A 288358-nucleotide genomic window follows, 5' to 3' on the forward strand; every position below is an offset into this window, starting at 1 on the left:
GTCGCTGCATGTGCTGATGAAGAGCTGAAACTCTTATTCTATTCTAGTCGGACTGTCCACAACTCCTTTGTAGAATTTGCAAAATGTTAAAGAATTGACTGTTGTCAAAAAATTTCCCACACCGGAGGTGCCTGCCCATACAATTCACTACCGCTGGTTCTAGACTTTTCAGGTGCTGTTAAGCCTCTACCATCAACATTTGCAGTTTATAGTGTTAAAACATGTGAAAGGTCCCCTTTAAATTGTCCCCCTTTAAAAAAAAATTACTGAACCTCAAAAAATGTTTGCTAAATTGTAGTATAAAAACAGCTGTGCAAAAAAATTACTTTTTTATTTTTAATAGATATTTTGGGGTTTAGAAGTCTTCCCCTTTTAACAAAAATTCTGTAACTTAAAAAAAAATAACGATATTGCTATGTAGGTATGTGCATGGAAAGTAGTTTGCAGCAAGGTCCACCAGAATTGTTATGGCTATTATCAGTAAACAGTTGCAAATCCTTAACCTTGTTTTTGTGTCTTTTTCTTTTTACTTTAATCATCCCCTCCTGGAGCAAAAATATTACGTGATTCTAAAATGCTAGCCAAAAGTAAGATCACGCCTGAAAACAAACATACGTGAATAGCATGTAGCATGGTTTTAGGTGTGCAGTTGCAATTGGATCATTGAAACAGATATTCAAAAATTAAAATTAACTTTACCGTAAAGGATAGGAAAAGAAAAACTAGGTAGGATTACATCCCAAAAGAAAGCAACAGAAAGCAACATTTGGGAGGCGTGTATGTAACACCCCAGGGTCCTGGTTGTTACAGTGGTAATGCTTTCCTCACGGGGAGAGTGGTGTAACGCTTGGAAGCGAAGAAAGATCTTCTTTTATCAGGTAAACACAAACATACAACATGTTCACACTCCAGGCCAGAAGGGGGAGCTCTGATCCAGCTTGTGGATGGCTCCCCTATATATATTCTGGTCTGGAGGGAAAGTAGTCAGTGAGTGAGTGAGAGGAAGGAGTGAGTGCCAGACAGCAGACTGGAGCAGTCTGAGGCAGAGAGGAAAGCAGAGGGGCCATGCAGCAAAGAGGGTGCTGCAGCTCCTGGACAGAGATAACACAGAAGGAAGTACAGCTTGTAGTGAGCGTGCAGGAGAGCGAAGCACAGGAGAGTGAAAACCTGGGGAGAATAACTGCGACTGAGCAACTCCCTTTGAAGAGCGCAGATACTGGTAGCCGGAAGACCGGGGTTGTGTCAGACGCCAAGAGGCACAGCAGAAACTGGCAGGACAGCTGGACTACATTTCACCTGTCCACCCTAATACCTGAAGACTCAGTGGCGCATAGAGCCCAGGTCGTGATAGAGACCCTGTAAAAAGGCTCGAGCCACCTGTCATACGGGTTAGTGTCCTACCCTTTAAGGAGGACAGAGAGAACAGTGAGAACCTTGCCAGAAGCCACAGGCAGCAAGGGACTACACCACCATGGTTGGTAAAGGGGACCCTGAACTCGCTTCCAAGCTAGCCGGACCCTGCCTGTACCTGTGATCTGGTGCCCTGGACCGTGGTTGCCTGAAGTCTTCAGTAAACCAGGTAAACCTGTGTCCTCCGTTTCTTTCTGCACTACCCATCTCCATCTACATACCAGGAGCCCTGGAGACCCAGCTTCACCTGTGGGAAGTTATACCATTTTAGCTGCCATAACATCACCACAGTGCACCCCTTTAAGCAGCGTCGGTCACCTCTGACCGAAAACCACAGGTGGCGCCACGAACACAAACTTTATTCAAACCCCTTTAAGGACATTCCCCTTGTACATGGGCATCCAGGGCCACGGACTGGGTCGCCGCCACCGTGACACATCAACTTTAAGTTCTGGACCCAGTACCGAGTACCCCACAGTCCTGGCAGGTTTTCCATGTACACAGGGGCAGATTAAGTGAAGTCAGGGCCCTGAGCAGTTTAGAGGGCGAGGGCCATCCCCGCACTCAATCTGTTATGTGACTTGTCACATGATTCGCACATGTGCAGTTAGAAAATGAGAGATAACGGTAGTCAATTTATTTTCCCTTATGTACAACTCTATACATAACATAGCACTACATATAATAGAGGACATTATGTAATAACAGAGGATGCTATATATAACAAAATGTTGGAATAATGCTTAGTATTGTATATACTGCAACAACTACTACCTACTGGTGTTTAACCCCTTCCCAACATGCGCCGTACCGCAGTACTTGTAAGGCGGCACGATCGCACGGTCTCACGGTGAGCACTGTGGCTATCACATGTGGGTGTCAGCTGTATGTGACAGCTGACACCCCGCAGCAATGCCCACGATCGGCGCTAGCTCCAATTGTGGGCATTTAACCCCTCTGATGCCGCTGTCAGCAGTGACAGCGACATAGAGGGGCATCGCGCAGGGACGGGGGCTCCCTGCGCTCTCCCACCGGAACAACGCAATGAGATCGCATTGTTCCTGTGATCTCCATGGAGTCCCTGGATCCAAAATGGCCCCGCTCCTTCCAGATCCTGAAGTGAGGTGGCTTCCCGGCGCCTGCTGAGAACAGGTGCCGGAAAGCCTCCTGCACTGCCTGTCAGATTGCTGATCTGACACAGTGCTATTCAAAGTGTCAGATCAACGATCTGATGCAATATAGTGATGTCCCACCCTGGGACAATGTTATAAAGTAAAAAAAAAAAATGGAATGTATAAAAAAAAACCCAAACAAAAGAAAAAAATAAATAAAAAAATATTTTCTTATAAATCCATTTATGTAAATAAAAAAAACAATAAAAGTACACATATTTGGTATCGCCGCTTCCGTAACGACCCGCTCTATAAAACTATCCCACTAGTTAACCCCTTCAGTGAACACCGCAAAAAAAAGGCAAAAAACAATGCTTTATCATCATACTGCCGAACAAAAAGTGCAATAAAATGTGATCAAAAAGACGGATATAAATAAACATGGTACCGCTGAAAATGTCAACTTGTCCCACAAAAAAAAGCCACCATACAGCGTCATCAGCAGAAAAATAAAATGTTATAGCTCTCAGAATAAAGCGATGCAAAAACATTTTTTATATAAAATAGTTTTTATTGTGTAAAAGCGCCAAAACATAAAAAAATTATATAAATGAGGTATCGCTGTAATTGTACTGGCCTGAAGAATAAAGCTGCTTTATCAATTTTACCACACGCGGAACGGTATAAACGCCCCCCTAAAAGAAATTCAGGAATTTCTGGTTTTTGTTCATTCTGCCTCCCAAAAATCAGAATAAAAAGCGATCAAAAAATGTTATGTGCCCGAAAACGGTACCAATAAAAACGTCAACTCGTCCCACAAAAAACAAGACTGCATATGACTGTGTGGGCCAAAATATGGATAAATCATAGCTCTGAAAATGTGGTGATGCAAAAACTATTTTTTGCAATAAAAAACGTCTCTTAGCATGTGACAGCTGCCAAACATAAATACCCGCTATAAATAGTAAATCAAACCCCCCTTTATCACCCCCTTAGTTAGGGAAAAACAATAAAATTTAAAAAAATATTTATTTCCATTTTCCCATTAGGGTTAGGGTTGGGGCTAACGTTAGGGTTAGGGTTGGGGCTAAACTTAGTTAGGGTTGGGGCTAAAGTTAGAGTTAGCGTTGGGGCTAAAGTTAGGGTTGGGGCTAAAGTTAGAGTTAGGGTTGGGGCTAAATTTAGGGTTAGGGCTGGGGCTAAAGTTAGGGTTAGGACTTTGGCTAAAGTTAGGGTTAGGGTTGAGGCTAACGTTAGGGTTAGGGTTAAAGTTAGGGTTTGGATTATGTTTACGATTGGGGTTAGGGTTGGGATTAGGGTTAGGAGTGTGTCAGGGTTTGGGGTGTGGTTAGGGTTATGGTTAGGGTTGAGATTAGTGCTGGTATTAGGGTTAGGGGTGTGTTGGGGTTAGGAGTGTGGCAAAGGTTATGGTTAGTGTTGGGATTAGGGTTAGGGGTGTGTTCGGGTTAGGGGTGTGGTTAGAGTTATGGTTGAGATTAGGCTTAGGGGTGTGTTGGGGTTAGGGTTGGGGTTGGAGTTAGAATTGGGAGGTTTACACTGTTTAGACACATCAGGGGCTCTCCAAACGCGACATGGCGTCTGATCTCAATTCCAGCCAATTCTGCGTTGAAAAAGTAAAATTGTGCTCCTTCCCTTCCGAGCTCTGCCGTGCGCTGAAACAGTGGTTCCCCCCACATATTGGGTATCAGCGTACTCACGACAAATTGGACAACAACTTTTGCAGTCCAATTTCTCCTGTTACCCTTGTGAAAATAAAAATTTGGGGGCTAAAATATCATTTTTGTGGAAAAAAAAATATTTTTTATTTTCACAGCTCTACGTTATAAACTTTAGAGAAACACTTGGGGATTCAAAGTTCTCACAACACATCTAGATAAGTTATTTGAGGGGTCTAGTTTCCAATATGGGGTCACTTGTGGGGATTTCTACTGTTTAGGTACATCAGGGGCTCTGCAAACGCAACGTGACGCCCGCAGACCATTCCATCAAAGTCTGCATTCCAAAACAGCACTCCTTCCCTTCCGAGCTCTGCCATGCACCCAAACAGTGGTTTACCCCCACATATGGGGTATCAGCGTACTCAGGACAAATTGCACAACAACTTTTCGGGTCCAATTTGTCCTGTTACCTTTGGGAAAATAAAAAATTTGGGGCGAAAAGATCATTTTTGTTACAAAATATGATTTTTACGGCTCTAGATCATAAACTTCTGTGAAGCACTTGGGGGTTCAAAGTGCTCACCACACATCTAGATTAGTTCCTTAGTGGGTCTACTTTACAAAATGGTGTCACTTTTGGGGGGTTTCCACTGTTTAGGCACATCAGGGACTCTCCAAACGCGAGATGGTGTCACTTTTGGGCATTTTCTGTCATATGGGCCCCTCAAAGGCACTTCAAGTGTGAGGTGGTCCCTTAAAAAAAATGGTTTTGCAAATTTTGTTGTAAAAATGAGAAATCGCTGGTCAACTTTTAACCCTTATAGCTTCCTAACAAAAAATGATGCTTCCAAAATTGTGCTAATCAGACTAGTGCTAAGCAGACATATGGATAATGCTATTTATTAACTATTTTGTCCCCCTAATTTAAGGGCATAAAAACTAAAAGTTAAAAAATTGTTCGATTTTCAAAATGTTCCCCAAATTTCCATTTTTTTCACAAATAAACACAAGTCGTATCGAAGAAATTTTACCACTATCATAAAGTACAATATGTCGCGAGAAAACAATCTCAGAATCACCAGGATCCGTTGAAGTGTTTCAGAGTTATGACCTCATAAAGTGACAGTGGTCAGAATTGAAAAAAATGGCCTCGTTAGGAAGTTGAAAACAGGCTTCGGGGTGAAGGGGTTAATTGTGCATTGGTTTCTGCCTACAGCAATAGTGTTATATTGCCAGTAAAGCACTTCTAAAAAATAAAGAACTAAGAAAACAATGTAAGATGTGTTGTCTTTGTTCCTTAATAAATATATATTCACTGTTGAATGACTGGACAGTATAGAGATTAATGCACTGCTAATAGGTTATGGCCTCAGACACCCAGAAGTCCATACACCCAGAAAACTAAAGACCCAGAGAACAGCCCAGAGGAGAGAGAACAATAGTGTACTAAGATGGCCACCAGCAGCAACTCTTTGAAGTTCACAGTGCCAAATCTGACTTACCAGAACTACCAATCCTGGAAATTCAAAGTAAAGATGCTGCTGAAAAGTGAAAGTACAGTATGTGGAATTACACACAAGATTCTAGACCTGACACACTACCATAAGTCTGGGTAGTGAAGGCTCAAAATTCACAAAGCACTATCTCTCTCAATATAGATTATGATCAAATTGTGCATGTATATAAATGTGCAACTACAAAAGAAATGTTGGAATAACTTCAGAAAGTGCATGAAAGGATACATCTAAGCAATAAGCTCTATTTAATGAGAAAGATGTATCAGTCTAAGCTAAATAATGGCCAAGATATGCAGAATTACATAAGAAATACTCTGGAAATTGAGTAGGGCCTGAGGGGCATTAGGTAAGATCTAAAGGATTTCCATGTTGCTACGCTACTACTAAGCGGTCTACCAGAACGCTATGGCACACTTGTAACTGCACTAGATGCATGCCAAGATTATGAGCTTACATTAGAGTATGTCACAGGAAAGCTTGTAGATGAGTATAAGCAAAAGACAGAAAGTGTAAGCAGCAGTTGCGTATCCAAAGCAGAATCCTCTTTCAAAACCCAATACCTACCAAAAAATAAAGGTTGTTTGAAGGAATCATCTGAGTGTTTTGTCTCCAAGAAATCAAGGCATCTAAAGGATGACTGCAGAGTCTAGAAAGCTAGAATGAATCAGTTGAAAAGCAAAATAATCATCAATGGGTTAGAAGTGCCGTTACTGAAGAATATGACACTTCAAGTACTGAAGCTGCATTTACTGTTAATGCAAGTACATCAAAAAATGCATGGTGTATAGACTCTGGGGCAACTAGTCATATGACTATTGACAAAAACTTCTTGACTTTTTGACCAAAGTAAGTCAGAGAAAGGGATCTTGGCTAATGGTCAGTATATGAATTCAGAGGAAATAGGAGATGGTTACATTAATTGTCAAGTCTCCAAAACACAAAGCAGAAAGATCCCAGTAAGGAAGTGCTATATGTCCCTAGTCTTGAAAGCAATCTGTTATCTGTGAAAAAACTCACAAGACAAGGAAATTACGTTAGATTTAAAGATGACAACTGTATCATCTTAAAACAAGGTCACAAATTAGCTGAAAGAAAAATCAAAGATGAGTTGTACAAGCTTAAATGCAGGGAAAGTTTATACACTGCTAAATATGAACAGGACAAGAATTGTATCCATGTATAGCACAGGCATCTTGCACAAAAAGACGTAGAAGCATTAAGAAAGTTAGTTTAAAAACACCTGAGTAATCAGACTTAAAGGGAAAATGTCAAGAAAATCCTTTATTAAGAATAGTACTACAAAATCACAGCAGCTTCTGGACTTAATACACAGAAATGTTTGTGGTCCAATGAGTACTCAAACTCCTGGAAAGAGGAGATATTTTTCACATTTATTGATGATTATTCAAGATATACAGTTGCCTATCTGCTTCACAGAAAACATAACGTTCCAGAGAAACTTGAAATATATCTAGTTTAAGTATATAGCAAATTTGGGAGAATGCCTAAAATTCTGCGTGCAGATAAGGGAACTGAATATACAAGCAATGAGACACAAAGCATTTTAAGGAAAAACGGAATCATGTTTCACACCATTGTACCATGCAACCCTGAGCAAAACAATGTAACGTAAAAAAGGAACTGGACACTTTGTGAAAGTTGAAGAAGTATGCTATTTAACACAGATTTGCCAACAACATATTGGGGTGAAGCAATCATGACAGCTTGCTATCTTCAAAACAGACTACCTGGTAAAAGTACTGAGAAAACTTAATTTGAGCAATGGAACAGCAAAAAGACTGAACTACAATACATAAGAATATTCAGATGTAAAGTATTTGTACATATTCCCAATGAAAAATGTACCAAGTGGGAATTTTATGCAAAAGAGGGTATCCTGGTGGGCTAATTGTCACACTGGGTGAGGGAGAAGCAAGGTGCCCAACAATATAACAACGAGGAGAGGGAGGGGATGCCCAAATACTAGGGAAGGGGGGAGTGGTGATCCCTAGGTAGATCTAACAACACCCTGTCTGCCCTAAACATCTCTAAATAGGTTCCGCACCTTTTGCCGAGCAGGAACCTAATCTGTTATGATGTGGTGACCTTGGAGCCGCATGAAAATTTCTCTGGAGACGGTGGAACCTGTACTGACCACAAATCCTGAACTAACACCACAACTAGAAGTAGCCGTGGGGTGTGCCTAACAAACCCTAGACACCTCGACACAGCCGGAGGACTAAATACCCCTATAGGTGGAAATAGGAATGCTACCTTGCCTCAGAGCAGACCCCCAAAGGATAGGCAGCCCCCCACGAATATTGACTGTGAGTAGGAGAAGAATAGACACACACAGGTAGAAAACAGGATTTAGCAAAAGAGGCCACTCTAGCTAAATAGGAGAGGATAGGACAGATTACTAGGCGGCCAGTATTAAAACCCTTCCAAAAATATCCACAGCAGATAATACAAAAAGTTCCACAATCTAACTAAAGACATGGAATGTATATCTGCCACTCCAGAGAATCCAATAAGACTGAGAAAATACTGACACAATCTAAGCTGGACAAGAAAACACAAGGAATAGCACTGAATTGTGAAGCACACCGCATGTGTACCACAGGAAAAAAAAACCAGACACTTATCTTTGCTGATTTGGCAGAAAGGCAGGAGGAACCAGGCAGAGGTCCAACACCTCCCAACAACAATTGACAACTGGCAAGGACTAATGAATCCTGCACACCTAAATACCCCAGTCAGAACTGCAATCAGCAGACACACCTGACCAGGACTGCAACCCAGGGACAACTGCATTACCACCTACTACCACCGGAGGGAGCCCAAAAGCAGAATTCACTACCCCCCCCTTGAGGAGGGGTCACCGAACCCTCACCAGAGCCCCCAGGCCGATCAGGACGAGCCAGATGAAAGGCACGGACCAAATCAGCAGCATGGACATCAGAAGCAAAAACCCAAGAATTATCCTCCTGGCCATAACCCTTCCATTTGACAAGGTACTGAAGCCTCCGCCTCAAAAAACGAGAATCCAAAATATTCTCAACCACATACTCCAACTCCCCATCAACCAAAACAGGGGCCGGAGGATCAACAGAGGGAACAACGGGCACCACATATTTCCGCAATAAAGATCTATGGAAGACATTATGGATAGCAAAAGAGGCCGGAAGCGCCAATCAAAAAGACAACGGATTAATAATCTCAGAAATCCTATAAGGACCAATAAACCAAGGCTTAAACTTAGGGGAAGAGACCTTCAAAGGAACATGACGGGAAGACAACCAAACCAAATCCCCAACCCGAAGCCAGGAATCAACACACCGACGATGGTTAGCAAAACCTTGAGCCTCCTCCTGAGACAACACCAAATTGTCCACCACATGAGCCCAAATCTGCTGCAACCTGTCAACCACAGAATCCACACCAGGACAGTCAGAAGGCTCAACCTGCCCAGAAGAAAAATGAGGATGAAAACCAAAATTACAAAAAAAAGGCGAAACCAAAGTAGCCGAACTAGCCCGATTATTAAGGGCAAACTCGGCCAATGGCAAAAAGGCCACCCAATCATCCTGATCGGCAGACACAAAGCATCTCAAATAAGTCTCCAAAGTCTGATTAGTTCGCTCAGTCTGGCCATTTGTCTGAGGATGAAATGCAGAAGAAAAAGACAAATCAATGCCCAGCCTAGCACAAAAGGCCTGCCAAAACCTAGAAACAAACTGGGAACCTCTGTCGGACACAATATTCTCCGGAATACCATGCAAACGAACCACATGCTGAAAAAACAACGGAACCAACTCTGAAGAGGAAGGCAATTTAGGCAAAGGCACCAAATGAAGCATCTTAGAAAACCGGTCACAAACAACCCAGATAACCGACATCCTCTGGGAAACCGGAAGATCAGAAATAAAATCCATAGAAATATTCGTCCAGGGCCTCTCAGGGACCGGCAATGGCAAAAGTAACCCACTAGCACGGGAACAACAAGGCTTGGCCCGCGCACAAGTCCCACAGGACTGCACAAAAGAACTCACATCACGTGACAACGAAGGCCACCAAAAGGACCTACCAACCAAATCTCTGGTACCAAAAATACCAGGAAGACCAGCCAACACAGAACAATGAACCTCAGAAATCACTCTACTAGTCCATCTGTCAGGAACAGGTTCCCCACCGGACAGCGGTCAGGTCTGTCAGCCTGAAATTCCTGAAGAACACGTCGTAAATCAGGGGCAGAGAGGACCACCCCTTCTTTCAGAATGCCGACCGGTTCAAGGACCTCAAGAGAATCAGGCAAAAAACTCCTAGAGAGGGCATCAGCCTTAATATTCTTAGAACCCGGAAGATACGAGACCACGAAATCAAAACGGGAAAAAAACAAGGACCATCGAGCCTGTCTAGGATTCAACTGTCTGGCAGACTCGAGGTAAATCAGATTCTTATGATTGGTCAAGACCACAATACGGTGCTTAGCTCCCTCAAGCCAATGTCGCCACTCCTCAAGCGCCCACTTCATAGCCAACAATTCCCGATTGCCGACATCATAATTGCATTCGGCAGGCAAAAACTTACGGGAAAAGAAGGCACATGGTTTCATCAAGGAACCAACAGGATCCCTCTGGGACAAATCGGCCACTGCGCCATTCTCAGAAGCGTCAACCTCAACCTGAAACGGAAGAGAAACATCCGGTTGACGCAACACCGGGGCAGAAGTAAATCGACGTTTAAGCTCCTCAAAAGCAGAGACAGCTGCAGAGGACCAATTCTCCACATCAGCGCCTTTCTTCGTCAAATCGGTCAAGGGTTTAACCACGCTGGAGAAGTTAGCAATGAACCGGCGATAAAAATTAGCAAAGCCCAAAAATTTCTGAAGGCTCTTCACGGATGTGGGTTGAATCCAATCATGAGTGGCCTGAACCTTAACCGGATCCATCTCGATGAATGAGGGAGAAAAAATGAAGCCCAAAAAAGAAACCTTCTGCACTCCAAAGAGACACTTAGACCCCTTCACAAACAAAGCATTATCACGAAGGATCTGAAATACCATCCTGACCTGCTTCACATGAGACTCCCAATCATCGGAAAAGATCAAAATTAGGGTTGAGCGAAACGGGTCGGCAATTTTCAGAAGTCGCCGACTTTTGGCAAAGTCGGGTTTCATGAAACCCGACCCGACCCCTGTGTGGGGTCGGCCATGAAGTCGGCGATCTTCTGAATCTGGAATCGGAATTCCGATACCGATTCCCGATATGTTTAAGATATCGGGAATTGGTATCGGAATTCAGGTTTAAGTGTAAAATAAAGAATTAAAATAAAAAATATCGCTATACTTACACTCTGATGCGCCCTGGTACTAAGCGGGAACCTTCCTTCCTTAGAATCAGCCTTCCAGGACCTTGCGGTGACGTCGCGGGGACGTCGCGGCTTGTGATTGGTCGCGCGAGCGGTCACATGGGCGGCCGCGCGACCAATCACAAGCCGCAACGTCACCGTGACATCACTGAAGGTCCTGGAAGGGCTGATTCTTAGGAAGGAAGGCTGCCGGAAAGAAGCAGGGCATGTCCGTGGGTGAGTATATACCTAATAGGAATATACTCACCCTCGGCTTCTTTCCGGCAGCCTTCCTTCCTAAGAATCAGCCCTTCCAGGACCTTCGGTGACGTCACGGTGACGTCGCGGCTTGTGATTAGTCGCGCGAGCGGTCACATGGGCGGCCGCGCGACCAATCACAAGCCCCCGCGACGTCACCGCAAGGTCCTGGAAGGCTAATTCTAAGGAAGGAATGTTCCCGCTTAGTACCAGGGTGCATCAGAGTGTAAGTATAGCGATATTTTTTATTTTATTTCTTTATTTTACACTTAAATATGGATCCCAGGGCCTGAAGGAGAGTTTCCGCTCCTTCAGACCCTGGGAACCATTGGAAACCCAATGCACTGCATTGGGTTTCGAGTTTCGGCCGACCCCGACCCTGACTTTTTTATAGGATCGGCCGATTTCACTCGACCCGACTTTTGAAAAAGTCGGGTTTCGTGAAACCCAACCCGATCCTATAAAAGTAAAGGTCGCTCAACCCTAATCAAAATGTCATCCAAATATATAATCAAGAATTTATCAAGATAAGTCTGGAAGATATCATGCATGAAGGACTAAAAAACAGATGGAGCATTAGAGAGCCTGAATGGCATCACAAGGTATTCAAAATGGCCTTCGGGTGTATTAAACGCAGTTTTCCATTCATCACCCTGCTTAATACGAACAAGATTATATGCCCCCCGAAGGTCAATTTTAGTAAACCAACTAGCCCCCTTAATCCTAGCAAACAAATCGGAAAGCAGAGGTAAAGGGTATTGAAACTTGACCGTGATCTTATTCAAGAGGCGATAATCAATACAGGGTCTCAAGGAGCCATCCTTCTTAGCAACAAAAAAAATCCCGCTCCCAACGGTGAAGAAGATGGCCAAATATGCCCTTTCTCCAAAGACTCCTTAACCTAACTCTGCATAGCGGTATGTTCAGGCACAGACAGGTTGAAAAGTCGGCCCTTAGGAAACTTACAGCCTGGAATCAAGTCAATAGCACAATCACAGTCCCTATGCGGTGGAAGGGAACTGGACTTGGGCTCATCGAATACATCCTGAAAATCAGACAAAAACTCTGGAACTTCAGAAGAGGAAGAAGAGGAGATTGACATCAAAGGAACGTCATTGTGAACCCCCTGACAACCCCAACTAGTCACAGACATAGACTTCCAATCCAACACAGGATTATGTACCTGCAACCACGGAAAACCCAGCACGATAACATCATGCAAATTATGCAACACCAGGAATCGACAATCTTCCTGATGGGCTGGCGCCATGTGCATGGTCACCTGTGTCCAAAACTGAGGCTTATTTTTAGGCAAAGGTGTAGCATCAATCCCCCTTAAAGGAATAGGATTCTGCAAAGGCTGCAAGGGAAAACCACAACACCTGGCAAACTCAAAGTCCATTAAGTTCAAGGCGGTGCCTGAATCCACAAACGCCATGACAGAAAATGAAGACAATGAGCAGATCAAGGACACAGGTAACAGAAATTTAGGATGTATAGTACTGATGGTAAATGAACTAGGGATCCTCTTTGTACGCTTAGGGCAGACTGAAATGACATGAGAGGCATCGCCACAATAAAAACACAACCTATTCTGACATCTGAATCCCCGTTGTTCCGTTCTAGACAGAATCCTATCACATTGCATTGGCTCAGGCATCTGCTCTGAGGACATCGCCACAGCACGCACAGTTCTGCGCTCTTGCAAGCGCCGATCAATCTGAATGGCCAGAGACATAGAATCACTCAGACCAGAAGGCGTGGGAAACCCCACCATAACATCTTTAACGGATTCAGAAAGACCCTTTCTGAAAATTGCCGCCAAAGCATCATCACTCCATTTAGTCAACACAGACCATTTTCTAAATTTCTGACAATACAATTCTTCCGCTTCTTGACCCTGAGACAGGGCCAACAAGGTCTTCTCTGCTTGATCCACAGAATTTGGTTCATCATATAATAATCCTAAAGCTTGAAAGAAGGCATCTACATTAAGCAAGGCAGGATTCCCAGATTCCAGGGAAAATGCCCAATCCTGAGGATCGCCACGCAGCAGGGAGATGACAATTTTAACCTGCTGAATGGAATCACCAGAGGATCGAGGTCTCAGAGTAAAAAACAGTTTACAGTTATTTTTAAAACTCAGAAATTTGGACCTGTCACCAAAAAACAAGTCAGGAATAGGAATCTTAGGCTCTAAAACCGGAGTCTGAACAAAATAATCAGAAATACCCAGTACCCTAGCAGCAAGCTGGTCTACACGAGAAGCTAATCCCTGAATATCCATGCTAGCACCAGACTCCTCAGCCACCCAGAGAAAAAGAGGGAAGAAAAGACAAAGCAGGCTACAGAAAAAAAAATGGCTCAACACCTTTCTTCCTGTCTTCTGAGATGCATTTAACTCATTGTTGGCCAGTTGTACTGTTATGATCCGGTGACCTTGGAGCCGCATGAGACTTTCTCAGGAGTAGGTGGAACCTATACTGACCGCAATCTCTAAACTGACACCTTAACTAGAAGTAGCCGTGGGATGTACCTAACAATCCTAGACACCTCGACACAGCCGGAGGACTAAATACCCCTATAGATGGAAATGGGAATCCTATCTTGCCTCAGAGCAGAACCCCAAAGGATAGACAGCCCCCCACAAATATTGACTGTGAGTATTAGAGGAAAGACACACGCAGGCAGAAAACAGGGTTTAGCAAAAGAGGCCACTCTAGCTAAACAGGAAAGGATAGGACAGAATGCTAAGTGGTCAGTAATAAAACCCTGAAAATATCCACAGCAGATAATACAAAAATTCCACCATCTAACTAAAGACATGGAACGTATATCTGCATCTCCTGAGAATCCAACTTGACTGGAAAAATCCTGGCAAAGTCTAAGCTGGACATGAAAAAACAATGAATAGCACTGATCTGTAAGGCACACAGAATGTGTGCTGCAGAAACAAAACCAGACACTTATCTTTGCTGAATTGGCAGCAGGGCAGGAGGAACCAGACTGAGATCCAAACCTTCCAAGAACAATGGACAACTGGCAAGGACTAATGAATCCTGCAACCTTAAATACCCCAGTCAGCACTGCAATCAGCAGGGACACCTGCCCAGGATTGCAACCCAGGGACAACTGTATTACCACCAACAACCACCGGAGGGAACCCAAGAGCAGAATTCACAACAGGAGCCCAAAAGCAGAATTCACAACACTAATCTCTGCCTGATCCAAGCTATAGTCCCTGGATAGGGAAGGGACGAGATAAGCAGAAGTCAGCCCCCACTACAACTAAAAACAGAGAGGGATACACTTAGCTTGAGAAGACCACCGAGATATCACGCCAGCAATCCTCCAAGAGTACTGACTGCACGTACTTCCAACCAAACAGTGGGAAATTGAGCTAACACCAGCACCATGCTTAAGAGTCTGAAAATATTAAAACTTTCAGCAAGGGTGTGTTAATTAGCTGCAGAAGATGGAGGTAACTGTTGGGTCCTAGAGGGAGAAGGATATCACTTCAGAACAGGGATGCAAAAATCAAGCTTGCATAGCAAATTGCAATGACCTTCTACAGCCAGATCCAGGATGACTGTCTGTCACACCTGACACACCCATGACAGCTACAGTGAAACTCAGAAACGATATAGAATCCTGCACCCAGAAATGAACAAGGTCACAATAAGCAGAGGTGTAATGATTGATGAGAACTTCATGTTGCTCAAGTTTCATGCGTGCAACATTTCATGCATTTCATGCATATCATGCATGCATACCACCTTATACTCCAGCTCATTTTTTTCAGTAATGCTCCACGAATTAGTAACAAGAAATCGGTAGGTGAGAATGAATTTTTTATTTGTTATTCTTAGATCATGATGGGCCCAATTAGAAGATAGACAACCATTTTAAATCTTGGAAGCAGTAGAGTACCAAGAACAATATGAAGCTGCAGAAATGTCTTGAAGATGCAATGTGTTATCCAGGTTGCAATGTTTCGGTTTCTGTGGGACCAGGCTTTGTAAAATTTGCCTGGAAGATCAGCAGATGAATCCTCTCATCTTGACTATAAAAATAAATAATTTAAGGAGTTATAGAATCAAAATATTGCAGGTGGGACCCAATATTGTGATTGCTTACAGGTCTGGAGCTGCATGTTATGTTCTCAGATGATTTCCATAGTCTCCTGCCTTTCATATGCATAAAGTGGCTCAGTTGTCTATACCCTTTGGAACATTTTCAGATTCCCAATCAGGTGGAAGAAAAACAGTTCCTTTAAGCACTTTCTTTGGTTGATTTGTGTTTCCAAGCTTGTAGGAACATTCTGAAATGTTGTTCTATGTACTGTTCCTTTCTTGCTGATTTTCCCCTTATTTTCTCTGCCAAAGCAACCTCACAGTTTTGCTTAAATTTGAAGAGTTTTAGTTTGTTTATGTATTCTAGATATTAGACATCTCTGATACGGCTCATTCGTTTTTCAGTTTCCTTAAACACTAATGTAAAGTTGAAAGTGAGGTGAATATAAAGTATTACCAAAATAAATGTTGCTAATTTACATGATAGTTATAGCAATTGCTCTGACATTCAATATGTTTTGTTACTAATTCCCATTAAAAAATGTAACAATGGAAATAAATTTTACCCTCATCCTCTCAAACCTCATTCTCATCTATCTAGTCATCTGGCTTTTTTTCAGTTTGAAGTGGGGGTGAAACACTGTAAGAAAACTGATGCAAGAACAAAGAGCAGAGTTTGCTATGAGATTGTCCACATTATTCTGTAACATTAAAGGTACCTTCACACTAAGTGACTTTGCAGCGAGAACGACGACGATCCATAACGTTGCAGCGTCCTGAATAATAGTGTTGAGCGATACCGTCCGATACTTGAAAGTATCGGTATCAGATAGTATCGGCCGATACCCGAAAAGTATCGGATATCGCCGATACCGATACCCGATACCAATACAAGTCAATGGGACACCAAGTATCGGAAGGTATCCTGATGGTTCCCAGGGTCTGAAGGAGAGGAAACTCTCCTTCAGGCCCTGGGATCCATATTACTGTGTAAAATAAAGAATTAAAATAAAAAATATTGATATACTCACCTCTCCGGAGGCCCCTGGACATCACCGCTGGTAACCGGCAGCCTACTTTGCTTAAAATGAGCGCGTTTAGGGCCTTCCATGACGTCACGGCTTCTGATTGGTCGCGTGCCGCTCATGTGACCGCCACGCGCCAATCACAAGCCGCGACGTCATTCTCAGGTCCTAAATTCCTAGAATGAGGAGTTTAGGGCCTGAGAATGACGTCACGGCTTGTGATTGGTCGCGTGGCGGTCGCATGAGCGGCACGCGACCAATCAGAAGCCATGACATCATGGAAGGCCCTTAACGCGCTGATTTTAAGCAAAGAAGGCTGCCGGTTACCAGCGGTGATGTCCAGGGGCCTCCGGAGAGGTGAGTATATCAATATTTTTAATTTTAATTCTTTATTTTACACAGTAATATGGATCCGATACCGATTCCCGATACCACAAAAGTATCAGATCTCAGTATCGGAATTCCGATACCGCAAGTATCGGCCGATACCCGATACTTGCGGTATCGGAATGCTCAACACTACTGGATAGCGATCTCGTTGTGTTTGACACGCAGCAGCGATCAGGATCCCGCTGTGATATCGCTGGTCGGAGCTAGAAGTCCAGAACTTTATTTCGTTGCTGATCACCCGCTGTCATCGCTGGAGCGGCGTGTGTGACGCCGATCCAGCGATGTGTTCACTTGTAACCAGGGTAAATATCGGGTTACTAAGCGCAGGGCCGCGCTTAGGCTAGTTTCACATTTGCGTTTAAAAACGCAGCGTTTAAAATGCAAACGCAGGTGGTGAAAAAACGCATGTAAACGCGTGCAAACGCTGCGTTTTTTAGACACATGCGTTTTCTCATGCGGTAAAAAAAACGCGGCGTTTTGACGCGTTTACATGCGTTTTTTCCTGCGTTTGCGTTTTTGAAATGCATGCTGAGAAGTGTGTGACAGCTGCCAATCATCAAAATTAGGGTTGAGCAAAACAGATCGGCCAATTTCAAAAGTCGCCAACTTTTGGCAAAGTCGGGTTTTGTTTATATATATATATATATATATATATATATATATACACACTCACTGGCCACTTTATTAGGTACACCTGTCCAACTTCTTGTTAACACTTAATTTCTAATCAGCCAATCACATGACGGCAACTCAGTGCATTTAGGCATGTAGACATGGTCAAGACAATCTCCTGCAGTTCAAACCGAGCATCAGTATGGGGAAGAAAGGTGATTTGAGTGCCTTTGAACGTGGCATGGTTGTTGGTGCCAGAAGGGCTGGTCTGAGTATTTCAGAAACTGCTGATCTACTGGGATTTTCACGCACAACCATCTCTAGGGTTTACAGAGAATGGTCCGAAAAAGAAAAAAAATCCAGTGAGCGGCAGTTCTGTGGGCGGAAATGCCTTGTTGATGCCAGAGGTTAGAGGAGAATGGGCAGACTGGTTCGAGCTGATAGAAAGGCAACAGTGACTCAAATCGCCACCCGTTACAACCAAGGTAGGCCTAAGAGCATCTCTGAACGCACAGTGCGTCGAACTTTGAGGCAGATGGGCTACAGCAGCACAAGACCACACCGGGTACCACTCCTTTCAGCTAAGAACAGGAAACTGAGGCTACAATTTGTACAAGCTCATCGAAATTGGACAGTAGAAGATTGGAAAAACGTTGCTTGGTCTGATGAGTCTCGATTTCTGCTGCGACATTCGGATGGTAGGGTCAGAATTTGGCGTAAACAACATGAAAGCATGGATCCATCCTGCCTTGTATGGAGCATCTTTGGGATGTGCAGCCGACAAATCTGCGGCAACTGTGTGATGCCATCATGTCAATATGGACCAAAATCTCTGAGGAATGCTTCCAGCACCTTGTTGAATCTATGCCACGAAGAATTGAGGCAGTTCTGAAGGCAAAAGGGGGTCCAACCCGTTACTAGCATGGTGTACCTAATAAAGTGGCCGGTGAGTGTATATATATATCTCATTGAGACATATATGTATATATATATATATATATATATATATATATATTTATATTTACTTCAGCGCGATATAGCAGAAAAGCCGATTGCCGGCTTTTCTTTTCTCCTGCCTAAACCCGACATGATATGAGACATGGTTTACATACAGTAAACCTTGTCATATCCCCCTTTTTTTGCATATTCCACACTACTAATGTTAGTAGTGTGTATGTGCAAAATTTCGGCGCTGTAGCTATTAAATTTCAGGGTTAAATCGCGGAAAAAATTGGCGTGGGCTCCCGCACAATCTTCTCCGCCAGAGTGGTAAAGCCAGCGACTGAGGGAAGATATTAATAGCCTGGAGAGGGTCCACGGTTATTGGCCCCCCCTGGCTAAAAACATCTGCCCCCAGCCACCCCAGAAAAGGCACATCTGTAAGATGCGCCTATTCTGGCACTTGGCCACTCTCTTCCCACTCCCGTGTAGCGGTGGGATATGGGGTAATGAAGGGTTAATATCACCTTGCTATTGTAAGGTGACATTAAGCCAGATTAATAATGGAGAGGCGTCAATTATGACACCTATCCATTATTAATCCAATTGTATGAAATGGTTAAAAAAACCACACAATATTGCAAAGTATTTTAATGAAATAAACACACAGGTAGTTGTAATATTTTATTGCTTTCTCAATCCACCTGAAGACCCTCGTTCTGTAACAAATTAAAAATAATAAACCAACAATATAAATACCTTCCGTAGATCTGTAACGTCCCACGATGTAAATCCATCTGAAGGGGTTAAAATATTTTACCGGCAGGAGCTCTGCTATAATGCAGCTGTGCTCCTGCCTGTAAACCCCGGGGAATGAAGGTAATGTAGGTCAATGACCTATAGTTACCTTCAGTCGCGGTGATGCACCCTCTGCTGGATGTCCTCATATGACGTCGAGCATGGGAAAAAGTTCCCAGGCTCGAGGTCATATGAGGAAATCCAGCACAGGGCGCATCACCGCGACTGAAGGTAGCTACAGGTCATTGACCTACATTACCTTCATTCCCCGGGGTTTACAGGCACGAGCACATCTGCATTATAGCAGAGCTCCTGCCTGTAAAATATTTTAACCCCTTCAGATGGATTTACATCGTGGGATGTTACAGATCTGCGGAAGGTATGTATATTGTTGGTTTATTATTTTTAATTTGTTACAGAACGAGGGTCTTCAGGTGGATTGAGAGAGCAATAAAATATTACAACAACCTGTGTGTTTATTTCATTAAAATACTTTGCAATATTGTGTGTGTGTTTTTTTAACCATTTCATACAATTGGATTAATAATGGATAGGTGTCATAATTGACGCCTCTCCATTATTAATCTGGCTTAATGTCACCTTACAATAGCAAGGTGACATTAACCCTTCATTACCCCATATCCCACCGCTACACGGGAGTGGGAAGAGAGTGGCCAAGTGCCAGAATAGGTGCATCTTACAGATGTGCCTTTTCTGGGGTGGCTGGGGGCAGATGTTTTTAGCCAGGGGGGGCCAATAACCGTGGACCCTCTCCAGGCTATTAATATCTGCCCTCAGTCACTGGCTTTACCACTCTGGCGGAAAAAAATGCGCGGGAGCCCACGCCAATTTTTTCCGCGATTTAACCCTTTAATTTAATAGCTACAGCGCCGAAATTTTGCACATACACACTACTAACATTAGTAGTGTGGAATATGCAAAAAAAAGGGGGATATGACATGGTTTACTGTATGTAAACCATGTCTCATATCATGTTGGGTTTAGGCAGGAGAAATGAAAAGCCGGCAATTGAATTACCGGCTTTAAGGTTAGGGGCAGGGTTAGGGGTAGGGTTAGGGTTTGGATCCCTTTATCACCTTGATGGTGGGGGGTGGCTTATCAGTGTGTATTCTTGTTTTTTTATATTGAAACGCAAGCGTTTAAAACGCAACCAAACGCATGTGCTTAAAACCGCATGCGTTTACATAGACAGCAATACGTTTTTTTGCCTCAAAAAAAGCCTCTAGAAATTACTACATGTTGCATTTCTGCAACAAAACGCAAGTATAGAAAAGACGCATGCATCGTCAAACGCGGCAAAACACGTTTTTAAAGTTAAATATAGGAAAAAAAACGCATGCTTTTTTGCGCTAAAACGCAGCGTCAAAAAACGCAAATGTGAAACCAGCCTTAGTAACCCGATATTTACCCTGGTTACCATTGTAAAAGTTAAAAAAAAAAACACTACATACTCACCTTCTGATGTCTGTCACGTCCCCCGGCGTCCACAGGGTTACACGCTGCTCCGAGAGCTCCTGCACTGACTGTGTCAGCGCCGGCCGTAAAGCAGAACACAGCGGTGACGTCACCGCTGCTGCCGGCGCTGACACATTCAGTCAGTGCAGGAAGCTCTCGGCAGCAGCGCGTAACCCTGTGGACGCCGTGGGACATGACAGACATCAGAATGTGAGTATGTAGTGTTTTTTTTTAAAACTTTTACAATGGTAACCAGGGTAAATATCGGGTTACTAAGCGCGGCCCTGCGCTTAGTAACCTGATGTTTACCCTGGTTACCCGGGTGCTGCAGGGGGACTTCGGCATTGTTGAAGACAGTTTCAACGATGCCGAAGTCGTTCCCCTGATCGTTGGTCGCTGGAGAGAGCTGTCTGTGTGACAGCTCCCCAGCGACCACACGACTTACCAGCGATCACAGCCAGGTCATATCGCTGGTCGTGATCGTTGGTAAGTCGTTTAGCGTAACGGTACCTTAATTGTTGCACCAGACCACTCAAGGAGCCGAAAACTCTACATATTGCATTTTTCAATGTGGCTCACCAGTTTTGCAGTAGAAACTGGGGAAAAAGTTGGATGACAACATCAGTTGTTATTAGGGTTGAGCGACTTTTACTTTTTCAGGATCGAGTCGGGTTTTGCGAAATCCGACCTTGTCAAAAGTCGGGTCGGGTGAAATCGGCCGATTATTTCGAAAAGTCGGGGATCCGACCGAAACACGAAACCCAATGCAAGTCAATGGAGAATCAAAGTCGGCAGTGAGTGGAGGACAGGAAAACACCAGCAGAGCCCATTTTAATGCCAAAAACATCAATTCTTGTTACTTTAGCTTGTCAATCTTAATTTACCTTATAATAATAGTTAGCCATTGAAAATTTGGGGGTCATTTGGCAACAGTTGTGGGGGGAGTAGGGCTGGCTCAAGTTTTTCGTGGGCCCAGGAAATGCGGACTACTTCACGGCGGTGGAGCAGGGAGAGGTAAGTATTTCAACTTTGCAAGTGCTGTGATCCTGAGCAAGCAGGGGGGGCACACTCGTTCGCATTGCCACTGGCACAGGGCCCCTCAAAGTACGGCGTTGTGATTGACGGTGGGGGCGCCTCCCACCGGCAGAGACACTTTTGCGTACTATTAGTGGCCCTGTGCCAGTGACGTCGCCAATGAGTATGCCCCCCCACCTGTTGAAGGAACCTGCACTTTCATCTGCACCTTCCTCTTTGTCCCCATGTAAGGTGGTATAGTATGCGGGAAGGGGAACCTGAGTTTCAGCAGGGTCAGATTCAGGCTGTGTAGAGTGCAAGGGGAATGTAGTGGTCTGTGTCAATGTACCAGCAGACTCATCTAGCAGTAGCTGGGCAATGGGCAGGAATGAGGAGGAAACACAAATATAGGCCCAAAATAAAAAAAAGTAGGCTAAAAGCTGTTAAAAATTGGTAACAGGAGTAAACAGGCGGCATTGGTTTGTTCAGTGGAGGAGAACAACAATCAGCGGCAGACACCGTTAGTAGGCCCAACCAAACAAGTAGGCCAAATGCAGTTTCATATTCTAAATATAGGCCGAAAGCCTGAAGATTGAACCTCAGCTTTGTGTAGTAGAGGAAAACAAGAGGCAGCAGCAGACAACGTTACTAGGCCCAAACCAAGAACTAGGCCAAATGTAGTTTCATATTGTTGTTACAGGCCGAAAGCCTGAAGCTTCAAGCTCAGCTTTGTTTAGTAGAGGAAAACAAGAGGCGGCAGCAGACAATGTTACTAGGCCCAACCCAACAAGTAGGCCAAATGCAGTTTAATATAAAAAATATTTAAACGAAAGCCTGAAGATTGAAGCGCAAGAAAAATGAACCAGGAGAACACCAAGGAGTGGCAGACACCGTTAGTAGGCCCCAACCCAACAAGTAGGCCAAATGCAGTTTAATATGTGAAACGGGACAACAGTTGAAGTTCAGCTTTGTTCAGTGAAGGAAAAAAAAGAAGCAGCGGCAGACACCGTTATTACACCCAAATAATAAAGACAGTGGTAGTAGGCGCAAAGTATTAAATGGAGGCCAGGGCCCCTGCATATTTTAACTATCATCTATCATTTCAAATAATTCGTATTGGCAGTGCCATTTAAGGTTTTAACCGCAGAGACTACACAGGGGTGGAGCTGGGAGAGGTAGTATTGCAAGTGGTAGAGCACTGTTCAAGCTGGGGGGGAACACTCTCTCGTGGGCAGCGGTACTGGCACAGGGCCCCTCATATTACGACGGTGTAATATGAGTTGTGGTTCAGTGTCTCCCCCCCAAAAATGAGGAAGTCTGGTGGAAGAGGCCATGGGCGGGGGTTGCCAGCTGGTACTGATGGTGCTGGTGGTGCTGCATCTCGTGGTAGTGGCAAAAGCACAGTAGCACCTAAGGCTGGAGGTGTTCAGCCTGCGTCATCGTCTGGCTACACAAGGCCTCGAAGGCTCCCTTACCTGGGAGTAGGAAAACAGCTTTTAAAGCCGGAGAAGCAGGAAAAAGTGTTGTCTTTCCTTGCTGACTCACCCTCTAGCTCTTTCGCCTCCTCTTCCCAAAGTTCTAAATGTAAGAGCAGCCAATCGTCAGTGGATGCTCCCGGTCAGGAAAAAGACGTTTCCTTGTGTCCTTCTCCCAAACCAAAAGTGAAGGATGCATCAGGCGACACTACAGGTTACTCCATGGAGCTCTTTACACATACCGTGCCTGGGTTCGAAAGGGAAATTGTACACTGCCAATTACAAGAAGAATCGGACATGGAGTGCACTGATGCACAGCCACAGCTAGATTGTGATGCTGTTCCATTGACTCTGATCACTACATTGCCCTCGCAGTTTACTGAGCCAGAACGTGACCCTGATGAGACTATGGTGCCCTGTCCCAAACGCTATAGCACCTTACACGGTGACACTGAGGAAGGTGCACATGACATTGAGGAGGAGGTGATAGATGACCCAATTGTTGACCCAGATTGGCAGCCATTGGGGGAAGAGGGTGCCGCTGCCACTAGCTCAGAAGCGGAGGAGGATCATCCGCAGCAGCCATCTACATTGCAACAGCTGTCATCTGGCAGGCCCGTATCAGGCCAAAAATGTTTGTGAAAAACAAAAACAGTTTTAGGAGAGCGTGGCCATTCGGTGAAAGTAGCACAGCGCACAATGCCTGAAAAGGTTTTCGATAGTAGGAAGAGTGTAGTGTAGCAATTTTTTAACCGAGATCAGAATGATCAGTCAAAAGTTATCTGTAAGAAATGCTCAAAGACCTTTAGCAGAGAGAAGAATCTTCAAAATTTAAATACAACGTGCATGCTTAGACATTTAACCAGCATGCACTTGCAAGCCTGGACTAACTATCAAACGTCCCGTACCGTTGGTGCACCTGCTCGGAATGAAGGTAGTCAGCAATGCTACATTGCTTCCCTCACTGTAAGCCCACCGGTTAGGACACCACCAGCAGCAAATGTGGAGGTATCGTCGTAAGGCCAAAGCAGTCAGGGAATCACAAGGTTATTGGTAGGAAAGACTGTATGTAGGCCAACAACAAGAATACCATAACAAACTCTCTTTCAATCTGCCATGCCCACCACCACCACCGCTAGTTCCACCATATGCAGCTCTCCAGTCCAGCTCACCCTACAAGAGACTCTCGTTAGGAAAAGAAAGTACTCATCCTCTCATCCGCGTACACAGGATTTTAACGCCCACATTGCTATACTAATCTCATTACAGATGATGCCCTACCGTTTGGTTGAAAGCGAAGCTTTCAAAGACCTGATGGCCCACGCAGTACCACGCTATGACCTACCCAGTCGCCACTTCTTTGCGAGAAAAGCCATCCCAGCCCTCCACCAACATGTCAAAGACCACATTGTCCATGCCTTGAGGCAATCAGTCAGTGGAAAGGTGCACCTCACAACAGATGCATGGACCAGTAGGCATGGCCGGGGACGTTACGTGTCCATCACGGCACACTGGGTTAATGTGTAGGATGCAGGGTCCACAGGTGGCAGCCATAGTGGGACAGTTCAGCCTATCCCACAGTCTAAGGAAACAGTTGGCATAAGGCGTTCGCCACTCCTCCTCCTCCTCCAGAAGCAAAAGCTCGTGCACAGAGCGCAGTCACCCTACCTCTCCATCCGCAGCTGCCAGTGTTGCACACGGGGTGTCCCATTATCGAACAGCTAGTGGTACGCATCAGCAGGCTGTGTTTCAAATGAAGTGTTTGGGCGACAACAGACACACCGCGGAAGTACTGGTGGAGTACTTGCAGCAACAAACTCAGTCATGGCTGGGCAGTGTACATCTTGAGGCAGGCAAGGTATTCAGTGATAACGGAAGGAATTTTATGGCTGCCATAGCCCTTTCAGAACTGAAACACATACCTTGCCTGGATCACACCTTTAACCTGGTGGTGCAGGGCTTCCTCAAAAATTATCCAAAGTTACCAGCCCTGCTCCTGAAGGTGCGAAGACTTTGCTCGCACATCCGCCGGATGCCCATACACTCCAGCCTTATGCTGAACCATCAGCGATCGCTGAATCTTCCACAGCACCACCTAATAATTGACGTTTCAACAAGGTGGAACTCCACACTGCACATGATTCAGAGGCTGTGCGAACAGAGGCGTGCTGTAATTTATTTGTGGGAGGATACACGGGCAGGCACTTGGATGGCAGACATGGAGTTGTCTGGTGTGCAGTGGTCGACGCCATCATAAGCATTAACATCCCACTTATGCGTCTGCTGATGCAAAGTTTGATGCATATTAAGGAGCAGGTGTCTGCAGCCGAGGAGGAGGGAAGCCTTGATGACAGTCAGCCATTGTCTGGCCAGGGAACTGTCCAGGACGAATTGGCGGACGAAGAGGATGAGGAGGAGGATGATGGGGATGAATATGTATGGGAGGAGGATGATTCTCAGATGGCAATAGAAACTGGTGGCATTGCAAGGTCTGGTACAGGTTTATTGCGGGACACTTGTGATGTTGATTTGCAAGAAAGTGGTCCTCAACCCAGCAGAAACAGCTAATTGACACCTGGAGCATTGGCCCACATGGCTGAGTATGCCTTGCGTATCCTAAAAAGGGACCCACGCATTGTTAAAATGATGACCGATGACGACAACTGGTTGGCCTGCCTCCTGGATACAAGATATAAAGGAAAACTGCAAAATATCATGCCACATGAGAACCTAGGTCAAATATTGGCTACCAAACAAGCAACTCTTGTAGACCATTTGGTTCAGGCATTCCCAGCACACAGCGGCGGTGATGGTTCTCACACGAGCTGCAGGGGGCAACATGGCAGAGGTGCTAGAGGTGCAGAAATCCAATGTGGCGTTGGACAGAGGGGTTTTATGACAAGGTTGTGGAATGATTTTGCAATGACCGCTGACACGACAGGGACAGCTGCATCGATTCAAAGTGATAGGAGACAGCATTTGTCCAGTATGGTTACAAACTACTTTTCCGCCCTTATCGATGTTCTCCCTCACAGGTCATTCCCCTTTGATTACTGGGCGGGCATCTAAACTAGACACCTGGCCTGAATTGCCAGAATATTGATTACAGGACCTCGATTGCCGTGCTGTCAGTGTGCTTTCAGAAAGAGTGTTCAGTGCTGCTGGTTCAATACTGACCAAAAAAAGGACACGTCTAGCTACCAAAAATGTTGATTAGCTAACCTTCATTTAAATTAACCAATCATGGATTTCACATTCTTTTGCCCCACCTTCCCCTGCTGACACATAGCTTGCCTGAAAGATGACTTGCTTTTGGGGGGAGACACAGAACCCCAACTCTGGCCCTGTGGTATAACAAAACACTATGAACGTGGCAGAAAGTGGCTGCCTGATATACGACGCACTAGCAGTACAGCTGAATATACACTGTGTGAGAATTTGAATCTCCATATTTTGGGGGGAGACACTGAACCCTAACTCTGGCCCTGAGGTATAAAACAACACTATGAACGTGGCAGAAAGTGGCTGCCTGATATACGACGCACTAGCAGTACAGCTGAACATAGACTGTGTGAGAATTTGAATCTCCATTTTTTGGGGGGAGACACTGAACCCTAACTCTGGCCCTGTGGTTTAACACAACACTATGAACGTGGCAGAAAGTGGCTGGAATTATTATAAAGAAAAAAAAAAGGTTGCAATAACACGCTCCCTAGTCCCTGCAATGATCTCAGGACAAGTATGGCAGCAATAAAAAGGACTTCAGAACAAAAAATTGTGGACAAATAAACAAGACAGGTAACTGTGCAGAAAGGAGCAACAGGATTTTTGCTTTCAAAAAAGCAGTTGGTTTGCACAGCACCGTGCACACAGCTATGCAGCTGATGCACTAAAATACGACCTCCACTGTCCCTGGACAAAAAGGTGGTGTTGGACAGTGGAAATCGCTACAGCACAAGCGGTTTGGGGGTTAATCTTCCCTCCCTAACTATATCCCTTCTCCTGATGAAGCTGCAGCAACCTCTTCCTATGCTAAGATCGGCAGAAGTAAGATGGCGGTCAGCGTGCACGCCACTTTATAGCCCCTGTGACGCCGCAGAAAGCAAGCCAATCACTGTCATGCCCTTCTCTAAGATGGTGGGGACCGAGACCTATGTCATCACGCTGCCCACACTCTGCGTCCTCCTTCATTGGATGAAAAACGGCAGTAACAGCGTCATACAAAACGCGACTTTGGCGCTCTGATCGCTGACTGCGTGGCCGATCCCACACTAGGATCGGTTCGGGTTTCATGAAACCCGACTTTGCCTAAAAGTCGGCGATTTATGAAAATGACCGATCCGTTTCGCTCAACGCTAGTTGTTATCAGTTGAGACACAAAAAACTGACATGGATGGCCCAAAAAAATGGAAACTTGGCTTAACCCAACATTGCTCTTGATGCCTAAAATTTTGACCAATGGCCTTCGATATGTATTACAATTTTCAGGCTAATTGAACATGAAGAGGAAATTCGGGCTGCAGATGATCTCAGACTTCCTCTTCATGTTCGATTCGTAGGAAGGTGGGGACAGTAAAGCCAGCACTGATTGGGGCACCACGTGTCATCCAACCGCATGAGAACTCCAGGACCGTGAGTGCTGACACTGCTGGAACAGCGCCGGCAAGGGAGGCAAATATATTCTTTATTTTATTGGGGGCAAACATATAGATGAAGAAGGGGTTGTCCTAGTAGTGGGCACCTCCTTTAAGGAAATTAGCCTCATTTGTAGACCAATTAACAATTTCTATTGGGCAAAAAGAAAATTAAATATCTTGCTATTGCCATCAGTTGAAAATAGTTAGCCTACAAATTGATATCCAAGTCTTGTAACATGACTCAAGATTTTAATTAAGTTAGACACCCAAAAAAGACATCTATTGTGAAATAATTTCTCTTTATCAGTGCAAAACTGGGTTTGGCTAGTAAAATCAGATGTCTTTGAGTTTGGGGGTGCTGATTTTCTTAAAGAAGAACTTTTATAAACATTGTTTCCCAATACTACGCTCTTCCCCTGGTTGTCTAATTGTCCAACAATCAGTGGAAGAGCGATTCATCCATGCTTCATTTATGTATAATGTAAAGTAAAAACTGGCCAGCTATAGAGAGTACCTTATGCCTATTGGAAGGACACTGTGCTTATCCTGCTCTTTGGATTCTTTTAAATAAACTAATAAAATTTAAGTGTGCAGTCATGGAAGTCGAACTGTTATCTTTTAACTTAGAACTGTGTGACAGGAGCCGTATAATGATCATCAATAACTGTGATAGGCATGTCTGTCTTAACTGCTTAATTGTGGTGAATTTATGAGTACAGTTCACGCAGTTTCATCATACAGGATCTTTTATTGACTGATATGGTGAACCCCATAAACTCAAAGCAAAACATTTAATTCCCAGGGGATTACTATGAGATCACATGACCCACCCGAAGAGAAGAAATTCATGAATTTTCCGATATAATTTACAACTAAATAAGTTAAGAATTAGCTGGGTTATATATAGTGGGTGACTAGTTACAGAACTAGATAAAAAGAAAAAGATTACTATAGTGCTACTTTTAGGAATCCTGATGTGTGTTATTCACAATTCTCCATGGAAAATATAATACACATTAGCGCCAATTATTAGATGTAGCACTAGATCAAGTACAAATCAATGTCCAACCCTTTTAACAAGTCTGGCAACATGACTGGGGATATTAGCCAAAAACTCATCAGACAGCTATTAGTAACTTAATAAAAGAAGCAAGCTCCTCATCTTTTTAGTCTAGAGGACTTCGACAACCTTGTCACATTTGCTTATTACAACAATGAAGGCGATGAAGCACCAGAGTTCAGAAGTGTTGGGATCCCAATACTTATTGTACTCCAGGATGCTATCAATAAGAAATTAAGCTTAGCTAACAGGGCAAAGATTTATTCCTTAGCTCTAGTGCAAAATCTGTAATAGATTTCTACAGCATGGGCTGTTGATAAAAATGGTGTCTTTATCTGTGGCATAGGATAATTTAAGTCCCTTAGGAAAAATGGCACAGGTGTGAGTCGTACCTTTTCTCCCCCTAAAGTGATGTCTCAGCCCACAGAACAAAGTATCATTCACATATTCATGTAATGGGTTTGTAGAACGTACATGTAGAATAATATGGCATCCGTAGACTCTACGGGTTCCTGCACATGTACTGTATCTCTATATATCTCTGTTAGGAGATATTTTTTTCAGTTGGATCCTGTAAGAATCATATTAAAACCCAATATGTTTATTAATAAATAGCTAAAATGCCACCAACCTGTGGCTGCACCAAAGAAAAAACCAAAACACACAGTGAAAAAAACTAGTGTTGGGGGCCGGTATTTTACCCTATAAAGATTGCTGTACTGGTGGCTACATGGCAGTGGGGGTTGGCGCCCTAGGGGGAAACGTTGTGGCGCCCCCACTCCTCGTCGTCTTGCCCTAGGATCCTATAAGACCCTACCAGTGTCTCTGGGTTCCCCTACCCACACAATGAATATGTCTAAAGGTGCCCCTATTCGGCTAGACAGAGATGAGCCTACAGATAGGGAATACTAAGCCCCCACACCGTGAAATAAAACAATGGAGTACATGTAGTGGACTTATGATGGCTAATTGTGAGATAATTTCCCAGAAAGGCCAATGTTCGCCTGGGAAACTATAAACAGCACCTATTAATATGGTACAGCCTGCAAAATGTAAACAGGACCATTTAGATCAGTCCTAAACAGAGCTAGCACATTCTTGTATGAAGGTACCCCAATTTTTATTTATTGACTTTGAAATTTCAGTTGGATCCTGTACAAATCTGATAGAGAAACATTATGGCTGTGGATGAGCGGACCTGTGGAAGTTTGGATTCTGGTACCTTACCAAACTTTAGTCCAAGGTTCGCTTCGGGTACCAGAACTGTGCCTGCACTTGAACCTAATCCCCATTTAAATCAATGGGGACCCAAACTTTGAAGCTCAAAAATCTCTCTCTCCATCCTGGACTTCCAGGAGAATTCCATGTTCGGGGCTCGGCACTGGACACTAGGTGTCCCGTACGAACGCCAAACTTTACAGTTCGGGTTCACTTATCTCTAATTGTGGCATGCTCCACAAGATGTAGTATTACAGAATTTTTTTGTGACGTTACTATGTGTGTCAGATATCTAGATATACAGTATAATTGTCTAAGGGGTACTTCAGTCTGTTTGTCTGTCTGTCTGCAACTTCCGTAATGGAAATCCCGCGTCAGCGACAGGCTTAGTCCGGCCGCGAATTGGCCCCTCCTTACTCTCCTCCAGTCAGTGCCCTCTCCCTACTCCCCTCCAGTCAGCGCCAGTGTGTCGCCCCATCCCGGACCAACTTTTTACTATTGATACTGGCTATGCAGCATCAATAGTAAAAGATATAATGTTAAAAATAATAAAAAAACAAAACATGCTATTCTCACCTTCCATCGCCTCCGCAGCTTTCCCGCTCCTCGTGATGCGGCCAGCAGATTCTGTTCCCAGAGATGCATTGCAAAATTACCCAGATGACTTAGCAGTCTTGCGCCCATCGGCACAGCTTCGCTGGACGCCGGAGGGTGAGTATATAACTATTTTTTATTTTAATTTTTTTTTTAACAGGGATATGGTGCCCTTACTACTATATACTATGTGGGCTGTGTTATATACTACGTGGGCTGTGTTATATACTGCGTGGCCTGTGTTATATACTACGTGGGCGGTGCTACATATTACATGGGTTGTGTTATATACTACGTGGGCTGTGCTATATATTATGTGGGCTGTGCTATATATTACGTGGGCTGTGTTATATACTGCATGGGCTGTGTTATATACTACGTGGGCTGTGTTATATACTATGTGGGCTATGCTATATACTATGTGGCCTGTGTTATGTACTGCGTGGGCTGTGCTATATATTACGTAGGTTTTGCTGTATATTATGTGGGCTGTTATATACTACTTGGCTGCTATATACTACATGGGCTGTGTTATATACTGAGTGGCCTGTGGTATATACTGCTTGGGCTGTGCTATATATTATGTGGGCTGTGTTATATATTACGTGGGCTGTGTTATATACTACATGGCTGCTATATACTATGTGGCTGTGCTATATACTACGTGGCTGTCTGTGTTACGTGGGCTGTGCTATATACTATGTGGCTGCTATATACTACTACTTTTTGCAGACTTGTACTTTGTATTGTTTGAATACGTTATTCGTCTATGTGCCAATCGTACTTTGTATTGTTTTTAAATATGTTTTATGTGTTTTCAAGTTGTTGTGTGTCAATAAAAATCCTTTGATATATATATATTCTTGTGGTGTGCATCCATTGGAGCAGCTTCTTTTCTTTGCTGTAATTCTCATGTTTGGCTGCTTGGTTGCACCCCGTTGTGACAGTTTATTATAACCAATATTAGTAGTGCGCTCTATCTCTTGTTTCTCCTGCTATATACTACGTGGCTGTGCTATATACTACGTGGCTGTGCTATATACTACATGGCTGTGTTATATAGTAAGTGACTGTGCTATAGACTACGTGGCTGTGCTAAGCACGACGTACATACATACATACATACATATTCTAGAATACCCGATGCGTTAGAATCGGGCCACCATCTAGTTAATAATAACTGTTGCTGTTGTTACCAATGGCACGTCAACCTTTCAGCACACAAGGAAAGTATTTCACTCGTTCACTTAGCTACCCTCAAGCAACACATGCTTGCATATTTCTGGAGAGGTTCCCCTCATTTCGGGTCATTATTTCCACCACAGGTAGTCCCTCCACCTGCACACCATTAGCTCTGTATCAATACATAAGGTGCCACATTCACTTCCTAATGAATAACAGTCACTTTAGGAAACCAACATTAGACAGATATAAGGAGGCCGACTTTATAGACACAACATCAATGTGAAGAACTTATTTAAAACATGAGTCTGCTGGGTTCAAGAATGACTTTGATCACCTTGTGAGGCAGCATCATAAAGTGTTATCAACCAGTCTAACTCTTGCCGGGATCGGTCTGCACCAAATCTGCGAAAATCACTCTCAGAAATCATAAAGAATATGTTCTACCTCATTTCTTTTTTTTAATAAATCTTTACACATATATATTTTTAAATCGTAATCTGTTTTTATTTTCTATACTCCTCTTTACAAACGTCATTATGAAGATATTAATTTTGCCTGAATTGCCTCTCCTAAATTGGACATACTGTGAAAAACCTCGATAAAAAATTGGAGTGTGTAGTGAGCATGCTTTTACCTGCGTGTGAAAACGGTGAAGATAAGCTGCTACCATAACCCATTGTCAATCAAAAGGAGGGTTAAGAAAATTCCTTGTAGATAGGTAGTGGAACCAATCAGTGAGAACATCACTTCCACACGGGAGTCAGGTGTAAGTATAAGGGGTCCTACAAACTTTATTGAGTTACAAAAGCTTATATAATAAAAAAAAGTCACATAGAACAGGTACAAATAAATCAACTTTATTTGGTGAATCTATTAGTTAAGTTATCCAGACAATTTCACACAAACATGCCCCATGAGTTGAATTAATTTTTGCATTTGCATGAATATTAGCAGTTTGTCAGAAGAAAGGTATCTGGGAATCAAGCCAAGAAAAGCTCGACACTAATTAAAGACAACATAATTAACTGAAAACATACAAAATGGAGTAAAGGACTGACAAAATGCCTTTGTTGCCTTGGTTGAAAGTTTTGGGTCATTGCCTTGCTGGAAAACCCAGGCACGACTCATTTTTTATGTCCTGGGAGAGGGACGGAGGTGGTCACTCAGGATTTTACGGTACATGGCTCCATTCATTCTCCCATTGATGCAGTGAAGTAGTCCTATGCTCATAGCAGAGAAACACCACCAAAACATAATGTTTCCACCTCCATGCTTGACAGTGGGGACGGTGTTATTTGGGTCTTAGGCAGCATTTCTCTTCCTCCAAACACAGTGAGTTAAGTTATTGCCAAAGACCTCAATTTCTGTCTCACGTGACCACAGCACCTTCTCCGAATCACTCAGGCTACTTTCACACTAGCGTCGGGAAAGACCCGTCGCTGTGCGTCGGGCCGATGTTCCCGACGCTAGCGTGGTCTCCGCCGCACAACGGGGGCAGCGGATGTATTTTTCCAACGCATCCGCTGCCCCATTGTGAGGTGCGGGGAAGTGCGGGGAGGTGGGGGCGGAGTTCCGGCCGCGCATGCGCGGTCAGAAAAAGCGGACCGTCGGGAGCAAAAAACGTTACATGTAAGGTTTTTTTCTCCCGACGGTCCGCTAACACACGCCCAAGTGTCGCAAAACGGACGCGACGTTTGGCAATGTGTCGCAAATGCGTCGCTAATGCGTCGCTAATGTTAGTCTATGACGAAAAAACGTATCCAGCAAGAACTTTTGCTGGATGCGTATTTTCGGCAAAACGACGCATTTGCGACGTATTGCAGTTAACGCTAGTGTGAAAGTAGCCTCACAGAATCATCCAGGTGTTCATTGTCAAAATTCAGATGGACCTGCACATGTGCCTTCCTGAGCAGGGAGACCTTGTGAGCACTGCAGGATTTTAAATCTTTACGACATAATGTGTTACCAATGGTTTGAAGCATGGCAAAAGTAAAAAAAATGTTTAAAAAATATGAAATAAATAAAAAAAATATAAAAGTTGAAATCACCCCGCTTTCGCCTCATTCAAAATAAAGCAATAAAAATAAAATCAAATATACACATATTTGGTATCGCCACATTCAGAATCGCCTGATCTATCATTAAAAAAAGGATTAACCTGATGGCTAAATGGCGTAGCGAGATAAAAATTAAAAACGCCCAAATTATATTTTTTGGGCCGCCGCGACATTGCAGAAAAATGCAATAACGGGCGATCAAAAGAACGTATCTGTACCAAAATGGTATCACTAAAAACATCAGCTTGGCGTGCAAAAAATAAGCTCTCACCCAACCCCAGATCACGAAAAATGGAGACGCTACGGGTATCGGAAAATGGCGCAATTTTTTTTTTCGCAAAGTTTGCAATTTTTTTCACCACTTAGAATAAAAAAAACCTAGACATGTTTGGTGTCTATGAACTCAAAATGACCTGGACAATCATATTTGCAGGTCAGTTTTAGCATTTAGTGAACCTAGCAAACAAGCCAAACAAAAAACACGCATGAGATTGCACTTTTTTTGCAATTTCACCGCATTTTGAATTTTTTTCCCCATTTTCTAGTCACGTGACCGCTCACGCGACCAATCACAAGCCGCAACGTCATCTAAGGTCTTTCAAGCGCTCATTCTTAGGAACGGAAGCTGCCGGTTACATCGGTAAGGTCCAGGCTGCGTCGGAGAGGTGAGTATATCAATATTTTTTATTTTTATTCTTTATTTTACACATTAATATCGATCCCGATACTGATTCCCGATATCACAAAAGTATCGGATCTCGGTATCGGCATTCCGATACCGCAAATATCGGCCGATACCCGATACTTGCGGTATCGGAATGCTCAACACTACCCATTATATTAATAAACTATTCCAAAAAATTAAGGGATCTCTTAAATCATATGCTTTATGTGATACTCTGTACTTGTAAGGAGGTGAAGCACAAAAAGAGTCCAGGGGCGGTTACCTTCTCGGCTCCTTGCTTGGAACCATTGATCTGTGCTACAGGTTCCCCAGGGGGCAGACTTAGAGATTGGGACAGGAAGGAAGCCGGGCAGAGAGCGGGAAAGGCGCGCGCACTCAAGGGTCAGAGCAGCGGTCAGAGCAGCATGAGCAGCGGTCAGAGCAGGATGCAGCTGCACTCCAGGAAAGAGAGAGGGCTCCCGGTCAGAGGACAAATACAAGGAGATCGCCCAAAAAGACTGCATCTTGTGAGTACATGAAAGCAGACTCTGCTGTGACTGGAGAGGGGCGCCTTGACACCCGTGCAGAGACAGTGGCCCGTGCAGAAACTTTGATCCCTGGTACCCATGGTACCAGTGCAGAGCCCTTGAATCCTGTCGAGAAACTTAATAATAGACTGACCATCATTTTCCCGGGATAGGCTGTGCGGTAAAAGTTAAAGACTCAGAGCCGGTGTATATCACATTAACTCCCGAAACCCCAGGCAGTGGGTTCCTACAGACTACTCAGCCCACGGACAACAGAGGGACGACAAGTGCCGCTGTATCTCGGCACCTACGTTGGAGAAGACGACCCTTCAAACAAGTCCTCATCAGACTGATAAGTGTTTTTTCCCAAGAAATTTCATTTTCTACTGTTACACTGTTTGACTCCCATATGTTTGCACTGTTATATTGTTAGTTATATTCCACAGCTTCCTCCCTGCGAGGAGAACCTGATTCATGTTAATAAACCCCTCAACTGTTGGTCTGTCTGTTCCGTGGTGACACACTCAGTACCTGCATCCTGCATACTATGACATACTGGGTGTCCCGGGTCCGTGCTGTCCTCTCTTCACCTCGGTCCGCTGCACTCTGTTGTGCTCCACATCAGTCTTTGCAGGATGCAAGACATGTGACATCATCTCCCTAGGCCTTCTAAAACCGACTAAGACACACAACTGTTTCCGAGAATTGAGGCTGTAGACTTCTATGTTTGGTTGCTCCACCTTCTGTTCATATTATGCTTCATTTTGCTTCCATTACTGCTATGTTCCACTTCTTCCTTCCTCCTGCTTCTGAGTTTCCTAAATGTGCCAAGTCCTCACATCCCATGTGATTGCTAAAAAAAATGTGTGCCCACCTGATGTTTAGAGGATCCACCTCACCAGGTTAGCCTATCACCTAGGATCACTTGATTCATGATAACTGTGCAGTGTAAACAGGTTGCTGATCACCCGACAAATTAACTAAACGGTTGAAATGGTCTCGGCACGGCAGGTGTAAACAGGACTCTCACTACCAAGAATAATGGTAGCCTAAAACACACTGAATAATCTATTGCAGATCATCCAGTGCATATCTGAAGCCAGATTGGATCCTGTAAATAGGCTATTAAAAGACGATCAACTGGCAAATATTTTGTTGGTCGCCGGTCAGGTAAAGCAGTACATCACGTAATGTAAATGTTCTTTGCATTTAGACAGGATGAGCTCGACCAGTTAACTATGTGCAAGTTGATTGGCACTTTTTTACTGGCCTCTTTTCACAAGCTCAAAATGACAGATGTAAGCATAATGATCACCCTGTCCCCATATACTGTACCATGTTATTGGCAGCACATCACCTGTTTATAAAGGGCTTGTGCTGCCAATAATAATGATGTTTATGCCAGCATAAATCATATGATCAGATCACCTGACCAACGTGTTGCTTGTTCATCAGGCGATGGCCGACACTTTTGTATAGGCCAATAATCAGGAGTAGTGATGAGCGAGTACACTCATTACTCAAGATTTCCCGTGCATGCTCGGGTGATCGAGTATTTGGATGTGCTCGGAGATTTAGTTTCTGTCTCCGTAGCTGCATGATTTGCGGCTGCTAGATAGCCTAAATACATGTGGGGATTCTCTAATAAACAGGCAATCCCTGCATGTACTACTCATTCACTGGGTTATTGTCAGCCTGTTTACACTGGCAAACTATCGAAAGAAGAGCTTATCTAGAAATGCACATTGCCGATTATTGGCCAGTGTAAATGCACAACCATAATAGATAGCTATCCAACAAACAGTGGTTCAACAAATAATTTGGCCAACATCTGTCTTTCATGACTCTTCCGTATACAGGACCGCTCACTCTCCCTGGGAGAGTCGGGAGGACCCCATACACATTAGATATTGCCACGTTCAGCAGACATTAGTCTAATTTAGGTGGACATACTGATAGGGAATTTAGATAGTGAGCCCCATTGGGGACAGCGATGATAATGTCTGTAAAGCGCTGCGTAATATGTTAGCGCTATATAAAAATAAAGATTATTATTATTATGTGGAACCCCTGCTGGTCCGATAAAATAAAGCAGCGAAACCTGCAGATATACACACAGTTAAATGGGATGTGTCATCAGAAAATGACCTACTGTTTAATTCAGGTTAGTATCTTAAATGTATTTTGAAAATATTTTTTTTCTTTTATTTACCATCTTTATTTTATTTTTATATTTATTATTACCATATTTTAATTTTTACCATCTTTATTTACCATCTTTTCTCTTTTTTAGCATCTCATTATGGTAAAAAAAAGTAAATTAAAAAATCTAACAATTTTCACACTGGCCAGTAGACCTAATTAAATACTTGTCACGGGGTTACTGCTACATTGTGGAGCCACAAGACTAAAGTGTCTGATTGCTCCTACTCTGGCGCTGAGAAGAAGCACTTTACCCTCATTTTAAATGTGTTTATTTCTTCTGGCAAAACAGGGGTTAATCGGCCATGTTGGAAAACCCTGTGTTCACAGCTGAGCTTAGTTAGCCACTCCTTTCCCCTTTATAATCTGGGCTCTGTTACAAATCCTTGTCAGAGCTAGCATTTGCTGCATGGCTAATGGAGGGAGAGTAGTACATATGAGAAGGAGAGTTGGAGGAGTATTATGTGACTGTTGCTTGGTTTGTATGCGTGGTAATTCCTTATCCTTCTCTATTTTGGATTATTTCCCTACCTTCACACCCAAGTGCATTCCTCTGTTACATGTGAGTGAATATTTTGTATGCCTGGAGTTTTCTGTTAACCCTTGTTTGTGTTGTATTGTTTGTCGGGTTGGTGTACTACAGTGCACAGTAGCGCCCCTCTTTCCTGGGTGGGGGAAAAGAACAGGCAGAGGGCTGACTCAGGAGATAAGGCAAGGGTGGAGGCCCCAGCATCTTCGCCATCTGAAGTATCCCGGGAAGCAGGGCGAGCTAGGGCACACCCTAGTATTAGGGACAGGGAAAGAACCCCTGGTCCCGGGTCACCCGACAGCTGTGTCATGACAATACTTTTATGATTTGTTCTCCACATGAACATTAGCAGCAAAAGACTTATTCAGACCCTATTTCTTTGTAGAAGCATTTTCTGAGCATGCGCTAATCTGAGCAAAGGTTATTATGAAGGGAAGGGGGAGGAGGTGAGCTGTGACATCATCTGTTGTGAAAAGTCCTGTGATAAATTCTGTATATACAGGTGGTAGCTGTCATTGCTATTCTGTCTGTTACGATAATAAGATTACTGAAAAGTATTCTGCATAGAACATGAAGTATGAGTGTTGTATAATAATAAGATTTCCGATCTGTTTTTAATATAAATAGTGATATGGAAAATTTGAATAAAACATTATAGAAAAAAATACCTTTAAAAATAGGTATTTTTTCCCTGTAAAGCTCACACGCGCTCTCACTGTCCACCTTTCAAGTCCATAATCTTAGACATTGAGAGAATATACGCTCATTTGGTAGTTACTTTATTTGTAATACTTTAATTAGCAATTATTTAACCCAGAGAAAGCAGCATTGGCATCAAATGGAAACAGAAAGACCCAGAATGGTGCAGATCCAAACTGCACTCTCTTATTGTGACTTTTTTCGAAAATGGATGAGAATCATTTTTTTCTTCGACCTTCCAGCCAGATGTTAATGTCCTAACTGCTTCCATCTGCTGAGTGTAATGACTGTTCTCTACAGAGCGAGCAGCTGGATGTTACCTTAGATGCAGATCTCATACAAAATCAGTCTTACATCCTCTCATATAAAGACGCGAAGAAGCGGCCATCATTCTTCGAAAGCAGAGAGAGCGAGTGTGTAGCTGGCAGGGATGTGACCCATCATGTTCAGATATATGGAAATCGGGTCACAGCAGATAATTGCGTTCTATTTTTCTTTTTTTTTAGCAAACATTGAAATTTAATATCAAACATCTGATGGATTACTACAGGGAGAACAATCATTTGCTTGGAAACTATGTGCAACTTTAAAATTAAAGGTTCATGTGGACAGTGCTACCTCCATATGGTGTCTCAGCATAGCACTATGAAGATGTTCTACCCTAGAAGAAACCTCAAGGGTTTAAGCAGCTGGACTAATCACTTTGTTTAGTGACCTCGGCCCTGATTCATGAAAGTCTTTACATCAGGAATGTGGTGTAAAGCACTTTGAAAAGTCACATTTTTTGCTCAACGTAAGTTTGTCAAAAAATGTTGTGACTTTTTCCATTTTTGCAACAGTTTTGGATAGCTGTGCCAAAATGGGTGTAACTGGGGTGGAACAGGTCATCAGTGACATCTGTTTCGGGGACTTGTCTAGTCTCTGCTCTTCCTGGTTGGCGTGTTTTCTCCTTTTCAATGCGCACTAACATTGTGCTCTCTTGCTAGCTCAGCACTTCTCTTTAGATCCGGTGAGGGAGCACAATGTCAGTGCACATTGAATGGAATATAGTGCAGTGAGTGGAGAACACATACTTAGCATGTGCTGGAATTGACAACTGATGCTTGCTCAGAGGAGCAGAGACTAGTCAGGCCTCTGAAACAGATGTCACTAATTTTGTCCTGTTTCAAGATGGTAATAGCATCTGGGGCATTGACCGCCCCGCCAGCCCCTGAAGGTGTCAGGAACTTGTAGGGATGTCTCCAACACTCGCAAACAGGTTTTGAATTGCAAACACAGTGATCAAATCTTCAGCAATGTTTAGTAAAATTTCCACTGCACCAGTTACAATCCCATGGTAGAGCTAAAGTATCAGGGATAGATTTGGTCACCTCTATTCTCTTAGAATATTTAGATTGTTTTCTTCCAAAATATGCTCAGAGTTCATCATCTTCTTTGATAGACACTCAGTATACCATTTCTTTCCTAAAAAATTTCCATCATTACTGGGCACATGTGATGTCACCTCACAAATAAACTATTACACCCATTGACATAGGAATCAAAACAGTATGTATAACCCTCAGAAGAGATAATACTTGCAAAAATATTCTTCCAAGATGGTTTACTGTTCTGCTTGACCCATAATAATTTTTGATATGATAACAATTTTTGTTTGCAGACTGCTAGGGGGCAAAATTCGCCCCAAGTTTTACTAATATTTACATGGCTCATTGAGAGTTCATCTCTCCTCTTATATCTTTAGAATCTCCATGGAAATTGATTTAGTGGTAGAGATATATAGATGATTTCTTGTTTATTTGGAATGGGGACTTAGAGGAGGCCAAACTCTTTGTCAAAACACACAATACTACTCAATTTAATAATGTTATTACTGGCAGTATTATTCCAGCACATATCAATGTTTTGGATCTTTCCATTATTTTGAAATAGGGTGTTATTCACAAATTATTTTTTTTAAACTGATACAGAAAAATTCTAACATAGATCTTCAAAATTGCCACTACCTGATTTTGCTGAAAAATCTGCCTAAAAGTCAGATCCTATGGGTAAAATGCAATTGTACTAAGGACTACAATATTGTCATTAAAGTCATTTTTTTAAACAACGTTTCATAGAAAAAATTACAACATGACCCAGATGGAACAAACTATCCTTGAGAAAAGGCATTTAGATACTCCCAGTTGTTTGACAGTCAAAAAAACAACACAATAACCTCACTAACAATCACAAAGATTTCAAATTACTCAATATACTAAAGATTAGTGTTGAGCGATACCTTCCGATACTCAAAGGTATCGGTATCGGATGGTATCGGCCGATATCCGAAAAATATCGGATATCGCCGATACCGATACCCGATACCAATGCAAGTCAATGGGACACAAGTATCGGAAGGTATCCTGGATGGTTCCCAGGGTCTGAAGGAGAGGAAACTCTCCTTCAGGCCCTGGGATCCATATTCATGTAAAAAATAGTTATTATTAAGGTTGAAGGAAGACTTTAAGTCCATCTAGTTCAACCCATAGCCTAACATGCCCTAACATGTTGATCCAGGGGAAGGCAAAAAAAACCCATGTGGCAAACAGTAAGCTCCACCATGGGGAAAAAAATTCCTTCCCGACCCCACATACGGCAATCAGACTAGTTCCCTGGATCAACGCCTTATCAAGGAATCTAATATATATACCCTGTAACATTATACTTTTGCAGAAACATATCCAGTCCCCTCTTAAATTTAAGTAATGAATCACTCATTACAACATCATACGGCAGAGAGTTCCATAGTCTCACTGCTCTTACAGTAAAGAATCCGCGTCTGTTATTATGCTTAAACCTTTTTTCCTCCAGACGTAGAGGATGCCCCCTTGTCCCTGTCACCGGTCTATGATTAAAAAGATCATCAGAAAGGTCTTTGTACTGTCCCCTCATATATTTATACATTAACATAAGATCACCCCTTAGCCTTCGTTTTTCCAAACTAAATAGCCCCAAGTGTAATAACCTATCTTGGTACTGCAGACCCCCCAGTCCTCTAATAACCTTGGTCGCTCTTCTCTGCACCCGCTCCAGTTCAGCTATGTCTTTCTTATACACCGGAGACCAGAACTGTGCACAGTATTCTAAGTGTGGTCGAACTAGTGACTTGTATAGAGGTAAAATTATGTTCTCCTCATGAGCATCTATGCCTCTTTTAATGCATCCCATTATTTTATTTGCCTTAGTAGCAGCTGCCTGACACTGGCCACTGAATATGAGTTTGTCATCCACCCATACACCCAGGTCTTTTTCATTGACGGTTTTGCCCAGAATTTTAGAATTAAGCACATAGTTATACATCTTATTACTTCTACCCAAGTGCATGACCTTACATTTATCCCCATTAAAGCTCATTTGCCATTTATCAGCCCAAGCTTCTAGTTTACACAAATCATCCTGTAATATAAAATTGTCCTCCTCTGTATTGATTACCCTGCAGAGTTTAGTGTCATCTGCAAATATTGAAATTCTACTCTGAATGCCCCCTACAAGGTCATTAATAAATATGTTAAAAAGAAGAGGGCCCAATACTGATCCCTGTGGTACCCCACTACTAACCGCGACCCAGTCCGAGTGTACGCCATTAATAACCACCCTTTGTTTCCTATCCCTGAGCCAGCTCTCAACCCACTTGCACATATTTTCCCCTATCCCCATTATTCTCATTTTATGTATCAACCTTTTGTGTGGCACCATATCAAAAGCTTTTGAAAAGTCCATATACACTACATCTACTGGGTTCCCTTGGTCCAGTCCGGAACTTACCTCTTCATAGAAGCTGATCAAATTAGTCTGACATGAACGGTCCCTAGTAAACCCGTGCTGATACTGGGTCATGAGGTTATTCCTCTTCAGATACTCCAGTATAGCATCCCTTAGAATGCCCTCCAGGATTTTACCCACAGTAGAGGTTAAGCTTACTGGCCTATAATTTCCGAGTTCAGTTTTTGTCCCCTTTTTGAATATTGGTACCACATTTGCTATACGCCAGTCCTGTGGTACAGACCCTGTTATTATGGACTCTTTAAAGATTAAAAATAATGGTCTATCAATGACTGTACTTAATTCCTGCAGTACTCGGGGGTGTATCCCATCCGGGCCCGGAGATTTGTCAATTTTTGTGATTTTTAGACGCCGCCGTACTTCCTGCTGGGTTAAGCAGGTAACATTTAATTGGGAATTTTTATCACTAGTCCTATTGGCTGCCATGGGATTTTCTTTTGTAAGTACTGTTGAAAAAAAGTCATTTAGCATATTGGCTTTTTCCTCATCCTCATCCACCGTTTCACCCAGACTATTTTTAAGGGGGCCAACACTATCATTTTTTAGTTTCTTACTATTTATGTAGTTAAAGAATATTTTGGGGTTATTTTTGCTCTCTCTAGCAATGAGTCTCTCTGTCTCAATCTTTGCTGCCTTGATTTGCTTTTTACAGAATTTATTTAATTTTTTGTATTTATTTAATGCCTCCTCACTACCTACTTCATTTAATTCTCTAAATGCTTTCTTTTTGTCCCTTATTGCGCCCCTTACAGCTCTATTTAGCCATATTGGTTTCCTCCTATTTCTAGTTTGTTTATTCCCATACGGTATATACTGTGCACAGGTCATATCCAGGATGCTAATAAACGTCTCCCATTTTCTTTGTGTACTTTTATGTCTCAGGATATCGTCCCAGTTAATTGCACCAAGATCCTCTCTCATCCGTTGGAAATTTGCCCTCCTGAAGTTTAGTGTCCTTGTCACCCCTCTACTACACATCTTATTAAAGGAGACATGAAAACTTATTATTTTGTGATCACTATTCCCCAAGTGACCCCCAACCCTTATATTTGATATGCGGTCTGGCCTGCTGGTTAATATTAGGTCTAGCAGTGCCCCCCTTCTTGTTGGGTCCTGAACCAGTTGTGAAAGGTAATTGTCTCTCATAGTTGTCAAAAACCGATTACCTTTACTGGAACTGCAGGTTTCTGTTCCCCAATCTATTTCAGGGTAGTTGAAGTCCCCCATAATAATGACTTCTCCTTGAGTCGCAGCTTCATCTATTTGCTTTACGAGGATATTCTCCATTGCTTCCATTATTGTGGGAGATTTATAACAAACCCCTATCAGTAATTTAGTATTTTTTCCCCCTCCCCTTATCTCCACCCACAGGGACTCTACATTTTCATTAAATTCACCTATATTATCACGCAGGATGGGTTTTAAGGTCGATTTTACATACAGACACACCCCACCCCCTCGCTTATCTGTACGGTCATTTCTGAAAAGGCTATAGCCCTGCAAGTTAACAGCCCAGTCATGGCTCTCATCCAGCCACGTCTCAGATATCCCCACCATGTCATAATTATGTTCCAACAACATTAGTTCTAATTCATCCATTTTGTAGGTGAGGCTTCTGGCATTAGTATACATGCACTTGATGTTCCTCTCTGTACCTCTATTCTTTCTTAAATTACTAACTGTTCTAACCCCACCCCCCATGCCACCACCACCCCCAACTTCCTTATTTGTGCCCAGGTCTCTATCTGCACTATCTTCCCCTCCTATAAAATGAATACCCTCCCCCCCAATCCCTAGTTTAAACACTCCTCCAACCTTCTAGCAATTTTCACCCCCAGCACAGCTGCACCTTCCCCATTGAGGTGCAGCCCGTCCCTAGCGTAGAGCCTGTAGCCAACTGAGAAGTCGGCCCAGTTCTGCAGAAACCCAAACCCCTCCTTCCTACACCAATTCTTGAGCCACTTATTAACCTCCCTAATCTCCCGTTGCCTCTCTGGCGTGGCACGTGGTACAGGCAGTATTTCGGAAAATACCACGTTGGAGGTCCTTGCTTTCAGCTTGCAACCTAATTCCCTGAAATCATCTTTAAGGACCTTCCACCTACCTCTAACTTTGTCATTTGTGCCAATGTGCACAATGACCGCTGGGTCCTCACCAGCCCCTCCCAGTAATCTGTCCACCTGATCAGCGATGTGTCGGACTCGAGCGCCAGGTAGGCAGCACACCGTTCGACGATCCCTGTCTTTGTGACAGATTGCCCTATCTGTTCCCCTAATAATTGAGTCCCCCACTACCAGCACCTGTCTGGCCTGCCCTGCTCTCCTATTTCCCCCCTTACTGGAGCAGTCACTCCTCCGGCTATCAGAGGACATGCCTGGCTGCAGCAGTGCTACCCCTGTACTGGCACCCCCCTCATCTGCCAACTTAGCAAACTTATTGGGGTGAGCCAGATCAGGACTAGCCTCCCTGGCATTCTTCCCTCTACCCCGCATTCTGAATGTCACCCAGCTATCTACTTCACTGTCCTGCAGCTCCATCCTACCATCCCCCTCCTAATCTATCCCATTGAGCGTCTGCTCTGTGAGCAGAAGACTCCTCTCCATATTGTCTATGGATCTCAGTGTTGCCAGCTGCACATTTAGATCCAGAATTTGGGATTCCAAATGCACAACGTGCTCACATCTCGCACAGCAGTATGCACCTTCAACCGGCTGATCAAGGACTGCATACATGTGGCAAGATGTGCACTGGATGGCATTAACAATAGTGGAGCACATTTCCTAATGGGGATTGCACCACACAGAAACGTTAAATAAAAAATAAATAAAGAATTAAAATAAAAAATATGGATATACTCACCTCTCCGGCGGCCCCTGGACCTTACCAATGTAACCGGCAGCCTCTGTTCCTAAGAATGAGGAGTTTAGGACCTGCGATGACGTCGCGGCTTGTGATTGGTCGCGTGACCGCTCATGTGACCGCTCACACGACCAATCACAAACCGCAACGTCATCACAGGTCCTAAACTCCTCATGCTTAGGAACGGAGGCTGCCGGTTACATCGGTAAGATCCAGGGGCCGCCGGAGAGGTGAGTATATCCATATTTTTTATTTTAATTCTTTATTTTTTACATGAATATGGATCCCAGGGCCTGAAGGAGAGTCTCCTCTCCTCCAGACCCTGGGAACAATACACTGGGAACTTCCGATTCCGATTTCCGATATCACAAAAATATCGGAACTCGGTATCGGAATTCCGATACAGCAAATATCGGCCGATACCCAATACGTGCGGTATCGGAATGCTCAACACTACTAAAGATGCATGTGAATTATATAGACTAGTGAATAAAAATTGTGATAATTTTAAATGCAACCCAGTGCTGGGTCTTTCGATTCCTGACAAGCCCATGTCACCTTTAATCCCTTCATGACCAGAGGTATTTTCTTTTTTGTGTTTTCAGTTTTTGCTCCCCTTCTTCCCAGAGACATAATTTTGTTATTTTTCTGTCAATATGGCCATAGGGGAGCCTGTTTTTTGAGGGACAGGTTATACTTTTGAAAAACACCATTGGTTTTAACATATCATGTACTGGAAAACGGGAAAAAAATTGCAAGTGTGATGAAATTTCATAAAAAGCGCAATTTCACAGCTGTTTTTTTTACCATGTTCACTAAATGCTAAAACTGACCTGCCATTATGATTCTCCAGGTCATTACAAGTTCATAGATACCAAACATGTCTAGGTTCTTTTTTATTTAAGAGGTGAAAAAAATCCAAAATTTGGTAAAAAAATGACGAAATTTTCTGAAAACTGTTGCTTCTCCATTTTTTGTGATCTTGGGCTGATTGAGGGCTTTATTTTTTTGCATATTGAGCTGACGTTTTTATTGATACTATTTTGGTCTAGATACAATCTTTTAACCATTTGTTATTGTATTATAGTGCAATGTAGCAGTGACCAAAAAAATGTAATTTTAACGTTTGCATTTTTTTCTCGTTACGCCGTTTAGCGATCGGGTTAATTCTTTTTCATAGATCGGGCAGTTCTGAACGTGGTGATACTAAATATTTGTATAATTGATTTTTTAAATTGTTTTGTTTTGAACTAGATGGAGGCCCGATGCTATCGCATTGGGAGGGTGGTAATGTCACGATGGGGGCAGGCATGCGCCGCTGTTGTTGCTTAAAGGGCTTATCTACAGCATCCTGTAATGCCTCCCATGTATCCTGAAAGATGAGAAAAAGAGGTTATATTATACAAACCCAGGGGCGGTTCTGCTGCAGTCCGGGGCCTATTATCTTCTTACAATGATGTCCTCTTCTTGTCTTCATGCCGCGGCTCCAGCGCAGGCATACTTTGTCTGCCCTGTTGAGGGCAGAGTAAAGTGCTGCAGTGCGCAGGCGCCGGGCCTCTCTGACATTTCCCGGCACCTACGCACTGCAGTACTTTGCTCTGCCCTCAACAGTGCAGACAAAGTACGCCTGCGCCGGAGTCGCAGCCTGAAAACAAGAAGAGGACATCATCGTAAGAAGATGGGAGGCCCTAGACCGGACCGCGATGCCCATTGGACCAGAACAGACCGGGACTGCCCCTGGGTGAGTATAATCTATCCTCTTTTTCTCATCTTTAAGGATACATCGGGGGCTTATCTACAGCATTACAGAATGCTGTAGATAAGCCTCTGATGCCGGTGGGCTTAGCTCACCTTCGATTTTGGGGATGACTGGTTCCCTTTAATGGCATCCTGTGATAATCTAATGACTTTTGCATCAGGGGACTCATGTGCTTGACGCCTATGCTTATATGCATTGTTTTTGTCCCAGCGATGCTGTTGCTCTTCAAGAGCCTACCACAGCTCCTGGGCAGGAGAAGAAGCAAAAGACATTACTGACATTACAGCAGGAGATCGCAGAGGATACATTTTGTGAGGTAAAATATTTTTTAAAAACAGTCAGTGAAATATTTTACCTCACAAAATGAATTCGCTGTGATCCCCTGCTGTAATGTCAGTATTAGCTTTTGCTTCCTCCCTACCCAGGAGATGTGGTATGCTCCGTACATGGTCAGACACAGTCAAACCCCTTTATTGCTTCCTCTGCCTGTAGACACGTCGCACATCTGCCGCCAGGATCAGGCGAATTATTCACTGCACCTGCGCGTAATTCGGCCAGGAGCAGTAAATCAGACCGCCGCCATCTTTGTGCAGACAGATAGCGGCGGTCATATTAAAACTGCGCATGTGCTCCTCCTGTACAAAGATGGCAGCAGTCAGTGAATCATTCGGCTGATCCCGGCGGCAGCGTTTTCGTGACGGTGTTCCGCTGATGGTACCGTGCAAGAGTCTGCGTGAGTGTATGAGTGTGAGTGTGTGAATGTGAGTGTGAATTTGAGTGTGAGTGTGAGTTTTGAGTGTGAGTGTGAATGTTAGTGTGAATGTGATTGTGAGTGTGTGAGAGTGTGTGAGAGTGTGAGTGTGTGAGATTGTGAGTGTGTGTGTCTGTGTGGTGGGTACGGAGTACAGTCTGTGTGTGTGTGTGTGTGTGTTTGGTGAGACGGTGTTCCGCTGGTGGTACCGCACAATAGGTTGGTACCAGCAGTAGTTTCCATATTGAGACAGCCATCACTTGGGTGTCCCAATATGGCGATCAGTGAACTTCCTCCTCTTGGAATTCTGGGATACTGTGACATCTGGACAGAACAGGATGTGAAGACATTACAAGGCAATTATATAAATAGATGGGGTGCAATGAGGATGATTTGAACTTTCATATATTTTTTATTTTTTCTATACTTTTAAAAACTTTTATTTACTTTTGCATGCTTCAATAGTCTCCATGGGAGAATAGAAGCTGCAGTACTTTGATCGCCTCTGCTACACACAGTCGATAATCAGATTGCCTGTGTGTAACAGAAATGCTCACTTGCTATGAGCACCGACCACAGAGCGGTGGTAATAGCAATCCGGCAATAACATCCAAAGAGGTCTGCTGGAGACTTCTGGTTGTCATGCCGACCCATCAGTGACCCGCGATCGTGTGATGGAGTCATCGATGGGCAAGATTAGTGATGTGCTTCCTGCAAGCACAAGTTTTATGCCGCTGTCAGAAATTGACAGAGGCATTTAACTGCTTAACAGCTGCGAGTGGATAGCGATTACACACATGGCTGTTGTGGGCACATGTCAGCTGTATAGATTATGTGTCCAGAAAGGTGCGGGATCAGCGCTGGAGCAAGTACCAAACAGGGGGAGTCCCGATGTCAGAAAGGGGTTAAAAGATCTCCAAACCTTAAAGATAAAATGGTTAAGAGTGGGTTTTAAAAAATGTGGTACATATATTGGGTGTAAGAACACACCACTACATGAACACTATAAAAGAGTTAGCAGAGACGAAGGGAAGTTCATCGGCCAACCAGGATATATGCAAAACTTGACTTTATTAGAAAAATTGATTAAAACATAATAAAATGAAACCTCAAGAAACCTGATGCATTTCTGGTGTATTAAACACCCTGATTCATAGGAAAACTGAATAAAAGAGTTTCATCTTCCAAGTCTAGTCATTCCAATGCATCCTTCAATATTAAAAGAGGCATCACGAGAGATTCCACCAATGTTATTTACTAGAATGTCCATTCGGTCAGGTCTGGAAACACGTTTCCTTACACTTTACTGTTCATAGTAGAAATCTCCATGGATCGAAATTCATTGGTATGGAAAAGTTTCACAAATATTGTAATGGAGGTGATCACATTAGAGAAATTAATTTATTAAAGAGTTTTGGATTTTTACGCTAGATATGCACTTTTCCGTAGGTTTAAATATGAGCTGAAATCATACTAAGGCTAAAATCTATTACTTTTATTAGCTGTGTTATTCTTCTTTCTGACTGTTCACTTCTCTTTGTAAAATTGTATATCATTTTATTTTGACTCGTACGTTTTAAACACTAAGGGTATGTGCACACGTTGCGGATTTCTTGCAGAAATTTCCTGAAGAAAACCGGAAATTTTCTGCAAGAAATCCGCATTTTTTTTTTTGCGTTTTTTTTCCGTTTTTTTCGCGTTTTTTTAGCATTCTGCAAGCGTAATTAGCTTGCAGAATGCTAAAGTTTTCCAAGCGATCTGTAGCATCGCTTGGAAAACTGACTGACAGGTTGGTCACACTTGTCAAACATACTGTTTGACAAGTGTGACCATCTTTTTACTATAGATGCAGCTTATGCAGCATCTATAGTAAAAGATAGAATGTTTAAAAATAATAAAAAAAATGCTTATACTCACCCGCAGACAGCTGATATCCTCACCGGCGTCCGTTCCGTATAGATGGTGTGCGCGCGCAGGACCTTCCATGACGTCGCGGTCACATGACCGGTCTCGACCAATCACAGGACGGTCACAAGACCGTGACGTCATCGCAGGTCCTCCACCGCACATCAGCTACAGGAACCGAAGCGGCAGCATGCAGCTGAGAGGCGGGAAGACATCGAAGGTGGGTATAGGACTATTTTTTATTTTAATTCTTTATTTTTGACCACTTATATGGTGCCCAGTGCGTGGAGGAGAGTCTCCTCTCCTCCACCCTGGGTACCAACCGCACATAATCTGCTTACTTCCCGCATGGTGTGCACAGCCCCGTGCGGGAAGTAAGCAGATCAATGGACCGCTAGGTGTGCGGAATCCCCACAATTCCGCATTTTTAATGAACATGTTGCTTTTTTTTCCGCGATGCGATTTTTTCGCGGAAAAAATCGCAACATTTGCACAAAAAATGCGGAATACACTGTAAATAATAGGAGGCATATGTTAGCGTTTTTTTCGCGTTTTTATCACGTTTTTATAGCGAAAAAACGCGAAAAAAACGCTAAAAATCCTGAACGTGTGCACATGGCCTAACTGTTTAGTGGTTATCTCATTTTTTGGTGCATTTGCTTGGGCATAATATATGAATATCTGTATGTTGTGTGCATTTGATTGCATTTCTGTGGGTTTTCTGTGCGTACTGAGAGTTTTCTATGTGTTTTCATGTTCCTCTGTCTTTTCCATGCATTTCTGTATGCTTCTCTACGTTATGTGCGTTTCTGTGTGATTTGTGTGTTTATGATTTTTTCCTTGGGTTTCTGTATATTGTGATTGTTTTCTATGCATTCTCTATACATTACCTATGAGCATCTGTGCATTTTCCATGCATTTGTGAATATTTATTTGGATTGGTGTTTGGATTAATGCTGGGCACTGCTTTTTACCGTCTTCATTAATTGGAATTTCGGGAGTATAATCAAAGCTTTGGGGCATCTTTTATATATATATATATATATATATATATATATATATATATATATATATATATATATATATAATTTTTTTTTCTTGATTTTGGGGAGGAATATTAACCCCAGTTACAGTGAAAATTCAGCTTCATATTTGCATTGTGTTTGTTGTACATTTTTCATTCAATTACATTAATGAGCATCTAGTCTAACAGCTTTATATTTTGTCATTCATCTGTAGAATGTCAACATTTGTGATAACATCTCCTTTGTCAGAAGGGTACATCCATACATTTTCTGAAAAATGTTACTGTCGCAAAAAATCCATATTACCACAATGACAGAACCAAGTTCTAACAAAAGATGCTCCAGTATTGGTAATTCATGGGAGCTGAAGAAAGAATGCAGAAAAACAATTATTCTTACTCTTCTAAGATATATTAAGTATATATCGTAAATTAAGTACACCTAATAAATGTAAGTTTACAGAGTCTTACAGTTATAGGGCACTTTTTTCTTTCTTTTTCTTTCTCTCCTTCTTTCTTTCTTTTTTCGCTTTTTTATTTTTTAAAATGTTTATTTTTAGTATATTTCTTTCCTCCTTTATTCACATTTTTTCCAGTCGTTGTTTCTTACTTTTTCTTTCCTTTCATTTTCTCCCTCTTTCTTTCCTTCTCTTTTTTTTTACATTTTTTAGTGCATTTTTCCCCATTTTTTTTAACATTTTTTCCAGTCTCTTTCTTTCTTTCTTTCTTTCTTTCTTTCTTTCTTTCTTTCTTTCTTTCTTTCTTTCTTTCTTTCTTTCTTTCTTTCTCTTTTTTATTTTCTTAAATGTTTATTTTGAGTGCATTTTCCCCTCTTTATTCACATTTTTTCCAGGCTTTTAAACCTCTTTATGTAAATATATTATTTTGACCTGATAAAAGGCACCATCTGAAAAGTATTGTTCTTTTGTGCTAAAAGAAATGTGTTTTTGTGTTCAATGCATTTTTTTAACGTTTTCGTAATTTTTTATCTTTTTTTTACAAATCACAATCTGTATGAAAAATACTAACTAAAACTCTTGCAATTTTTCTACCGACCACTTTGTTTTTTCAGACTGTAAGTTCCTTTAGTTTCAGGAAACAACACATGTATATCACCCCAAAATCATCAGAACCCGGACCCTATCATTTGCATTGAAGTGTCTAATCATCATGTGCAAAAGTAATTGTGAAGGGAGGAAGAGCAGGGTCAGCTGTGACATCACCTATTGTGATTGCTGGATCCTGTGTTATCAGCTGTGCATAGAGATGTCATCCTGCCAATGATGATAAAAAAAAGTTGTAAATGTTTTATTAAAGAACAAAAAGTTGAAGTTTAAAAAAGCCCCATGTCACGCTGCAGCACTGCACTGCAGGTAAATGCAAACTCCACTAGATGGCAGCAGAATTGAAAGAGGGATGAAAAACCTGCTCAGAGCAGACCAGCAGAACTGCAGTGAGACTGCCACCAGGTGGCAGCAGAAAAGTCAGACAAGCCGGTAGATACCAGAGAGTAGCACAGTGCCAAGGGAAATCCCAAACACAGAGCCAGAGGAGCACCAAATGGTCAGTAACGGTCCGTAGCAGAAGTACTGGAGGGAAGAGAGAATCAAGTCAGAGCCAAAGCAGAGTCAAGTAACGGGGAATCCAAACATACAGGGGCACACAGAGTCAGGGTGGGAAGATAGAAATGAACAGACACGGGCAAAGAAGCTAAACGCAGCAGGACAAATCAGGGTCTCACCAGAGCCAGCTACACACACGCCGTAGGCAGGAAATAGAACTGGCACTGCCTGCAGGATGCAGAGCAGAGAAATAGCAGACCCAGCACCAGAACGAGGCAGAGAGAGTTAACCCCTGACATGACCAGACCGGGAAAGGAGAGACAAGACCCAAAACCCGGTCGGGATCATGACACCCCAGTGGCCAGTGTGAAAATAGAAAGATAACTAATTTTGTCTTGTTTTTTAAAAAAATGATGATATGAAAAAAATGACATTGCCAAGCTTAACTAAAAGTTTGCTCTTGTAATTTTCCAAAAATCGATTTCTCCTTAACTTGATATTTCCAGTAATGGAATAAAACATTGAATCTTAACCATGATAGGTAAAATATGTAGCAAAGACAGTGCGGTGGCTCAGTTGCTTTGAAGCCCTGAGGTCCTGGTTTCAAATCTCACCTAGGTCAACATCTACATGGAGTTTGCATGTTCTCCCTGTGTTTGCGTGGGTTTTTCATTGATTTCTTCCCTGACTCCAAAGACATACTGATAGGGGATTTAGATTGTTAGCTCCAATGGGGACAGTGATGGTAATGTCTGTAAAGCATGGCGGAATATAATGGAGCGATGTAAGCAAGTAAAATAAAAATAACATATGGAAAGCTCTTATAAAATGGTGTTATGCTTACGCAAGAGGATGATGGAATAGTTCTCAGCAGCCAATCACATCTCTGCATTTGGATCATAATCATTTTAAATCCATTATAAAGGTAAAAGTTGATATATTCTTGACTTCATGACCAACACGTCATCTGGTCTTGCGGTTTGACTCTTGTCCGCAACGTATGTAGGACATCGTGCTTTCCAAGGGTCGTTGCTCTTTAGGTCTTTTATAAGCGGCCAACCGACGAGAAAATAAGTGTCTATACTCCTACTAAGGACATGACCTCATTTGCTTTCTTACTTTGCCATTTCCAGTTTCCATAGTCTATAAAAACATTAGTTGTGCACCCATGAGCTAAACCAGAAACTTTCCAACACTCTGTTGAACTTCGGCCTAGACATGTAAGTGTTTTGCACATATCCCACAGAAGAAGCAGACACTGGATAGTACACACATCCTGCTACCAGCAATACTCAAATATCTTGGCTATATTATATGATAAGAATCATATGGCCTTACTACAACCAACCAGACTTGTGTCATTAATTGTCTGCTGTACTCCATTGACCTAAGAGACAAGTGGAAACAAGAGAGATAAGTAGTCATAGCTTTATACTGTTGCAAGAATTTGGAGTAAATAAGAGATTCTCTAGAATTAGAAAATGAAAAATCTCATGTTTCCCATACTGCACCACAGCTCTCCGCAGGTTATGTTTGGTTTTGCAGCTCAGTTCCATTCACTTCAATAAAGATGAGCTGTAAAAATAAACACATCCCATGAACTGTTGTGTCATGATTTGTGGAAGAAACCATGTTTTCTACCTTTTGGAAAATTACCTAAATTAATGCATCTATCTAAAAAAAATAGCAAAACAGGGACTAATATTTACAGGTGCTTCTCACAAAATTTAAATATCATCAAAAAGTGAATTTATTTCAGTTCTTCAATACAAAAAGTGAAACTCATATATTATATAGAGTCATTACAAACAGAGTGATCTATTTCAAGTGTTTATTTCTGTTAATCTTGATGATTATGAAAACCAAAAAGTCATTATCTCAGTAAATTAGAATATTTTATAACACCAGCTTGAAAAATGATTTTAAAATCTGAAATGTTGGCCTACTGAAATGTATGTTCAGTAAATGCACTTGGTCGGGGCTCCATTTCCATCAGTTACCGCATAAATGCGGCGTGGCATGGAGGCGATCAGCCTGTGGCACTGCTGAGGTGTTATGGAAGCCCAGGTTGCTTTGATAGCAGCCTTCAGCTCATCTGCATTGTTGGGTCTGGTCTCATCTTCCTCTTGACAAAACCCCATAGATTCTATATGGGGGTTAAGGTCAGGCGAGTTTTCTGGCCAATTAAGCATAGTGATACTGTTGTTTTTAAACCAGCTATTTGTACTTTTGGCAGTGTGGACAGGTACCAAGTCCTGCTGGAGAATGACATTTCTATCTCCAAAGAGCTTGTCGGCAGAGGGAAGCATGCAGTGCTCTAAAATTTCCTGGTAGACGGCTGCGCTGACTTTGGTCTTGATAACAGTGAACCTACACCAGCAGATTACATGGCTACCCAAACAATCACTGATTGTGGAAACTTCACACTAGACCTCAAGCAGCTTGGATTGTGGCCTCTCCACTCTTCCTCCAGACTCTGGGACCTTGATTTCCAAATTACATGCAAAATTTACTTTCATCTGAAAACAACACCTTGGACCTTCTTTTTCTCCTTGGCCCAGGGAAGACGCTTCTGGCATTGTCTATTGGTCATGAGTGGCTTGAGACAAGGAATGTGACACTTGTAGCCCATGTCCTGAATACATCTGTGTGTGGTGGCTCTTCAAGCAATGACTCCAGAAGCAGTCCAAATTTTTGAGTGGCCTCTTCTTAACAATCCTTTCAAGGCTGCAGTTATCCTGGTTGCTTTTGCACCTTTTTCTACCACACTTTTCCTTCCACTCAACTTTCCATTAATATGCTTGGATACAGCACTCTGTGAACAACTACCTTCTTTAGCAATGACCTTTTGTGGCTTACCCTCTTGGTGGAGTGTGTCAATGACTGCATTATTGACATCTGTCAACTCAGCAGTCTTCCCCATGATTGTGGAGCCTACTGAAACAGACGAAGGGAACTTTTAAAGCACTTAGGAAGCATTTACAGGTGTTTTTTGTTAATTACTCCAATTTACAGAGATAATGACTTTTGCATTTTCATTGGCTGTAAGCCATAATCATCAACATTAACAGAAATAAACACTTGAAATAGATCACTCTGTTTGTAATGACTCTATATAATATATGAGTTTCACTTTTTGTATTTAAGAATTGAAATAAATTAACTTTTTGATGATTGATATTCTAATTTTGTGAGAAGCACCTGTATCAGAAAATGCTGAAAAATATCCCTAGAATTCTTGTTAAAACATAACTTAAAAGACCTTTAGCGCTTTGACAATATCTTTTCCAAAAATAAACTCAGCAGCAACTGTTCGGTTTCTCTGCAGTGCCACATCTTGATAAATTAAGTATTGCACAGTGCTCGTTGAAATGAATCAGCTGTCTGTATAATTCATGAACGTGCCAGATCTTCACGAGCAAGAGCGTTCTTTGTAGCCTCTCTTTGTACTAGTTTAAAAATGGTGGTTCAGGATTAAGAATTCTCTATTTAGGGTTCATTCTGATGTTGGTTTTTCATGGATAGCATTTGTATCTACAATAGTTCACATTTCCATGGCTGTTCAGATGTCCATGATTTTTCATACACTGAGCTGTCCACATAATATCGTGGAGACATGTCGGATATTGAGCCGAGTAGCTTAGCAAAAACTTCAATACAAGTTAAAAAATCTGACAGCTTTTGCCATCTGAGTGTGATCTGATTTTCATGGACTATTAGATAGGAGAAGGTGAATAACCTTTTTTTTCATGTACGAGAAAAACCTGATGAAACTTGGACCAAACTCCGACCAAACTCTGATAAAAGTCTGACCGAAATCACTCATAAAACTCAGTCACTTTTTTATGAGAAAAAAAACTGACGTCTGAATGAGATGAGCCCATACATCAAATTCATTAATTTTAGAATTTGAGTTTAAAACTGAAGATGTCTTATTCCTTATATCCTTCTACTCTTCCTCACAGTATGTCACATCTTGATTGGTCAAAGCAGTTGGTCATATTGGGATATGTATTTTTTTCAAGCATCCCAATATGATTTATTACAGTATTTTTGCGCCTTTTGCTAGTTTTAGATTTTACACCAATCCCACCAATTTTTTAATACTTGGAGGAGCCAACCATGGTACAACACGTAAATATATGCCAGCTCATAGAAATTGTAGATTTCAGTTGGTGGTGCATAGTCAGAACAAAATGCCCCAAATTTACAACGAGGCATGCACCACTTAATAAATTTGGTGCATCTAACTCAAGTGGAATTCTGTTTAAAGCTAACATGTAATATTCCAGTATTAGTGCTTTCAATCCATTGTCCTTTTTAGTCTTCATACAACTTTATTATGTTCAATATTAGAATATAGGTCAAAGCAAAGTCTAAAACTACTCCATTAGAGACTTTACATTGAGAAGTTTATTTGGGCAGTGAATTCACTGAAACATTTCTGGATTCTACATATGTTTGTCATTTGATCCCATGTTCTCCACAAACAGTTGTAGTCTGATGGGGTTTGATGGAGTTTTGTTGATGGACCACACAGGAAACAAGAGCCTCAGTTGTATACCTAGAACACGAGGAGCCATCCAAACATCCGCTTAATTGCGGAATAACAAGTGCAGAAGACGAGGCTGTGCAGACGAGGAGAAGAAGGTGACTTACGTCTGACAGGTGTCTATTGGCTTGTTTTAAAGGAATATTGGAAACAGATGTTCAGTGTAAACTGTGGTGGCTACAAAAACAGATTACAATGACATTAAGGTTTGTTTGTTCTAGCAGAATGAGAAGGGTCTAGAAGCATTGTAAACCATGCGTGCCTGCTCCAAGCCATATCTCATTGCTCTATCGTTGCATATGAAGAGAACATGAAGTTAGAAAGGAAAGAAAAGCTCAAAATTTAAATTCGTAGATTAAAGTTATCATCTGTGACCTGGAACCACACCATTCTCAAGAAAATGGGGCTTTTCTCTGGTCTTTCAAACACAATATTCCTTAATTTCAGTGACTATTTCAAGTCCCAGTTTTAATTCAATCCTCTAAAATGCTTGATAGAATTGGAAGGTCACCTTAACACAAGAAAAAGGGTTGTCACATACATCATGTTTATAGCATGGTCTGGATAGGCCATGCTTGGAATCCAACTTTCTATCATCCTAAGACAAAGAGGTTGCTGTTTCTGTACACCAAAGGGTCCATATGTCTTGTCACTTCTCACTATAGTGTATGAGCCATGCAAGAACAGCTGTGATGCAATTGAATATTGGTGGAAAGTTTTTTCCTGGGAGTGGATAAACCAACAAAGACCTTACAATCTCTTTGCAGGATCGGTCAAGAGTGCTCCCTTATAACAAGGGTCCTCTTTGCAAGAACATTATATAGACTCTTTGATTTCCATTTCCATTGAAAATTTGATGGCACATTTGATATGTTTAAATGGGGTTTAACTGTTTGACACTGGTTGTGATGTCACAGTATGTTATGTGACATTAATAAACTTGTAATTATCACATGGAGATGCATTTTAACGGAAACTTTTCTGACTTAAGCCAAGCTATGATGTCACATTACTATACTTGACTAAAATTGGTTGTGATGTCACACAGCTGCCATTGCAACTTACAGCCATTTACTTGTGATATCATCGTAGCTTAGCTGGTTGAAACATTGCGAGGTCACAATTACTATCTCAACTGAAGCAGTTGTAATGTCACAGTAGTTATCTGATTGAAACACATTTATGATACCATAGCTGCGAAATGTTCACAATGTATTGGTATACTGGAGCATTAAGGGTATGTGCACACGTTGCGGATTTCTTGCAGAAATTTCCTGAAGAAAACCGGAAATTTTCTGCAAGAAATCCGCATTTTTTTTTTTGCGTTTTTTTTCCGTTTTTTTCGCGTTTTTTTAGCATTCTGCAAGCGTAATTAGCTTGCAGAATGCTAAAGTTTTCCAAGCGATCTGTAGCATCGCTTGGAAAACTGACTGACAAGTTGGTCACACTTGTCAAACATACTGTTTGACAAGTGTGACCAACTTTTTACTATAGATGCAGCTTATGCAGCATCTATAGTAAAAGATAGAATGTTTAAAAATAATAAAAAAAATAAAAAAATGCTTATACTCACCCAGACATCTCATCAGCGGCGTCCGTTCGTCTTCCTATAGCTGGTGTGTGCGCGCAGGACCTTCCGTGACGTCACGGTCACGTGAGCGGTCACATGACCGCTCACGACCAATCACAGGACAGTGACGTCATCGGCGAGGTCCTTCGCCGCACATCAGCTACAGGAACCGAACGGCAGCATGCAGTGGAGGCGGGAAGACATCGAGGGTGAGTATATCGCTATTTTTTATTTTAATTCTTATTTTTTGACCACTTATATGGTGCCCAGTGCGTGGAGGAGAGTCTCCTCTCCTCCACCCTGGGTACCAACCGCACATAATCTGCTTACTTCCCGCATCGTGGGCACAGCCCCGTGCGGGAAGTAAGCAGATCAATGGACCCCTAGGTGTGCGGAATCCCCTGCAATTCCGCATTTTAATGAACATGTTGCTTTTTTTTCCGCGATGCGATTTTTTCGCGGAAAAAAAGGCTACATTTGCACAAAAAATGCGGAATACACTTAAAATAATAGGAGGCATATGTAAGCGTTTTTTTCGCGTTTTTATCACGTTTTTATAGCGAAAAAACGCGAAAAAAACGCGAAAAATACTGAACGTGTGCACATGGCCTAAGATTTCTCTTCACTGGCATTAAGGGTCTGAGGTCGAACCTTGAAAAGCAACTCCATTACATCATCATTCCTCCACCAAACTGTACAGAAGGCACAATGCAGTCAGGCATGTAACTTTCTCCTGGCATTGACCCAACTCAGACTCATCCGTCAGACGTCAGACATGTAATCAATCACTGCAGAGAACATGTTTCCTCCAAAGTTCAGTGGTAGCAGCTTTCACCAGTTATGGGGTCTCCACTTCTGGGCTGAGTTGCTGTGGTTCCTTCCACTTCTCAATAATATCACTCACGGGTGATGGGAGAAGATGTAGGAGGGAAAAAATGTCATGACCAGACTTGTTACACCGTTGGCTCCTATTACAGGACTGCGCTGCTATCAGGAAGCTCTTTTCCACCAGCCATTCTTTCACACATTAGTAAGGGCCGACAGCATGCCAAGGGGCCAAATATAACTCACCAGGGGCAAGGGGACAGATGCTATACACCATTGGTGAGGGACCAGGATGTTATGTACTGGAAGCGAGGGGATGGATGTTCTACACCGGGGATGAGGGGTCAGATATTAGATACCGTGGGGCAACAGGACTGAATTAAAAACCTAAAGTCAAATGATTAGGATGTGTCCAGTACTTTTCAACATATAGTGTATGTTATGTCTGGTTTGATCTGTAATATGTTGCCTGCCATATCTATATTTGCTTAACAAATCCTGAAATACTCCAATAACCTCCTATTCATCTTTGCATCACAGTTACATCCCTATGAATAATGTAGAGTGTTTAAATATTACAAAGCCTGCCGAGGGTGAGCTGGGTAATGGGGCACAGGGACATATGTTCCCTGGGCTAGTCCATAAACAGCTGTTTAGGGCCACCTGGCTGCTGCTTTAGGGGGCACAGACCAGCACTGTATATTTAAGGGTGTGTAACTGCTAACCTGGCTACATCGTCGTATTGCAGAAGTGTCCATACAGAATTATGCATGTGTGGCAACATCTGGTGAAGTCCACCTGGAGAGGAGATTCAATCTCGAAATATCATACAATTTTAGACTGAGGTAGAAACTGACCTTGATCCATGTACTGCAATAGCTTGGTATCAACTGGAGATAGTGGTGGGGGCAGGAGAAAGTGGCAGAGGCAGGATGTTTGTGCTGTTTGTATACTTAGAGGAGGTGGAAGGACGCTGCTCACCGCCTGAAAAGTCCAGAGCTGAATTCCTTGTGTACACAGTCCCTGTGCTATGACTCTTAAAGGAGTTGCACCTTTTCATAAAATCTTCAGTTTGGCGTGAAATAACAAATCGCTCTTTATTCACCGTCCCTGGGTCCTAGATCTGAGTCTCTGCCATTGCTCCTAGTGTCTGGTATTGGCTGCGGCTCTGTCGTCACATTAACAGTGTGGCAACCAATCAGTGAGCTTAATGCCTTGGCCCATACAGATGGAATGCCCACTTCTGAGCCGCAGAGCTCACTGATTGGCTGCTGCACTTACGACACGTCATTAGCTAATACCGGACATCTAGTACTGCGCCAGTGACTCAGCGCTGGACCCAGGGACAAAGAGCAAAGACCGGTATATTGTTTTATAGCAAACTGCAGCTGGGGATGAAGATTTTCTGAAAGGGGACAACCTTTTTAATGTGAGTTATTGCTACCGGTTGAACCTTCACATAGATCACAGCCACGCTGTCAGTGTGAGTTAATCGGCTCACATGGATTATTATATATATATATTTTTTATTCTATGTTATTTTAAGCCATTTTCCTATCCACATTTGTTTGCTGGGCTATTGTCTTGCTCTTACTCCCATTTGCTTCCTTTTCCAACCCCATAGCCCTTACTATTAGTGATGAGTGAACCCGAACTATAAAGTTAGGGGTTCGTTCTGGATACCTAGTGTTCGGTGCTGAACTCCGAACTCGGACAAAAGAGAAAGAGGGAAAGAGAGAGAGATTGCGCTCTTACTAATAGCTCAACATATCTGAAATTACACATGCATTTGTGATCCCAACATCCCACCAGCTTTCATTAGCCTTATTACTAGTGTTGAGCGATACCTTCCGATATGCAAAGGTATCGGTATCGGATTGGATCGGCCGATATCCAAAAAATATCGGATATCGCCGATACCGATACCCGATACCAATGCATATCAATGGGACACAAAATATCGGAATGGTTCCCAGGGTCTGAAGGAGAGGAAACTCTCCTTCAGGCCCTGGGATCCATATTCATGTATAAAATAAAGAATAAAAATAAAAAATATTGATATACTCACCCCTCCGACGGCCCCGGCTCTCACCGGTCCCAGCGTCTGCCTCCGTTCCTAAGAATGCAGGGAGTGAAGGACCTTCAATGACGTCGCGGCTTGTGTTTGGTCGCGTGACCGCTCATGTGACCGCTCACGCGACCAATCACAAGCCGCGACGTCATCGAAGGTCCTTCACTCCCTGCATTCTTAGGAACTGAGGCACCGCTAAGAGCCAGGGGCCGTCGGAGGGGTGAGTATATCAATATTTTTTATTTTTATTATTTATTTTTTACATGAATATGGATCCCAGGGCCTGAAGGAGAGTCTCCTCTTCTCCAGACCCCGGGAACCATACGCACCGCACACTTCCGATTCCGATTTCCGATATCGCAAAAATATCGGAACCCGGTATTGGAATTCCGATACAGCAAATATCGGCCGATACCCGATATTTGCAGTATCGGAATGCTCAACACTACTTATTACCTTGATTTCCTTTGTGAACTAACCACATGTAAAGACAATACCAAATGGGCCATTATTCATGGACCGTACCTCCCAGGCTAAGATTTGCCAACCAGTCCCCGGAGCTTGCAGCTAACAGAGAAATCGGTGAGTTTTCTAGAAACTCAAAGTATTCCTTTCTACCGCCCATTATTTGGTCATTGCCTTGGCAATATTATTGATATCTACATTATTTTATTTTTTTCTAACTTCTAGCTATTTGTCCTACTATTTATAATGTATGTTTAATATATATATTTTTTTTACCTCTAAGGTCCCTTCTATTTCCATGTCAGTTGAGAAGGTGAGGATTTTCAAAGATTTTTCTCTGTAACATCCACACTAGGCCTAAGTTCGGTCTTATGTTTCATGCTGTTCATATAACTGCACACAAGACAATGCTGTTTATAAAGAAAGCAATTCTGCTTCAAAAACATTTTAGGGAACTGCTTTTTATGTTTTTTCTAATACGGCAGTATGGGTTCATGAAAGGTAAATCTTCACTTTAAGGCTTCATTGCCAAGTTCCGGAGAATTGAAGGGTTGCCTATTATAACATTTTATGTGGCCATATGGTCAGAAAATGTTGAGTTTAAATTCTTGGTTAGAAGAATAGATATTTCCTTGATAAGAGGAAGTAATACGATCCTTGAAGAATGAAACAAAGAAAATCCTTGTGTTTTAATCCTCCTTGATCATAAATGAACCTTTCCTAAAACTCTATAACCAGTTATCTGCATAGATAGATTTTACATGACCGCATGTAGTCCACAGCTCTTAATATTTTACGAGTCTTCAAAAAGACCAGATCTTTCCCAGATAAAAGATACCTATCTCAGCTCGAAAGCTAATAAAAAAGAAATCTGTTTACACCATATCCATACAATGACGGAATAATAATATCTTGAATATCTTCCAAGAGATGGTTGGCAAGATGAATTTTGACTCCAGATGAATCAACATAAGTTTTCAATACTGGATAATGACCCATTGGGAAGACCACTAGCCACAAAAAAAAAGATTGGCTTGTAAGCAACGTGTTTTTGTTTAAATTGTCATTGACATAATTAGATCCTTGTTTATATATTGATGGGTCACGAATGAAATGGCCACAAATTGATGCAGTTTTTATATTTTCCTCTATTTACATAAATAAAATTAGGAACAAAATGGTGAAATTGTAGATAGATCAAAGGTTCAAGTTGCCTTGTATTATCAAATTTAGGAATAAAATTGCAAGTTATTTCTGATCACTTCATTCCAACTATGTAGCAGATCATGTTATATTGTCTTCTCAATGACTCTCTAAATACACCAGTCCACCTATCAGAAGTTTCAATAAAACCCTGCAGGACTCGGAGAAGTTTCAAATCCTCTCTAGATCTGTTAAAAGTTTTTTTTTTTCTTAAGGAACTTGGGAGTTTGTCAATCAGCTCCAATGTAGAAATTTTATTTTCTAACCCTAGACAGGTTCTAATAAAGCTCCCGAAGCTAAGAGCATCTCTCGAATTCCTACTATCCTCTTTACAGGACTATTTAAATTATCCAAGCAAAAAATAATTCATATATCTTGATGATCAAAGCCCTTATGGAGTCATAATATCCACAAACGTATTAATAAAATAAAAAATGATTTTATTTTTTATCAGTTATAAACCAAGGTGTGCAGAAAAATTTATAAAATAGAGTTTAAGAAATGGGGTCCACATTGAAGACTAAAATTAGGAGAAACACAAAACAGTAGATGGGTACCAATTCATAATATGTGGTGAGGTATTCTAACACCTATGACGGCGCCTCTGCTTGGTTTCCCTTCTCCCTCCATGTAGGGATGCAAACTTACTCACCACCCTGGCCACACGGCATATTCCCCGACACACAGCCTGCTCTTAAAGGGCCAGCATGCGCACCTGCAAACATGCAGGAGAGATCCTTATTTTGGAATAATTTGGAAGGCAGAGTAGAGCAGCTTGAATGTTTAAGAACTGGATTAACTTTTTTAAATAGTCCAGTATTAGAGGTGAGCTATTTTTTTTTAATTCTAACTTCAATTTGCTTTGCTGTGAATCTCGAAGTATGGCAAATCTTAAAACTGACATGAAAACACTTTAGTAACTACTAACACTTTAGCTTCCTAAGACTGAATTAAAGGGACTCCGCAGCCCTCCTGAACGCAAATGTGAAACCAGCCTTACTAGTCTGTATTTTGCTGTTTCAATAAAATCAGTGCTCTATCAGCAGGAGATTATCACTAGAGGACTAGGTGATTTGTGCAACCTAGTCCAACCACTGATAAGCAGCTTTCTGTCAATATACAGTGTATACAGCAGGCTGCCAATCAGTGATGTGGGCGGGGTTGTGCACAGCTCAGCATTCCGAGCTCTGCTAGATCTGCAGCAGATAAAACTGTGATTGTATTACTACTGCTGCACCATGTATCATGCTGCTGTCAAATTACATAGAAAAAAAACCTACCACCAAAAACTACAACAGGAGGAAAAAAAAGGAAAAATCCTCCACTATTCTGGAAAAAACACCACAGAAAAACAGGCAAAGGTGCTTACCTGTCTAGGCCTCAAATCAAATGCACTATCATGGTGCAGCAGGCCCAAGTAAAGATGGCGACTACACAGGTGCGGTAATACCAATGAGGCAGCCAGCCTACAATCAGGGATTGGCCGTTTGGCACACCAGTGCAAATAAATAATCTGCAGCAGAGTATGTACAGCCTATTAGTAATGCCCTGTGGCGGGCTGCCCAGTGCTAACTGTAATGCATCCCTTGTGAACAGAGGCCACCACTTACAAAGCCATCAGGGCCCAACTGCACCTCAAAAAGAAAAAGTAAAAAAGTGCACAAGAACATATCAAAATATGTAAAGTATTAGTTAATATTATGGCGACAATACATAAGCTGGCAACCCACATTACGGGTCCTCACACTTGCCAGTCCTACTTTAATAGCAAAAACCACAACAGGAGGAAAAAAGGAGGAAAAAACCTCCACAATTCTGGAAAAAACACCACAGAAAAACAGGCAAAGGTGCTTACCTGTCTAGGCCTCAAATCAAATGCACTATTAAGTTTTTCTGTGGTATTTTTTATAGAAAAAACTCTGCTGACAGATCCCTTTTAACCATTTTTTAAGCTTTTTAATGCAAACACAGACTGAGTTCTGTTCAAGTGAAATGTCTATGGATAAATGGATAGTAGCTGTCTATCACTGCTGTCTTGTCACACACAGCCTGTAGTGATTATTTAGTGTTTTTAAGATTTCTCTCCTTATTTTTATGGCTAAGCTACGCACTGTGACATTCTCTCATTATTCAGATTCACTACGAAGCTGCGTTCCCTGCCTCTGATTTTCTACAGCCTATAATAGACTCTCCTGACCTGAAGTCATGTGAAACCAAAGAAATGAGCCGAAGCATAAGTTGGTATACGCACAATATGTAAGAGCATGTTCACACTGTGGCCATTTAACAAACAAAAACTAAGATAGAAACAAAATGAATTAAAAAACAACATTTATTAAGTCCCCTATGTGTGTACTATTACAACGTACTCACTTACAGCTCGTTATATGCTCAGTTTCTTTCTATCTTAGGTTTTATGTGAAGTCACATGAGCCTTCTCTGTCTTGTGAAATCTTCTGCATTGTGAATATTGGCATTGAGCATTTTATGGTGATTTGCAGGAATCTAATCAAAATTGTTCAAATTGATCAGGTCGACCGACTTACCCAAAAGTTTGACATAAATTTGATTTGCATTGAATTAGTTCACTCACCTTTATAACAAATCAAATGTTTTTACTTGACGCATAATAGACCAGGGTGAAGCTTCCTGTGAGTGTTCGCTCACACTGGCATAGAAAAAAATCGGTCCCATTCTCATCCAGAAAAGCGGTATGATTTTTTTTCTCAATTGTCATCCATATGCATTCCGTTTTTTCACTCAGCAGCTATTAATCATTTATAGGACCATTTACAGTTTCCTATCTTATGGTATTGCTATGTATTTGTAAAAATTAAATGCCATACCGGTGGTCTGTGTGGAATTCGATTTTATTCTTTCACCCATAAGATTTTGGAGTGAAATCGCAGCATGCTGTGATTTTTTTTCTCAAGTCGAATACAGCTGAGAAAAAATACGTAGATCTGCACTACCTCATTGAATAACATTGGTCTGAGTGCAATCCATCCGTAGGGATGAAGAACCCGAACTGTAAAGTTCAGGGCCCGTACCACAAGGTCCCGAACACGGGTTTCCATGGGAAACCCATGTTACAGTTCAGGTCCAGGGAAGGCCTGTAAATAAAGCATACAATTAATGATGTCACCGCACGAACACTGCCGGAAAAAGCCGAAGATTGCCAAGTACAGTGTATACCAGTGGAAGGTAATGAGCGGCCCCGGAAGCAGATGAGGCCGAAAGTCAGTGGGACGGGAGGACGTGTTGCTGGACAGGTAAGTATAATTATAATGTTTATTATTAATCGTATGCTTTCTTTTACAACCCCCCTGACCCATCCCATATCTGTAAAGTCGAAGTTCAGGGTTTGGACGCAAGTTTGCGGCATCTCCGGCCCCAAACTCAAACTTTACCGAAAAACTCAGTCAAACCCGCCGATTCCAATCATTGGGGGGTTTTCCCATCACTATTAGTCCGATTTGTGCACCAGTGTGAGCGAACCCTAACAATTACATACTCTCTGTAGACCCCAAGAGAGAAGAAATAATATTCAGACGCCGTTTGTATGTCAAAAACTGCAATTTGTTAGAGCATCAATTCTAATCTCTACAAATTTCTAATATACTCTTCATAGATTTTTATATTCTTTATTCTTTCTGAGACGCTAAATTGCCAACCAATTAAAGTCTATTCTTCCATGGCCAGACTAAAGCTTTATCTTACTTTAGATGTAACATAAGGAGACCCAGGTCATTGTAAAAGTCACTTATGGTAGAAAAAGTTGACAAAATATGAGTTAATGAATAGCAAGCACATGGATGTGGGCAATCACACAAATTTTGGACATGAGTGTTTAACCTGAAGACCCAACTACAAGTCTGTTGTCATATAGTCTTCTTTTTCTCAGCCATCTACAACAAAAGTGATAAATGTCTGATTGCTGGGGACCCTACTATTAATAGAAAGGGAATCCATAATGAGGAAGCGTTAAAATAAAGAAGTCAATCATGTACGTTAACAGTCCGTTGAATGGGTCTAATAGAAACAGCTGAGTGTTGTCCTCAGTTGTTTCTGCTGGAGCCACCACCACCACCAAAAGATTCCTTCACCAATAACCATCAATCTCTCACCTTCTTCCAATGTATTAATATTAAGGAGTTGAGAGGGGAAAGAGACTGAAGACATTGATTGTAGTGCAAAATAGACTTTTGGAAAGTTAGATTTTTGCATCCTGACCCTAAATAATCGGTTTCAAAATCCAGAAGAACTCTTTTAAGTTAGCTACCCATAATATGTCCCTGATATTTGGGAAAAGCCCTTCACCAAATATTATGCCAAGAGGCCTCTACTTACTTTGATCAGGGCCTAAGTAAATATACAGTGTCAGAAATATGATGAACCAGATTTGTGTTTCGTTACCGTAAGCTATTCGAAGAGCCCAGAAACCCAGCTCTACAACATAACTGCCCTGGGCTATTTCCTCTGAGATTTTTGTACAAATCCAATGGCATATTTGATTGCTTTCCTAGAAGTGGTGATCTCCTTTAAATAATAGCACATTTTACATGTACATTTTAATACTTTATTTTCTGCCATCAGTTCCAGATCTATTCTACTGACCATGGAAGCTGCGCCACAGGTGGTTATGCAAGCAATATGCCGAAGAGAAAGAAAATATTCACAAAGCAAGTGGAAACTTTTTTTTTTCATCTAAATACCAAAAAAATGGGTGTTGAAAGAGCTGCAATGTGTCACCCAGTCCAGAAAGGTGAGAAGGTATTACAGGATTAGACTAACCATTACAGTACAGCCGCACTGCTTCAGTAGAATAAAACAGGAAAGTGGTGAATATAAATGTGCAAACTTCTATTTAGTGCCAGAAAAATGGGTTCCTGTCTCCTGAGGAATTCAGGGCAGGCTCAATGTGCATTGCCTTACATGAGTCAACCCAATTTGATTAAAAAAAGAAACAAAAATGTTAAGAAAATTTACCATTCAAAACAGTTAAATAAAATATAGGTAACTAAAATAAGTAGAAAGAGTAAAAGTAAAAAAGGTAAAAAATACTAAAAGAAAAATGGAGTATTTTTTGTCTGTTTTTATTGTGCATTGTTAGGCACTACATGGACATACTTTGTAAACATTGTATGGGACTTTTATAAAAGCCTCATACTTTTGGTCCTATTATTTAAGGCATACCTGTTTTTTTAGATTATCAACCTATAGAAAATGTGTCCTTATTTCCACACTAATTAAAATGGCTTGTGGAGTTCACAGTAGTCATAAAATTCCAGGAATTATCACAATTCTTACCAGCAATGAGCAGACCACTGGAAGTTCGGGTTCTGGTACCCAATCAAACTTTAGTCCAAAGTTGAACCTTCAACCTGCAGTAATCCTCGTTCCACCATACCACTGCACAACCATCTCTCCCGTCACCTACTGTATCCTCACAAATTCCTTGTAGACAGTGAGCCCTCGCGCAGTCTCTTCTTGTACCAGTCGGTGACTACTTTTCTTAGAGATTATTGTACTTGGTTTTTATTATGTATACCCCTTTTCACATGTAAAGTGCCATGGAATAAATGGCGCTATAATTATGAATAAACCAAAATCTCTCTCTCATTCTTCCTCTCTCTCTCTCCGTACTCCCAAACTGTAAAAGGAACTTCCAGCTGAAGTCCACATCCAGAGTTCAGAACCGGACGTTAGGTGTCCGGTATGAATCCAAAACTTTATAGCTAGGGTTCTCTTATCTCTAATTTTGTCTATCTCTGTTTTTGAGTGGGCAATTCCTGACTTGTCTGAAAATACCTCTTCTTTATGCCTGTATGTTGCTTAACAGGCAGGAGAGCATGAGCAGAGAGCTGGGTTTCCATCTGGCTTTTTTATTTTTTCTGGACAGCTTATCATAATAAATCATTAAGATTATATGAGATTAGTGTTGAGCGATACCTTCCGATACTTGAAAGTATCGGTATCGGATAGTATCGGCTGATATCCAAAAAATATCGGATATCGCCGATACCGATACCCGATACCAATACAAGTCAATGGGACACAAGTATCGGAAGCTATCCTGGATGGTTCCCAGGGTCTGAAGGAGAGGAAACTCTCCTTCAGGCCCTGGGATCCATATTCATGTAAAAAATAAAGAATAAAAATAAAAAATATGGATATACACACCCCTCCGGCGGACCCTGGACCTAGCGGTGTTAACCGGCAGCCTCCGTTCCTAAGAATGAGCGAGTGAAGGACCTTCGATGACGTGGCGGCTTGTGATTGGTCGCGTGACCGCTCATGTGACCGCTCACGCGACCAATCACAAGACCGCAAAGTCATCGCAGGTCCTTCACTCGCTCATTCTTAGGAACGGAGGCTGCCAGTTGCAGCTGTTACAACCAGGGCGCGTCAGAGGGTGAGTATATCCCTATTTTTTATTTTTATTCTTTATTTTACACATGAATATGCATTCCGATCCCGATTCCCGATATCGCAAAATAATCGGAACTCGGTATCGGAATTCCGATACCGCAAATATCGGCCGATACCCGATACTTGCGGTATCGGAATGCTCAACACTATATGAGATACATGTCTGCAGCCCATAATTTTGATATGAAAACAATATTTGCATTCACTGTGAATTGCAAAATGATGATCATTACAGTCATAATTATCTGGACAAGCTTCTCTGGGTTCCCAAAAATTACAGACGTGTCAAAAAATTTTATTGACAAAGGAAAGAAAAGTGACTTATTTTTACGGAGTGTCCAGGAATTTTTGAATGGTTGGAAACTCTGGAAGAGACACAGAGACCCACTTCCTGTGTGCCTGCTCATAAAGACAATTTGATATACAGTCAGTTAAAATCAGACTAGGCAGAAGGAAGATAAATATACATGTTGTGTTCATCTCATATAGCTCCATTACGGGCTGATAAATCCACAAATGGTGCTTGGACAAGAAAATGTCACACTGTGATGGCCTTCGGTAAGGACGGTGGAACTTAAACTGTCCCTAGAACTGGGACCCTAACTATCCCTATCCCGAGAGTACTGTTGAATATAGGGAGGCCTGAGTCTCAGACCTTACTATGCTCCTGTTAAACCATAGTCTGTCCCCTCCCCCAACCCATGAGGCATGGGACACAAATGTAATGTAAACAAGGCAGGAAAACAGGAATAACAGAAAACCTCTATCAAACAAAAGCACTAACCAGCAATAGGGAGGAGGATAGGGACAGGGAAGATTAAACTAAACGAGTACAGGGACCAGGAGATAAACACACTTGTACTGCAACAAACCACAGAACACCTCTACAACTCTATGCTAAAAACTACTGCACACAGTACAGGAAGACAAATCTTTCCCCGGCAGGGACAAGAAGGTCTGACCAGTTTATATAGGAAGATCTAATGACCAGATCAGAAGCAGCTGAAATGGAGTTTCACATTTCTTACTACCATGCAATGGGTTGTTAACCTCTTCAGAAGAAACTATATCCATTTAATATGGGACACAAATCTCACCATCTCTAAAGAAGACCTGTGATTCATTACCAGATGTGACTGTCTAACTCCAGGTCTTCCAGGGGGATGTGACACCTTTGTGACAGAATAATAATAATAATTTTATTTAGATAGCGCCAACATATTCCGCAGCAAGTCGGAGTTGGAATTCGAGAAGCATAAAAGTGAAGGGTAAATAGTCCAGCACTCATCTCCAAGATTAGATTAAAAATAAAATTTCTTTATTCAATTCATATTGTGTTAAAAGCAACAATACAATTAAAAACAGGACATATTGAAGATAAAAAAGAGCTAACAACCTATGTGTTTTGAATCGGTGTGTCTTGACACTTAGGTTTAATTTGAAACAGGTTTAAAACACATAGGTTAAGTTAATTCTTTTTTTCCTCAGGATGTCATGTTTCTCGTTGTCTGTCAATATGGATTGTATAAAAATATTTCGTTTTTAAACAAATTTTGGAGTTGAATGCTGGAATACTTACCCTTGTCTTCCTGGGGCAGAAGGCAGACACAAAGTAAACGACACTTTGAAGTGTTTTTTCGGGGCTATGACAACATCATTTTTTTGTAGAAAAGTGATTTGAAAATTTACTATTTATCACACTATCTAATTACAACAAGCTTTCATTCTCATTTAATATTACACTTACCTGTTGGTACATATATTCTTTAATATAATAAAAGGCTGTGGTTATTTGACGTAATTAAATTGAAGGGATTGTCGAGTTTTATGTAATATTCAAATTGCCACTTCTGAGAAAAAGAGGACTTATCTCTATAGCGCCACCTGTTGGAAGTAGCGATCCTACAAGTCACAATCAACCCTTTAACGAGTCGTGCAATATGACTTAGGATAAAAGCCAAATCAGTTCTCATGCTTCGCACTGACGAGGGCCAACAGCCCGAAACACCGTGTCTGCGAATTGAGATACTGATGTGGCTTTAATCCTAAGTCATATTGCACGACTCGTTAAAGGGTTGATTGTGACTTGTAGGATCGCTACTTACAACAGGTGGCGCTATAGAGATAAGTCCTCTTTTTCTCAGAAGAGGCAATTTGAATATTTAATTTCCCAGAGGAGCATTGCACGGTGAATAAGCATCCTACAAGCCAGCTGGTATGTCACTCTCCATAAGGAGAAACTTTACCCCTTAGACCCTAGTTTTATGTAAGTAATTTTTAATCCCTGTAAAAGTGAAAAGTTCCACCATTTTCTGATATATTTTATGTTTTTTCCCGATATACTTTTTTGTTCAAATTAAAGTGAACCTGTCACCAGATTTGGCCGATATGAGCTACGGCCATCCCCTTTAAGGGCTTATATACAGCATTCTATAATGCTGTATATAAGCCCTTGATCTGACCTGTAAGAGAAGAAAAATAACTTCTATTATACTCACCTGCGGGGCAGTCTGGTCTGATGGGTGTAGCTCTTATTGGTCCGGCGCCTCCCATCTTCTTGCGATGCCGCCTTCCTGTTTGCTTCATGTGGATGACGCGTCTCTGCACCATCCACACAGGCTCGCAAGAATCACGCTCCTATGCAGGTGTACTTATCTGATCTGTTGAGGGAAGAGCAAAGTACTGCAGTGCGCAGGCGCTGGGTCTCTCTGACCTTTCCCAGAGCCTGCGTACTGCAGTACTTTGATCTGCCCTCAACAGGGCAGATAAGTATGCCTGCTTAGGAACGCGATTCCAGGAAGCCTGTGTGGATGACGCAGGGACACGTCATCCACATGAAGCAAGCAGGAGGATGGAGATCGTAAGAAGATGGGAGGCACCAGACCAAGAAGAGTGACACCCCTCAGACCAGACGGCCCGGCAGGTGAGTATACTAAAAGTTAGTTTTCTTCTCTTACAGGTCGGATTGGGGGCTTATATACATCATTATATATTGCTGTATATAAGCCCTGAAAGGGGGTGGCCGTAACTCGTATCGGCCAAACCTGGTGACAGGTTCACTTGAAGCATACAAGATGCTGGCTGTTAGAAATGAGAGTTTACTTCTATATTCCTCTAAACTATGGGACACTGGACAGTCAGTAAGAATACATTTACCACCATAAGACCTTCTTCACACGTCCTGGTGATTGCTGTATGGGAAAACACAGTTCTAGTGAGATCTGTGGTCCATGTCTGTGTACCATCTGTATTTTTGTATGTGACATCCGTGTGTCCATTTGCTGTTGGTGCCTGTGTGTCCTTCCATGTGGCATCCATGTGCAGTCCATGTGACTCGTATCGGTTCCTGGGAAAAGCAGTACAGTTCTCCCTGATCCCAGGCACCGGCTGCTGAAGGCAGCTCTCATCATTGCTGCTTGATCCCCTGGGAATTTTCTCAAGATGTTCACAGTGATCTCATTGAGGTCACCGCAGTTCATCGTCTAGATAGATGCATACAGAAGGTGGGTGTATTGTTGTGAATTCTGTTGTGGGTTCTGCTCTTGGGCTTCCTCCGGTGGTTATAAGTGGTAGTGCTACTGTTTGTCCTTCACAGCAGTTATTAGGTGCTTCCACTTTGGACGGGGCTATTTAGTCTGGCTTCACCCTTTAGTGAGTGCCAGTTGTCCATTGTTTTTCTGGAGGATTCACATCTCTGCTTGGTTTCTCCTGCTGGATTGTCCAAATCATCAAAGATAAGTCCTGGCTTTGTTTTTGCAGTCCATATGCGATGCGGTGGACTTTATAGTTCAGTGAATTGCTATGTTTTTTCTTGTCCAGCTTTGTCTGTGTAAGGATTTATTCAGCCAAGCTGGAAGCTCTGGAGTCGCAGAGTTACCCTCCATGCCTTTAGTTAGGTGTGGAGATTTTTGTATTCTCTGTGGTGGATTTTTGTAGTATTTTAATACTGACCGCACAGTACTCTGTCCTGTCTTTTCTTTCTAGGTAGCGTGGCCTCCTTTGCTAAATTCTGTTTTCAGTCTGCTTTTGTAATTTCCCTCTCCTCTCACAGTCAATATTTGTGGGGGGCTGTCTTTCCTTTGGGGATTTTCTCTGAGGCAAGATAGTTTTCCTGTTTCTTTCTTTAGGGGTAATTAGTCCTCCGGCTTTGACGAGGTGTCGAGGGAGTGACAGGAACATCCCACGGCTACTTATAGTTGCGGTGTTAAGTTCAGGGTCTGCGGTCAGTATAGCGGCCACCTACTCCAGAGCTCGTCCATGCTGCTTCTAGGCCACCAGATCATAACAGTGTATAGTGCTGAAACAAACATTTCTCTACTTTGACACCTGTAAAAGCGCTTGTTTCAGTGCAATACATCAGCCTTTTGCACGTAATAATAATAATAATAATAATAATAATTTTTATTTATATAGCGCCAACATATTCCGCAGCACTTTACAATTAAGCGGGGACATGTACAAGCAATACATTCGGTACGAGTTAAGACAATTTAAACAGTGACATTAGTAGTGAGGTCCCTGCTCACAAGCTTACAATCTTGTTGTGAATCCGCTTTTTGGGCTCCCCTGGTGGTTGCTGGTGGTACTGGTGACTTGTGTGTGCTTTGCTGTCTCAGTTCACCTGCTCCCATCAGTGTTTGGGAGTTTCCTATTTAGCCTTGCTCTCCAGTCATTTCCTTGCCGGTCATCATTGTAACCAGAGCCTTCGGTTGCATGTTCCTGCTACTAGTCTGCTGATCAGCTAAGTGGACTTTGTCCTTTTGTTTTGTATCTTCTGTCCAGTTTGCAGTTTTTGTTATTCTCTGTAGCTGGAAGCTCTTGCGGGCTGAAATTGCCACTCCTGTGTCATGAGTTGACACAGGAGTCTTAAAGTAATTTCAGGATGGTTTTTTGAAAGGGTTTTCAGTTGACCGTGAAGTCCTCTTTTGTATCCTTCTGCTATCTAGTAAGTAGACCTCTCTTTGCTAAATCTACTTTCATACTGTGTATGTCTTTTCCTCTTAACTCACCGTTATTACATGTGGGGGGCTGCTATCATCTTTTGGGGTATTTCCCTAGAGGTAAGCCAGGTCTGTTCCTTCCTCTACCAGGCGTAGTTAGTCCTCCGGCTGGCGCGTGGCATTTAGGAAGTCGTAGGTATGCTCCCTGGCTACTATTAGTTGTGTGGTAGATTTAGCTCACGGTCAGCTCGAGATTCCATCACCCAGAGCTCGTCCATTATTTTTGTGTTCTGATGTTTCCCTGCCATTGGGAATCATGACAGTATGACCGGCCGCTCTTAAAGTTATTGGCAGAAGAAAGGAGAGAAAAAAGAAGTCTGTAGATTTTTTATTTTTTTTTCCCCTATGCTTGCTCCATAGTTGGATCAGTTGTATTTCAGCTCTAATTACAGCCTTTGCCTTTCTCTCCTTCTAATCCTTGAATGGCTCTGATCTCACCTGTTTAAAGATGGACCCTCAGAGTTTGGCTGTAGGTTTAAATAATCTTGCTACCAAGGTTCAAAATTTACAAGATTTTGTTATACATACTCCGATGTCTGAACCTAAAATTCCTACACCAGAGGTGTTTTCCGGAGATAGATCTCGGTTCCTGAATTTCAAATATAATTGTAAATTGTTCCATTCTCTCAGACCTCACTCCTCTGGAAATCCTGTCCAGCAGGTTAAGATTGTAATCTCTTTGCTGCGAGGTGACCCTCAAAATTGGGCATTTTCATTGACACCAGGGGATCCTGCGTTGCTCAATGTGGATGCGTTTTTTCTGGCTTTAGGGTTGATTTATGAGGAACCTAATTTGGAGATTCAAGCTGAAAAAGCTTTGATAGCCCTATCTCAAGGGCAAGATGAAGCTGAGATATACTGCCAAAAATTTCGTAGATGGTCTGTGCTTACTCAGTGGAATGAGTGCGCCCTAGCGGCAAATTTCAGAGAGGGCCTTTCTGATGCCGTTAAAGATGTTATGGTCGGGTTCCCTGCGCCCACAGGTCTGAATGAGTCCATGACAATGGCTATTCAGATTGATCGGCGTTTGCGGGAGCGCAAACCCGTGCACCATTTGGCGGTATCTTCTGAAGAGACGCCAGAGAAAATGCAATGTGACAGAATTCTGTCCAGAAGCGAGCGGCAGAATTATAGGCGTAAAAATGGGTTATGCTTCTATTGTGGTGATTCTGCTCATGTTATATCAGCATGCTCTAAACGTACAAGGAAGGTTGACAAGTCTATTTCAATTGGCACTTTACAGTCTAAATTTATTCTGTCTGTAACCTTGATTTGTTCATTATCAGTTATTACCGTGGATGCCTATGTGGACTCTGGCGCCGCTCTGAGTCTTATGGATTGGTCGTTTGCCAGGCGCTGTGGGTTTGATTTAGAGCCTCTGGAAGTCTCTATACCTCTGAAGGGTATTGATTCTACGCCTTTGGCTTGTAATAAACCACAATTCTGGACGCAAGTGACTATGCGTATGACTCCAGACCATCAGGAGGTGATTCGCTTCCTTGTGTTGTACAATTTGCATGATGTTTTGGTGCTTGGATTACCATGGTTACAATCTCATAACCCAGTCCTTGACTGGAAAACAATGTCTGTGTTAAGCTGGGGATGTCGGGGGGCTCATGGGGACATACCTTTGGTTTCCATTTCGTCATCTATTCCCTCTGAGATTCCGGCATTTTTGTCTGATTATCGTGATATTTTTGAGGAGCCAAAAATTGGTTCACTCCCTCCCCACAGAGATTGTGATTGCGCCATAGATCTGATTCCTGGCAGTAAATTTCCAAAGGGTCGTTTGTTTAACTTATCTGTACCTGAACATGCTGCTATGCGAGAGTATATTAAGGAGTCCCTGGAAAAGGGACACATTCGTCCTTCTTCATCTCCTTTAGGAGCTGGTTTTTTCTTTGTATCTAAAAAGGATGGCTCTCTGAGGCCTTGTGTTGATTATCGACTCCTGAATAAAATTACAGTCAAATATCAGTATCCGTTGCCTTTGCTGACTGATTTGTTTGCTCGCATGAGGGGGGCTAAGTGGTTCTCTAAGATTGATCTTCGTGGGGCGTATAATTTGGTGCGAATTAAGCAGGGGGATGAGTGGAAAACCGCATTTAATACGCCTGAGGGCCATTTTGAGTATTTAGTAATGCCTTTCAGCCTTTCTAATGCACCTTCAGTCTTTCAGTCCTTAATGCATGATATTTTCCGTGAATATTTGGATAAATTTATGATTGTGTATTTGGATGATATTTTGATTTTTTCTGATGACTGGGAGTCTCATGTTCAACAAGTCAGGAGGGTTTTTCAGGTTTTGCGGGAGAATTCTTTGTGTGTAAAGGGTTCAAAGTGTGTTTTTGGGGTTCAAAAGATTTCCTTTTTGGGGTACATTTTTTCCCCTTCTTCTATTGAGATGGACCCTGTCAAGGTTCGGGCTATTTGTGACTGGACGCAGCCTACTTCTCTTAAGAGTCTTCAGAAATTCTTGGGCTTTGCTAATTTTTATCGTCGATTTATAACTGGTTTTTCTGGCGTTGCTAAACCTCTGACGGATTTGACCAAAAAGGGTGCTGATGTTGCCAATTGGTCCCCTGCTGCTGTGGAGGCCTTTCGGGAGCTTAAGCGCCGCTTTTTGTCTGCCCATGTGTTGCGCCAGCCTGATGTTTCTCTTCCCTTTCAGGTTGAGGTCGATGCTTCCGAGATCGGAGCAGGGGCGGTTTTGTCGCAGAAAAGTTCCGACTGCTCAGTGATGAGACCTTGTGCGTTCTTTTCTCGAAAATTTTCGGCCGCCGAGCGAAACTATGATGTTGGTAATCGGGAGCTTTTGGCCATGAAGTGGGCATTTGAGGAGTGGCATCATTGGCTTGAGGGTGCCAGACATCAGGTGGTAGTTTTGACGGATCACAAGAATCTGATTTATCTAGAGTCTGCCAGGCGCCTGAATCCTAGACAGGCACGATGGTCGTTGTTTTTTTCTCGGTTTAATTTTGTGGTTTCATACTTACCGGGTTCTAAAAATGTTAAGGCAGATGCTCTTTCTAGGAGTTTTGAGCCTGACTCTCCTGGGGATTCTGAACCTGCTGGTGTCCTTAAGGATGGGGTGTTTTTGTCTGCTGTCTCCCCAGATCTGCGACGTGCTTTGCAAGAATTTCAAACAGTCTACCAGGCGGACAACGATCAGGTCTATCCGCCTGGTAGACTGTTTGTTCCTGATGATTGGACCAGTAGAGTCATCTCGGAAGTTCATTCTTCTTCGCTGGCAGGTCATCCTGGAATTTTTGGTACCAGAGATTTGGTGGCTAGATCCTTCTGGTGGCCTTCCCTGTCTCGGGATGTGCGTGTTTTTGTGCAGTCTTGTGATGTGTGTGCTCGGGCCAAGCCTTGTTGTTCTAGGGCTAGTGGGTTATTGTTGCCCTTGCCTGTTCCGAAGAGGCCTTGGACGCACATCTCTATGGACTTTATTTCTGATCTCCCTGTTTCTCAGAAGATGTCTGTCATCTGGGTGGTGTGTGACCGTTTTTCTAAAATGGTTCATTTGGTACCATTGCCTAAGTTGCCTTCCTCATCTGAGTTGGTCCCTCTATTTTTTCAAAATGTGGTTCGCTTGCATGGTATTCCGGAAAACATCGTTTCTGACAGGGGAACCCAGTTCGTGTCTAGATTTTGGCGGGCATTCTGTGCCAGGTTGGGCATTGATTTGTCTTTTTCGTCTGCATTCCATCCTCAGACTAATGGCCAGACGGAGCGAACTAATCAAACCTTGGAGACTTATTTGAGGTGTTTTGTGTCTGCTGATCAGGATGACTGGGTTGCCTTTTTGCCGTTGGCAGAATTTGCTCTTAATAATCGGGCTAGTTCTGCCACTTTGGTTTCTCCTTTCTTTTGCAATTCAGGGTTTCATCCTCGTTTTTCATCTGGTCAGGTGGAATCTTCGGATTGTCCTGGAGTGGATGCGGTGGTGGATCGGTTGCATCAGATTTGGGGACAAGTGGTGGACAATTTGAAGTTGTCCCAGGAGAGGACTCAGCAGTTTGCTAACCGCCATCATCGTGTTGGTCCTCGCCTTCGTGTTGGGGACTTGGTGTGGTTGTCTTCCCGTTTTGTCCCTATGAGGGTTTCTTCTCCTAAGTTTTAGCCTCGGTTCATCGGTCCTTATAGGATTTTGGAGATACTTAACCCTGTGTCCTTTCTGGTCAGCTCGAGATTCCATCACCCAGAGCTCGTCCGTTATTTTTGTGTTCTGATGTTTCCCTGCCATTGGGAATCATCAAGCTAACTCTGCAGCAATGTACTTTTAATGGTGATTTTGTGGAAGATTTTTCTTGTGGGTTGAGTTGAAGCTTTTAATGGTGGCATTTTGATGTGCAAAACCTTTTGGATAAGTTCACATTTATCCTGTGCTATATGCTGAGCACTTACATCAGAGTTTCCATTTGAATCACCAAATTACATTATTCATATGGAACCTCTGACGGATGCATTCACTTTAATAAGGCATCAAAGTTACTCTGGACTCTGTCTAGCCTCTGTTCAGCAGTGTCCGTCTTTTTTAACCCCTTCCCCACCTGTAACACAGCGTATGCGTCATGAAAGTCGGTGCCAATCCGACCTGTGACGCATATGCTGTGTCACAGAATGATTGCGTCCCTGCAGGTCAGGTGAAAGGGTTAACTGTAATTTCACCCAACCTACAGGAACAGGGGGAGTGGTACTTCAGCCCAGGGGGGGTGGCTTTGCCCCCATGTGGCTACGATCGCTCTGATTGGCTGTTGAAAGTGAAGCAGCCAATTAGAGCAATTTGTAATATTTCACCAGTCAAACTTGCTGAAATATTACAATCCAGCCATGGCCGATGCTGCAATATCATTGGCCATGGCGGGAGACCCCGATCCACCCCCGCCACCGACTGACAGCGGCGATCTGCCACCACCGTCAGCCCTCCTCTCCCCTCCCTTCTGTCTTCTGCCCCCCCGTCCTGTCCTCCGTCATGTTTTCCGCCCCCCGCTGTCCGACCTCACCTGCTCTGTGCCTCCCGAGTCCTGGCATCCCTTCCGATGCTGGCGGTATTTAGCGATGGGCGCCGTCATCTTCCAAAATGGCGGGCGCATGCGCAGTGCACCTGCCGAATCTGCCGGCCGGCAGATTCATTCATTCCTGAGGTACATTTTGATCACTGTGATACAAAATAAAAAAAATAGTAAATAAATATTTTATAATAAAATAAAGAAAATATATTTATGTTTATTTTTCCACTAGGGTTAGGGTTAGAACTAGGCTTAGGGTTATGATTAGGGATAGGGTTAGGGCTAGGGTTAGGGTTAGGGCTAGGGTTAGGGTTAGAGCTAAGGTTAGGGTTAGAACTAGGGTTACGGTTAGAACTAGAGTTAGGGTTAGAACTAGGGTTAGGGTTGCAATTAGGGTTAGGGTTAGAATTAGGGTTAGAATTAGGGTTAGGGTTGGAATTAGGCTATGTGCACATGGTGCGGATTTGGCTGCGGATCCACAGCGGATTGGCCACTGGGGATTCGCAGTAGTTTTCCATGCATTGTACACTACCGTGTAAACCTATGGAAATTCAAATCCGCTGTGCCCATGGTGCAGAAAATACCACATGGAAACGCTGAGTTGTATTTTCCGCAGCATGTCAATTCTTTTGCGGATTCCGCAGAGTTTTACACCTCCTCAAAAGGAATCTGCAGGTGTAGAACCGCAGGAAATCCGCAGGTAAAATGCAGTGTGTTTTACCTGCGGATTTTTCAAAAACGGTGCAGAAAAATCCGCACACAAATACGCAATGTGGGCACATAGCCCATAGGGTTGGAATTAGATTTAGGGTTGGGATTAGAGTTAAGATTAGGGTTAGGGGTGTGTTGTGGTTAGGGTTAGGCTTGTGGCTAGGGTTAGGGTTGGGATTAGGGTTAGGGGTGTGTTGGGGTTAGGGTTGTGGTTAGGGTTATGCTTAGGGTTGGGATTAGGGTGAGGGGTGTGTTGGGGTTAGTGTTGGAGTTTCCACTGTTTAGGCACATCAGGGGGTGTTATGATCCTTAGTGGCTGAGGATCACCGAACTGACTAGCTAAGTTACTGAACATAGAACGAGCTCTAGGGAGGTGGTATCTGGACTGATGGACTGACCGCAATCCTGATCCTCACCAAACACACTAAAGGTAGCCGGTGAACGTGCCTGAATTCCTAGACGTCACAACGCAGCCTGAGAAACTAGCTACCCCTAGAGATAGAAAGTAAGACCTCACTTGCCTCAGAGAAATAACCCCAAAGATATAGAAAGCCCCCAACAAATAATAATGGTGAGGTAAGTGTTGTGGATTCTGTTTTTGGGCTCCCTCTGGTGGTTACGGCTGGTACTGGGTGACTTTGGTGGGTTGCGGTCTCTGGTTTCCACCTGTCCATCAGAGGCTGGGTGTTTCCTATTTAACCTGGCTTTCCTGTCATTCCCTTGCCGGCTATCAATGTACTCAGATGTGCTCAGTTTGGTTCCTGACTACCTGCTCCCAGATCTCTCAGGATAAGCTAAGTTCTGTTTTTCAGTTGTTTGGTTTTTTGTCCAGCTTGCTAATTATGACTCTATGCTAGCTGGTAGCTCTAGTGGGCTGAGGTTCTCCCCATGTGCCATGAGTTGGCACATGGGTTCTTGTAATCTCAGGATGGTTTTTGATTAGGGTTTTTTGCTGACCGCTCAGACCCCTTTTGTATCATTCTGCTTTCTAGTTATAGCGGGCCTCATTTTGCTAAATCTATTTTCATCTCTATGTGCGTGCCTTCCTCTCATTTCAAAACCAAAACACATCAACCTTCACACCAAAGGCAAAAAGATAAAATAGATGTAATCTTTATTTAAATACAGTACATATATATATTAGAATAAAATATTGGCGGATGAAAAACTCAAGACACAGGACAAAAGGTGGGTAGCCCAGAGCAAAACTCCATACATAACATAATAAATGAAAAATAAAAGTACATCAAAGTGCAAATGTGCAATTACTCATATATGACACATGTCACAATAGTGAATAGTAGCATAAACAGCATTACTACTAAAGGCAAGGTAAGCCAGTAAAGTGACAATGTGCAAAATCTTATATATAACACATGTGATAAAGGCAAACAATGATATGTATATTTACCAGCAGGAGCGCTCCTGGGGACCCACCACTCCCGACGCGCGTTTCGCACCGAAATGCTTCGTCTGGGGGTGGTTAGGTGTCCACCAGCAATCATATTTATATCCAAATGGCCCAATAGGACTGATAGTTCAATTAAAGTCTAACGCAAGAAAGCTGTGTACGCAGGCGCAATATATCACCGACATGTGTCTGCATGACGTAGCGTAGTCTGAGGGATGGGCTGGCACCACAATGTGATCCAATGGTGTGCGCGGTTCAAGAGTCGCGAACCGGATGGTTGTAAGATGCAAGAACGCAACATCCGGCTCGACGATAATATCACCAGCGGCCCAAGCTATTACCTAGCAACCGGCGCCCGAGGATGACGTACATAGGAGGACGTGGTGCATCATATTATTATAAACCGCCCGAACGTACCTTCAGGCCACGCACCAGCGTCCCCAAAGGTCAAGCCCAATGAATGTTAAACGCCGCTTAGAATGACGGCTACAAAAAAGGGGGGCGTGACTGCCCAGCCTCCCATGCACAGTCTCCAACATACGGGCTACCAAGCCATGCAGAAATAGTATCCCATCGCATAAATGATGCTAATGGCCACAAGAACCAAGTATAAAATAAAAATAAAAAGGATACTATGTTAACAATCGCAGCGTAACAGGTCATATAGAAATTCTGGACTGGGAAGAACACAACCTGACCACGGCTATGTCCACAAATAACATGCCTCTTCAAGGCAAAATACCGAGAGACCGTAAAAACGTAAAAAAAAAAAAAAAAAAAAAAAAAAAAAAAGAGAAAGAAAAGAGAAAGTGCGAAGTGAGAAAAAAGTGCGCAGTGAAACGAACCCTATTAAAGGAAAATATATGTTAATCAATAAAGGCAGATAAATATATATATACATAAAATACAAATAAAGGTAAGTATATATATATAAAAATATATTAATACATAAGAATAAATACAGTGAAATACATAAAATACAATAAAATACATGAGTAAATGCACATGATGCACACTTAAACTGATGATATAAGTGAATTAAATCCATGTGCCAACGAGGTAGTCCACAGTCCAAAAGCTAGGGATATTAGGCATCAAACCTACAGAACCAAAAATATGAAAAGGGGAGGGGTTAAAAAATATATATATATATTACATATGGTAAACACCAATAAAAACCAAAAAGAGAAAAAAGATATATTAAAAGAAAAGACTGCACTAAAAAAATTAAGTATCATAGGATAAGTATCTGCCGCACAAAATATATAGCCTGAGCATAAGTACTCTATCAATGTCAGCCAAGTTATTCAGGACATGAGTTATTTGGGTAAGAAGGGGGAAAAACTATTGTATTCATTAAGACCCAGAGGGGCAAGGGTGTTCAATTTATAAATCCACCGTACCTCCTTCTGGGCTAGCATCTTTTTCCAATTACCCCCTCTAAGCCCAATGAACACTCTGTCAATACCTTTAACCTGTAACCCAGTTGGGTCACAATTGGGGTGATGGAACTATCAATACAGATTTGTTTCGGAAAACCACTTCCGTCAACTCTCTCTTACATTCTTCTTCACAGCACCCACGCCATTTAATTAGAAACATCCCTACAGGACAATTCCTGCGTGCTAGGAGGATCTGCTCCCAAGATGAATCGTTTGAACAACAGGCCCAAGATCTATGGACACGCTTTAGAAATCGTGGATATGGCAAAAAGACCATATGCCGGTCGTACCAGAGGGCATACCGTAGCCAACGAAGTACCCTCCTGCAAAAACAAAAAATTGTGAAAGATCAAGACCAGGTACGTTGTATTCTGGATTTTCATTCCAGAAGTGAGGAGGTCAGGAAGATAATTACCAAACACTGGCCAGTACTTTTGATGGACAGGACTGTTGCTGGCTGCATTGGGCCTTATCCATCAATTACGTATAGACGGTCGCCCAATCTAAGGGATCAATTGGTACACAGTTATTACGGTGTACCTGGTCCTAAATATATCTTTGGGACTAAGGGCCCTGCATGGGGCTGCTCAAATTGCGGCAAATGTGTTGCCTGCTGTAACATCGTGACAGCTCGGGACTTTGTAAATTCTAATGGAGATAGGCTTTATCGAATCACACATACCATCACGTGTACTACAAAAGCAGTCATTTATCATGCCATGTGCCCATGTGGTCTGATCTACATAGGGATGACCACACGTGAACTCCGTAGGAGAGTACGTGAACACGTGTTGGATATTGAGGGTGCTGCCACTGAGACAGACACTCTCAAATTGAAATCGATCCCGCGCCATTTTAACCCCTTAGTGACGGAGCCAAATCTGTGAAATCTGACCAGTGTCCCTTTATGTAGTAATAACTCTGGAACGCTTCAACATATCCCTGTGATTTTGAGATTGTTTTTTCGTGACACATTATACTTTATGATAATGGTAAATTTAGGTCAATATGTTGTGTTTATTTATAAAAAATATTAGAAATTTGAGAAAATGTTAAAAAAATTTGCAATTTTCAAACTTTCAATGATTATCCCTTTTATTCAGATAGTCATACCACAGCAAAACATTAATAAATAACATTTCTATCATGTCTGTTTTACATCAGCACCATTTTCAAACTGTTCTTTTATTTTGTTATCATTTTAGGAGGTTTAAAAATGTATCAGTAATTGTTCATTTTTTCAGGGAAATTTTCAAAATTTCTTTTTTTTAGGGACCTATCCATGTTTGAAGTGACTTTAAGGGTCACATATATTGGTGAACCCCAAAAAGTTCTACCATTTTAAAAACAGCACCCCCTGACATATTGAAAACTTATCAAATAGTTTATTAACCCTTCAGGTGATTTTCAGGAATTAGTGCAAAGTGGCATGACAGAAATGAAAAAGTGTATTTTTACCACCTAAATGTTGCTGACTTCTGAACAGGTTATAACAGCCGTCAGACACTAAGGCCGCTATTTCGCCATGAATTGTCAAGACAAACATCAGGACCTCACAATCATGATCTCAGAGTGCCGATGGGGATAAAGAGGAAGCCCCTACACTCTATTAACCATTTATATGATGTAGTCACTATTGACAGCAGCATCTAAGGGGTTAAACAGATTTGGACAGTGCAAACAATGATCGGGCTAATGCAGCAAGTTGTCAGCTATAGTGTACAGCCAACAGCTGCTGGATTGTCCCCTGTATGGGGAGGCTATTCTCTTATATCTCAGGTCAGTTAAAAGGCGTATTGGCGGTCATTAAGGGGTTAAAGCCTTCCACGATTGTGACCCAACTGGGTTACAGGTTAAAGGTATTGACAGAGTGTTCATTGGGCTTAGAGGGGGTAATTGGAAAAAGATGCTAGCCCAGAAGGAGGTACGGTGGATTTATAAATTGAACACCCTTGCCCCTCTGGGTCTTAATGAATACAATAGTTTTTCCCCCTTCTTACCCAAATAACTCATGTCCTGAATAACTTGGCTGACATTGATAGAGTACTTATGCTCAGGCTATATATTTTGTGCGGCAGATACTTATCCTATGATACTTAATTTTCTTAGTGCAGTCTTTTCTTTTAATATATCTTTTTTCTCTTTTTGGTTTTTATTGGTGTTTACCATATGTAATATATATATATTTTTTTTAACCCCTCCCCTTTTCATATTTTTGGTTCTGTAGGTTTGATGCCTAATATCCCTAGCTTTTGGACTGTGGACTACCTCGTTGGCACATGGATTTAATTCACTTATATCATCAGTTTAAGTGTGCATCATGTGCATTTACTCATGTATTTTATTGTATTTTATGTATTTCACTGTATTTATTCTTATGTATTAATATATTTTTATATATATATACTTACCTTTATTTGTATTTTATGTATATATATATTTATCTGCCTTTATTGATTAACATATATTTTCCTTTAATAGGGTTCGTTTCACTGCGCACTTTTTTCTCACTTCGCACTTTCTCTTTTCTTTCTCTTTTTTTTTTTTTTTTTTTTTTACGTTTTTACGGTCTCTCGGTATTTTGCCTTGAAGAGGCATGTTATTTGTGGACATAGCCGTGGTCAGGTTGTGTTCTTCCCAGTCCAGAATTTCTATATGACCTGTTATGCTGCGATTGTTAACATAGTATCCTTTTTATTTTTATTTTATACTTGGTTCTTGTGGCCATTAGCATCATTTATGCGATGGGATACTATTTCTGCATGGCTTGGTAGCCCGTATGTTGGAGACTGTGCATGGGAGGCTGGGCAGTCACGCCCCCCTTTTTTGTAGCCGTCATTCTAAGCGGCGTTTAACATTCATTGGGCTTGACCTTTGGGGACGCTGGTGCGTGGCCTGAAGGTACGTTCGGGCGGTTTATAATAATATGATGCACCACGTCCTCCTATGTACGTCATCCTCGGGCGCCGGTTGCTAGGTAATAGCTTGGGCCGCTGGTGATATTATCGTCGAGCCGGATGTTGCGTTCTTGCATCTTACAACCATCCGGTTCGCGACTCTTGAACCGCGCACACCATTGGATCACATTGTGGTGCCAGCCCATCCCTCAGACTACGCTACGTCATGCAGACACATGTCGGTGATATATTGCGCCTGCGTACACAGCTTTCTTGCGTTAGACTTTAATTGAACTATCAGTCCTATTGGGCCATTTGGATATAAATATGATTGCTGGTGGACACCTAACCACCCCCAGACGAAGCATTTCGGTGCGAAACGCGCGTCGGGAGTGGTGGGTCCCCAGGAGCGCTCCTGCTGGTAAATATACATATCATTGTTTGCCTTTATCACATGTGTTATATATAAGATTTTGCACATTGTCACTTTACTGGCTTACCTTGCCTTTAGTAGTAATGCTGTTTATGCTACTATTCACTATTGTGACATGTGTCATATATGAGTAATTGCACATTTGCACTTTGATGTACTTTTATTTTTCATTTATTATGTTATGTATGGAGTTTTGCTCTGGGCTACCCACCTTTTGTCCTGTGTCTTGAGTTTTTCATCCGCCAATATTTTATTCTAATATATATATGTACTGTATTTAAATAAATATTACATCTATTTTATCTTTTTGCCTTTGGTGTGAAGGTTGATGTGTTTTGGTGTTATATTTGCCTCCTTCATGGCAATACATTAGGGTTAATTATAGGAGTTGCCTTCCTCTCATTTCACCGTCAATACATGTGGGGGGCAACTATACCTTTTGGGGTTCATTCCTCTGGAGGCAAGCTAGGTCTTTATTTCCTCTGCAGTGCTAGTTAGCTCTTAGGCTGGCGCGTGGCGTCTAGAATCAACGTAGGCACGCTCCCTGGCTATTTCTAGTTGTGTTTGTCAGGAGTAGGGCAGCGGTCAGCCCAGGTTCCATCACCCTAGAGCTCGTCCGTTATTTATGTTATTTTGCTTGTCCAGTGCGATCCCCAGCCATTGGGATCCATGACAGTATAGCCGGCCCACAAAGTGTTAATTGTTTGGGCTGAAGCAGGAGAAAAAGAAGTGTTTAAGGGAAATTTTTTTTTTTTTTTTCCCCTCAGAGTTTTGCTGCCTAGCCCTTAATTGCTGTCTAGCTGCTTCTTACCTCCTCTTAACCCTTGAATGGCTCTGACCTTAGCTGTTTAACATGGATGTCCAGAGTTTGGCTTCCAGCCTGAGTAATCTTGCTGCAAAAATTCAAAACATACAGGATTTTGTTGTTCACACTCCCATGTCTGAACCTAGAATTCCTATTCCAGAGTTTTTTTCTGGAGATAGATCTACCTTCCTGAATTTCAGGAACAATTGCAAATTGTTTCTTTCTTTGAAATCTCGCTCCTCTGGAGACCCTGCTCAGCAGGTCAAGATTGTAATATCTTTCCTGCGGGGCGACCCTCAGAATTGGGCATTTGCATTGGCACCAGGGGATCCTGCATTGCTCAGTGTGGATGCGTTTTTTCTGGCACTGGGATTGCTCTATGAGGAACCTAACTTGGAGATTCAGGCTGAAAAGGCTTTATTAGCCCTCTCTCAGGGGCATGATGAAGCGGAAGTATATTGTCAAAAATTTCGGAAATGGTCGGTGCTTACTCAGTGGAATGAGTGCGCCCTGGCTGCAAACTTCAGAGATGGTCTTTCTGAGGCCATTAAGGATATTATGGTGGGGTTCCCTGCGCCTACAGGTCTGAATGAGTCTATGGCTATGGCCATTCAGATTGATCGGCGTTTACGGGAGCGCAAACCTGTGCACCAGTTGGCGGTGTCTTCTGAACAGGCACCTGAGACTATGCAATGTGATAGAATTCAGTCCAGAAGTGAACGGCAAAATTATAGGCGGAAAAATGGATTGCGTTTTTATTGTGGTGATTCAGCTCATGTTATATCAGCATGCTCTAAACGCACAAAAAAGGTTGATAAATCTTTTGCCATTAGTACTCTGCAGTCTAAGTTCATTTTGTCTGTAACTCTGATTTGTTCACTGTCTTCCATTTCCGTCGATGCCTATGTGGATTCGGGCGCTGCCCTGAGTCTTATGGATTGGTCATTTGCCAAACGCTGCAGTTTTAGTCTGGAGCCTCTGGAAGTTCCTATTCCTTTGAAGGGAATTGACTCTACACCATTGGCTATGAATAAACCGCAGTACTGGACACAAGTGACCATGCGCATGACTCCCGTTCATCAGGAGGTGATTCGCTTCCTTGTACTGTATAATTTACATGATGTACTAGTGCTTGGTCTGCCATGGTTACAAACTCATAATCCAGTCCTGGATTGGAAAACAATGTCTGTGTTAAGCTGGGGATGTCAGGGGGTTCATGATGATGCACCTCTGATTTCAATAGCTTCATCTACTCCTTCTGAGGTCCCTGCGTTTTTGTCTGACTATCGGGATGTTTTTGAGGAGCCTAAGCTCAATTCGCTCCCTCCTCATAGGGATTGTGACTGTGCTATAGAATTAATTCCTGGCAGTAAGTTCCCTAAGGGTCGTTTATTTAATCTGTCAGTGCCAGAGCATACTGCTATGCGGAATTATATTAAGGAGTCCTTGGAAAAGGGACATATTCGTCCATCTTCGTCCCCTCTGGGAGCAGGTTTTTTTTTCGTGGCAAAAAAAGATGGTTCCCTGAGGCCTTGTATAGATTATCGCCTTCTGAATAAGATTACAGTCAAATATCAGTATCCATTGCCATTATTGACTGATTTTTTTGCTCGCATTAAGGGGGCTAGGTGGTTCACTAAGATAGATCTTCGCGGTGCGTATAATCTTGTGCGGATAAAACAGGGTGATGAGTGGAAAACCGCATTTAATACGCCTGAGGGCCATTTTGAGTATTTGGTAATGCCTTTTGGACTTTCTAATGCTCCTTCAGTCTTTCAGTCCTTTATGCACAATATTTTCCGTGAATATCTGGATAAGTTTATGATTGTTTTTTTGGATGATATTTTGGTGTTTTCTGATGACTGGGAGTCTCATGTTCTACAGGAAGGTGTTTCAAGTCCTGCGGGCCAATTCTCTGTTTGTGAAGGGCTCAAAATGTCTCTTCGGAGTCCAGAAAATTTCTTTTTTGGGGTACATTTCTTCTCCTTCTACTATTGAGATGGATCCCGTCAAGGTTCAGGCGATTTGTGACCGGACACAACCTACATCTGTTAAGAGTCTTCAGAAGTTCTTGGGTTTTGCTAATTTTTATCGTCGGTTTATTACTAATTTTTCCAGTGTTGTTAAACCTTTGACTGATTTGACTAAAAAGGGTGCTGATGTTGCTAATTGGTCTCCTACGGCTGTGGAGGCCTTTCAGGAACTTAAGCGCCGGTTTTCTTCTGCTCCTGTGTTATGTCAACCAGATGTTTCACTTTCTTTTCAGGTTGAGGTTGATGCTTCCGAGATTGGAGCGGGGGCGGTTTTGTCACAGAGAAGTTCCAATGGCTCGGTGATGAAGCCATGTGCGTTCTTTTCTAGAAAATTCTCGCCCGCCGAGCGCAATTATGATGTGGGTAATCGGCAGCTTTTGGCCATGAAGTGGGCATTTGAGGAGTGGCGTCATTGGCTTGAGGGTGCTAGACATCGTGTGGTGGTCTTGACTGATCACAAAAATCTGATTTACCTTGAGTCTGCCAGGCGTCTGAATCCTAGACAGGCTCGTTGGACGTTGTTTTTTTCTCGTTTCAATTTTGTGGTTTCATACCTGCCAGGTTCAAAGAATGTGAAGGCAGTTGCTCTTTCCAGGAGTTTTGTGCCTGACTCTCCTGGAGACTCTGGGCCTACTGGTATCCTTAGGGATGGGGTAATATTGTCCGCCGTCTCAGCAGACTTGCAACGTGCATTGCAGGAGTTTCAGGCGGATAAACCTGATCGTTGTCCACCAGAAAGACTGTTTGTTCCGGATGATTGGACCAGTAGAGTCATCTCCGAGGTCCATTCTTCTGTGTTGGCTGGTCATCCTGGAATATTTGGTACTAGAGACTTGGTGGCCAGGTCTTTTTGGTGGCCTTCCTTGTCAAGGGATGTGCGCACCTTTGTGCAGTCTTGTGAAGTGTGTGCTCGGGCTAAGCCTTGCTGTTCTCGGGCCAGTGGGTTGTTGTTATCCTTGCCTATCCCGAAGAGGCCTTGGATGCACATTTCCATGGATTTTATTTCAGATCTCGCTGTCTCATAGAAAATGTCCGTTATCTGGGTTGTGTGTGACCGCTTTTCTAAGATGGTTCATTTGGTACCCTTGCCTAAGTTGCCTTCCTCCTCTGAGTTGGTCCCTTTATTTTTTCAGAACGTGGTTCGTTTCCATGGGATTCCGGAGAATATCGTTTCTGACAGGGGATCCCAGTTTGTGTCTAGATTTTGGCGGACGTTTTGTGCTAAGATGGGCATTGATTTGTCTTTCTCGTCTGCATTTCATCCTCAGACGAATGGCCAGACGGAGCGAACTAATCAGACCTTGGAAACTTATTTAAGGTGTATTGTTTCTGCTGATCAAGATGACTGGGTTGCCTTTTTGCCACTGGCCGAATTTGCCCTTAATAATCGGGCTAGTTCTGCTACTTTGGTCTCTCCTTTCTTTTGTAATTCGGGGTTTCATCCTCGTTTTTCCTCTGGTCAGGTAGAGCCTTCGGATTGTCCTGGAGTGGACGTGGTGGTGGACAGGCTACATCAGATTTGGAATCAGGTGGTGGACAATTTGAAGTTGTCTCAGGAGAAGACTCAGCAGTTTGCTAATCGCCGTCGCCGCGTGGGTCCCCGACTTCTTGTTGGGGACTTGGTGTGGTTGTCTTCTCGTTTTGTCCCTATGAAGGTCTCTTCTCCTAAGTTCAAGCCTCGGTTCATCGGTCCTTATAAGATCTTGGAGATTCTTAACCCTGTGTCTTTTCGTTTGGATCTCCCAGCATCGTTTGCTATTCATAATGTGTTCCATCGGTCGTTATTGCGGAGGTATGAGGTGCCCGTTGTTCCTTCGGTTAAGCCTCCTGCTCCGGTGCTGGTGGAGGGAGAATTGGAGTATGTTGTTGAGAAGATCTTGGATTCTCGTGTTTCCAGACGTAAACTCCAGTATTTGGTTAAGTGGAAGGGTTATGGTCAGGAGGATAATTCCTGGGTGGTCGCCTCTGATGTTCATGCGACTGATTTGGTCCGCGCCTTCCATAGAGCTCATCCTGATCGCCCTGGGGGTTCTCGTGAGGGTTCGGTGACCCCTCCTCAAGGGGGGGGTACTGTTGTGGATTCTGTTTTTGGGCTCCCTCTGGTGGTTACGGCTGGTACTGGGTGACTTTGGTGGGTTGCGGTCTCTGGTTTCCACCTGTCCATCAGAGGCTGGGTGTTTCCTATTTAACCTGGCTTTCCTGTCATTCCCTTGCCGGCTATCAATGTACTCAGATGTGCTCAGTTTGGATCCTGACTACCTGCTCCCAGATCTCTCAGGATAAGCTAAGTTCTGTTTTTCAGTTGTTTGGTTTTTTGTCCAGCTTGCTAATTATGACTCTATGCTAGCTGGTAGCTCTAGTGGGCTGAGGTTCTCCCCATGTGCCATGAGTTGGCACATGGGTTCTTGTAATCTCAGGATGGTTTTTGATTAGGGTTTTTTGCTGACCGCTCAGAACCCTTTTGAATCATTCTGCTTTCTAGTTATAGCGGGCCTCATTTTGCTAAATCTATTTTCATCTCTATGTGCGTGCCTTCCTCTCATTTCACCGTCAATACATGTGGGGGGCAACTATACCTTTTGGGGTTCATTCCTCTGGAGGCAAGCTAGGTCTTTATTTCCTCTGCAGTGCTAGTTAGCTCTTAGGCTGGCGCGTGGCGTCTAGAATCAACGTAGGCACGCTCCCTGGCTATTTCTAGTTGTGTTTGTCAGGAGTAGGGCAGCGGTCAGCCCAGGTTCCATCACCCTAGAGCTCGTCCGTTATTTATGTTATTTTGCTTGTCCAGTGCGATCCCCAGCCATTGGGATCCATGACAGGTAAGGGGAAAATACGAACGTAGAAATGAAAACAGATTCAGCAAATGAGGCCCGCTAGTACTAGATAGCAGAAGACAGATAGGAAACTGTGCGGTCAGTAGAAAACCCTATACAAAATATCCACGCTGAGAATTCAAGAACCCCCACACCAACTAACGGTGTGAGGGGAGAAACTCAGCCCTCTAGAGCTACCAGCAAGCAAGGAAATCACATATTAGCAAGCTGGACAAGGACAGATAAAAAACCAAGAAACATATTGAACACTGATGATCAAAAAATGAACAAACAGAAACTTAGCTTCTCTTGGAGAGACTGATAACGAAGGTAGTCAGGAGAGATCAAAATAGCACTGAATACATCGACAGCAGGCAACAACTGAAAGTCCAGGTGAGCTAAATAGGAAACCAACTAGCAGATAACGAGACAGCTGATCCCAGCCACAGACCTGCAGAATGACAAAAAGAGCCACCAGAGGGAGCCCAAAGATAGCACTCACACAGTACCACTTGTGACCACAAGAGGGAGCCCCAAAACAGAGTTCACAACAGTACCCCCCCATGAGGAGGGGTCACCGAACCCTCATCAAAACCCCCAGGGCGATCAGGATGAGCAACATGGAAGGCATGAACCAAATCGGCCGCATGAACATCAGAGGCGACAACCCAGGAATTATCCTCCTGACCATAGCCCTTCCACTTAACCAAATACTGAAGCCTCCGTCTAGAAATACGAGAATCCAAGATCTTCTCCACTACGTACTCCAATTCTCCCTCAACCAGCACCGGAGCAGGGGGCTCAACAGAAGGAACCATAGGCACCACATACCTCCGCAACAAAGACCTATGGAACACATTATGAATGGCAAACGACGCTGGGAGGTCCAAACGAAATGACACAGGGTTAAGGATTTCCAAAATCTTATAAGGACCGATGAAGCAAGGCTTGAACTTAGGAGAGGAGACCTTCATAGGAACATACCGAGAAGACAGCCATACCAAATCCCCAACACGAAGTCGGGGACCCACACCGCGACGGCGGTTGGCAAAGCGCTGAGCCTTCTCCTGTGACAACTTCAAATTGTCCACCACATGGTTCCAAATCTGCTGCAACCTATCCACCACAGAATCCACCCCAGGACAGTCAGACGGCTCTACCTGACCCGAGGAAAAACGAGGATGAAAGCCAGAATTACAAAAAAAAGGCGAAACCAAGGTAGCAGAACTAGCCTGATTATTAAGGGCAAACTCGGCCAATGGCAAAAAAGTAACCCAATCATCCTGATCAGCAGAAACAAAACATCTTAAAAAAGTTTCTAAGGTCTGATTAGTTCGCTCGGTTTGGCCACTCGTCTGAGGATGGAAGGCAGACGAAAAAGACAAATCAATGCCCATCTTAGCACAAAAGATCCGCCAAAATCTGGACACAAACTGGGATCCTCTGTCAGACACAATATTTTCAGGGATGCCGTGCAAGCGAACCACATTCTGAAAAAATAGAGGAACCAAATCGGAGGAGGAAGGCAACTTAGGCAAGTGCAGCGCCCCCACTGCCGCAGGGCCGAGGGGTACCCGGTACCGGGCCTCTGAGTCTCTGCTCTGGGGTTGTCACGGTGGCTAGGCCCCGGTCCGTGACCCTACCGAGGGGCGCACAGTGAATGATAGATGTGGATGGTGGTGGTAGTGTGGTGCAGTAAATAACGAGGACACCAGGTTGCAGTCTCTTTACCTCTTTACTGAAGGTCTCAGGGTCCTCAGTCCGGAATATGAATCCCCAGGCTGCGCAAGTCCGGCCGGTCCAATGGCACCTCCAGAGTTCTCTTCACAGGTGGAAATCTGTGCCTTCCTACTAGCGCTATGTGTTGTGGTCCTTCCCTGCTGTGCTTACGGAAAGTCCCCACAACTGTTGTGTCCGTTTCTTAAGTTCCCTCACAACTCGATTAGATGATGTTCTGCTAATCCTCCGTCCCTCCCTGATGTTATGGTTAGGACGGCACCCGTATGACGGGTAGTGTTGTGAATTAGACTTTTTTGGCTCCCTCTTGTGGTCACTAGTGGTATGACTCTGAGATTGTCTTTCCCTAGTTTGGCACCCACCTGGGTCGTTAGTCCAGGAGTGTTGCTATATGAACTTCCTGAATTCTTAGTCTGGTGCCTGGCATCGTTGTAATCAGTCCTTTCTGTTTGCTCCTGTCTGCTGGTCCTGGTTCATGCAAAATTAAGCTAAGTCCTGCTTCCTTGTTTTTTGGTTATTTGTATTGCTCTTATTTTTTGTCCAGCTTGTACTAAATGTGATTCCTGATTTTGCTGGAAGCTCTAGGGGGCTGGTATTCTCCCCCCGGGCCGTTAGACGGTTCGGGGGTTCTTGAATATCCAGCGTGGATATTTTTGATAGGGTTTTTGCTGACCGTATAAGTCATCTTACTATATTCTGCTATTAGTCAGTGGGCCTCTCTTTGCTAAATACCTAGTTCATTCTTACGTTTGTCTTTTCTTCTTACCTCACCGTTATTATTTGTTGGGGGCTTGTATCCAACTTTTGGGGTCTTTTCTCTGGAGGCAAGAAAGGTCTATCTTTTCCCTTCTAGGGTTAGTTAGTTCTCCGGCTGGCGCAAGACGTCTAGAACCAACGTAGGCACGTTCCCCGGCTGCTGCTATTTGTGGTGCTAGGATTAGATATACGGTCAGCCCAGTTACCACTGCCCTATGAGCTGTTTTTTTGTGTTTGCAGACTTGGTATTTATTGCAGAGACCCTCTGCCATTGGGGTCATAACAGTATGCCAGGCCAAAGTTGAATGTTTAATGCATTGCAGAAGTGGGATAATAAGAAAGGAAATTCTGAGTTTTTTTTTCCCTCTCTTTCTTCCTCCCCTTTACCTCTGAGTGGCTTAAGCTTGCTGCAGACATGAATGTCCAGACTCTGATTACAAGTGTGGATCAGCTTGCTGCTCGTGTGCAGGGCATACAAGATTTTGTTACCAGTAGTCCTATGTCTGAACCTTAAATACCTATTCCTGAACTGTTCTCTGGAGATCGATTTAAGTTTAGGAATTTCAGGAATAATTGTAAATTGTTTCTTTCTCTGAGACCCCGTTCGTCTGGAGACTCAGCTCAGCAAGTTAAAATTGTTATCTCTTTCTTGCGGGGCGACCCTCAGGATTGGGCTTTCTCGCTAGCGCCAGGAGATCCGGCATTGGCGAATATTGATGCGTTTTTTCTGGCGCTCGGATTGCTTTACGAGGAACCCAATCTTGAAATTCAGGCAGAAAAAGGCTTGCTGGCTATTTTTCAGGGCCAGGATGAAGCTGAAGTGTATTGCCAAAAATTTCGGAAATGGTCTGTGCTTACTCACTGGAATGAGTGTGCTCTGGCCGCAAATTTCAGAAATGGCCTTTCTGAAGCCATTAAGAATGTGATGGTGGGTTTCTCCATTCCTACAAGTCTGAATGATTCCATGGCGCTGGCTATTCAAATTGACCGGCGTTTGCGGGAGCGCAAAACTGCTAATCCTCTGGTGGTGTTGTCTGAACAAACACCTGATTTAATGCAATGTGATAGAATTCAGACTAGAAATGAACGGAAAAATCATAGACGGCAGAATGGGTTGTGTTTTTACTGTGGTGATTCTACACATGTTATATCAGCATTAGTGTTGAGCATTCCGATACCGCAAGTATCGGGTATCGGCCGATATTTGCTGTATCGGAATTCCGATACCGAGATCCGATACTTTTGTGGTATCGGGTATCGGTATCGAAACAACATTAATGTAAAAATGTGTAAAAGAGAGAATTAAAATAAAAAATATTGCTATACTCACCTCTCCGACGCAGCCTGCACCTTACCGAGGGAAGCGGCAGCGTTCTTTGTTTAAAATTCGCGCTTTTCTTTCCTTACGTGAAGTCCCGGCTTTGTGATTGGTTGCGTCGCAGTCACATGGGTGACGCAACCAATCACAGCAAGCCGTGACGTAATTTCAGGTCCTTAAGGATTTTAAAATTACGTCCCGGCTTTGTGATTGGTTGCGTCGCAGTCACATGGGCGACGCAACCAATCACAAGCCGTGACGTCACGGGAGGCTGGACACGCGCGCATTTTAAAATGCGCGCTTGTCCAGCCTCCCGTGACGTCCCGGCTTGTGATTGGTTGCGTCGCGATCAACCAATCACAAGCCGGGAGGCTGGACACGCGCGCATTTTAAAATGCGCGCTTGTCCAACCTCCCGTGACGTCCCGGCTTGTGATCGGTTGCGTCGCGATCAACCAATCACAAGCCGGGAGGCTGGACACGCGCGCATTTTAAAATGCGCGCTTGTCCAACCTCCCGTGACGTCCCGGCTTGTGATTGGTTGCTTCGCGATCAACCAATCACAAGCCGGGAGGCTGGACACGCGCGCATTTTAAAATGCGCGCTTGTCCAACCTCCCGTGACGTCCTGGCTTGTGATTGGTTGCTTCGCGATCAACCAATCACAAGCCGGGAGGCTGGACACGCGCGCATTTTAAAATGCGCGCGTGTCCAGCCTCCCGGCTTGTGATTGGTTGACCGCGAAGCAACCAATCACAAGCCGGGACGTCACGGGAGGTTGGACAAGCGCGCATTTTAAAATGCGCGCGTGTCCAGCCTCCCGGCTTGTGATTGGTTGATCGCGACGCAACCAATCACAAGCCGGGACGTCACGGGAGGCTGGACAAGCGCGCATTTTAAAATGCGCGCGTGTCCAGCCTCCCGTGACGTCACGGCTTGTGATTGGTTGCGTCGCCCATGTGACTGCGACGCAACCAATCACAAAGCCGGGACGTAATTTTAAAATCCTTAAGGACCTGAAATTACGTCACGGCTTGCTGTGATTGGTTGCGTCGCCCATGTGACTGCGACGCAACCAATCACAAAGCCGGGACTTCACGTAAGGAAAGAAAAGCGCGAATTTTAAACAAAGAACGCTGCCGCTTCCCTCGGTAAGGTGCAGGCTGCGTCGGAGAGGTGAGTATAGCAATATTTTTTATTTTAATTCTCTCTTTTACACATTAATATGGATCCCAGGGCCTGAAGGAGAGTTTCCTCTCCTTCAGACCCTGAGAACCATCAGGAATACCGTCCGATACTTGAGTCCCATTGACTTGTATTGGTATCGGGTATCGGTATCGGATTGGATCCGATACTTTGCCGGTATCGGCCGATACTTTCCGATACCGATACTTTCAAGTATCGGACGGTATCGCTCAACACTAATCAGCATGCTCTAAACGCCTTACAAGGGTTGTTAGCCCTGTCGCCATTGGTAATTTGCAACCTAAATTTATTTTGTCTGTGACTTTAATTTGCTCATTGTCTTCCTACCCTGTTATGGCGTTTGTGGATTCAGGTGCTGCCCTGAGTCTTATGGATCTGTCGTTTGCCAAGCGCTGTGGTTTTGTTCTTGAGCCATTGGTAAATCCTATCCCTCTTAGAGGTATTGATGCTACGCCATTGGCGGAAAATAAACCGCAGTTTTGGACACAGGTAACCATGTGCATGACTCCTGAACATCGGGAGGTGATTCGTTTTCTTGTTCTGCATAAAATGCATGATTTGGTCGTTTTGGGTCTGCCATGGTTACAGACCCATAATCCAGTCTTGGATTGGAAGGCAATGTCTGTGTCAAGTTGGGGCTGTCAGGGAATTCATGGTGATTCCCCGCCGGTGTCTATTGCTTCCTCTACTCCTTCGGAAGTTCCTGAGTATTTGTCTGATTATCAGGATGTATTCAGCGAGTCCAGGTCCAGTGCTCTTCCTCCTCATAGGGACTGTGACTGCGCTATAGATTTGATTCCGGGTAGTAAATTTACTAAGGGAAGATTATTTAATCTGTCTGTACCTGAGCATGCCGCAATGCGTTCGTATATCAAGGAGTCTCTGGAGAAGGGGCATATCCGTCCATCCTCTTCCCCTCTTGGTGCGGGATTCTTTTTTGTGGCCAAGAAGGACGGATCTTTGAGACCTTGTATTGACTATTGGCTTCTGAATAAAATCACTGTTAAATTTCAGTATCCTTTGCCTCTGTTGTCGGACTTGTTTGCCCGGATTAAAGGTGCCAAGTGGTTCACCAAGATAGATCTTCATGGTGCGTACAACCTTGTGCGCATTAAGCAAGGAGATGAATGGAAAACTGCATTTAATACGCCCAAAGGTCATTTTGAGTACTTGGTGATGCCTTTTGGGCTCTCTAATGCTCCTTCAGTGTTTCAGTCCTTTATGCATGATATTTTCCGGAAGTATCTGGATAAATTTATGATTGTTTATCTGGATGATATTCTGTTTTTTTCTGATGACTGGGACTCGCATGTAGAGCAGGTCAGGATGGTGTTTCAGGTTTTGCGTGAGAATGCTTTGTTTGTTAAGGGCTCAAAGTGTCTCTTTGGAGTACAGAAGGTTCCCTTTTTGGGTTTTATTTTCTCCCCTTCTGCGGTGGAGATGGACCCAGTCAAGGTCCGAGCTAGGGTTGAGCGACTTTCATTTTTTTAAGATCGAGTAGGGTTTTGGGAAACCCGATTTTGTCCAGAGTCGAGTCGAGTGCAGTCGGCCGATTATCGCTAAAAGTCGGGGATCGACCGAAACACGAAACCCAATGCAAGTCAATGGGGAAGCATAGTCGGCAGTGAGTGGAGGCCAGGAAAACACCTACAGTGCCCATTTTAATGCCAAAAACATCCATTCTTGTTTCTGAAGCTTGCCAATCTTAATTAACTGTATAATAATAGTTGGGCATAGGGAATTGGGGGAAAGTTGTGGGGGGAGTAGGGCTGGCTCAAGTTTTTCGTGGGCCCAGGAAATGCAGACTACGTCACGGCGGTGTTGCAGGGAAAGGTAAGTATTTAAACGTTGCAAGTGCTGTGATCCTGAGCAAGCAGGGGGGGGCCCACTCGTTCGCATTGCCACTGGCACAGGGCCCCTCAAAGTACGGCGGTGTGTTTGCATGGCGGGGGCGCCTCCCACCAGCAGCGACACTTTTGCGTACTCTGAGGGGCCCTGTGCCAGTGACGTCGCCAACGAGTATGCCCCCCCACCTGATGAAGGAACCTGCACTTTCATCTGCACCTTCCTCTTTGTCCCTGTGTAATGTGGTATAACATGAGGGAAGGGGAACCTTACTTTCAGCAGGGTCAGATTCTGGCTGTGTAGAGTACAAGGGGAATGTAGTGGTCTAGGTCAATGTACCAGCAGACTCATTTAGCAGTGGCTGGGCAATGGGCAGGATGAGGAGGAAACAGATATAGGGCCAAAGAATAAAGTAGGCTACATGCAGTTCAAAATTGGTAACAGGACTAAACAGGCGGCATTGCTTTGTTCAGTGGAGTAGCAAACCCAAGAGCAGCAGACACTGTTTCAAGGGCCTAACCACACTAGTAGGCCAAATGCAGTTCAATATCTGATAGTATAGGGCGAAAGCCAGAATGTGGAAGCTCAGCTTTGTTCAGTTGAGGACAACACCAGGGAGGGGCAGACACCTTTAGTAGGCCGGAAAAGCCTATTGCATTTTTTAAAATGGTAATTTGGAGCAGAAGGTTGAAGCTCAGCTTTATTTAGTTGAGGGCAACACCAGGCAGGGGCACACAGACAGACACCTTTAGTAGGCCGGAAAAGCCTATTGCATTTTTTAAAATGGTAATTTGGAGCAGAAGGTTGAAGCTCAGCTTTATTTAGTTGAGGGCAACACCAGGGAGGGGCAGAAGCCGTTAGTAGACCCTAACCACCATTTTTTTTTTTTAAAACCACTTAATGAGAGCCGGAAGGTTGAAGCTCAGCTTTATTTAGTTGAGGACAACACCAGGCAGGGGCACACAGACAGACACCTTTAGTAGGCCGGAAAAGCCTATTGCATTTTTTAAAATGGTAATTTGGAGCAGAAGGTTGAAGCTCAGCTTTATTTAGTTGAGGACAACACCAGGCAGGGGCACACAGACAGACACCTTTAGTAGGCCGGAAAAGCCTATTGCATTTTTTAAAATGGTAATTTGGAGCAGAAGGTTGAAGCTCAGCTTTATTTAGTTGAGGGCAACACCAGGCAGGGGCACACAGACAGACACCTTTAGTAGGCCGGAAAAGCCTATTGCATTTTTTAAAATGGTAATTTGGAGCAGAAGGTTGAAGCTCAGCTTTATTTAGTTGAGGGCAACACCAGGGAGGGGCAGAAGCCGTTAGTAGGCCCTAACCACCATTTTTTTTTTTTAAAACCACTTAATGAGAGCCGGAAGGTTGAAGCTCAGCTTTATTTAGTTGAGGACAACACCAGGCAGGGGCACACAGACAGACACCTTTAGTAGGCCGGAAAAGCCTATTGCATTTTTTAAAATGGTAATTTGGAGCAGAAGGTTGAAGCTCAGCTTTATTTAGTTGAGGACAACACCAGGCAGGGGCACACAGACAGACACCTTTAGTAGGCCGGAAAAGCCTATTGCATTTTTTAAAATGGTAATTTGGAGCAGAAGGTTGAAGCTCAGCTTTATTTAGTTGAGGACAACACCAGGCAGGGGCACACAGACAGACACCTTTAGTAGGCCGGAAAAGCCTATTGCATTTTTTAAAATGGTAATTTGGAGCAGAAGGTTGAAGCTCAGCTTTATTTAGTTGAGGACAACACCAGGCAGGGGCACACAGACAGACACCTTTAGTAGGCCGGAAAAGCCTATTGCATTTTTTAAAATGGTAATTTGGAGCAGAAGGTTGAAGCTCAGCTTTATTTAGTTGAGGGCAACACCAGGGAGGGGCAGAAGCCGTTAGTAGGCCCTAACCAAAGTTGAAGGCCAAATGCAGTTTAATTTCTGATACTATAGGCCGAAAGCCAGAAGGTGGAAGCTCCGATTTAGACAGTGGAGGACAATTTGAATTAGGGACTGCAGACAGACTTAGTAGGCTGTCCCCTGTGGACCATGCATCCACCACATTAACCCATTGCGCCGTAATGGACACGTAATCTTCCGTGGCCATGCCTACAGGTCCATGCGTCTGTTGTCAGGTGCACCTTTGTACTCACAGATTGCCAGAGTGCATGGACAATGCGGTCTTTTACATGCTGGTGGAGGGTTGGGATGGCTTTTCTCGCAAAAGAAGTGTCGACTGGTTAGCTTGTAGCGTGGTACAGCGTAGTCCATCATGGCCTTATTAATAGTAAATAAAATATATAACTGGGCTCTATGAACTTTTAAATAGGTTCCAGGGGTACACGGGCAGCATTGGTGTGGTCAGTGGAGGAGTATTGCAAGTAGGGGCTGCAGACAGGCTATCAAAGGCCTAAAATAACAAACAGTAGGCAGTCATGGCAGTTTTACATCGGTTACATGGATACACAGGCAGGCACTCCAGGCAGCATTGTGGTCAGTGGAGGAGTATTGCAAGTAGGGGCCGCAGACAGGCTATCAAAGGCCTAAAATAACAAACAGTAGGCAGTCATGGCAGTTTTACATCGGTTACATGGATACACAGGCAGGCACTCCAGGCAGCATTGTGGTCAGTGGAGGAGTATTGCAAGTAGGGGCCGCAGACAGGCTATCAAAGGCCTAAAATAACAAACAGTAGGCAGTCATGGCAGTTTTACATCGGTTACATGGATACACAGGCAGGCACTCCAGGCAGCATTGTGGTCAGTGGAGGAGTATTGCAAGTAGGGGCCGCAGACAGGCTATCAAAGGCCTAAAATAACAAACAGTAGGCAGTCATGGCAGTTTTACATCGGTTACATGGATACACAGGCAGGCACTCCAGGCAGCATTGTGGTCAGTGGAGGAGTATTGCAAGTAGGGGCCGCAGACAGGCTATCAAAGGCCTAAAATAACAAACAGTAGGCAGTCATGGCAGTTTTACATCGGTTACATGGATACACAGGCAGGCACTCCAGGCAGCATTGTGGTCAGTGGAGGAGTATTGCAAGTAGGGGCCGCAGACAGGCTATCAAAGGCCTAAAATAACAAACAGTAGGCAGTCATGGCAGTTTTACATCGGTTACATGGATACACAGGCAGGCACTCCAGGCAGCATTGTGGTCAGTGGAGGAGTATTGCAAGTAGGGGCCGCAGACAGGCTATCAAAGGCCTAAAATAACAAACAATAGGCTCATTGCAGTTTTACAGCGGTTACATGGATAGACGGGCAGGCAGCTTGGTGGTCAGTGGAGGAGTATTTAAAGTAGGGACCGCAGACAGGCTTCAAAGGCCTAACATAAGAAAATGGGCTGGCTGTAGGCACTTTATAATTGGTTCCAGGGGTACACGGGCAGCAGTGGTCTGGCCAGTGGAGGACTAGTGGAAGGAGGGACCGCAGACAGGCTTCAAAGGCCTAACATAAAAAAATGGGCTGGCTGTAGGCACTTTATAATTGGTTCCAGGGGTACACGGGCAGCAGTGGTCTGGCCAGTGGAGGACTAGTGGAAGGAGGGACCGCAGACAGGCTTCAAAGGCCTAACATAAAAAAATGGGCTGGCTGTAGGCACTTTATAATTGGTTCCAGGGGTACACGGGCAGCAGTGGTCTGGTCAGTGGAGGACTAGTGGAAGGAGGGACCGCAGACAGGCTTCAAAGGCCTAACATAAAAAAATGGGCTGGCTGTAGGCACTTTATAATTGGTTCCAGGGGTACACGGGCAGCAGTGGTCTGGTCAGTGGAGGACTAGTGGAAGGAGGGACCGCAGACAGGCTTCAAAGGCCTAACATAAAAAAATGGGCTGGCTGTAGGCACTTTATAATTGGTTCCAGGGGTACACGGGCAGCAGTGGTCTGGTCAGTGGAGGACTAGTGGAAGGAGGGACCGCAGACAGGCTTCAAAGGCCTAACATAAAAAAATGGGCTGGCTGTAGGCACTTTATAATTGGTTCCAGGGGTACACGGGCAGCAGTGGTCTGGCCAGTGGAGGACTAGTGGAAGGAGGGACCGCAGACAGGCTTCAAAGGCCTAACATAAAAAAATGGGCTGGCTGTAGGCACTTTATAATTGGTTCCAGGGGTACACGGGCAGCAGTGGTCTGGTCAGTGGAGGACTAGTGGAAGGAGGGACCGCAGACAGGCTTCAAAGGCCTAACATAAAAAAATGGGCTGGCTGTAGGCACTTTATAATTGGTTCCAGGGGTACACGGGCAGCAGTGGTCTGGCCAGTGGAGGACTAGTGGAAGGAGGGACCGCAGACAGGCTTCAAAGGCCTAACATAAAAAAATGGGCTGGCTGTAGGCACTTTATAATTGGTTCCAGGGGTACACGGGCAGCAGTGGTCTGGTCAGTGGAGGACTAGTGGAAGGAGGGACCGCAGACAGGCTTCAAAGGCCTAACATAAAAAAATGGGCTGGCTGTAGGCACTTTATAATTGGTTCCAGGGGTACACGGGCAGCAGTGGTCTGGTCAGTGGAGGACTAGTGGAAGGAGGGACCGCAGACAGGCTTCAAAGGCCTAACATAAAAAAATGGGCTGGCTGTAGGCACTTTATAATTGGTTCCAGGGGTACACGGGCAGCAGTGGTCTGGCCAGTGGAGGACTAGTGGAAGGAGGGACCGCAGACAGGCTTCAAAGGCCTAACATAAAAAAATGGGCTGGCTGTAGGCACTTTATAATTGGTTCCAGGGGTACACGGGCAGCAGTGGTCTGGTCAGTGGAGGACTAGTGGAAGGAGGGACCGCAGACAGGCTTCAAAGGCCTAAAATAACAAACAATAGGCTCATGGCAGTTTTACAGCGGTTACATGGATACACGGGCAGCTTGGTGGTGAGTGGAGGAGTAGTGCAAGGAGTGTCTGTCCCAGTACTCCCAAAATATAAATAGATGTTAATGTCTCGCAAAACAACCAAAACAAAAAAAAAGGTGGCATACTTAGGTACAGGGGTGGGCTCATCTGCTGAGTTTCTGACATAGTAATTTGGCAGTAACTATTTAATGGTGCCAATATAGGACACAGACACAGACTACTTTAAGTTGCATCATAGATGTCTACAAATTTGTATTGTCAGTGCCAGACATTGAATGATGTCAGCGAATAGACTAAAGATTGGTGGAGCTGTGCGACATAATTTTGCATGTGGTAGAGCACATTTTGAGCTGGGGTAGGGGGGAACTCTCTAGAGGCCGGCGGGACCGCCCCAGGGCCCCTCATGTTACAACGGTGTGTCTGACGTTGGGTGCGCACCACCACCGCCAGAGACACTACATTGTACTATGAGGGACCCAGTAGCAATGCCGTCAACCAAAAGCGAGCACACCCACCTCTTCAGACAAACAGCAGTCTCACGGGTGCTTGCGCCAAGTCGCGATACCACGGCCCCGTGTGGGGAGTTTGGCCATTTAGGGAGGTGTAAACATGTCGTATGCTGTACAATCAGCTGCAGCAAATTAGACATTAGAAAAGTAATTCACAGGCAAGAGCCTTTCATAGGAAAGCTAGGTGTCGGCCGGGCAAGGTGGGGCAAAAGATTTCGAAATCCAGTTGTGGTTCATTTTAATGAATGTTAGATCGTCAACATTTTGGGTAGCCAGACGAGTCCTTTTTTCGGTTAATATTGAACCTGCAGCACTGAATACTCTTTCTGATAGGACACTTGCTGCCGGGCAAGCAAGCTCCTGCAATGCATATTCTGCCAATTCTGGCCAGGTGTCTAATTTGGAGGCCCAGTAATCAAATGGGAATGACGGTTGAGGGAGAACATCGATAAGGGATGAAAAATAGTTAGTAACCATACTGGACAAATGTTGTCTCCTGTCACTTTCAATTGATGCAGCAGTACCTGTCCTGTCTGCGGTCATAGCAAAATCACTCCACAACCTGGTCAGAAAACCCCTCTGTCCAACGCCACTTCTGATGTGTGCACCCCTAACACTCCTAGTCTGCTGCCCCCTGGAGCTCGTGTGAGAACGATCACGTGCGCTGTGTGCTGGGAATGCCTGAAGCAAACGGTCAACAAGAGTTGATTGTTTGGTTGCTAATATTAGTTCCAAGTTCTCATGTGGCATAATATTTTGCAATTTGCCTTTATAGCGTGGATCAAGGAGGCAGGCCAACCAGTAATCGTCATCGTTCATCATTTTCGTAATGCGTGTGTCCCTTTTTAGGATACGTAAGGCATAATCCGCCATGTGGGCCAAAGTTCCAGTTGTCAAATCTCCGGTTGTGATTGGTTGAGGGGCAGTTGCAGGCAAATCTACGTCACTTGTGTCCCTCAAAAAACCAGAACCCGGCCGTGACACGCAACCAATTTCCTGTGCCCCCGGGAAAGGTTCGGCATTAAAAATATACTCATCCCCATCATCCTCCTCGTCCTCCACCTCCTCTTCGCCCGCTACCTCGTCCTGTACACTGCCCTGACCAGACAATGGCTGACTGTCATCAAGGCTTTCCTCTTCCTCTGGTGCAGACGCCTGCTCCTTTATGTGCGTCAAACTTTGCATCAGCAGACGCATTAGGGGGATGCTCATGCTTATTACGGCGTTGTCTGCACTAACCAGCCGTGTGCATTCCTCAAAACACTGAAGGACTTGACACATGTCTTGTATCTTAGACCACTGCACACCTGACAACTCCATGTCTGCCATCCTACTGCCTGCCCGTGTATCCTCCCACAAATAAATAACAGCACGCCTCTGTTCGCACAGTCTCTGAAGCATGTGCAGTGTTGAGTTCCACCTTGTTGCAACGTCTATGATTAGGCGATGCTGGGGAAGGTTCAAAGACCGCTGATAGGTCTGCATACGGCTGGCGTGTACAGGCGAACGTCGGATATGTGAGCAAAGTGCACGCACTTTGAGGAGCAGGTCGGAGAACCCAGGATAAGTTTTCAATAAGCACTGCACCACCAGGTTTAAGGTGTGAGCCAGGCAAGGAATGTGTTTCAGTTGGGAAAGGGAGATGGCAGCCATGAAATTCCTTCCGTTATCACTCACTACCTTGCCTGCCTCAAGATCTACTGTGCCCAGCCACGACTGCGTTTCTTGTTGCAAGAACTCGGACAGAACTTCCGCGGTGTGTCTGTTGTCGCCCAAGCACTTCATAGCCAATACAGCCTGCTGACGCTTGGCAGTAGCTGGCCCATAATGGGACAACTGGTGTGCAACAGTGTCATCTGCCGATGGAGTGGTTGGCAGACTGCGTTCTGTGGAAGAGCTGTAGCTTCTGCAGGAGGATGAGGAGTAGGAGGGGGTGCGAACGCCTACAGCCAACTGTTTCCTAGACCGTGGGCTAGGCACAACTGTCCCTAAATTGATGTCGCCTGTGGACCCTGCATCCACCACATTCACCCAGTGTGCCGTGATGGACACATAACGTCCCTGGCCATGCCTACTGGTCCATGCATCTGTAGTCAGGTGCACCTTTGTACTCACAGATTGCCTGAGTGCATGGACGATGCGCTGTTTAACATGCTGGTGCAGGGCTGGGATGGCTTTTCTGGAAAAAAAGTGTCGACTGGGTAGCTCGTATCGTGGTTCAGCGTACTCCATCAGGGCTTTGAAAGCTTCGCTTTCAACTAACCGATAGGGCATCATCTCTAACGAGATTAGTCTAGCTATGTGGGCGTTAAAACACTGTGTACGCGGAAGCGAGGATAAGTACTTCCTTTTTCTAACCAGAGTCTCATGTAGGGTGAGCTGGACTGGAGAGCTGGAGATCGTGGAACTTTCGGGTGTGCCGGTGTACATGGCAGACTGAGAGACGGTTGGAGACGGTATTGTTTCCGCCGGTGCCCTAGATGCAATATTTCCTCCTACAAAACTGGTGATTCCCTGACCCTGACTGCTTTTGGCTGGCAAAGAAACCTGCACAGATACTGCCGGTGGTGCGGAAAATGGTGGCCTTACAGTGACGGAAGGGATGTTGCGTTGCTGACTAGCTTCATTGGCCGAGGGTGCTACAACCTTGAGGGACGTTTGGTAGTTAGTCCAGGCTTGAAAATGCATGGTGGTTAAGTGTCTATGCATGCAACTAGTATTTAGACTTTTCAGATTCTGACCTCTGCTTAAGCTAGTTGAACATTTTTGACAGATGACTTTGCGCTGATCAGTTGGATGTTGTTTAAAAAAATGCCAGACTGCACTCTTCCTAGACTCGGATCCCTTTTCAGGGATTGCAGACTGAGCTTTAACCGGATGGCAACGCTGTGCTCCAACAGGTTTTGGCTTTGACACGCGTTTTGGGCCAGATACGGGCCCGGCAGATGGAACCTGTTGCGATGTTGATGCCTGCTGCGGCCCCTCCTCCACCTCCGCTTCTGAACTACTGCCGCCTGCACCCTGTTCCCCCAATGGCTGCCAATCGGGGTCAATAACTGGGTCATCTATTACCTCCTCTTCGAGCTCGTGTGCAACTTCGTCTGTGTCACTGTGTCGGTCGGTGGTATAGCGTTCGTGGCGGGGCAACATAGTCTCATCAGGGTCTGATTGTGGATCTGTACCCTGAGAGGGCAATGTGGTGGTCTGAGTCAAAGGAGCAGCATAGTACTCTGGCTGTGGCTGTGCATCAGTGCACTCCATGTCAGAATATACTTGTAATGGGCATGGCCTGTTAAATGTTTCACTTTCTAAGCCAGGGACGGTATGTGTAAAGAGCTCCATGGAGTGACCCGTTGTGTCGCCTGCTGCATCCTTCTCTCTTGTTGTAGTTTTTGCTGAGGAGGACAAGGAAGCGACTTGTCCCTGACCGTGAACATCCACAAGCGACGCGCTGCTTTTACATTTACCAGTTTCGGAAGAGGAGGCAAAAGAGCTAGAGGCTGAGTCTGCAATGTAAGCCAAAACTTGCTGTTGCTGCTCTGCCTTTAAAAGCGGTTTTCCTACTCCCAGAAAAGAGAGCGTTCGAGGCCTTGTGTAGCCTGACGACGAAACTGGCTCCACAGCTCCAGACTTAGGTGGAATATTTTTATCCCCACGACCACCTGATGCTCCACTACCACTACCATCATTACCAGCTGACAATGAACGCCCACGACGACCTCTTGCACCAGACTTCCTCATTGTTTTAAAATCTTAACCAAAGTAACTTTATTTGTTGCTGTCAAACAACTTACACGGTGAGCTATAACTTCAGTATGATTTCAATATCCCTTAACAGGTTGGTGAGACCACAAGGAAAATCAGGCACAATGTTACACACTCTGTTTTCTGTGGCACAAAATCACAGAGATGACACACACGCAGGACTGTCACTCAAGCACTAATGTCAATATTAATCTCCCACCTAATTTATTTATTTTTTTTTCTCAGGGAGACTTTGGAAACCAAATAATATTAAAAAAAAAAAAAAAAAAAAAAGGCTTTCTATGGCCCATAATTAGAGAGAGAGAGGTGGCACACCCAGGAGTCAAGACTGGCGCACAAGCTGAAAGGGCAATATTACTCTCCCACTGTTTTTTTAAGTTTTTTTTTTATTGCAGGGAGACTTTAGAAACCAAATAATATTAAAAAAAAAAAAAAAAAAAATAGGCTTTCTATAGCCCACTGAATGAGAGAGAGAGGTGGCACACCCAGGAGTCAAGACTGGCACACAAGCTGAAAGGGCAATATTACTCTCCCACTGTTTTTTTATTTTTTTATTTTTTTTTTTCAGGGAGACTTTAGAAACCAAATAATAAGAAAATAAATAAATAAATAAATAGGCTTTCTATAGCCCACTGAATGAGAGATAGCACACACAGCAGTGGCACACAAGCCCTGACTGAGGCCAATATTTTTCTCCCACTGATTGATGTAGTGTTTTTGTGTTGAGGTAGATTTTAGAACACAAATCAAGGAAAAAAAAAAAAATGCTTTCTATGGCCCACTGAATGAGAGAGAGGTGGCACACCCAGGAGTCAAGACTGGCACACAAGCTGAAAGGGCAATATTACTCTCCCACTGTTTTTTTATGTATTTTTTGTTTTTTAAGGGAGACTTTAGAAACCCAATAATATTTAAAAAAATAAATAAATAGGCTTTCTATGGCCCACTGAATGAGAGGGAGAGAGGTGGCACACCCAGGAGTCAAGCCTGGCACACAAGCTGAAAGGGCAATATTACTCTCCCACTGTTTTTTTATGTTTTTTTTTTTTTTTTCAGGGAGACTTTAGAAACCAAATAATATTAAAAAAAACAAAAAAAAAAATAGCCTTTCTATGGCCCACTGAATGAGAGAGAGAGGTGGCACACCCAGGAGTCAAGCCTGGCACACAAGCTGAAAGGGCAATATTACTCTCCCACTGTTTTTTTATGTTTTTTTTTTTTTTTTCAGGGAGACTTTAGAAACCAAATAATAAGAAAAAAAATAAATAAATAAATAGGCTTTCTATAGCCCACTGAATGAGAGATAGCACACACAGCAGTGGCACACAAGCCCTGACTGAGGCCAATATTTTTCTCCCACTGATTGATGTAGTGTTTTTGTGTTGAGGTAGATTTTAGAACACAAATCAAGGAAAAAAAAAAAAAATGCTTTCTATGGCCCACTGAATGAGAGAGAGGTGGCACACCCAGGAGTCAAGACTGGCACACAAGCTGAAAGGGCAATATTACTCTCCCACTGTTTTTTTATGTATTTTTTGTTTTTTAAGGGAGACTTTAGAAACCCAATAATATTTAAAAAAATAAATAAATAGGCTTTCTATGGCCCACTGAATGAGAGGGAGAGAGGTGGCACACCCAGGAGTCAAGCCTGGCACACAAGCTGAAAGGGCAATATTACTCTCCCACTGTTTTTTTATGTATTTTTTGTTTTTTAAGGGAGACTTTAGAAACCCAATAATATTTTTTTAAAAAAATAAATAGGCTTTCTATGGCCCACTGAATGAGAGGGAGAGAGGTGGCACACCCAGGAGTCAAGACTGGCACACAAGCTGAAAGGGCAATATTACTCTCCCACTGTTTTTTTATGTTTTTTTTTTTTTTTTCAGGGAGACTTTAGAAACCAAATAATATTAAAAAAAAATAAATAAAAATAATAGCCTTTCTATGGCCCACTGAATGAGAGAGAGAGGTGGCACACCCAGGAGTCAAGCCTGGCACACAAGCTGAAAGGGCAATATTACTCTCCCACTGTTTTTTTATGTTTTTTTTTTTTTTTTCAGGGAGACTTTAGAAACCAAATAATAAGAAAAAAAATAAATAAATAAATAGGCTTTCTATAGCCCACTGAATGAGAGATAGCACACACAGCAGTGGCACACAAGCCCTGACTGAGGCCAATATTTTTCTCCCACTGATTGATGTAGTGTTTTTGTGTTGAGGTAGATTTTAGAACACAAATCAAGGAAAAAAAAAAAAAAATGCTTTCTATGGCCCACTGAATGAGAGAGAGGTGGCACACCCAGGAGTCAAGACTGGCACACAAGCTGAAAGGGCAATATTACTCTCCCACTGTTTTTTTATGTATTTTTTGTTTTTTAAGGGAGACTTTAGAAACCCAATAATATTTAAAAAAAAAAATAAATAGGCTTTCTATGGCCCACTGAATGAGAGGGAGAGAGGTGGCACACCCAGGAGTCAAGCCTGGCACACAAGCTGAAAGGGCAATATTACTCTCCCACTGTTTTTTTATGTATTTTTTGTTTTTTAAGGGAGACTTTAGAAACCCAATAATATTTTAAAAAAAAAATAAATAGGCTTTCTATGGCCCACTGAATGAGAGGGAGAGAGGTGGCACACCCAGGAGTCAAGCCTGGCACACAAGCTGAAAGGGCAATATTACTCTCCCACTGTTTTTTTATGTATTTTTTGTTGTTTAAGGGAGACTTTAGAAACCCAATAATATTTAAAAAAAAAAATAAATAGGCTTTCTATGGCCCACTGAATGAGAGGGAGAGAGGTGGCACACCCAGGAGTCAAGACTGGCACACAAGCTGAAAGGGCAATATTACTCTCCCACTGTTTTTTTATGTTTTGTTTTTTTTTTTCAGGGAGACTTTAGAAACCAAATAATAAGAAAAAAAATAAATAAATAAATAGGCTTTCTATAGCCCACTGAATGAGAGATAGCACACACAGCAGTGGCACACAAGCCCTGACTGAGGCCAATATTTTTCTCCCACTGATTGATGTAGTGTTTTTGTGTTGAGGTAGATTTTAGAACACAAATCAAGGAAAAAAAAAAAAATGCTTTCTATGGCCCACTGAATGAGAGAGAGGTGGCACACCCAGGAGTCAAGACTGGCACACAAGCTGAAAGGGCAATATTACTCTCCCACTGTTTTTTTATGTATTTTTTGTTTTTTAAGGGAGACTTTAGAAACCCAATAATATTTAAAAAAATAAATAAATAGGCTTTCTATGGCCCACTGAATGAGAGGGAGAGAGGTGGCACACCCAGGAGTCAAGCCTGGCACACAAGCTGAAAGGGCAATATTACTCTCCCACTGTTTTTTTATGTATTTTTTGTTTTTTAAGGAAGACTTTAGAAACCCAATAATATTTTAAAAAAAAAATAAATAGGCTTTCTATGGCCCACTGAATGAGAGGGAGAGAGGTGGCACACCCAGGAGTCAAGACTGGCACACAAGCTGAAAGGGCAATATTACTCTCCCACTGTTTTTTTATGTTTTGTTTTTTTTTTTCAGGGAGACTTTAGAAACCAAATAATAAGAAAAAAAATAAATAAATAAATAGGCTTTCTATAGCCCACTGAATGAGAGATAGCACACACAGCAGTGGCACACAAGCCCTGACTGAGGCCAATATTTTTCTCCCACTGATTGATGTAGTGTTTTTGTGTTGAGGTAGATTTTAGAACACAAATCAAGGAAAAAAAAAAAATGCTTTCTATGGCCCACTGAATGAGAGAGAGGTGGCACACCCAGGAGTCAAGACTGGCACACAAGCTGAAAGGGCAATATTACTCTCCCACTGTTTTTTTATGTATTTTTTGTTTTTTAAGGGAGACTTTAGAAACCCAATAATATTTAAAAAAATAAATAAATAGGCTTTCTATGGCCCACTGAATGAGAGGGAGAGAGGTGGCACACCCAGGAGTCAAGCCTGGCACACAAGCTGAAAGGGCAATATTACTCTCCCACTGTTTTTTTATGTATTTTTTGTTTTTTAAGGAAGACTTTAGAAACCCAATAATATTTAAAAAAAAAAATAAATAGGCTTTCTATGGCCCACTGAATGAGAGGGAGAGAGGTGGCACACCCAGGAGTCAAGACTGGCACACAAGCTGAAAGGGCAATATTACTCTCCCACTGTTTTTTTTATGTTTTTTTTTTTTTTTCAGGGAGACTTTAGAAACCAAATAATATTAAAAAAAACAAAAAAAAAATAGCCTTTCTATGGCCCACTGAATGAGAGAGAGAGGTGGCACACCCAGGAGTCAAGACTGGCACACAAGCTGAAAGGGCAATATTACTCTCCCACTGTTTTTTTATGTTTTTTTTTTTTTTCAGGGAGACTTTAGAAACCAAATAATATTAAAAAAAAAAAAAAAAAAAATAGGCTTTCTATAGCCCACTGAATGAGAGATAGCACACACAGCAGTGGCACACAAGCCCTGACTGAGGCCAATATTTTTCTCCCACTGATTGATGTAGTGTTTTTGTGTTGAGGTAGAATTTAGAACACAAATCACGGAAAAAATAAATAGGCTTTCTATGGCCCACTCAGTGAGAGATGGCACACACAGGGATGGCACTGTAGCAGAAATGCCAATCTTAATCTCCCACAAAAAAAACAAAAAAAAAACAGGGACTGTCCTACAATTACTATCTCCCTGCAGTAATCTAAGCCAGGTATGGCAGGCAGCAATAGGAGTGGACTGATGCACAAATTAAATAAAAAGTGTGGACAAACAAAAAAGATAGCTGTGCAGAAAGGAAGGAACAAGAGGATATGTGCTTTGAAAAAAGCAGTTGGTTTCCACAGTGGCGTACACACAGCAATACAGCTATCACGGAGCCTTCTAGGGCAGCCCAATGAGCTACAGCGCTGAGGGGGAAAAAAAAAAAAAATAGCTTCCACAGTCCCTGCACACCGAAGGTGGTGTTGGACAGTGGAAATCGCTGCAGCACAAGCGGTTTGGTGGTTAGTGGACCCTGCCTAACGCTCTCCCTGCTTCTGACGAAGCGGCAGCAACCTGTCCCTAAGCTCAGATCAGCAGCAGTAAGATGGCGGTCGGCGGGAACGCCCCTTTATAGCCCCTGTGACGCCGCAGACAGCAAGCCAATCACTGCAATGCCCTTCTCTAAGATGGTGGGGACCAGGATCTATGTCATCACGCTGCCCACACTCTGCGTTCACCTTCATTGGCTGAGAAATGGCGCTTTTCGCGTCATTGAAACGCGACTTTGGCGCGAAAGTCGCGTACCGCATGGCCGACAAGCACAGGGGTCGGATCGGGTTTCATGAGACGCCGACTTAGCCAAAAGTCGGCGACTTTTGAAAATGATCGACCCGTTTCGCTCAACCCTAGTCCGAGCTATTCATGATTGGACTCAACCCACGTCAGTTAAGAGTCTTCAGAAGTTCTTGGGCTTTGCTAACTTCTTCCGTCGTTTTATCGCTAATTTTTCTAGCGTTGTTAAACCTTTGACGGATATGACCAAGAAAGGTTCTGATGTTGCTAACTGGGCTCCTGCAGCCGTGGAGGCTTTCCAAAAGTTGAAGCGCCGGTTTACTTCAGCGCCTGTTTTGTGCCAGCCTGATGTCTCACTTCCCTTTCAGGTTGAAGTGGATGCTTCTGAGATTGGGGCAGGGGCCGTTTTGTCGCAGAGAGGCCCTGGTTGCTCTGTAATGAGACCATGTGCTTTTTTCTCTAGGAAGTTTTCGCCTGCTGAGCGGAATTATGATGTTGGCAATCGGGAGTTGCTGGCCATGAAGTGGGCATTTGAGGAGTGGCGTCATTTGCTCGAGGGTGCTAAGCATCGCGTGGTGGTCTTGACTGATCACAAAAATCTGATGTATCTCGAGTCTGCTAAACGCCTGAATCCTAGACAGGCCCGTTGGTCATTGTTTTTCTCCCGTTTTGACTTTGTGGTCTCGTATTTACCAGGTTCAAAGAATGTGAAGGCTGATGCTCTTTCGAGGAGCTTTGTGCCTGACTCTCCTGGAGTCGCAGAACCAGTTGGTATTCTTAAAGAGAGAGTAATCTTGTCAGCCATTTCTCCGGATTTGCGACGTGTGTTGCAGAGATTTCAGGCTGGTAGACCTGACTCTTGTCCACCTGATAGACTGTTTGTTCCTGTTAAATGGACCAGCAGAGTCATTTCCGAGGTTCATTCCTCGGTGTTGGCAGGGCATCCGGGAATTTTTGGCACCAGAGATTTGGTGGCTAGGTCCTTTTGGTGGCCTTCCTTGTCGCGGGATGTGCGGTCATTTGTGCAGTCCTGTGGGACTTGTGCTCGAGCTAAGCCTTGCTGTTCTCGTGCCAGCGGGTTGCTCTTGCCCTTGCCTGTCCCGAAGAGGCATTGGACACACATTTCCATGGATTTCATTTCAGATCTTCCGGTGTCTCAGGGCATGTCTGTCATCTGGGTGGTATGTGATCGCTTTTCCAAGATGGTCCATTTGGTATCTTTGCCTAAGCTGCCTTCCTCTTCCGATCTGGTTCCTTTGTTCTTTCAGAATGTGGTTCGTTTACACGGCATTCCTGAGAATATCGTGTCTGACAGAGGATCCCAGTTTGTTTCCAGGTTCTGGCGATCCTTTTGTGCTAAGATGGGCATTGATTTGTCATTTTCGTCTGCCTTTCATCCTCAGACTAATGGACAAACGGAGCGAACTAATCAAACTTTGGAGGCTTATTTGAGGTGTTTTGTTTCTGCGGATCAGGATGATTGGGTGACCTTCTTGCCGTTGGCTGAGTTTGCCCTTAATAATCGGGCTAGTTCCGCTACTTTGGTCTCGCCATTTTTCTGCAACTCTGGTTTCCATCCTCGTTTTTCCTCGGGACATGTGGAGCCTTCTGACTGTCCTGGGGTAGATTCTGTGGTGGTTAGGTTGCAGCAGATTTGAAATCATGTGGTGGACAACTTGAAGTTGTCACAGGAGAAGGCTCAGCGTTTTGCCAACCGCCGCCGCGGTGTGGGTCCCCGACTTCGTGTTGGGGATTTGGTATGGCTGTCTTCTCGATTTGTTCCTATGAAGGTCTCCTCTCCTAAATTCAAGCCTCGCTTCATCGGTCCTTACAAGATATTGGAAATCCTTAATCCTGTGTCCTTTCGCTTGGATCTTCCGGTGTCGTTTGCCATTCACAACGTGTTCCATAGGTCTTTGTTGCGGCGGTACGTTGTACCTGTGGTTCCCTCTGTTGAGCTTCCTGCTCTGGTTTTGGTTGAGGGCGAGTTGGAGTACGTGGTGGGGAAAATCTTGGATTCTCGTCTCTCCAGACGGAGGCTTCAGTATCTGGTCAAGTGGAAGGGCTATGGTCAGGAGGATAATTCCTGGGTGGTTGCCTCTGATGTGCATGCGGCCGATTTAGTTCGTGCCTTTCACGCTGCTCATCCTGATCGCCCTGGTGGTCTTGGTGAGGGTTCGGTGACCCCTCCTTAAAGGGGAGGTACTGTTGTGAATTAAACTTTTTTGGCTCCCTCTTGTGGTCACTAGTGGTATGACTCTGAGATTGTCTTTCCCTAGTTTGGCACCCACCCGGGTCGTTAGTCCAGGGGTGTTGCTATATGAACTTCCTGAATTCTTAGTCTGGTGCCTGGCATCGTTGTAATCAGTCCTTTCTGTTTGCTCCTGTCTGCTGGTCCTGGTTCATGCAAAATTAAGCTAAGTCCTGCTTCCTTGTTTTTTGGTTATTTGTATTGCTCTTATTTTTTGTCCAGCTTGTACTAAATGTGATTCCTGATTTTGCTGGAAGCTCTAGGGGGCTGGTATTCTCCCCCCGGGCCGTTAGACGGTTCGGGGATTCTTGAATATCCAGCGTGGATATTTTTGATAGGGTTTTTGCTGACCGTATAAGTCATCTTACTATATTCTGCTATTAGTCAGTGGGCCTCTCTTTGCTAAATACCTAGTTCATTCTTACGTTTGTCTTTTCTTCTTACCTCACCGTTATTATTTGTTGGGGGCTTGTATCCAACTTTTGGGGTCTTTTCTCTGGAGGCAAGAAAGGTCTATCTTTTCCCTTCTAGGGTTAGTTAGTTCTCCGGCTGGCGCAAGACATCTAGAACCAACGTAGGCACGTTCCCCGGCTGCTGCTATTTGGGGTGCTAGGATTAGATATACGGTCAGCCCAGTTACCACTGCCCTATGAGCTGGTTTTTTGTGTTTGCAGACTTGGTATTTATTGCAGAGACCCTCTGCCATTGGGGTCATAACAGTATGCCAGGCCAAAGTTGAATGTTTAATGCATTGCAGAAGTGGGATAATAAGAAAGGAAATTCTGAGTTTTTTTTTTTCCTCTCTTTCTTCCTCCCCTTTACCTCTGAGTGGCTTAAGCTTGCTGCAGACATGAATGTCCAGACTCTGATTACAAGTGTGGATCAGCTTGCTGCTCGTGTGCAGGGCATACAAGATTTTGTTACCAGTAGTCCTATGTCTGAACCTTAAATACCTATTCCTGAACTGTTCTCTGGAGATCGATTTAAGTTTAGGAATTTCAGGAATAATTGTAAATTGTTTCTTTCTCTGAGACCCCGTTCGTCTGGAGACTCAGCTCAGCAAGTTAAAATTGTTATCTCTTTCTTGCGGGGCGACCCTCAGGATTGGGCTTTCTCGCTAGCGCCAGGAGATCCGGCATTGGCGAATATTGATCCGTTTTTTCTGGCGCTCGGATTGCTTTACGAGGAACCCAATCTTGAAATTCAGGCAGAAAAAAGCTTGCTAGCAATTTCTCAGGGCCAGGATGAAGCTGAAGTGTATTGCCAAAAATTTCGGAAATGGTCCGTGCTTACTCACTGGAATGAGGGTGCTCTGGCCGCAAATTTCAGAAATGACCTTTCTGAAGTCATTAAGAATGTGATGGTGGGTTTCTCCATTCCTACAAGTCTGAATGATTCCATGGCGCTGGCTATTCAAATTGACCGGCGTTTGCGGGAGCGCAAAACTGCTAATCCTCTGGTGGTGTTGTCTGAACAAACACCTGATTTAATGCAATGTGATAGAATTCAGACTAGAAATGAACGGAAAAATCATAGACGGCAGAATGGGTTGTGTTTTTACTGTGGTGATTCTACACATGTTATATCAGCATTAGTGTTGAGCATTCCGATACCGCAAGTATCGGGTATCGGCCGATATTTGCTGTATCGGAATTCCGATACCGAGATCCGATACTTTTGTGGTATCGGGTATCGGTATCGAAACAACATTAATGTAAAAATGTGTAAAAGAGAGAATTAAAATAAAAAATATTGCTATACTCACCTCTCCGACGCAGCCTGCACCTTACCGAGGGAAGCGGCAGCGTTCTTTGTTTAAAATTCGCGCTTTTCTTTCCTTACGTGAAGTCCCGGCTTTGTGATTGGTTGCGTCGCAGTCACATGGGCGACGCAACCAATCACAGCAAGCCGTGACGTAATTTCAGGTCCTTAAGGATTTTAAAATTACGTCCCGGCTTTGTGATTGGTTGCGTCGCAGTCACATGGGCGACGCAACCAATCACAAGCCGTGACGTCACGGGAGGCTGGACACGCGCGCATTTTAAAATGCGCGCTTGTCCAGCCTCCCGTGACGTCCCGGCTTGTGATTGGTTGCGTCGCGATCAACCAATCACAAGCCGGGAGGCTGGACACGCGCGCATTTTAAAATGCGCGCTTGTCCAACCTCCCATGACGTCCCGGCTTGTGATTGGTTGCGTCGCGATCAACCAATCACAAGCCGGGAGGCTGGACACGCGCGCATTTTAAAATGCGCGCTTGTCCAACCTCCCGTGACGTCCCGGCTTGTGATTGGTTGCTTCGCGATCAACCAATCACAAGCCGGGAGGCTGGACACGCGCGCATTTTAAAATGCGCGTGTGTCCAGCCTCCCGGCTTGTGATTGGTTGACCGCGAAGCAACCAATCACAAGCCGGGACGTCACGGGAGGTTGGACAAGCGCGCATTTTAAAATGCGCGCGTGTCCAGCCTCCCGGCTTGTGATTGGTTGACCGCGAAGCAACCAATCACAAGCCGGGACGTCACGGGAGGTTGGACAAGCGCGCATTTTAAAATGCGCGCATGTCCAGCCTCCCGGCTTGTGATTGGTTGATCGCGACGCAACCAATCACAAGCCGGGACGTCACGGGAGGCTGGACAAGCGCGCATTTTAAAATGCGCGCGTGTCCAGCCTCCCGGCTTGTGATTGGTTGACCGCGAAGCAACCAATCACAAGCCGGGACGTCACGGGAGGTTGGACAAGCGCGCATTTTAAAATGCGCGCATGTCCAGCCTCCCGGCTTGTGATTGGTTGATCGCGACGCAACCAATCACAAGCCGGGACGTCACGGGAGGCTGGACAAGCGCGCATTTTAAAATGCGCGCGTGTCCAGCCTCCCGTGACGTCACGGCTTGTGATTGGTTGCGTCGCCCATGTGACTGCGACGCAACCAATCACAAAGCCGGGACGTAATTTTAAAATCCTTAAGGACCTGAAATTACGTCACGGCTTGCTGTGATTGGTTGCGTCGCCCATGTGACTGCGACGCAACCAATCACAAAGCCGGGACTTCACGTAAGGAAAGAAAAGCGCGAATTTTAAACAAAGAACGCTGCCGCTTCCCTCGGTAAGGTGCAGGCTGCGTCGGAGAGGTGAGTATAGCAATATTTTTTATTTTAATTCTCTCTTTTACACATTAATATGGATCCCAGGGCCTGAAGGAGAGTTTCCTCTCCTTCAGACCCTGAGAACCATCAGGAATACCGTCCGATACTTGAGTCCCATTGACTTGTATTGGTATCGGGTATCGGTATCGGATTGGATCCGATACTTTGCCGGTATCGGCCGATACTTTCCGATACCGATACTTTCAAGTATCGGACGGTATCGCTCAACACTAATCAGCATGCTCTAAACGCCTTACAAGGGTTGTTAGCCCTGTCGCCATTGGTAATTTGCAACCTAAATTTATTTTGTCTGTGACTTTAATTTGCTCATTGTCTTCCTACCCTGTTATGGCGTTTGTGGATTCAGGTGCTGCCCTGAGTCTTATGGATCTGTCGTTTGCCAAGCGCTGTGGTTTTGTTCTTGAGCCATTGGTAAATCCTATCCCTCTTAGAGGTATTGATGCTACGCCATTGGCGGAAAATAAACCGCAGTTTTGGACACAGGTAACCATGTGCATGGCTCCTGAACATCGGGAGGTGATTCGTTTTCTTGTTCTGCATAAAATGCATGATTTGGTCGTTTTGGGTCTGCCATGGTTACAGACCCATAATCCAGTCTTGGATTGGAAGGCAATGTCTGTGTCAAGTTGGGGCTGTCAGGGAATTCATGGTGATTCCCCGCCGGTGTCTATTGCTTCCTCTACTCCTTCGGAAGTTCCTGAGTATTTGTCTGATTATCAGGATGTATTCAGCGAGTCCAGGTCCAGTGCTCTTCCTCCTCATAGGGACTGTGACTGCGCTATAGATTTGATTCCGGGTAGTAAATTTCCTAAGGGAAGATTATTTAATCTGTCTGTACCTGAGCATGCCGCAGTGCGTTCGTATATCAAGGAGTCTCTGGAGAAGGGGCATATCCGTCCATCCTCTTCCCCTCTTGGTGCGGGATTCTTTTTTGTGGCCAAGAAGGACGGATCTTTGAGACCTTGTATTGACTATTGGCTTCTGAATAAAATCACTGTTAAATTTCAGTATCCTTTGCCTCTGTTGTCGGACTTGTTTGCCCGGATTAAAGGTGCCAAGTGGTTCACCAAGATAGATCTTCGTGGTGCGTACAACCTTGTGCGCATTAAGCAAGGAGATGAATGGAAAACTGCATTTAATACGCCCGAAGGTCATTTTGAGTACTTGGTGATGCCTTTTGGGCTCTCTAATGCTCCTTCAGTGTTTCAGTCCTTTATGCATGATATTTTCCGGAAGTATCTGGATAAATTTATGATTGTTTATCTGGATGATATTCTGTTTTTTTCTGATGACTGGGACTCGCATGTAGAGCAGGTCAGGATGGTGTTTCAGGTTTTGCGTGAGAATGCTTTGTTTGTTAAGGGCTCAAAGTGTCTCTTTGGAGTACAGAAGGTTCCCTTTTTGGGTTTTATTTTCTCCCCTTCTGCGGTGGAGATGGACCCAGTCAAGGTCCGAGCTATTCATGATTGGACTCAACCCACGTCAGTTAAGAGTCTTCAGAAGTTCTTGGGCTTTGCTAACTTCTTCCGTCGTTTTATCGCTAATTTTTCTAGCGTTGTTAAACCTTTGACGGATATGACCAAGAAAGGTTCTGATGTTGCTAACTGGGCTCCTGCAGCCGTGGAGGCTTTCCAAAAGTTGAAGCGCCGGTTTACTTCAGCGCCTGTTTTGTGCCAGCCTGATGTCTCACTTCCCTTTCAGGTTGAAGTGGATGCTTCTGAGATTGGGGCAGGGGCCGTTTTGTCGCAGAGAGGCCCTGGTTGCTCTGTAATGAGACCATGTGCTTTTTTCTCTAGGAAGTTTTCGCCTGCTGAGCGGAATTATGATGTTGGCAATCGGGAGTTGCTGGCCATGAAGTGGGCATTTGAGGAGTGGCGTCATTGGCTCGAGGGTGCTAAGCATCGTGTGGTGGTCTTGACTGATCACAAAAATCTGATGTATCTCGAGTCTGCTAAACGCCTGAATCCTAGACAGGCCCGTTGGTCATTGTTTTTCTCCCGTTTTGACTTTGTGGTCTCGTATTTACCAGGTTCAAAGAATGTGAAGGCTGATGCTCTTTCGAGGAGCTTTGTGCCTGACTCTCCTGGAGTCGCAGAACCAGTTGGTATTCTTAAAGAGGGAGTAATCTTGTCAGCCATTTCTTCGGATTTGCGACGTGTGTTGCAGAGATTTCAGGCTGGTAGACCTGACTCTTGTCCACCTGACAGACTGTTTGTTCCTGTTAAATGGACCAGCAGAGTCATTTCCGAGGTTCATTCCTCGGTGTTGGCAGGGCATCCGGGAATTTTTGGCACCAGAGATTTGGTGGCTAGGTCCTTTTGGTGGCCTTCCTTGTCGCGGGATGTGCGGTCATTTGTGCAGTCCTGTGGGACTTGTGCTCGAGCTAAGCCTTGCTGTTCTCGTGCCAGCGGGTTGCTCTTGCCCTTGCCTGTCCCGAAGAGGCCTTGGACACACATTTCCATGGATTTCATTTCAGATCTTCCGGTGTCTCAGGGCATGTCTGTCATCTGGGTGGTATGTGATCGCTTTTCCAAGATGGTCCATTTGGTATCTTTGCCTAAGCTGCCTTCCTCTTCCGATCTGGTTCCTTTGTTCTTTCAGAATGTGGTTCGTTTACACGGCATTCCTGAGAATATCGTGTCTGACAGAGGATCCCAGTTTGTTTCCAGGTTCTGGCGATCCTTTTGTGCTAAGATGGGCATTGATTTGTCGTTTTCGTCTGCCCTTCATCCTCAGACTAATGGACAAACGGAGCGAACTAATCAAACTTTGGAGGCTTATTTGAGGTGTTTTGTTTCTGCGGATCAGGATGATTGGGTGACCTTCTTGCCGTTGGCTGAGTTTGCCCTTAATAATCGGGCTAGTTCCGCTACTTTGGTCTCGCCATTTTTCTGCAACTCTGGTTTCCATCCTCGTTTTTCCTCGGGACATGTGGAGCCTTCTGACTGTCCTGGGGTAGATTCTGTGGTGGTTAGGTTGCAGCAGATTTGGAATCATGTGGTGGACAACTTGAAGTTGTCACAGGAGAAGGCTCAGCGTTTTGCCAACCGCCGCCGCGGTGTGGGTCCCCGACTTCGTGTTGGGGATTTGGTATGGCTGTCTTCTCGATTTGTTCCTATGAAGGTCTCCTCTCCTAAATTCAAGCCTCGCTTCATCGGTCCTTACAAGATATTGGAAATCCTTAATCCTGTGTCCTTTCGCTTGGATCTTCCGGTGTCGTTTGCCATTCACAACGTGTTCCATAGGTCTTTGTTGCGGCGGTACGTTGTACCTGTGGTTCCCTCTGTTGAGCTTCCTGCTCCGGTGTTGGTTGAGGGCGAGTTGGACTACGTGGTGGAGAAAATCTTGGATTCTCGTCTCTCCAGACGGAGGCTTCAGTATCTGGTCAAGTGGAAGGGCTATGGTCAGGAGGATAATTCCTGGGTGGTTGCCTCTGATGTGCATGCGGCCGATTTAGTTCGTGCCTTTCACGCTGCTCATCCTGATCGCCCTGGTGGTCTTGGTGAGGGTTCGGTGACCCCTCCTTAAAGGGGAGGTACTGTTGTGAATTAGACTTTTTTGGCTCCCTCTTGTGGTCACTAGTGGTATGACTCTGAGATTGTCTTTCCCTAGTTTGGCACCCACCTGGGTCGTTAGTCCAGGGGTGTTGCTATATGAACTTCCTGAATTCTTAGTCTGGTGCCTGGCATCGTTGTAATCAGTCCTTTCTGTTTGCTCCTGTCTGCTGGTCCTGGTTCATGCAAAATTGAGCTAAGTCCTGATTCCTTGTTTTTTGGTTATTTGTATTGCTCTTATTTTTTGTCCAGCTTGTACTAAATGTGATTCCTGATTTTGCTGGAAGCTCTAGGGGGCTGGTATTCTCCCCCCGGGCCGTTAGACGGTTCGGGGGTTCTTGAATATCCAGCGTGGATATTTTTGATAGGGTTTTTGCTGACCGTATAAGTCATCTTACTATATTCTGCTATTAGTCAGTGGGCCTCTCTTTGCTAAATACCTAGTTCATTCTTACGTTTGTCTTTTCTTCTTACCTCACCGTTATTATTTGTTGGGGGCTTGTATCCAACTTTTGGGGTCTTTTCTCTGGAGGCAAGAAAGGTCTATCTTTTCCCTTCTAGGGTTAGTTAGTTCTCCGGCTGGCGCGAGACGTCTAGAACCAACGTAGGCACGTTCCCCGGCTGCTGCTATTTGTGGTGCTAGGATTAGATATACGGTCAGCCCAGTTACCACTGCCCTATGAGCTGGTTTTTTGTTTTTGCAGACTTGGTATTTATTGCAGAGACCCTCTGCCATTGGGGTCATAACAGGGTAGGCTCGGAGCTCTTCCGGGACCCTAGAGTCGCCCCTCTCCACAAGTTGCCCCCCAAGACTGCATAGGTGATTTAGATGAGACAGCCCGCCTGAGACTGACTGTCCTGCCATTGGTTTGAAGTATTGCTTGGAGCTAGATATATAAATACTTCCTCGGCGTTCCGGCCGCCGGTTGTGCGCCTCAGTAGGATGTTGCCTCGGTCTTACAGCACGACTCCTACTGGTATTTCTCCTCTTGCTTTGATCTCGTTTCTCACTCAGCACAATATATCTCGCTTCTAATCCTTTCTTAGGGCACCGCCGCTATGCTGAGCAGACACGGTCCCGTGACGTTCTTCCTTGTAGCCAGGCCTCTGTCAGGGTCCCAAACCTGACAGGGACCCTACCGAATCTTCCCCCACAACACCCTCTGCCACCAGGTGTTGTCTCGTCCAACCCAGTCAGCTTTCTCTCTAACTTCCTGCCTGACCCCCAGTTTTACCCACAGTAGTGAGGAGTGGCCTAATAAATAGCACCCTTAGCTCCCCCTGGAGGCCCGACTGTGAAATGTATTGGTGTATGTGATACCTGGTCAGATGAACTCCTTCAGTGCCATCAGACGTACCATAGCCCCCCTTAGCGGCGGAGCCACAGTACTGCAACAACCAGGACTCTGGGGCGCTGCACTCCCCCCCGGTTAAATCCAGTACTCCGGGACTGGGAAGAAAACAACAATACAGGTTAGCAAAAAGACATACAATTTTTGTGAGTGCAATAACAATAAGCATACTGGAACAGAGCTTCCCTTTATGGGAGGTGAGGACACTTGAACGTTACAAACATGGTTAAATACTTTTAAATAACTTTTCTATAAATGACTCTTCTTACCCAACCGGGTATTCTACTAAGTGCAAAATTTTAAACATTAGATCAACATTGCCTTTAAGGATGTACACTCTAAATCCACTAAAGACCTTCTTATACACATTATAAGGCTTGAGCAACTGCGCTACATTCTCCTACTTTACATCTGCAGGACCGCCTGTCCTAACGGCTCCAGACCTACTGCCTCTCCTTTCTTTACAGGACCGCCCCTTTCAGCTCGGGCCTACTGCCTTTTCAACTACTATACACAGTATAGAACATAACATTTACTTTCAGTTTGAAATCACTGAGCCATCCTTACATAGCTCCTAAGAGGACTCACTGACTAACCCCATACGGGTTCACTTCCTGTCCTCGTTCTTCCATCAACATTATCAAACACTTTTCACATTTAACTAGTTAGGTACATTTAACGTTTTCATATCAACATTATTACTTTCTCTTTTTAAGACATTATTGCCACCCAACTGTCTTAAGGCAATACGGTTCATCAGCGCAATACGTGGACATCCCCTTTAAGAGGGGATCAAGTCTCTATGAGGTAGCACATCTTCTCAAGCTACCAGTCCGTACTCAGCAAAGGCTCCGGTGTGGTATCTTCGCAAAGAGTCCTTCTTTAAGTAAAACCAATAGGGAGCACCTTTAAGAAGGTGCAAACTATTTACAAGCAGTTCGTATCATGCACTGTTCATGATTGCGGCAGTTCTTTTCAACAGGAAACAAAAAGTGGAAAAACAACCAAAGAGCAGAAACAATAGGGATCCCGGGTCAACAAAGGGATCCCTTTAAGAGTTAACCCTGGACGGGTTTAGCAGCAAAACAGTAGAACAGTAACTATTTACAATTTTTAAAGCATTTTTGATTACTCAGATGGTGGTTGTGCAGGGGGTGGTCTTTGATCCCCGATCGATGCAGCACCTGCGCTGGTAGTTGGTCTCTCAGATGCCATCAGATCAGCCGGTGTCTGGATTTGAAGGCTAATCCTGCTTGCAAGTTCAGCAGCCGCTACAAGGCGTACAGTGGTAACAGTAACAAGATCTGGCAAATCAGGATCAGTCATGATCGGGGCAACAGGTGACGCCCCCTCAGGCTCACACCGGTGGACGTTCCGAGCGCACCATCCTTGTGCGTTCCGGTGGCGAGTGTAGGTCACCTGATCCCCCCTTTGCAATGGGTCACCATCTCGACTGCAGCAGGGAGTTTTTACATTGTAACTAGTAACAAAGACATCAGTTGGTAGCCCCGGTTCCTGTATGGAGCCCCATCCCCTCTTCGGGTGGTAGGCCAGCACAGTTCCCCACTTTACCACGTCTTTCCTGCCGTGCGCAGACTTCCTACGTTGTGTATCATGTTGTTCAGTCTCGTCTCGATCTTTCCAGTGTTGTATTAGACATTGCTTATACTGTTCCCAGGTAAGTACCGCAAGGGTGAGGCTCTCCTCCGGAGCTCCATACGGCTCGTTCCGGGGGGTGTCCCACCGGAGGATCACCCCATCCGGGCCTACATCTATGGGTTCTCCCATCTTGGTCGGTAGTGGAGGTAACAGCTTCCCCATCGCGTCGGGGGTGAGGACTACCCGCTCCACTGAGAAGAAACGGTTATTGCTGCTGGGGTGAGGAGCGGTCACAGGAGCGGGATCGGTCAGGGGAGCCGGATCGGTCGGGAGAGCAGAATCGGCCGGGGGAGTAGGGGTGCCGTCCATACCTGCGCCTGATGTGATTCCACCGATGTCGCTCCGGTCCGTTGACGAGGACGCTGGAATCGGCTGCAACCCGGACCGCGGCTCTTCCGGAGTCACCTCTTGATGCAGCTCCGCCCTCCATGGTTCCGTGGCTGGGATAGGTAGGCTCGGCTCCCCCACTTGCGGCTCCAAGGAGTTCAGGTCCTTCACCGGCGGTGGACGCGAGTCCGTCTCTGATGGGTAGGGGCAGGCCGGGATCACCTCACTGTTGCTCGGGCACTTGCTGCTCATCGTCGCTGTCGGGCATTCGGCGGCAACGCATGCACCTGGCTCCGCCATTTCTCCGAGGTCGGGCTCCTTCTTCACCTCGTTCCCGCCGTTGCAAGTCAGGGGGCGGTTCTCCTCGGCTGCTGGGTAAGTCGTCCTCTCGCAGCAGGAGTCGGAGGGGGCGGTCGCTACTTCTGGCGCCGCTTTGGTAGTCTCCTCCCATGGCACGCCCTTCTTCTTCCTCCGCGCTCCCTGGGACGCTGCAATGGCGGCGACTTTTGGCGGGAACTTTTGGCGGTAAATGGCGCAGCACAGTCCTTGCAATAAAGTACAGTCCAAGCACAATAAATCACAGTTCCAAGGCACACATGACCTGATTCTTCAGGCTTAAGTACATCCTGTTCGTGACGCCAAGTTTGCAGCGCCCCCACTGCCGCAGGGCCGAGGGGTACCCGGTACCGGGCCTCTGAGTCTCTGCTCTGGGGTTGTAACGGTGGCTAGGCCCCGGTCCGTGACCCTACCGAGGGGCGCACAGTGAATGATAGATGTGGATGGTGGTGGTAGTGCGGTGCAGTAAATAACGAGGACACCTGTTGTGATTTTGCTTTTTGCTCCCTCTAGTGGTCATTAGTGATTTGACTCTGGAGCGTCTGTCTTTTCCTATATCCTCACCTGGGCCGTTAGTTCAGGGGCGTTGCTATATAAGCTCCCTGGACCTTCAGTTCAATGCCTGGCATCGTTGAAATCAGAGCTAATCTGTTGTGCTCTTGTCCTCTGATCCTGGTTCCTGTTTTTCAAGCTAAGTCTGCTTCTTTGGTTTTTGCTTTTGTTTTGTTTGGTATTTTTGTCCAGCTTGTTCCTATCTGTATCCTGACCTTTGCTGGAAGCTCTAGGGGGCTGGTGTTCTCCCCCCGGACCGTTAGACGGTTCGGGGGTTCTTGAATCTCCAGCGTGGATTTTTATAGGGTTTTTGTTGACCAGATAAGTTATCTTGCTATATTCTGCTATTAGTAAGCTGGCCTCTCTTTGCTGAACCTGGTTCATTTCTGTGTTTGTCATTTCCTCTTACCTCACCGTTATTATTTGTGGGGGGCTTGTATCTTACTTTGGGGTCCCTTTCTCTGGAGGCAAGAGAGGTCTTTGTTTTCTTCTCCTAGGGGTAGTTAGATTCTCCGGCTGGCGCGAGTCATCTAGCGATCACCGTAGGCATGATCCCCGGCTACTTCTAGTGTTGGCGTTAGGAGTAGCTATTTGGTCAACCCAGTTACCACAGCCCTATGAGCTGGATTTTTGTATCTTGCAGACTTACACGTTCCTCTGAGACCCTGTCCACTGGGGTCATAACAGTATGCCAGGCCAGTATTAAATGTTTAATGCATTGCAGAAGTGGGATTATAAGAAAGAAAATTTTGAGGGTTTTTTTTTCCCTCTCTCATTTTTTTTTTTCTTTTCCCCTTTACCTCAGAGTGGCTTAAGCTTGCTGCAGACATGAATGTCCAGACCTTGATTACAAATGTGGACCAGCTTGCCGCTCGTGTGCAGGGTATACAAGATTATGTTACCAGAAATCCTAGGTCTGAACCCAAGATTCCGATTCCTGAACTGTTTTCAGGAGACCGATTTAAGTTTAGGAATTTCAGGAATAATTGTAAATTATTTTTGTCCCTGAAACCTTGTTCGTCTGGAGACTCTGCTCAACAAGTAAAAATTGTTATTTCATTCTTACGGGGTGACCCTCAGGATTGGGCTTTTTCGTTGGCGCCAGGAGATCCGGCATTGGCTGATATTGATGCGTTTTTTCTGGCGCTCGGTTTACTTTATGAGGAACCCAATCTTGAGATTCAGGCAGAGAAAGCCTTGCTGGCTATGTCTCAGGGCCAGGACAAGGCTGAGGTGTATTGCCAAAAATTTCGGAAATGGTCCGTGCTGACACATTGGAACGAGTGTGCACTGGCCGCTAATTTTAGAAATGGCCTTTCTGAGGCCATTAAGAATGTTATGGTGGGTTTTCCCATTCCCACAGGTCTGAATGATACCATGTCCCTGGCTATTCAAATTGACCGGCGGTTGCGGGAGCGCAAAACCGCAAATTCCCTCATGTTGTTGTCTGAACAGACACCTGATGTGATGCAATGTGATAGAAAAACCGCAAATTCCCTCATGGTGTTGTCTGAACGGACACCTGATTTGATGCAATGTGATAGAATCCTGACTAGAAATGAGAGGAAAATTCATAGACGCCGGAATGGCTTGTGCTACTACTGTGGTGATTCTACACATGTTATCTCAGCATGCTCTAAACGTATATCTAAGGTTGTTAGTCCTGTCACCGTTGGTAATTTGCATCCTAAGTTTATTCTGTCTGTAACTTTGATTTGCTCACTGTCATCTTATCCTGTCATGGCGTTTGTAGATTCAGGTGCTGCCCTGAGTCTTATGGATCTCTCATTTGCTAAGCGCTGTGGTTTTATTCTTGAACCATTAGAAAATCCTATCCCTCTTAGGGGTATTGATGCTACGCCATTGGCAGAAAATAAGCCGCAGTATTGGACACAGGTTACCATGTGCATGACTCCTGAACACCGCGAGGTGATACGTTTTCTCGTTCTACATAAAATGCATGATTTGGTTGTTTTGGGGCTGCCATGGTTACAGACCCATAATCCAGTCCTTGACTGGAAGGCTATGTCAGTGTCTAGTTGGGGCTGTCGTGGTATTCATGAGGATTCCCTGCCTGTGTCTATTGCTTCTTCTACGCCTTCGGAAGTTCCGGAGTACTTGTCTGATTATCAGGATGTCTTTAGCGAGTCCAGGTCCAGTGCATTGCCTCCTCATAGGGAATGTGACTGTGCAATAGATTTGATTCCAGGCAGTAAATTTCCTAAGGGAAGACTGTTTAATCTGTCGATACCTGAACATACCGCTATGCGTTCATATATCAAGGAGTCTCTGGAGAAAGGACACATCCGTCCGTCTTCTTCCCCTCTTGGTGCGGGATTCTTTTTTGTGGCTAAAAAGGACGGATCTTTGAGGCCTTGTATTGACTATCGGCTTTTAAATAAGATCACTGTCAAATTTCAGTATCCTTTGCCGCTGTTGTCTGACTTGTTTGCCCGGATTAAAGGTGCCAAGTGGTTTACCAAGATAGACCTTCGTGGTGCGTACAACCTTGTGCGCATTAAGCAAGGGGATGAATGGAAAACCGCATTCAATACGCCCGAAGGTCATTTTGAGTACTTGGTGATGCCTTTTGGGCTCTCTAATGCCCCTTCAGTTTTTCAGTCCTTTATGCATGACATTTTCCGGAACTATCTGGATAAATTTCTGATCGTTTATCTGGATGATATTCTGTTTTTTTCTGATAATTGGGACTCGCATGTGGAGCAGGTCAGGATGGTCTTTAAAATTTTGCGTGAAAATTCTTTGTTTGTCAAGGGCTCAAAGTGTCTTTTTGGTGTACAGAAGGTTCCCTTTTTGGGGTTCATTTTTTCCCCTTCTGCTGTGGAGATGGACCCAGTCAAGGTCCGAGCTATTCTTGATTGGACTCAGCCCTCGTCAGTTAAGAGTCTTCAGAAGTTCTTGGGTTTCGCTAACTTCTACCGTCGTTTTATCGCTAACTTTTCTAGCATTGTGAAACCTTTGACGGATATGACCAAGAAGGGCTCCGATGTGGTTAATTGGGCTCCTGCTGCCGTGGAGGCTTTCCAGGAGTTGAAACGTCGGTTTACTTCGGCGCCTGTTTTGTGCCAGCCTGATGTCTCGCTTCCCTTTCAAGTTGAGGTGGATGCTTCAGAGATTGGAGCAGGGGCCGTTTTGTCGCAGAGAGGCCCTGGTTGCTCTGTTATGAGACCTTGCGCCTTTTTCTCTAGGAAGTTTTCACCTGCGGAGCGAAATTATGATGTGGGCAATCGGGAGTTGTTGGCCATGAAATGGGCATTTGAGGAGTGGCGTCATTGGCTCGAGGGTGCTAAGCATCGTGTGGTGGTCTTGACTGATCACAAAAATCTGATGTATCTCGAGTCTGCTAAACGCCTGAATCCTAGACAGGCCCGCTGGTCATTGTTTTTCTCCCGATTTGACTTTGTTGTCTCGTATTTACCAGGTTCAAAGAATTTGAAGGCCGATGCTCTTTCCAGGAGCTTTGTGCCTGATGCTCCTGGAGTCGCTGAACCTGTTGGTATTCTTAAGGATGGTATTATCTTGTCAGCTATTTCTCCTGATCTGCGACGTGTGTTGCAGAGATTTCAGGCTGATAGGCCTGATTCTTGTCCACCTGACAGACTGTTTGTGCCTGATAAGTGGACCAGCAGAGTCATTTCCGAGGTTCATTCCTCGGTGTTGGCAGGTCACCCAGGAATTTTTGGCACCAGAGATCTGGTGGCCAGATCCTTTTGGTGGCCTTCCTTGTCTAGGGATGTGCGGTCATTTGTACAGTCCTGTGGGACTTGTGCTCGAGCTAAGCCTTGCTGTTCTCGTGCCAGCGGGTTGCTCTTGCCCTTGCCTGTCCCTAAGAGACCTTGGACACATATCTCCATGGATTTCATTTCTGATCTTCCGGTGTCTCAGGGCATGTCTGTTATCTGGGTGATATGTGATCGCTTCTCCAAGATGGTCCATTTGGTTCCTTTGCCTAAACTGCCTTCCTCTTCCGATCTGGTTCCTGTGTTTTTCCAGAACGTGGTTCGTTTGCACGGCATCCCTGAGAATATTGTGTCAGACAGAGGATCCCAGTTCGTTTCCAGATTCTGGCGATCCTTTTGTAGTAGGATGGGCATTGACTTGTCGTTTTCGTCTGCTTTCCATCCTCAGACTAATGGACAGACGGAGCGAACTAATCAGACTTTGGAGGCTTATTTGAGGTGTTTTGTCTCTGCTGATCAGGACGATTGGGTGACCTTCTTGCCGTTAGCTGAGTTTGCCCTTAATAATCGGGCTAGTTCCGCCACCTTGGTTTCGCCGTTTTTCTGCAACTCTGGTTTCCACCCTCGTTTTTCTTCGGGTCATGTGGAACCTTCTGACTGCCCTGGGGTGGATTCTGTGGTGGATAGGTTGCAGCGGATCTGGAATCTTGTGGTGGACAACTTGAAGTTGTCACAGGAGAGGGCTCAGCGCTTTGCCAACCGCCGCCGCGGTGTGGGTCCCCGACTACGTGTTGGGGATTTGGTATGGCTTTCTTCCCGCTTTGTTCCTATGAAGGTTTCCTCTCCCAAATTTAAACCTCGTTTTATTGGTCCTTACAAGATATCGGAAATTCTTAATCCTGTATCCTTTCGCCTGGATCTACCTGTGTCATTTGCTATCCACAACGTGTTTCATAGGTCCTTGTTGCGGCGGTACGTTGTGCCTGTAGTTCCTTCTGCTGAGCCTCCTGCTCTGGTGTTGGTTGAGGGCGAGTTGGAGTACGTGGTGGAGAAGATCTTGGATTCTCGTCTCTCCAGGCGGAGGCTTCAGTACCTGGTCAAGTGGAAGGGCTATGGTCAGGAAGATAATTCCTGGGTGGTCGCCTCTGATGTTCATGCGGCCGATTTAGTTCGTGCCTTTCACGCCGCTCATCCTGATCGCCCTGGTGGTCGTGGTGAGGGTTCGGTGACCCCTCACTAAGGGGGGGGTACTGTTGTGATTTTGCTGCTTGCTCCCTCTAGTGGTCATTAGTGATTTGACTCTGGAGCGTCTGTCTTTTCCTATATCCTCACCTGGGCCGTTAGTTCAGGGGCGTTGCTATATAAGCTCCCTGGACCTTCAGTTCAATGCCTGGCATCGTTGAAATCAGAGCTAATCTGTTGTGCTCTTGTCCTCTGATCCTGGTTCCTGTTTTTCAAGCTAAGTCTGCTTCTTTGGTTTTTGCTTTTGTTTTGTTTGGTATTTTTGTCCAGCTTGTTCCTATCTGTATCCTGACCTTTGCTGGAAGCTCTAGGAGGCTGGTGTTCTCCCCCGGACCGTTAGACGGTTCGGGTGTTCTTGAATCTCCAGCGTGGATTTTTATAGGGTTTTTGTTGACCAGATAAGTTATCTTGCTATATTCTGCTATTAGTAAGCTGGCCTCTCTTTGCTGAACCTGGTTCATTTCTGTGTTTGTCATTTCCTCTTACCTCACCGTTATTATTTGTGGGGGGCTTGTATCTTACTTTGGGGTCCCTTTCTCTGGAGGCAAGAGAGGTCTTTGTTTTCTTCTCCTAGGGGTAGTTAGATTCTCCGGCTGGCGCGAGTCATCTAGCGATCACCGTAGGCATGATCCCCGGCTACTTCTAGTGTTGGCGTTAGGAGTAGCTATTTGGTCAACCCAGTTACCACAGCCCTATGAGCTGGATTTTTGTATCTTGCAGACTTACACGTTCCTCTGAGACCCTGTCCACTGGGGTCATAACAGACACCAGGTTGCAGTCTCTTTACCTCTTTACTGAAGGTCTCAGGGTCCTCAGTCCGGAATATGAATCCTCAGGCTGCGCAAGTCCGGCCGGTCCAATGGCACCTCCAGAGTTCTCGTCACAGGTGGAAATCTGTGCCTTCCTACTAGCTCTATGTGTTGTGGTCCTTACGGAAAGTCCCCACAACTGTTGTGTCCGTTTCTTAAGTTCCCTCACAACTCGATTAGATGATGTTCTGCTAATCCTCCGTCCCTCCCTGATGTTACGGTTAGGACGGCACCCGTATGACGGGTAGGCTCGGAGCTCTTCCGGGACCCTAGAGTCGCCCCTCTCCACAAGTTGCCCCCCAAGACTGCATAGGTGATTTAGATGAGACAGCCCGCCTGAGACTGACTGTCCTGCCGTTGGTTTGAAGTATTGCTTGGAGCTAGATATATAAATACTTCCTCGGCGTTCCGGCCGCCGGTTGTGCGCCTCAGTAGGATGTTGCCTCGGTCTTACAGCACGACTCCTACTGGTATTTCTCCTCTTGCTTTGATCTCGTTTCTCACTCAGCACAATATATCTCGCTTCTAATCCTTTCTTAGGGCACCGCCGCTATGCTGAGCAGGCACGGTCCCGTGACGTTCTTCCTTGTAGCCAGGCCTCTGTCAGGGTCCCAAACCTGACAGGGACCCTACCGAATCTTCCCCCACAATACCCTCTGCCACCAGGTGTTGTCTCGTCCAACCCAGTCAGCTTTCTCTCTAACTTCCTGCCTGACCCCCAGTTTTACCCACAGTGGTGAGGAGTGGCCTAATAAATAGCACCCTTAGCTCCCCCTGGAGGCCCGACTGTGAAATGTATTGGTGTATGTGATACCTGGTCAGATGAACTCCTTCAGTGCCATCAGACGTACCATAGCCCCCCTTAGCGGCGGAGCCACAGTACTGCAACGACCAGGACTCTGGGGCGCTGCACAAGGGCACCAAATGGACCATTTTAGAAAAACGATCACACACCACCCAGATGACAGACATTCTCTGAGAGACTGGAAGATCCGAAATAAAATCCATGGAAATGTGCATCCAAGGCCTCTTCGGGACAGGCAAAGGCAAAAGCAAACCGCTGGCACGAGAACAGCAAGGCTTAGCCCGAGCACAAATTCCACAGGACTGCACAAAGGAACGCACATCCCGCGACAAGGAAGGCCACCAGAAGGATCTAGCCACCAAATCTCTGGTACCAAAAATCCCAGGATGACCTGCCAACACCGAAGAATGAACCTCGGAAATAACTCTGCTGGTCCATCTATCTGGGACAAACAGTCTCTCTGGTGGACAACGGTCAGGTCTATCCGCCTGAAATTCCTGCAGCACTCGTCGCAAATCTGGGGAAATGGCAGACAAAATCACTCCCTCTCTGAGGATACCAGCCGGCTCTGAAACTCCTGGAGAGTCAGGCACAAAACTCCTAGAAGAGCATCAGCCTTCACGTTCTTCGAACCAGGCAGGTACGAGACCACGAAATCGAAACGGGAGAAAAACAACGACCAACGAGCCTGTCTAGGATTCAGCCGCTTGGCAGACTTGAGATAGATCAGATTTTTGTGATCAGTCAAGACCACCACACGATGCTTAGCTCCCTCGAGCCAATGTCGCCACTCCTCAAATGCCCACTTCATAGACAACAACTCCCGATTACCAATGTCATAATTCCGCTCGGCAGGCGAAAACTTTCTTGAAAAGAAAGCACAAGGCTTCATCACAGAGCAATCAGAGCTTCTCTGCGACAAAACAGCCCCTGCTCCAATCTCAGAAGCATCAACCTCGACCTGAAAAGGAAGAGAGATATCAGGCTGACATAAAACTGGAGCCGAAGAAAACCGGCGCTTCAGCTCCTGAAAGGCTTCCACGGCCGCAGAAGACCAATTAGTCACATCAGAACCCTTCTTGGTCAAATCCGTCAAGGGTTTAACCACGCCAGAAAAGTTAGCAATGAAGCGACGGTAAAAATTAGCAAAACCCAAGAACTTCTGAAGACTCTTAACAGATGTAGGCCGAGTCCAGTCATGAATAGCCTGGACCTTGACTGGGTCCATCTCAATAGTAGAAGGAGAAAAAATAAAACCCAAAAAGGAAACCTTCTGTACTCCGAAGAGACATTTTGAGCCCTTCACAAATAAGGCATTAGCACGCAGGACCTGAAATACCATCCTGACCTGCTTCACATGGGACTCCCAATCCTCAGAAAAGACCAAAATGTCATCCAGATACACAATCATAAATTTATCCAGATATTCTCGGACTGAAACACAGAAGGAGCATTAGAGAGTCCAAAAGGCATCACCAAGTACTCAAAATGGCCTTCGGGCGTATTAAATGCTGTTTTCCATTCATCCCCCTGCTTAATACGCACTAGGTTATACGCACCACGAAGATCTATCTTAGTGAACCAACTGGACCCCTTAATCCGAGCAAACAGATCAGACAATAATGGCAAAGGATACTGAAATTTGACCGTGATTTTATTTAGAAGATGATAATCAATACAAGGTCTCAGAGAACCATCCTTCTTGGCCACAAAAAAGAATCCTGCACCAAGAGGGGATGAGGACGGCCGAATATGTCCCTTCTCCAAAGACTCCTTTATATAACTCCGCATAGCGGCATGTTCTGGTACAGACAAATTAAAAAGTCGTCCCTTAGGGAACTTACTACCAGGAATCAAATTTATAGCACAATCACAATCCCTATGAGGAGGCAGGGCACCGGATCTGGGCTCATCAAATACATCCTGGTAGTCCGACAAAAACTCAGGGACCTCAGAAGGAGTGGAAGAAGCAATTGACACCAAAGGAGCATCGCCATGAATCCCCTGGCAACCCCAACTTGACACAGACATAGCTTTCCAATCCAGAACTGGATTATGGGCCTGCAACCATGGCAGACCCAAAATGATAACATCATGCAAATTATGCAGCACAAGAAAGCGAATCACCTCCTGATGTACAGGAGTCATGCACATGGTCACTTGAGTCCAATACTGAGGCTTATTCTAAGCCAATGGTGTAGCAGCAATTCCCCTCAGTGGAATAGGGAATTTTAAAGGCTCCAGGACCAAACCACAGCGCCTGGCAAACGACAAATCCATCAGATTCAGGGCAGCACCTGAATCCACAAAAGCCATAACCGAGTAGGATGACAAAGAACAAATTAAAGTAACAGACAAAATGAATTTAGGCTGTATAGTACCAACGGTGACAGATTTAGCGATTTTTTTTAAGAGCTTAGAGCATGCTGAGATAACATGAGTAGAATCACCACAGTAAAAGCACAACCCATTTTGACGTCTATGACTTTGCCGCTCAATTCTGGTCAGAATTCTGTCACATTGCATAGACTCAGGTTTCTGTTCAGAAAACACCGCCAGATGGTGCGCAGATTTGCGCTCCCGCAAACGCCGATCAATCTGAATGGCCAAAGCCTTTGAGTCATTCAGACTTGCAGGCGTGGGGAACCCCACCATAACATTCTTAATGGCTTCAGAAAGACCTTCTCTGAAATTTGCAGCCAGGGCACACTCATTCCATTGAGTAAGCACTGACCATTTCCTAAATTTTTGACAATACACCTCTGCTTCATCCTGTCCCTGAGATAGGGCCAGCAAAGCCTTTTCTGCCTGGTTCTCAAGATTAGGTTCCTCATAAAGCAGTCCAAGCGCCAGAAAAAACGCATCCACATTCAGCAATGCAGGATCTCCTGGCGCCAGGGAGAAAGCACAATCTTGAGGGTCGCCACGTAACAAGGAGATAACAATTTTAACTTGCTGAGCGGAATCACCAGAGGAACGAGGTCTCAAGGAAAGAAATAATTTACAATTATTCTTAAAATTCAGAAACCTAGATCTATCTCCAAAAAACAACTCAGGAATAGGTATTTTTGGCTCTGACATAGGACTGTGAACAACAAAATCCTGAATGCTTTGCACCCTTGCAGCAAGATGATCCACACTAGAAGTCAGACTCTGAATATCCATGTCTGCAGCTGAACTCAAAGCCACCCAGAGATTAAGGGGATGAGAGAAGCTGGACAGACTGCAGCAAAGGGAAAAAAAAAAAAATTGCACTCAGGACTTCTCTTATCCCACTTCTGTGATGCATTAAACACTCTTTGGCCTGCTGTACTGTTATGATCCTTAGTGGCTGAGGATCACTGAACTGACTAGCTAAGTTACTGAACATAGAACGAGCTCTAGGGAGGTGGTAACTGGACTGACCGCAATCCTGATCCTAACCGCACACACTAAAGGTAGCCGGTGAATGTGCCTGAATTCCTAGACGTCACGACGCAGCCTGAGAAACTAGCTACCCCTAGAGATAGAAAGTAAGACCTCACTTGCCTCAGAGAAATAACCCCAAAGATATAGAAAGCCCCCAACAAATAATAATGGTGAGGTAAGGGGAAAATACGAACGTAGAAATGAAAACAGATTCAGCAAATGAGGCCCGCTAGTACTAGATAGCAGAAGACAGATAGGAAACTGTGCGGTCAGTAGAAAACCCTATACAAAATATCCACGCTGAGAATTCAAGAACCCCCACACCAACTAACGGTGTGAGGGAAGAAACTCAGCCCTCTAGAGCTACCAGCAAACAAGGAAATCACATATTAGCAAGCTGGACAAGGACAGATAAAAAACCAAGAAACATATTAAACACTGATGATCAAAAAATGAACAAACAGAAACTTAGCTTCTCTTGGAGAGACTGATAACGAAGGTAGTCAGGAGAGATCAAAATAGCACTGAATACATCGACAGCAGGCAACAACTGAAAGTCCAGGTGAGCTAAATAGGAAACCAACTAGCAGATAACGAGACAGCTGATCCCAGCCACAGACCTGCAGAATGACAAAAAGAGCCACCAGAGGGAGTCCAAAGATAGCACTCACACAGTACCACTTGTGACCACAAGAGTGAGCCCAAAAACAGAGTTCACAACAAGGGGGGTCCCAAACGCGACATGACGCCACCATTGATTCCAGCCAATCTTGAGTTCAAAAAGTCAAATGGTGCTCCCTCCCTTCCGAGCCCCGACGTGTGCCCAAACAGTGGTTTACCCAAACATATGGGACATAAGCGTACTCAGGAAAAATTGCAGAACAACTTTGAGGGTCTAATTTTTCCTGTTACCCTTGGGAAAATAAAAAATTGGGGGCTAAATATTTATTTTTTGTGGGGAAAAAAATGATTTTTTATTTTCACGGCTCTGCGTTATAAACTTCTGTGAAGCACTTGGGGATTCAAAGTGCTCGCCACCATCTAGATAAGTTCCTTGGTGGGTCTAGTTTCCAAAATGGGGTCACTTGTGGGGAGTTTCTACTGTTTAGGCACATCAGGGCCTCTGCAAACACGACATGGTGTCCGCTAACAATTGGAGCTAATTTTTTATTCAAAAAGTCAAATGGCGCTCCTTCCCTTCCGAGCCCTGCCGTGTGCCCAAACAGTGATTTACCCCCACATGAGATTTATCGGTGTACTCAAGAGAAATTGCCCAATAAATTTTAGTATCCATTTTATCCTGTTGCACATGTGGAAATAAACAAATTGAGGCTAAAAGAATTTTTTTGTGAAAAAAAGTACTTTTTCATTTTTACGGATCATTTTGTGAAGCACTTGGGGGCTCAAAGTGCTCACTATGCATCTGGATAAGTTCCTTGGGGGTCTAGTTTCCAAAATGGGGTCACTTGTGGGGGAACTCCAATCTTTAGGTACACAGGGGCTCTCCAAACGCGACATCGTGTTCGCTAAAGATTGGAGCCAATTTTTCATTCAAAAAGTCAAATGGTGCTCCTTCCCTTCCGAGACCTGTCGTGTGCCCAAACAGTGGTTCCCCCCCCATATGGGGTGTCGGCGTACTCAGGACAAATTGTACAATACGTTTTAGGGTCCAGTTTCTCATTTTAGCCTTGGGAAAATAAAAAAATTGTTGCTGAAAGATCATTTTTGTGACTAAAAAGTTAAATGTTCATTTTTTCCTTCCATGTTGCGTCTGCTGCTGTGAAGCACCTGAAGGGTTAATAAACTTCTTGAATGTGGTTTTGAGCACCTTGAGGGGTGCAGTTTTTAGAATGGTGTCACTTTTGGGTATTTTCAGCCATATAGACCCCTCAAACTGACTTCAAATGTGAGGTGGTCCCTAAAAAAATGGTTTTGTAAATTTTGTTGTAAAAATGAGAAATCGCTGGTCAAATTATAACCCTTATAACTTCCTAGCAAAAAAAAATTTTGCTTCCAAAATTGTGCTGATGTAAAGTAGACATGTGGGTAATGTTATTTGTTAAGTATTTTGTGCCACATAACTATCTGGTTTAACAGAATGAAAATTAAAAATTTTAAAATTGCAAAATTTTAAAAATTTTCGCCAAATTTCAATTTTTTTCACAAATAAACGCAAAAATTATTGACCTAAATTGACCACTAACATGAAATCCAATATGTCGTGAAAAAGCGATCTCAGAACCGCTAGGATCCGTTGAAGCATTCCTGAGTTATTACCTCATAAATTGATACTGGTCAGAATTGCAAAAAATGGCCTGGTCATTAAGGTCAAAATAGGCTGGGTCATGAAGGGGTTAAAGGTGAACAAAACTGTGGCCAACCATACTTTTGTGCACTCCTAAAAAGACTGACACTGCTGGATCATAGGCCAAGCGGTGTTCACTAGGGTTGAGCGACCTTAGCTTTTTTAGGATCGAGGTGGGTTTTGTGAAACCCGACCTTCTCGGATGTCGGATCGTATGGAATCGGCCGATTCTACTGTAAAGTCGGGTTCCGGACCCGGAACACAAAACCCAATGTATGTCAATGAAATTATTTTTTTTATTCTCTCTCTCTCTCTCTCTCTCTCTCTCTCTCTCTCTCTCCTCCGTGCAAGGCATATGTTATTTTTTGACTCCGGAAATTACTACGTCCGAAAACGTAACATAGCACTATGATGCCGCAGGAGCCGGAACCTATGTCATCACGCTGCCCACAATTAATTGGCTCAAAAAAATGGCGGGGAAGGCGTCATTCGAAACGCGACTTTGGCGCCAAGTTCGCGTTCCACGTGGCCGACCCACACTGGGATCGGATCGGGTTTCATGAGACGCCGACTTTGCCAAAAGTCGGCGACTTATGAAAATGAACGACCCGTTTCGCTCAACCCTAGTGTTCACATTGTCTCTATCTGCTTCATGATATGAAATCTACTTGGTGTTCTGCCTGAATCACATATTTCAGAGATTTAAATGGACACCCTGATATTAGTGCTCAGTGTAGAGCGCAGAATAAATGTGATTCGAGCCTTACTGCAATCTTTGGGAAGCAGAATTAACAAATCAACAGCAGGCAAAGAATTGGTTTTATTTTAATTTTTTTATGCCATTCCCTTTGTGATGTAAGTTATTAGATGACTTTATTTCTCAGGTCAGTACAATTATAGCGATACCAGATTTATATATTTTGTTTTAGATTTTGCTACTATAGCATACCAATAAACAATTTTTTTTGCAAAGAAATTTTTTTCCATTGCCATATTTATTTTTTTGTGTGACATTCTTCCTGTGGTAAAAGTGAAAATACAGCTTAAATCTTCAGGTCAGTACGATTACAGTGATGACACATTTATATATTTTTTTATGCTTTGCTGCTTTAACGCAATAACAACTATTTTATGGAAAAAAATTGTTTTGCATGGCCTTATTCTGACAGTGCTTTATTTTTCCACTGATAAAGCTGAATAAGAGCTTGATTTTTGTGGAACAAATTGTTATTTTCAGAGATACCATTTTTATTTACATACAACATTTTGATTGCCTTTTATTCCTTGTTTTGTTTGCCTGTATGATGAAAAAGCTAAATTTTTGCTTCATTTATTTATTTATTTTTTTTACAATGTTCACTGTAGTGGTTAAATGGTGTGACTGTTTTATAGATCAGTTTGTTCCAGAAGTGGCAATACCAAACATGTTTACTTTTTTGTTTATTTTTCTTTTTACATAAATATGAATTTAGTGAAATAAAATTTTTGTCAATTTTTTTGTTCTATATTTCGTGATTTTGTTTCTATATATTTGTTTTCTTAATTCAACTTTTTTTTTACTTAGTCCATCTATGGGACATCAACTTTTATTTCTCTCTCACTGCTCTAATGCACTTGTAATACACATGTACTGCAATGCATTAGAACCATCAGTGTGACGCTGACAGAACACCTTTTAAACCCTGCTTATGGCAGGGTCTAGCAGGCCACAAGAGTCGTCAGACCAGTAGATCCTTATTTGACCCCCAGCTTCGATGACAACCATCTTCTCCTGCGATCATGTCGTGGGAATGCCGACGGGTTGACGTGAGCCCCACTATCTCACAACCTTCTAAATATTGTGACCTCTTTTAATCATTGCAATTAGAGGGTTTAAACAACCAGGGGCAGTGCTGTAACAGAAGGAGCTCAGCTATCTCTAAATCTGGTTGTTTGGCTTTAGGAGGTTGCCTGAGGGAGCCCAAATAACTTTCTGCCATATATGAAAGCACCAATAGTAGGCGAGGAGACCTGCTATGAATTATACTTAAAGTTACCCTGTACTAGAACTTTATTTTCCAGGGCATTAGAGAGACTGGAAACCTCTTTGAGTGGGTGAATGAAGTTGACTTTTACCTTGTTTACAAGGTAACAAGAAGTGGACAGAGTTTGGACAACATCATGTCTCTTTGCTTCAGTATTTGCCTTAATCTGTTTCCTACCTGTTTCCATTCACGCCGGCGGATGGAGTGGTGTTACGAAACCTTGAAGCCTAATACACATTGTTTGATGCATAATATTATCAGAGAAAAAATATGTCCAAGGAAACCTGGAAATAGAGTCCATGAAAAATAGCCAGTTCACTGGACAATGTCTATTCAAGGCTGATGGACGTTTGGCCCATGGTCATTATTGTGCAACTTCTCTGACTTAATGTTTTATTGCTTACTAATGAAATAATGATATCCTCCAAAAAAATATATTTTTTTTTTTGGTGTGAGAAGAAGAGGAAGTTGTAAATGTATGTGGTTTGTTTTTCTCCCGCTGGATGAATAGCCTCCTGGTTGCCAGTTGGTGGTCAGCCATTGTAAGTTGAAAGTTCAAGAGACACCTGTATTAGACTCATCATCCGGCGGCCGATTGTGGTGTCGCATTTAGAGCACGCTCCGAATATATTCTGGAGACAAGTGGAAAAATGGGCCCATATATATGTTTGACACTAACTTCCTGCCGCCCAGCAATAGTTAAGCAGCAGCCAGTTGGCTCATCCCCAGTAAAGTTGAAAGGCTATAGTCCAACTGTGTCAAATCTGTCCCTCTCTCGGTATGTTTAGTTTTAAATAGCATATTTGTGAAGTAATAATAATGGAAAAGAAGTGTCCCATTGGGATAATACTTCCTCTTCCATTACAAATAGCAAACAGACAGAAAGTTGGTTAGTGGCCATTTATATACATAAGGTCATAAGTTACACATGCCAGATCGCTCTCACATTGACTTAATATTCCGCCACTTAACATAAAGTGCTATTCTTAGTTAATAGACTTTTCATAGCGTGGCCTACAATAGATATATTAAGAAAATGCATAACAGGAAGCCTGTTTATGGTTAAAAAGCAAGTAGCAATTTGGCAGTCGCATCAAAATCAGCTTTCGGGAGCTGAAAGATAAACGACTGACAGAGTTTATGGACTACTTTGGATTTTTTTTCTCATTTTAATTAAACTAAAACTATATTTATTAGAAAAAATATGGAGCAGATTTAAAGAAACTTTTCAAAAACAAACTTGTCTTTGTTGCCTATAAGGAACCATCATGGTTTTCAATTTTCAAGAGCAGGAGATAAAATGAAACTTGTTCTGATTGTTTATGAAGCCAATTTTATAAATTTGACATATGTCCTGTGTAATAAATTCGATTTGAAGCAATTCAAATTTCACAAAAAGTTTGCTTTCCCCATAGAGAGTGACCACAAAGCATAATATATGTATTTAAATGAAAGATTTTTCTCATAGAAAAAAATTGTCTCAAATCGAATTTCCAGATCAAATTTGAGAAAATATGGTAAATTCAATTTTTTGGCAGATTCACAAGTCGCTATCAATATAAATAATTGTGCTATTATAATTATTATCAGTATGTATTATGTAGTGACCTCAATAACAAGGCGCTGTACGTATATAAAAAAAATGCAACCAGGGTTTACATAACATAGCCTACACATACCATTATATACTCCTTGCTGGAGTGGTACTTTAAAGAGTTATTCCCATAATTGCATTATTTTTCACAAAACACATTTAATATATATTTATTGTTAATACATAGACTAAGCCATGAAAGAAACTGTGTCTTTTTTATCTTTATCTGCCCACTTTGTGCAACCCGCTTCGCAAAGTTGAATGGACAGTCCTATTCTTATCTGCTAAAGCTCCAATATCAGCAGTACTTGCTTTATGGACACCTCCCCACAATGGTAGCACAAAGCTCTATTTGTTGCCTATTGCTGAAAAATCAATTTCATAAAGATGCGCTGTTGATGACTATGGAAGAAAATAGTTATCTGCCATATAATTATCACTATTTTGTTGGCACCAGGCAGCAATCACAGCTCAGCTAATCTTAATCCATTTAGACAGAGCCCCATCTTGCAGTATATCCTCCTTTGTGTCAATTGTATACAGATCTCCATCCTGCACACCATTCCTTCTTTCGGCTACTGAGTACAATCCAATTTTGCAGTAAATTACTCCACTTAGCCCCGTTATACAGAGTCCCATCCTGTAATATATCATTCTTTCTGTCCCCTATATGAAGCCCATCCTGCAGTATATCGCTCCTCTTAAACTCTGTATAAAGAGCCCAATCCTGTGGTACATGACTCCTCTCAGACCCCTGTATAAAGCCCATCCTGTAGTATATCTCTATTTTAATCCCCCTGTATACAGAGCACCATGTTGCAGTATATCACTCCTTTCAGCCCTTGTATAAAACCCATCCTGCAGCATATCTCTCCACTCAGCCCACTTTATACAGTCAGTCCTAAGGAATGTTGCTCCTTTTTGGTTATCAGCACGCAGACATCCCGCTGCTTTCTTGTATGACCTTTAACGTTAAGGATATAGGCTCCGCCCCTTTCCATGGAACCATGTCTCACAGTAGAAGCACCATTCCAGACATGTCCCAGAGCACAGCTATGCTGACAAGAAGCCAGCTGAGAGAGGCTACAATATGCATGATAGACCAGGAGCACTGGAATTTCAGCAATTCCAATGGCAACTATATGGTAAATAGAGCCTGGAGTGGTACACTATAGTGGGGGATATGAGCAACATAGAAAAATCTTAAAAATAGGTTATATTAGTACAAATGAATAAACATATTTACACATACATTTCATACAGCATTATAAGACAACATTGAAATTTCAGGAATAACCATTTAACCCCTTAACCTCCGGAGCTTTTTTTGGATTTTGTTTTTCGCTCCCCTTTTTCCAGAGCCATACCTAAAGAATGCAAATTGCGCAATTTTCCGGTACCCATAGCGCCTCCATTTTTCGGGATCTGGGGTTGTGTGAGGGCTTATTTTTGCATGTTGAGCTGACTTTTTTAATTATACCTCATTTGTGCAGATAAGTTCTTTTGATCGCCCGTTATTGCATTTTAATGCAATGTCAACCAAAAAAATGTAATTTTGGCGTTTTTATTTTTTTTCTTGCTACGCCATTTAGCGATCAGGTTAATCTTTGTTTATTGATAGGTTGGGCAATTCTGAATGCGGCGATACCAAATATGTGTAGGTTTGATTTTTTATTTATTGTTTAATTTTGATTGGGGCGAAAGGGGGTGATTTGAACTTTTATATACATATTTTTTTATATATTTTTAAACACATTTTTTTAAATTTTGGCGTGCTTTAATAGTCTCCATGGGAGGCTAGAAGCATCCAATACTCGATCGTCTCTGCTACATAGAGGTGATGCACTGATCACCTCTATGCATCAGAATTACAGGCTTGCTATGATTGCCGACCACAGGGTGGCGCTCATAGCAATCTGCCATCAACAACCATAGAGGTCTCGAGGAGAACTCTGGTTGTGATTGCAACGCACCGATGATCCCCGAGCCAGCAGCGCTTGTTAAATGCCGCTGTCAGTGTTTGACAGTGGCATTTAACTTGTTAATGGACACAGCCAGATTGAAAACAGCTGAAGTGTTGCGGCTTTGAGGTGGGCTCACCGCCGGAGCCCACCTCAAAGCGGGGGATACTGACAGCGGGGGATATGCCAGCTGACGTACTAACCCATCAGCTGGCAGAAAGGAGTTAAATACTAGAATTTTGCTTTATGCTGCTGCAGTGTGTCTGAAGGTCCTTTGGTTGAGTGCTCTGCAAAAATGTTACAAATCCATTAAACTTCTCATCCTGGTTCTGATGGCTCTCCCTTCCAACCATTTCTCTCAATATTATAGATAGCAGGAGGGAGTGGATAGTACACAGATCTGCAGTGAAGATAACAAAAATTTCAGAGTACACAGCATTTTTCATCCAATAATATTGTAACCAAAAGTAAGCTATAAGTTAATAGAAAAAAAATTATAAAAATCCACTTTTGTGATGTTTTTTCACTCCTTGAGCCTAATTAGTATAATGTTCATAATTATTATAATATACACTGCTAAAAAAAATAAAGGGAACACTTAAACAACAGAATATAACTCCAAGTAAATCAAACTTCTTCGAAATCAAACTGTCCACTTAGGAAGCAACACTGATTGACAATCAATTTCACATGCTGTTGTGCAAATGGAATTGACAACAGATGGAAATTATTGCCAATTATCAAGACTAGGGTTGAGCGACCTTCACTTTTATAGGGTCGGGTTTCACGAAACCCGACTTTTTCAAAAGTCGGGTCGAGTGAAATCGGCCGATCCTATAAAAAAGTCGGGGTCGGGGTCGGTCAAAACTCGAAACCCAATGCAGTGCATTGGGTTTCCAATGGTTCCCAGGGTCTGAAGGAGCGGAAACTCTCCTTCAGGCCCTGGGATCCATATTTAAGTGTAAAATAAAGAATTAAAATAAAAAATATCGCTATACTTACACTCTGACGGGCCCTGGTACTAACCGGGAACCTTCCTTCCTTAGAATCAGCCTTCCAGGACCTCGCGGTGACGTCGCGGTGACGTCGCGGCTTGTGATTGGTGCGCGGCCGCCCATGTGACCGTGACGTCACCGGAGGTCCTGGAAGGGCTGATTCTTAGGAAGGAAGGCTGCCGGAACGAAGCCGAGGGTGAGTATATACCTATTAGGTATATACTCACTCTCGGACACGCCCTGCGTTGTTCCGGCAGCCTTCCTTCCTAAGAATCAGCCCTTCCAGGACCTCCGGTGACGTCACGGTCACATGGGCGGCTGCGCACCAATCACAAGCCGCTGACTCTACAACCCACACAAGCGGCTCAGGTAGTGCAGCTCATCCAGGATGGCACATCAATGCGAGCTGTGGCAAGAAGGTTTGCTGTCTCTGTCAGCGTAGTGTCCAGAGACTGGAGGCACTACCAGGAGACAGGCCAGTACACCAGGAGATGTGGAGGGGGCCGTAGGAGGGCAACCACCCAGCAGCAGGACCACTACCTCAGCCTCTGTGCAATGAGGATCATGAGCAGCACTGCCAGAGCCCTGCAAAATGACTTCCAGCAAGCCACAAATGTGCATGTGTCTGGACAAACGGTTAGAAACCGACTCCATGAGGATGGTCTGAGTGTCCGACATCCACAGATGGGGGTTGCGCTCACAGTCCAACACCGTGCAGGACGCTTGGCATTTGCCACAGACCACCAGGATTGGCAAATTCGCCACTGGCGCCCTGTGCTTTTCACAAGTGAAAGCAGGTTCACACTGAGCACATGTGACAGACATGACAAAGTCTGGAGACACCATGGAGAGTGATCTGATGCCTCCAACATCCTTCAGCATGACCGGTTTGGCAGTGGGTTAGTAATGGTGTGGGGTGGCATTTCTTTGAAGGGCCGCACAGCCCTCCATGTGCTCGCCAGAGGTAGCCTGACTTCCATTAGGTACCGAGATGAGATCCTCAGACCCCTTGTGAGACCATATGCTTGTGCAGTTGGCCCTGGATTCCTCTAAAGCAGGACAATGCCAGACCTCATGTGGCTGGCGTGTGTCAGCAGATCCTGCAAGATGAAAGCATTTAAACTATGGACTGGCCCACCCATTCTCCAGACCAGAATCCAATTGAACACATCTGGGACATCATGTCTCGCACCATCCACCAACGTCATGTTGCACCACAGACTGTCCAGGAGTTGGCGGATGCTTTAGTCCAGGTCTGGGAGGAGATCCCTCAGGAGACCATCCGCCGCCTCATCAGGAGCATGCCCAGGTGTTGTAGGGAGGTCATACAGGCACTTGGTGGCCACACACACTACTGAGCATCATTTCCTTGTCTTGAGGCATTTCCACTGAAGTTGGATCAGCCTGTAATTTGATTTTCCACTTTGATTTTGAGTATCATTCCAAATTCAGACCTCCATGGGATATTAATTTTGATTTACATTGATCATTTTTATTTTTTATTCTTCTCAACGCATTCCACTATGTAATTGTCACGGGTTCCTTCTCCAATATCACACAATCAACAGAGCAAAAGAATAGTGAACAATTCCAAGACCTTTATTTAGGCAAAACACGAACGGTCCATATATACGATCCATCACACAAAGGATTAAATATTCCAGAACACGAATGCAGTTCAGTTACAGAATAAAAGTCCAACAATCCAGCACAGAGGATAACAGTCCATATTCCCTTCTTTCTCTCTGATATGCTCTTCACACCAAGGTTCCACACAAGGCTGATCTCTGTGTCTCACCTCCCTGATATTTACAAGTCTCCCCCCTCATTCACAGGCCAGGAGGGGGAAGGTCTCAGGGGCTCATTTTTTCAACAAGCTAGGTCAACATGTCATTAGCATATTAGCAAACAACATTATTCACTGACCCTGTGGAGAGATAACAATGCAGAACTGTGGGGAGAATATCAGATGGCAAATAACAACTCATCCTACAAGATACAGTAACACCATGATAATCAGTAAAATAGAAATATACACAAAAATGATACCCACATAGCATATCACACCATCACAGTAATGAATAGTGTTGAGCGATACCTTCCGATACTTGAAAGTATCGGTATCGGATAGTATCGGCCGATACCCGAAAAATATCGGATATCGCCGATACCGATACCCGATACCAATACAAGTCAATGGAACTCAAGTATCGGAAGGTATCCTGGATGGTTCCCAGGGTCTGAAGGAGAGGAAACTCTCCTTCAGGCCCTGGGATCCATATTCATGTAAAAAATAAAGAATTAAAATAAAAAATATGGATATACTCACCCGTCCGGGGGCCCCTGGACCTTACCGATTGTAACCGGCAGCCTCCGTTCCTAAGAATGAGCAGTTTAAGACCTTCGATGACGTCGCGGCTTGTGATTGGTAGCGTGCCGCTCATGTGACCGCTCACGTGACCAATCACAGGCCGCGACGTCATCGCAGGCCCTAAACTCCTCAATGAGGAGTTTAGGACCTGCGATGACGTCGCGGCCTGTGATTGGTCGCGTGAGCGGTCACATGAACGGCACGAGACCAATCAGAAGCCGCGACGTCATCGAAGGCCCTTCACACGCTCATTCTTAGGAACGGAGGCTGCCAGTTACAGCGGTAAGGTCCAGGGGCCGCCGGAGAGGTGAGTATATCCATATTTTTTATTTTAATTCTTTATTTTTTACATGAATATGGATCCGATTCTGATTTCCGATATCACAAAAGTATCGGAACTCGGTATCGGAATTCCGATACCGCAAGGATCGGCCGATACCCGATACTTGCGGTATCGGAATGCTCAACACTAGTAATGAATAAAGATTTGCAACTGGAATATTTAATTCAGTGATACCTAGGATGTGGGATTTTAGTGGTTCCCTTATTTTTTTGAGCAGCGTGTATACATATACATATATATGTGTATGTATGTATATATTTATACAGTATATATATATATATATATATATATATATATATATATATAGTAGCATAGCGCCTACTACGTGTCTTGGGGGACACTCGCTTGGCACGGGATTAATGCACTCAGGCACGGTTTTCTACCCAAAACACAGTCTCTTAGGTTTATTTTGCACAACATAAACCACATCCACAGGAACTTAGTAACAGTTTGAACACCATCTGGACATATTCAACTTTACCTCAGTTCGTCTCTGACCCCGGTCAGCATTACACACGGTTTTCAGACCGTTACCCGTTGGCAACCTTCACGGGTTCCTGGACACCTCTTGGCCTCAGAGGTGCCCCAGACACAATGTCTCTCTCTTTCTTTCACTCTGACCCCGGTCAGTACAACACGCATCTCCATCCGTTACCTGTTGGTGCCGCACAGGTTCTCGGATACCTCTGTTCCTCAGAGGCATTCTTCAAACATTCTCACTCACTCTGTCTTTCCTTTTCTCTGACCCCGGTCAGTACAACACGAATCTCCATTCGTTACCTGCCATTGCCGCACAGGTTCTCGGATACCTCTCTACACCAGAGGCATCCTTCCGACATTCTCACTCTGACCCCGATCTGTACAACACGGATCTCCATCCGTTCCACAGCCTGGTCTGTGCGAGGTCCAGAGCCCCCGCCATGTGCTCTTCAGAGAGCCGACACTCCCAACACATGGGGCTCTCTCCAGGACCTTCCAGCACAGACCATTCAGATCCACACTCAGAGCCCATGTGACCAAACCTCAGTCACATTATATGCTACTAACCACTCCCCTAGATGGGAGTGTGTTTGTGTGGCTAGTTTGTCCCGCCCATCTCACACCACTAGCCTAGTAAGTCTCCCTTACAACTACACCATAGATATACACACTCTTGAGGGACTACAGGTCCCAGAACAACATTGCATCAGACTTACCACGCATACTCCCTCTGCGACACATATCGGCCATTCACAACACTGCCAGTCACTGTTTTACTACCATTATAACAACAGATATGCCTCAATGCATATCCCAAGGAGCACACACAGCGCCCCCTAGCTGCCACAGGGGTCACTACACCACAATATATATATATATATATATATATATATATATTTAACCCCTTAACGACCAGGGGTATTTTTGGTTTTGCATTTTCATTTTTTGATCCCCTTCTTGCCAGAGCTAAAATGGCCATGTAAGAGCTTGTTTTTTGTGGGACAAGTTGTACTTGTCCCACAAAATACCTCCCTATCCAACATCACTAAAGGGGAGATTAATTGTCTCCTCTCCAAATCACACTGTTACAGAACTGCAACACAGGACTAGGGTAGAAAGGGGAAAACTGACCCTGCACTATGACTAGGCTGATACCCTACGATGGAGTGGGTGACCCATTCCTAGTGAATAGACCCATCAACGATCATAGGTTAATCTCAAGCGAAGACCTATAGATAGGGGGAAGGGGATCCCTGAAAGATATAAGGACTGGGTAAAAAAACGGGTCACCTCCTAATAGAACGCACAGAGAAGGTTGCAGAAACCAACTGAAAACAAAAACTAGACTAGCAGAACCAGAGGTCCCAGAACTGTACAAATAATACACACGGAAGACAAAGCAAAGCACCAAGCTAGAACTCAATCAGATTAACACTGTTGTCCAGCAAGGACTGGGGGGCAGGTGCTGGTTAATAAAGAGTGATACAAACACCTGACCCAAGATCAACTGAGCACCAGGGGAAAAAGACCAGCAGCCAAAACACCACAAGAATATAGAGGATAGTCACAAACTAAACAGATTCTAACATGCACCTCACCACCTGTGCACCCCACTGTCAAACATGCTGGTGGCAGCATCATGGTTTGGGCCTGCTTTTCTTCAGCAAGGACAGGGAAGATGGTTAAAATTGATGGGAAGATGGATGGAGACAAATACAGGACCATTCTTGAAGAAAACCTGTTTGAGTCTGCAAAAGACCTGAGACTGGGACGGAGATTTGTCTTCCAACAAGACAATGATCCCAAACATAAAGCAAAATCTACAATGGAATGGTTCACAAATAAACGTATCCAGGTGTGAGAATGACCAAGTCAAAGTCCAGACCTCAATCCAATCGAGAATCTGTGGAAAGAGCTGAAAACTGCTGTTCACAAACGATCTCCATCAAACCTCACTGAGCTCGAGCTGTTTGCCAAGGAAGAATGTGCAAGAATTTCAGTCTCTCGATGTACAAAACTGATAGAGACATGCCCCAAGTGACTTGCAGCTGTAATCGCAGCAAAAGGTGGGGCAACAAAGTATTAAGTTACAGGGGCCGAATAATATTGCACGCCCCATTTTTCAGTTTTTGAATTTCCACAAAAATTTAAAATAGCCAATAAATTTCAATCAACTTCACAATTGTGTTCCACTTGTTGTTGATTCTTCACCAAAAATTTACATTTGGTATCTTTATGTTTGAAGCATGATATGTGGGAAATGGCTGAAAAGTTCCAGGGAGCCGAATACTTTTGCAAGGCATTGTATCTCGACACTAATCTCCCAATATCTTCCCTCACGTAATCACCAGTCCTCCCAAGACCTCCTTCTCTCCTCCACACTTATTCGCTCCTCACCCAACCACCTCCAAATATCCCCCATCCTCTGGAATTCTTTGCCCCAACATGTCCGAATATCAACCACATTCGGATCCTTCAGAAGGAACTTGAAAACCCACCTCTTTAGGAAAGCCTACAGCCTGAACTGACCCTGCTGCCTCCTCACCACTACCGAAGCTACCACCTCACCAACACTGGAGCTCCTGCAACCCTCAACCAATTGTCTCCTTCCCCACCATCCTGTAGAATGTCTGGGACATGGACATGGATGGGAGGAGGTAAAGACGTGCTTCCTGCGAGTTCATGTTAAATGCCGCCATCAGAGTTTGACAGCAGCATTTAACATGATAACAGCCGCGGGCGAATCACGATTCCACCTGGGGCTGTTCCAGGCACATGTCAGCTGATCAGATCAGCTGTCAAGTGCCGGAAAAGATGCAGGCTCATCGCTGGAGCCCGCACCAAACAGAGGGAGGCTTTCGATAATGGACTGTGTCTGTCATTGGACGTTAAGGGGTTAATGTCCCTTATTATGCTCTTCATGATTCTTCATGTTGTAATGATACGGAAATAGGCAAGTTTATTGAAGTGGAATTAAAACCCTCTCAAATTAAAAAAAAATCCCTATTCTTCATCATGCAGATTTTTTTTAAGTCATTTTGCACAAATTCATAAAAATGGCAGGTTGCTTACTGCCATTTTGATGTACACTAGAGGGCCCATGAGGGGTTAAAAAAAATTAAAACATAATACTCGCCTCTTCGCTCACCTTTCTGGTTGCCTCCCCACTTAATCCCACTGTTGTGTGCTGAATCTCTGGCCTCTTCACTCTAGGTTGGGACTATAGGGTGCAACGAGACCATCCTGGCATGGTGAGCAGGCGTGTCTGAGGCTCTCAAGTCCTATTCCACAGTGAAGCTATCATAGTGATGACAAATTGATGCGAAGAAAATCAGCAGAAGACCGGACAGCAAGCAGCAAGCAATGAGGGTGGCCGAAAATGTGAACAACGAGGTAAGTATTCGTTTTTTTTTTCTTTTTACATCTTGTGTTTATTATCCTCTGGGGTCTGGACAGAGTATAATAAATATTGTGTAGATAACTGCAAATCGAATTTCCTGGTAAAATTAGGGGAATTTGACAAATTCATGAAGTGTAATGTAGCATAAAAAACTTAGAAACCCTACAGTAGGTAAATAATAAAAACCCAAGATAAAAAGCATAAAAAGCAAATACCCTGCAGTAAATGAATAAACAGTAATAGTGCACGAAAATAATATAAGGTGCTTAGTTAGCATAATTTTGATAAAATAAAAAGTAAAAGACATCCCACCATGTCACGGTGACCCTATTTGGGACAGTCCTAATTAAAACCTTACCATTTGTCAAGTGACGTACATGTGCATAAGGGCTGAGAAGGACTGAGCCAAAATAATAGATGTCCAGCCATGGGGAACTAAACGAATGTAATGTCCAGCTCAAAGAAAAGGGAGCTCACTCCTTTATTTGTACAGAATGCAAAAACAATAAACACATGAAGGTTTTCTCTGTTTAGTGGCCAATGTGAACATGCCCCTACATACACACCAACTTTTATTCCAGTTCACCAGTTCATCTCTTCAAGTGTTTTCAGTAAGTTAATAGTAATAAACATAGGGTACATGCAAAAACACAGAGTGCTTAGTTAAACAAATTTTTTTTTATAAAAAAAGCATAAAAGTTCTCCTCTGCATCAAGGTGTACCCAATCAGGATGGTCCCAACTCTAGTAACTCACCTTGATATATGCCAGTAGATCTCAAAATAGAAGGGGTGAGAGATGGGCCAGTGCCTGTTTCCAGTGCTTGTTGAATGCTGAATAGATGATGGTGCTCAGACAAAGGGGGCGTCATACCCCAAAAAGTGCCTGCAATGAGTCATGGGTCAAAGCACACAGGACAGACTGATACATGGAATCTTCTGGAGGTTCTCATATCCTCTATACAAGTAAAAAATGTAGTATGTACATTCAAAAGGGTGAAGGAAAATGGGCAGCAGCTTGGAGTTTTAACTTAAAGTGGTTAAACTGAATAATGACAATTTATCGTCTGCTCTGCTGTATTATTCAGAAATTACCCAATGGTGAGGATATATAAATGAACTGCATATCAATTTCTGTTACTGATCTACAGCGTATATTTTTGCTCTTTTTGGATAACGGTATGAAATCCTAGGTGAATCTGCTGAAAAACTCACATTTATCCTCAGTTTAATTTGTAGATGAAAAATCTCCCACATTTGGACCTACCCTTGTGGTGGTAGTCGTCAATGCTGGTTACATGGGATGTTTCGATTCTTTAGCACAATCCTCAGTTAAACAACAAAATCAGCTACCCATGGTCTTTGCCACATTAGAGAACAAAACATGGACAGGTTTTTTTTTAGATATAATGGTGGCTAGGTATCCTCCATTGAGGCTGAAGTACTGGTGTAATGTGTATGGGTATTAGATTTGACTAGTAAAACAGGTGAGTAAAAAAAGAGTATTTTGTGACACGCACATTTTGTGAAGTATATAGTCAAGCAGTTATATGTCTGTATTTCTTTAATTTCTCTTTCGTAGTTTTTTTAACACCATTTTCCCACAAAAAAGAGATGCCAAGAAAATCTAGGAGCACAGCACTCCCAAAAAACAACAGCAGGAAGCAACCACATTATTGCTCTGGTATTTACCATGTCAACTTAGACTAAGGTGTGCAAGAAATCACAGTCACAGTTAGTGGTCGATCACGTGTCCAATTTTTCTAAGTACGAAAAAAATGGAAAAAACAGACCAATTATTCTACCTGGAAAAAATAAGGTGCAAAGGGCACCATAGATTATCATAGGTACGAGAGCTATCCATGAAATAAAATGGTCATGTGAATAAGCCCTTAAATGCTTTTCAGCAATATTGATGACTTGCTTCTGCATGTAGAATGGAAAAAAGCGTAATTTAACGGCAGCAGTAAAAGCACTGTGTTTAATCAATGCCAGCTCTTCTCTCCCTGTCAATTGAATCTGTGTTCTATTCTCTTTTCTTCACACACCATACACTTATCTTCTTCACTGCTGCGCTACTGTAAGGAGATGGACATACTGCCCACATTCTCCCTTGAAGACACATGTATAGTTGTAAGTGTACCTTGACATATAGTGTTTATTATGACATGCGTTATTAGTGATAGATTATATTTTGCCTGACAGTAGGTAGAGTTAGGGTTAATATTTGGAACTAGCCTACAGTGGGAGGGGCTAGGGTGAAGGGACAAAGAAGTTGGTTAGGGCCCAGCATGTGCCAGAAGTAGACCTAAGGTCTGACTAGTCAGCAGAGCCGCATGACGTGGGTGTCCCTGATGTAAAGTGGAGACCAAGACAGTGGATAGTGAGATGTGTGGTAAAGAAAATAGAAGTGAGAGAAGGCCTGAGTGATACACCAGAGATGGGTGCTGGGACAGGACGCCTAGCAGTATGGTCCCGAGTAGTGTTGAGTAGTGTTGAGCATTCCGATACTGCAAGTATCGGGTATCGGCCGATACTTGCTGTATCGGAATTTCCGATACCGAGATCCGATACTTTTGTGGTATCGGGTATCGGGTATCGCAACAACATTAATGTAATAATGTGTAAAAAAGAGAATTAAAATAAAAAATATCGCTATACTCACCTGTCCGACGCAGCTGGGACCTCAGCGAGGGAACCGGCAGCGTTGTTTGTTTAAATTTCGCGCTTTTACTTGGTTACGTGAAGTCCCGGCTTGTGATTGGTCAGGGCGGCCATGTTGCCGGGACGCGGACCAATCACAGCAAGCCGTGACGAAATTACGTCACGGCTTGCTGTGATTGGTCCGCGTCCCGGCAACATGGCCGCCATTAACCAATCACAAGCCGTGACGTCACGGGAGGCTGGACATGCGCGTATTTTGAAAAGCGCGCGTGTCCAGCCTCCAGTGACGTCCCGGCAACATGGCCGCCATTAACCAATCACAAGCCGGGACATCACGGGAGGCTGGACATGCGCGTATTTTGAAAAGCGCGCGTGTCCAGCCTCCAGTGACGTCCCGGCAACATGGCCGCCATTAACCAATCACAAGCCGGGACGTCACGGGAGGCTGGACATGCGCGTATTTTGAAAAGCGCGCGTGTCCAGCCTCCAGTGACGTCCCGGCAACATGGCCGCCATTAACCAATCACAAGCCGGGACGTCACTGGAGGCTGGACACGCGCACTTTTTAAAATACGCGCGTGTCCAGCCTCCCGTGACGTCACGGCTTGTGATTGGTTAATGGCGGCCATGTTGCCGGGACGCGGACCAATCACAGCAAGCCGTGACGTAATTTCGTCACGGCTTGCTGTGATTGGTCCGCGTCCCGGCAACATGGCGCCGTGACCAATCATAAGCCGGGACGTCACTGGAGGCTGGACACGCGCGCTTTTCAAAATACGCGCATGTCCAGCCTCCCGTGACGTCACGGCTTGTGATTGGTTAATGGCGGCCATGTTGCCGGGACGCGGACCAATCACAGCAAGCCGTGACGTAATTTCGTCACGGCTTGCTGTGATTGGTCCGCGTCCCGGCAACATGGCCGCCCTGACCAATCACAAGCCGGGACTTCACGTAACCAAGTAAAAGCGCGAATTTTAAACAAACAACGCTGCCGGTTCCCTCGCTGAGGTCCCGGCTGCGTCGGACAGGTGAGTATAGCAATATTTTTTATTTTAATTCTTTATTTTACACATTAATATGGTTCCCAGGGCCTGAAGGAGAGTTTCCTCTCCTTCAGACCCTGGGAACCATCAGGAATACCGTCCGATACTTGAGTCCCATTGACTTGTATTGGTATCGGGTATCGGTATCGGATTGGATCCGATACTTTGCCGGTATCGGCCGATACTTTCCGATACCGATACTTTCAAGTATCGGACGGTATCGCTCAACACTAGTGTTGAGCATTCCGATACCGCAAGTATCGGGTATCGGCCGATATTTGCTGTATCGGAATTCCGATACCGAGATCCGATACTTTTGTGGTATCGGGTATCGGTATCGAAACAACATTAATGTGTATAATACAACATTAATGTGTAAAATAAAGAATTAAAATAAAAAATATTGCTATACTCACCTCTCCGACGCAGCCTGGACCTCATCGAGGGAACCGGCAGCGTTCTTTGCTTAAAATGCGCGCTTTTCCTTCCTTCCGTGACGTCACGGCTTCTGATTGGTCGCGTGCCGCCCATGTGGCCGCGACGCGACCAATCACAGCAAGCCGTGACGTAATTTTCAGGTCCTTCTAGGCATTCAGTATTTTAAAATTACGTTCCAGCTTTGTGATTGGTCGCGTCGCGGTCACATGGGCGACGCGACCAATCACAAGCCGTGACGTCACGGGAGGCAGGAAACGCGCGCATTTTTAAAATTACGTCGCGGCTTGTGATTGGTTGCGTGCCGCCCATGTGACCGCGACGCGACCAATCACAGCAAGCCGTGACGTAATTTCAGGTCCTGAATGCAGAAATAGGCATCAGGACCTGAAAATTACGTCACGGCTTGCTGTGATTGGTCGCGTCGCGGTCACATGGGCGGCACGCAACCAATCACAAGCCGTGACGTAATTTTAAAAATGCGCGCGTCTCCTGCCTCCCGTGACGTCACGGCTTGTGATTGGTCGCGTCGCCCATGTGACCGCGACGCGACCAATCACAAAGCCGGAACGTAATTTTAAAATACTGAATGCCTAGAAGGACCTGAAAATTACGTCACGGCTTGCTGTGATTGGTCGCGTCGCGGCCACATGGGTGGCACGCGACCAATCAGAAGCCGTGACGTCACGGAAGGAAGGAAAAGCGCGCATTTTAAGCAAAGAATGCTGCCGGTTCCCTCGGTGAGGTCCAGGCTGCGTCGGAGAGGTGAGTATAGCAATATTTTTTATTTTAATTCTTTATTTTACACATTAATATGGTTCCCAGGGCCTGAAGGAGAGTTTCCTCTCCTTCAGACCCTGGGAACCATCAGGAATACCGTCCGATACATGAGTCCCATTGACTTGTATTGGTATCGGGTATCGGTATCGGATTAGATCCGATACTTTGCCGGTTTCGGCCGATACTTTCCGATACCGATACTTTCAAGTATCGGACGGTATCGCTCAACACTAGTCCCGAGTTTATAACTCAGAGAGGTAACGGGCTACAAAGTAACAGAGAACGTAAGACGAAGAGAGTGCCCTGGGCGGGAGTTCCTAAGCATCAGCAAGCTTAGAAGCTAAGCACCAACCATATTGACAAAGGTTATTCCCTTAGGAAGAAAGAGGACACAAAACCATGGGTTGAGAATAGCACTCTCACTTACTGAACTGTAGCACTGTGCTGCGGTGTAATGAAGACTAAGGGTCTAACTGAGGCAGAAACAAGTAGAAGAGGAAGTAGAAAGACTGTGTGTAAAGATGCTCCATATTGTAAAGAAAACATTTGTGAAGTTATGCACCCGCTATCTATTGCACATAGTTACCATCAGGTTGCTGTTTAGTAAAAAAAATACTAATTGTTGACTGGCGTCTCCCTCATTGAAGTTTACAACAACTGGTCCTGGCCAACCAAAGTCATCAGTAACATGCGGCGTGCAAGCGCATAGCGTCCCCATTAATGAAGTCCACACACCCTGCCAGCTCCCCCATCTTCATGTAGCGTGCCGGGGTTTGAAAGACGAGTACCTCACCCATGGCTTCTGCCACGCGCCAAGTTACACTACAACGCAAACTATTTGTAGAGTTTGACCACTGTTTTATGGGTTTCTCTAGATATCTCTATGGCTAAATTGTAAGCTGTGATGTCATCTCACTGTCCAGATTACCATAAATAGCTGCTGTATTCCCTGCCTCTGCTTTGATACAGGCTATGACCCCTCCTGATAGGCTGTGATCTACCCTGTCATGGGATAAATTTGAGACATTATGGTGAACTTTATTCGGCTGTTCCCAGAGGTCTTGTGGTCCTTCAATGGCTGATGTAATAATTTGCAATGTGCAATGTGTCCATTTTAGGTAATTTGCTTAAAGCTAATTGAACATTGTTCAATTCACTGAATTAGTATTCAATTTGCATCAAATCAATTCATTCATCTCTACTAATAATGAATCTTTCAGATCCTTCATGAGAACATTTTTTGACTATTGAGTTTTCCAAGCAACAGCCTTGAATGCTTTTGTTTTTCAATAATAGTGTACCAATACATGACGGGAGCACATATTCTACTGCTGCTTCCTCAAGAGACACATCGTTACGGGGTTTACACATTTTTTGCATTTTCTGTGCTACATAGATAATGAGAATACCTGATGTGTGCAGACTGCAATATCCTCACATTCATATATATCTCTATCCATTTTACGATATTTTGTTATTGTCTAGTAATTCAGATCCCAAATGAAACGTGAGGAGAAGAAAAATGACAGATTTAGAATGACTGATGATTTATGAAATGGAATCTGCGGACTGTTAGTAACGACGGCAATTTGCTACCTTAGGCAGCTGCAGTTGGAGTCTGTATCTCGGAGGAACATGGAATTCACCTATTCTAAGCCAAAGGCATTCTTCACTACAAGCTGCAGGTGCTATCCATATTTTCATTTCATTTTTATTCCTGCAGTTCAGCACATTCATAATCCATGTGGTATACTCACTGCACATTACTCCAGCCAGGTGCAAGGAACAAAAACAGGACCTTCTATTGTATACCTTCTCCCAAGATCTGAACCTAAGGCTGAATTCACACAAGTTTTTTATTCTTGTATGCCAAAAATACTTGGATGGGTGAGATTGTTTAGAAAATCAGGCAAAACTGAGATGTCTGAGACCCTCGTAGAGATGGGGTCCGGGCCAGGTTTGCCACATCTTTCTTTGCTGCTGTGTGGAGAGAACATGTGAGGAACTCCGCACTATATTAGGAATGTGGAATTAACACCAAAGTCATGGAAACAGGTGAACTAACTAAGCCTACCATAATTGGGGGGTCTATACTCATCTTTTTATACAGCCCTCACTTATGATTAGGCAATGTAGAAAGTCACCTAAGTCAACATTTGGTTCACTTATATATGGATTTAAATATAAATACACTTCTTTTACATTTCTTTGCACCATCTGGACACTATGTCCGAGCTGAGGACAGTTTTGAAGATACAGGTATATGATGACTCCTTCCTTTTGTTGAATTCTTTTCAGTATTTGTAGTGGAATTCTATTCTGAGTGCAATGTATCCGATATGTACCTGTTCATATAGAGAAGTGACTAACTAGAGTCCTGGGTCATCCCAAAATCAGGTACACTCACCTCTGCCCAGGTTTCAACTTGCAACATCCACCATACATGTACCACAGATATATTACCGAAGGGAGCGGGCTCAGGAGCTGAGCCCGCTCCATACAATGTGGTTGCTGGCTGTGTTGTATCTGTTGACATCGGTGGTAGCTCCAATCCCAGCAATTTAACCTGTTAGATGCTACTGACATAAGTGACAATGACATATAAGAGGGTGAAAATGGGGCAAGTTGTCTCTACCGATCATCCTCACAACATGATTTTGGGATACTAGAGGCATTGACATGACATCTGAATATCCCAACTGAAGGCTTTCATTTCTAGCATGATTGCACACCTATGAAGCCTGCAGCTAAAGTTTCGAAATAGATTGGCAATTTTAGGACAATAATAAACACCGCGCTCTTCTATATAAAGATCATATCGTGAAAGATAAATCTAATTGATTCTGCGATACTATCGGAAGTTGTAGAGGAAAAAACTTACTGTAGTTGTGGCAAAGATCCAGATTGGATTCCAAGTGCTTGTTAAAAGAAATGGTGATCCTGATGTTTTAGTGGGATGCATACTCCACTATTGGGGGAGAATAATATTGATAAAATTTAGTGGGGCTTAGCAACGACACTATTGAAACATTACAGTGGTACGTATCCGATTGGACTTACTACGATCACAATGGAAGGTGTGATATGATGATGACAAATACTGTAAAATGTAGTTGGTGGATCCTCTGTCTGTAACCTACACCAATGGGGATCCTGAAGGTAGAAGATGTCATTTTCTGTAGGATTCACCTGATATAAACAAGATAGTATTCAGTCTGGTTTGTCTAATAGAACGAACCCTATGGTTAATGTACTTACTGCTGGTTCTATTGCGGACGTGGCATGTATATTTCTGTGTTCTCCAATAGACGCGAGTATGCTCAACTGTAGGCTATAGCAGCGGATTTTAAAAGGAGAAATAATATGATATAGCAGTGAGTATGCAGATATTATTGTAAGTGATAATAAGCTGGTAGTACTCACTGACTCATCCGCTGGGGTTAGGGAGCTTTATGGTATACCTCAAGTCCCAGGAGATAGCAGCTGTGTTGTAGGTGAAGATCGCTGAACCGCAAGCTGATAGAGTGCGGCCACTGAGCTGGGAGCCGGCAAGTCCTCGCATGCCCTGGCCGGAAGCAACGCTGAGGATGCTGTGGGAAAGGAGGGGGCGGAGTTTCTGGGGTGACGTCACCAGTAGGGGGAAGGATGGGTGCGAAGGAGGATCACTATACTTACGCGTTTCGAGGGACAGCAGCCCTCTTCATCAGGGTAGTGGTAATTTTATATTACACTGCAATATTACAGTATTGCTGTGCTTTGTACAAGAGATGAAGTCATTTCAGGTTCAAACCCCTAGCACGACAAGTAAAAAATGGAAAAACAGGAAAAAAATTTTTTTAATAAAATAATATAAAAATTCATATTACCCCCTGAATTAAATCTAAAAAATGAAAGCAAATTACATATTGTCTATCACAATACAGTATGAGCAACTGATTGAACTAATAAAATATGAGAACATTTATAACTTGCGGTAAACTGTGAAACGGGAAACATGAAATGGTAAAACTGCAGTTTTTTTGTTCACTTTACTTACCAATAATAATAATAATAATATTAATAATAATCATTCTTTATATGGTGCTACTTATTCTGCAGCGCTTTACAATTCAACTGTTCATACACAACAGTCATAAGAAACATCATTAACCCCTCTCTGACCTTAGACGTACTATCCCGTCGAGGTGGGGTGGGCCTATCTGACCCTCAACGGGATAGTACATCATAGCGATCGGCCGCGATCGCGGCCGGGTGTCAGCTGATTATCGCAGCTGACATCCGGCACTATGTGCCAGGAGCGGTCTCAGACCGCCCCAGGCACATTAACCCCCGGCACACTGCGATCAAACATGATCGCAGTGTACCGGCGGTACAGGGAAGCATCGCGCAGGGAGGGGGCTCCCTGCGGGCTTCCCTAAGACCCCCGGAGCAACACGATGTGATCGCGTTGCTCCGAGGGTCTCTTACCTCCTCCTCCCTACAGCAGGCCCGGATCCAAGATGGCCATGGCATCCGGGTCCTGCAGGGAGGTGGCTTCACTGCGCCTGCTCAGAGCAGGCACCGGGAAGCTTCCAGGATCTGTGCACGTCAGATCGCTGATCTGACACAGTGCACAGCAAAGTGTGAGATCGGCGATCAGACACTATAACATCACACACCCCCCCCCCCCCGGGGCAATGTTATAGTTTAAAAAAAAAATTCAAATGTGTAAAACAAAAACAAAAAATTCCCCAAAAAAATGCAAAAAAAAAAAAAATTGTTCCTATAAATACATTTCTTTATCTAAATAAAAAAAAACAATAAAAGTACACATATTTAGTATCGCTGCGTCCGTAGCGACCTGACCTATAAAACTGTCCCACTAGTTAACCCCTTCAGTGAACACCATTAAAAAAAAAAAAACGAGGCAAAAAACAACGATTTATTATCATACTGCCAAATAAAAAATGGAATAACACGCGATAAAAAAATGGATATAAATAACCATGGTACCGCTGAAAGGGACATCTTGTCCCGCAAAAAACAAGCCACCATACAGCATCATCAAAGAAAAGAGAAAAAAGTTAAAGTCCTCAAAATAAAGCGATGCAAAAATAATTATTTTTTTATTTTTTCTATAAAATAGTTTTTATCGTATAAAAGCATTAAAACATTAAAAAATGATATAAATGAGGCATCGCTGTAATCATACTGACCCGAAGAATAAAACTGCTTTATCAATTTTACCAAACGCGGAACGGTATAAACGCCTCCCCCAATAGAAATTCATGAATAGCTGGTTTTTGGTCATTCTGCCTCACAAAAATTGGAATAAAAAGCGATCAAAAAATGTCACATGCCTGAAAATGTTACAAATAAAAACGACAACTCGTCCCGCAAAAAACAAGACCTCACATGACTTTGTGGACCAAAATATGGAAAAATTATAGCTCTCAAAATGTGGTAACGCAAAAAATATTTTTTGCAATAAAAAGCGTCTTTCAGTGTGTGACGGCTGCCAATCATAAAAATGCACTAAAAAACCCGCTATAAAAGTAAATCAAACCCCCCTTCATCACTCCCTTAGTGTCATGATTCTCAATGGTGAGAGAACATAGCCCAGCATATATGAGAACTAGCTCTTGGAAGATGGAAACTATACTGACCATGAACTAAACCTGCCGCACAACTAGAAGTGGCCGGGTAGCATGCCTACGTTTTTTTATCCCTAGATGCCCAGCGCCAGCCGGAGAACTACCTAATCCTAGCAGAGGAAAAGACAGTCCTGGCTCACCTCTAGAGAAATTTTCCCAAAAGGCAGACAGAGGCCCCCACATATATTGGCGGTGATTTTAGATGAAATGACAAACGTAGTATGAAAATAGGTTTAGCAAAAATCGAGGTCCGCTTACTAGATAGCAAGAAGACAGAAAGGGCACTTTCATGGTCAGCAGAAAACCCTATCAAAACACCATCCAGAAATTACTTTAAGACTCTAGCATTAACTCATAACACCAGAGTGGCAATTTCCGCTCACAAGAGCTTTCCAGACACAGTAACGAAACAGCAGCTGTGAACAGGAACAAAATGCAAAAACACACAAGGACAAAAGTCCAACTTAGCTGGGAGTTGTCTAGTAGCAGGAACATGCACAGAAAGGCTTCTGATTACATTGTTGACCGGCATGAAACTGACAGAGGAGCAAGGTTATATAGCGACTCCCACATCCTGATAGGAGCAGGTGAACAGAGGGGATGATGCACACAAGTACAATTCCACAAGTGGCCACCGGGGGAGCCCAGAATCCAATTTCACAACAGTACCCCCCCCTCAAGGAGGGGGCACCGAACCCTCACCAGAACCACCAGGGCGATCAGGATGAGCCCTATGAAAGGCACGGACAAGATCGGAGGCATGAACATCAGAGGCAGTGACCCAAGAATTATCCTCCTGACCGTATCCCTTCCATTTGACCAGATACTGGAGTTTCCGTCTGGAAACACGAGAGTCCAAGATCTTTTCCACAACGTACTCCAACTCACCCTCAACCAACACCGGAGCAGGAGGCTCAACGGAAGGCACAGCCGGTACCTCATACCTGCGCAACAATGACCGATGAAAAACATTATGAATCGAAAAGGATGCAGGGAGGTCCAAACGGAAGGACACAGGGTTAAGAATCTCCAATATCTTGTACGAGCCGATGAACCGAGGCTTAAACTTAGGAGAAGAAACCCTCATAGGGACAAAACGAGAAGACAACCACACCAAGTCCCCAACACAAAGCCGAGGACCAACACGACGACGGCGGTTGGCAAAAAGCTGAGTCTTCTCCTGGGACAACTTCAAATTGTCCACCACCTGCCCCCAAATCTGATGCAACCTCTCCACCACAGCATCCACTCCAGGACAATCCGAAGATTCCACTTGACCGGAGGAAAATCGAGGATGAAACCCCGAATTACAGAAAAACGGGGACACCAAGGTGGCAGAGCTGGCCCGATTATTGAGGGCGAACTCCGCCAAAGGCAAAAAAGCAACCCAATCATCCTGATCCGCAGACACAAAACACCTCAAATATGTCTCCAAGGTCTGATTAGTCCGCTCGGTCTGGCCATTAGTCTGAGGATGGAAAGCAGACGAAAAAGACAAATCTATGCCCATCCTAGCACAGAATGCCCGCCAAAATCTAGACACGAATTGGGTCCCTCTGTCAGAAACGATATTCTCCGGAATACCATGCAAACGAACAACATTTTGAAAAAACAGAGGAACCAACTCGGAAGAAGAAGGCAACTTAGGCAAGGGAACCAGATGGACCATCTTAGAGAAACGGTCACACACCACCCAGATGACAGACATCTTATGAGAAACAGGCAGATCCGAAATAAAATCCATCGAGATGTGCGTCCAAGGCCTCTTCGGAATAGGCAAGGGTAACAACAATCCACTAGCCCGAGAACAACAAGGCTTGGCCCGAGCACAAACGTCACAAGACTGCACAAAGCCTCGCACATCTCGTGACAGGGAAGGCCACCAGAAGGACCTTGCCACCAAATCCCTGGTACCAAAGATTCCAGGATGACCTGCCAACGCAGAAGAATGAACCTCAGAGATGACTCTACTGGTCCAATCATCAGGAACAAACAGTCTACCAGGTGGGCAACGATCAGGTCTATCCGCCTGAAACTCCTGCAAGGCCCGCCGCAGGTCTGGAGAAACGGCAGACAATATCACTCCATCTTTAAGGATACCTGTGGGCTCAGAATTACCAGGGGAGTCAGGCTCAAAACTCCTAGAAAGGGCATCCGCCTTAACATTCTTAGAACCCGGTAGGTAAGACACCACAAAATTAAACCGAGAGAAAAACAACGACCAGCGCGCCTGTCTAGGATTCAGGCGCCTGGCAGACTCAAGGTAAATTAAATTTTTGTGGTCAGTCAATACCACCACCTGATGTCTGGCCCCCTCAAGCCAGTGACGCCACTCCTCAAAAGCCCACTTCATGGCCAAAAGCTCCCGATTCCCAATATCATAATTCCGCTCGGCGGGCGAAAATTTACGGGAAAAAAAAGCACAAGGTCTCATCACGGAGCAGTCGGAACTTCTCTGCGACAACACCGCCCCAGCTCCGATTTCAGAAGCGTCGACCTCAACCTGAAAAGGAAGAGCAACATCAGGCTGACGCAACACTGGGGCGGAAGAAAAGCGGCGCTTGAGCTCCCGAAAGGCCTCCACAGCATCAGGGGACCAATCAGCAACATCAGCACCCTTCTTAGTCAAATCAGTCAATGGTTTTACAACATCAGAAAAACCAGCAATAAATCGACGATAAAAGTTAGCAAAGCCCAAAAATTTCTGAAGACTCTTAAGAGAAGAGGGTTGCGTCCAATCACCAATAGCCTGAACCTTGACAGGATCCATCTCGATGGAAGAGGGGGAAAAAATGTATCCCAAGAAGGAAATCTTTTGAACCCCAAAAACACACTTAGAACCCTTCACACACAAGGAATTAGACCGCAAAACCTGAAAAACCCTCCTGACCTGCTGGACATGAGAGTCCCAGTCATCCGAAAAAATCAGAATATCATCCAGATACACAATCATAAATTTGTCCAAATAATCGCGGAAAATGTCATGCATAAAGGACTGGAAGACTGAAGGGGCATTTGAAAGACCAAAAGGCATCACCAAATACTCAAAATGGCCCTCGGGCGTATTAAATGCGGTTTTCCACTCATCCCCCTGCTTGATTCGCACCAAATTATACGCCCCACGGAGATCAATCTTAGAGAACCACTTGGCCCCCTTTATACGAGCAAACAAATCAGTAAGCAGTGGTAACGGATATTGATATTTAACCGTGATTTTATTCAAAAGTCGATAATCAATACACGGCCTCAAAGAGCCGTCTTTCTTAGACACAAAGAAAAAACCGGCTCCTAAGGGAGATGACGAAGGACGAATATGTCCCTTTTCCAAGGACTCCTTTATATATTCTCGCATAGCCGCGTGTTCAGGCACAGACAGATTAAATAAACGACCCTTAGGGTATTTACTACCCGGGATCAAGTCTATGGCACAATCGCACTCCCGGTGCGGAGGTAGTGAACCAACCTTGGGTTCTTCAAAAACGTCACGAAAGTCAGACAAGAATTCAGGAATCTCAGAGGGAATAGATGATGAAATGGAAACCAAAGGTACGTCCCCATGAGTTCCTTTACATCCCCAGCTTAACACAGACATAGCTCTCCAGTCGAGGACTGGGTTATGAGATTGCAGCCATGGCAATCCCAGCACCAAAACATCATGTAGATTATACAGCACCAGAAAGCGAATAACCTCCTGGTGATCCGGATTAACACGCATAGTCACTTGTGTCCAGTATTGTGGTTTATTACTAGCCAATGGGGTGGAGTCAATCCCTTTCAGAGGTATCGGAGCCTCCAATGGCTCCAAATCATACCCACAGCGTTTGGCAAAGGACCAATCCATAAGACTCAAAGCAGCGCCAGAGTCGACATAGGCGTCCGCGGTAATAGATGACAAAGAACAAATCAGGGTCACAGATAGAATAAACTTAGACTGTAAAGTGCTAATTGAAACAGACTTGTCAGGCTTCTTAGTACGCTTAAAGCATGCTGATATAACATGAGTTGAATCACCACAATAGAAGCACAACCCATTTTTTCGTCTAAAATTCTGCCGCTCGCTTCTGGACAGAATTCTATCACATTGCATATTTTCTGGCGTTTTCTCAGTAGACACCGCCAAATGGTGCACAGGTTTGCGCTCCCGCAGACGCCTATCGATCTGAATAGCCATCGTCATGGACTCATTCAGACTCGCAGGCACAGGGAACCCCACCATAACATCCTTAATGGCATCAGAGAGACCTTCTCTGAAAATCGCCGCCAGGGCGCACTCATTCCACTGAGTAAGCACAGACCATTTGCGGAATTTTTGGCAGTATATTTCAGCTTCATCTTGCCCCTGAGACAAGGACATCAAGGCCTTTTCCGCCTGAAGCTCTAAATGAGGTTCCTCATAAAGCAACCCCAAGGCCAGAAAAAACGCATCCACATTGAGCAACGCAGGATCCCCTGGTGCCAATGCAAAAGCCCAGTCTTGAGGGTCGCCCCGGAGCAAGGAAATTACAATCCTGACCTGCTGTGCAGGGTCTCCGGCAGAGCGAGACTTCAGGGACAAAAACAATTTGCAATTATTTTTAAAATTTTGAAAGTGAGATCTATTCCCCGAGAAGAATTCAGGCAAAGGAATTCTAGGCTCAGACATAGGTGCATGAACAACGAAATCTTGCAAATTTTGTACCTTTGTGGCGAGATTATTCAAACCTGTAGCTACACTCTGAAGATCCATTTGAAACAGGTGAACACAGAGCCATTCAAGGATAAGAAGGAGAGAAAGAGAGGAAGGCTGCAGTATAGGCAGACTAGCAAGTGATTCAATTAAGAGCACACTCAGAACTAGAGGAAAAAAAAAAAAAAAAAAAATTGTAGCAGACTTCTTTTTTCTCTCCTTTCTCAGCCAGTAATTTAATCCTTTTTTTTGGGCTGGTCAAACTGTCATGATTCTCAATGGCGAGAGAACATAGCCCAGCATATATGAGAACTAGCTCTTGGAAGATGGAAACTATACTGACCATGAACTAAACCTGCCGCACAACTAGAAGTGGCCGGGTAGCATGCCTACGTTTTTTTATCCCTAGATGCCCAGCGCCAGCCGGAGAACTACCTAATCCTAGCAGAGGAAAAGACAGTCCTGGCTCACCTCTAGAGAAATTTTCCCAAAAGGCAGACAGAGGCCCCCACATATATTGGCGGTGATTTTAGATGAAATGACAAACGTAGTATGAAAATAGGTTTAGCAAAAATCGAGGTCCGCTTACTAGATAGAAAGAAGACAGAAAGGGCACTTTCATGGTCAGCAGAAAACCCTATCAAAACACCATCCAGAAATTACTTTAAGACTCTAGCATTAACTCATAACACCAGAGTGGCAATTTCCGCTCACAAGAGCTTTCCAGACACAGTAACGAAACAGCAGCTGTGAACAGGAACAAAATGCAAAAACACACAAGGACAAAAGTCCAACTTAGCTGGGAGTTGTCTAGTAGCAGGAACATGCACAGAAAGGCTTCTGATTACATTGTTGACCGGCATGAAACTGACAGAGGAGCAAGGTTATATAGCGACTCCCACATCCTGATAGGAGCAGGTGAACAGAGGGGATGATGCACACAAGTACAATTCCACAAGTGGCCACCGGGGGAGCCCAGAATCCAATTTCACAACACTTAGTTAGCGAAAAATTAAATTAGGGCTAGGGTTAGGGTTGGGGCTAGGGTTAAGGCTACAGTTAGGGTTGGGGCTAAAGTTAGGGTTAGGTTTGGGGCTAAATTTAGGGTTAGAGTTTGGATTACATTTACAGTTGGGAATAGGGTTGGGATTAGGGTTAGGGGTGTGTTAGGGTTAGGGGTGTGGTTAGGGTTACCTTTGGGATTAGGGTTAGGGATGTGTTTGGATTAGGGTTTCAGTTATAATTGGGGGTTTTTCACTGTTTAGGCACATCAGAGGCTCTCCGATCGCAATTCCAGCCAATTCTGTGTTGAAAAAGCAAAACAGTGCTCCTTCACTTCTGAGCTCTCCCGTGCGCCTAAACAGGGGTTTACCCCAACATATGGGGTATCAGCATACTCAGGACACATTGGACAACAACTTTTGGGGTCCAATTTCTCCTGTTACCCTTGGGAAAATACAAAACTGGGGGCTAAAAATAATTTTTGTGGAAAAAAAGGATTTTTTATTTTCACGGCTCTGCGTTATAAACTGTATTGAAACACTTGGGGGTTCAAAGTTCTCACAACACATCTAGATAAGTTCCTTGGGGGGTCTAGTTTCCAATATGGGGTCATTTGTGGGGGGTTTCTACTGTTTAAGTACATTAGGGGCTCTGCAAACACAATGTGAAGCCTGCAGACCAATCCATCTAAGTCTGCATTCCAAATGACGCTCCTTCCCTTCCAAGCTCTGCCATACGCTCAAACGGTGGTTCCCCCCACATATGGGGTATCAGGACAAATTGGACAACAACTTTTGGGGTCTAATTTCAACTGTTACCCTTCAAAAAATACAAAACTGGGGGCTAAAAAATAATTTTTGTGGAAAAAAAATATTTTTTATTTTCACGGCTCTGCGTTATGAACTGTAGTAAAACACTTGGGGGTTCAAAGCTCTCACAACACATCTAGATGAGTTCCTTAGGGGGTCTACTTTCCAAAATGGTGTCATTTGTGGGGGGTTTCAATGTTTAGGCACATCAGTGGCTCTCCAAACGCAGCATGGCATCCCATCTCAATTCCAGTTAATTTTGCATTGAAAAGTCAAATGGCGCTCCTTCCCTTCTGAGCTCTGCCATGCGCCCAAGCAGTGGTTTACCCCCACATATGGTGTATCAGCGTACTCAGGACAAATTGTGCAACCACTTTTGGGGTCCAATTTCTTCTGTTACCCTTGGGAAAATAAAAAATTGGGGGCGAAAAATCATTTTTGTGAAAAAATATGATTTTTTATTTTTACGGCTCTGCATTATAAACTTCTGCGAATCACTTAATGCGTCAAAGTGCTCACCACTAGTGTTGAGCGATACCGTCCGATACTTGAAAGTATCGGTATCGGAAAGTATCGGCCGATACCAGCAAAGTATCGGATCCAATCCGATACCGATACCCGATACCAATACAAGTCAATGGGACTCAAGTATTGGACGGTATCCCTGATGGTTCCCAGGGTCTGAAGGAGAGGAAACTCTCCTTCAGGCCCTGGGATCCATATTAATGTGTAAAAGAAAGAATTAAAATAAAAAATATTGCTATACTCACCTCACCGAGGGAACCGGCAGCGTTGTTTGCTTAAAATTCGCGCGTTTACTTCCTTACGTGAAATCCCGGCTTGTGATTGGTCGCGTGCCGCCCATGTGGCCGCGACGCGACCAATCACAGCAAGCCGTGACGTAATTCAGGTCCTTCAGGATTTAAAAATTACGTTCCGGCTTTGTGATTGGTCGCGTCGCGGTCACATGGGCGACGCGACCAATCACAAGCCGTGACGTCACAGGAGGCAGGAAACGCGCGCATTTTTAAAATTACGTCACGGCTTGTGATTGGTCGCGTCGCCCATGTGGCCGCGACGCAACCAATCACAGCAAGCCGTGACGTAATTTCAGGTCCTTCAGGATTTTAAAATTACGTTCTGGCTTGTGATTGGTCGCGTCGCGGTCACATGGGCGACGCGACCAATCACAAGCCGTGACGTCACGGGAGGCTGGACACGCGCGCATTTTAAAATTACGTCACGGCTTGTGATTGGTCGCGTCGCCCATGTGACCGCGACGCGACCAATCACAAAGCCGGAACGTAATTTTAAAATACTGAATGCCTAGAAGGACCTGAAAATTACGTCACGGCTTGCTGTGATTGGTCGCGTCACGGCCACATGGGCGGCACGCGACCAATCACAAGCCGTGACGTCACGGAAGGAAGGAAACGCGCGCATTTTAAGCAAAGAACGCTGCCGGTTCCCTCGGTGAGGTCCAGGCTGCGTCGGAGAGGTGAGTATAGCAATATTTTTTATTTTAATTCTTTCTTTTACACATTAATGTTGTTTCGATACCGATACCCGATACCACAAAAGTATCGGATCTCGGTATCGGAATTCCGATACAGCAAATATCGGCCGCTACCCGATACTTGCGGTATCGGAATGCTCAACACTACTCACCACACATCTAGATAAGTTCCTTAGGGGGTCTACTTTCCAAAATGGTGTCACTTGTGGGGGGGTTCAATGTTTAGGCACATCAGGGGCTCTCCAAATGCAACATGGTGTCCCATCTCAATTCCAGTCAATTTTGCATTGAAAAGTCAAATGGCGCTCTTTCACTTCCGAGCTCTACCATGCGCCTAAACAGTGGTTTGCCCCCACATATGGGGTATCGGCGTACTCAGGACAAATTGTACAACAAATTTTGGGGTCCATTTTCTCCTGTTACCCTTGGTAAAATAAAACAAATTGGAGCTGAAGTAAATTTTTTGTGAAAAAAAGTTAAATGTTCATTTTTATTTAAACATTCCAAAAATTCCTGTGAAACACCTGAAGGGTTAATAAACTTCTTGAATGTGGTTTTGAGCACCTTGAGGGGTGCAGTTTGTAGAATGGTGTCACACTTGGTTATTTTCTATCATATAGACCCCTCAAAATGACTTCAAATGAGATGTGGTCCCTAAAAAAAATGGTGTTGTAAAAATGAAAAAATTAACCCTTATAACTCCCTAACCAAAAAAAATTTTGGTTCCAAAATTGTGCTGATGTAAAGTAGACATGTGGGAAATGTTACTTATTAAGTATTTTGTGTGACATATCTCTGTGATTTTATTGCATAAAAATTCAAATTTGGAAAATTGCTAAATTTTCAAAATTTTCGCCAAATTTCCGTTTTTTTTCACAAATAAACGCAGGTAATATCAAAGAAATTTTTATCACTATCATGAAGTACAATATGTCATGAGAAAACAATGTCAGAATCAGCGGGATCCGTTGAAGTGTTCCAGAGTTATAACCTCATAAAGGGACAGTGGTCAGCATTGTAAAAATTGGCCTGGTCATTAATGTGCAAACCACCCTGGAGGGTAAAGCGGTTAATAATACAATAATTAAAGTAAAAATAATGAATACCCTGATCTTAAGAGCTTACAATCTACAATGAGGTGGGCGAGACACTAAGTACAGATGCTTATTTACAGTGATGGTCCAGCTATCTTAAGGAAATGGGGAGTAGATAAAGGCTGCATGAGGTAATCACTAGCCAATATTTGTAGTAATTTTGGGTGCGGTGAAGTTTGATGGAGAATTCTGTTCAGGAAAATAGTGCATGGGCTATATATATATGTAAAAGGAAACTTCGATTAGGGAACGTGATAGACCGCCCGAAAACAGATGTGTTTTTAGGGAGTGCCTAAAACTGTGTAAGTTGTGGTTAGTCCTAATTCCTTGGGGTAGAGCATTCCAGAGAATTGGTGCAACTTGGGAGAAGTCTTGGAGACGGGAGTGGTAGGTACGTATTAGTGCAGATGTTAGTCGAAAGTCGATGGCGGAACGTAGAGAGCGTGTAGACCGATATAGAGAAATGAGGGAGAAGCCGCACTATGGAGAGCTTTGCGGATGAAAACGAAAAATGGAATAAAAAGTGTTAAGAAATTTAAATGGACCCCAAAATAGTAATGGTAATATCTAAAGCTCATATCGTAAAAAGCAAGCAATTATACAACTACAGCGGCCACAAAATAAAATATGTATATTTAGCTCTTGGAAGGTGAGAAGGAATAATTGAAAGTTAAGTTGAGACCACCTGGCACTCTGTCACATAAGCCTAGATCTTGGTATGCAAAAATATACAGATTATTTATATTCAGATCTGAATCTGTAGAGAGGATGGGGACCCTAAATATGAAAGATGCAAAATTCTAAGATCTTGGTAGAAAAGAGGTTGGCATATAGGGCAACGAAAAACAAACGGTGGTCTATTTGACATGTATCAAAGTAAAGGCACTTTTATAACCCCTACCTTGGGGCACTTTTATAACCCCTACCTTGGGGACCAACAGAGCTCCTATTGCTACTGGAATTCAGTTTTACTTTCTCAGGTATGGAAAAAGTTAATAAAGATAATTAGAATAGCGAAAGCTGAAGTGTTGGATGTAGGTGAAATGTATCACCATCAGTGTAATATTTATGTAGTTCACAGATGTTCCTGAATTCCTATATTTATTTATGACAGTAATGAGATACACATATTACACTATAAGTTTAAGTAATTAACATCAAACTGTTATTTCAATCAATTCCATTACTCAGTGATAAATCCAGTCAACAAAAAAATTAAAAAAAAGTTGACTCCAAATAATATATTACTTTCATAATTGTAATTAAAGAAAAATTCCATATTTAACAATATGAAAAGAACGAGCTGCTCAAATACATTTAATATACCAGTGTTGAAGCCTCCTAACTCTGCAGTTAAAAAGTTTCCATTGTAGCACATTCATAGGAGTCATAGGATTGTTAGACATCTGTCAAAAATCAGTGGTGGAGGCAGGGTTGGACTACCTGGCAGCAGGATAAATAGTCTTCTAGTAATAATCTCCTGCCTATAAAATAATGATTTTATAAAATCAACACTAAGCAGCCCATTAAGTGACACATCGCTGGAACTAGTCCTTTCTTTCCTGCAGTTTGCTGTGTGTTGGCTTTGGACAGGAAACAGGCAGTGAGAGAAGCGTTGTGTCTAAGGCTGGTTTCACACTTGCGTTTTTGTCTGCATGCGTTTTTTTAAAAAAACGCATGTGTGAAAAACGCATGTAAACGCGGTAAAACGCATGCGTTTTTTAGACGCATGCGTTTTTATAGAAAAACACAAGAAAACACAAGAAAACACAAGAAAAAACAAGAAAACCCTAACCCTACCCCTACCCCTAACCCTAACCCTAAACGTGACTGAAATACGTGGCACTGAAATACGTGCAACTGAAATACGTGGTACTTAAATACGTGGCACTCAAATACGTGGCACTTAAATACGTGGCACGTGGCACTTAAATACGTGGCACGTGGCATACGTGGCACTGAAATACGTGGCACGTGGCACTTAAATACGTGGCACGTGGCACTTAAATATGTGGCACGTGGCACTTTAATACGTGGCACGTGGCACTTAAATACGTGGCACGTGGCATACGTGGCACTGAAATACGTGGCACGTGGCACTTTAATACGTGGCACGTGGCACTTAAATATGTGGCACGTGGCACTTTAAGTGCCACGTGGCACATATTTAAGTGCCACGTGCCACGTATTAAAGTGCCACGTGCCACATATTTAAGTGCCACGTGCCACGTATTAAAGTGCCACGTGCCACGTATTTCAGTGCCACGTATGCCACGTGCCACGTATTTAAGTGCCACGTGCCACGTATTAAGTGCCACGTGCCACATATTTAAGTGCCACGTATTTAAGTGCCACGTGGCACATATTTAAGTGCCACGTGCCACGTATTAAATACGTGGCACGTGGCACGTGGCACTGAAATACGTGATACGTGGCACTTAAATACGTGGCAATATGACTGTCAGAAAATGTTCATTAAACGGTTAGGGGTGAGGTTAGGGGTAGAGTTAGGGTTAGGGTTTAGATCCCTTTATCACCTTGATGGTGGTGGGTGGCTTTTCAGTGTGTTTTCTGGTTTTTTTCTATAAAAACGCATGCGTTTTTAGCGCAAACAAACGCATGTGCTTAAAAACGCATGCGTTTACATAGACAGCAATGCATTTTTTTGCCGCGAAAAAACGCATGCGTTTTTTCGCGGCAAAAAAACGCGCAAGAAAATACTGCAGGTAGCATTTTTGAAAATGAACGCATGCAGACAAAAAACGCATGCGTTTGAAAACGCGACCAAACGCATGTGCAAAAAAACGCATGCGTTTTCAATGTTAAATATAGGAGAAAAAAACGCATGCGTTTTTTGTGCAAAAAACGCTGCAGACAAAAACGCAAGTGTGAAACCAGCCTAAGGGAGACAGGCAGGACAGTTTTCTGTGTCGTAATAATGCGAGACTGACAAATGAACAAACGGCTTAAAGGGGGAAGATAGTACCCAGCTACAGCAGGAATGATCACCAGAACTGTGTCCAAAAGGAAAGTCGCATCGCACAGCCAAGGTAGTTCAACATGAACACTTGTAACTAGAGATGAGCGGTGTTCGAGTCGAACTGTTCACCAATTTCAAATTTGAGCTGTCTTGGGCGGTGTTCAAGTCGTTCGACGAACCTGAACAATTTGCTTAAAATTCGGCTGTTCGAGTTTCTGTTCGATAACTGTTCGTTCACCAAAAGCTTAACTTGATTTGCACATTAAGGGTACGTTCACACAGGACTTTTTTGCTGTGTATTTTTGCTGCGTTTTTTTATGCTAATTTTCAGCTGCTTTTTACAGTACCAGCAAAGCCTATGAGATTTCAGAAATCTCATGCACACACATTGGGTTTTTGTTTGATCAGTATTTTCTGCTTTGCTGCGTTTTTTGCATATAGGGCATGTCACTTCTTTCAGCGTTTTTGCTGCGTTTTTGCGTTTTTTCACCCATTGACTTGAATGGGTGATGAAAAAAACGCTGCAAAAACGCTGCAAAAACGCATGTAGCATTATTTGCTGCGTTTTTTGTGCAGAAAAATCATGGCCAGCAGGAAATGATCTCACAGCCAAGAGCTTAGGGGTGTGGTTAGTGAGGTGTGAAGAGCCATTGTGAGCCATTGTGAGGTGTGAAGAGCCATTGTGAGGTGTCCTGATTGTGATCTATTGTGAGGGAGTTCCTGGTAGTGAGGTGTGAAGAGCCATTGTGAGGTGTGAAGAGCCATTGTGAGGTGTCCTGATTGTGATCTATTGTGAGGGAGTTTCTGGTAGTGAGGTGTTAGCCATGTCTTGGTATAGGAGGATGAGCATTAATGTTTCCCAACTAATCATGGAGGTAATATTTTTTTTAATTTGTGATATATCTATCTATCCGATTGTTTGCAATGGTACACTTTGCGATGCTCATGTGCTGTTATGTACATGTTCATGTGTTCTGCATGTGTATGTTTGTATCTTCCTTGTCATGAATGTTGGCTTCATTTCATCTTGCATTTGGTAATTACTTTTTCATTTATTTTTCCAAGGTGGAAGCAATGCCTGTAATTTGCGATGTAGCTTGCCCAAACTACAGTGATCGTCAAAAAAAGGCAGATGCATGGCATGTAATTCGCCGTAAATTGTTCCCCCGCTGGGATGAAGGCGATGCTAAGCTCCACTGGGGTCACTCAACTTTATTATCATGCACAAATAGAAAAAAAACGCACCTGTAAGCAGCTGAAAATTGGCATAAAAAATGCAGCAAAAATACGCAGCAAAAATACGCAGCAAAAAAGTCCTGTGTGAACTTACCCAAAAAACGCACCAAATACGCACCAAAAAAACGCACCTAAATTAGCATTAAAAAAACGCAGCAAAAATACGCAGCAAAAAAGTCCTGTGTGAACTTACCCTAAAACTGTTTTTCATTGTTAATAGACTGTTTCAGTGTATAGTAGGCGGGGGGGGGGGGGGGGGAATAGATCTGTGCTGAAATAACACCGATCTTCATTTTTTTTTCTTTCCCGCATTTACAGAGGGGCGCTGCTGTCTCTCAGCCTATCAGCAGTGCGCACATACACGGCAATGTGCATGTGATGCACACAAGCAAGGGCATGTGTCATTGGCTGTGTATGTCACATGTCCTTGCCCTATAAGAACCAGCCATTTGCCCCGTCGCCACCATTTCCTCACTGCTGCAGCTTAGTGTTAGATGGCACCGCTGCTGCTGTGGGCGTTATACAGACTAAGAGGTTTTTTTGGAGCGAATTGTCAGAGAGATAGGTTTAGGGAGTCGGGAGAAGTCGGGACTAGTTGTAATATCAGCCCTTTTCAGGGTAGGTTACAGCAGTTCATAGCACTGTTTGCCAGGCAGGTCTGAGCCAGTGCTGTGCAAGTGTTAGGGTACCGTCACACAGTACCATTTACATCGCTACGACGGCACGATTCGTGACGTCGCAGCGTCGTATGATTATCGCTCCAGCGTCGTAGACTGCGGTCACACGTTGCAATCACGGCGCTGGAGCGATGCCGAAGTCCCCGGGTAACCAGGGTAAACATCGGGTTACTAAGCGCAGGGCCGCGCTTAGTAACCCGATGTTTACCGTGGTTACCAGCGTAAAAGTAAAAAAAAAAAACGTACATGGTCACCATCTGATGTCCGTCAGGTCCCTTGCCGTCTGCTTCCTGCTCTGACTGAGATCCGGCCGTACAGTGAGAGCAGAGCACAGCGGCGACGTCACCGCTGTGATCTGCTCTCACTTTCCGGCCGGCAGACAGTCAGAGCGGGAAGCAGACGGCAAGGGACCTGACGGACATCAGATGGTGAGCATGTACGTTTTTTTTTTTTTTACTTTTACGCTGGTAACCACGGTAAACATCGGGTTACTAAGCGCGGCCCTGCGCTTAGTAACCCGATGTTTACCCTGGTTACCAGCGAACGCATCGCTGGATCGCTGTCACACACAACGATCCAGCGATGACAGCGGGAGATCCAGCGACGAAAGAAAGTTTCAAATGATCTGCTACGACGTACGATTCTCAGCTGGGTGCCTGATCGCAGTAGCGTGTCAGACACTGCGAGATCGTAACGATATCGCTAGAACGTCACGAATCGTGCCGTCGTAGCGATAAAAATGCCACTGTGTGACGGTACCCTTAGTCACATCATTTGGTGTAATCTAGCTCAGCTAATCCTTTTGGGCTAGTAGCATTGTCTGATAGTCATCTGAGTAGACCGCCTGTGAAGCTAGCTACACCGCCTGTTTATCTCAATTTTTACTGCATCTAACCCAGTAAATCGTTTTGGGGTTTTGGGCTTAGTAGCAGTGTCTGCACGTCAGCAGAGTAGCCATCCTGTGAAAACCAACTATACCGCCTGTGCATCTCAATTTTTACTGCATCTAATCCAGTTAATAGTTTTGGGCCTAGGAGCAGTGTCTGCACTGTCCGACGAGCCCTGGTGCAATACGTTATGACGTATAGCCTGGGCCAATGAGCTCAAGAGGTGGGGCAAATCACGCTGCATGAGTGGTCTCAGATCAGGGACCTATGCACCCTTCTGCACAGTTTTGAAATAGCAACAAAGATGTTTAGTGCTGACGATGCCATTATCAGCATAACCATTCCAGTGATTTACATGCTGGAGCACACCTTACACAGTGTTCGGAGTCACGTGGTGGAACAAGTGTGTGAGGTTGGGGGGAGAGGGCAGACGAAGGAAGCATGATTCTCACCTCGCCACCACCAAGACAACAAGGACTTGGTCCTCCTGGATGCACAAGACACATGAGTGCCTTCTTGCTGCACTACCTGCAACATGACCCTCGGATTGTCAGAATCTGAAGTAATGCCGACTACTGGGTTGCCACACTCTTTGATCCCCGGTACAAAAGCAAATTTGGCAAAAAAATTCCTGCCATAGAACGGGATTCACGCATGCAGGAGTATCAGCAGAGACTGTTACAGAATCTAACATCTGCTTTTACACAAAACACCAGTGGTGCAAGTAGTCAATCTCTGAGTTCTAACTTGCCAACCATGGAACTATCGAGTAATCACTCTAACCTTAACAGTAAAATCGTATCTGGTGGTAACAGCAATTTTTTCCAATCGTTTCAAGATTTTTTTAGACCATCCTTTGCAAGGCCACAGGAGACAAGAAGTCTGACGCACAGCCAACGCCTAGAGAGGATGGTACAAGAGTATCTCCAAGTGAACATTGATGCCATGACTGTGGAACTGGACCCTTTCTCATTTTGGGCTTCCAATCTTGAAAAATGGCCTGAGCTTGCCACTCACGCCTTGGAGATCTTGTCATGCCCCGCAGCCAGCGTTCTTTCTGAACGTGTGTTCAGCACTGCTGGTGGTGTGCTGACAGATAAGCGCACGCGGCTGTCCAGTGACAATGTAGACAGACTAACGTTCATCATGATGAACAAATCCTGGATCCGCAAGGACTTTTCTACCCCTTCGTCATCTTGGGGAGACTAAAAAAGCTTGATGATTTTTGAAAATCACCTCACCAACTGTTTTACAAAACTCTGGCGAAATTGATGCCACTTAAGTGGTTTCTGTGGCCGAAATTTTTGAAAAAATGGAGACTCTTGCCCTCCGCTCCGCTAATGACCTCAGGTTAGCATCCTCAATAATCAGAACCTCCCATTCCCGTCTCCAAGACTTTACACGTGCTGCGCCGATTCTTTGGAATGCACTACCTAGGTTAATACGATTAATCCCCAATCCCCACAGTTTTAAGCGTGCCCTAAAAACGCATTTGTTCACACTGGCCTACCGCCTCAACACATTAACCTAACTATCCCTGTGTGGCCTAATAAAAAAAAACAACAAAAAAAAAACATTATCAGGTTCCTCGCATCGTGTTCTCATACAGTTTATGCAGTCAATAGCCTCTGTGTCTGTACTGCTACGTACTTAGGCTGTTAACTGGTTCATGCAGCTTTACATGAACACCCGAGCCTTACACTATGGCTGGTCCAAATAACTAAAGCAATTGTTACCATCCACCTCTTGTGTCTCCCCTTTTCCTCATAGTTTGTAAGCTTTCGAGCAGGGCCCTCATTCCTCCTGGTATCTGTTTTGAACTATGATTTCTGTTATGCTGTAATGTCTATTGTCTGTACAAGTCCCCTCTATAAGTTGTAAAGCGCTGCGGAATATGTTGGCGCTATATACAGTAAATAAAATTATTATTATTATTATTACTATTTAGTCCCCTTGCTGAGTTTTACTTGATGTTGCCATTGTCAATTCCAGGTGGGTGGGGTCATCTGCAGAGTTGTTTACTCATACTATGGCCTGGGATTCAGAGGTCTGCTCCAAAGCTTCAGTGCCTGCTAGTCAGCAGAGTAGCCCAGCTACCCACCGCCTGTTTACCTAAGTACTATTTTTAACAGCATCTGGCCCAGGAAATCCTTTTGTGCCTAGTAGAATTTGGTGCTACTCAGCAGCGTACCCCACCCATGAAGCAAGCTACACCGCCTGTTTACCTATGTACTATTTGTTAACGGCATCTAGCCCAGGAAATCCTTTTGGGCCTAGTAGAATTTGGTGCTACTCAGCAGCGTACCCCACCCATGAAGCAAACTACATTGCCTGTTTACCTAAGTACTATTTTGTTACGGCATCTAGCCTGGGAAATCCTTTTGGGCCTAGTAGAATTTAGTGCTACTCAGCAGCATACCCCACCCATGAAGCATGCTGCACCACCTGTTGATCTAATTACTAATTTTTAACTGCATCTAGCCCAGGAAATCATTTTGTACCTAATAGCATTTTGTGCTAATCAGCACAGTACCCCACCCATGAAGCTAGCTAGACCGCCTGTTTACCTAACTACTATTTTTTAACGGCATCTGGCCCAGGAAATCCTTTTGGGCCTAGTAGAATTTGGTGTGTTATGATCCTGGTGGTAAGGACAACCAAACTGACCTGATAAGTAACCAGAATATCGGACTAGCTCCGGGGATGTGGGAACTATACTGACCGCAACTCTGATCCTATCCACACACACTAAAGGCAGCCGTGGAGCGTTTCCTAAAAACCTAGACGCCTCTTCACAGCCTGAGAAACTAGCTACCCCTAGAGAGAAAGCATGCCTCATTTGCCTCAGAGAAACCCCAAAGTTTAGACAGCCCCCCACAAATAATAACGGTGAGTGAAGGGGAAAACACAAACGTAGAAATGAAACAGGTTTTAGCAAATGAGGCCCGCTAATACTAAATAGTCAGAAGATAGCGAGGGATCTGTGCGGTCAGTACAAAATGCTATCAAAAATTATCCACGCAGAGAATACAGGAACCCCCACACCGACTCACGATCTGAGGGGCGCACTCTGCACCCCAGAGCTTCCAGCAAGCAAGAAAATCACATATAAGCAAGCTGGACTGAACTCATCATATAGTGAGAAACATTTTCAGGGAAACAATGAGCAAACATGAACAAGCAAGACTTAGCTTCTCCAGGAGGAGACAGGTCACAAGGGAAGTCCAAGAGAGATCAAACCAGTACTGAATACAACGACAGCTGGCAAAAAGTAAAGGTCCAGGTGGAGTTAAATAGGAGCCAGAGTGGCAGAAAACCAGGCAGCTGGAACCCAGATACAGACCAGCCGTATCACTAAAGGCCACCAGAGGGAGCCCAAGAACAGAACTCACACAGTACCACTCATGACCACAGGAGGGAGCCCGGAAACGGAATTCACAACATTGGTGCTACTCAGCAGCGTACTTCACCGATGAAGCAAGCTACACTGCCTGTTTACCTAAGTACTATTTTTAACGGCATCTGGCCCAGGAAATCCTTTTGTGCCTAGTAGAATTTGGTGCTACTCAGCAGCGTACCCCACCCATGAAGCAAGCTACACCGCCTGTTTACCTATGTACTATTTGTTAACGGCATCTAGCCCAGTTAATCCTTTTGGGCCTAGTAGAATTTGGTGCTACTCAGCAGCATACCCCACCCATGAAGCAAACTACATCGCCTGTTTACCTAAGTACTATTTTGTTACGGCATCTAGCCTGGGAAATCCTTTTGGGCCTAGTAGAATTTAGTGCTACTCAGCAGCATACCCCATCCATGAAGCATGCTGCACCACCTGTTGATCTAATTACTAATTTTTAACTGCATCTAGCCCAGGAAATCATTTTGTACCTAATAGCATTTTGTGCTAATCAGCACAGTACCCCAACCATGAAGCTAGCTAGACCGCCTGTTTACCTAACTACTATTTTTTAACGGCATCTGGCCCAGGAAATCCTTTTGGGCCTAGTAGAATTTGGTGTGTTATGATCCTGGTGGTAAGGACAACCAAACTGACCTGATAAGTAATCAGAATATCGGACTAGCTCCGGGGATGTGGGAACTATACTGACCGCAACTCTGATCCTATCCACACACACTAAAGGCAGCCGTGGAGCGTTTCCTAAAAACCTAGACGCCTCTTCACAGCCTGAGAAACTAGCTACCCCTAGAGAGAAAGCAAGCCTCATTTGCCTCAGAGAAACCCCAAAGTTTAGACAGCCCCCACAAATAATAACGGTGAGTGAAGGGGAAAACACAAACATAGAAATGAAACAGGTTTTAGCAAATGAGGCCCGCTAATACTAAATAGTCAGAAGATAGCAAGGAATCTGTGCGGTCAGTACAAAATGCTATCAAAAATTATGCACGCAGAGAATACAGGAACCCCCACACCGACTCACGATCTGAGGGGCGCACTCTGCACCCCAGAGCTTCCAGCAAGCAAGAAAATCACATATAAGCAAGCTGGACTGAACTCATCATATAGTGAGAAACATTTTCAGGGAAACAATGAGCAAACATGAACAAGCAAGACTTAGCTTCTCCAGGAGGAGACAGGTCACAAGGGAAGTCCAAGAGAGATCAAACCAGTACTGAATACAACGACAGCTGGCAAAAAGTAAAGGTCCAGGTGGAGTTAAATAGGAGCCAGAGTGGCAGAAAACCAGGCAGCTGGAACCCAGATACAGACCAGCCGTATCACTAAAGGCCACCAGAGGGAGCCCAAGAACAGAACTCACACAGTACCACTCATGACCACAGGAGGGAGCCCGGAAACGGAATTCACAACATTGGTGCTACTCAGCAGCGTACTTCACCGATGAAGCAAGCTACACTGCCTGTTTACCTAAGTACTATTTTTAACGGCATCTGGCCCAGGAAATCCTTTTGTGCCTAGTAGAATTTGGTGCTACTCAGCAGCGTACCCCACCCATGAAGCAAGCTACACCGCCTGTTTACCTATGTACTATTTGTTAACGGCATCTAGCCCAGTTAATCCTTTTGGGCCTAGTAGAATTTGGTGCTACTCAGCAGCATACCCCACCCATGAAGCAAACTACATCGCCTGTTTACCTAAGTACTATTTTGTTACGGCATCTAGCCTGGGAAATCCTTTTGGGCCTAGTAGAATTTAGTGCTACTCAGCAGCATACCCCATCCATGAAGCATGCTGCACCACCTGTTGATCTAATTACTAATTTTTAACTGCATCTAGCCCAGGAAATCATTTTGTACCTAATAGCATTTTGTGCTAATCAGCACAGTACCCCAACCATGAAGCTAGCTAGACCGCCTGTTTACCTAACTACTATTTTTTAACGGCATCTGGCCCAGGAAATCCTTTTGGGCCTAGTAGAATTTGGTGTGTTATGATCCTGGTGGTAAGGACAACCAAACTGACCTGATAAGTAATCAGAATATCGGACTAGCTCCGGGGATGTGGGAACTATACTGACCGCAACTCTGATCCTATCCACACACACTAAAGGCAGCCGTGGAGCGTTTCCTAAAAACCTAGACGCCTCTTCACAGCCTGAGAAACTAGCTACCCCTAGAGAGAAAGCAAGCCTCATTTGCCTCAGAGAAACCCCAAAGTTTAGACAGCCCCCACAAATAATAACGGTGAGTGAAGGGGAAAACACAAACATAGAAATGAAACAGGTTTTAGCAAATGAGGCCCGCTAATACTAAATAGTCAGAACTTAAGATAGCAAGGAATCTGTGCGGTCAGTACAAAATGCTATCAAAAATTATGCACGCAGAGAATACAGGAACCCCCACACCGACTCACGATCTGAGGGGCGCACTCTGCACCCCAGAGCTTCCAGCAAGCAAGAAAATCACATATAAGCAAGCTGGACTGAACTCATCATATAGTGAGAAACATTTTCAGGGAAACAATGAGCAAACATGAACAAGCAAGACTTAGCTTCTCCAGGAGGAGACAGGTCACAAGGGAAGTCCAAGAGAGATCAAACCAGTACTGAATACAACGACAGCTGGCAAAAAGTAAAGGTCCAGGTGGAGTTAAATAGGAGCCAGAGTGGCAGAAAACCAGGCAGCTGGAACCCAGATACAGACCAGCCGTATCACTAAAGGCCACCAGAGGGAGCCCAAGAACAGAACTCACACAGTACCACTCATGACCACAGGAGGGAGCCCGGAAACGGAATTCACAACATTGGTGCTACTCAGCAGCGTACTTCACCGATGAAGCAAGCTACACTGCCTGTTTACCTAAGTACTATTTTTAACGGCATCTGGCCCAGGAAATCCTTTTGTGCCTAGTAGAATTTGGTGCTACTCAGCAGCGTACCCCACCCATGAAGCAAGCTACACCGCCTGTTTACCTATGTACTATTTGTTAACGGCATCTAGCCCAGTTAATCCTTTTGGGCCTAGTAGAATTTGGTGCTACTCAGCAGCATACCCCACCCATGAAGCAAACTACATCGCCTGTTTACCTAAGTACTATTTTGTTACGGCATCTAGCCTGGGAAATCCTTTTGGGCCTAGTAGAATTTAGTGCTACTCAGCAGCATACCCCATCCATGAAGCATGCTGCACCACCTGTTGATCTAATTACTAATTTTTAACTGCATCTAGCCCAGGAAATCATTTTGTACCTAATAGCATTTTGTGCTAATCAGCACAGTACCCCAACCATGAAGCTAGCTAGACCGCCTGTTTACCTAACTACTATTTTTTAACGGCATCTGGCCCAGGAAATCCTTTTGGGCCTAGTAGAATTTGGTGTGTTATGATCCTGGTGGTAAGGACAACCAAACTGACCTGATAAGTAATCAGAATATCGGACTAGCTCCGGGGATGTGGGAACTATACTGACCGCAACTCTGATCCTATCCACACACACTAAAGGCAGCCGTGGAGCGTTTCCTAAAAACCTAGACGCCTCTTCACAGCCTGAGAAACTAGCTACCCCTAGAGAGAAAGCAAGCCTCATTTGCCTCAGAGAAACCCCAAAGTTTAGACAGCCCCCACAAATAATAACGGTGAGTGAAGGGGAAAACACAAACATAGAAATGAAACAGGTTTTAGCAAATGAGGCCCGCTAATACTAAATAGTCAGAAGATAGCAAGGAATCTGTGCGGTCAGTACAAAATGCTATCAAAAATTATGCACGCAGAGAATACAGGAACCCCCACACCGACTCACGATCTGAGGGGCGCACTCTGCACCCCAGAGCTTCCAGCAAGCAAGAAAATCACATATAAGCAAGCTGGACTGAACTCATCATATAGTGAGAAACATTTTCAGGGAAACAATGAGCAAACATGAACAAGCAAGACTTAGCTTCTCCAGGAGGAGACAGGTCACAAGGGAAGTCCAAGAGAGATCAAACCAGTACTGAATACAACGACAGCTGGCAAAAAGTAAAGGTCCAGGTGGAGTTAAATAGGAGCCAGAGTGGCAGAAAACCAGGCAGCTGGAACCCAGATACAGACCAGCCGTATCACTAAAGGCCACCAGAGGGAGCCCAAGAACAGAACTCACACAGTACCACTCATGACCACAGGAGGGAGCCCGGAAACGGAATTCACAACAGTACCCCCCCTTGAGGAGGGGTCACCGAACCCTCACCAGAGCCCCCAGGATGATCAGCCAAATGAAAGGCACGAACCAAATTGGCCGCATGGACATCAGAGGCGACAACCCAGGAATTATCCTCCTGACCATAGCCCTTCCACTTAACCAAATACTGAAGCTTCCGTCTCGAAATACGAGAATCCAAGATTTTCTCTACCACATACTCCAATTCTCCCTCGACCAACACCGGAGCAGGAGGATCAACAGAAGGAACCACACGCACCACATACCTCTGCAATAATGACCGATGGAACACATTATGAATGGCAAACGATGCTGGGAGGTCCAAACGAAATGACACAGGGTTGAGGATTTCTAAAATCTTATAAGGACCAATGAAATGAGGCTTGAACTTAGGAGAGGAAACCTTCATAGGAACATAACGAGAAGACAACCATACCAAATCCCCCACACGAAGTCGGGGACCCACACAGCGACGGCGGTTAGCAAAGCGCTGAGCCTTCTCTTGTGACAACGTCAAATTGTCCACAACGTGGTTCCAAATCTGCTGCAACCTATCCACCACAGAATCCACCCCAGGACAGTCAGAAGGTTCAACCTGACCCGAGGAAAAACGAGGATGAAAACCAGAATTACAAAAAAACGGCGAAACCAAAGTAGCAGAACTAGCCCGATTATTAAGGGCGAACTCAGCCAATGGCAAAAAAGTCACCCAATCATCCTGATCAGCAGAAACAAAACATCTCAGATAAGTTTCCAAGATCTGATTAGTTCGTTCGGTTTGGCCAATCGTCTGAGGATGGAAGGCCGACGAAAAAGACAAATCAATGCCCATCTTAGCACAAAAGGACCGCCAAAATCTGGACACGAACTGGGATCCTCTGTCAGACACAATGTTCTCCGGAATACCATGCAAACGAACCACATTCTGAAAGAACAGTGGAACCAAATCGGAGGAGGAAGGCAGCTTAGGCAAGGCACCAAATGGACCATTTTAGAAAAACGATCACAAACCACCCAGATGACAGACATCCTCTGAGAGACTGGAAGATCCGAAATAAAATCCATGGAAATATGCGTCCAGGGCCTCTTCAGGACAGGCAAAGGCAAAAGCAATCCACTGGCACGAGAACAGCAAGGCTTGGCCCGAGCACAAATCCCACAGGACTGCACAAAGGAACGCACATCCCGCGACAAGGAAGGCCACCAAAAGGACCTAGCCACCAAATCCCTGGTACCAAAAATCCCCGGATGACCCGCCAACACCAAAGAATGAACCTCGGAAATAACTCTACTGGTCCATCTATCCGGGACAAACAGTCTCTCCGGTGGACAATGGTCAGGTCTATTACCCTGAAACTCCTGCAGCACCCATCGCAAATCAGGGGAAATGGCAGACAAAATCAACCCCTCTCTGAGGATACCAGCCGGCTCAGAAACACCCGGAGAGTCAGGCACAAAACTCCTAGAAAGGGCATCAGCCTTCACGTTCTTTGAACCTGGAAGGTATGAAACCACAAAATCGAAACGGGAGAAAAACAGTGACCATCGAGCCTGTCTAGGATTTAATCGCTTGGCAGACTCGAGATAAGTCAAATTCTTGTGATCCATCAAGACCACCACACGATGTTTGGCTCCCTCAAGCCAATGTCGCCACTCCTCAAATCCCCACTTCATTGCCAACAACTCCCGATTACCAACATCATAATTCCGCTCGGCAGGCGAAAACTTTCTTGAAAAGAAAGCACATGGCCTCATCACAGAGCCATCAGAGATTCTCTGCGACAAGACAGCCCCTGCTCCAATCTCAGAAGCATCAACCTCGACCTGGAAAGGAAGAGAGACATCCGGCTGACGCAAGACAGGAGCCGAAGAAAACCGACGTTTCAGCTCCTGAAAGGCCTCCACGGCCGCAGGGGACCAATTCGTCACATCAGAACCCTTTTTGGTCAATTCCGTCAAAGGCTTAACCACACTAGAAAAATTTGTGATGAAGCGACGGTAAAAATTAGCAAAGCCCAGGAACTTATGAAGACTCTTCACTGATGTAGGTTGAGTCCAGTCATAAATAGCCTGGACCTTGACTGGATCCATCTCAATAGTAGAAGGAGAAAAAATAAAGCCCAAAAAGGAAACCTTCTGGACTCCGAAGAGACATTTAGAGCCCTTCACAAACAAGGCATTGGCACGCAGGACCTGAAATACCATCCTGACCTGCTTCACATGAGATTCCCAATCATCAGAAAAGACCAAAATATCATCCAGGTACACAATCATAAACCTATCCAGATACTCTCGGAAGATATCGTGCATGAAGGACTGGAACACGGAAGGGGCATTAGAAAGCCCAAAAGGCATCACCAGGTACTCAAAATGGCCTTCGGGCGTATTAAATGCTGTTTTCCATTCATTGCCCTGCTTTATACGCACAAGATTATAAGCTCCTCGAAGATCTATCTTGGTGAACCACTTAGCCCCTCTAATCCGAGCAAACAGATCGGACAGCCGTGGCAAAGGATACTGAAATTTGACCGTGATTTTATTAAGAAGGCGATAATCTTTACAGGGTCTCAGAGAACCATCCTTCTTGGCCACAAAAAAGAACCCCAGCACCCAAAGGGGACGAGGACGGGCGAATATGCCCTTTCTCCAAAGACTCCTTAATATAATTCCACATAGCGGCATGTTCTGATGTTCTGGTACAGATAAATTAAAAAGTCGTCCCTTAGGGAACTTACTACCAGGAAACAAATTTATAGCACAATCACAATCCCTATGCGGAGGTAGGGCACTGGATTTGGGCTCATCAAATACATCCTGGTAGTCTGACAAAAATTCAGGGACTTCAGAAGGAGTAGAAGAAGCTATTGACACCAAAGGAGCATCGCCATGAATTCCCTGGCAACCCCAACTTGACACAGACATTGCTTTCCAATCCAGGACTGGATTATGAGCCTGCAGCCATGGCAGACCCAACACGACAATGTCATGCAAATTATGTAACACAAGAAAGCGAATCACCTCCTGATGTGCAGGAGTCATGCACATGGTTACTTGAGTCCAGTACTGAGGTTTATTCTTGGCCAATGGTGTAGCATCAATTCCCTTTAGTGGAATAGGGAACTGCAAAGGCTCCAAGACAAAACCACAGCGCCTGGCAAATGACAAATCCATCAAATTCAGGGCAGCACCTGAATACACAAAAGCCATAACCGAATAGGATGACAGAGAGCAAATCAAAGTAACAGACAAAATGAATTTAGGCTGTACAGCACCAATGGTGACAGACTTAGCGAACCTGTTTGTGCGCTTAGAGCATTCCGAGATAACATGAGCAGAATCACCACAGTAGAAGCACAACCCATTCTGACGTCTGTGATTTTGCCGTTCAATTCTGGTCAGAATCCTGTCACATTGCATAGACTCAGGCTTCTGCTCAGAAAATACCGCCAGATGGTGCACAGGTTTGCGCTCCCGCAAACGCCGATCAATCTGAATAGCCAAAGACATTGACTCATTCAGACCCGCAGGCGTGGGGAACCCCACCATAACATCCTTAAGGGTCTCAGAAAGACCCTTTCTGAAAATCGCTGCCAGGGCACACTCATTCCATTGAGTGAGCACAGACCATTTCCTGAACTTCTGACAGTAAACCTCTGCTTCATCCTGACCCTGAGAGAGAGCCAACAAAACCCTGTCAGCCTGCTCTACTAGAAGATTAGGTTCCTCATAAAGCAATCCAAGCGCCAGGAAAAACGCATCCACATTTAGCAATGCAGGATCTCCTGGCGCCAGGGAGAATGCCCAATCTTGAGGGTCACCACGTAACAAAGAAATAATAATTTCAACTTGCTGATCTGGGTCACCAGAGGAACGAGGTCTCAGAGAAAGGAATAACTTGCAATTATTTTTGAAGTTCAAAAACCTAGATCTATCTCCAGAGAACAACTCAGGAATCGGTATTTTAGGCTCTGACATAGGACTGTGAACAACATAATCCTGGATGCTTTGTACCCTTGCAGTGAGATGATCCACACTAGAGGACAGACTCTGAATGTCCATATCTGCAGCTGAATTCTGAACCACCCAGAGATTAAGGGGAGGAGAGAAGCTAGACACACTGCAGAGGAAAAAAAAAATGAACTCAAGACTTCTCTTATCCCTCTTTTGCGATGCATTAACACTTTATGGCCAGCTGTACTGTTATTATCCTGGTGGTAAGGACAACCAAACTGACCTGATAAGTAACCAGAATATCGGACTAGCTCCGGGGATGTGGGAACTATACTGACCACAACCCTGATCCTATCCACACACACTAAAGGCAGCCGTGGAGCGTTTCCTAAAAACCTAGACGCCTCTTCACAGCCTGAGAAACTAGATACCCTTAGAGAGAAAGCAAGCCTCACTTGCCTCAGAGAAACCCCAAAGTTTAGACAGCCCCCCACAAATAATAACGGTGAGTGAAGGGGAAAACACAAACGTAGAAATGAAACAGGTTTTAGCAAATGAGGCCCGCTAATACTAAATAGTCAGAAGATAGCAAGGAATCTGTGTGGTCAGTACAAAATGCTATCAAAAATTATCCACGCAGAGAATACAGGAAACCCCACACCGACTCACGACTCACTCTGCACCCCAGAGCTTCCAGCAAGCAAGAAAATCACATATAAGCAAGCTGGACTGAACTCATCATATAGTGAGAAACATTTTCAGGGAAACAATGAGCAAACATGAACAAGCAAGACTTAGCTTCTCCAGGAGGAGACAGGTCACAAGGGAAGTCCAAGAGAGATCAAACCAGTACTGAATACAACGACAGCTGTTATGATCCTTAGTGGCTGAGGATCGCAAAACGGACTAGCTAAGTTACTGAACATAAAAACAAGCTCTAGGGAGGTGGTAACTGGACTGACCGCAAACCTGATCCTAACCAAACACACTAAAGGTAGCCGGTGAACGTGCCTAAAATCCTGGATGTCTCGACGCAGCCTGAGAAACTAGCTACCCCTAAAGAGAGAAAGCAAGACCTCACTTGCCTCAGAGAAATAACCCCAAAGATATAGGAAGCCCCCAACAAATAATAACGGTGAGGTAAGGGGAAAATACAAACGTAGAAATGAAAACAGATTCAGCAAATGAGGCCCGCTAATACTAGATAGCAGAAAACAGATAGGGAACTGTGCGGTCAGTAGAAAACCCTATGCAAAATATCCACGCTGAGAATACAAGAACCCCCACACCAACTAACGGTGTGGGGGGAGAAACTCAGCCCCCTAGAGCTAACAGCAAGCGAGAAAATCACATATAAGCAAGCTGGACAAGGACTAATCACCAACCAAGAAACATAATGAACACTGGTGATCAAAAAATGAATAAACAAAAACTTAGTTTCTCTTGAAGAGACTGATAACGAAGGAATGCAGGAGAGCTCCAAATAGCACTGAATACATTGACAGCCGGCAACAACTGAAAGTCCAGGTGAGCTAAATAGGAAACCAACTACCAGATAATGAGACAGCTGATGCCAGCCACAAACCTGCAGAAAGACACAAAGAGCCACCAGAGGGAGCCCAAAGACAGCACTCACACAGTACCACTTGTGACCACAAGAGGGAGCCCAAAAATAGAGTTCACAACAGTACCCCCCCTTGAGAAGGGGTCACCGAACCCTCATCAAGACCCCCAGGGCGATCAGGATGCGCCACATGGAAGGCATGAACCAAATCGGCCGCATGAACATCAGAGGCGACAACCCAGGAATTATCCTCCTGACCATTGCCCTTCCACTTAACCAAATACTGAAGCCTCCGTCTAGAAATACGAGAATCCAAGATCTTCTCCACCACGTACTCCAATTCGCCCTCAACCAGCACTGGAGCAGGGGGCTCAACAAAAGGAACCACAGGCACCACATACCTCCTCAACAAAGACCTATGGAACACATTATGAATGGCAAACGACGCTGGGAGGTCCAAACGAAAAGACACCGGGTTAAGGATTTCCAAAATCTTATAAGGACCGATGAAGCGAGGCTTGAATTTAGGAGAGGAGACCTTCATAGGCACATACCAAGAAGACAGCCATACCAAATCTCCAACACGAAGTCGGGGACCCACACCGCGACGGCGGTTGGCAAAGCGCTGAGCCTTCTCCTGTGACAACTTCAAATTGTCCACCACATGGTTCCAAATCTGCTGCAACCTATCCACCACAGAATCCACCCCAGGACAGTCAGAAGACTCAATCTGACCCGAGGAAAAACGAGGATGAAAACCAGAATTGCAGAAAAAAGGCGAAACCAAAGTATCAGAACTAGCCCGATTATTAAGGGCAAATTCGGCCAACGGCAAAAAAGTCTCCCAATCATCCTGATCAGCAGAAACAAAACATCTCAAATATGTTTCCAAGGTCTGATTAGTTCGCTCGGTTTGACCATTCGTCTGAGGATGGAAAGCCGACGAAAAAGACAAATCAATGCCCATCTTAGCACAAAAGATCCGCCAAAATCTGGACACAAACTGGGATCCTCTGTCAGACATATTATTTTCAGGGATGCCGTGTAAGCGAACCACATTCTGAAAAAATAAAGGAACCAAATCGGAGGAGGAAGGCAACTTAGGCAAGGGCACCAAATGGACCATTTTGGAAAAACGATCACACACCACCCAGATGACAGACATTCTCTGAGATACTGGAAGATCCGAAATAACATCCATGGAAATGTGCGTCCAAGGCCTCTTCGGGACAGGCAAAGGCAAAAGCAACCCGCTGGCACGAGAACAGCAAGGCTTAAGGTACCTTCACATTAAGGGACGCTGCAGCGATAGCGACAACGATGCCGATCGCTACAGCGTCGCTGTTTGGTCGCTGGGGAGCTGTCACACAGACCGCTCTCCAGCGACCAACGATGCCGAGGTCCCCGGGTAACCAGGGTAAACATCGGGTTGCTAAGCGCAGGGCCGCGCTTAGTAACCCGATGTTTACCCTGGTTACCAGCGTAAAATGTAAATAAAACAAACACTACATACTCACATTCACGTCCCTCGCCGTCCGCTTCCTGCAATGACTGAGTGCCAGCCCTAACAGCACAGCGGTGACGTCACCGCTGTGCTGTACTTTCACTTTCACTTTACGGCGCTCAGTCAGTGTGGGAAGCGGACGCCGGGGGACGCGAATGTAAGTATGTACTGTTTGGTTTTTTTACATTTTACACTGGTAACCAGGGTAAACATCGGGTTACTAAGTGCGGCCCTGAGCTTAGTAACCCGATGTTTACCCTGGTTACCAGTGTAAAATATCGCTGGTATCGTTGCTTTTGCTGTCAAACACAACGATACACGGCGATCGGACGACCAAATAAAGTTCTGAACTTTATTCAGCGACCAGCGACATCACAGCAGGATCCTGATCGCTGCTGCGTGTCAAACTAAACGATATAGCTAGCCAGGACGCTGCAATGTCACGGATCGCTAGCGATATCGTTTAGTGTGAAGGTAACTTTAGCCCGAGCACAAATCCCACAGGACTGCACAAAGGAATGCACATGCCGCGACAAGGAAGGCCACCAGAAGGACCTAGCCACCAAATCTCTGGTACCAAAAATCCCAGGATGACCTGCCAACACCGAAGAATGAACCTCGGAAATAACTCTGCTGGTCCATCTATCTGGGACAAACAGTCTCTCTGGTGGGCAACGGTCAGGTCTATCCGCCTGAAATTTCTGCAGCACTCGTCGCAAATCTGGGGAAATGGCAGACAAAATCACTCCCTCTCTGAGGATACCAGCCGGCTCTGAAACTCCCAGAGAGTCAGGCACAAAACTCCTAGACAGAGCTCTGCCTTCACGTTCTTCGAACCAGGCAGGTACGAGACCACGAAATCGAAACGGGAGAAAAACAACGACCAACGAGCCTGTCTAGGATTCAGCCGCTTGGCAGACTCGAGATAAATTAGATTTTGTGATCAGTCAAGACCACCACACGATGCTTAGATCCCTCGAGCCAATGTCGCCACTCCTCAAATGCCCACTTCATCGCCAACGACTCCCGATTACCAACGTCATAATTCCGCTCGGCAGGTGAAAACTTTCTTGAAAAGAAAGCACAAGGCTTCATTACAGAGGAATCAGAGCTTCTCTGTGACAAAACAGCCCCTGCTCCAATCTCAGAAGCATCAACCTCGACCTGAAAAGGAAGAGAGATATCAGGCTGACATAAGACTGGAGCTGAAGAGAACCGGTGCTTCAGCTCCCGAAAGGCTTCCACGGCCGCAGGAGACCAATTAGTCACATCAGAACCCTTCTTGGTCAAATCCGTCAAGGGCTTAACCACGCCAGAAAAATTAGCGATGAAGCAACGGTAAAAATTAGCAAAACCCAAGAACTTCTGAAGACTCTTAATGGATGTAGGCTGAGTCCAGTCATGAATAGCCTGGACCTTGACTGGGTCCATCTCAATAGTAGAAGGAGAAAAAATAAAACCCAAAAAGGAAACCTTCTGTACTCCGAAGAGACATTTTGAGCCATTCACAAATAAGGCATTAGCACGCAGGACCTGAAATACCATCCTGACCTGCTTCACATGGGACTCCCAATCATCAGAAAAGACCAAAATGTCATCCAGATACACAATCATAAATTTATCCAGATATTCTCGGAAGATGCCATGCATGAAGTACTGAAACACAGAAGGAGCATTAGAGAGTCCAAAAGGCATCACCAAGTACTCAAAATGGCCTTCGGGCGTATTAAATGCTGTTTTCCATTCATCCCCCTGCTTAATACGCACAAGGTTATACACACCACAAAGATCTATCTTGGTGAACCAACTGGACCCCTTAATCCGAGCAAACAGATCAGACAATAATGGCAAAGGATACTGAAATTTGACCGTGATTTTATTTAGAAGATGGTAATCTATACAAGGTCTCAGAGAACCATCCTTCTTGGCCACAAAAAAGAATCCTGCACCAAGAGGGGAGGAGGATGGACGAATATGTCCCTTCTCCAAAGACTCCTTTATATAACTCCGCATCGCGGCATGTTCTGGTACAGACAAATTAAAAAGTCGTCCCTTAGGGAACTTACTACCAGGAATCAAATTTATAGCACAATCACAATCCCTATGAGGAGGCAGGGCACCGGATCTGGGCTCATCAAATACCTCCTGGTAGTCCGACAAAAACTCAGGGACCTCAGAAGGAGTGGAAGAAGCAATTGACACCAAAGGAGCATCGCCATGAATCCCCTGGCAACCCCAACTTGACACAGACATAGCTTTCCAATCCAGAACTGGATTATGGGCCTGCAGCCATGGCAGACCCAAAACGACAACATCATGTAAATTATGCAGCACAAGAAAGCGAATCACCTCCTGATGTACAGGAGTCATGCACATGGTCACTTGAGTCCAATACTGAGGCTTATTCTCAGCCAATGGTGTAGCATCAATTCCCCTCAGTGGAATAGGGAATTCCAAAGGCTCCAGGACAAAACCACAGCGCCTGGCAAACGACAAATCCATCAGATTCAGGGCAGCACCTGAATCCACAAAAGCCATAACCGAGTAGGATGACAAAGAACAAATTAAAGTAACAGACAAAATGAATTTAGGCTGTATAGTACCAACGGTGACAGGTTTAGCGATTTTTTTTAAGCGCTTAGAGCATGCTGAGATAACATGAGTAGAATCACCACAGTAAAAGCACAACCCATTTTGACGTCTATGACTTTGCCGCTCGCTTCTGGTCAGAATTCTGTCACATTGCATAGACTCAGGTCTCTGCTCAGAAAACACCGCCAGATGGTGCGCAGATTTGCGCTCCCGCAAACGCCGATCAATCTGAATGGCCAAAGCCATTGAGTCATTCAGACTTGCAGGCGTGGGGAACGCCACCATAACATTCTTAATGGCCTCAGAAAGACCTTCTCTGAAATTTGCAGCCAGGGCACACTCATTCCATTGAGTAAGCACCGACCATTTCCTAAATCTCTGAAAATACACCTCTGCCTCATCCTGACCTTGAGAGAGGGCCAGCAAAGCCTTTTCTGTCTGGTTCTCAAGATTAGGTTCCTCATAAAGCAGTCCAAGCGCCAGAAAAAACGCATCCACATTCAGCAATGCAGGATCTCCTGGCGCCAGTGAGAAAGCCCAATCTTGAGGGTCGCCACGTAACAAGGAGATAACAATTTTAACTTGATGAGCGGAATCACCAGAGGAACGAGGTCTCAAAGATAGAAACAATTTACAATTATTTTTAAAATTCAGAAACCTAGATCTATCTCCAGAAAACAACTCAGGAATAGGTATTTTGGGCTCTGACATAGGACTATGAACAACAAAATCCTGAATGCTTTGAACCCTTGCAGCAAGATGATCCACACTAGAAGTCCGACTCTGAATATCCATGTCTGTAGCTGAACTCAAAACCACCCAGAGATTAAGGGGATGAGAGAAGCTGGACAGACTGCAGCAAAGGGAGAGAAAAAAAAAAAATTGTACTCAGGACTTCTCTTATCCCACTTCTGCGATGCATTAAACACTTTTTGGCTGGCTGTACTGTTATGATCCTTAGTGGCTGAGGATCGCAAAATGGACTAGCTAAGTTACTGAACATAAAAACAAGCTCTAGGGAGGTGGTAACTGGACTGACCGCAAACCTGATCCTAACCAAACACACTAAAGGTAGCCGGTGAACGTGCCTAAAATCCTGGACATCTCGACGCAGCCTGAGAAACTAGCTACCCCTAAAGAGAGAAAGCAAGACCTCACTTGCCTCAGAGAAATAACCCCAAAGATATAGGAAGCCCCCAACAAATAATAACGGTGAGGTAAGAGGAAAATACAAACGTAGAAATGAAAACAGATTCAGCAAATGAGGCCCGCTAATACTAGATAGCAGAAAACAGATAGGGAACTGTGCGGTCAGTAGAAAACCCTATGCAAAATATCCACACTGAGAATACAAGAACCCCCACACCAACTAACGGTGTGGGGGGAGAAACTCAGCCCCCTAGAGCTAACAGCAAGCGAGGAAATCACATATAAGCAAGCTGGACAAGGACTAATCACCAACCAAGAAACATAATGAACACTGGTGATCAAAAAATGAATAAACAAAAACTTAGCTTCTCTTGAAGAGACTGATAACGAAGGAATGCAGGAGAGCTCCAAATAGCACTGAATACATTGACAGCCGGCAACAACTGAAAGTCCAGGTGAGCTAAATAGGAAACCAACTACCAGATAATGAGACAGCTGATGCCAGCCACAAACCTGCAGAAAGACACAAAGAGCCACCAGAGGGAGCCCAAAGACAGCACTCACACAGTACCACTTGTGACCACAAGAGGGAGCCCAAAAATAGAGTTCACAACAGACAGCTGGCAAAAAGTAAAGGTCCAGGTGGAGTTAAATAGGAGCCAGAGTGGCAGAAAACCAGGCAGCTGGAACCCAGATACAGACCAGCCATATCACTAAAGGCCACCAGAGGGAGCCCAAGAACAGAACTCACACAGTACCACTCATGACCACAGGAGGGAGCCCGGAAACGGAATTCACAACATTGGTGCTACTCAGCAGCGTACTTCACCCATGAAGCAAGCTACACCGCCTGTTTACCTAAGTACTATTTTGTAACGGCATCTAGCCTGGGAAATCCTTTTGGGCCTAGTAGAATTTAGTGCTACTCAGCAGCATACCCCACCCATGAAGCATGCTGCACCACCTGTTTATCTAATTACTAATTTTTAACTGCATCTATCCCAGGAAATCATTTTGTACCTAATAGCATTTTGTGCTAATCAGCACAGTACCCCACCCATGAAGCTAGCTAGACCGCCTGTTTACCTAACTACTATTTTTTAACGGCATCTGGCCCAGGAAATCCTTTTGGGCCTAGTAGAATTTGGTGCTACTCAGCAGCGTACCCCACCCATGAAGAAAGCTACACCGCCTGTTTACCTAAGTACTATTTTTTAACAGCATCTAGCCCAGGAAATCCTTTTGGGCCTAGTAGAATTTAGTGCTACTCAGCAGCGTACCCCACCCATGAAGCAAGCTACACTGCCTGTTTACCTAACTACTATTTTGTAACAGCATCTGGCCCAGGAAATCCTTTTGGGCCTAGTAGCAATTTCTGCTACTCAGCAGAGTACCCCAACCATGAAGCAAGCTACACTGCCTTCTTTCTTTCTCAATCTAACCCCTCGGCCCTGGGGTGTCCACTCTCCCTCCAGCTCTCTTCTTCTCACAGGTGGACTACCGTGTGTTTTCACACTGTGGCGAATCTTTTGGGCCCAGGCATAAGAAGTCATGGAGGTAATGGATAATATGTGCCACCTTACAAACATCCATGATGACCCATTCGAGGAAGCAACTAAACGCCCCAAATAGTGAGCAGGATATGGAGCACCCCATGGGCAAACAGCGATCTATGTAGTATGCTCCTTCACAGAAGCAGCCCAATGGGAGGACACTATTCGGAGGCACAGGTAGTAACTCGAACGCCCCCTCAATGTCTGTTTTGGACATTAGGGTGCCCCTTACCAACTTCTTGACCCGCCTGATTGCCTCATCAAAGGAGGTACAGTACATAGTACTGTACTTGGTTCCGCGTCGTTGTTGGCGTTTACTGACCTGCCCCTTGGATATAACAAATGGTGTATTAGTCTGAATGTACTGGGTTCATTTTTTGGCACAACTCCCAATGGGGGTACCACTACGTCTTCTAAGGAAAGTGTTCTGAATGGACCCGCCGCCATTCTACATAAAGATATTTATTTTTTTATTTTTTGTCAAGACGTCTGGGTGTTGGTAGAGTGAGTTTAGATTTTTACTGCAGCCTTTCTTGACTTTAGAAGGGCATGACATGCCTATATCTGTGTCTCCTCCTCCTTTTACTCCTCCACCTCTTTTCTTTTCGCATGACTATATGTAGTTGTGACTTTTCCATGTGTTTGTTGTGTCTTCTGAGCAGTTTGTCAGCTTTTGGACACCTTTTAAGGTGTTTTCTATGTGTTTTCCATGTGTTTGTATGTGTTTGTGTTTGCCTGCCATTGGTTTCAATGGGGTTCGACGGTGTTCGTCGAACGTTTGACGAACAGTTCGTCGAACATTGAAATTGAAAGTGCCAACGAGACTTGCCGAGATCTGGAAAAAGAGAGCTTAGTTAACCTGAATGAAGAGCTCAAAACAACAAACTTAGCTCAATTACAACAGGACAAAGCAGCAGATACCAGACTTCCTTCTAATCTGCAGAACTCAGAGTGCGATACCGTGTTGAACTGTGTTAGGGTGTAGAGGAGGGTTCTTTAGTTAGGACACTGTAGCTCCGTGACACAGTTATCTGAATCTAGGTAGTAAGAAGAAAGGAGTTTGTGAAATTTGTTTAAACTGTTTGTATTGAAGATTGCATTGCCATAGCTGGAGTGCATCATTTTATAAGACATTCAATTTGTTTCATTTATGGAGCCATGTGAGGGCTTGTGTTTTGTATAATAGGCTGTGTTATTTATTGTTGTTACCATATTTGGGAACATATAACATTTTTTATAATTCTTTATTCCAATTTTTTGGTATGTAAAATGGCCAAAAAATGTCAATGCAGGTGTGTTTCTTAGGTTAGGTTAAATATTTTTATATTGTCAGATTTCAAAATTTTATGATGTGATAATAGTAGTGATAAGTGAGTGTGCTCGTTACTCAAGTTTTCTGAGAATGCGGTGTTCTCCGAGTATCTTGGGCGTGCTCATAAATTATGTTTGTGTCCTCATAGCTGCATGATCTGCATGTGTTAGACTACCTGAACACATACAGGTATTGCCTGTTTGTTAGGGAATACCCACATGTATTCAGGTTGTCTAGCAGCCACAAATCATGCAGCTGCGGGGACTCAAACATAATATACGAGCATGCCCAAGATACTCGGAAAACACTGGAGCATGCTCGGAAAACTCGAGCAACAAGCACATTCGCTCCTCACTAGACAATAGCAAATGTGTTTATTTTTTCATTTTTTATTTTATAATTAAAGGGAACCTGTCACCCCCAAAATCGAAGGTGAGCTAACCCCACCAGCATCAGGGGCTTATCTACAGCATTCTGTAATGCTGTAGATAAGCCCCCAATGTATCCTGAAAGGTGAGAAAAAGAGGTTAGATTATGCTCACCTGGGGGCGGTCCGATCCGATGGGTGTCGCTGTCCGGTCCGGGGCCTCCCATCTTCGTATGATGACATCCTCTTCTTGTATTCATGCTGTGGCTCCGGTGCAGGTGTACTTTGTCTGCCCTGTTGAGGGCAGAGCAAAGAACTGCAGTGCACAGGCGTCGGGCCTCTCTGACCTTTCCCGGCACCTGTGCACTGCAGTACTTCACTCTGCCCTCAACATGGCAGACAAAGTACGAGTGCGCCAGAGCCGCAGCATGAATACAAGAAGAGGACATCATCATTAGAAGATGGGAGCCCCGGACCGGACTGCGATGCCTATCGGACCGGACCGCAGCGGGAACGCCCCTGGGTGAGTGTAATCTAATCTCTTTTTATCATCCTTCAGGATACATTGGTGGCTTATCTACAGCATTCCAAAATGCTGTAGATAAGCCCCTGATGCTGGTGGGCTTATCTCACCTTCGATTTTGGGGGTGACAGGTTCCCTTTAATATAAGGCAATTCAACCATTTAGACTTTTAAAGTATTTTTTACAACTTATCTATTATTACCTTTCAGTTATTTCTTTTAGCACCCTGGGGTACCTGGACCTGCAATCATTTGATCACTTGTATTTTATACAGCAATGGGATGGGTTTCATTGAAATACAAAGATGCCAGTGATGGGGGGCTTTTAGTAGTCATTTGTAAGGCAGAGGAAAGTGGAAGATGAAGTTATTCAATTTTCCACAGCACTCACAATCCAATGCCATCATCTGCTGTTTGAGCTGAGCAAACAGGAACTGAAAGATGGAGCGGGGATTCCCAGAGGATAGAGCTTGAAGAGGACGCCAGGTCAGGTAACAGCTGTAGAGCAGTTGTAAATATAAAAGGCTGGGGTGGTGAAGTGGGAACTCACTAGGTGCCAAGACGTGAGAAGGGGAGGATGCATGGCCTGAGTAAAGAGCTTGTGGTCATCCCTGGAGTGGAGTCACATGAGAACGATGACTGGATACCAGAGCAGGCAAGACATACGTCAAGACCCACCGTTCAGACTTTGACAATCAAGACCCAATGTCCATAGTTTGCCGGTCAAGCATTGAGGGACAGACGCTGATCTTTGGACGGGATGGAGCGTCTGTCGTGCTGGGGAGAAGTCCTGGGTGATTCAGGCCACTGCCTCATGAAAGGTCATGTGGTACAGGGTGTGGGCCTGTGCCATGCTTATGGGAACAAAGGCGAGGAACACACTTGATACCAAGTGGCTCATATATAGGGAATTTGTGGCCTAACGGGAAGTACTGGTGACCCCCATTAGGGCCAGTGTAATAAATAGAGGTGTCTGCAAAAGCATATGATGGTGGCGGGACTAGTACTGGGAGTGACATCTGTTAAGTTGAGATATACAGGCCCTACTAGACGTTTAACTGCTAGATATTAAGAATAGTGTATATAAATAGAGTGTTGAATGAGGTATTACATTTTATATAGAAATAACACACTGCATTACTCTTATTGTTAGCACCTATCATAACTTGTGTACTTACATTTACATATATAACAATAACTAGATTTTGTTTCGGTGTTAGACCAATAGTGTTGGTTGACTACCACGCATTGCCTGCGTTGTTGCATCTGAGTGATCTGCTTACACATTAACAATTAATCTAAATGGTCAAACAGTAGCAATGAGAGCTTCTCCCCTCTCAGCTTGTAGAGGTAGGTGCTGACTGTGTAATGCAGCCGAGACCATTTGTATATTGAACCCCACACTCAATGAAGGACATAAATGTACATATAATTAGATGTGAAAAATGACTTTCAACTTTAAAATAGAAGAAGTGCTGAGTTCTAATGTGAACTCGATAATTTGTCTTTTTCTTTCCATCCTTAAAACTAAGAAACTATGAAAGTTTAGATGAGTCAAATAGCAAAGAAAAAGATGACCATCAAAATGATGGATGGGTACAATAAATTAAATCTTCAACATACATGTTATATAAAGACAATATTGTCCACTTTGTGATTCACAAATATCCATTAGATCTTATTGATGATGTGTCAAAAACTCAACAAACAAACACTTTGAAAAAGCAAGATATTTCTTAGAGATTGCAGCTCTGAAGTCTACAGAATAGTGAATGAGGCTTTGTTTCATAATAAAAGCTGTAATTTAGGATTTATTATGAGATACTGTAAACATTTGTAAGATATTTTCAAGGTGGATATAGGTAATATGTAGCTTTATTCTATACAATATGTAAAGTGGACACGTGCTTTCAGGTTTTAGAGTTTCCCTCTAGAAGATGAATTATTTCAATTACAAAATTCTTAACAATTTGAAATATTTAAAAATAAGACCTCACATGAAGAAGTGATGGATTATATCTCAAATACCATAGCATGTTAGAGATTAAAACCATACATCACATAAGAAAGGTAAGATGCATGTGGGCACCAGTTTCCTGCGTAGTTGGCAGAATACTTTGGTGTTTTTCATGATTCGTAAAATCAGAATGTCTTGGCTGGATACCAGTTTCTACAAGTGAACGTTTTGAGGTTTAGATTGACCTGTCAATTTAACGCATGTGGAGCTATGCGCATAGTCACTGACAGCCAATTCATTCACATCATCTGCTGGGGTTTATACATGTTAAATGGGATATGGATTACTCAAACTCTAGAAGTCATTTTGATATTTCAAGATGAGAGATTCGTAGAACCACCAGAGGAGATGAATTTGGGGTCTAATGCTCCATCTATTTATGATTTGTACACTTCTACTAATAAAAACATCATATCTTTGTTGTTATCATTGTATAAACAGTTCATATCATCAATAAGATCTAATAGATCACTGTTGACTCATCCCATAAGAAACAGTGACTGGTTCCAAAATCATTTCCAAATGGGCTTGTTTTCGGATGGACCTTTGGGACCCTATTGGATTAGGGGCCAATTATTGTGTAATAGCCTGGGTTCACTGTAGGATCCTCTGGCGGGCTATGCCAAAACTTGGTGCAAAATGAACATCGATGGATAAATACTGATTCCACTAAAACGTAAGCACAACAGGTAAAACTATCATGCGAAAATGTTGTTTCTGGGTCGGAGCTTTGTCTGTGTATTTTTTTATTGTAAAAGTTATACTATTTGTCCCATTATTTTGAGATTTTAGGAACACCATTACTTAATGTCAGCCAGTAAAGAGCATCTCTCAATCTAAAAGATCTAGAACTTCTGTCTGCCCGAGATGGCTTGATCAGGCAAAATTTGAATTTGCCCAATTTTCTTTGGAAATTTGATCTCCAGAGATTTTATTCTCTGCAAATGTAATGTTCTTTATTATGCACTGGGGTCTGGAATGACCCAAGAGAACAATAAATGTAAAATGTTAAAAATAAAAAATAACCTTATGCTCACCTTAGTGCTCACTTCTCCGGCCCAACTGCTCCTCACAATCACTAATCCATTCCTCATCGCATTTTCTTATTGCTGGGGACCAAGTTTCTCTGACCGGGAGAGATAAAACTCTCTGCGCAGAACTGACCTGGGTTTCATCAGAGCCAGAAGTTCTAGCCTAGTACAACAAGCCAGGTGATTTCATAGCTTGCGACAGCGATCAGAAGATGTGATGAGGACCGGGCAGGTGATGGTGAGGATGGAGAGGATGGATAGGTGATCAGTAAGGTGAGTATAAGGATTTTTAATTGCCCTTTGCAATTTAGAAAAATGGTGGCTAGAGAGCGCCATTTTTCTAAATCTGTATGGACACGGAAACAAAAAAATAAACAAAAAAATAGCATTTTGCCAAATGCAAATTTTTGTGAAATTGGAGTGGATTTCAATTTCACTCGAATACATTCGCTCATCTCTACTGTTTCTGCAGGAATTACAACTGATTGCTTTAACAATCTTAGATAAGTAGAGAATATTGAATATTTTGAAATTCGAATCAGGTTTGGCAAATTTTTCTCAAAAAATTGATTTGTGGTGAATAAATTAATTGCAGGTGCTCCCATTGCCCTGAAAAGAAGTTTGTAACATTCTAAGATCTTCTAGGACTGTATCTAACTTCTTTTGAGCTCTTTAACACCAACTCAGCCTTAGTAAAAGAAATCTCCACTTATATGAGTAAATGAATGGTAACCGGTCTTCACTGTTGTTTTGTCAGACCCACTATCTATACAGTATTTTCATGGTCTTTTGACTTTTACCCATTTCTATTGCCATTCTGTGAGTGGTTACATAATCCCACTGAACAGATTCACTTAAAAATGATTGCGCCTCTGCATTCTCTGCCTCAGCTTTTATGCAGGTTATGATAGGATGTGCTATTCTATGTGATGTGCCCTACTATGTGATTGCTTGTATACATACAGTATATATAGAAGAGAGAAGTGTGCAGGGAGATGAGAAAGCTGTGTGTACAGCCATATGCAGAGAGGTAGTGAGTGAGTGCTGCTGAATAGCGCATGGTCCACCCACACAGCACAAAAGTCACATGATTGTGATGTCCCGCCAGATTCCAGAGCCAGGAAGTTGGAGAGAATCTGACGTGACATTGCAGGAAGTCAGAGGAGTCTCAATTATAAGTCATGTGACCAAATGATCAACTCAGTTTGGTGAAGGATTTGGGAAAACAATTTACTGGATTTACAAAAGAGTTTGTCTATGGTAGTTACTTCACATTAAAGTGACTGATAAAGTGATGTAGAGTAGTGGACAACCCCTTTAATTATAATGTACTAAAAGGAAATATAATAAAAGAAACAGTGGCAGTGGATGTGGTAATGTAAAATAAAGAAAAGACCCAAACCATGGCATCTGACAATTAGAATATGGGAGCCAGAAGCAACAATATTACCACCAATACTGACACCAACCGGTTGGGCAGTAGTGCCATCAAACACAATTCGCCTCATTTACTTCGGGCAAGCATATTAATTGGGAAGAAGCAGAGGATGTTGTAGAGTATAAGGCACATCACTTGTCTTAGTCACAGCACGATGATGTTATCTCTAACAGTGACACTATCAGTTTGAGTATGTCTTCTGCATAATCCCCTCCTGCGTAGCCTTCTATTGACAGATCTCCATTTTTCCTTAGTTGTTTGAGAGCAGGTGATACTTCAAGTGCTGTTGGTGGAGGAGGCTCAACAGCACCTAAATTATGCATTAGAAAAATAAGTTGTAGACATCCTGGCTCAAATAGGCTAGGAACTACAGCTCTTAATCAAAACATAAATTGTCATCACCTACTCATGTGGGAAAAGGCAACTTGACCAGCAATATGTGCAAGGCTCAAGTTGTCCTTCAACCTCTTCTCTTCATGTTCGTCTTTCTGGTAGCCGGACTGCATCACAACCACCTGGTTGGTGTCATCATAATCATCCTCCTTCTCCGTTACACCATTACATACCAATACCTCATTGTGTGGTGAGGAAACAAATGCATGCTCCTATCCATATGCTTGTTTGTCATTTCAACTCCCACCTGGTCAAGCTGCTAGTGCTGCAGTCACTGCCACACAAGGTTTTTGGATTTCACTGCCATTCAAGAAAAGATGGAGTGTGTTCACCCTAGCCAGGTGGCCACAATGCACCAGCACAATACATGTAGTGAAGCTCCAACAGTTGGGCATTAAATCTGGTTCCAATGAAAGGTGGCACTTATCCACCTTCTACTTCATGTCCTCTGTATCCTCCTGAATGGATATTACCCAGATCACCAACACCAATAGGCCACAGTCTTGCATCAATTACCCACCCTCAGACTTTTCATTCTTTCAAACCAACAGGTCTTGCAGCTTGTGAGCATGGGTAATCAAGGCTTTGCAAAAACAGAGCAATCTGCCTGAACTGATTTGCAACAAGATGAAATTCAGTACTGTATTTGGTGGAGTATTTGGGTCATCAGATTGGACCAGAGATAAAATCTGTCTGCATTTACCATACTGTCTTGTCCAACCTCCTATGAAGATTCAGAGAATTCAGCATGGTTGATGGCTTTGTCATGCCCAAGCTTGTCATGCTTAAAATTTGTCCTTCTACAAATTTTGGAAAACCTTATATTTGTCACAATGAATCAGTGTTAATGTTCATTCACTTATTGCTAAAGCAAATGATGAAATCAGCCATAGCATCTGCCTGCCTGTTCATTGTATTTTATACTGAATTCTGCCGCCTTTGCCAAGCCCACACATCACACACAGCCAAGCATCTCCTGCCTGCCTGTCTGTCATGTTGTAACTGCCTGTGCTGGCCCTACATAACCAGACATCCCATTGTCTGTCAATCATAGTCTATACCGTGTAGCTGCTGCCATTGTCACTGCAGATATACAGCCACACGTCTCTTTCCTGTCCCTTGTGCTCCATATCTACACTCTATTATGCTGAGAACCCTATCCTGTAGAGGGTTTAAAAATCTGAAACTACTCCCAAAAAAGAGACTATTTTTGCGAGGCTTTTTAAAAAGCAATTCTTTTCTACAATTTCTAACTAGCCAACCAAAGTTGCTGCTTCCTAAAGAAAACAGATAATTTTTAGGCAACCTGTTAAAAACTCAATGCGTTTACATTTTACAAACAGCAAGAAAAGATCAATTTTGAATAGTTTTCTATAAAGCTAGGGTTTTCTCATTATCCAAACAACAAACTTGTACCTGATTTCAAAATAGGTATAATTTTTGGACAGTTTGTTAAAAAGGCATTACATCTTTGCTTTTCAATTGGTAAGCCTTTTGCTGCTCCCACAAAAGAGATATTTTTTTAAATGTTTGATAGAAAGCTAAAGCATCTTCAACAAACCTGCTGTTACTCTTGAAACAGGGATCGTTTTTGGACAGCCGTCAAAAGCTTCCGTGTACACCATTAGTGTATAAACATGGGCATCGTAGGCTTCTGCTCCCAAAACCAGATAATTTTGGAACCATTTTTGTGTGTAAAGAATTGGTTAGAGGGTGCTGTGCAGTTGACCAGACAGGGGCCTTCAGTGATGGGACAGGTAAGAAGCAAGGTGATTATTATTGTACTTATTTTTTTCTCCCTAGTATTTACGGCACAGAAAGAGCATAATAGGGAACATTCAAATACATTTGATGCAAATCAAATTTCCTGACCAAATTTGAGCGAACTACAAATTCAAATTTTTGGCAGATTCGCTAATCAATATAAACGTCAACTAAGATGACTGAGCGCCGAACTTGATTTATATATTTTTAATAAACAATTATATACCCACCAAAAATAGTTAAAATAACTAAAGAAAAGATCTGCAAAAAATTAGACTGGGCATACAGGCACATAAAATCACAGGTGGCAAGTGGGAGACGTCTACTTTAGTGAAGTTTGTAAAATGGAAAAAATGCCTAGAAAGCATTACATTTCATTTCAAAGCACAGACATGAGCTGTTCCCGGCTGTAAATTAAGGGAACAACTACTTTATTGTTAAAAAAAAAAAATTTGAACAGCCATCCCGATATGGAACACTTCTGAGATCTTAAAGGTATAGGTGACCAGGCGGCATAAAATTAGCTCTCACATTAGGCAATATGTGCGCTACTTTATGAAGTGAGATATAGATGTGTAACATTTTTTATTTATTTTTTTGCATTGAGTTAACATTCCATCTGTCAAAATGTGGAAATTTGAGAGATGACAGGTAGGTTAATTGAAAAACAGCCAAAACATAACTTGTTTTTTCAAGAGTTTCATTTAGCTGAGAGTCTGGATCAACAATGAAGTCAAAGGAAAAATAGAATAGCTTGATTATATTTGAAGCAACAATAGGAAAATGATGGCTTTCAAGTGTTCAAAGACATAAATCATGTCTCTGTAGATATTAACACTACGCCGACGGTATGAACAGTCTGGCTTGGACGCTCGTGTTAGGACGTTTGGTACTATGCAGATGTATGAGACGACAGCTGATGACATACGTTAAGCACTCTGTGTTAATGAATGTTAATTAATTTGCCTGAGAGTAACACAAGGGAACATACATTATACCACTTCACAGTCTGCTTTCGCCTGTCGTAAAGGACAAGAGCATGTTTTAATACAGAAAGTCTTAAACCGAAGGGTAAATGTGGGGAGGCTCTACTCAGACCAAACTGTTCTACATTTTTTGCTTTATGGATTAAAGTGGTTGACGCACAATCTTTATGCCCTATACACAGGGAAGGTGAAAACTGTATGATCAGTGAGGGTCCAACCAATGGAACCCCCCAAAATTTCCAAAAATTATAGTGGTAGTGTACATTACAGGTGAGTGGATCGATATACCGCAGATCGATTTCAAGCCCCCACGAATTCAAACAATTTGCACTTGGATTAATGAGGATCAGAAAAAATATATATGCATGGCGCCATTTCATATACTACTAAAGATTACAACAGCCAGAGCGCCATGACTTTAGGTGTGTCCAGAGGGCTTCCCCATAATGGCTTTCACCTATTAAATTACATGGTCTAGTGCACATAAACAAGGGGGGCTATCACAACCATTACAAAAGATGAGGGCCAGCAAAACACGGCCATTTTAAGATTTTGCAGCGTTGGGATATAAGGTTAGGCACTACAATTCATACCACATAGGGATAGAAAAAGGTCTAAATCTGCTTGTGGTGTAATACTGGAGTGCTGAAACACAGTGAAAACTGGATGGATAGTTGCAGTCTGTAAGTAATAATCCAAAGATTCATGGGATAGGAAGGTACTGGAGTTGCAGAGTCAGAGTGACTGTGAATTAATTGATGTGTCATACACTGCTGTAAGAGCACCTTAATCACAGCATTTTCTTTATTCTTCACATATTGCAAACAAGGATGGAAGTTTAATACTCCTCTGCTCTAATTTTGCTACGAAACAAAACTCCTGAAACCAAGGCTTGTGCTTAACAGAAAGTGTGTTTCCCAACTTGTAGGATGTACAAACCATAATTATTTGTTCTTTTTATCAGATAAAAGAAAAATCTCCAAGTTCTAGAAAATTAAACCTACTTCACAGTGTGCGCATTGTAAAAAAAAAAATGTTTTTTGCGCACTTCACTGTTGTTGCAATAGTCCAATATTAGACCCATGCACAGCACCAGAATACAATGGCCTGTCTCAGGTGCTGGCTTATGACTTGGGAACCGATCTAGCTTTCCTTGTTCCGCCCTTTTTAGTAATGGCCATGGGTTGTTATTTATTTTTATTTTTTTAAATATCCTAATCAAAAAAGGCCACATTTTAATTTTTGAATACTTATTTTAAGAGTTCAATTTTAGCAATCTCATTTCATGACCATACTTCATGCTGTTGCCACCAGTTTCTTTGCGGGTATTAACCTATGGGTAGCTACACAGGAAAAGAGCATGTTTGGACTATGTTGCATTTTTGGTCAAGTGGAAGATAATTTAAAAATTAAAAAAATTAAAAGAAGATTATGATTTTGCAATTGTATGTTCAGGGATCAAGTCAGTTTTTGGGTTTCATCGATGCCTTTTCACTTTTTTCTCTATAGTCTCTGTGTTCCACTGTCCATTGCTGAAAGCAAAATTTGTTAACCCCTTAATGACCGCTGATATGCCTTTTAACGGCGTAGTTAATGGTACTTAAACTACAGTGCCATTAATTAACGGCGCTGTGGAAAAAGTGTATAGAGCCCCCCAGAGTCCGATTTTCTCTGGGGTCTCGGCAGGGGGTAGCCGAGACCCCACAGAACATGATTCAGGTTGGTTTTTACCGACCCCAGTTTCGTAATCGCCATTATTAACCATATAACCGGCGGCCACAAAAAAAATTCCAATGTGCCATTTAATTTCTCTCTCCTCTGATTTGATCGCACATCAGAGGACAGAGAAATAGGGTCCCCAATTCCTCCCCGGTACCTCGCTGTGCTCTTTGGCCCTCGTGCTTCCCTCATGGGCGCCGCCATCTTTTTCCGGGAAGAAAATGGCAGCCGCATGCGCAGTGCGCCCGTCAAGATCTGCCGGCCAGCACCTGGCAACAATAAGATTTTTCCTATTGGTTCATTATGGTCACTGTGATAGACTCCATCAGAGTGATCACAATTAAAAAAGTAAATAAACCCCCCTTTATCACCTCCTGTATTTAGGAAAAAATAATAAAATAAAGAAAATGTATTTATTTCCATTTTCCAATTAGGGTTACATTTGGGCGAATGTGAGTTGGGCTAAAGCTAGGGTTAGGGTTGCGGCTACAGTTAGGGTTAGAGTTGGGATTAGGGTTAAAATTAGGGTTAGTTTTGAAATTAGGGTTAGGGATGGGATTAGGGTTAGGTTTGGGATTAGAGTTATGGTTGGGATTAGGGTTAGGGGTGTATTGGGATTAGGGTTGGGATTAGGGTTAGGTTTGTGGTTAGGGTTATGGTTAGGGTTTGGATTAGGGTTAGGGGTGTGTTGGGGTTAGGGTTTTGATTACGGTTATGGTTAGGGTTGGGATTAGGGTTAGGGGTGTGTTGGGGTTAGGGTTGATATTAGGTATAAACTTCTGTGAAGCACTTGGGCATTCCAAGTGCTCGCCACACATCTAGATAAGTTCCTTGGGGACTCTAGTTTCCAAAATGGGGTCACTGTTTAGGCACATCAGGAGCTCTACAAAAGTAACATGATGCCGCAGACCATTCTATCAAAGTCTGCATTCCAAAACGGTGCTCCTTCCCTTCTGAGCTCTGCCATGCGCCCAAACAGTGGTCCCCCTATATATGGGGTATCAGCGTACTCAGGACAAATTGCACAACAACTTTCATGGTCCATTTTCTCCTGCTACCCTTGTGAAAGTAAACTTTGGAAGTGAAAAGATAATTTTTGTGGAAGAAATGTGATTTTTTATTTTCACGGCTCTACGTTATAAACTTCTGTGAAGCACTTGGGGATTCATAGTGCTCACCACACATCTAGATAAGCTTCTTGGGGGGGGTCTAGTTTCCAAAATGGTGTCACTTGTTGGGGATATCTACTGTTTAGGTACATCAGGGGCTCTGCAAACGCAACATGACACCCACAGACCATTCCATCAAAGTCTGCTGTTGTGAATTCTGTTTGTGGGCTCCCCCGGTGGTGTTTTATGGTATTGCCACTTATTTGCCTTCTTCTATCCTTGATCACCTGTTGACACTAGTGTTGAGCATTCCGATGCTGCAAGTATCGGGTATCGGCCGATACTTGCTGTATCGGAATTTCCGATACCGAGATCCGATATTTTTGTAATATCGGATATCGGTATCGAAACAACATTAATGTAAAAAGGTGTAAAAGAAAGAATTAAAATAAAAAAAATCGCTATACTCACCTGTCCGACGCAGCCGGGACCTCGGCGATTGTAAGCGGCAGCGTTGTTTCTTTAAAATTCGCGCTTTTACTTGCTTACGTGAATTCCCGGCTTCTGATTGGTCAGGGCGGCCATGTTGCCGGGACTCGGACCAATCACAGCAAGCCGTGACGAAATTACGTCACGGCTTGCTGTGATTGGTCCGCGTCCCGGCAACATGGCCGCCATTAACCAATCACAAGCCGTGACGTCACGGGAGGCTGGACACGCGCTTATTTTGAAAAGCGCGCGTGTCCAGCCTCCCGTGACGTCACGGCTTGTGATTGGTCACGGCGCCATATTGCCGGGATGCGGACCAATCACAGCAAGCCGTGACGAAATTACGTCACGGCTTGCTGTGATTGGTCCGCGTCCCAGGAACATGGCCGCCATTAACCAATCACAAGCCGTGACGTCACGGGAGGCTGGACACGCGCTTATTTTGAAAAGCGCGCGTGTCCAGCCTCCCGTGACGTCACGGCTTGTGATTGGTCACGGCGCCATATTGCCGGGACGCGGACCAATCACAGCAAGCCGTGACGTAATTTCGTCACGGCTTGCTGTGATTGGTCCGAGTCCCGGCAACATGGCCGCCCTGACCAATCAGAAGCCGGGAATTCACGTAAGCAAGTAAAAGCGCGAATTTTAAAGAAACAACGCTGCCGCTTACAATCGCCGAGGTCCCGGCTGCGTCGGACAGGTGAGTATAGCGATATTTTTTATTTTAATTCTTTATTTTACACATTTATATGGTTCCCAGGGCCTGAAGGAGAGTTTCCTCTCCTTCAGACCCTGGGAACCATCAGGAATACCGTCCGATACCTGAGTCCCATTGACTTGTATTGGTATCGGGTATCGGTATCGGATTGGATCCGATATTTTGCCGGTATCGGCCGATACTTTCCGATACCGATACTTTCAAGTATCGGACGGTATCGCTCAACACTAGTTGACACCCATTAGGGGAGTTTCCTATTTAAGGCTGCTTGGCTGCTGATCCGATGCCGGCCAACAATGTATCAGTAGCATTCTGTTGCATTCTCCTGCCTCAAGATCCTGTTCAGCTAAGTTGAATTTTGTTTCTAGTTAATGCTATTTTTGTCCAGCTATTTGCAATGTGACTCTCTGTAGCTGGAAGCTCTCGTGGACTGAAAGTGCCACTCCAGTGGCATGAGTTGTCACTGGAGTTTTAAAGTAATTTCAGGATGGTGTTTTTGAGTAGTGTTTTGAAGTTGACCGTGAAGTGACTCTTTCCTGTACTTCTGCTATCTAGTAAGCGGACCTCACTGTGCTAAATCTGCTGTTCATCCTACGTATGTCTTTTCCTCTTGACTCACCGTCAATATCTGTGGGGGACTGCTATCTCCTTTTGGGGTTCATCTCTGGAGGTAAGGCAGGCCTGTATATTCCTCTGATAGGGGTAGTTAGATCTCCGGCTGGCGCGTGGTGTCTAGGGCATCGTAGGAAACACTCCCCGGCTACTTCCAGTGTCGTGTCAGGTTCAGGTCACGGTCACTTTAGTTCCCATCACCCGAGAGCTAGTCCGTTGTTATTTTGATTTCCCTGCCATTGGGAAAATCATAACAGTTTGGCCGGCCAACATGTGTTAAAACTATGCACTAAAGCAGGAAAGGATATAAAAGGTTTGTTTTTTTTCCCTTCTGTGTTTGGAAAGTGCACCTTAGTGCTTATTTGTACTCCTTGCTTAAACTGCAGTCTTCAGCCTTTTTTTTTTTTTTCTCCTCTCCTCTTAATCTTTGAATGGCTTTGGTTACACCTGTTTGAATCATGGATCCACAGAGTTTGGTTGCAGGTCTGAATAACCTGGCTTCAAAGGTCCAGAACTTACAAGATTTTGTTATACGTGCTCCAATGTCTGAACCTAAGATCCCTATGCCTGAATTTTTTACCGGAGACAGATCCCGTTTTTTGAATTTCAGAGAGAATTGTAAATTGTTTTTGTCTCTGAAATCTCACTCTGCTGGTGATCCTGCGCAACAGGTTAAAATTGTTATTTCTCTATTGCGGGGTGACCCACAAAGTTGGGCATTTGCATTGTCGCCAGGGGATCCTGCGTTATTAAATGTAGATGCGTTTTTTCTGGCTTTGGGGTTGCTTTATGAAGAACCTAATTTAGAGATTTTGGCTGAGAAAGCCTTGATAGCTCTTTCCCAAGGGCAAAATGAAGCTGAGATATACTGCCAGAAATTTCGTAAATGGTCGGTGCTTACTAAATGGAATGAGTGCGCTCTAGCAGCTAATTTCAGAGAAGGTCTCTCTGATGCCGTGAAGGATGTCATGGTGGGGTTCCCTGTGCCTACAGGTCTGAATGATGCCATGAAATTGGCTATCCAGATTGATCGGCGTTTACGGGAGCGCAAATCTGTGCACCATATGGCGGTATCTTCTGAGCAAAAATCTGTGCACCATATGGCGGTATCTTTTGAGCAAAAACCTGTGCACCATATGGCGGTATCTTCTGAGCAAAAACCTGTGCACCATATGGCGGTATCTTCTGAGCAAAAACCTGTGCATCATTTGGCGGTGACCTCTGAAAAGGCACCAGAGCATATGCAATGCGATAGTGTATTGTCTAGAGGCGAACGACAGAATTACAGGCGCAAAAATGGGTTGTGCTTCTATTGTGGAGATCCAGCTCATGTTATATCAGCATGCTCTAAACGCATAAAGAAGGTTGATAAAAAGGTTGATAAATCTTTTTCTATGGGTACCTTGCAGTCTAAATTTCTTTTGTCCGTGACATTGATTTGTACTTTATCATCTGTTACTGTGGATGCTTATGTGGATTCTGGCGCCGCTCTGAGTCTCATGGATTGGTCCTTTGCCAAGCGTTGTGGGTTTGATTTAGAGCCTCTGGAGGTTTCTATTCCCTTAAAGGGTATTGATTCTACACCTTTGGCTAGCAATAAACCACAATATTGGACACAAGTGACTATGCATCTTTCCCCAGACCATCAGGAGATTATTCGTTTCCTTGTGTTATATAATCTACATGACGTATTAGTACTTGGATTACCATGGTTACAGATTCATAATCCAGTCTTGGACTGGAGATCAATGTCTGTGCTGAGCTGGGGATGTCGGGGGATTCATGGGGATGCACCTTTGGTTCCCATTTCTTCATCTACTCCCTCTGAGATCCCAGCATTTCTGTCAGATTTTTATGATGTCTTTCAGGAGCCTAAAACTGATTCTCTCCCCCCTCACAGAGAGTGTGACTGCGCTATTGAGTTGATTCCCGGTAGTAAATTTCCTAAGGGTCGCTTGTTTAATTTGTCTGTACCTGAACATACTGCTATGCGGGAGTATATCAGAGAATCTTTGGAAAAGGGTCATATTCGCCCCTCTTTGTCTCCATTGGGGGCAGGGTTTTTCTTTGTGGGTAAAAAGGATGGTTCATTGAGACCTTGTATCGACTATCGACTTCTGAATAAGATTACAGTTAAATACCAGTACCCGTTACCTTTACTGACTGATCTTTTTGCTCGCATAAAGGGGGCAAAGTGGTTCACTAAGATCGATCTACGTGGTGCGTATAATTTGGTGCGGATTAAGCAGGGGGATGAGTGGAAGACCGCATTTAATACGCCTGAAGGCCATTTTGAGTATTTGGTAATGCCTTTCGGTCTCGCGAATGCCCCTTCCGTTTTTCAGTCCTTTATGCACGATATTTTCCGTGAATATCTGGATAAATTTATGATTGTGTATTTGGATGATATTTTGATTTTTTCGGAGGACTGGGAATCTCATGTTCAACAGGTCAGGAGAGTTTTTCAGGTTTTACGAGCTAATTCTCTATTTGTGAAGGGCTCAAAGTGTATTTTTGGGGTTCAGAGAATTTCCTTTCTGGGATATATTTTTTCCCCTTCATCTATGGAGATGGACCCTGTTAAGGTTCAGGCTATTTGTGATTGGATACAACCTACTTCTCTAAAGAGTCTTCAGAAATTCTTGGGATTTGCTAATTTCTATCGCCGATTCATAGCGGGTTTTTCTGCCATTGCTAAACCTTTGACTGATTTGACCAAGAAGGGTGCTGATGTTGCTAATTGGTCCTCTGCGGCTGTGGAGGCCTTTCGGGAGCTTAAGCGCCGCTTTTCTTCCGCTCCTGTTTTGCGCCAGCCTGATGTTTCGCTCCCGTTCCAGGTTGAAGTAGATGCTTCCGAGATCGGAGCAGGTGCAGTTTTGTCGCAGAAAGGTCCTGACTGCTCAGTGATGAGACCATGTGCGTTTTTCTCTCGAAAGTTTTCGCCCGCTGAGCGGAATTATGATGTTGGAAATCGGGAGCTCTTGGCCATGAAGTGGGCATTTGAGGAGTGGCGTCATTGGCTTGAGGGTGCTAGACACCAGGTGGTGGTCTTGACTGACCACAAAAATCTAATTTATCTTGAGTCAGCCAGGCGTCTGAATCCTAGACAGGCGCGCTGGTCATTGTTTTTCTCTCGATTTAACTTTGTGGTCTCATATCTGCCTGGGTCTAAGAATGTGAGGGCGGATGCCCTCTCTAGGAGTTTTGAGCCTGATTCGCCTGGTGATTCCGAACCTACTGGCATCCTGAAGGATGGGGTGATATTGTCAGCTGTCTCCCCAGACCTGCGGCGCTCTTTGCAGGAGTTTCAGGTGGATAGGCCTGATCGCTGTCCGCCTGGTAGACTGTTTGTCCCTGATGACTGGACCAGTAGAGTTATTTCGGAGGTTCACTCTTCCGCGTTGGCAGGTCATCCTGGAATTTTTGGCACCAGGGATCTGGTGTCTAGGTCCTTCTGGTGGCCTTCCTTGTCTCGAGATGTACGTATTTTTGTGCAGTCTTGTGATGTTTGTGCTCGGGCTAAGCCCTGCTGTTCCCGGGCCAGCGGGTTGTTGTTGCCCTTGCCTATTCCTAAGAGGCCTTGGACGCACATCTCTATGGACTTTATTTCTGACCTTCCTGTTTCTCGTAGGATGTCCGTCATCTGGGTGGTGTGTGACCGTTTTTCCAAGATGGTTCACTTGGTACCTTTGCCCAAATTGCCCTCCTCCTCTGAGCTGGTCCCTCTATTTTTTCAGAATGTTGTGCGTTTGCATGGTATTCCTGAGAATATAGTGTCTGACAGGGGTACTCAGTTTGTGTCTAGATTTTGGCGGGCGTTCTGTGCCAGGATGGGCATCGACTTGTCTTTTTCGTCTGCATTCCATCCTCAGACTAATGGCCAGACTGAGCGTACTAATCAGACCTTGGAGACTTACTTGAGGTGTTTTGTGTCCGCTGATCAGGACGATTGGCTTGATTTTTTGCCATTGGCAGAGTTTGCCCTTAACAATCGGGCCAGTTCTGCCACTTTGGTTTCTCCATTTTTTTGTAATTCAGGGTTTCACCCTCGCTTTTCGTCCGGTCAATTGGAGTCTTCGGATTGTCCTGGAGTGGATGCTGTGGTTGATAGAATGCATCGGATTTGGGGACAGGTTGTGGACAATCTGAAGTTGTCCCAGGAGAAGACTCAACAGTTCACTAATCGTCATCGGCGTGTCGGTCCTCGTCTTTTTGTTGGGGACCTGGTTTGGTTGTCTTCTCGATTTGTTCCTATGAAGATCTCGTCTCCTAAGTTTAAGCCTCGGTTTATCGGCCCTTATAGGATTCTGGAGGTTCTCAATCCTGTGTCCTTTCGTTTGGACCTCCCAGCATCTTTTACTATTCATAATGTTTTTCATCGGTCATTATTGCGGAGGTATGAGGTGCCGGTTGTTCCGTCTGCTGATCCTCCTGCTCCTGTGCTGGTTGAGGGTGAGTTGGAGTATGTGGTGGAAAAGATCTTGGACTCCCGTGTTTCCAGACGGAAACTTCAGTATCTGGTTAAGTGGAAAGGCTATGGTCAGGAGGATAATTCTTGGGTGACAGCATCTGATGTTCATGCTCTTGATTTGGTTCGTGCATTCCATAGTGCTCATCCAGATCGCCCTGGTGGTTCTGGTGAGGGTTCGGTGCCCCCTCCTTAAGGGGGGGGTACTGTTGTGAATTCTGTTTGTGGGCTCCCCCGGTGGTGTTTTATGGTATTGCCACTTATTTGCCTTCTTCTATCCTTGATCACCTGTTGACACCCATTAGGGGAGTTTCCTATTTAAGGCTGCTTGGCTGCTGGTCCGATGCCGGCCAACAATGTATCAGTAGCATTCTGTTGCATTCTCCTGCCTCAAGATCCTGTTCAGCTAAGTTGAATTTTGTTTCTAGTTAATGCTATTTTTGTCCAGCTATTTGCAATGTGACTCTCTGTAGCTGGAAGCTCTCGTGGACTGAAAGTGCCACTCCAGTGGCATGAGTTGTCACTGGAGTTTTAAAGTAATTTCAGGATGGTGTTTTTGAGTAGTGTTTTGAAGTTGACCGTGAAGTGACTCTTTCCTGTACTTCTGCTATCTAGTAAGCGGACCTCACTGTGCTAAATCTGCTGTTCATCCTACGTATGTCTTTTCCTCTTGACTCACCGTCAATATCTGTGGGGGACTGCTATCTCCTTTTGGGGTTCATCTCTGGAGGTAAGGCAGGCCTGTATATTCCTCTGATAGGGGTAGTTAGATCTCCGGCTGGCGCGTGGTGTCTAGGGCATCGTAGGAAACACTCCCCGGCTACTTCCAGTGTCGTGTCAGGTTCAGGTCACGGTCACTTTAGTTCCCATCACCCGAGAGCTAGTCCGTTGTTATTTTGATTTCCCTGCCATTGGGAAAATCATAACAGTCTGCATTTTAAAACGTCACTACTTCCCTTCCGAGCCCCTATGTGTGCCCAAACAGTGGTCCCCCACATATGGGGTATTGGCGTACTCAGGACCAACAACTTTTGGGGTCCAATTTCTCCTTCTATCCTTATGAAAATAAAAAATTATGGGCTAAAAAATCATTCTTGAAGAAAATAAAAATATTTTTTATTTTCATGGCTCTGCGCTATAAACCTTTGTGAAGCACTTGGGGGTTCAAAGTGCTCACCACACATCTAGATAAGTTCCTTAAGGGGTCTAGTTTCCAAAATGGTGTCTCTTGTGGGGGGTTTCCACTGTTTAGCACATCAGGGGCTCTCCAAATGCGACATGGTGTCCGATCTCAATACCAGCCAATTCTGCATTGAAAATGTCAAACGGCGCTCCTTCCATTCTGAGCTCTGCCGTGCGCCCAAACAGTGGTTTACCCCCACATATCAGGTATCGGTGTACTCAGGACAAATTGCACAACAACTTTCATGGTCTAATTTCTCCTGTTACCCTTGTGAAAATAAAAATTGGGGGTGAAAATATCATTTTGTGGAAAAAATAAGATATTTTATTTTCACGGCTCTACGTTATAAACTTCTGTGAAGCACTTGGGGGTTCAAAGTGCTCACCACACATCTAGATAAGTTCCTTCAGGGGTCTAGTTTCCAAAATGGTGTCTCTTGTGGGGGGTTTCCACTGTTTAGGCACATCAGGGGCTCCACAAAAGCGACATGTCATCCGATCTCAATTCCAGCCAATTCTGCATTGAAAAAGTCAAAAGGCACTCCTTCTCTTCCAAGCTCTGCTGTGCATCCAAACCATAGTTTACCCCCACAAATGGGGTATCAGCGTATTCAGGAGAATTTGATCAACAAATTTTGTGGTTCATTTTCTCTTTTTACACTTGTGAAAATTAAAAAAATGGTTCTGAATTAAAATGTTTGTAAAAAAAAGTTTAATGTAAAATTTTTCCTTCCACATTAAAGCACGTAAAAGATTTATAAACTTCTTTAATGTGGTTTTGAGTATGAATATGTCACAAAAAAACAATCTCAGAATCAGCGGGATCCGTTAAAGAGTTCCAGAGTTATAACTTCATAAAATGACAGTGGTCAGAATTGTAAAAATTGGCCAGGTCATTAAGCTGCAAATTGGCTCCGTCACTAAGGAGTTAAATGAAAACCTGTCCTCCTCCTCTTGGCGATCAGGCAGGGGAGTTTTTAACTCTTTTATCCCTCATTGTTTGAGCTGCTCTCTGCTGATTTATGAACAAATAATACATCAGATTCAACGTGAAGGTCCTATACCAACCAATGCAACGATTTTCATATAAATCTTATTTTATTAACTTGAAATACTGACAATTAAGTAAATAAACTTGTTTAATTTTTTTAACACAAAACTAACCTAATTTAATCAAAAGGTCATTATCCTATGATACAATCCCTATAACTTTCCATTTCTTCCTAAAATAAACATTTTATATTGGACATCATATACAAAGTGCGTGACAAACAATAAATTATCACTTTTAATTTTCAAATTTTTGCAAAAAAAAAAAGTAATGGCTAAAACTTGACTGGTTGCTATTGACACTAATTTCCCTAGCACTGGATATCCTTAAATATTTGGCAGAAGCAAATAGGAAATAATGGTTGATGTTTTATTAATCATTATAGTCCCAGGTGGAGCACATGTTCCCTGATAATAAGAGAAAGTAAAGGGAAGAACAGGAAAAGAATCTCATTACGCTTTAAATTACAAACAGCAATTTTTGTCACATTCAGACCAAGAATAAGAAGCATCATTGTAACTCCAGAATGATTTCCAATGTGCAATCACTGCACTCGCCAATGAGCAGCAGAAGTCTCTGAAGCAGATGTCCACCAAAAGGCAAACCAGGTGCTTGGCATATTTGATTCTGATGGGTAATTTTTGAAATTATTGCAATCAATGAGCTAATAATACTGGTCCTAATAGCACCGTGTTATTACTTAGTACCTTTAATCATTGACAGAAATCCAATTGACTACAATTAGTGAAATCATTCCAGCTAAGTTCCAGCAGATGCTGGCTGCTCAGTGCCACCGCTGCCTCATGACCATAAATATGCCAACACTACATGTATCACCTTATTTTTTTACTTTAACTATGTGTACTAAAATATAATATTTGTATGACTCCATTCCCATTTTCTGATGACATATTATTGTTTATATAGAGATTTACAGTAAGAACCAGCATTGATTTCCATAGAATAGTGAGCATGCTTTGTGACAAGTGCAGAGGATACTGCGCAGAGAGAGAGGAGGAGTTGAGCTGTGACCATCAACTATTGTCTGGGGTCTTGAGCTTTCTAATAGAGGTGTTATCTTGTATTAAAATCATGGTATTCCATAATAAAGCATTGACTGATCACCCTGCCCCAATTTATACAAGACAAGCCAAAAAAAAAGACCATAGTGTTGTACGTATTTAAAAAAAAAGTCTTAACATTCTCTTGTATAAACTGCTTTTTAGCACTGTGCAGAAAAGTAAGCTAAAAAGTGTGCATGCAAATTATCCTTCAAGGGTTATCTGGGTGGCAATCGGTCCCACCCTTCTGGCTGATAATCCAACCAGCATTCAGCCCATACACACTGTGCAGTTGAAGCTAATACCAGTTTGCTGCGCTTGCGGCAGATGTCCTTTAGAACTATGTATCCTCCTAGTCTGTGGGACATCAAGTTAGAACTTCATAACTCACCTTAAGTGGTACATCAAGAAAGAGAATGTCAAGAAAAATCCATTAATTAAAAAAAATTGCGAAATTTGGGAACATTTTATGCTATAAGTGTCTGTATGTGGCCACACAGTGTTAGGTTCACCTAGTGAGGTGGATCCACCATGTTGCAGGTCAGGTGTAGCAGACAAAAAGGCACGTATGAAGGGAAGACTTGGCACACTGGAGACCCTAGAGCACAACAGCACTTGAAGGAAGATATGACTAGTTGAAAGCAGCACACAGAGAAGCAGAGGAACCATAGGTGAAGTGCAGCAACAAATGTTAATTATGAATAGAGTCCAACCACAGAATATGCATGAAAGAGAGGTAAATCCAGGAGGAGGATTGCAGAAGGTTACCCAGCAAGGTAGATGGTAAGCAGGGTCACCAAGGTAGATGCAGACTAGGAAGAGAAAGAGGAGCACATTAAACAAATTAACACAAGAGTAGGAGTCTTAATACCAAGGGGTGTGTCTTAGTGGGCCTAAATAGGCCTATACAGATGATGTCATGGAGGCAAGCAGGGCCACAAGTAAAACTCAATGTGGAGCACAGAGAAGGGAAGCCACCTCAGGGGAAGGTGATGAAGCCTTTTCGAGCCGAAGCAGGTGCTAACACCCATTGTGTGATGTGAACTGCGGACTTTTGAGGGTTTGAGTCAGCATGTTGTGACACGGTATTGAATTTATATTTTGAGAATTTGTAGACCTTAACAAAACTAAAGGAACATAAGAGTGGACACATTTGTTAAGGAAGGCTTAAAGGACAGTTCATGGATCCAGCACTGATCGCTGCGTCCTCTGTCTGTTACCACCAAGTCCCCTTGCTCCTCTGAATGACAGGTTGTCATGGCAACCTGGTGCATTTCCATGAAGCCACTCTACTGGGTAATATAGCTCAGGTTGGAGTATTTATGTAGCTGACATTCACACCGCTACATTGAGTGGGTAACGCTGCACTTCCACTCTGCTGGGCTCGCCTTAATAGTTACTGTGAATACCCTAATCAACTTTGCTACTCTTGCTGCTACATCTACAGTGAGTACAATGACCAGCTCTTATTAGCTTCATCACTACAGTGAGCCTCCTGACAAACCCAGCTCTGCTGCATTGCTGGGTCTGCTACTTCACTCATCTGCTGTTAATCCACAGTGAATCACCCGAGCTAGTGTTACATTGTTGGACTTCATCTAGAGGGAGTCGCTTGACCAATTCTTCTATGCTTCATCACTGGGCTCTGCTACATTGCTTCAGAGTCTCCTGACATCAATCTCTCTACATTGCTTGGCCCTGCCACATCAATGAGTCTTCTCTAGTATGCCGTTTTCCCAACATTGCTTCAACTGTCTCTGTTTGTTGCGTTTCCAGCTTCCATGTGACTTATTATAATCCTCAGTGGCCATTCAGCCATTACAGCCTCCATTGCTCCACCTTGTCCACCTCGTTGCACCAATGTCATCTGCCTGTGCTGCACAAGAACAGCTTATCAGGACCAAGGATTTAGAGAAACCACCTCAACAGGCGAGACATATCAGTTTCACATAGCAGTGAGATGGCTGCCTTTGACTGAACAATCCAACTTAAATAACTTAGACCAACATATGAGTGAGATTAGCAGCTTTGGGAAAAAAATGAATTTGTGATTCTCTGTCGGTAGATGTTTAGGCCGTATGTGTCTATATTTGGCCACCCTATCATTGGAATGCGAATTGCAGCCTCTTTAGGGTTTTTCTAGCATATTGTGATATTGTATTGAGTTTGCATTTTGAAAAAAATGGAGTACTTAATAAATATCAAGAAAATGTAAGGTTGGACCAATCTGTATGTTAAACCTTAAAGCAAGTTTCACTTGTCCAGAAAATGGCTGCATTTTAGTGCCCACAATACAGTTGCAAAACTCAGGCCCCTACAGTTCCACTAAATAAAAGTTAGGCCATGATGGGACTTAGAAGACTAAAGAACATGGCTTTGCTTTACTCTTTTGGCAGATATTTATACTGTATGTGCAGCGCCCCAGAGTCCTGGTCGTTGCAGTACTGTGGCTCCGCCACTATGGGGAGCTATGGTGCGTCTGATGGCACTGAAGGAGTTCATCTGACCAGGTATCACAGACACCAATACATTTCACAGCTGGGCCTCCGGGGGGAGCTAAGGGTTCTATTCATTAGGCCACTCCCCACCATAGTGGGTAAACTGGGGGTCAGGCAGGAAGTTAGATCAGAAAAGCTGACTGGGTTGGAACCAGGCAACACCTTGTGGCAGAGGGTGTTGTAGGGGAAGATACAGTAGGGTCTCTGTCAGGGGTGGGATCCTGACAGAGGCTTGGCAACTTGAACGAACGTAATGGGACCGCGCCTGCTCCGGGTAGCGGCGGTGCCCAAGGAAGGACTAGAAGCGAGATAGATTGTGCTGAGTGAGAAACGAGATCAAGCAAAAGGAGAAATACACTCAAATCACCTATGCAGTCTTGGGGGGCAACTTGTGGAGAGGGGCGACTCTAGGGTCCCGGAAGAGCTCCGAGCCTACCCGTCAAATGGGTGCCGTCCCAACCAGAACAACAGGGAGGGACGGAGGATTAGAAGAACATCATTTAATCGAGTTGTGAGGGAACTTAAGAAACAGACACAACGGTTGTGGGGACTTTCCGTAAGCACAGCAGGGAGGGACCGCAACACATAGCGCTAGAAGGAAGGCACCGATTTCCACCTGTGAAGAGAACTCTGGAGGTGCCATCAGACCGGCCGAACTTGCGCAGCCTGGTGAACCGTATTCTGGACTGTGGACTCAGAGATCTTCAGTAAAGAGGTAAAGAGACTGCAACCTGGTGTCCTCATTATTTACTACAGCTTCCCCATCTACATCATCCACTCCTAGTAATTCCCTGTGCGCCCCACGGCAGGGTCACGGACCGGGGCCTAGCCACCGTGACAACCCCAGAGCAGAGACTCAGAGGCCCGGTACCGGGTACCCCTCGGCCCTGCGGCAGTGGGGGCGCTACAACTTGGCGTCACGAACAGGATCTACTTAAGCCTGAAGAATCAGGTCATGTGTGCCTTGGAACTGTGATTTGTTGTGCTTGGACTGTACTATATTGAGAGACTGTGTGCTGCGCCATTTGCCGCCAAAACCCGCCGCCATTGCAGCGCTGAGGAGAGCGCAGGAAGAGAAGAGGGGCGTGAAGTGGGCGTAGGCAAGCTGGAGAGCGCGAACAGCAATGGCCGCCCAGTCTAAATATTTCTGTGTCTTGAGGACGTGTCCGTCAACAGCTGAGGTCCGCCTCCTGATCCTGTTTGGAGGGTGGAGACCATGGAGACGGGGCCGCCCACGAAAGAGACCGCGGGAAGAAGACATTGGAGAGGAGATCAAGATGGCGACACCAGAAGCACCGCATGGGGATGGTCGAACTCAGAGAGAGGCTGGACAGCCCGGTGTGGCTCAGGATACGCCGCCACTGCGGGAGCTGACCCTTACGGAGCCAACGATGGGCCGACCCCCCCGGCTGCCGTCGGAAGAGTGTATGGCCGCAGCCGAGGCCCGGCGGATCGCTGCCCGCCTGGAGGCCGATGCCCGTGTGACTGCTCGGCTGGGCCAGCCCATGGAGGTCTGCTTGTCTCCAATGTCCCCTGATCCTCTCAACCCGGTCGCGGCTGGAAGTGCGCTGTCAACACCAGGCTTGAAGCTCACACCTGAGGCCGAACACCTGCGGCGCATGATGGCTGCATGGTGAGCCCGACCACAACCGGTACCCCAGGTAGACTTACTCACTGTTGCGGAGCCCCCCTTGTCCCACTGCGGTGTAGTGGTCTCCTTCAACCCCCGATATGGACGCGGGGTTATCCAGGAGATCGGGGAGCCGCTACAAGTCCACGTGGACCGAGAGGAGGTGGAGCCTTGCAGTGGAAGGTTTGATCGTGACCTGGAGCCGGGTGATGCCGTCACTTACACCAGGTGGAGGAGAGCAACCGGCAAAGCGGGCTGGATGGCGCGGGGCATCCAGCGGTGCGTCGCGCTTCAGGCCGCCGCTGCAACTCCCGAAGATAAACCTCCCGCCAATAAGACAACAGAATCTGATCCTGGGGAGCAGCGAGGGACCCGGACCCACCATGCACCGTGGGGGCGTGCCGGATCCTCGGTAAAAAGAACATCCCGGCGAGGGATCCTGTCGTTGTTGGGACGGGACCCGATCCTTGAACCAGCAGGATGACCCGTTGGTCTGGTGAGGCCCGGGAGGAAACCACCTTCCTCCCCGAAAGACGAGTAAGCATAATTGCTTTATTAATATGTAAATAGTTATTGTTTTCTGATTTTTGCTACTGAACCCGTCCAGGGTTAACCCTTAAGGGGATCCTTCTGCGGACTTGGGGATCCCTATTGCTTTGTTTTTGTTTGATCTTTCAAAAGTTTTTGCACAAGTTACTAGTGAAAAAGAACTGCTGAAATCATGAACAGTGCATGATCCGAACTTCTTGTACATAGTTTGCACCTTATTAAAGGCGCTCCCTACTGGTTTTACTTAAAGAAGGACTCTTTGTGAAGATACCACACTGGAACCTTTGCTGAGTATGGACTGGTAGCTTGAGAAGGCGTGCTACCTCATAAAGACTTGGTCCCCTCTTAAAGGGGATGTTCATTTGTTGCGCTTAAACCGTGGTATTGCTTTAAGATTGGAAGCAATAATGTCTTGACCAAAGAAAGTGATGATAATGTTTACATGAGAAAGTTATATGTATTTAACTAGTTAATTGTGAAGAAATAGTGATGATGTTCTCTGAGAAGAAAAAGGTGAAAGATAGAAGAAGGATGCAGTGGGCCCGTAGGGATAGACGTAGTGTCCAGCATGCATGATAGAAAGAAAGATAATGAGAAGGCTTAATGTTCAAAAGAAAATGTTTTGATAATGATAATAGATAGTTAGGATAGAAGGTAAACCCTGAGTCCTCATAGGAGTCATGTAGAGATGGCTCAGTGCTCTTAAACTGAAAGTAATGTTATGTTCTATACTGTGTATAGTAGTGAAAAGGCAGTAGGCCCTGGCTGAACGGGGCGGTCCTGTAACCGAAAGGAGAGGCAGTAGGTCTGGTGCCGATAGGACAGGCGGTCCTGCAGATTTAAAGAAGGAGAATGAGAAAGTTAAACTACCTTATAATGTGATTATAGGAAGGTCTTTAGTGGATAAAGAGTGTATGTCCTTAAAGGCGATGTTAAATTATTGTCCAACAATTTTGCACTTAGTAGAATACCCGGTTGGGTAACAGGAGTTATTTATAGCCTGTAATTTATAATGTTAACCATGTTTGTAACGTTCAAGTGTCCTTACCTCCCATAAAGGGAAGCCTGTTCAAGTATACTTATTGTTATTGCACTCAACAAAACTGTATGTCTTTTTGCTAACTTGTATTGTTGTTTTCTTCCCAGTCCCGGAGTACTGTGTTTAACCAGGGGGGAGTGCAGCGCCCCAGAGTCCTGGTCGTTGCAGTACTGTGGCTCCGCCACTATGGGGAGCTATGGTGCGTCTGATGGCACTGAAGGAGTTCATCTGACCAGGTATCACAGACACCAATACATTTCACAGCTGGGCCTCCGGGGGGAGCTAAGGGTTCTATTCATTAGGCCACTCCCCACCATAGTGGGTAAACTGGGGGTCAGGCAGGAAGTTAGATCAGAAAAGCTGACTGGGTTGGAACCAGGCAACACCTTGTGGCAGAGGGTGTTGTAGGGGAAGATACAGTAGGGTCTCTGTCAGGGGTGGGATCCTGACAGAGGCTTGGCAACTTGAACGAACGTAACGGGACTGCGCCTGCTCTGGGTAGCGGCGGTGCCCAAGGAAGGACTAGAAGCGAGATAGATTGTGCTGAGTGAGAAACGAGATCAAGCAAAAGGAGAAATACCAGTGGGGGTCGTGCTGTAAGACCGGAGCAACACCCCACTGAGGCGCACTACCGGTGGCCGGAACGCCGAGGGAGCATCATAACATTCAGCTTCAAGCAATACTCTAAACAGCGGCAGGACAGTCAGTCTAAGGCGGGCTGTCTAACTCAAATCACCTATGCAGTCTTGGGGGGCAACTTGTGGAGAGGGGCGACTCTAGGGTCCCGGAAGAGCTCCGAGCCTACCCGTCAAACGGGTGCCGTCCCAACCAGAACAACAGGGAGGGACGGAGGATTAGAAGAACATCATTTAATCGAGTTGTGAGGGAACTTAAGAAACAGACACAACGGTTGTGGGGACTTTCCGTAAGCACAGCAGGGAGGGACCGCAACACATAGCGCTAGAAGGAAGGCACCGATTTCCACCTGTGAAGAGAACTCTGGAGGTGCCATCAGACCGGCCGAACTTGCGCAGCCTGGTGAACCGTATTCTGGACTGTGGACTCAGAGATCTTCAGTAAAGAGGTAAAGAGACTGCAACCTGGTGTCCTCGTTATTTACTACAGCTTCCCCATCTACATCATCCACTCCTAGTAATTCCCTGTGCGCCCCACGGCAGGGTCACGGACCGGGGCCTAGCCGCCGTGACAACCCCATAGCAGAGACTCAGAGGCCCGGTACCGGGTACCCCTCGGCCCTGCGGCAGTGGGGGCGCTACATATGCGTCCATTTTACAATTGTAATATCTGTGGTGATCTTTGGTTTGTAAAACTAACAGGGGGATTCGATTCCTGGTGTTGTCGTAGAACAGACCTGGGCAATGTGCAGCCCATGGGCCTCATCCAGCCCTCTGATTGTTCCAGTCCGATGACTGAGATAGCTGAAGGGCTTAAACCAGTAGCCCACGGCTCGCACAGAGCGGCAGCTCTTCCCCCCATGGCTTCTCGAAGTCACCGCTATCTGCATCCCCAGGATACAAATAGCATTGCATATAATGGTGGCGGAAGTGGTCCCTGTCTCCTCCTTCTGCCATTCAGAATGTGTGAGATAGCCGATGCGATGACATTACTACATTGCGTCTACTGTGCGGAGCGGCAGCGCATAAAGCAAACACCACATTATACTGTATAAACAGGGCTCAAAAAATTGAAGAATTGGTCACTCCAGCTTCTGGAATAGGTTAAAACTTCATATTTTATCAGAAAAAAAGTTAAAATAATGGTAATTAAAGGGTGCACATTGTGGAAGAAGGAAAAAAGGACAAGTTTTAAATACTAAATGGTGTTCTTTGTCCCAGCTGTGACAAAGAATGTCGTTTAGCATTCGAAACGCGTCGCCGCTTTTTCCCTTCTTCCACAATGTGTGTACTTTAAATACCATTATTTTATTTTTTTTCTAATAAAATATGAAGTATTAACCTATTCCTGAAGCTGGAATGACAATTTCTTCAATTTTTTTTTAAAGTATTTCATCTTTGGCCTGACATGGTTCCGCACACACTGGATTCCTCTACGGCGGTGGTGAGGTGGCTTTTTTCTATTTTTTATTTCCTTATGTGAGGGCTCATACTGTATATACGGAGGCTGTGTGGGGGCTCATATTGTATATAGGGGATTTGTGTGGAGTCATGCTGTATATAGGGGACTGTGTAGGTGCTCATACTGTAAATAGGGTCTGTGTGGGGCTCATACTGTATAGGGGCTGTATGAAGACACGTACTGTAAATAGGGGGCTGCATGGGGTATCCTACTGTATATATAGGGCTATGTGAGGGCTCATACTGTATGTAGGTTCTGTTTGGGAGCTCATGGTGTAGATAGGTGCACTGTGTGTGGGCTCATAAGGGGGACTGTTAGCATACTTAATTCTGCTCAATATTAAGTAATGCAATTAATATTAATATAAAATAGTATAATGTATAATTTTACATGAGAATATATTTCGTATATATGTGTTAATTAAATAAATAATATAAAATAGTTAATATTATTCAGCAGAATTAATTTCCGCCTATAGGTTCAGCCTTCACAACAGTCGCAATCTCTCATGTGGCCCTTTGAGAAAATGAATTGCCCACCCCTGCCTTAGGCTGATCTATTTTCTTAGCTATAGCCCCACAGACGGTACTATTCTATTATAAGAACACTGTACATGCAGAATATTAATCCAGACTCCCCTTCAATAATATCTCTCAAAAGATGAAGAGGTGGAAATCAATTAAGCCATCTCAGATGAGCCATGTCCTCAATCCTCGCTCCGGCATAAAAGTGAATTTTTATTATGCAGATGTGACCATTTAATTGATCTGGACTTCTCTAAGCCGATCTCACAGGAGACCAACCTTCTACGTTTCCTTCCCAACATAAATAAACATCAGTGCTGTAAATTGAAGCTTTATAGTATCTTGGATAAGCTAATCTCACGTATTGTTTGTCATGAAAAAGTGTTTTCCAAATTTACTGAGACATATTAGAGAATTGACATTGAGAAAAAATGTTATAAAAACTATTCCCAGTATGTCGACTCTATTCCGAGCTTTCTTTAAGAATGCTTTCAGTTTCTTAAGTTTCATCTAAAGCATTGGGTCGTGTTTCATAAAATAAGAAAAGACGTGCGAGTCTCCAGCCTATAACAGATGTCCGATTCTAAAATTCCCAAATAAATCTCTTTGCCAGTATCAAGTACCAAATAAATCATTTAGCCAATGTGAATTATTTCTTCTTTATATTAAAGCTTGTTTATAAAATCTGTCTGGCGGGCGTGGTCCCTTTTATAAGGCTTATATGTTCTAACTTTTACTCTAATTTCATTTATATATTAGCCTGGTTAGAGAGCATTTATGTTTGCTTGCCTTCGAGTGCCAATCTTTGTTCAATAGAGGGTGGTCTTTCACAATGGACATCCCTCTTTTAATGACATCCACAGCGCACAATAACCACTTTCTTAACAGATGATTTTCCCTTTATGCATTTACACTTTGACCTTCCCTTCTTCTAAAAACCATAACGTTTACATTTTTCCATCCACATCCCCCTTCACACGTATTGGTGCTTCCTGTAGTACCGGGGTGATCCGTGTGCCATCTGAGTGGCCGTGGGCTGCATCCTTGTGTCCGTATGTCCATGTCCATGTGAAATCGGTATGTCTGTGAGCAAAGTACATGTGCCATCCTGTTGTCCTTATGTCTGTTTCCATGTGCCATCTGTGTGTCCATGTACGACGTCCGTGTTTTACCCTGGAAAAAAAGCATGATAAGGAAACAATTGAATTTATTGGATAAATAAATAAATACATTTATATAAAAAAATGGCGTGAGTTCCCACGTATTTTTTACAACCAGCAGAGGGGAAACCGATCTTTTGGGGGCTGATGTTAATAATCTGGGAAAGGGGCCATTAGCCCTAAATGTTCCCAGGTTATTAATAACAGCTCCCAACTGTTTGCTTTGCCTTTACTGGTTAGTTTACAGGGGCCCCCTGAAAAAAAATTGTGTAGGGTCCACCTATAAATTTTAACCAGCAAAGGCTAAACAGACAGCTGTGGGCTGATATTAACAACCTGGAAAAGGGCCATGGATATTGTTCTCCCATCAGGGCCGGACTGGGACTAAAATTCAGCCCTGGCATTTGAAGTTACACAGGCCCACTTGTCACACGGTGACTGTATAATACCTTTGTACACTTGCAGGCAGGGTCGGTTTTAGGCAAAGTGGGGCCCTAGGCAAAGTTTAAAATGGGGCCCCAAATGCTAACATATTGCACATCACACAAAAGCATTTAGGTTGTATTTACTTACATGCGCTGATCTCAGGCCGCTAAATGAGTTTGATCGACCATACTGAAGTTGTTCAACGCTTGTTTCCCGGCCTCTTTCCACCGTCTGAGACAGAATGATGGGACAGAACGATCACTAACAGATCACCATACAGTATCATGTTATCAGCAGCACATCTACAGTTTACGCTGGCGATGTGCTGCTGAGAACAATGATTTTTGTTTGAATATGCAGCATTTTTCTTGTTTAGTAAAATATACCCCATAGTCCTCCATATATTATAATGTGCACCATAGTCCTCCATATATTAAAATACACTGCTCAGTCCTCCACAGAGCATAATACACTCCTCATAGTGCTCCATATAGTATAATGCACCGCCATAGTCATCCATGTAGTACAATTCACTTCCCATAGTATAATGCACCCCATAGTTCTTCATATAGTATAACGTATTCCCCATAGTCCTCGATACAGTATAATGCAGCCACCACCCTACAGAGTATGATCCAGCCACCACCCTACAGAGTATAATGTAACCCCCCATAGAATATAATGCAGCCCCCCAATAGAGTATGATGAAATCACCCCTCATAGAATATATATATATAATACAGCCCCCCCCATAGAATTTAATGTAGCCCCAAATAGAATAGAATACAGCCCACCTCCCCATAGAATATAATGCAGCCCCATCAGAGTATGATGCAATCATCCCTCATAAAATCTAATACAGCCCCCCATAGAATATAATACAGCCCACCTCCCCATAATATATAATGCAGCCCCCCATAGTATAAGACAGCCTCCCCCATAGAATATAATATACCCCCATAGTATAACACAGCCTCCCCTACAGAATATAATATACCCCCGCAATAGTATATAACACAGCCACATAGTATATAACATGGCCTCCCCCATAGAATATAATATACCCCCTATAGTATATAGCAAAGCCCGCATAGTATATAGCACAACTTGCATAGTATATAGCACAGCCTGCATAATATAGCACAGCCCACACAGGGGTATATAGAGCACAGCCTGCACAGGGGTATATAGAGCACAGCCCGCACAGGGGTATATAGAGCACAGCCCGCACAGGGGTACATAGAGCACAGCCCGCACAGGGGTATATAGAGCACAGCCCGCACAGGGGTATATACAGCACAGCCCGCACAGGGGTATATTGTCATGGTTCCCAATGGCAAGGGAACGTAGGAAACATATAAATAACGAACGAGCTCTCGGGTGATGGAAACTCGAGTTGACCGTGAGCTAAATCTACCACACAACTAACAGTAGCCAGGGAGCATACCTACGGCTTCCTAAATGCCACGCGCCAGCCGGAGGACTAACTACGCCTGGTAGAGGAAGAAACAGACCTGGCTTACCTCTAGGGAAATACCCCAAAAGATGATAGCAGCCCCCCACATGTAATAACGGTGAATTAAGAGGAAAAGACATACACAGTATGAAAGTAGATTTAGCAAAGAGAGGTCCACTTACTAGATAGCAGAAGGATACAAAAGAGGACTTCACGGTCAACTGAAAACCCTTTCAAAAAACCATCCTGAAATTACTTTAAGACTCCTGTGTCAACTCATGACACAGGAGTGGCAATTTCAGCCCGCAAGAGCTTCCAGCTACAGAGAAATACAAAAACTGCAAACTGGACAAAAGGTACAAAACAAAAGGACAAAGTCCACTTAGCTGATCAGCAGACTAGTAGCAGGAACATGCAACCGAAGGCTCTGGTTACAATGATGACCAGCAAGGAAATGACTGGAGAGCAAGGCTAAATAGGAAACTCCCAAACACTGATGGAAGCAGGTGAACAGAAGCAGCAAAGTGCAAACAAGTCACCAGTACCACCAGCAACCACCAGGGGAGCCCAAAAAGCGGATACACAACAGTACCCTCCCCTTAAGGAGGGGGCACCGAACCCTCACAAGAACCGCCAGGGCGATCTGGATGAGCCCTATGAAAGGCACGAACCAAATCCGAGGCATGAACATCAGAGGCAGTTACCCAAGAATTATCTTCCTGACCATAGCCTTTCCATTTAACCAGATATTGAAGTCTCCGTCTGGAAATACGGGAGTCCAAGATCTTCTCTACGACGTACTCCAATTCACCCTCCACCAGCACAGGAGCAGGAGGTTCAGTAGAAGGAACCACCGGTACCTCATATCTCCGCAACAACGACCGATGGAACACATTATGGATAGCGAAAGATGCCGGGAGGTCCAAACGAAAGGAAACAGGGTTAAGAATCTCCAAAATCCTATAAGGACCGATGAACCGAGGCTTAAATTTGGGAGAAGAAACCCTCATAGGGACAAAACGGGAAGACAACCACACCAAGTCCCCAACACGAAGGTGGGGACCAACACGACGACGACGGTTAGCAAACTGCTGAGTCCTCTCCTGGGACAATTCCAAATTATCCACCACTTGTCCCCAAATCCGATGCAACCGATCCACCACCGCATCCACTCCAGGACAATCCGAAGATTCAACCTGACCAGATGAAAACCGCGGATGAAACCCTGAATTGCAAAAGAAAGGAGAAACCAAAGTGGCAGAACTAGCCCGATTATTAAGAGCAAACTCCGCCAACGGCAGAAAGGCAACCCAATCATCCTGATCCGCAGACACAAAACACCTCAAATAAGTCTCCAAAGTTTGATTAGTTCGCTCCGTCTGGCCATTGGTCTGAGGATGGAATGCAGACGAAAAGGACAAATCAATGCCCAACCTGGCACAGACTGCCCGCCAAAATCTAGACACGAACTGGGTACCCCTGTCAGAAACGATGTTCTCCGGAATACCATGCAAGCGAACCACATTTTGAAAAAACAGAGGGACCAACTCAGATGAGGAAGGCAACTTAGGCAATGGCACCAAATGAACCATTTTAGAAAAACGGTCACACACCACCCAGATGACAGACATCTTCTGAGAAACAGGGAGATCCGAGATAAAGTCCATAGAGATGTGCGTCCAAGGCCTCTTAGGAATAGGCAAGGGCAACAACAACCCACTAGCCCTAGAACAACAAGGCTTGGCCCGAGCACACACATCGCAAGACTGCACAAAAACGCGCACATCTCGAGACAGGGGTGGCCACCAGAAGGATCTAGCCACCAAATCTCTGGTGCCAAAAATTCCCGGATGACCTGCCAGAGTAGAAGAATGAACTTCCGAGATGACTCTAGTGGTCCAATCGTCAGGAACAAACAGTCTACCAGACGGACAACGATCAGGTCTCTCCGCCTGAAATTCTTGCAAAGCACGTCGCAGATCTGGAGAGACAGCAGACAAAACCACCCCATCCTTAAGGACACCAGCAGGTTCAGAATTCCCAGGAGAGTCAGGCTCAAAACTCCTAGAAAGAGCATCTGCCTTCACATTCCTAGAACCCGGTAAGTACGAGACCACAAAATTAAACCGGGAAAAGAACAACGACCAACGTGCCTGTCTAGGATTCAGGCGCCTGGCAGACTCAAAATAAATTAAATTCTTGTGATCAGTCAAAACTACCACCTGATGTCTGGCACCCTCAAGCCAATGACGCCACTCCTCAAATGCCCACTTCATGGCCAAAAGCTCCCGATTACCAACATCATAGTTTCGCTCGGCGGCCTAAAATTTTCGCGAAAAGAACGCACAAGGTCTCATCACTGAGCAGTCGGAACTTCTCTACGACAAAACCGCCCCCGCTCCGATCTCGGAAGCATCGACCTCAACCTGAAAGGGAAGAGAAACATCAGGCTGGCGCAACACAGGGGCAGACAAAAAGTGGCGCTTAAGCTCCCGAAAGGCCTCCACAGCAGCAGGGGACCAATTGGCAACATCAGCACCTTTTTAGTCAAATCCGTCAGAGGTTTAATAACGCCAGAAAAACCAGCTATAAATCGACGATAAAAATTAGCAAAGCCCAAGAATTTCTGAAGACTCTTCAGAGAAGTAGGCTGCGTCCAGTCGTAAATAGCCCGAACCTTGACAGGGTCCATCTCAATAGAAGAAGGGGAAAAAATGTACCCCAAAAAGGAAATTTTTTGAACCCCAAAAACACACTTTGAACCCTTTACACACAAAGAATTCTCCCGCAAAACCTGAAAAACCCTCCTGACCTGCTGAACATGAGACTCCCAGACATCAGAAAAAATCAAAATATCATCCAAGTACACAATCATAAATTTATCCAAATATTCACGGAAAATATCATGCATTAAGGACTGAAAGACAGAAGGTGCATTAGAAAGGCCGAAAGGCATTACCAAATACTCAAAATGGCCCTCAGGCGTATTAAATGCGGTTTTCCACTCATCCCCCTGCTTAATTCGCACCAAATTATACGCCCCACGAAGATCAATCTTAGAGAACCACTTAGCCCCCCTTATGCGAGCAAACGAATCAGTCAGCAAAGGCAACGGATACTGATATTTGACTGTAATTTTATTCAGGAGTCGATAATCGATACAAGGCCTCAGAGAGCCATCCTTTTTAGAGACAAAGAAAAAACCGGCTCCTAAAGGTGATGAAGAAGGACGAATATGTCCCTTTTCCAGGGACTCCTTAATATACTCGCGCATAGCAGCATGTTCAGGTACAGATAGGTTAAACAAACGACCCTTTGGAAATTTACTGCCAGGAATCAGATCTATGGCGCAATCACAATCCCTGTGAGGAGGGAGTGAACCAATTTTAGGCTCTTCAAAAATATCACGATAATCAGACAAAAATTGCCGGAATCTCAGATGGAATAGATGACGAAATGGACACCAAAGGAGTGTCCCCATGAGCCCCCCGACATCCCCAGCTTACCACAGACATAGCTTTCCAGTCAAGGACTGGGTTATGAGACTGTAACCATGGTAATCCAAGCACCAAAACATCATGTAAATTGTACAACACAAGGAAGCGAATCACCTCCTGATGGTCTGGAGTCATACGCATAGTCACTTGCGTCCAGAACTGTGGTTTATTACAAGCCAAAGGTGTAAAATCAATACCCTTCAGAGGTATAGGGACTTCCAGAGGCTCTAAATCAAACCCACAGCGCCTGGCAAAGGACCAGTCCATAAGACTCAGAGCGGCGCCAGAGTCCACATAGGCATCCACGGTAATAACTGATAATGAACAAATCAAGGTTACAGACAAAATAAATTTGGACTGTAAAGTGCCAATTGAAATAGACTTGTCAACCTTCCTAGTACGTTTAGAGCATGCCGATATAACATGAGCAGAATCACCACAATAGAAGCATAACCCATTTTTACGCCTATAATTCTGCCGCTCGCTTCTGGACATAATTCTGTCACATTGCATTTTCTCTGGCGTCTCTTCAGAAGATACCGCCAAATGGTGCACGGGTTTGCGCTCCCACAAACGCCGATCAATCTGAATTGCCATTGTCATGGACTCATTCAGACCTGTAGGCGCAGGGAACCCGACCATAACATCTTTAACGGCATCAGAAAGGCCCTCTCTGAAATTTGCCGCTAAGGCGCACTCATTCCACTGAGTAAGCACAGACCATTTACGAAATTTTTGGCAGTATATCTCAGCTTCATCTTGCCCTTGAGATAGGGCTATCAAAGCTTTTTCAGCCTGAATCTCCAAATTAGGTTCCTCATAAAGCAACCCTAAAGCCAGGAAAAACGCATCCACATTGAGCAACGCAGGATCCCCTGGTGCCAATGAAAATGCCCAATTTCGAGGGTCACCTCGCAGCAAAGAAATTACAATCTTAACCTGCTGGACAGGATCTCCTGAGGAGTGAGGTCTGAGAGAAAGGAATAATTTACAATTATATTTGAAATTCAGAAACCGAGATCTATCTCCGGAAAACACCTCTGGTGTAGGGATTTTAGGTTCAGAAATAGGAGTATGCATAACAAAATCTTGTAAATTTTGAACCTTCGTAGCAAGATTATTTAAACCTGCAGCCAAACTCTGAGGATCCATCTTTAAACAGGTGAGCTCAGAGCCATTCAAGGATTATAAGGAGAGAAAGGCAAAGGCAGTAATTAGAGCTGAAATACAACTGATCCAACTGTGGAGCAAGCATAGGGGAAACGAAAAAAAAAAAAAAAAAAATTTACAGACTTCTTTTTTCTCTCCTTTCTTCTGCCAATAAGTTTAACACTGGCCGGTCATACTGTCATGGTTCCCAATGGCAAGGGAACGTAGGAAACATATAAATAACGAACGAGCTCTCGGGTGATGGAAACTCGAGTTGACCGTGAGCTAAATCTACCACACAACTAACAGTAGCCAGGGAGCATACCTACGGCTTCCTAAATGCCACGCGCCAGCCGGAGGACTAACTACGCCCGGTAGAGGAAGAAACAGACCTGGCTTACCTCTAGGGAAATACCCCAAAAGATGATAGCAGCCCCCCACATGTAATAATGGTGAATTAAGAGGAAAAGACATACACAGTATGAAAGTAGATTTAGCAAAGAGAGGTCCACTTACTAGATAGCAGAAGGATACAAAAGAGGACTTCACGGTCAACTGAAAACCCTTTCAAAAAACCATCCTGAAATTACTTTAAGACTCCTGTGTCAACTCATGACACAGGAGTGGCAATTTCAGCCCGCAAGAGCTTCCAGCTACAGAGAAATACAAAAACTGCAAACTGGACAAAAGGTACAAAACAAAAGGACAAAGTCCACTTAGCTGATCAGCAGACTAGTAGCAGGAACATGCAACCGAAGGCTCTGGTTACAATGATGACCGGCAAGGAAATGACTGGAGAGCAAGGCTAAATAGGAAACTCCCAAACACTGATGGAAGCAGGTGAACAGAAGCAGCAAAGTGCAAACAAGTCACCAGTACCACCAGCAACCACCAGGGGAGCCCAAAAAGCGGATACACAACAGTATATACAGCACAGCCCGCACAGGGGTATATACAGCACAGCCCGCACAGGGGTATATAGAGCACAGCCCGCACAGGGGTATATACAGCACAGCCCGCACAGGGGTATATACAGCACAGCCCGCACAGGGGTATATACAGCACAGCCCGCACAGGGGTATATACAGCACAGCCCGCACAGGGGTATATACAGTGTTGTGAATTAGACTTTTTTGGCTCCCTCTTGTGGTCACTAGTGATATGACTCTGGGATTGTCTTTCCCTAGTTTGGCACCCACCTGGGTCGTTAGTCCAGGGGTGTTGCTATATAAACTTCCTGAATTCTCAGTCTGGTGCCTGGCATCGTTGTAATCAGTTCCTTTCTGTTTGCTCCTGTCTGCTGGTCGTGGTTCTTGCAAAATTAAGCTAAGTCCTGCTTCCTTGTTTTTTGGTTATTTGCATTGCTCTTATTTATTTGTCCAGCTTGTACTAAATGTGATTCCTGATTTTGCTGGAAGCTCTAGGGGGCTGGTATCCTCCCCCCGGGCCGTTAGACGGTTCGGGGGTTCTTGTATATCCAGCGTGGAAATTTTGATAGGGTTTTTGCTGACCGTATAAGGCATCTTACTATATTCTGCTATTAGTCAGTGGGCCTCTCTTTGCTAAATATCTAGTTCATTCTTACATTTGTCTTTTCTTCTTACCTCACCGTTATTATTTGTTGGGGGCTTGTATCCAACTTTTGGGGTCTTTTCTCTGGAGGCAAGAAAGGTCTATCTTTTCCCTTCTAGGGTTAGTTAGTTCTCCGGCTGGCACGAGACGTCTAGAACCAACGTCGGCACGTTCCCCGGCTGCTGCTATTTGTGGTGCTAGGATTAGTTATACGGTCAGCCCAGTTACCACTGTCCTATGAGCTGTTTTTTTGTGTTTGCAGACTTGGTAATTACTTCTGAGACCCTCTGCCATTGGGGTCATAACAATACAGTACAGCCCGCACAGGGGTATATACAGCACAGCCCGCACAGGGGTATATACAGCACAGCCCGCACAGGGGTATATACAGCACAGCCCGCACAGGGGTATATACAGCACAGCCTGCACAGGGGTATATACAGCACAGCCTGCACAGGGATATATAGAGCACAGCCCACACAGGGGTATATACAGCACAGCACAGCCCACATAGGGGTATATACATCCCAGCCCACACAGGGGTATATACAGCCCAGCCCACACAGGGGTATATACAGCACAGCACAGGGGAATATACAGCCCAGCCCACACAGGGGTATATACAGCAGAGCCCACACGGGTATATACAGCAGAGCCCACACAGGGGTATATACAGCAGAGCCCACACAGGTATATACAGCAGAGCCCACACAGGGGTATATACAGCAGAGCCCACACAGGTATATACAGCAGAGCCCACACGGGTATATACAGCAGAGCCCACACAGGGGTATATACAGCAGAGCCCACACAGGGGTATATACAGCAGAGCCCACACAGGGGTATATACAGCAGAGCCCACACAGTTTACAGCAGAGCCCACACAGGGGTATATACAGCAGAGCCCACACAGTATATAGCAGAGCCCACACAGGGGTATATACAGCAGAGTCTACACAGGGGTATATACAGCCCAGCCCACACAGGGGTATATAGAGCACAGCACAGGGGTATATACAGCCCAGCCCACACAGGGGTATATACAGCAGAGCCCACACGGGTATATACAGCAGAGCCCACACAGGGGTATATACAGCAGAGCCCACACAGTATATAGCAGAGCCCACACAGGGGTATATACAGCAGAGCCCACACAGGGGTATATACAGCCCAGCCCACACAGGGGTATATACAGCACAGCACAGGGGTATATACAGCCCAGCCCACACAGGGGTATATACAGCAGAGCCCACACGGGTATATACAGCAGAGCCCACACAGGGGTATATACAGCAGAGCCCACACGGGTATATACAGCAGAGCCCACACAGGGGTATATACAGCAGAGCCCACACAGTTTACAGCAGAGCCCACACAGGGGTATATACAGCAGAGCCCACACAGTATACAGCAGAGCCCACACAGGGGTATATACAGCAGAGCCCACACAGTATATAGCAGAGCCCACACAGGGGTATATACAGCAGAGCCCACACAGTATACAGCAGAGCCCACACAGGGGTATATACAGCACAGCCCACACAGTATACAGCAGAGCCCACACAGGGGTATATACAGCAGAGCCCACACAGGGGTATATACAGCAGAGCCCACACAGGGGTATATACAGCAGAGCCCACACAGTATACAGCAGAGCCCACACAGGGGTATATACAGCAGAGCCCACACAGGGGTATATACAGCAGAGCTCACACAGTATACAGCAGAGCCCACACAGGGGTATATACAGCAGAGCCCACAGAGGTATATACAGCAGAGCCCACACAGTATACAGCAGAGCCCACTCAGTATACAGCAGAGCCCACACAGGGGTGTATACAGCAGAGCCCACAGAGGTATATACAGCAGAGCCCACACAGTATACAGCAGAGCCCACACAGTATACAGCAGAGCCCACACAGGGGTGTATACAGCAGAGCCCACACAGGGGTATATACAGCAGAGCCCACATCTCGTCACCCCCCCCCGATAATGGCCCCGCAGTCCAGTTAAAAAAAAAAAACCTCTCTCCTCACCTTTCCTTTTGCCCACGCTGCGCGCTGCTCCTGGCTCCTGTCTCAGCAGCTGCAGTCTGCCCGGGACACAGCAGGTGCACGATGGGAATGATGGGAGAGGGGGCGTCAGCAGACGCTCTCTCCTCCATCATTGCATTGAACTATACCGGCGTCATAGACGCCGGTATAGTTAAATGCGGCGGCGGCGGCACTGGCGGGGGAGGAGGGGGAGGAACAGTGCAGCGGCCCACTACTGGCACTGGCCCTTCTGGCATTTGCCAGAAGTGCCCGATGGCCAGTCCGGCCCTGTCTCCCACACAGGCTAATGACATCAGCCCTCAGGGCCTCCAGAAATCTGGAGCTTAGCCTCGCTCATCCCACTTGCCTTGTGGTGGTGGCAAGTGAAGCAATAGGGTTGGGGTTGATAGCAGCTTTATCTATAGTTGCTGACATCAAGCCCAGGGTTAGTAATGGAGAGGCACCTATGAGACATCTCCATTACTAACCCAACAATCAAATTAAAATACATATCCAGAATAAAGTCCTTTAATTGAAAGAAAGACACAGACTCCTTTATTTGAAATAAACACCCTCCTGTCCAGTGATAATCCATTTGTCCCACGCTGTAATCCATCTCTGCTTCATCTTGATGCCTTGCTGAGTAGTGGAAAGATGCAACCAATCAGCCTGGCATTGAAGTGACATTGAGCGGAGTGTCAGAGCACAGCTTCAGTGACCTGTGGTGACATCATTGAGGTTACTGCAGGTCACTGAAGTTGCAGTTCCCATGACCAGCTAATGATGAGCTACCCAATGAACTGAGATGACCTCAGTGAGATCACTGCTAGCACCGCGAGAAATTTCTCGCTGATCACAGGGAGAGCAGGCGACAATGATGACAGTTGTATTAAGTGAAATAACTAGTTGTAGTTTGTGAGATACCACTGATTACAACTATCATCATAGTTGGCTACTATCGCTGAGCGTAGGAAGACCAGGCGACGATGATGAGAGCTATCTTCAGCACCCGGCGCCAGGAAATAACGCAAACTGTATGGCTTATCCCAGGCACCGCTACATGTCACACTGATGACACATTTCGTCCATGGTACTGGTTAAAAATAGACGTGTCTGTAGGTTTTTCTGGTTTTCTGGCCCATGTGAAAAACCTGACATGTGCGTGCCTGTGTTTGTGATCCTTAATAAACGGACCGCATACGGACATGAAAAACGTACGTATGAATGGTGGCTTAAGGTTTGTTTTTTTATGGGACGTATTGTATTTTGTACTGGAAAATTGGGAAAATAATCCAAGAATGGTGAAATTGAACTAAAGTACAATTGTTTTTTGTGTTTAGCTTTTACAGCATTTATTGAGCGTTAGCCTGAAACATACTTGTAATTCTTTTTATTTAAGTGTCCAAAAAAATGTAGGAAAATTGTAAAAAAAATACTGCTTGTGTTGCCATTTTCCAAGACTTGTAACATTTTTATTTTTCAGTGTATGGAGCTTGCGCGAGGATTAATACAATCTTGGGGTATATGCAATGTTTTGGTACTTTTTATTACATTTTTTCTGTAGTGTTACGGTGACCAAAAAACCACAATTCTGGAGTTTCGATTGTTTTTCTTGTTACACCGATTATCAGATTAAATAATTTTCTAATTTAATAGGTAAACTTTTATGGACACAGTGATTCAAAATAGGTTTATTTTCTATTTTACTTCTTTTTTTAATAGTGAGAAAAAAGGTAATTTGAACTTTTGGATTTTTTATATTTATTTTTTTTCTTTTTCTTTGATAGATATAGATAGATACATCCGCACTGCAGTTGGTCCCTCTCCCTCTCATGCTGGACATTCTCTCAGCAGCCGGATTTATCTATCTATCCTGACGAAGGAGACTGTGATCTCCGAAACACGTAGGAATTGATCCTTACGGCCCCTCACATTTTTGCTGGTCACGTGACAGCTGACGTCATACAAGGTCCTGCCGGCTGATTGCTGCACTGCAGGCCTTGATCACAAGCTTACCACGCTCGCGCACCACCGGAAAGGAGGCCCAGGGAGCATGTGTCACCAGCCAGGACAACGCTCCCGAAGAAAAGTTTATTCCTGAGCTGCTACTATCATCCCTATGGAGGAGGACTCGAGTGGAAACCTTGTGTTTTGGACTGTAATACCGCCTTCAGAAAAGTAACCTCAGCACTATGCACTTTCTGCAGTTTGATATATAACTCTGCAAAACTTGGGACTCTTCTGTACTAACTGTTGAATCTGGATACTTTTTGGACTATTTTGACTCTTTATTTAAAGTACTATACTGATTCCTTAACTCTTTTATGATTCTCGATTGTACAGCTATATTTTAATTGTATTTCTATTAAATATCTCTTTGTTTTCCCGTATCGTTTGAAAGGGTTTCTATAGCGCACACTATGGTATAATTGATTCTGGCATTTGACAACATTGTGGTATTGTCCTGTTTGCAGCTAATATCCTTTCTCATTGATTGCACTTGTGCCTTCCTATAGGCTTAAACTTTCCAACACTTCCCCAACAGATGATTTTGGGAAAGAGAGTGATTCAGCCCGATCCTCTTGTTTTCAAAAGAGAACCCAGGGGTGGTTTTCTCTATTCTCCCTGATGAAAAATGCTCAGTTAAGGCGAGTGTGCATGTGTACTGGAGTTTAGAGTGTCTTGGTGTGTTGAACATTTGTTTGATGGACAGCTATCTCATGTGTGTACCCAGCTTCAACCTGTATTTGGTTGCAGTTGTACAATCTTGTAATGTAGTCCACAATAGCATAATTATATAAAAATATATTAAATTTTATTAATTAAACAAATGTAACAATATATCAATGTAAACACTATTACAAAAGTGCACATATAAGTTGTATGCACTATACAAACAATGGAGGACAATGAGGAGGAGATATAACGGTAGCCAAGTTAGGGGGGGATGTTACAATACATCCTGAGGGCAAAAGACATAAACCAATGTCACATCAATAGGAAAACCCACAGGGTTAATAGTAACGTGAGTAACAGTATACGTGCACAGACTTAGTCGCATCAGTAACATCTCACAGTTTTCAAAGGTTCATGCTTACCCATAGCGGTCATCAACAGAGACCCTGTTGAAAAAGCTAGAACGCGAAACGCGCATCCGGGGGTGCTGAGAGAGGTGGGGTTGTTATCCCTGATGACCGCTATGGGTAAGCATGAACCTTTGAAAACTGTGAGATGTTACTGATGCGGCTAAGTCTGTACACGTATACTGTTACTCACGTTACTATTAACCCTGTGGGTTTTCCTATTGATGTGACATTGGTTTATGTATTTTGCCCTCAGGATGTATTGTAACATCCCCCCCTATCTTGGCTACCGTTATATCTCCTCCTCATTGTCCTCCATTGTTTGTATAGTGCATACAACATATATGTGCACTTTTGTAATAGTGTTTACATTGATATATTGTTACATTTGTTTAATTAATACAATTTCATATATTTTTATATAATTATGCTATTGTGGACTCTTTTGCTCCGCTTTTTTTGTGCTAATCTTGATTTGGAGTTGTCCTGGTGATTTGGCGCCTTTTGGGTGCTTTGGGAGAGCTAGTTTTATCTGCTCTCGGTTGCAACATACACTGGTGCTTCATGATTGTGGTATTAAATCTTGTAATGTAGCCAAGAGATCCCTCTCCTTCCAATAAAGTTGCTAGTAAACTCATGAAAATATCTGGGTTCATATGAGATTCTTATGGAGATGATGAATATAGTCATCACTGACCCCATGGAGATCAGAGCCATGCCACTATACAGGTCCTTCTCAAAAAATTAGCATATAGTGTTAAATTTCATTATTTACCATAATGTAATGATTACAATTAAACTTTCATATATTATAGATTCATTATCCACCAACTGAAATTTGTCAGGTCTTTTATTGTTTTAATACTGATGATTTTGGCATACAACTCCTGATAACCCAAAAAACCTGTCTCAATAAATTAGCATATTTCACCCGGCCAATCAAATAAAAGTGTTTTTTAATAAGAAACAAAAAAACCATCAAATAATAATGTTCAGTTATGCACTCAATACTTGGTCGGGAATCCTTTGGCAGAAATGACTGCTTCAATGCGGCGTGGCATGGAGGCAATCAGCCTGTGACACTGCTGAGATGTTATGGAGGCCCAGGATGCTTCAATAGCGGCCTTAAGCTCATCCAGAGTGTTGGGTCTTGCGTCTCTCAACTTTCTCTTCACAATATCCCACAGATTCTCTATGGGGTTCAGGTCAGGAGAGTTGGCAGGCCAATTGAGCACAGTAATACCATGGTCAGTAAACCATTTACCAGTGGTTTTGGCACTGTGAGCAGGTGCCAGGTCGTGCTGAAAAATGAAATCTTCATCTCCATAAAGCATTTCAGCCGATGGAAGCATGAAGTGCTCCAAAATCTCCTGATAGCTAGCTGCATTGACCCTGCCCTTGATGAAACACAGTGGACCAACACCAGCAGCTGACATGGCACCCCACACCATCACTGACTGTGGGTACTTGACACTGGACTTCAGGCATTTTGGCATTTCCTTCTCCCCAGTCTTCCTCCAGACTCTGGCACCTTGATTTCCGAATGACATGCAAAATTTGCTTTCATCAGAAAAAAGTACTTGGGACCACTTAGCAACAGTCCAGTGCTGCTTCTCTGTAGCCCAGGTCAGGCGCTTCTGCCGCTGTTTATGGTTCAAAAGTGGCTTTACCTGGGGAATGCGGCAGCTGTAGCCCATTTCCTGCACACGCCTGTGCACGGTGGCTCTGGATGTTTCCACACCAGACTCAGTCCACTGCTTCCTCAGGTTCCCCAAGGTCTGGAATCGGTCCTTCTCCACAATCTTCCTCAGGGTCCGGTCACCTCTTCTCGTTGTACAGCGTTTTCTGCCACATTGTTTCCTTCCAACAGACTTACCATTGAGGTGCCTTGATACAGCACTCTGGGAACAGCCTATTTGTTGAGAAATTTCTTTCTGGGTCTTACCCTCTTGCTTGAGGGTGTCAATGATGGCCTTCTTGACATCTGTCAGGTCGCTAGTCTTACCCATGATGGGGGTTTTGAGTAATGAACCAGGCAGGGAGTTTTTAAAAGCCTCAGGTATCTTTTGCATGTGTTTAGAGTTAATTAGTTGATTCATAAGATTAGGGTAATAGGTCGTTTAGAGAACCTTTTCTTGATATGGTAATTTATTGAGACAGGTTTTTTGGGTTATCAGGAGTTGTATGCCAAAATCATCAGTATTAAAACAATAAGAGACCTGACAAATTTCAGTTGGTGGATAATGAATCTATAATATATGAAAGTTTAATTGTAATCATTACATTATGGTAAATAATGAAATTTAACACTATATGCTAATTTTTTGAGAAGGACCTGTATTGCTAAATTAGAAATCTTTGTCTCTAGTTCTGCAAATTGGAGTTAGTTACCCTATAAATAAGTCAATATTGAACATTTAGGGCAGCTACAAGCTGTGGTAATACAAAACCAACTTCTAGCTCTTGAATTAGAGCAAATTTGCATATTTTTTCCCTGGATCATTGTTCTCTCTAGACCAGTTGCCGTCTCTGCAAGAAAAAGCAAAATCCCCAGATCCATATTATTTTAATGAATACAGTGGCTCACAAAAGTAGTCACCCCTTTGGCATTTTTCGAGTTTTGCTACCCCACAACGTAGAATTTCACTGTTTTTTTGAGAGTTTGCATCAGTTCAAGTAAAGTTCATGTCTACAACTGTGAACATTAGGTTTTCTTTTTATTGTGAAGCAAACAACAAATAGGAAAAAATAACTTAAATTTCAGTATGGATAACTATTCACCTCCTAAAGTCAGTACTTTGTAGAGCCTCTTTTTGCAGTAATTACAGCTGCAAGTTGCTTTGGATAAGTCTATATGAGCTTTCCATTGGAATTTTTGCCCATTCCTCAAGGCAAAAGTGCTCCAGCTCATTTAAGTTAGATGGTTTCCTCTGGTGAACAGCAATTTTCAAGTCTGACCACAGATTCTCAATTGGATTAAGGTCTGGGCTTTGAATAGGCCACTCTAAACCATTTACATGATTCCCCTTAAACCACTCGAGTGTTGCTTTAGCAGTATGCCTTGGGTCATTGTCTTGCTGGAATGTAAACCTCTGTCCCAGTCTCAAATTAATGACAGACTAAAACAGCTTTTACTCAAGAATATCCCTGTATTTTGCAACATCCATCTTCCACTCAATTCAGACCATTTTTCCAGTCCCTACCATGTATCACTGTGGGGATGGTGTTCTTGGGGTGGTGAGCTGTGTTGGTTTGGCGCCAGACATAGCGTTTACCTTGGTGGCTGAAAAGTTCAATTTTGGTCTCATCTGACCACAGCGCCTTCCTCCATACATTAGGGGAGTCTCACATGTCTTTTGGCAAACTGAAAATGAGCCTGTGTGTAAGTAAAGACTTTTTTATGCTCACTTTTCCATAAGTGCCACCTCTATGGAGTGTAAGGCTTATTGTGGTCGTATGGACAGATACTCCAGTTTCTGCTTGGGAACTCTGCACCTTATCATGGTTACCTTTGGTCTCTGTGCTACCTCTATGATTAATGCCCTCCTTGCCTGGGCTGAGAGCTTTGGTGGGCGGCCCTCTCTTGGCAGGTTTTTTCGGGTACCATGTTCTTTCCATTTGATGATAAAGGACTATATGGTGTTCTGGGGGCTCATCAGGGATTGGAATAACTCAACCCAGTTTTTATAACCCAACCCTGACTTGTACTTCTCAACAAATTTGTCCCTGACTTGTTTGGAGATCTCTTTGGTCTTCATGGTGGTGTTGTGTTTTGGTGCCTCTTGCTTAATGGTGTTGCAGCCTCTGCAGACTTTCAGAAAAGGTTAATGTATATACTGACAGACCATGTGACACCTAGATTGCACACATTTGGACTTCTTTTCACTAAGCATGTGACTTATGAAGTTAATTGCTTGAATCAGAAACTTTTAGGGGCTTGATTGCAAATGGGGTCAATACATATGTCAATTTTTAGTTATTTGATCCAATAAACATAATTTATGCCTATATGTATTCACCAACTTACACTATTTAGTGTTGATGCATCAGACAAAAATCAAATTACAAAAATATTTATAAACAGGTTGTAATATAATAAAATAGGTAAAAAGCCAAGGAAGGGGGATGAGGTGAATACTTTCGCAAACCACTGTACATCTCTTTTCTTGTTTCTTTTTGCAATGAGGTGCATTACCTGGTACAACCTATTGAAAAATGTGGTCCTCTTTTTGAAAAATCAGCATACTTATTTTTATGTCTTAGACAATCCACTTTGTTCTGCTTTGCTCCCCATAATATATGGCCACACATAATTTTCCATTAGGGTAAAATTGGTGACACCTAAATGGTTAAAATGATTTTCTATTAACATGTAATCCTGTAGAGTATTGAAGAAATTTCAGCAGAGTTTATCCTCCAAAGTAGTCTTTGTATTTAAGTCATGACTTTTGCCAAGCGGTAGTCAAAATCAAAACATATCGTGGTCCAAAATCCTTCTTTGGAAAGTTGTTCATTTTGGCTTGGACTTTACATATTCATATTGAGTAAAGGTCTATAAGCTGATCCATGTGTTTTATTAAAGAATTAGATTGTTTTACAGCCTGCTTTGTGAAGGCTATTTATAACCTGATGGTTGGAGGGGATAACATTTTTCACAATTTATGTGTGAAATTAGGGCATTCTAAAGAAAAGTGAAGCAAAATTCTCAGCTGATATTGTATGTCTGTAATGGGTAAAAGATTCAATATTCTTGCTTGGCTAATCGTAAAGGGAAACAGGGATTATTTATAATGTTCATAAGAAGCAGCAGCCTAGAGAGAAGAAATGCTCCTTAAACCCCAACATCTCAGAAGACTTCATTTTATAGAAAACTTTCCACCAAGGGTATACCTAATAACAAAAGGCAGCTACTGGTTGAGCATATTCCTCTCGGTGCTAGATGTCAGGTAAGGGTACTGTCACACTAAACGATTTACCAACGATCACGACCAGCGATACGACCTGGCCGTGATCGTTGGTAAGTTGTTGTGTGGTCGCTGGGGAGCTGTCACACAGACCGCTCTCCAGCGACCAACGATGCTGAGGTCCCGGGTAACCAGGGTAAACATCGGGTTACTAAGCGCAGGGCCGCGCTTAGTAACCCGATGTTTACCGTGGTTACCAGCGTAAAAGTAAAAAAAAAAACAGTACATACTTACATTCCGGTGTCTGTCCCCCAGCGTTCTGCTTCTCTTCACTGTGTCTGCGCCAGCCGGAAAGCACAGCGGTGACGTCAACGCTGTGCTTGCTTTCCGGCTGGCCGGCGCTCACAGTGCAGAGAAGCAGAACCCCGGGGGACAGACACCGGAATGTAAGTATGTACTGTTTGTTTTTTTTTACTTTTACGCTGGTAACCACGGTAAACATCGGGTTACTAAGCGCGGCCCTGTGCTTAGTAACCCGATGTTTACCTTGGTTACAAGCGAACGCATCGCTGGATCGCTGTCACACACAACGATCCAGCGATGACAGCGGGAGATCCAGCGACGAAAGAAAGTTCCAAACGATCTGCTACGACGTACGATTCTCAGCAGGGTCCCTGATCGCTGCTGCGTGTCAGACACTGCGATATCGTATGGATATCGCTGGAACGTCACGGATCGTACCGTCGTAGCGATCAAAGTGCCAATGTGTGACAGTACCCTAAGACACCACTTTGCCTAGGCAGCATTATTTGGAAGGGAAGCCAGCTTATTCTTTGGCCAGATGACCAAAAGGTTAGCTATTATGATGACAAACCAATATTTGTCAACACTCAGGACTTTCCAGAGGTTTACATAAATTTACATAAAAAGTGCCAAAAAGTAGGAAGTCCATAGACAGTTTTTGGAGTTCACAGACAGTCCTAGGACAGAACTTAAAGGATTTGTTGGTGAAAGGAAGAAAGGAAGTGTTAAGCAATTGTCCTACATTCTAGCTTTGCTACCCTGATCCCGGTATGCTAAACTCATGTAGGGCTCTGCAAATGGCACAGCGTGATCCCATGTGATCATCCGCTTGGACTTATATAAGGCTCACCAAGACACACACCTGTGTCTTGGTATTAAAACTTTATTGTTCCTGAGTCCTCTCTGTCTGTGGCCTTCAATATCTCTGCAACCTGTCTATGATCTCCATGACGTCTCATGGCTGCTTGCAGCTTACAGTCTCTCAGTGTCCGACCTCCTGCGGTCTCCAGTACCGCTTCTGTCTCTTGCATGTCTCAGGCTCCTGCTGCTCCTGTTTGCCCACCTCACCAAGTGAGCCTAACAAGAAGCTATCACCTATCCATGGTGCAGATGATGTTATATATTGTGAGCTCCAACTATTTAAACCCTCACTGATAGCCAGAATAGAACACTTTTATCCTTATAAAGATAGAGTACATGTCCAACCGATGTTTCAATAATTCTCTATGGGGTTGGGAGAAAAAACTGAGCACAGCTCTCACCAGCCCCATAGCGAATGACTGGAGCAGCATTCAAGCATTCTCACTGATGCGCCATTCTAATGAGGTAAGTGCCCTGTTCTGCGGATCGTTGCATGTGCCAGATCTGGTCAAATATTAACCAATCTATGAGTTATTACCTATCCTGGCTGTAGGTGATAACTTCTTCTCACCAGAAAACTCCCTTAAGTGCAACTATTTTATCAACTTTATGCAGAGCTGTTATAATAAGTATATCACCATCATATACATTCAGCTATGCTGGTGTGTACGGTAACTAAGATGAAACAGCTCTTCTAATGTTCCCTCTAGGTGTGTAGCATCACATTATCACAAGAACTTATGATGTGCAATCATGAGGTTCCTCAGAATCAGGAGTTTCTTTCATTTCAGACTCCCATTTTGCACCTTGGTGAAACAGTGGTCATTTTTTTTAGTTGGAATAGTCAGTTCATTAACAGACTCATGTACTTATTTCAAGAAGGGGATGGTATTTAAATTCCTTGACCTCTTTCGACCAAACATATATCAAGTGCCTAAGGCAACATAAACAGGAAACGCATAAATAAGCAATGTCCTTCCACGTGTCACAGTTCTGCCCTGTCCATGGTGCTGACTTTGATTAAGCCTTCATCGTTGTGTCACAAATACTTGTTTATGAATGACCTGGACATTTTACCAGCTATTAAAGTAATTTACATTTTGCAAAGGTGATAAAATTATCTTCAAGATTTTTAGACAAGTCCACTATCAGACACAGATGTACATTGGCTAAACATCATTGTGGGAGAACTTGATGTTCAGCTTTGTTTAATCAACAGAGAAAGTGGAGAGGCTGTTATGATCTTATGATCTTATGTTTGTCCTATTCAAGTACAAACTGTGGACCAAAACTTAATTTTTACCTTTACATTCAAGGACATGTGCACGTGCTGAGCGTTTGTAGAGTATTTTTCTGTGACAAAAATAGCATCATGGAAGGAAAAACCGTTGTAAAATATGCTCGTTTTTGATGCACCTTTATGTGCATTTTTGATGATTTTTTATGAGCGTTTTTTTCCTCATTCATTTGAATAGATGGAAAACACTCAAAAAACACTGAGGGAATTGAAAGGCTTCAGATTTGAAAAAATGCTTTGATGTTTCATATCTGCAAGGAAAAATAGCATAAATCTCAGTCACTTTGCTGATACTGTAAAATGCAATGTGATGTCCATTGTGATTTATAGAAGAACCCTTCCCAATGTCCAGTGACAAGGATTAGACCTATAAAAAAAGAACACCCATCCGTGAGCCTCACCTTCCTCACATCATGGTTCCTAAGATCTGTTCTTGGAGACCAATAGAGTCCATATAGTATTATTTTGCTTGGGTCATAAGTTAGGAATCCCAGTTAGGTTATTTAACCTCAGGCTACCATTGAGGTTATGATGGTTATGATGTTTTTAAAAGCAATAATTGCCTTATAGTCAAAGGTTTTATTTACAGTAAGTCAAACCCATTGAAACTCTAACAGAAGGCAAAAAAAAAGTGGTAGAGTTATCAAAGCCTTAGGCTAGGGTCACACAAGTTTATTTTCTTTCTTGAGAGAGAACAGGGTAAAATATGCTAATGACTTTCTTATGAAAGTCTGTCAGAGTTTGATCCAAGTGTCATCTTCGTGTGATCCGATTCTCTCACATGAGAGGATCGCAGCACAGGTGTAGAGAAAGTGGAGAACTTAATTTCTCCATCTTCTCCACTGTCTGAGTCTGCAGATGTTGGACTCCATTCGGATGACATCCGATGTTTCACTCGCATCCATAGACTTGAATGGGTAAGTGCATTCCGAATTCCGGAGCCATTCTCAGCATGCTGAATGGGCTTGATAAAGAAAATCGCACTGCCATATAGTATAACATTGGGCCTAGTGCTGTCCTATAAAACATCAGATAGCTCTTGGCCATGTTATAAGCTCATGAGAGCAAGTCCATAATGATATGATCTCTCTAAATGCTTTATTGGCAAGAATGCATTGATGTCATGGAGGTGAAGTCTTCTTCTCAGTTCTCCATACATGAGTCAGGTAAGTAATTGACCTAACCAGTTTTAGAAAGCAAGAAATATGGAGATTGACCATCAGACACTGCTTTATTCTAAATGTGCTGATCAAGAATTCCTATTTTCCAAAAAATCGTAGCTCAAAGTTTTTTCTACAGAAATCTGGAATAAAACACTTTGATAAGTCACAAAATGTTTGCACAATTTGGGATTTCCCTCAAATTTGGCAACTTTTGGCATTTTCATGTCAATTTTCCCAAACTCTGCCAAACTGGTCAGAGCTGGGACAGGACAGAGGTGAAATGGGAGTGTAGCACAACAGCTCATCTCATTCTGGTTGAGCTCTGGCATTGAACGGTTTTTGTCATGATTGACCGCAAATACACAACGGATGCGACATATGTCCATCTGTCGCAATGCGTCGTTAGTTAAAGTCAATGGCAAAAAACGCATCCTGCGGGCACATTTGCAGGATCCGTTTTTTTGCCATAACGACGGATTGCGACGGAGGAAAAAAGACGGAAGTGTGAAAGTAGCCTAAGAGCACATTTACGTTGGCCAACCACAGCCATCAAATTGCCTCCAATAGACTACTTGTAAGCTGATCAGCGTTCGTTTAGTAGACTGTTTGTAGACAGACCAACCACACTTTCATGTGCACATGACAATCGTTATCATCATGTTATCAGCAGCACACATACTGTTTACACAGGATGATGTGCTGCCAAGACCGAGAGTGTAAATGCAGCTGCAGTCCTTATCTAGCTCTGAGCTTGTGCAAAACTGATAAAATTCAGTGCTCTGTTATTCCCCTGTCCTGGCACAAGCATCGGACCTGGCTCTCTCCCTCCTATGGCCATATTTTCCATTTTTCTCAGGGAGCTTGGTGAGCTCCTCTTACATAGGCCTTTTAAGGCTGGATTTCACAGAGGCCACGTGTCTGGATATTAACGGAGTTCTACAGTTTTAGAAAAAATTTCTCACCGGACTGCAGTTTGACCCTTCCTAGGTTCAGCTCTGAATCCCCGCCACTTAGAATCATACAATCATAGAATGGTAGAGTTGGAAGGGACCTCCTGGGTCATCTGGTGCAACCCCCTGCTCAATGCAGGATTCACTAAATCTTCCCAGACAGATGTCTGTCCAGCTTTCGTTTGAAGACTTCTATGGAAGGAGAACTCACCACCGCTCGTGGCAGCCTCTTCCACTCATTGATCACCCTAAATGTCAAAAATGCTTTTCTAATATCTAATCTGTGTCTCCTCCAATTCAGTTTCATCCCATTGCTTCTAGTCTTGCCTTGTGCAAATTAAAATAAAGATGATCCTTCTACAATGTGACAGCCCTTGAGATATTTGTAGACAGCTATTAAGTCTCCTCTCAGTCTTCATTTTGCAAGCTAAACATTCCCAAATCCTGTAACCGTTCCTCATAGGACATGGTTTGCAGACATTCTGGTTGCTCTTCTCTGAACTTGCTCCAGTTTGTTGAAGTCTTTTTTTAAAATGTGGTGCTCAAAACTGGACACAGAATTCCAGATGAGGTCTGATCAAAGAGGAATAGAGGGCAATAATGACTTCATGTGATCTAGACTGTATGCTTCTGTTAATACTTCCCAGAATTGCATTTGCCTTTTTTGCTGCTGCATCACACTGTTGACTCATGTTCAGTTTATGATCTATTAGTATACCCGTCTTTTTTTACATGTGCTGTTGCTTAGCCCTATTCCTCGCATTCTGTATATGCTTCTTTCATTTTTATTGCCCAGATGTAGTAATTCACATTTTTCCCTGTTAAAAACCATTCTGTTAGTTGCTGCCCACTGCTCCAGTTTATTTATATCCTTTTAAACCCTCTCTCTCTCTTCTCTAGTATTAGCTATCCCTCCTAGCTTTGTGTCATCAGAAAAGTTAATCAGTTTCATTCCAATGAAAGAAGAAAACTGAGAGCACGCACCGTCCTAAAAATAGTCCTTTATTGCAACGGAAGAATCTTCAGCAGGGGAGAAAGTGAATTGTGACAGACGACGGCCGCTTCGCGCTGCTGCGCTTCCACGCCAGTTATGAATCCACCTAACAGTTGCCATGCCCATTCCATACTTAGTTATTTTTTCAATAAGTGTGGTGTGAGATACTTTGTCAATCTCTTTGCTGAAGCCAAGATATACTATATTTACAGCATTTCCCTGATGCACCTGTTAGGGGTCGAGTTCCCGCCTCTGCACAGGGGGAATCTTGAGCCATCTCCTCTGCGGTCTCCCATTCCTCTCCAGCCGCAGTGGAGCCTGCTCAGCGGAGACATCGGTCCCAGCGTCTGGCTCAGCCTGATACTGTGCTGATGGTTTCTGCTGCTTTCCCAGGCTCAGCCATTGTAGCCAGTACTGGTCAGCGGCGAGCAGATGTCTCTGGGACTAAGTCCTGCTTTTTCCCTTCTGAGCATGCCCAAGGTAAGACCTCTCATTGGAGGTCAGGGGTCACATGCTCAGGTACTGCTGCAGCTCCCATTGGTCCTCTAGGAAGGTCCTGAAGTTGCTCTGGTATTGTAGCAGCTTCCATTGGTCCTCTAGGAAGGTCCTGAAGCTGCTGCAGCTATGAAAGGTTTGCATGGCCACACGGCCATGCGCTAGTATCTCTTCATGTTATGAGCTTGCTAATTGTGGTCGCGCCTGTATGATTGTATTCAGGGACCCGGCTGAAATAAGCCCCTAGAATACCGGCACCTCCGATGAGGAGTTTGTATGATTGTATTCAGGGACCCGGCTGAAATAAGCCCCTAGAATACTGGCTTCTCTGTGTGCGTGACTACTGACTGCCATCAGCTCAGCAGTTAGCTGTGTTCCCCTGTAACGCTAACAGGGCACAGTGTGTTCTTTTCTTTGTGACTCAGTGAAGTAACTGAGTTCACTTATACCGCCATATAGTGTCGTCATTTTCTAGCAGCAGGTTGTCTCCTGCACGGTGGACCCCAGGCTGCGAACGCCCCAATTATAACATCCATATTAACTCGGTGCGTTCCGCCAGTCCTCACAGCACCCAGTCAGTGATTCGGTCATAGAAGGAAATTAAGTTAGTCTGACATGATTTATTACTTACAAACCCATGCTGACTCTGGTTAATCACTTCATTCTTATTCAGGTACTTACATACATGTTGTTTAATAATTTGTTCAAAGATATTTCCTGGTATAGAAGTCAGACTCACCAGCCTATAATTCCTTGGGTCCACGTTCTTCTCCTTTTTGAAGATCGGAACAACATTTGCTATTCTCCAATCTTCTGGAACTTCTGCTGTTCTCCAAGAATTTTCAAAGATTATGGACAGTGGTTCAAAAATTTCTTCTTCCGGTGCCTGTTATTGTGTGCAGCACTGTCGCCACACCTAAGATGCACCACCGCTAATAACTAATCTCAGCCGTGATTGGATGGCAGAAGCTGCTCAGAGCCGCCACTGACCTCACTTGTGGACACAATATCACTTCAGCAGACAATCATAAATACCAGAGACAGCAGCAGTAACTCAGCGCTGAATGCAGGGAGGGTGAGTAGAATAGAGTTTGCTACTTAAAAACAAACTGCAGCCAGGGAACAGATGCTACTTAAAACTGAAAAATCTTTTAAAGTAGCATTGTTTCAGTTGCTTGACGTTGTCATATTTAATTTATTTCACTTAGCTGAGCTCTAGCTAATCATCAACCTCTTCTACTCTTGGTTTCCACATTACAGTCAGAAATATTTCCAGGCTCATTGCAAGATACTATGATATTGTGCACACCAAACTCTAAGAAAGTTACCAATTTCTTACAGCTATTCACACTTTAGCACTGCAATCAAGGTAACACATCTCTTTAAATGAATCTTCATTTACCTAAACGTTATTTCATTTAATTATTTGATGCATCCTTGCTCTCAATGAATGCCCTGTAGACAGATAAAAGGCTGTGTTAATTCTCGTTTACTCCTATTTTTCACCACTGCCATACTATACTGTATTCCTGTTGTTACTGGCTTCCTTGCCAGACAATATCAGTTTCCTATACCTCTTCTGTTCCACACACATGACTCTGCTCTTCTGTACTACCTGTTTTGATTATTGGCCTCCCATCCTGCTGTCTTGGTCCTTACTGATCCACATGATGCCTTACAATTAGTGTTGAGCATTCCGATACCGCAAGTATGGGGTATCGGCCGATACTTGCCGGTATCGGAATTCCAATACCGAGATCCGATACTTTTGTTGTATCGGGAATCGGTATCGGGATTAATATCAATGTGTAAAAGAAAGAATTAAAATAAAAAATAGGGATATACTCACCTCTCCGGCGCAGCCTGGACTTTACCGCCGTAACCGGGAGCCGTTGTACCTAAGAATGCGCGCTTGAAGGGCCTTAGATGAGGTCACTGCACTCTGATTGGTCCGTAGCGGTCGCGTGACCGCTACGCGACCAATCACAAAGCCATGACGTCACTTAAGGTCTTTCAAGCGCTTGAAATACCTTAGAAGACGTCACGGCTTTGTGATTGGTCGCGTAGCGGTCACGCGACCGCTACGCGACCAATCAGAAGCTGCGGACGTCTTCTAAGGTATTTCAAGCGCTTGAAAGACCTTAGGTGACATCACGGCTTTGTGATTGGTCGCGTAGCGGTCACGCGACCGCTGCGGACCAATCAGAGCGCAGTGACCTCATCTAAGGCCCTTCAAGCGCGCATTCTTAGGTACAACGGCTCCCGGTCACGGCGGTAAAGTCCAGGCTGCGCCGGAGAGGTGAGTATATCCCTATTTTTTATTTTAATTCTTTCTTTTACACATTGATATGGATCCCAGGGCCTGAAGGAGAGTTTCCTCTCCTTCACACCCTGGGAACCATACAGGATACCGTCCGATACTTGGTGTCCCATTGACTTGTATTGGTATCGGGTATCGGTATCGGATTAGATCCGATACTTTGCCGGTATCGGCCGTTACTTTCCGATACCGATACTTTCAAGTATCGGACGGTATCGCTCAACACTACTTACAATACAATACCTGCTCCTATATATGTTTTATTGTCCAGATGTAAAGCTTAGAGAATTTACGTCACCATGTGAGCCCATAACAATCTCCTGTTTCTCAAAACTCTCTCTATTTTCCTCTTCCTTCTCTCAGTGTTAGATATACAGTTGGGCTCAAAAGTTTACATACCCCCACCAAATTTTTGCTTTCTTGGCCTTTTTTGAAGGGAACCTGTCACCTGAATTTGGCGGGACCGGTTTTGGGTCATATGGGCGGGGTTTTCGGGTGTTTGATTCACCCTTTCCTTACCCGCTGGCTGCAATATTGGATTGAAGTTCATTCTCTGTCCTCCGGAGTACACGCCAGTGCAAGGCAATATTGCCTTGCGCAGGCGTGTACTCCGGAGGACAGAGAATGAACTTCAATCCAATATTGCGGCCAGCATGCAGCCAGCGGGTAAGGAAAGGGTGAATCAAACACTCGATAACCCCACCCATATGACCCAAAACTGGTCCCGCCAAATTCAGGTGACAGGTTCCCTTTAAGAGAATATGAATGATAACACCAAAACTTTTTCTCCACTCAAGGTTAGTGGTTGGGTGAAGCCATTTAATGTCAAACTACTGGGTTTTCTCTTTTTATATCATAATGACAACCCAAAACATCCAAATGGCCCTGATCAAAAGTTCACATACCCCATTTCTTAATACCGTGTATTGCCGCCTCTAACATCAATGACAGCTTGAAGTCTTTTGTGGTAGTTGTGCATGAAGTTCTTTATTTTCTCAGATAGTAAAGCTGCCCACTCTTCTTGGCAAAAAGCCTCCTGTTCCTGTAAATTCCTGGGCTGTCTAGCATGAACTGCGCACTTGGGATCTCCCCAGAGTGGCTCAATGATATTAAGGTCAGGAGACTAAGATGGCCAATCCAGAACCTTCACCTTGTTGTTCTGTAGCCAATGACAGGTCAACTTGGCCTTGTGTTTTGTATCGTTGTCATGTTGGAACGTCCATGTACGTCCCATGCGCAGCTTCCATGCTGATGAGTGCAAATTTTCCTCCAGCATTTGTTGCATTCATCTTTCCTTCAACTTTGACCAAGTTTCCTGTGCCTTTGTAGCTCACACATCCCAAAACATCAGCGATCCATCTCCGTGCTGTAAAGAAAGAATGGTGTTCCTTTCATCATAGGCCTTGTTGACCTCTCTCTAAATGTAATGTTTATGGTTGTGGACAAAATGTTCAATTTTGGTCTCATCACTCTAAATTACCTTGTTCCAGAAGTTTTGAGGCTTGTCTCTGTGCTGTTTTGCATACTGTGGGTTAGATACTTTGTGGCATTTGCGCAGCCCATTTTCCTTCAAGTGCCTCCTTATTGTGGATCTTGAAAAATCCACACTGTTAGTTTTCAGAGAGTCCTGTATTTCACCTGTTGTTATTTGTGGGTTTTTCTTTGCACCCCAAACAATTTTCCTGGCAGTTGTGGATGACATTTTTGTTGGTCTGCCTGACCGGGGTTTTGTTTTAACAGCCCCAGATTTTCCATTTGTTAATCACAGTTTGAATGCATCTGACTGGCATTATCAATTCCTTGGATATCTTTTTGTATCCCTTTACTGTTTTATACAGTTCAACTACCTGTTCCCATAGATCAGTTGACAATTATTTTGCTTTCCTCATGTCTCACAATCCAGAAACATCAGTGGCTGGATGAAAGATGCAAGAGTCTGTCTGGATCCCAGAAACTCGCTCAACTTTTATGCATACACACTGATTACATGCAAACAGGTCACAGGTGAGGATGTTATCTTTAGTAGCTATTCAAACCCATTTGTGTCAACTTCTATGCTATTATCAGGCCAAAATCACCAGGGTATGTGAACTTTTAATCAGGATCATTTGGATGTTTTAGGTTGTCATTATGATTTTAAAAGAGAAAGCACAGTCGTTTGACAATAAATGGCTTCACCCAACCACTATCCATGAGTGGAGAAAATGTTTTAGTTATCATTCATAGTCTCTGAAAAAAGGACAAGAAAGCAAAGATTCTGCTGGGGTATGTAAACTTTTGAGCACAACTGTATCAGAAAGGAGGCTGATTGAACAGATCTGCACTGAGGATAGGGGAAAAAAATCTACAGTTTTATGAAGAGGATAGAAAACAGGCTATAGACAAGGAGGAAAGCACATGGAGAGGAAACAAGTGCAAGTGCATCCAGCCTTTATTGCTGAGAGAGACACTCCAACAAGCAAAAAAAAATCAGAAACTTGCATAAAGCGGGAATGAAAATAAATGAATGAAGGAAGATTGCAGATTGAAAATTAGTTCAGTCTTATTAATTAAAGGTAATGACTAACCTAAGTAAGAAATAGTTTCCATATAAAAGATTCCTATAGTCTTTAAACTTTGTTTTGATAACTCATAGTAGTTAGTCATGTCGATGGTATCTTCTTTTTCACCCGGCTAATGAAAAAAGTCAGTAGTTTTGTCGTCCGCCTTGTTCATCCTCTGAACAGCTAAAAACTTAATCTACAGTATGTCTAGAAATCCCCTAAAAAACATTCTAACATTTCAGTGAAGGCAAACACATACTGTATTCAGGATGTAAAGGGGAATAAGCCCCCAGAATAACATACATCTCACGGAGCAGAAAAATAAATCAGCTATGGGAACCACGTAATAAAACATACATTACATTATGCCTCTTAAATTGGGGTTTTTGATCGCCTCAGTGTCAATAAGTACATAAAAGTACAGTAATCTGAAAATAGAGCATTAACACCTGCGGTTAGCATGACAAAATATCCTGGATTACCAGAACCATTTTTGAATAAGGTCTTTGTGTCACATGTTCCAGGCTCGATCCGGCCAATAAAAGCTTTTTGGAATTAAACTACTGAACCAACTCCCGTTGAGTGCGGTCTACTTTATTTCTCTGGCAAATTAAAACAATATGCAGGTGCCAGGAAAATCATTAGCGCTGATATTTAACATGAAAAGAAATCCCTAGCAGTTATGGGTTTCCATTTATTCTAAGCTAAGAAATGGTTTCATGAGCTCCTTGAAGACAATGACATTTAATATTTCAGTGCTTGTATTTGTGAAGGGCGTGTATGGAGGTTTCAATCCTATCTCAACTTTCCAGGACTGTTTTATTAAACTGTAGTGTGAGCGAATAGTCTCACACCTTCACCAACAGCGCAATATACATTTCACAGCTGGGAAAATTGCTGCATTAGATGAAATGTTGAATGTTGAAAGCAAATATGGGTTATTATTTTAAGAATCCCCATCCTGGAACCAGTAACATATTTATGTGCAAACATTGGATAAACTGGTCCCTGGCGTCCAGTGATTCAGTGCAACATTCCCTAATGACCATAGGTTAACCCCTTTTTTTTACTTTGTGGAGATTACGATCTATCTCACCACCAGGTGTCCTGTTGTGTTTCCTTTCTGGTATCCAATGATTTAAAATTCCAGTTTTTGGTATTGAGAAATGTGATGTCCTGGTCCCTGGTGACCTGTGGTTGTATCTGTTGGCAGATATGCAACATATACAGACTTATTTGTGTGCAGGGGGAGTTTACACTTTTCTGACAGTAGATGGACATGTTGTTATTGTAATATGCTTTGTTGAATGTAATGCATATACTTGTTGTACCTTGGTTTCACTTTCTCTCTGGTATAAAGGTCTTTTAGACTTCCTGTTATGCTGTATTAAGAAGCTGATGCATATACCTCATGTTCTGTGTAGATAAAAGTTGAATTACCCCATATAATCTACTCTCACAAGTTTCTTCTGCGACCAAACTATGCAACAGTACCTTCCATTCCTGATGTTCCAGTCTTCGGTATTTAGTAATTTAGTAGTCCAGTTTCTGGTGACCTGTCACTGTATTTTCCATTCCTGATCAGGGCCCGGCATCAGGGGATTAGTGCCCTTACTGGCACATGGGGCCTGGCGAGCAGAGGATCCTGCCGCTTCAGTAATTGATTATATATTTTCAGATGCACGTTCAGTTAAAATCTGTTGCCACGCAGAAGATTCCAATCACAGGCTGGCAGCAGATGTCGCTAGCATATGAGGTCACTGTCAAGCTGGAGCTCGGCCAAATAAGAAGAAACTTTTTTGTTGTTGCTGTAAAGCTGCAGTTTGGGGGTGCATTATACTACTATGGGGGTTCATTATACTGGTATGGGGGTGCATTATATATTACTATGGGGGTGCATTATACTGCTATGGGGATGCATTATACTGCTATGGGAGTGTATTACAGTATACTGCTATGGGGTGCATTATACTACTATGGGGGTGCATTATACTACTATGGGGGTGTATTATATTACTATGGGAGTGCATTATACTGCTATGAGGCTGCATTATACTGCTATGGGGTGCATTATACTACTATTGGGGGGCATTATACTACTATGGTGGTGCATTATACTCCTATTGGGGTGCATTATACTACTATGGGGTGCATTATGCTACTATTGGGTTGTGGTGGTGCATTATACTGCTATGGGGATGCATTATTCTGCTATGAGGGTACATTATACTGCTATGGGGGTGCATTATACTGCTATATAGGGCATTATACTACTATTACGTGCATTATACTACTATGGGGGTTCATTATACTTCTATCGGGTGCATTATACTGCTATGGGATGCATTATATTGCTATGGGGGTGCATTATACTGCTATGGCAGTGTATTACAGTATACTGCTATGGGGTGCATTATATATTACTATGGGGTGCATTATACTACTAAGGGGGTGTATTATATTACTATGGGAGTGCATTATACTGATATGGGGCTGCTTTATACTGCTATGGGGTGCATTAAACTACTATTGGGGGGCATTATACTACTATGGTGGTGCATTATACTACTATGGGGTGCATTATACTACTATTGGGTTGCGGTGGAGCATTATACTGCTATGGGGATGCATTATTCTGCTATGAGGGTACATTATACTGCTATGGGGGTACATTATACTACTATATAGGGCATTATACTACTACTAGATGGTTGCCCGATTCTAACGTATAGGGTATTCTAGAATATGTAGGTAGTATATAGCACAGGCTATGTACTATATTGCACAGTGACGTAGTATACAACACAACCGACGTAGTATATAACATAGCCACGTAGTATATAACAGAACTACGTAGTATGTAACACAGCGTGCATAGTATATAGCAGAGCTATAGAGTATATAACACAGCCACGTAGTACATAACATAGCCACGTAGTGTATTGCACAGCTACGTAGTGTATTGCACAGGCACGTAGTATATTGGTCAGCCACGTAGTATATAGCAGAGCCACGTAGTATATAACATAGCCACATAGTATATTGTAGAGCCAGGTAGCATATTGCACAGCTACGTAGTGTATTGCACAGCTATGTAGTATATTGGTCAGCGACGTAGTATATAGCAGAGCCACGTAGTATATAACATAGCCACGTAGAATATTGTAGAGGCAAGTAGTATATTGCATAGCTATGTAGTATATTGCACAGCCACGTAGTATATAATATAGCGACGTAGTATATTGCACAGTCGACATAGTATATAACAGAACCGACACAGCCACATAGTATATAACACAGAGCACGTTGTATATTGCAGTCACATTGTATATTTCCCAGCTACATAGTATATAGCACAGAGATCTAGTATATAACAGAGCCCACGCAGTATGTAACACAGTCCACATAGTATATAGCAATGTGGGCACTATATGCGTGGTTAAAAAAGACTTGAAATAAAAAATAAACATATACTCACCTACCGAAGGCCCCTTGAAGTCCTGGCGCCTGTGTGTGGTGCACGCGGCAGCTTCCGGTCCCAGGGTTGGTATGAGCGCAGGACCTGTGATGACGTCGCAGTCACATGACCGTGATGTCATGGCAGGTCCTTCTCGCATAGCATCCTTGGCACCGGAACCTGCCGCTTGCACTGCCGAGGACAGCGTGCGACGTCGGAAGGTGAGAATAACCTTTTTTTTTATTATTATTATTTGTAATATTAGATCTTTTTACTATTGATGCTGCATATGCAGCATCAATAGTAAAAAGTTGGTCACACAGTGTTAATAGCTGCATTAACGGAGTGCATTACACCGTGGCATAACGCGGTCCGTTAATGCTGCCATTAACCCTGTGTGAGGGCTGACTGGAGGGGATTATGCAGGGAGGAAGGAGCGGCCATTTTGCCGCCGGACTGTGCCCGTCGCTGATTGGTCGTGGCTGTTTTGCAGCGACCAATCAGCGACTTGGGATTTCCATTACAGACAGACAGACAGAAAGACGGAAGTGACCCTTAGACAATTATATAGTAGATTACGTGCATTATACTACTATGGGGGTTCATTATACTACTATTGGGTGCATTATACTGCTACGGGGTGCATTATACTGCTATGGGCATGCATTATACTGCTATGGGAGTGTATTACAGTATACTGCTATGGGGTACATTATACTGCTATGGGGGTACATTATATATTACTATGGGGGTGCATTATACTACTATGGGGGTGTATTATATTACTATGGGAGTGCATTATACTGCTATGTGGGTACATTATATATTACTATGGGGGTGCATTATACTACTATGGGGGTGTATTATATTACTATGGGAGTGCATTATACTGCTATGGGGGTGAATTATGCTGCTATGGGGTGCATTATACTACTATTGGGGGCATTATACTACTATGGTGGTGCATTAAACTCCTATTGGGGTGCATTATGCTACTATGGGGTGCATTATACTACTATTGGGTTGCGGGGGTGCATTATACTGCTATGAGGATGCATTATTCTGCTATGAGGGTACATTATACTGCTATGGGGATACATTATACTGCTATATAGGGCATTATACTACTATTACGTGCATTATACTACTATGGGGGTTCATTATACTTCTATCGGGTGCATTATACTGCTATGGGATGCATTATATTGCTATGGGGGTGCATTATACTGCTATGGCAGTGTATTACAGTATACTGCTATGGGGTGCATTATATATTACTATGGGGTGCATTATACTACTAAGGGGGTGTATTATATTACTATGGGAGTGCATTATACTGATATGGGGCTGCTTTATACTGCTATGGGGTGCATTAAACTACTATTGGGGGGCATTATACTACTATGGTGGTGCATTATACTACTATGGGGTGCATTATACTACTATTGGGTTGCGGTGGAGCATTATACTGCTATGGGGATGCATTATTCTGCTATGAGGGTACATTATACTGCTATGGGGGTACATTATACTACTATATAGGGCATTATACTACTACTAGATGGTTGCCCGATTCTAACGTATAGGGTATTCTAGAATATGTAGGTAGTATATAGCACAGGCTATGTACTATATTGCACAGTGACGTAGTATACAACACAACCGACGTAGTATATAACATAGCCACGTAGTATATAACAGAACTACGTAGTATGTAACACAGCGTGCATAGTATATAGCAGAGCTATAGAGTATATAACACAGCCACGTAGTACATAACATAGCCACGTAGTGTATTGCACAGCTACGTAGTGTATTGCACAGGCACGTAGTATATTGGTCAGCCACGTAGTATATAGCAGAGCCACGTAGTATATAACATAGCCACATAGTATATTGTAGAGCCAGGTAGCATATTGCACAGCTACGTAGTGTATTGCACAGCTATGTAGTATATTGGTCAGCGACGTAGTATATAGCAGAGCCACGTAGTATATAACATAGCCACGTAGAATATTGTAGAGGCAAGTAGTATATTGCATAGCTATGTAGTATATTGCACAGCCACGTAGTATATAATATAGCGACGTAGTATATTGCACAGTCGACATAGTATATAACAGAACCGACACAGCCACATAGTATATAACACAGAGCACGTTGTATATTGCAGTCACATTGTATATTTCCCAGCTACATAGTATATAGCACAGAGATCTAGTATATAACAGAGCCCACGCAGTATGTAACACAGTCCACATAGTATATAGCAATGTGGGCACTATATGCGTGGTTAAAAAAGACTTGAAATAAAAAATAAACATATACTCACCTACCGAAGGCCCCTTGAAGTCCTGGTGCCTGTGTGTGGTGCACGCGGCAGCTTCCGGTCCCAGGGTTGGTATGAGCGCAGGACCTGTGATGACGTCGCAGTCACATGACCGTGATGTCATGGCAGGTCCTTCTCGCATAGCATCCTTGGCACCGGAACCTGCCGCTTGCACTGCCGAGGACAGCGTGCGACGTCGGAAGGTGAGAATAACCTTTTTTTTTATTATTATTATTTGTAATATTAGATCTTTTTACTATTGATGCTGCATATGCAGCATCAATAGTAAAAAGTTGGTCACACAGTGTTAATAGCTGCATTAACGGAGTGCATTACACCGTGGCATAACGCGGTCCGTTAATGCTGCCATTAACCCTGTGTGAGGGCTGACTGGAGGGGATTATGCAGGGAGGAAGGAGCGGCCATTTTGCCGCCGGACTGTGCCCGTCGCTGATTGGTCGTGGCTGTTTTGCAGCGACCAATCAGCGACTTGGGATTTCCATTACAGACAGACAGACAGAAAGACGGAAGTGACCCTTAGACAATTATATAGTAGATTACGTGCATTATACTACTATGGGGGTTCATTATACTACTATTGGGTGCATTATACTGCTACGGGGTGCATTATACTGCTATGGGCATGCATTATACTGCTATGGGAGTGTATTACAGTATACTGCTATGGGGTACATTATACTGCTATGGGGGTACATTATATATCACTATGGGGGTGCATTATACTACTATGGGGGTGTATTATATTACTATGGGAGTGCATTATACTGCTATGTGGGTACATTATATATTACTATGGGGGTGCATTATACTACTATGGGGGTGTATTATATTACTATGGGAGTGCATTATACTGCTATGGGGGTGAATTATGCTGCTATGGGGTGCATTATACTACTATTGGGGGCATTATACTACTATGGTGGTGCATTAAACTCCTATTGGGGTGCATTATGCTACTATGGGGTGCATTATACTACTATTGGGTTGCGGGGGTGCATTATACTGCTATGAGGATGCATTATTCTGCTATGAGGGTACATTATACTGCTATGGGGATACATTATACTGCTATATAGGGCATTATACTACTATTACGTGCATTATACTACTATGGGGGTTCATTATACTACTATCGGGTGCATTATACTGCTATGGGGTGCATTATACTGCTATGGGGGTGCATTATACTGCTATAGGAGTGTATTACAGTATACTGCTATGGGGTGCATTATACTGCTATGGGGTATACTGCTATGAGGTGCATTATGTATTGCTATGGGGGTGCATTTTACTACTATGGGGGTGTATTATATTACTATGGGAGTGCATTATAATGCTATGGGGGTGAATTATACCACTATGGGGGTGCATTATACTACTATGGGGGTGCATTATACTACTATGGGGGTATATTATATTACTATGGGAGTGCATTATACTGCTATGGGGTGCATTATACTACTATTGGGGGGCATTAAACTACTATGGTAGTGCATTATACTCCTATTGGGGTGCATTATACTACTACTGGGTTGCGGAGGTGCATTATACTGCTATGGGATGCATTATTCTGCTATGAGGGTACATTATACTGCTATGGGGGTGCATTATACTACTATATAGGGCATTATACTACTATTACGTGCATTATACTACTATGGGGGTTCATTATACTACTATCGGGTGCATTATACTGCTATGGGGTGCATTATACTACTATGAGGGTGCATTATTCTTCTATGGGGTGCATTATACTACTATCAGGTGCATTATACCACTATTGTCTTAAACTTGTATTGAATTTATTGTCTGTACATGTCCTTGCTTAATTGTAAAGTGCTGCGGAATATGTTGGCGCTATATAAATAAAAAATATTATTATTATTATTAGGTACATTATACTACTATGGGGGTGCATTATACTACTATGGGGGTGCAGTATACTATATATGACTATGGGGTGCATTATACTACTATGGGAGTACATTATGCTATATATGACTATGGGAGTGCATAATATTTCTATGAGGATGCATTATACTACTATGAGCGTGCATTATACTACTATGGGGGTGCATTATACTACTATACTATACTGTTATGGATGACTATGGGGGCAATTTGGAGAGACATGAAAGCAGCATGGAGAGACGTGAGGCTGAATGGGAAGACACGTGGGTCCAGAATGGGAGGACACGTGGGGTCAGAATGTGGGATATCATTACTGTAGGGGCTAGTTAAAGGGTATTATTTTTGAGGATACTGTTTTCAGTGTGGGGGAAGAGAGGTCCTGTTACTGTGCAGGGTGAAACGGTTGCTTTTTTTCTTCATCTGGCATAGTGTAGAGGTTGGGGAAAATTTGGGGAATGTGCTCTAGATAACTGTGTTATTTTCTGCAGAGATGAGTCCTGGCTGGAAGAAGTGATGGCAGAGTGCGCTGGATGAAGATAAAAAGTGAAGATGAAGGACTTTAACTAGAGATGTCATCGGTGTAACCTGTACACTGGCACAATACACTGTATACTGTATACAGAGCTCCTGTGTATAATGTAACTGGTGATCACTGTATTATCTGTGCAGTGACACTATATACAGAGTTCCTGTGTATAATGTCACTGGTGTTCACTGTTCACTGTATATTACCTTTACAGCGACACTATATGCAGAGCTCCTATGTATAATGTCACTGGTGATCACTGTATTACCTGTACACTATAAACTATATACAGAGCTCCTATGTATTATGTCACTGGTGATGAGAATTGAGCGAATTTCTAAGGGTCCCTGTTATGATCCGGTGACCTAGGAGCTGCATGAGAGACTTTCTCAGGAGTAAGTGGTATCTGTACTGACCGCGAACCCTAAACTGACACCGCAACTAGAAGTAGCCGTGGGGTGTGTCTGACCCATCCTAGACACCTCGACACAGCTGGAGGACTAAATACCCCTATAGGTGGAAATGGGAATTCTATCTTGCCTCAGAGCAGAGCCCCCAAAGGATAGGCAGCCCCCCACAAATATTGACTGTGAGGATAAGAGGAAATACACACGCAGGCAGAAAAACAGAATTTAGCAAAAGAGGCACTTCTAGCTAAATATAAAAGGATAGGACAGAATTCTAAGCGGTCAGTATTAAAATCCTAAAAATATCCACAGCAGAAAATACAAATGTACTACATCTAACTAAAGACATAGCAAGTATATCTGCAACTCCTGAGAATCCAGCATGACTGAAAAATCCAAACAAAGTCTAAGCTGGACAAAACACAAATGAATTGCACTGAATTACAAGCACACTGAATGTGTGCACAGAGACAAAAAAACAGACACTTATCTTAGCTGAATTGGCAGCAGAGCATGAGGAACCAGAGAGAGAAGCAATCCCTCCAAGAACAATGGACAACTGGCACTGACTAATGAATCCAGCAGCCCTAAATACCCCAGTCAGGCCTGCAATCAGCAAGGACACCTGAGCAGGATTGCAAGCCAGGGACAGCTGCAATACCACCAACAACCACCGGAGGGAACCCAAGAACAGAATTCACAACAGGTCCCCACTTATTCGCAAGCTATAGCGCTTATGGAATAAGCTGCAGAAGGAACCCGGATACATGGAGCATGCCAGCTGATCGGCCCCACAGCTGCATGTGTGGTGGTTGTGACACTGTCAAAGCACATGCATGGAGAGCTTGTGTGTTTGACTCTCCATGCATGTGATATGACAGTGACACAGCTGTGACACATGCAGCTGTGGCGCCGCTCAGCTGATCAGCCGGTGCGCTCCATATATCCGGATTCTTTCTGCAGCTTATTCCGTAAGTGCTATTGCTTGCCAAATAAGCATGGACCTGAATAAATTTGCTCAACTCTACTGGTGATTAGTGATGAGCGAGTATACTCGTTGCTCATGTTTTCCCGAGCGCGCTCTGGTGGTCTCTGAGTATTTTTGTGTGCTCAGAAATTTAGTTTTTGTTGATGTAGCTGCATAATTTGCGGCTGCTAGACAGCTTGAATACATGTATGAATTCCCTAGCAACCAGGCAACCCCCACATGTTCTTAGGCTGGCTAGCAGCCATAAATCATGCAGCTGTGTCGACAAAACCCGAGCGTGCTCGGGAAAACCCAGACAACGAGTAAACTCGCTCATCACTACTGGTGATCATTATATTGTCTATATACTATGCACTCTATACAGAGCTCCTGTGTATAATGTCACTGGTGATCTCTGTATTACCTGTACACTAACACAATATACAGAGCTCCTGTGTATAACGTCACTGGTGATTAGTGATGAGCAAGTATACTCTTTTCCCGAGCACGCTCGGGTGGTTTCCGAGTATTTGTAAGTGCTCAGAGATTTCGTTTCTGTTGATGCAGCGGCCCAATTTATGGCTGCTAGCCAGCCTGAGTACATGTGGGAGTTGCCTGGTTGCTAGGGAATCCCCACATGTACTCAGGCTTGCTAGCAGCCGTAAATCATGCAGCTGCAGTCGACAAAAACTAAATCTCTGAGCACTCACAAATACTCGGATACCACCCGAGTATGCTCGGGAAAACCCGAGCAACGAGTATACTCGCTCATCACTATTCAGTAACTATGTGGTGGTAATATGTGGTCTAGTATTATAGGTAGTAGGGTTGAGCGACTTTCATTTTTTTAAGATCGAGTAGGGTTTTGGGAAACCCGATTTTGTCCAGAGTCGAGTCGAGTGCAGTCGGCCGATTATCGCTAAAAGTCGGGGATCGACCGAAACACGAAACCCAATGCAAGTCAATGGGGAAGCATAGTCGGCAGTGAGTGGAGGCCAGGAAAACACCTACAGTGCCCATTTTAATGCCAAAAACATCCATTCTTGTTTCTGAAGCTTGCCAATCTTAATTAACTGTATAATAATAGTTGGGCATAGGGAATTGGGGGAAAGTTGTGGGGGGAGTAGGGCTGGCTCAAGTTTTTCGTGGGCCCAGGAAATGCGGACTACGTCACGGCGGTGTTGCAGGGAAAGGTAAGTATTTAAACGTTGCAAGTGCTGTGATCCTGAGCAAGCAGGGGGGGGCCCACTCGTTCGCATTGCCACTGGCACAGGGCCCCTCAAAGTACGGCGGTGTGTTTGCATGGCGGGGGCGCCTCCCACCAGCAGCGACACTTTTGCGTACTCTGAGGGGCCCTGTGCCAGTGACGTCGCCAACGAGTATGCCCCCCCACCTGATGAAGGAACCTGCACTTTCATCTGCACCTTCCTCTTTGTCCCTGTGTAAGGTGGTATAACATGCGGGAAGGGGAACCTTACTTTCAGCAGGGTCAGATTCTGGCTGTGTAGAGTACAAGGGGAATGTAGTGGTCTAGGTCAATGTACCAGCAGACTCATTTAGCAGTGGCTGGGCAATGGGCAGGATGAGGAGGAAACAGATATAGGGCCAAAGAATAAAGTAGGCTACATGCAGTTCAAAATTGGTAACAGGACTAAACAGGCGGCATTGCTTTGTTCAGTGGAGTAGCAAACCCAAGAGCAGCAGACACTGTTTCAAGGGCCTAACCACACTAGTAGGCCAAATGCAGTTTAATATCTGATAGTATAGGGCGAAAGCCAGAATGTGGAAGCTCAGCTTTGTTCAGTTGAGGACAACACCAGGGAGGGGCAGACACCTTTAGTAGGCCGGAAAAGCCTATTGCATTTTTTAAAATGGTAATTTGGAGCAGAAGGTTGAAGCTCAGCTTTATTTAGTTGAGGACAACACCAGGCAGGGGCACACAGACAGACACCTTTAGTAGGCCGGAAAAGCCTATTGCATTTTTTAAAATGGTAATTTGGAGCAGAAGGTTGAAGCTCAGCTTTATTTAGTTGAGGGCAACACCAGGGAGGGGCAGAAGCCGTTAGTAGGCCCTAACCACCATTTTTTTTTTTAAAACCACTTAATGAGAGCCGGAAGGTTGAAGCTCAGCTTTATTTAGTTGAGGACAACACCAGGCAGGGGCACACAGACAGACACCTTTAGTAGGCCGGAAAAGCCTATTGCATTTTTTAAAATGGTAATTTGGAGCAGAAGGTTGAAGCTCAGCTTTATTTAGTTGAGGGCAACACCAGGGAGGGGCAGAAGCCGTTAGTAGGCCCTAACCACCATTTTTTTTTTTTAAAACCACTTAATGAGAGCCGGAAGGTTGAAGCTCAGCTTTATTTAGTTGAGGACAACACCAGGCAGGGGCACACAGACAGACACCTTTAGTAGGCCGGAAAAGCCTATTGCATTTTTTAAAATGGTAATTTGGAGCAGAAGGTTGAAGCTCAGCTTTATTTAGTTGAGGGCAACACCAGGGAGGGGCAGAAGCCGTTAGTAGGCCCTAACCACCATTTTTTTTTTTAAAAACCACTTAATGAGAGCCGGAAGGTTGAAGCTCAGCTTTATTTAGTTGAGGACAACACCAGGCAGGGGCACACAGACAGACACCTTTAGTAGGCCGGAAAAGCCTATTGCATTTTTTAAAATGGTAATTTGGAGCAGAAGGTTGAAGCTCAGCTTTATTTAGTTGAGGACAACACCAGGCAGGGGCACACAGACAGACACCTTTAGTAGGCCGGAAAAGCCTATTGCATTTTTTAAAATGGTAATTTGGAGCAGAAGGTTGAAGCTCAGCTTTATTTAGTTGAGGACAACACCAGGGAGGGGCAGAAGCCGTTAGTAGGCCCTAACCACCATTTTTTTTTTTTTAAAACCACTTAATGAGAGCCGGAAGGTTGAAGCTCAGCTTTATTTAGTTGAGGACAACACCAGGCAGGGGCACACAGACAGACACCTTTAGTAGGCCGGAAAAGCCTATTGCATTTTTTAAAATGGTAATTTGGAGCAGAAGGTTGAAGCTCAGCTTTATTTAGTTGAGGACAACACCAGGCAGGGGCACACAGACAGACACCTTTAGTAGGCCGGAAAAGCCTATTGCATTTTTTAAAATGGTAATTTGGAGCAGAAGGTTGAAGCTCAGCTTTATTTAGTTGAGGGCAACACCAGGGAGGGGCAGAAGCCGTTAGTAGGCCCTAACCACCATTTTTTTTTTTTAAAACCACTTAATGAGAGCCGGAAGGTTGAAGCTCAGCTTTATTTTGTTGAGGACAACACCAGGCAGGGGCACACAGACAGACACCTTTAGTAGGCCGGAAAAGCCTATTGCATTTTTTAAAATGGTAATTTGGAGCAGAAGGTTGAAGCTCAGCTTTATTTAGTTGAGGGCAACACCAGGGAGGGGCAGAAGCCGTTAGTAGGCCCTAACCACCATTTTTTTTTTTTAAAACCACTTAATGAGAGCCGGAAGGTTGAAGCTCAGCTTTATTTAGTTGAGGACAACACCAGGCAGGGGCACACAGACAGACACCTTTAGTAGGCCGGAAAAGCCTATTGCATTTTTTAAAATGGTAATTTGGAGCAGAAGGTTGAAGCTCAGCTTTATTTAGTTGAGGACAACACCAGGCAGGGGCACACAGACAGACACCTTTAGTAGGCCGGAAAAGCCTATTGCATTTTTTAAAATGGTAATTTGGAGCAGAAGGTTGAAGCTCAGCTTTATTTAGTTGAGGACAACACCAGGCAGGGGCACACAGACAGACACCTTTAGTAGGCCGGAAAAGCCTATTGCATTTTTTAAAATGGTAATTTGGAGCAGAAGGTTGAAGCTCAGCTTTATTTAGTTGAGGGCAACACCAGGGAGGGGCAGAAGCCGTTAGTAGGCCCTAACCACCATTTTTTTTTTTTAAAACCACTTAATGAGAGCCGGAAGGTTGAAGCTCAGCTTTATTTAGTTGAGGACAACACCAGGCAGGGGCACACAGACAGACACCTTTAGTAGGCCGGAAAAGCCTATTGCATTTTTTAAAATGGTAATTTGGAGCAGAAGGTTGAAGCTCAGCTTTATTTAGTTGAGGGCAACACCAGGGAGGGGCAGAAGCCGTTAGTAGGCCCTAACCACCATTTTTTTTTTTTAAAACCACTTAATGAGAGCCGGAAGGTTGAAGCTCAGCTTTATTTAGTTGAGGACAACACCAGGCAGGGGCACACAGACAGACACCTTTAGTAGGCCGGAAAAGCCTATTGCATTTTTTAAAATGGTAATTTGGAGCAGAAGGTTGAAGCTCAGCTTTATTTAGTTGAGGACAACACCAGGCAGGGGCACACAGACAGACACCTTTAGTAGGCCGGAAAAGCCTATTGCATTTTTTAAAATGGTAATTTGGAGCAGAAGGTTGAAGCTCAGCTTTATTTAGTTGAGGACAACACCAGGGAGGGGCAGAAGCCGTTAGTAGGCCCTAACCACCATTTTTTTTTTTTAAAACCACTTAATGAGAGCCGGAAGGTTGAAGCTCAGCTTTATTTAGTTGAGGACAACACCAGGCAGGGGCACACAGACAGACACCTTTAGTAGGCCGGAAAAGCCTATTGCATTTTTTAAAATGGTAATTTGGAGCAGAAGGTTGAAGCTCAGCTTTATTTAGTTGAGGACAACACCAGGGAGGGGCAGAAGCCGTTAGTAGGCCCTAACCAAAGTTGAAGGCCAAATGCAGTTTAATTTCTGATACTATAGGCCGAAAGCCAGAAGGTGGAAGCTCCGATTTAGACAGTGGAGGACAATTTGAATTAGGGACTGCAGACAGACTTAGTAGGCTGTCCCCTGTGGACCATGCATCCACCACATTAACCCATTGCGCCGTAATGGACACGTAATCTTCCGTGGCCATGCCTACAGGTCCATGCGTCTGTTGTCAGGTGCACCTTTGTACTCACAGATTGCCAGAGTGCATGGACAATGCGGTCTTCTACATGCTGGTGGAGGGTTGGGATGGCTTTTCTCGCAAAAGAAGTGTCGACTGGTTAGCTTGTAGCATGGTACAGCGTAGTCCATCATGGCCTTATTAATAGTAAATAAAATATATAACTAGGCTCTATGAACTTTTATATAGGTTCCAGGGGTACACGGGCAGCATTGGTGTGGTCAGTGGAGGAGTATTGCAAGTAGGGGCTGCAGACAGGCTATCAAAGGCCTAAAATAACAAACAGTAGGCAGTCATGGCAGTTTTACATCGGTTACGTGGATACACAGGCAGGCACTCCAGGCAGCATTGTGGTCAGTGGAGGAGTATTGCAAGTAGGGGCCGCAGACAGGCTATCAAAGGCCTAACATAACAAACAATAGGCTCATGGCAGTTTTACAGCGGTTACATGGATACACGGGCAGGCAGCTTGGTGGTCAGTGGAGGAGTATTTAAAGTAGGGACCGCAGACAGGCTTCAAAGGCCTAACATAAAAAAATGGGCTGGCTGTAGGCACTTTATAATTGGTTCCAGGGGTACACGGGCAGCAGTGGTCTGGCCAGTGGAGGACTAGTGGAAGGAGGGACCGCAGACAGGCTTCAAAGGCCTAACATAAAAAAATGGGCTGGCTGTAGGCACTTTATAATTGGTTCCAGGGGTACACAGGCAGCAGTGGTCTGGCCAGTGGAGGACTAGTGGAAGGAGGGACCGCAGACAGGCTTCAAAGGCCTAACATAAAAAAATGGGCTGGCTGTAGGCACTTTATAATTGGTTCCAGGGGTACACGGGCAGCAGTGGTCTGGCCAGTGGAGGACTAGTGGAAGGAGGGACCGCAGACAGGCTTCAAAGGCCTAACATAAATAAATGGGCTGGCTGTAGGCACTTTATAATTGGTTCCAGGGGTACACGGGCAGCAGTGGTCTGGTCAGTGGAGGACTAGTGGAAGGAGGGACCGCAGACAGGCTTCAAAGGCCTAAAATAACAAACAATAGGCTCATGGCAGTTTTACAGCGGTTACATGGATACACGGGCAGCTTGGTGGTGAGTGGAGGAGTAGTGCAAGGAGTGTCTGTCCCAGTACTCCCAAAATATGAATAGATGTTAATGTCTCGCAAAACAACCAAAACAAAAAAAAAGGTGGCATACTTAGGTACAGGGGTGGGCTCATCTGCTGAGTTTCTGACATAGTAATTTGGCAGTAACTATTTAATGGTGCCAATATAGGACACAGACACAGACTACTTTAAGTTGCATCATAGATGTCTACAAATTTGTATTGTCAGTGCCAGACATTGAATGATGTCAGCGAATAGACTAAAGATTGGTGGAGCTGTGCGACATAATTTTGCATGTGGTAGAGCACATTTTGAGCTGGGGTAGGGGGGAACTCTCTAGAGGCCGGCGGGACCGCCCCAGGGCCCCTCATGTTACAACGGTGTGTCTGATGTTGGGTGCGCACCACCACCGCCAGAGACACTACATTGTACTATGAGGGACCCAGTAGCAATGCCGTCAACCAAAAGCGAGCACACCCACCTCTTCAGACAAACAGCAGTCTCACGGGTGCTTGCGCCAAGTCGCGATACCACGGCCCCGTGTGGGGAGTTTGGCCATTTAGGGAGGTGTAAACATGTCGTATGCTGTACAATCAGCTGCAGCAAATTAGACATTAGAAAAGTAATTCACAGGCAAGAGCCTTTCATAGGAAAGCTAGGTGTCGGCCGGGCAAGGTGGGGCAAAAGATTTCGAAATCCAGTTGTGGTTCATTTTAATGAATGTTAGATCGTCAACATTTTGGGTAGCCAGACGAGTCCTTTTTTCGGTTAATATTGAACCTGCAGCACTGAATACTCTTTCTGATAGGACACTTGCTGCCGGGCAAGCAAGCTCCTGCAATGCATATTCTGCCAATTCTGGCCAGGTGTCTAATTTGGAGGCCCAGTAATCAAATGGGAATGACGGTTGAGGGAGAACATCGATAAGGGATGAAAAATAGTTAGTAACCATACTGGACAAATGTTGTCTCCTGTCACTTTCAATTGATGCAGCAGTACCTGTCCTGTCTGCGGTCATAGCAAAATCACTCCACAACCTGGTCAGAAAACCCCTCTGTCCAACGCCACTTCTGATGTGTGCACCCCTAACACTCCTAGTCTGCTGCCCCCTGGAGCTCGTGTGAGAACGATCACGTGCGCTGTGTGCTGGGAATGCCTGAAGCAAACGGTCAACAAGAGTTGATTGTTTGGTTGCTAATATTAGTTCCAAGTTCTCATGTGGCATAATATTTTGCAATTTGCCTTTATAGCGTGGATCAAGGAGGCAGGCCAACCAGTAATCGTCATCGTTCATCATTTTCGTAATGCGTGTGTCCCTTTTTAGGATACGTAAGGCATAATCCGCCATGTGGGCCAAAGTTCCAGTTGTCAAATCTCCGGTTGTGATTGGTTGAGGGGCAGTTGCAGGCAAATCTACGTCACTTGTGTCCCTCAAAAAACCAGAACCCGGCCGTGACACGCAACCAATTTCCTGTGCCCCCGGGAAAGGTTCGGCATTAAAAATATACTCATCCCCATCATCCTCCTCGTCCTCCACCTCCTCTTCGCCCGCTACCTCGTCCTGTACACTGCCCTGACCAGACAATGGCTGACTGTCATCAAGGCTTTCCTCTTCCTCTGGTGCAGACGCCTGCTCCTTTATGTGCGTCAAACTTTGCATCAGCAGACGCATTAGGGGGATGCTCATGCTTATTACGGCGTTGTCTGCACTAACCAGCCGTGTGCATTCCTCAAAACACTGAAGGACTTGACACATGTCTTGTATCTTAGACCACTGCACACCTGACAACTCCATGTCTGCCATCCTACTGCCTGCCCGTGTATCCTCCCACAAATAAATAACAGCACGCCTCTGTTCGCACAGTCTCTGAAGCATGTGCAGTGTTGAGTTCCACCTTGTTGCAACGTCTATGATTAGGCGATGCTGGGGAAGGTTCAAAGACCGCTGATAGGTCTGCATACGGCTGGCGTGTACAGGCGAACGTCGGATATGTGAGCAAAGTGCACGCACTTTGAGGAGCAGGTCGGAGAACCCAGGATAAGTTTTCAATAAGCACTGCACCACCAGGTTTAAGGTGTGAGCCAGGCAAGGAATGTGTTTCAGTTGGGAAAGGGAGATGGCAGCCATGAAATTCCTTCCGTTATCACTCACTACCTTGCCTGCCTCAAGATCTACTGTGCCCAGCCACGACTGCGTTTCTTGTTGCAAGAACTCGGACAGAACTTCCGCGGTGTGTCTGTTGTCGCCCAAGCACTTCATAGCCAATACAGCCTGCTGACGCTTGGCAGTAGCTGGCCCATAATGGGACAACTGGTGTGCAACAGTGTCATCTGCCGATGGAGTGGTTGGCAGACTGCGTTCTGTGGAAGAGCTGTAGCTTCTGCAGGAGGACGAGGAGGAGGAGGAGGAGGGGGTGCGAACGCCTACAGCCAACTGTTTCCTAGACCGTGGGCTAGGCACAACTGTCCCTAAATTGATGTCGCCTGTGGACCCTGCATCCACCACATTCACCCAGTGTGCCGTGATGGACACATAACGTCCCTGGCCATGCCTACTGGTCCATGCATCTGTAGTCAGGTGCACCTTTGTACTCACAGATTGCCTGAGTGCATGGACGATGCGCTGTTTAACATGCTGGTGCAGGGCTGGGATGGCTTTTCTGGAAAAAAAGTGTCGACTGGGTAGCTCGTATCGTGGTTCAGCGTACTCCATCAGGGCTTTGAAAGCTTCGCTTTCAACTAACCGGTAGGGCATCATCTCTAACGAGATTAGTCTAGCTATGTGGGCGTTAAAACACTGTGTACGCGGATGCGAGGATAAGTACTTCCTTTTTCTAACCAGAGTCTCATGTAGGGTGAGCTGGACTGGAGAGCTGGAGATCGTGGAACTTTCGGGTGTGCCGGTGTACATGGCAGACTGAGAGACGGTTGGAGACGGTATTGTTTCCGCCGGTGCCCTAGATGCAATATTTCCTCCTACAAAACTGGTGATTCCCTGACCCTGACTGCTTTTGGCTGGCAAAGAAACCTGCACAGATACTGCCGGTGGTGCGGAAAATGGTGGCCTTACAGTGACGGAAGGGATGTTGCGTTGCTGACTAGCTTCATTGGCCGAGGGTGCTACAACCTTGAGGGACGTTTGGTAGTTAGTCCAGGCTTGAAAATGCATGGTGGTTAAGTGTCTATGCATGCAACTAGTATTTAGACTTTTCAGATTCTGACCTCTGCTTAAGCTAGTTGAACATTTTTGACAGATGACTTTGCGCTGATCAGTTGGATGTTGTTTAAAAAAATGCCAGACTGCACTCTTCCTAGACTCGGATCCCTTTTCAGGGATTGCAGACTGAGCTTTAACCGGATGGCAATGCTGTGCTCCAACAGGTTTTGGCTTTGACACGCGTTTTGGGCCAGATACGGGCCCGGCAGATGGAACCTGTTGTGATGTTGATGCCTGCTGCGGCCCCTCCTCCACCTCCGCTTCTGAACTACTGCCGCCTGCACCCTGTTCCCCCAATGGCTGCCAATCGGGGTCAATAACTGGGTCATCTATTACCTCCTCTTCGAGCTCGTGTGCAACTTCGTCTGTGTCACTGTGTCGGTCGGTGGTATAGCGTTCGTGGCGGGGCAACATAGTCTCATCAGGGTCTGATTGTGGATCTGTACCCTGAGAGGGCAATGTGGTGGTCTGAGTCAAAGGAGCAGCATAGTACTCTGGCTGTGGCTGTGCATCAGTGCACTCCATGTCAGAATATACTTGTAATGGGCATGGCCTGTTAAATGTTTCACTTTCTAAGCCAGGGACGGTATGTGTAAAGAGCTCCATGGAGTGACCCGTTGTGTCGCCTGCTGCATCCTTCTCTCTTGTTGTAGTTTTTGCTGAGGAGGACAAGGAAGCGACTTGTCCCTGACCGTGAACATCCACAAGCGACGCGCTGCTTTTACATTTACCAGTTTCGGAAGAGGAGGCAAAAGAGCTAGAGGCTGAGTCTGCAATGTAAGCCAAAACTTGCTGTTGCTGCTCCGCCTTTAAAAGCGGTTTTCCTACTCCCAGAAAAGAGAGCGTTCGAGGCCTTGTGTAGCCTGACGACGAAACTGGCTCCACAGCTCCAGACTTAGGTGGAATATTTTTATCCCCACGACCACCTGATGCTCCACTACCACTACCATCATTACCAGCTGACAATGAACGCCCACGACGACCTCTTGCACCAGACTTCCTCATTGTTTTAAAATCTTAACCAAAGTAACTTTATTTGTTGCTGTCAAACAACTTACACGGTGAGCTATAACTTCAGTATGATTTCAATATCCCTTAACAGGTTGGTGAGACCACAAGGAAAATCAGGCACAATGTTACACACTCTGTTTTCTGTGGCACAAAATCACAGAGATGACACACACGCAGGACTGTCACTCAAGCACTAATGTCAATATTAATCTCCCACCTAATTTTTTTTTTTTTTTTTCTCAGGGAGACTTTAGAAACCAAATAATATAAAAAAAAAAAAAAAAAAAAAAAAAAAGGCTTTCTATGGCCCACAATTAGAGAGAGAGAGGTGGCACACCCAGGAGTCAAGACTGGCGCACAAGCTGAAAGGGCAATATTACTCTCCCACTGTTTTTTTAAGTTTTTTTTTTATTTCAGGGAGACTTTAGAAACCAAATAATATTAAAAAAACCAAAAAAAAATTGCCTTTCTATGGCCCACTGAATGAGAGAGAGAGGTGGCACACCCAGGAGTCAAGACTGGCACACAAGCTGAAAGGGCAATATTACTCTCCCACTGTTTTTTTATGTATTTTTTGTTTTTTAAGGGAGACTTTAGAAACCCAATAATATTTAAAAAAATAAATAAATAGGCTTTCTATGGCCCACTGAATGAGAGGGAGAGAGGTGGCACACCCAGGAGTCAAGCCTGGCACACAAGCTGAAAGGGCAATATTACTCTCCCACTGTTTTTTTATGTATTTTTTGTTTTTTAAGGGAGACTTTAGAAACCCAATAATATTTAAAAAAAAAAAAAAATAGGCTTTCTATGGCCCACTGAATGAGAGGGAGAGAGGTGGCACACCCAGGAGTCAAGACTGGCACACAAGCTGAAAGGGCAATATTACTCTCCCACTGTTTTTTTATGTATTTTTTGTTTTTTAAGGGAGACTTTAGAAACCCAATAATATTTAAAAAAAAAATAAATAGGCTTTCTATGGCCCACTGAATGAGAGGGAGAGAGGTGGCACACCCAGGAGTCAAGCCTGGCACACAAGCTGAAAGGGCAATATTACTCTCCCACTGTTTTTTTATGTATTTTTTGTTTTTTAAGGGAGACTTTAGAAACCCAATAATATTTAAAAAAATAAATAAATAGGCTTTCTATGGCCCACTGAATGAGAGGGAGAGAGGTGGCACACCCAGGAGTCAAGACTGGCACACAAGCTGAAAGGGCAATATTACTCTCCCACTGTTTTTTTATGTATTTTTTGTTTTTTAAGGGAGACTTTAGAAACCCAATAATATTTAAAAAAATAAATAAATAGGCTTTCTATGGCCCACTGAATGAGAGGGAGAGAGGTGGCACACCCAGGAGTCAAGCCTGGCACACAAGCTGAAAGGGCAATATTACTCTCCCACTGTTTTTTTATGTATTTTTTGTTTTTTAAGGGAGACTTTAGAAACCCAATAATATTTAAAAAAAAAAATAAATAGGCTTTCTATGGCCCACTGAATGAGAGGGAGAGAGGTGGCACACCCAGGAGTCAAGACTGGCACACAAGCTGAAAGGGCAATATTACTCTCCCACTGTTTTTTTATGTATTTTTTGTTTTTTAAGGGAGACTTTAGAAACCCAATAATATTTAAAAAAAAAAATAAATAGGCTTTCTATGGCCCACTGAATGAGAGGGAGAGAGGTGGCACACCCAGGAGTCAAGCCTGGCACACAAGCTGAAAGGGCAATATTACTCTCCCACTGTTTTTTTATGTATTTTTTGTTTTTTAAGGGAGACTTTAGAAACCCAATAATATTTAAAAAAAAAAAAAAATAGGCTTTCTATGGCCCACTGAATGAGAGGGAGAGAGGTGGCACACCCAGGAGTCAAGACTGGCACACAAGCTGAAAGGGCAATATTACTCTCCCACTGTTTTTTTATGTTTTTTTTTTTTTTTCAGGGAGACTTTAGAAACCAAATAATATTAAAAAAACAAAAAAAAAAATAGCCTTTCTATGGCCCACTGAATGAGAGAGAGAGGTGGCACACCCAGGAGTCAAGCCTGGCACACAAGCTGAAAGGGCAATATTACTCTCCCACTGTTTTTTTATGTATTTTTTGTTTTTTAAGGGAGACTTTAGAAACCCAATAATATTTAAAAAAATAAATAAATAGGCTTTCTATGGCCCACTGAATGAGAGGGAGAGAGGTGGCACACCCAGGAGTCAAGACTGGCACACAAGCTGAAAGGGCAATATTACTCTCCCACTGTTTTTTTAGGTTTTTTTTTTTTTTTCAGGGAGACTTTAGAAACCAAATAATATTAAAAAAAAAAAAAAAAAAATAGGCTTTCTATAGCCCACTGAATGAGAGATAGCACACACAGCAGTGGCACACAAGCCCTGACTGAGGCCAATATTTTTCTCCCACTGATTGATGTAGTGTTTTTGTGTTGAGGTAGAATTTAGAACACAAATCACGGAAAAAATAAATAGGCTTTCTATGGCCCACTCAGTGAGAGATGGCACACACAGGGATGGCACTGTAGCAGAAATGCAAATCTTAATCTCCCACAAAAAAAAAAAAAAAAAAAAACAGGGACTGTCCTACAATTACTATCTCCCTGCAGTAATCTAAGCCAGGTATGGCAGGCAGCAATAGGAGTGGACTGATGCACAAATTAAATAAAAAGTGTGGACAAACAAAAAAGATAGCTGTGCAGAAAGGAAGGAACAAGAGGATATGTGCTTTGAAAAAAGCAGTTGGTTTCCACAGTGGCGTACACACAGCAATACAGCTATCACGGAGCCTTCTAGGGCAGCCCAATGAGCTACAGCGCTGAGGGGAAAAAAAAAAAAAATAGCTTCCACAGTCCCTGCACACCGAAGGTGGTGTTGGACAGTGGAAATCGCTGCAGCACAAGCGGTTTGGTGGTTAGTGGACCCTGCCTAACGCTCTCCCTGCTTCTGACGAAGCGGCAGCAACCTGTCCCTAAGCTCAGATCAGCAGCAGTAAGATGGCGGTCGGCGGGAACGCCCCTTTATAGCCCCTGTGACGCCGCAGACAGCAAGCCAATCACTGCAATGCCCTTCTCTAAGATGGTGGGGACCAGGATCTATGTCATCACGCTGCCCACACTCTGCGTTCACCTTCATTGGCTGAGAAATGGCGCTTTTCGCGTCATTGAAACGCGACTTTGGCGCGAAAGTCGCGTACCGCATGGCCGACAAGCACAGGGGTCGGATCGGGTTTCATGAGACGCCGACTTAGCCAAAAGTCGGCGACTTTTGAAAATGATGGACCCGTTTCGCTCAACCCTAATAGGTAGTGTTGAGCATTCCGATACCGCAAGTATCGGGTATTGGCCGATACTTAGCGGTATCGGAATTCCGATACCGAGATCCGATACTTGCCGCGTATCGGATACCGGAATCGGAAGTTGCCAGGATTCAAACTGCACAAATTTGCACGAATTCAGCCAATGAGAATGATTCCAAGTGTGGGCACATCCTGTTCAGCATGGAGGGCATGAAACTACTGGCAAGGCTGTGATTGGCTGCTGAAATTATGTCATGCTGCAGTTTAAAAGTTGCTGGCGCCATTTTGCGCTCACTCTGCTGTGAATTCAGTTAGTGACAGGACGCTGTTTGCTGCCTGAGGGCCAGTTTAGAGATAGCGGTTTGCTTCATTGTTCTTTTCCAATGCTAATTTAGCAACCGCTGTGTTCACCTACTAATCACCTTGCTTTTGCCTTGCAGCGCTGTTTTCACAGCGATCTGCAAGGTCTGTGTGTGTGTGTGTGTGAGTGCAGCCCACTCTCTAGTCTGTGTGCAGCCATAGGCCATAGCTGGTTGTATTCAGTTCAGGGAGGGTGGTTCATTGCCTCATACTGTTCTATTTTTTTTTTTTTTCAAGTAGTGTAGTCTGCTGCTCATTTTTTCTAATAATTCCTATTAGTGACTTTCCACCCGTGTCCAGCTAACTTGTGGAAAAACACTACATAGGATAAAGTAGAGGAGTTTTTTGGGGCCTTGCAGCGCCGTTTACGGCTGTCTGCGCAGTCTCCGTGTGACTGCAGCTCGCCCTGTAGTCTGTGAGCAGCCATAGCCTGGTTGTATCCAGCTCAGGGTTCTTCACTGCGTCATACCGTCAAATCAATTTTCCTTTTGTTTTAAGTGGTGCAGGCTGCTGCACATTTTTTAAAAAAATTCCTATTAGTGTCTTTCCACCCGTATCCAGCTAACTTGTGGAAAAACACTACATAGGATAACGTAGAGGAGGGTTTTTGGGCCTTGCAGCGCCATTTACGGCTGTCTGCACGGTCTCCGTGTGACTGCAGCTCGCCCTGTAGTCTGTGAGCAGCCATAGCCTGGTTGTATCCAGCTCAGGGTTCTTCACTGCGTCATACCGTCAAATCAATTTTCCTTTTGTTTTAAGTAGTGCAGGCTGCTGCACATTTTTTCAAAAAATTTCTATTAGTGTCTTTCCACCCGTATCCAGCTAACTTGTGGAAAAACACTACATAGGATAACGTAGAGGAGGGTTTTTGGGCCTTGCAGCGCCATTTACGGCTGTCTGCACGGTCTCCGTATGAATGCAGCTCTCTCTGTTGTCAGTTCAGCCCCCCAAAAATAAATAAATAATAAAGTTCACCAAACACACCACTTTACATTTGTGTAGGCCACATTAGCTCATATTAAAGTCTAGTCCACACTTTAGAAAATTAGTGTTTCTTATACCTGTTAGGAGCTGTTCAGGAATAAGCACACAAAGCCGTTACCCGTTACTTTTCTGCTTATCTTTATCAGTCAACCAAGATGAAGAAGGCAGGGAGTAAGGCACGTGGGCGTGGGCGCGGAGCAGGGAGAGGACGTGGGGATTCTGTGCCTGCTGCGGGCACCGGTGACTCCTCAGCACCCAGTTTCACCAGGGAACAGTCCTTCATGCGCAGCTTTGTCGCAGAGCGCCGTACACCGCTGCTGCGTGAAGAACAAATTGAAGCCGTTGTCGGATGGATGGCAGCTAACGCATCGACTTCAATTAGTGCCACATCCTCTCAGACACAGAGCACTGGAGAGCAGCCATCTGTCTCTTCACCACCTGCCAAATTGCCCAGGCAGACAGAGAGCCCAGGACAGGAGCCGTCTCTACTTCTGTTTTCTGAATCTCTTGGCTTGGAAAGAGGGGGCCAGCCAAGCAGCATTGGAGAAATGGAAGAAGAGGCAGGGTGCAGTGATGCCCAACCGCTTTTTCTCTCTTCCTCTGAAGAGGCGGGTGGGCCAGTGCCTCCGGTCACCACATCGCAGGACGCATCCGCTGATGACACTCAAGTGCCACTTTCTGGTGCGTGCTCTGCTGCTGAGACTACCCAGGAGGAGCAGTTGGTGGCAGAGGGTAGTGTAGATGATGAGGTCCTTGACCCATCTTGGCATGAGGGACAGGAAGGTGTTGGGAGCAGCTCTGAGGAAGAGATTCCCCGAACGGGCCAAAGAGGCAGAGGGAGGGGGAAGACTGCGGATCCTGCAGCCTCCGCTTTGGCACCCGTTCGGAGCATGTCTTTTCCAAAAGCCAAAAAGGGCGCTCCCAAGACTTGCAGTGCCTGGTCCTTTTTTGACACAGTTGCAGATGACATTTGCTATGTCAAATGCAAGGTGTGTCATCACAAAGTTAAAAGAGGTCGAAATGTCAGCAACCTCAATACCGCCAACATGTGGAAACATGTGCGCACCAGGCACCCGGCGGAGTTAGAAAAACACACTGAAGAGCTAGGCCAACCAGCAGCGGCAGCTACCACCTCTTCAGCTCGTGTTGCCTCTTCCTCCAGCTCACACGCAGCTGGTTCGGCTTCCTCCCAGGATCGCCGTGGAAGAACCTCTGGCCCTGTTGTCCAGAGACCCACTGTAATTCCACCCGCAGCACCACGTTCCCAGTCATCCACACACGCCCAGCCCAGTCTACAGCCATCGGTAGTACAGGCATGGGAGAAAAGGCGGCCTTTCTTGTCAAACCACCCACGAGCACAGGCTCTGACTGCAGGCATTGCCAAACTTCTGTCACTGGAAATGCTGTCATTCAGGCTGGTGGAGACTGACAGCTTCCGTGACTTGATGTCATTGGCAGTCCCACAGTACAATGTGCCCAGCCGCTTTTTCTTCAGCAGGCAAGCTGTCCCTGCCCTGCACAAGCATGTGGAGGGACACATAAAACACACGCTACTGAACGCCGTCAGTAGCAAGGTCCACCTCACCACCGATGCGTGGACCAGTCAACATGGACAGGGGCAATACCTTTCCCTCACTGCCCATTGGGTTAATGTTGTTGAGCCGGGTACAGATTGTGCGAGTGGCGCAGGACGTGTCCTGCTCACTCCAAGGATTGCAGGAATCCATTCTGTACGCATTGACTCCTCCTCTTACACCAGTTCCTCAGAATCATCGCTGCAGGAGCCGTTACAGTCCACCTCCACATGGACCCGTGATGAACGTTTACCTGTTACGACCGACATGAGCACAGCCGTGGCCAAACGTCAACAGGCCGTCTTGAAATTAATTTCTTTGGGGAATCGAAGCCACACAGCGCAGGAGCTCTGGAATGCCATCAAGCAGGAGAGCGATGTGTGGTTTGTGGCAGCGAATCTTCAGCCAGGCATGGTAGTGTGTGATAATGGCCGAAATCTGGTGGCAGCTCTGGGCCTCGGCAACCTCACTCACATCCCATGTCTGGCACAATTGCTCAATTTGGTTGTGCAGAGTTTTTTGAGGGACTATCCGGATCTTGATGCACTGCAGCACAAGGTCCGCCTAGAGTGTGCTCACTTGCGGCGTTCCAGCACGGCAAAAGCGCGCATTGAGGCTCTGCAGCGTCGACACCACCTGCCGGAACATCGCATCATATGTGACCTACCTACCAGGTGGAATTCCACGTTACATATGTTGGAGCAGTTGTGTGAGCAGCAGCAAGCTGTAATGGAGTACCAGCTGCATCAGGCGCAAAGAAGTCGCACTCCGTGCCGTTCAGACTTCACAACCACAGAGTGGGCCACTATGAAGGACGTCTGCCAGGTTGTGCGTCCCTTCTATTATTCCACGCGGATGGCGAGTGCAGATGATGCACTAGTCAGCATGACTGTCCCCCTTATCTGCCTGCTTGAAAAATCACTGCAAGCGCTAAGGGATGATGTTGTGGAAGAGGTGGAGGATGAGGATTCACCATTTCCATCATCTTCTGGACAGTCAGTGCCACGTGGTTCCTCTCAAACGCGTAGGCAGGGGACACTTTGTGAGGAGGATGAGGAGGAGTCAATGGAGGAGGAAGACATCCATCCAGAGGAGGGAGTTACACAATTGTCCAGTACTCAGTGTGTACAGCGAGGGTGGGGTGATGACGAGCGGGCAGAGATCACGCCTCCAGCAGGGGACAGCGTTTCTTGGCCAGTTGGCAGTCTGCAGCACATGGTGGATTACATGCTGCAGTGCCTGAGAAACGACCGCCGCATCGCCCACATTCTCAACATGTCTGATTATTGGGTGTTCACCCTCCTCAATCCTCGCTACCGGGACAACGTAGAAAGCCTCATCACACCGTTGAACCGGGAGCGAAAAATGCGGGAGTACCAAGACACACTGGTGAATTCCATCATCTTCTCCAGTCCAACTGAGAGAAGTGCTGCTAGTGCATTACAAAGCAGCTCAGTGCGTCCAGGCAGTGGAGGAGGCTCTGCACAAAGAGGGAGCAGAAGCAGTGCCTCTGCCCAAGGCAAGACCAGTATGGTCCAACTGTGGAACAGTTTTGTGTGCCCGCCACAAAAGTCTACACCATCACAGACGGCTCCAGTCAGCAGGAGGCAACGGTTCCTTCAGATGGTGACAGACTACATGTCTTGCCCTCTTGCTGTACTCCCAGACGGCTCTTCCCCTTTCAAGTTTTGGGTCTCAAAGCTGGATACATGGCCAGAGCTAAGCCAGTATGCATTGGAGGTGCTGGCTTGCCCTGCGGCTAGTGTATTATCGGAACGCGTCTTTAGTGCTGCAGGTGGTGTACTAACTGACCGTCGCATGCGACTATCCTCCGATAACGTTGACCGGCTTACTTTCCTGAAAATGAACAAGGCATGGATCTCGCAGGAATTTGCCACTCCTCTTCCTGATTAAATAATTAGGTGACTGTCTACAGTATCCAGGTCTCCTGTTGTGTTCATCTTTCTACCACCTGAACTTAAAATCCTGGGCTCCAACACCGCCAGTTGAGGCTCAGAAGTGCCGTCTGCACAGTCAAAACATACGACCCAGTGTTATTGGGTTTCAGTAACGTCAACTGATCCCCAGCTGTGTAGCCGGCAATGTGTCCTGCGACCGCCACGCTGACTCAACAACTTAAATGTAAGGGAACCTGTCCCCCCCCCCAAGGCGTTTGTTACTGAAAGAGCCACCTTGTGCAGCAGTAATGCTGCACAAGGAAAAGGTAGCTATTTTTGTTTAGCTCCTTGCACACGCAGAACTTAACACTTATAAAATGTGTCCACTGATACCGTAAAACCGTCCCGGAGGTGGGACTTTCCTTCGTAATGTGACGCAGCATAGCCGTCATTCCTACCCCCTTGGCGCCGTGCGCCGGCTCCTCAGCGTTATTTGATTCTGTCCCGAAGCCTGCGCTGTTATGTTATCCCTTGGCCAGGCACACTTAGCGCTGCCCCTCTTCTGACATCATTTGGTGTCAACCTGACTGCGCCTGTGCGTCCGCACTGGCCGAGATCCCGCCTCGCAGTGTCTTCTGATTTAATCACACTGCGGGCCTGGGATCCATGGGCATGCGCAGTGCATATATTCACCTCCGCCTCTCACTCATCTCCCTTCGCCTTCTTCAGACTGTGCACCGTCAGCTGATCCCTAATAGCATGCCACGGCCGTGACACCGCACAGTCTGAAGAAGCCGGAGGGAGGGGAGTGAGAGGCGAGGATATGCACTGCGCATGGCCACGGATCCCAGGCCCGCGGTGGGATTACATTAGACGACACTGCGAGGCGGGATCTCGGCCAGCGTGGACGCACAGGCGCAGCCAGACTGACACCAAATGATGTCAGAAGATGGGCAGCGCTAAGTGTGCCTGGCCAAGGGATAACATAACAGCGCAGGCTCCGGGACGGAATTAAACAACGCTGAGGAGCCGGGGCACGGCGCCAAGGGGGTAGGAATGACGGCTGTGCTGCGTCATATTACGAAGGAAAATCCCACCTCTGGGACGGTCTCACGGTATCAGGGGACACATTTTATAAGTGTTTAGTTCTGTGTTTGCAAGGAGCATAATGAAAAGAGCCACCTTTTCCTTTTGCATCCTTTGTGCTGCACAAGCTGGCTCTTTCAGCTACAAACGCCTTGGGGGGGGTTAAAGGTTCCCTTTCGACTCTCCAATCAGGCTTCGGCCTACACTGTGTTCCTCTGCTCTTCCTGCTGTCCCTGGGCTCCAACACCGCTAGTTGGTGCCTGGAAGTGCTGTCCGCACAGTCAACACTTGCTGCCGTGTTATTGGGGTTCAGTAATGTCAGCTGTTCCCCAGCTGTATGTGTGGCAATCCCTCCTCTCTCCTCCACCTCCTCCTCCTTCAGTCCCTGGGCTCCAACACCGCTAGTTGTTGTCTGGAAGTGCTGTCCGCACAGTTAACAGTCGCTCCTCTGTTATTGGGGTTCAGTAACATCAGCTGTTCCCCAGCTGTGAGTGTGGCAATCCCTCCTCTCTCCTCCACCTCCTCCTCCTCCTTCTGTCCCTGGGCTCCAACACCGCTAGTTGGTGCCTGGAAGTGCTGTCCACACAGTCAACACTTGCTGCCGTGTTTTTGGGGTTTAGTAACGTCAGCTGTTCCCCAGCTGTGTGTGTGGCAATCCCTCCTCTCTCCTCCACCTCCTCCTCCTTCTGTCCCTGGGCTCCAACACCACTAGTTGTTGTCTGGAAGTGCTGTCCGCACAGTCATCAGTCGCTCCTCTGTTATTGGGGTTCAGTAACGTCAGCTGTTCCCCAGCTGTGTGTGTGGCAATCCCTCCTCTCTCATCCACCTCCTCCTCTTCCTTCTGTCCCTGGGCTCCAACACCGCTAGTTGTTGTCCGGAAGTGCTGTCCGCACAGTCAACAGTCGCTCCTCTGTTATTGGGGTTCAGTAACATCAGCTGTTCCCCAGCTGTGTGTGTGGCAATCCCTCCTCTCTCATCCACCTCCTCCTCCTTCTGTCCCTGGGCTCCAACACCGCTAGTTGTTGTCTGGAAGTGCTGTCCGCACAGTCAACAGTCGCTCCTCTGTTATTGGGGTTCAGTAACATCAGCTGTTCCCAGCTGTGTGTGTGGCAATCCCTCCTCTCTCCTCCACCTCCTCCTTCTGTCCCTGGGCTCCAACACCGCTAGTTGTTGTCTGGAAGTGCTGTCCGCACAGTCAACAGTCGCTCCTCTGTTATTGGGGTTCAGTAATGTCAGCTGTTCCCCAGCTGTGTGTGTGGCAATCCCTCCTCTCTCCTCCACCTCCTCCTCCTCCTTCTGTCCCTGGGCTCCAACACCGCTAGTTGTTGTCTGGAAGTGCTGTCCGCACAGTCAACAGTCGCTCCTGTGTTATTGGGGTTCAGTAACGTCAGCTGTTCCCCAGCTGTGTG

Source organism: Ranitomeya variabilis, chromosome 2 (assembly GCF_051348905.1).
Source record: "Ranitomeya variabilis isolate aRanVar5 chromosome 2, aRanVar5.hap1, whole genome shotgun sequence".
In the NCBI taxonomy this organism is placed as follows: domain Eukaryota; kingdom Metazoa; phylum Chordata; class Amphibia; order Anura; family Dendrobatidae; genus Ranitomeya; species Ranitomeya variabilis.